This window comes from Homo sapiens, chromosome 14 (assembly GCF_000001405.40).
Source record: "Homo sapiens chromosome 14, GRCh38.p14 Primary Assembly".
Lineage (NCBI taxonomy): Eukaryota > Metazoa > Chordata > Mammalia > Primates > Hominidae > Homo > Homo sapiens.
In genome coordinates, this window is record NC_000014.9 from 38,685,118 (window position 1) to 38,928,910 (window position 243,793).

At 37.9% G+C, this 243,793-nt stretch overlaps 2 long non-coding RNA genes and 1 pseudogene across 2 annotated transcripts, besides 2 other annotated features; 2 read left to right on the forward strand and 1 right to left on the reverse strand.

The window, feature by feature from the left end:
- On the forward strand, positions 41,847-43,644 carry KRT8P1 (keratin 8 pseudogene 1; annotated as a pseudogene).
- On the reverse strand, positions 64,222-231,765 carry LINC00639 (long intergenic non-protein coding RNA 639). Its single transcript, NR_039982.1, has 5 exons — positions 231,665-231,765; positions 205,624-205,681; positions 150,425-154,087; positions 150,114-150,281; positions 64,222-64,537 (listed from the first exon to the last, which is right to left on the reverse strand). It is a non-coding gene; the product is annotated as a long intergenic non-protein coding RNA 639 (long non-coding RNA).
- Positions 123,421-124,620: an enhancer, noted in NCBI's record as "CDK7 strongly-dependent group 2 enhancer chr14:39277742-39278941 (GRCh37/hg19 assembly coordinates)". NCBI's record gives its function as "activates an origin of replication core promoter dependent on BRD2, BRD4, P300/CBP, MED14 and CDK7 cofactors, with strong dependence on CDK7, by STARR-seq in HCT116 cells {active_cell/tissue: HCT116}" and the evidence as "EXISTENCE:reporter gene assay evidence [ECO:0000049][PMID:35650434]".
- Positions 153,018-153,554: an enhancer, noted in NCBI's record as "H3K4me1 hESC enhancer chr14:39307339-39307875 (GRCh37/hg19 assembly coordinates)". NCBI's record gives its function as "activates a minimal SCP1, AML or CMV promoter by ChIP-STARR-seq in primed H9 embryonic stem cells {active_cell/tissue: H9 hESC(primed)}" and the evidence as "EXISTENCE:reporter gene assay evidence [ECO:0000049][PMID:30033119]".
- On the forward strand, positions 193,613-234,084 carry LOC105370457 (uncharacterized). The gene is made up of 5 exons (NR_135256.1): positions 193,613-193,624; positions 197,479-197,523; positions 220,399-220,459; positions 222,953-223,000; positions 233,881-234,084. It is a non-coding gene; the product is annotated as an uncharacterized LOC105370457 (long non-coding RNA).
- The last annotated feature ends 9,709 nt before the right edge of the window (positions 234,085-243,793 follow it).

The following is a 243,793-nucleotide window of genomic DNA, read 5'->3' on the forward strand; positions in this document are numbered from 1 at the left end:
TAGTTGTCTCTTCACTTCAGTTTTATTCTGGGTACTATCTTTCTGATTTCTTTTGTCTAAAAAATTATTCATGTCTAAATTATCCAGTCATACTTGTACAATTTATTACTTAATACTGCCCTCTGCCATTTTCCAGAACTTGTTAGTATCTGCTGCTCCTCTATAAATATGTCGAATAATTATCTATAGGGATGGTAGTTTTGTCTACCTTCAAATTATACTCACATGAGTTTCCTAGATTGGATACAACCCATGGGAATACGATTTCAAGAATCTAAGAATCTCCTAGCATCTATATTGGATCTCTAAATATCAATTTCCACGAAAAAGAAGCAGTGTCCTTGGAAAAATCCCTGATTCCAGGTTTTCTTGGATAGAAATAGTACAAGAAAAGCATGGCTCTTGTCATAACAGAAAGCAAGGAAGTATTTAAAGACTATTAAAGTTGTATCAAAAGAATGCAAGAGCCAAATTGAAGAGCCTACTAATGACCAAAGATGAGATAATGTGAGCATTCATCAGAACGAAAACTGCAACATTTTAAAACACATCAAACATATTATTTTGAGTTTATAACAATACTTTAAAAATCTATTGGTCTCTGGGTGCTAGGAACCAAATGTCATTTTGAAAACTAGTAAGTAAAGGAAAATCATGCTGCTATAAAGACACATGCACACGTATGTTTATTGCGGCACTATTCACAATAGCAAAGACTTGGAACCAACCCAAATGTCCAACAATGATAGACTGGATTAAGAAAATGTGGCACATATACACTATGGAATACTATGCAGCCATAAAAAATGATGAGTTCATGTCCTTTGTAGGGACATGGATGAAATTGGAAATCATCATTCTCAGCAAACTATCGCAAGAACAAAAAACCAAACACCGCATATTCTCACTCATAGGTGGGAACTGAACAATGAGAACACATGGACACAGGAAGGGGAACATCACACTCTGGGGACTGTTGTGGGGTAAAGGGAGGGGGGAGGGATAGCTTTAGGAGATATACCTAATGCTAAATGACGAGTTAATGGGTGCAGCACACCAGCATGACACATGTATACATATGTAACTAACCTGCACATTGTGCACATGTACCCTAAAACTTAAAGTATAATAATAATAAAATAAAAAAATGGAAAAGAATCAAGCCTTTCTTATATAAATTGTACTCAGGATAACCAAGGTGTTGATTAAGGGCAGTTTCATTTTTAGATTTCAGCTAATAGATTAAGAAGAAATGAAAGAAATTTGCTTCCAGCCACTATGATGTAAAAAGGATTTCACTTGTCTTTCTACCATAAGGAACTAAAGAACCAGACTAAATATATAGAACAACAATTTTCAGATGCTGGACATCAGGTGGTAAAGAAATTTCAAGGCAAGTGAAGATGCAGAAAAATATGAGCAATAATCAGAAAAAAACAATAGAAATACTCAAAATATAACACAGATAATGGAACTAACTAACGAAGATCTTAAACTACTTACTATAAATATGCTTCATATGTTCAAGATAGAGGAATGCATCCATACAATGAGAACATAAATAGAAGACATAAAATACACAACTAATGGAATCTTTAGAGATTAAAAAATCCCTAAAATGAAATTACACTGAAAGGGACTGATAGCATTTTATACACTGCAGAAGAAGAGATCAATAAACTTGAAAATATAGCTGTAAGAACTACCCAAAATATAGAGTCAATTAAAAAGACTGAAGAAAATGAACAAAACCAAAGTGACTTGTAGGATAGTATCAGGCAATCTAAAACGTATGTAATTGGAGTCCTAGAAGAAGGGAGCTAAAACATATCTTTAAAAACAATGGCTAAAAATTTCCCCAAATCGATGAAAACTATATACCACAGGGAAATTGTTTTCCATGTGTCTCTCACATTACTACACATATTATAAGCAGAGGCATTCTGTTTTTACTCTGAACTATCTTTTGAAATATGTTTGTATTGCAAATAGCCTTGGAATGCAAAAATAGTGTCTTGTTCTGAAAAAGGGGTGGATTTACTTACAGTCTTGGAAGAGAAGGTAAGATAAGAGATACCTTTATTTTCCTATCTAGAGTAAAAGGAAGACATGCATACTGCCCCTTCTAAAAGATTCAGATTCCCTAAGTTCAGGGTCTTTGACTGTAACACAGCTCAATTGAAGTTCAAATGCCACCTGGACCTCTTCACATAACCTTGTAGGAATTGAAGATCAGAGAAGTGTTGATACTCTAGCTACTATTATTACTGTGAATAATTAAGTACTCCATGAAACTGCAGTAAGCTAACTTGTTAGCTTGGAAAGTAGGGTAAAATCTCAGACCCTTCACAGTTCTTAATATATATCCACAGACCCAAGCAGCTCAACCCATCCCAGGAAGAATAATCATAAATCAAATCACACCAAAGAAGATCACACTCAAATTGCTAAAAATCAGTAATGAAGAGAAAATATAATGTGTCGTTTCAAAAGGCATATTATATACAGAGAAAGACTTTCAATAAGAAGTCTTTCCAAGACTTCCAAAACAAACTTTAGAAACCAGAAGACAATAAAATAATATCATTAAAGTGCTTAAAACAAAAATTTAAAAAACGATCAACCTAGAAATTTATATTCAAAGAAAAATCTTTTAGAAAAAAAGGAAAAATAAAGACATTTTATTTCCAAAAAACAAAAGTTGATGAACTTCATTGCCAGCAGACATGCACTATAAGAAATGTCAAAGGAAGTTTCTTAGGCTAAAGGAGAAGAACACTATTGAGAAATTTAGATCTACAGAAAAGAATAAAGAGCATCTGAAATAAGTATGTGGGAATATATAGATATATATTTCTCATTTTTAATCATGTCAAAAGATAACTGACTGTTACAAACCAAAATAATAGCAATGTGAAGTTTATAACATTTGTAAATGTAAAATGTATAACAATAGCACAGGAGATAGGAAGAAGTAAAAGGAAGTATACTGTTATAAGGTTCTTTATATGAAGTGGCATAACAATATTTGAAGGTTGACTACACTAAGATAAGGATTCACATTGTAAACCCTAGAGCAACCATGAGAAAATAAAACAAAGCATCATAAGGCGATTATAAATAAAAAGTCATCAAAAATATTCAAATCAAATGAGGGCAGGAAAAGAGGAAAAAGGAAACAAAAAACAAGCGGGACAAATTTTTAAAAATTACAAATTAGTAGATTTAGACCCATCATATTAACCACTGAATTAAATTTAAATGATCTAAATAGTCATATTAAAAGGCAGAGATTGCTAGATTGGATAAAAATGGAAGGAGCCAATTACATGCTGATTATAAGAAATCTAGTTTAAATATAAAGACATAAATAGGTTAAGGCAGAACTATGAAAAAAGATATACCAGGAAAACAGTGATGTGATTACATCAATATCAGATAAAGTACATTTAACACAATAAATATTTCTAGGGATAAAAAGAAGTATTCTTTTTTTAAGTGGTCAATCCATCAAGAAGATATAACAAATATAAATGTTTATGCACCTAACATCAGGGTTTCAAAATATGTAAAACTAAAAGGAAAAATCCATAAATAAAGTTGAAGATTTCCACATACTCCACTATCAGTAATAAATGGAACACATAAAATAAATAAAAATTGTAAGATTTGAACAACATAATCAACTTGACTAAACTGACAATTTAGAACACGTCACTCAATAACCATATAATAAACATTTTGTCAAGTACAAACGGAATATTCACCAATATAAACCATATTTTCTGCTATAAAACAATCATGAATAAATTTGAAAAGATTATTAAATTTATTTTCTCACCAAAATGTTTCTTTTTTAGAAATGGTGTGTTGCTATGTTGCCCAAGCTGGTCTCAAAACTCCTGGCCTGAAGGAATCTTCCCACATCATCCTCAGAGTAGCTGAGATTGTAGGCACAAGCCTACAATCTGTAGCTAACTACACTAACTGAAAGTGAAATTAAACTAGAAATTAATTAAAGGACAATATCTAGAATGTCACCAAATATTCATAAATTTACAATAACACTACTAATTAATATGGGTCAATGAAGAAAAAAATCAAGGGAAATTAAAACATATTTTGGATTGAATGAAAATGAAAACACAACATATTTCTAATTCAAAGCAATAATTACTTATATCAGAAGGGAGAAATAAAGGCCTCAAATCAATAATCTAAGCTTCCACATAAGAAAAAGAAGTACAAATTAAACAAAATTAAGCAGAATGAAGGAAAGGCAACACAGCAGGAATCAAACACAAAACAAGAAATAGAGCAAATCAATGATATCAAAAGTCAATCTCATTAAAAAGATGAATAAATTTGATAAACCTCTAGCACATCAAGTGTGGAAAGAAAGAGAATATATGAACTGTCAGTATCAGAAATGAGAGAGGAACATTATTACAAATCCTACATTCAAATGACAATGTATTCTTTTTAAAAAAATGGTAAATTTAATAATTTAGATGAAATGAAATAACGAGCAATTTGATAAAAATTACCAAACTGATATTAAAAGAAATTAATAACCATATATATCAATTAAAGAAATTTATTTTGTAATTTAAAATCTTCCCACAAATAATCTTCCGGACCAGATGGCTTCAACTGGTGAACTCTACCAAACACTTAAGGGAAAAAATACCAGTTCTGCACAAATATATACAGGAAAAAAAGAGAGAGAGAAAATACGTCCAACTCATTATATGAGACCAGCATTTTTATAATACCAAAATCAGACAAAATTATTACACAAAAGAGAAACTACAGGCCAATATCATCCTCATGAACATAAATGTTAATATTCCTATTTTCCTTCTTTCCTATTTTCCATCTATATATCTATCTAAGTGATAATAGGAGAAAAATGCCTGGTATCAATCTTTATTTCTATAGTATAAAATTATCTATAAAGATAGGTTTTTGGGTGACCGAAGCACAGGATATTACTGAACAACTGGGACTGAGTCAGGAAATAGGGAGGAAGAGTCCAGCAGTTTTGCCAGAATTCAAAATTTTGTTGCCTTTAGAAGAGGAAGTAGGAGATTCCTAGAAGCCAACTTTATGTTTCACAGATATAGAAGTCAACTAGGACTTTTTAAATAGTTGGGTTTTACTTGTGGCTTCTAACCCTGAGGGTGGTTCCAGTTGCTCAGGACCTAAAGGATCAGGTGCAAAAGCCAGCCATAGAAAGCTCCAGGATTCAAAAAACATGATTTTGAGCTGGGTGCTGGGGATACATAGACTGCAACCGAATTCTTGTCTTGAGGAGCATGTAATACAGCAGGAGGCTGCATGGCCCTGCAAGGTTGGTTAAAGGCACAATTATGGAGAAGAGACTCAGGGTAGCTATATTCAACAAGTAGAGCAGCAATTACAGAAGCAGGACACTCAGAGGCAATGTGCTTTTAGCTTTTGTAGGACCTACCCTCAGACATGCCATACATATTAATATTCCAAAACAAAATTAAGCAAACCTATTCCACAAATCCATAGGAAAGATAAAATACCATAATCATTTTAAGATTTATGCTAGGAATGCAAAATTAGTTTAATATTTGAAAATCAATTAATGTAATCCACCACACTAACAAACTAAGAAGAAAAATAACATATTCATTTCCATAGGTGAAGAAAAAGCATTTGTCAAAATGTAATAACCATTCATGAAAAACATTCTTACAAACTAGTAACAGAAGAGAATGTCCTCATTCTGATGTAAACAGCATCATATCATGTGGCATGTAAAAACCTACAGCTCACATCGTACTTAATGGTTAAAGACCACATTAATTTGTCTGAAGTTTAGAAACAGGGCAAGATGCTCTCACCCCTTCTATTCAACATTATACTGAAGGTTATAGACAGTGCAATCAGGAAAGAAAAAGAAATAAACAGCATATAGATTAGGAAGTAAGACAAAAAACTGTTTTTATTTACAAATGATGTGATCATCTATGTCAAAAATTCTAAGTAATTCACTTAAAGAAAAAAAGCTACTAGAATAAGTGTTTAGTAAGGTCCCAAGATTCAAGATCAGTCAGTAAAAATCAATTGTATTTCTATATTCTAACAACAAAAGCCTTAGAATTTAAAATTTTAAAAAGCAATACCATCTGTAATAACATCAAAACTATGAAATATTTAGAAATAAATTTAACAAAATATGTGCAAGATCTCTACACTGAAAATACAGATGAGAGAAATAAAGACCTAAATAAATGGAGAGAGATAGAATATTCTTCTAATACTTTACATTGTTCAGATGTTATTGTTCCCCAAATTGACCAATAGATTCAAAACAGCACCAATCAAAATTGAAATATACTTTTTTGGCAGAAATTGACAAGCTATAAAAGTGAATAGCCAGAAAGAAATGATTTTTAAAAAAGATGAACTTAGGAGACCAACACTACCTGATTACAACAGCTGCAATAAAGCTATAGTAATCAAGGCAGTGTGGTACTGGCATGAGGAAAAACACATAGGTCAAAGAAACAAAATAGAGAGCTCAGAAATAGGTTTACATATATATACCTAATTAGTTTTAAAAGAAAAAGGTGCCAAGGTAATACAACGGAACAAGAAAGTCTTTTCAGCAAATAGCTACATAAAAAGAAAAATCAATCTCAACCGTTACCCCATACCATCTATAAAAATTAACTCAAAATGAATTATACACCTGGATCTAAAAGTAAAAACCTGCAAAATTTACAGAAGAAACCCTCAAACATCTTCATAAAGGTAGATAAAGATTTTTTCAATGATGAAATTGATAAATCATTAAAAAACTGATAAATTACAGTTTATCAAACTAAAAATTTTTGCTCTTTCAAAGTCACTTTTAAGAGATGCAAAGATAAGACATAGATTGGAAGAAATTATTTTCAAAACATCTCTGATAAAGGGCTTGTATTCCGATAAGAAAAAAGGTATTCCAATTCAACAGTAAGAATCAAACAATCTGATAAAAATTGACAAAAAGATTTGATCAGACACTTCAACATATATATATGGAAAAAAGACACTCAATATTACTATTCATTAGGAAAATGCAAATTATATATATAATGAGATATAACTACATACCCAGTAGAATGTCTAAAATTAAAAAGATTGACCATACAAAGTTTCAGCCTGCCTATGGAGCAAATGAAACTCTTTAATATTGCTGGTGAGAGTGCAAAATGGCACATTCACTTGGAAAAGAATTAGGCAGTTTCTTATAAAGTTACACATACAATAACCACATAACCCAGCAAACCAGCTAATAGGTACTGACCCAAGGGGGAAAAATAGTTAATTAAAAATACTTTCTTCTTTTTTAAGACCTCATAGCCTGCCATTCCTTTTTAAAATAAAAGGGTAAGTAGCTTTAGATATAAATACTGAAATAATTAAAAATCAAATTAATTTATGTCTGGGGTTTGCTTTAAAATAACCCAGGATAAGAAAATTGATAGAAAATTGCCCATGGATTTAATATTGTTTTAACTAAGATGTACATGGGAGTTTGTTATTCTATTCTCTCCTGTCTGTGTTTTTTGAAAAGAAAAAGGAGCTCAGGGAACAAATTTCTAAATTATCTCCTCTTTAACCTAAAAACCAAAATAATGCCAACAAAGCTATTCTTGATCTTTGAGCAGCAAATGCCAAGGATGATAAATATTGAAGAAGTATTACTATTAGTTTGTTTCAGTTGAATTTCCTTCCTTCTCAACCTCTTGAAATGAGTGAATACATTCAGTAGAACTAGCTGAGGCTTAAAAATTTCAGAAATTATATCCATTCACCTTCACTTTTTATCTTTACTCTAAAATAATAACAGCCACGATAGCAGAAGAAATACTTTTGATGTTAATGTGGGCATGATCCTCTTGCAGAATAACAACAAATTTTCTGTGTAGAGTATCATGTAAACTGGCTCTGACTGGCATTAGCTATTTCATCACAGAAAAGAAGACCAGCATAGCACATTCAAGATTCAAATTCTGGAAACATTAGGTCAAAAGGTCCCAGCATACATGACCACAATCCTACCAATATAGACAGGAGCAGCTACAAACAGAAGCTGGTCCAGTGAGGCTTTTTTCGCTCAACCTGCTGAATTGCAAATCACCTCTGTCAAGCACACACATTCCTTAAGTTGGTGCCACATTCTGTATACTAACATACTAAGTACCAGGAATTCCAGAAGGCACTTCCTTTTAGCAAAATCTCAACTAAAGTTGATGCAGTTTACATGGAAGTGGAAGTAGATATATATGCATAATCTAGAAGATGCTGATGAGGTATTGTAAGCCTTTAAATGTCTTGCTAAAGAGTCTAGAACTAACTTTGAATATGAATAATTGATAATAATTGTTATCAACTAATATTTTTAACTGGCATGTCCCCAAGATACTTCATTCGACCATTTTAATTAAGCAATATATTTAAGTGCCACAAGGTGGAGTGGGAGCAAGGTGGCAGAATAGAAGGCTCCACTAATCATCCACTCCACCGCCACCCAGGACACCAATTTAACAACTATCTACACACAAAAAGCACCTTCATAAGAATCAAAAATCAGGTGAGCATTCACAATATCTGGTTTTAAAGTCATATCACTGAAAGATGTATGGAAGAGGTAGAAAAAAACAGTCTTGAATTGATGATACCACCCCTCACCCATCCCCCAGCAGTGGCAGTGTGGTGCAGAGAGCATTTTGGCATGCTTGGGAGAGGGAGATCAAAGGATTTCTGAGGCATTGAACTCAGTGATGCCCTATTATAACAGAAAACAAGACCACACCAAACTCTGCTGACACCTGCCCAAAGAGGGAGCATTTAAACTAGCCCTAACCAGAGGAGAATCACTGATCTCAGTGGTCTGAACTTGAGTTCCCATAAGCCTTGCCACTGCAAGCAAAAGTGCTCTGGGGCTCTAACTAAACTTAAAACACAGTCTAGGTTGCAAAGAATGCAACTCCTAGATGAGTCCTAGTGCTGAACTGGGCCCCTGCCAGTGGACTGGGGTAGGGGGGATATGACCTACTGAGACAGAAGCCAGCATATTTAAGGGAGTCCTGGCATCACCCCTCCCCTAACCTCAGGCTGTACAGCTCACAGCTCCAAAAGACACTCCTTCCCTCCACTCGAGGAGAGGAGAGGGCAGAGTGAGGACTTTGTCTTACATCTTGGATACCAGTTCAGCCAGAGCAGGATAGAGCAATAATCAGAGTTATGAGGCACCCCCTTTTCCAGGCCCTAGATCCTGGAAGACATTTCTAGACACACTTAAGGCCAAAAGGAAATCTGCTGCCTTAAAGGGAAGAACCCAGTCCTGACAGGATTAATTACCTACTAACCATCAGCAATACCCAGGTACTACATTGAGGACCCTGGGTGAGACTCTGATACTCACTGCATTCAGATGAGACTCAGCACATTCCCAGCTGTGGTGTTTATGGGGCAAGACTCTTTCTACTTAAGAAAAGCAGAGGGAAAAGCAAAGGGGACTTGGTATTGCACACTACATACAAGCCCAGCCATAGTGGGGGTAGAGCAGTAAGTGGGCTCTTCGGTTCTCCGATTCCAAGTCTTGGCTCTTGGACAGCATTTTTAGACCCACCCTGGGCCAGAGTAGAGCCCATTGCCCTGAAGGGTGAGTGCCAGGCCAGGAAGCATTCACCACAATTCAGCTTCAGTCAGGAAGCTGACTGAAGAGTCCTTGGGCTTTAAGGAAATACTGTTGGTAGTCTGGCAGTACTTCCTGTGGGCCTATTGTAGCGGGGGCAATGGGGTGAGGTCCCTCTGCCTCTGCAAATGGAAGGGAAGAGTGGTAAAAACTCCACCTTGTGGCTTGAGTGTCAACTCAGCCATAGGACAATAGAACACCAGGTAGACTTCCAAGGTTTTTGATTCTAGTCCTTGATTCCTGGATGGCACCTCTGGACATGCCCAGGGCCTGGGAGAACTCACCAACATAAAGGGAAGGACATAAGCCAGGCTTCCCTTGCCACTTGCTGATTGTAGAGCCTCAGGGCCTTGACCAAGTATAGGTCATAGGCAGGGAGTGGTTACAGCAGGCCTTGGGTGAGTCCCAGTGCTGTTCTGGCTTCAGGTTTGACCCAGCGCAGTCCTAATGGTGGTGGACACAGGGTGTGCTTTGTCATACCACCAGCACCTCCAGATGGCTCAGAACAGAAAAAGAGACTCTGTTCATTCAGAAGAAAAGAACAGTCTCTGCCTGGTAATCTAGAGAATTCTTTTGGATCTTGTCCAAGACTATCAAGGCAGTACGTCTATGAGTCTGCAAGAACCACAGCATTAATGAGATTGGGGTGCCCTCTAAAGCAGATACAGCTTATATCACAAGACCTAAGTCCTTTCGAATATCGGGAAAGCCTTCCCATGAAGGACAAGCAAAACAAGTCCAGACTGAGAAGACAACAATAAATAACTAGGTCTTCAATGCTCAGACACCAAAGAATATCTTTAAGCATCAACACCATCCAAGAAACTATAATCTCTCCAAATGAACTAAGTAAGTCACCAGGGACCAATTCTGGAGAAACGGAGATACATGACCTTTCAGATAGAGAATTCAAAATAGCTGTGTTGAGGACACTCAAAGAAATTCAAGATAACACAGAGAAGGAATTCATAATTGTATCAGATAAATTTAACAAAGAGATTAAAATAATTAAAAAGAACCAAGCAGAAATTCTGGAGCTGAAAAATGCAATTGGCATACAGAAGAATGCATCACAGTCTTTTAATAGCAGAAATGGTCGAGAGGAAGAAATAATTAGTGAGCTTGAAAACAGGCTATTTGAAAATACACAGAGGAGACAAAACAAAAGAATAAAAAACAATAAAGCATGCCTGCAGGATCTAGAATATAGGCTTAAAAGGGCAAATCTAAGAGTTATTGGCCTTAAAGAGGAGGTAGAGAAAGCAATAGGGGTAGAAAGTTTATTCAAAGGGATAATAACAGAGAACTTCCCAAACCTAGAACAAGATATCAATATCCAAGTACAAGAAGGTTATGGAACACCAAGTAGATTTAATCCAAAGAAGACTACCTCAAGGCATTTAATAGTCAAACTCCCAAAGATCAGAGATAAAGAAAGGATCCTAAAAGCAACAAAAGAAACAAATAACATACAATGGGGATCCAGTATATCCGGCAGCAGATTTTTCAGGAGAAATCTTATAGGCCATGAGAGAGTGGCATGACATATTTAAAGTTATGAAGGAAAAAGAATTTTACCCTAGAATAGCATATCTGGCAAAAATATCCTTCAAATATGGAGAAATAAAGACTTTCTGAGACCAAAAAAGAAAAAGTTGAGGGATTTCATCAACATCAGGCCTGTCCTACAAGAAATTCTAAAGGAAATGCTTCAATTAGAAAGAAAAGAATGTTAATGATCAATAAGAAATCATCTGAAGTTACAAAACTCACTGGTAATAGGTAGACAGAAGAACACCGAATATTATAATACTGTAACTATGTTGTATAAACTACTCTTTGTTTTTTGTTTTTGTTTTTTTTTTTTAGAGTCTCACTCTGTCACCCAATCTGGAGTGCAGTGGTGTGGTCTCAGCTCACTGCAACCTCCACCTCCCAGGTTCAAGTGATTCTCCTGCCTCAGCCTCCCGAGTAGCTGGGATTACAGGTGCCCACCACCATACCCAGATAATTTTTTGTATTTTTTTTTTTAGTAGAGATAGTGTTTCACCCTGTTGGCCAGGCTGGTATTGAACTCCTGACCTATGGTGATTCACCCGCCTTACCCTCCCAAAGTGCTGGGACCCACTCTTAAGTAAAAAGACTAACCAAGGAACCAGTAAAAAATAATAACTATAATTTTTCAAGACATAAACGGTACAATAAGATATAAATGGAAACAACAAAATGTTAACAAGTTGGGGCACAAAGTTAAGGCATATGGTTTTATTAGTTTTCCCTTTGCTTGGTTGGTTGTTTGCTTATACAAAGAGTGTTAAGTCATTATCAGCTTAAAATAACGGGTTATAAGATAGTATTTTCAAGCCTCATGGTGACCTCAAACCATAAAACATACAACAAATACACAAAAAATAAACAGCAAGAAGCTAAGCCATATCACCAGAGAAAATCACCTTCACTATAAGGAAGACAGGAAGTAAAATAAAAAGAAAAGCCAACAAAACAACAGGAAAAAAAATAACAAAATGATAAGAGTAAGTCCTTACTAAAAAATAATAACATTGAATGTAAATGGACTAAATTTTTCAATCAAAAGGCATAGACTAGCTGAATGGATTTTAAGAAGACCCCAAAATCTGTTGCCTATCAGAAACACATTTTACCCATGAAGACACCCATAGACTGAAAATGAAGGGATAGAAAAACATATTTCATGACAATAAAAACCAAGAAAGACCAGGAATACTTGTATCAGACAAAATAAATTTAAAGACAAAAACTGTAAGAAGAGACAAAAAGGTCACTGTATAATGATAAACGGGTCAATTCAGCAAGAGGTTATAATTTTAAATATATATGTCCCCAACACTAGAGAACCCAGCTATATAAAGCAAATATTATTAGAGCTATAAAGAGAGATAAGTCCCAATACATACATAGCTGGAGACTTCAACAACCTACTTTCAGCATTGAACAGATAGATCTTTCAGACTGAAAACCAACAAAGAAACATCAGACTTAATCTGCACTATAGAACAAATGGACCTAATAAATATTTACAGAACATTTCATCCCATGGCTCCATAATACACATTCTTCTCCTCAGCACATAGATCATTCTCAAGGATAGACCATATATTAAATCACGAAGCAAGTCTTAAAACATTCAAAAGAAATTGAAGTATTATCAAGCATCTTCTGTAACTGCAATGGAATAAAACTAGAAATCAATAGCAAGAGGAAATTTGGAAACTATACAAATACATAACAATCAAACAATATACTCCTGAATGACCAGTGGGTTAATGAATTAATTAATAAGGAAATGGAAAGATGTCTTGAAACAAATGATAATGGAAACACAACATACCAAGACCTATGGGATACAGCAAAAGTGTACTAAAAGGAAAGTTTATAGCTATAAGTGCCTACACCAAATAAGAAGACAAACTTCAAATAAACAACCTAACAATGCACCTAAAAGAACTAGAAAAAGAAGAGAAAACCAAACTCAAAATTAGTAGAATAATAATAATCACAGCAGAAATTGAAATGAAGAAAACAATGCAAAAGATTAATGAATCAAAAAGTTTTTTTCAAGAGTTAAACAAAATTGGCCAACCTTTAGCCTGACTGAAAAAAAAGAGAGAGAGAGAGAAGATCCAAATAAATAAAATCAGAAATGAAAAAGGAGATATTACAATGGATACTCTAGAAATTCAAAGGATCATTAGTGGCTACTATGAGCAACTATATGCCAATAAATTGGAAAACCCAGAAGAAATGTACAAATTCCTAGACACATACAACCTACCAAGATTGAACCATGAAGAAATCCAAAACCTGAATAGACCAATAATAAGTAATGAGATCAAAGCCATAATAAAAAGTCTCCTGGTAAAGAAAAGCCCAGGACTCAATGGCTTCACTGCTAAATTCTATCATACATTTAAGAAAGAACCCATACCAGTCTAACTCAAACTATTCCAAAAAGTAGAGTAGGAAGGAATACTTCCAAACTGATTGTACAAGGGCAGTATTACCCTGATACGAAAACCATACAAAGACTCATCAAAAAAATAGAAAATTACAGGCCAGTATCAATGATGAATAATGATGCAAAAATCCCCAACAAAATACTAGCAAACCAAAATCCATAACTCCATAAAAGGGCCATTCATCATGACCAAGTTGGATTTACCCCATTATGCAAGGAAGGTTCAACATACACAAATCAATCAATGTGATACATCATATCAACAGAATGAAGAATAAAAGCCATATGATCATTTAAATTGATACTGAAAAAGCATTTGATAAAATTAAACATCTCCTCATGATAAAAAAAAAAAACTCAAAATACTGGGCATAGAAGGAACATACCTCAACATAATAAAAGCCCTATATAACAGACCCACAGCTAGTATCATACTAAATGGAGAAAAACTGAAAGCCTTTCCTCTAAGATCTGAAACAGGAAAAGGATGCCCACTTTTACCACTGCATAGTACTGGAAGTCCTAGCTAGAGCAATCAGACAAGAGAAAGAAGGAAAGGGCACCCAAATTGGAGTGGAAGAAATCAAATTATCCTTGTTTGCAGATGATATGTTCTTGTATTTGGAAAAACCTAAAGACTCCACCACCAAAAAACTATTAGAACTGATAAAGTCAGTAAAGTTGCAGGCTACAAAATCAACATACAAAAATCAGTAGCATTTCTACATACCAACAGGTAACTATATGAAAAAAAAAATCAAGAAAGTAGTCCCATTTTTAATCACTACACATAAAATAAGATACCTAGGACTAAAATTAAAGAAGTCAAAGATCTCTACAATAAAAACTATAAAACTCTGATGCAAGAAATTGAAGAGGACACCAAAGAAAGGAAATATATTCCATGTTCATGGATTTGAAGAATCAATATTGTTAAAATGTCCATACTGTTACATGCATCCATGTGAAGAGACCACCAAACAGGCTTTGTGTGAGCAATGAGGCTGTTTATTCACTTGGGTGCAAGTGGGCTGAGTCCAAGAAAGGAGTCAGCAAAGGGAAATAGGGATGGGGCAGTTTTATAGGATTTGGGTGGGTAGTGGAAAATTAGTTATAGGTGGTTATCTCTTGTGGGCAGGGGCGGGGGTCATAAGGTGCAGGGTGGGAGATGATGAGACTCATTGTCCAGGGGAGGGATGTCACAAGGTCAATTGATTAGTTAGGGTGGGGCAGGAACAAATCACAATGGTGGAATGTCATCAGTTAAGGCAGGAACTTCTTTTGTGGTTCTTCTTTTGTGGTTCTTCAGTTGCTTCTTTTGTGGTTCTTCTTTTGTGGTTCACTTCTTTTGTGGTTCTTCAGTTGCTTCAGGCCATCTGGATGTATACATGCAGGTCACAGGGGTTATGATGGCTTAGCTTGGCCATCATATGTATTAGAGGTATGTGTTAGAGGCCTGACACATACTACCCAAAGTGATATACACATTCATTGCAGTCTCTATCAAAATACCAATGACACTCTTCACAGAAATAGAAAAAATAATCCTAAAATTATGTGAAACCAGTAAAGACCCAGAAGAGCCAAATCTACCTTAAAGCCCCCCTCCAACAAAAAAAAAAAAAAAGCTGGAGGAATCACTTTACCTCACTTTAAATTATACTATAAAGCTAGAGTAAACAAAACAGCATAGTACTAGTATATAAACAGATACATAGACTATGGAACAAAATAGAGAACCCAGAAACAAATCCACACACCTACAGTGAACTCATTTTTGACAAAGGTGCCAAGAACATACACCGGGGGAAAAAGTAGTCTCTTCATTAAATGGTGCTGAGAAAACTGGATATCCGTATGCAGAAGAAGGAAACTAGACCTTTATCTCTTGCCATATACAAAAATCAAATAAAAATGGATTAAAAATTAAGCCTAAGACCTCAAACTATAAAACTACTACAAGAAAACAGTGGAGAAAGTCTCCAAGACATTGGAGTGAAAAATTTATTCAGTAATATTTCACAAGCACAGACAACCAAAGCAAAAAAATGGGCAAATGGGATCACATCAGGTTAAAAGCTTCTGCACAGCAAAGGAAACAACAAAGTGAAGACAAAACCTAAAGAATGGGAGAAAATATTAGCAAACTACCCTTCTGACAAGGGATTAATAACCAGAATACATAAGGAGCTCAAATAACTCCATAGGAAAACAACTAATAATCCCATCAAAAAATGGACAAAAGATTTGAATAGATATTTCTCAAAAGAAGACATACAAACGGTAAACAGGCATATGAAAAGGTTCTCAACATCACTGATCATCAGAGAAATGCAAATAAAAACTACAATGAGATATTATCTCACCCCTGTTAAAATGGCTTTTATCCAAAAGGCAGGCAATAACAATTGCTGGCAAGCATGTGGAGAAAAGGGAACCCTCATACACTTGATGTACAAATGGTAGTGGTAATGGAAATTAGTATAACCACTATGGAGAACAGTTTGGAGGTTGCTCAATAAACTAAAAATATAGTTACCATGTGATCCAGCAATCCTACTGCTGGGTATGGGCCCAAAAGAAAGGAAATCAGTATATGGAAGAGATAATCTGCAGTCCTAAGTTTGTTGCAGCACTCTTCACAATATCCAAGACTTGGAAGCAACCTAAAATGTCCATCAACAGATGAGTAGATAAAGAACATGTGGTATGTATATACAATGGAGAACTAGTGAGCCATAAAAGATAATGAAATCCTGTTATTTGCAACAACATGGATAGAACGGGAGGTCATTATGCTAAGTGACATATGCCAGGCACAGAAAGACAAACACCACATGTCCTTACTTATTTGTAGGGAAAAATCAAAACAATTGAGCTCATGGAGATAGAGAGCAGAAGGATGGTTACCAGAGGCTGGGAAAAGCAGTGTGAACATACAGTGGAGGAGGGGATGGTTAATGGGTACAGAAAAATAGAAAGAATGAATAGGCCAGGCACAGTGGCTCATGCCTGTAATCCTAGCACTTCGGGAGGCCGAGGCAGGTGGATCACTTGAGGTCAGGAGTTCGAGACCAGCCTGGCCAACATGGTGAAACTCCATCTCTACTAAAAAATACAAAAATTAGCTAGAAATTGCTTGAACCCAGGAGGCAGAGGCTGCAGTGAGCCGAGATTGTGCCACTGCACTCCTGTCTGGACAACAGAGCAAGACTCCTGTCTCAAAAATAAAAATAAAAATGAATAAAACCTAGTATTTGATAGCACAACAGAGTGATTATAGTCAATAATTTGATGTAGGTTTAAAAATAACTAAAAGAATATAATTGGATTATTTGTAACAGAAAGCATAAATACTTGGGATAGATACCGCATTTTACGTGACGTGATTATTATTCATTGCATGCCTGTATCAAAACATCTCATGTATGCCATAAATATATACATCTATGTACCTACAAAAAGTAAAATTAAAAATTTTTAAAAAGAAAGAAAAGAAATGCCAGAAAGACACACAATAAATTGTTTCTCTTATGGATAAATGCATGCAAACACTTGCGAAACCCACACAGGGACTGGCAGATAATCTTAAGAATGCCCATGTTGGTAGGCACTTAAACTTCATTGTCTCTTTTGTAGACAGAGCACTATACATAGAAAATGCCTCAATATATATATTGAGTTCTACACTAAAGTATTTTTTTCTTTTAATTTTATTTTTTAAGTTCCAGGGCATATGTGCAGAATGTGCAGGTTTGTTACATAGGTAAACATGTACTATGGTGGTTTGCTGCACCTATCAACCCATCACCTAGGTATTAAGTTTAGCATGCATTAGCTCTTTTTTCTGATGCACTCCCCCACCTCCACCCTCTCCCAACAGGCCCTATACACTAAAGTATTAATAGAAGAAGAATGGCAGTAGCTGTTTCCCTGGGCAATCTAAAATTAATCTGTATTTTCATGAAATATATTATATGGTTTGAGACAATAGCTTCTCCTTGGGTAAGACTGAATTTGTATTGTCAAAGTATAAACTTGTTCCAGAAGTAAAGACTGGATTAGGATCTAAAATTAGATTATGACTTACATAATAGATAATATTTTAAAAACTAACAACTCGCTGCATAATGAATTCTCAAATTTTGAGGACTGGTTACCAAGTTAGTTGATTAATTATCCAGGCCCTCTGTCACTATTCTTCTAGCCATTTTATTATTAACCAATATGTTTTTAACAGAGAATAAAAAAATAAATCACAGTATATTTAACTGTTGTCAGCAGCCAGGGTCCACAGGTTGATACCAGAGGTCTATTAAAGATTATTGAAGATTATCTATTAAAGACCAATAATTTTCTGTTCTTGGGTTTGTTACCCATGATTTCCCTGACCCATTTATCCAAATAATTAAGAGTTGTTTACATAAAAGAGGAAAATTAAAAATTTCTTCAAGCCAATGCAAGGTACACATTCTTCAAATTATATGCAAATTTTAAGAAGCAAAAGACTGGGCATGGTGGCTCACACCTGTAATCCCAGCACTTTGGGAGGCCGAGGCAGGAGGATCACCTGAGGTCAGGAGTTTAAGACCAGCCTGACCAACATGGAGAAACCCTGTCTCTACTAAAAATACAAAATTAGTTGGGTGTGGTGGTGCATGCCTGTAATCCCAGCTACTCAGGTGGCTGAGGCAGGAGAATCACTTGAACCTGGGAGGCAGAGGTTGTGGTGAGCCGAGATCACATCATTGCACTCCAGCCTGGGCAACAAGAGCGAAACTCCGTCTCAAAAAAAAAAGGAAAAAGAAACAAAATCCCTGGCCAGATATCTCTGCTAATAATGAACTCTTAATCTCCTAGGATTTTGTTTGTTTTAGAACTCATAATCTGCCATTCGTTTGTTTTTAGTTCTAAGAAAACAATAGAGGACGCATGACAGCCATTTGCAATGAATGTGAGCACTGAAATCATACTGTCCCTCCACAGTTGACCATAGCACAGTAATAAAATCTTTCCTTCCAATCATTTTATGTTCAACAAGCAGGAAGAAGCTTATTCTACGAAACATTCAAAACATTATTTATTCTTTTGTCTCTTGCCTTCATCTTGTCTGTCATCCTTATAGAAGATTTAAAGTTGAAACATCTGAACTACTTCATCTACCTCTACACTCTCTGCTTCCTACAGAAGCTGACCTTTTTATACAACTGTTCAGGCAGCTGGATGACCTTTTATATACAGTAAATTTTCTCCTATTTGGAAAGCTTATACTGGCTTCTTTTCTGGCACCTACACTTCCACGTAGGTAATACATAAATGTGGAAGTTTGTGAATGCTCTTGAAATCCAGCTGGCAGAAAATGCCAGTTTATAAATAAAATTTACCATGCTCATTTCATTTTCCTTTATGTGAAATGTACTCTAAAAGGAAATAGTGTCTTGCTGAACAAAAACTCAAAGAACAAAATATACACAGCTCTCTGGTCTAATGAAAGTATTTTAAATGGGTAATAAGGCATGAAAAGAGAAAAAAATTATAACATGGATCACTGAACCAAATGATCAACTAAGGAGTCCTCTCTAAAGTAACAGTCAACACCCAGCATGCACTTAGGGGGTTGTCAAGCAACAGGGATTTCAGCAGGATCCTTTCTGCTTAAACAAGTTGAAGTTCAATGAAACTGATATGAAACTCAAAGTCATATCAGTGACATTCTACCAGGGAGCAAATAACATTTTTACAGGATTGAGGTTCTTGTTCAGTGAAGTTGTAGTCACGGTATCAAACGCTTGGTTGCTTTAATAAAATAACCTAAAGAGAAATCGCAGCTATAGTTGAAAATGTTAAAAGAAATGTGCTTTAAAAATACTTGATCTACCATCATTTTCCAGAGCAGGAGAACAGAAAGCCCCAAGTAAATTAGGGATCCAATTCAAGAGGCCTCATCTGGGCAGGTCCTCATGCTCTGATTATCCATTTAAGAAATATCTCCTGCCACAATCGATGATCACACCAATTACTTCCTTCTAAGGACTACAGTAAAAAATAACTTCTAGTTCTCATTTCTCAAGCTGCAAAAACTAGGTGTAGAATATTTACTTGAAACTAAGGCTGGTCTTGATTCTAGGCCAGGATCTAGAAAAATTTTCCTATAAAGGGCTATATAGTAAAAGTTTTAGGCTTTGTAGGTCACATACAGTCCGTCACATATTCCTCGAGGTATTTTTGTATGTTTTTTGCAATCCTTTAAAAATGTAACAAACATTCCTAGCTCATGGGCCATGCAAAAATGGATCACTGCTGGATTTGACCCATGAGCTATCTATCATTTGCCGATCTCTGTTCTAAGCATTGTTCTTCCAGTGCTTACCTGCTAACTCCCCTGGAAACTGACCACACACTAGTATAGCCAGCAGGAATCTTTGGTTTGAACAGGCACCCACTCCCAAAATATCTGTTAAGAGATTAAGGGAACCCTTAAAGGAAGGGCTTGTGGCCCATTTGTGGGGAACGCACTCAGCAGATGGCCTCCAGCTGTTAGCTCCTTCGGAATTAGCCTCAGCTGGAGAGAGATGCTTCACTCCAGATTACACCCTTTTCAGAGCAGCTTGCGTCCAGTAATTGAGCACGGCGTGAATATAAATGTCAGGCCATTGTGTTCCAACATGGACAGTTCTGCTTCCTCCCCATTCCTTTCACAGGTCTTGATCCCTAATAAACATCTTGTACCCAAACTCTGTCTCAACATCTGCTTCTGGAGAGTCCAACCTGTGACAAACTTAAACCCTATATATGACAACTGAATTATTCAGTATGCCACACCAAATTAATGAATACCCTTTTCCCAACTGCAAACCAAAACGGTCACTTTCAGTATCACAACTGTACACAATTTTTTTGTTATTCTAGTCAACATCTTACATTTTTTAATTTTTTTCATATCTAAACTTTAAAGAATAATAGAAACTAATTGTGATCTTATTCCTGTGTTTTATGAGATTTCTTACCTCTTTAGAAGTCCTTGTTTGAGTTTCAAGTTTGTGGCAAAGCCCTCAATCATTCTTCAATTACTCAAAATTATTTTAAAGATTTTTCAGCACAAAAGAGAGTTATTTTAAAGATTTTTCAGTATGCTAGTCTCTCTCCATTAACCTATCAAGTCTGCTCTCTACTCATGGGCCTTTCTCCAAGATAAAGATTTTTAATGATTGTGCTTTAATGCAAGGTCACTAACTCACATTGAGAGACATCATAATAAACAGAGCTATGAAACCTGTATTTCTGTTGTAAGGATACATGGAGAATGTTCATCATTAAATTGAGCAGTGTCATCTTCATGAGGCCATTCAGGGGCAATGTTTCTTATCTCACTATCAGAAATTGTTGTGCTTATCTTAAGCAATTCATTTTCTTTTATCTTACCTGAATCATGTAGAACTCATCATGTAAGAAGGCAGTACAGTGGAGTGGTTAAATGGATCCAGACTGCTTCATAGTCTAGTTCTGCGGCTTACTTGCTCTACAACCTTGAATGAATTACTTCAACTTTCTGTACCTTATTTTCCTCATCTGTAAGATGGTAATAATAGTACCTTCCTCACAGGCTGATATCAAGAATGTATATAACATGTACATAATACTTAAAAGTCCTAGCACAGAGAACACATTCAATAACTGTTATGTTATAATTTCCTTTTTTAAATTGGGCTACTTAAGGCCAAATTCATCTTACTCCATGCGGTACATTCTCTGCTAACTTCCCATGTCTTTTTTGCTCTTGGTTTTCACTTTGACTTAAATTTCTGAACCTCCTCTTTTTGAAATGTATAATATTCATCATCTTTTTCTGATTATAAAGTTAATAAATCTGCAAGGTCTAAAATTTATAAAATATGAAATTATGTAACATTAATTATTGATATAAATGCTATTTATTCAATACTTGGTATATGCTAAGCACTATGCTAAACATTTTGCATGTATTAGCAAATTTAACCCTCACAGCAACTGTATTGTTATTTTCTTCATTTTATATATGAAGGAATTAAGACCTGGAATAACAACAAAACTTAACCAGAATCTCACAGTTAGAAGTTGGACCCGCATCTACTTTACGATTTCACCATCCTAAGATAACTACTGGAAACATTTCAATAAATTTTCTTCACTTACATGTGTTCTTTGCCTATATGTGTATATGCAATATACTTATTTTTTATTAAGAAACTTTATATAATTTTAAATTTATTTATGGTTTCATGTCATTAATTAGTATTTAAATAGAGGTTTTAGTAGCTGCATAATACTTTACCTCATGTTTATGTCAAAATGTGTTTGAGCCAGTTGCCTCATTGATTTTGCCAACTTCAATTTTTTTTTTTAATAGAAAAGGTCTCACTCTGTCGCACAGGCTGGGGTACAGTGGTGCAATCATGGCTCACTGCAGCCTCGAACTCCTGGGCTCAAGTCGTCATTCCATCTTAGCCTCCCAAGTAGCTTGGGACTACAGGCATGCACCAAACCACCACACATAGCTAATTTTTTTTCATTTTTAGTAGAGACAAGGTCTCACTATGTTGCCCAGGCCAATTTTATTCACAAAACTTTGACAAACATTCTTAAACATGGAGTTTTATTATCACTTCCAATTATGTATCTAGTGTCAAAACTAGAAGTATTAAGAGATCTGATCATTTTAAGATTATTCATATTTTCAAAATGTATTCAAGAAACGTTGACCAGTTTATTCTCATACCAAAGTCCAAAGGCCTTATGTATCATGTCCAAAGTCAAATTTTGAAATGTGTGTGTATGTATTTAATCCTACTGAATTTTTATTGGAATTGTATTATAAACATAAACTCTCTCAAGGAAAAGCAAAACCTTTACAACCAAGAATATGGCATGCCCCACCATTTATTCAAGTCTTCTTTTATAATTCAGGAAAGCTTTATTTTTCTTTATATAGGTTTTATATGTTTGGGGTAAAAAGTATTTCTAGATATTTCATGGTCTTTATTGTTACTGTAAAAGTGGTTTTTCTCCATTGTATTTTATACTTGATTTTCTATTGAAGGAAAGCTATTTAGTTATGGTTTTATTCCTTTTATTAACATTTAACTTGTAACAGAAAATCTTATTTCTCGTATTAGTACTATTCACTGCTTATGGTTTTCTTGCATTTCTAGATGCCAATTTGAAGATCGGTAAAGAAGTAAATATTATCTACTCCCAGCTTCCATCCCCTCCCTCTTCCTCTGCCTTTGGACTTGGTGGAACAGTCTCTTGGAGCAGTGGCACTAAGGGGAGAGCAGAGATTGGTGTGGTCAGCCCCAGCAGGGAATAGTATTTTTTCATTGACATTGTTTAAAAGTCCAAGTTCACAGCAGCAGATATGCTCTCTGTGCCCTGGGAAGACCTCTCCCACCACAGCCCCTGGGTAGCTACAGTTCTGGAAAGGCTCTGAGAGGGCTTCACACAGGAGTACGCTAGTAGGAGATCATACCTGGTTCTACATGGCCAAGAGTGGACAAGGGCATAATAAATTCATTAAATTATCCTAATATTTTTCAAATGTAGACTATCTGTAAGGTGTTTTAGTCTTTAAAAATAACTGATTAAATCAAAAAGGACCATAGTTTGCTGCCTTACCAAGGGTGAAGGTGTTTTATTAAAGACCATAGTAGCATATTGCTCAAACATTATCCCCATATTGTATCTTTATTGACTTAATCTTTGCTTCAGAAGCCATGTGCACTCTAAGTTTGGGATTTTCTATGTGCTCTGGATATGTATGTTTCCTGGAGAACTGCATATTGTGTTTCTAGTTTCATGGCCTTTGTCTTAGGAAACCTAAAGCACATTGTTACACACACACAGACACACACCCCTAATCTCAATGCTGAGGTCACTGCTATGAGTTAGGAGAGTGTGGCTCTATCTCGTTCTCTGCTACCAGCTTGATATATGATCTTGGAAAATTCACTTATGTCTCAGCCTTGCTTTTCATCCTTAAAGGGGAAAAAGAGTATTTCTAACATTCCTATGATTCTATAACAATCAATGCTCCAAACAGCCAACTTTTAGTTTCTCAAAGATTATTATCCAGCTTATGGTTTATGCGTTTTCTTAACTTTTTCTGCCTACTATTAAACATGCAATTTGATAAAAGCCAGTCACAAAAGGTAAAGCCCTGAAAAGCCTAGATCATGAAACGTAAGAGCTTCATATCTGTCTTTTTCTGAGTTTCCCATCAGATACACTAACTGCATGGAGGCATCTGGATTCCTTGGTGTGATAAGTAGCAGCCCTGCACCAGTTTTGTTCTCTTCCTTAGCATTGCCACTTACTAAACTATGACAGCAAAAACTTATCCAACTGCTTGGTTTCAGTGCTGGGAAATGTATCTGGCTTAAGGAGGAAATTAAATGAAAATTGCAATAAATATTTTTAAGTTTATAGGCATTTATTATTTAAAGCTTAAGGTAAATCTATAGCAAAACTAAACTACTCTTAGTGACAAAAGGAAAATTACTTAAAATTCCATTTCTTAGACTCCTGCTATAACATCTAAACATTTACATCATTTTCCTGCCTTAGAAAATACAAAGAAAGCCCGGGTGCAGTGGCTCATGCCTGTAATCCCAGCACTTTTGGGAGGCCGAGGCGGGCGGATCACGAGGTCAGGAGATCGAGACCATCTTGGCTAACATGGTGAAACTCCATCTCTACTAAAAATACAAAAAATTAGCTGGGCGTGGTGGCAGGTGCCTGTAGTCCCAACTACTCGGGAGGCTGAGGCAGGAGAATGGTGTTGACGGGAGGCGGAGCTTGCAGTGAGCAGAGATCACGCCACTGCACTCCAGCCTGGGAGACAGAGCGAGACCCCCTCTCAAAAAAAAAAGAAAGAAAAGAAAAGAAAAGAAAAAAATACAAAAAAAAAGTCTCCTCAATGAATTGTATCACTTACACATCTTCAAGGAATTATAGAAAGGGCATGTGTATTAGTCAGGGTTCTCTAGTGGGACAGAACTAATAGGATATATGTATATATGAAAGCGAGTTTATTAAAGAGAATTAACTCACACGATCACAAGGTAAAGTCCCAAGATAGGCCATCTGCAGGTTAAGGAGCAAGGAAGCCAGTGGTGGATCAGTCCAAGTCCCAAAACCTCAAAAGTAGGGAAGCCAACAGTGCAGCTTTCAGTCTGTGGCCAAAGGCCCGAGAGTCCCTGGCAAACCACTGGTCTAAGTCCAAGAGTTCAAAAGCTGAAGAACTGGGAGTCTGATGTTTGAGAGCAGGAAGCATCCAGCACAGGAGAAAGATGAAGACCAGACGACTCAGCAAGTCTGGCCTTCCATCTTTTCCTGCCTGCTTTATTCTAGCAACGGTGGCAGCTGACTAGATGGTGCCCACCCAGCTTGAGGATAGATCTGCTTCTCTCAGTCCACTGACTCAAATGTTAATCTTCTTTGGCAACACCGTCACAGACATACCCAGGAATAATACTTTGCCTCCTTCAATCCGATCAAGTCGACACGCAATATTAACCATCACAGCATGTTACCATCCCAGTCAGAAAATGAAGACCTGAATCACCCATGCTGAGATGTGAAAATAGTTTATGGTTATTTTCTTCCACACATCCCTCATGGAGAGATCTTTTGAAATGACAACATGGTTACGCATTATGAGTGCTTACTTATCAGCTCTATAAGTTGTCTTATGAGGTAATGAACTATTACTATTTTATTTGATGGTTATTTTATCTAATTAAGTCAACTAACCTGCTGTTCTTTCACATAACGCCTAAAGCTTTGAAGTTGCATATTATTACACACAGAGAGAGGACAAAAGAGAAAGCTGCCAATGTGTGTGATCTCCTGAGCCCTGCTGCCTTTCCCCTGCAGAGAGGCAATGCAGGGCAGAGGAGGAAGACCCTAAGCCACATATCTTTGGTTGAAACACACTACCCAGGAAACACTGGGCAATTGGCATACTCTCTATGCCTCTGATCTATAAAATGAGAATAACACTGACGTTGGCCTCACAAGGTGGTAGTAAGGACTTGAGCTGATTGATGGCTCCTCCTGATACATTGGGTGTGCTATATAAGCATTTTCCCATATCTTCCTTATTGGTGCCCTGCTCCAGCACCCTGGGCTTCTTTAATTCCTCAAATGTGAGGAGCACACTACTTCCTGTAGAACTCTGCGCAGTTTATTTCATAATACTCACCGCATAAGTAATGATGTGTGCATTTGTGTAACTATTTGCTTAAGGTCTGCCTTCTCCACGGGTGTAACTTCCATGACATCAGGAACTCTATTTTGTTCCTCACTGCATAACCAGGGCTATGTCAATGCTCACAATGGATGCTCAATAGATGTTTGTTGAACATGGAGTGAATAAATAGAAAACCTAAAAGAATAAAACCATCTAAATAATTTTTAAACCATTATTGGGTTTGTTAAGTCTTCATGGTTTAAGTCAGTTCCTTATCTGCAGTATCATATTACAATATCAAATCTCAATTTAGCTTGAAACCTTAGAGGTATGCTTTTACATATTTTCTTTCAAAGTGTTTCTTGAGAAACCATATTGCAGAAGTTAATCATGTCTTTTAGAGAACTACATAAATATATTACAGGATCCCTGGGATTATTTCATTTTTTTCTTCTTTGGAAGAAATACCATGAATGAAAATCTAATCAAATTGGATCAGTCAATAGTAAACACAGTGTTACCAGAACAAAACTTCTTACCAGATGATGCAGGACTTTGAAACGTAATATTTTTCCCTTTAGGAAGCAGAGACAAAACTCCAATAAGTTCACTGTACCCTAATGATACTATTATTTATTATTTTGGTTTTGGGAATGCAATTTTTAATGAGGATGTACATGCAGAGCAAGAAAATGATGTTTTGTAGGAAGTACATATTTGATTTTTCACATTACTAGTATATTATTATAATACTACCTTTGTAAAAGAGAATTAGTACCCTGAAAGAGCACTTTGAACCATTCTGGGAGAGGGTTTTATATAAAAATATTATTCAAATCATCATTCAAAATACACAAAGCGTTTAGTAAACCTCTGACCACTGGGAAAGTAAATATGCTTGTCAAAAGCTCTGTTGAGTTAGCAACCTCAGAATGCATCACTGTGCCTTTTGCTCAGTTCATTCAAATATACAACCTAGTTACACATTTATATTTTTCATTTATTTTTTACCTTACTATACATTTTCATTTATATTTTTCCCTAACTACCTTGCTACTCAAAGTGTGGCCTGCAGACCAGCAGCATTGACATCACCTGGAAGCTTGTTAGACATGCAGCCTGTAAGACCACACCTGATGTACTGAATCAGAATCAGCAATTTAACAAGATCCCCAGGTGATTTGTATGCACATTACATTTTGAGAAGCATTGCTGTAAAGTTTTACCCAAAGCAATGAGAGTTAAATGAGGAATTTCAGTGCAGAGAAGAAATATAGTACTTATGAAAAAAGAGCGAATTTGTTAAAGTTCAGGAGAATGGTCATGTAGCAGCTGATGGCAATAGAGTCAGACAGACTTAGCCTCCAGCTCTGCCTCTCACCACCTGTGTACATGAAACACTTCTTAGTCCCACCGCACACCCTCTCAACCTGCCTTTTTACTCCAGCCATTGCTGTGGGAACCAACACTGCAAACCTGTAACCTGGTAATACCTCACCTCAGCTGCTCTAGGTAGCTATCACTTTCACCCAGGGTTTCACTGTTGCCCCCATGAGAGATGCCTTTGGGAACCTGCTCAGTCATTCTAAGCCATCTACATGCCTTGAAGTCAGAATTCTCCCTCATGGGGCAACCCTTGACCAAACCTGAATGACAGCTGCATTCCATTCTAAGGTGCATTTTATGAGACCTCTCGGACCGTTCCCAGCAGAATAAGCCCCATTTGCCCATAGCAGTGGCTAGCTGTATATAGAACTGTGGCTTTCTTCTAACCAGCAGAATATGCAAAGACAGTAGAACATCATTCTTGTGATGACATTACATTATATACAGCTCTCTCTTTCTAACAGACTCACTACTTATTATCTCTCCTTAGCTGGCTCTGAAGAATTAAATGGTCATGTTGGGAAAGCCACATGGCAAGGAGCTGAGAGTGGCCTCTAGGAACTGAGAGTAGACTCCAGCCAACAGCCAGCAAGAAGCCAGGGCCCTCAATCATGCCACAGGGAGGTGAATTCTATCAACACAGCAAGTAAGCTTCAAAGCAGATTTTTCCCCAGTTGAGCCATTGGATAAGGCTGCAGCCTGGCAACACCTTGATTGCAACCATGTGAGGCCCTGAGCCAAGGACCCAGTAAGCCATGCCCTGCATCCTGCCCACTGAAACTGTGAGATAATTAATGTGTGTTGTGTTAAGCTGCTAAGTGCATTGTAACTTCTTATGCAGCAACAGAAAACTAATACACCCTCCATTTTATTCTGCAAGCTCCATGAGGTTAGGGACCGTGTCTGAAAGGTCCAGTGCCTAATAAGAGTGACACAATTAAAAGAACTAGAGAAGCAAGAGCAAACACATTCAAAAGCTAGCAGAAGGCAAGAAATAACTAAGATCAGAGCGGAACTGAAGGAATTAGAGCATTAAAAACCCTTCAAAAAATCAATGAATCCAGGAGCTGGTTTTTTGAAAAGAACAAAATTGATAGACCGCTAGCAAGACTAATAAAGAACAAAAGAGAGAAGAATCAAATAGATGCAAGAAAAAATGATAAAGGGGATATCACCACCGATCCCACAGAAATACAAACTACCATCAGAGAATACTATAAACACCTCTATGCAAATAAACTAGAAAATCTGGAAGAAATGGATAAATTCCTCGACACATGCACTCTCCCAAGACTAAACCAGGAAGAAGTTGAATCCCTGAATACACCAATAACAGGCTCTGAAATTGAGGCAATAATCAATAGCTTACCAACAAAAAAAAGTCCAGGACCAGACGGATTCACAGCCAAATTCTACCAGAGGTACAAGGAGGAGCTGGTACCATTCCTTCTGAAACTATTCCAATAAACAGAAAAAGAGGGAATCCTCCCTAACTCATTTTATGATGCCAGCATCATCCTGATACCAAAGCCTGGCAGAGACACAACAAAAAAAGAGAATTTTAGACCAATATCCCTGATGAACATCGATGTAAAAATCCTCAATAAAATACTGGCAAACAGAATCCAGCAGCACATCAAAAAGCTTATCCACCATGATCAAGTGGGCTTCATCCCTGGGATGCAAGACTGGTTCAACATATGCAAATCAATCAATGTAATCCAGCATATAAACAGAACCAAAGACAAAAACCACATGATTTTCTCAATAGATGCAGAAAAGGCCTTTGACAAAATTCAACAGCACTTCGTACTAAAAACTCCCAATAAATTAGGTATTGATGGGACGTATCTCAAAATAATAAGAGCTATTTATGACAAACCTACAGCCAATATCATACTGAATGGGCAAAAACTGGAAGCATTCCCTTTGAAAACTGGCACAAGACAGGGATGTCCTCTCTCACCATTCCTATTCAACACAGTGTTGGAAATTCTGGCCAGGGCAATCAGGCAGGAGAAAGAAATAAAGGGTACTCAATGAGGAAAAGAGGAAGTCAAATTGTCCCTGTTTGCACATGACATGATTGTATATCTAGAAAACCCCATAGTCTCAGCCCAAAATCTCCTTCAGCTGATAAGCAACTTCAGCAGAGTCTCAGGATACAAAATCAATGTGCAAAAATCACAAGCATTCTTATACAACAATAACAGACAAACAGAGAGCCAAATCATGAGTGAACTCCCACTCACAATTGCTTCAAAGAGAATAAAATACCTAGGAATCCAACTTACAAGGGATGTGAAGGACCTCTTCAAGGAGAACTACAAACCACTGCTCAAGGAAATAAAAGAGGATACAAACAAATGGAAGAACATTCCATGCTCATGGGTAGGAAGAATCAATATCATGAAAATGGCCATACTGCCCAAGGTAATTTATAGATTCAATGCCATCCCCATCAAGCTACCAATGACTTTCTTCACAGAATTGGAAAAAACTACTTTAAAGTTCATATGGAACCAAAAAAGAGCCTGCATTGCCAAGTCAATCCTAAGCCAAAAGAACAAAGCTGGAGGCATCACGCTACCTGACTTCAAACTATACTACAAGGCTACAGTAACCAAAACAGCATGGTACTGGTACCAAAACAGAGATATAGACCAATGGAACAGAACAGAGCCCTCAGAAATAATGCCAAATATCTACAACTATCTGATCTTTGACAAACCTGACAAAAACAAGAAATGGGGAAAGGATTCCCTATTTAATTAATGGTGCTGGGAAAACTGGCTAGCCATATGTAGAAAGCTGAAACTGGATCCCTTCCTTACACCTTATACTAAAATTAATTCAAGATGGATTAAAGATTTGAATGTTAGACCTAAAACCATAAAAACCCTGGAAGAAAGCCTAGGCAATACCATTCAGGACATAGGCATGGGCAAGGACTTCATGTCTAAAACACCAAAAGCAATGGCAACAAAAGACAAAATTGACAAATGGGATCTAATTAAACTAAAGAGCTTCTGCACAGCAAAAGAAACTACCATCAGAGTGAACAGGCAACCTACAGAATAGGACAAAATTTTTGCAATCTACTCATCTGAAAAAGGGCTAATATCCAATATCTACAATGAACTCAAACAAATTTACAAGAAAAAAACAAACAACCCCATCAACAAGTGGGTGAAGGATATGAACAGACACTTCTCAAAAGAAGACATTTATGCAGCCAACAGACACATGAAAAAATGCTCATCATCACTGGCCATCAGAGAAATGCAAATCAAAACCACAATGAGATACCATCTCACACCAGTTAGAATGGCAATCATTAAAAAGTCAGGAAACAACAGATGCTGGAGAGGATGTGGAGAAATAGGAATGCTTTCACACTGTTGGTGGGAGTGTAAACTAGTTCAACCATTGTGGACTAGTGTGTGGCAATTCCTCAAGGATCTAGAACTAGAAATACCATTTGACCCAGCGATCCCATTGCTGAGTAGATACCAAAAGGATTATAAATCACACTACTATAAAGACACCTGCACACGTATGTTTATTGCGGCGCTATTCACAATAGCAAAGACTTAGAACCAACCCAAATGTCCAACAACGATAGACTGGATTAAGAAAATGTGGCACATATACACCATGGAGTACTATGCAGCCATAAGAAAGGATGAGTTCATGTCCTTTGTAGGGACATGGATGAAGCTGGAAACCATCATTCTCAGCAAACTATCACAAGGACAAAAAACCAAACACCACATGTTCTCACTCATAGGTGGGAATTGAACAATGAGAACACATGGACACAGGAAGGGGAACATCACACACCGGGGCCTGTTGTGGGGTGGCGGGAGGGGTGAGGGATAGTATTAGGAGATATACCTAATGTTAAATGACGAGTTAATGGGTACAGCACACCAACATGGCACATGTATAGATATGTAACAAACCTGCACGTTGTGCACATGTACCCTAAAACTTAAAGTATAATAAAAAAAAGAAAAAAGAAAAAAAACAGTGACACATAGCAGTTCTTCAATAAAAATGTTATATGTATAAACATATCTCTGAGTTTCCTAAAACAGAATTCACAGTATGCATGTCTAAAAGTATATTCTTCCAGCATTAATGTGGTATAAGAAGAAACAGCCATGTATTAAATCGCTATCATCGGGCTACATATGATACAAATTATAACACAAAAACACAAATAAAACAGGCAATCATAAAGGAAACAAACCCAGAAATAGTTTTTGCTTTCAATACTCCTAAGTGTCTGACCAAGATTTGCCTCAATATTTTGTCTTGAGGTTTAATGCTCCAGGCTTCAATCACAAAAAGACACAATTAACATTCATTTCCTTCTAGCCTGTTTTCCTATGCCTTTAAAAAAAACAGTTGAGCACATACTATGTATAAAATTAATACCTGCGTTATTTCTCTTAATATCCTATTATGAGCATATTCCTTGTCATAAATCAGCCATTTTTCACAGACACATTTGAAACGCTAGGCCTTGGGTGATTTTGGTAATTTTCTGCCAGCATTCTCTGCCTGATATTATCTTATATAAACAGCCAGTCATGCAGAACAGGTGTGACGCAGCTGACTTCTGCTTTGGTGCAGCCAACTAGACCCAAGTTTGCTAATTTTAGTCACGTCCCTCATCAGAACACTGATTCAGTGTTCCAGATGAAACCCTAACACACTGAACATCACAACACTCTAGTTTATAATAAATTTAAATCCTCTTCTGGCCTAAAACTCCTTGCCAAGGCCTGTTATAACTACTGCAACAAATTGATGCTAAGTTGTTTTATATACATATATAAACATTGGTAATTTGGCCATGGACATTCACTTCCTGGATGAATTTTTCATTTTCTCACTTCATTGCCTTAATCTCACTCAGTATGGATTTCCCATCCAGATGCCATATTAAATGTGTGCCAATAACTAGCATGAGTTGGGCTCAAAAACCCCTTGCTTGTATTGTTATCTTGTTTACTTAGTACCCTCTTACAAAGCTAGTGACAAAAAATTGATTAAATATTCTGGGGGGAGGATAAAAGACACAAAGTCAGAGCTATTGGTTACTTTCAAAAGATCAGATCAACAGGTGTTTGGATCAGTAAGTCTAATTACTTACTTTTCCTTATTGAAGGGACTTTCTAACCAGAGAGAATCTACTATTATTGAAAATCAGCCAAAAACAAAACAAAACAAAAACCTTCTTCAGGAATAAAAATTTCATGCTTGTTTTGTTATTGGTTCTTTGACCAGGAATGGGTCTTCTCTTAAATATCTCAGGGTTGTTCTTTTTTATTTTTATTAAAGGCCATTTCTCTCATTTGATTTCCCAAAAACATTGAGAATAACAGCTAACATACAGTCAGCCCTCTATATCTGAGTTCCATATCCATGGATTCAACCAACCATAGATGCAAAATATTCAGGAAAAAAACCACATTTGTACTGAACATGGACAGATTTTTCTTGTCATTAGCCCCTAAACAATACAGTAAAACTATTTACATAGCATTTGCATTGCATTAGGTATAACTAATCTAGAGATTATTTAAAGTATACACGAAGATGTGTGTAAGTTATATGCAAATACTATGCCATTTTTAATTTTTTTTTAAGACATGGGGTCTCAGTATGTTGCCCAGGCTGGCCTTGAACTCTTGGGTGATCCTCCCACTTCAGCCTCCTGAGTAGCTGGGATTATAGGCACGCACCACCAACCTGTCTTTATTATGCCATTTCAAATAAGAGGATTTTGGTATCCTGGAGGGGAAGGGGGTTGTGGCGGTTTTGGCACCAATCCACCATGGATACTGAGGGACAACTGTACTTGAAAATGGTAATCAAGTCATCACTTTCAAGCCTAGTTGAATCCAGTGCTTCATCTACTCCACACCTGCACCCACACAGCTGAATGTGTCTGAAGAAAAACACATAATTGTGCTGATTGATCTCACTTTAAATTCATGACCACCCATTTCCTAACAAAGCTGACCCCTCCATTTGAACACGTAAATCTAATTCCATCTCTTCTGCTCAAGGATACAACTCCCACAATTGCCCCTTCCTCCTACATGTTTTATTTTCCCATCTGTACTCAACATGCAGTATTTCTATCATTTTTTTAAGGCACTCACAATCCCACTTTCCTGTCCTGGTATGACCCCATTTCCACACTTTGAAACAAATAGACTTGCTCTGTACAGTTTCTCTCTTCCTGTTCTCACTTAAACCCACTCGGAGTATGCTTTTGCCTGATTGCTCCATCAAAACTGCTCCTGCCAAGCTCTCCAATGATCTCCAAAGTGGAAATCCAGATTCTTCATCTTACTTGACTTAGCAGCCTTTGACCTGGTTAAACATTATTTCCTTCTTGAAGCACTTTCTTCACTTGACTTCCGGGACACCACATGGTCTCAAATGCTTCCTCTCAGTCTTGGCTGGTTCCTTTACTCCCCAACCTTTCAATGTTGGAATACTCCCAGCCTCCCTTGCCCTGGAACTTCTCTTTCTTATTATCTGTCTATATCTCTAGCTTCATCTCTCAATCTATCATGATTCCCATTCAAGTTAGAACAGGCTAAGTCTTCCTGGGTTAAAAACAACCACACCCCAGTCCCAGTAGCTTAAGAAAGGTTTCTCACTCATGTTGCCTTTCAGTTGTGGTTTGCCTAGGTATTGTATCCCATGTTGTCCTTTCTCTGGGACACAGCTCGTAGAGCAGCTACCATAAAGAGTACTGCCAGCTGCTGTGACAGAGATAAGAATGTGACATTGTGCATTAATTACTAAAGCTTCCATCCAGAAGTAACATGTATTATTTCCACTTGATTTTAGTTGGACAGAGCAAGTCACAGGGCCATGATGAGTAGAAAAATACAATTCTAACATAAAACCATATTAGAAGGTGAAATGGAAATATTTGGTGAATGACACTAGTGATTACCAAAACTCCCAAATGTGTATCTCCTGCCTAGGCTTCTCACTAAACTCTTTTTTTCATTACCTAACTCTCTGCTCAGCATCTTCACTTAGATATCTAAAACCTCAAACTGGCCGGGTACTGTGGCTCATGCCTGTAATCCTAACACTTTGGCAGATTGAGGCAGGTGGATCACCTGAGGTCAGGAGTTCAAGACCAGCCTGGCCAATATGGTAAAACCTTGTCTCTAACTAAAAAATACAAAAGTTATCTGGGCATGGTGGCGTATGCCTATAGTCCCAGCTATTTTGGAGGCTGAGGCAGGAGAATCACTTGAACCCAGGAGGCGGAGGTTGCAGTGAGCCGAGATCGTGCCACTGCATTCCAGCCTGGGCAGCAGAGTGAGACTCCAACTCAAAAAAAAAAAACAAAAAACCTCAAACTAAGCATCTTCAAAACTGAGGTCTACTCTTCTCCTCACTCCAAACCAAACCTCCTCCTACAGTTTTTTAATCTCAGTTCATGGCAACTCCATGAACTCCATATATAAGCCTCATAAGGGTTTATTGTTGTATCTTCAATGCCAAACAAAATGTGTGGCAAAAAGTAGGTTGAACAAATGAATTGATGAATAAATATTGTGTTTCTGTCTCAGTTCATGCTCTGATTTCTTCACATCTTTAAAAAATGGTAAAGTAGATACCTTACTTAAAAAGATTCTGACTAATTGAATGTAATGATCAACACTGTAGCTCGAGCATACAGGGCCTGTTACTATACCAAATACTGTGTTGAGTTCCTTGCATTCTCTGCCTCTCCCACCCAACAATTAGCCTACAAGTGCTATACAAGTAGTTCTCTGACACTGTTAGCCTCCTGAGTCCGAGCCTTCACTACCTACATCCCCTCCCTCTTCATCCCATATGGCCATTCTCTCTCCATATGTGCATACAAACCTTTTGGGAATCCATTGCATATGTCACATTTTTTAAACAGGTTATCCTGTGATGCACATTAGACATTTCTAAGACCATTTACTACAAGGTTGATTTTTCTTTGAGAACTTATTATATTTACTTTTGGACTCAACACATTTTTTCTCATTAAGCTTCTCAAGTCATCTCTCCTTACTCATCAGACAAATGCCATTCCAGGTGAGGAATTTTGTGTCCTAAAAGCCTGAGTTTTTAAAGAGCTATTTGCAAATTATTGTTATTTTCTGGATCTGACTGACATACCAGGTGAGAGTTGTCAGCTGTTAGCTGACAGTTGCAAATCCAGGGGCCTTAAGTCAAGACTCCAGATAAGAAACACAGCAGCCCAAACTAAAGGTACTATTTCCAAATACATGTCTAGGTATTTGCTTCTCTTTTTTTAGAATAAGATCAGATTATATATAAATTATATTATTGCATAGTATCTCTTTCATAAGGTCTGTTATGGTGATAAAAATCAATAAATATATGTGAAGTGCTTAGAACAGTACAATGCAATTTAAGTATGTGTTGCTATTTTCTTTTCCTTAAGATGACTAATTATTTAATAGTCTAAGTGGGTACTATATTAGGGTTCTCTACAGGGACAAAATTAATGGAATAGACATATATATAAAGGGGAGTTTATTAAGTATTAATTCACATGATCACAAGGTCTCACAATAGGCCGTCTGTGGGCTGAGGAGCAAAAAGAGCCAGTCTGAGTTCCCAAACTGAAGAACTTGGAGTTCGATGTTTGAGGACAGGAAGCACCCAGCCTGGGAGAAAGATGTAGGCTGGGAGGCTAGGCCAGTCTCTCTTTTCAGATTTTTCTGCCTGCTTATATTCTAGCTGTGCTGGCAGCTAATTAGATTGTGCCCACCCAGATTAAGGGTGGGTCTGCCTTTCTCGGCCCACTGACTCAAATGTTAATCTCCTTTGGCAACACCCTCACAGACACACCCAGGATCAATAATTTAATCCATGATTGAATCCTTCAATTCAATCAAGTTGACACTCAGTATTAACCATCACAGGTATACTCTCTTAAATTAGAATCCAAAATATAATCTTCATGTGCTGTTGTTATTAATATTTCAAATCTTTGGTAGATTAAAATAATATGACTTAAGTAGTTTAAATTCACAGTGTAATTGTAACTATACATATGTTTGGAAACCTGGATATATCAATGCAGTATGTGAGACAGGAAAATAATTAGGTTACAAAGACAGTACAGATCTAATAATTCTGTCCTGTTGGAGCACATAACAGAAGAAAAACACACGAGAGGTAACACTGAGACCTAATAAAAACAACCAAAAGGAACTGCCCAGCAGAGAGGAAGAGACTCAGACGCAGCAGTTTTGGCCGCGTAACTGATTGACTAAGCAACCTGAAGCCTGTCATGAATCGGTGTTTTATTCAAATGTGAATAAAGATGACTGCCCCAAATTTTAGTTACCACGGTGTGAAAACATTCATTTTTCACTGTCAGTCAGAAAATATAAATTCTCTGTTAGCTATGTCTCCAGACACACTCTCAGCCATGGCTGGAATAAGCTTTGATTCCATCTAGGCTGGGAGTGTAAACTACTCATTTCCTCACACTGTACCACGGCTATCCCAATACAGGCCTCCAGGAGGCAGTGTCTCTTCATTTTAACTGAGTGCATGAATTCTGCCAGTTCTTCAATATACTTAACTTCTGTCTTCATTCTCCTAGGAAACCTTTCTAGTCCAAGAGAAAGTATTCTGTAATGGTAGCCCTCCCACTGGCCCACCCATCATGGAATAATGCATCATGACTTTGCTAGGTTGGGTGAGTTCGTTCAAAGGTCACACACAGGCCTTTGGTTTCGGGAAAGGTAGAGAGAAAGGGACCACAATTTTGAGAGTAAAAGGACAGGAATGATTTTATGTTTGCAGCACTTGAGGGAAGATGTGATTTTTAAAACAGAGCTTAAAAACCTAAACAAACAAAAAATTCTTGGCCCTCATATGTGTATAGGTTGTCCTAAGGAATGCCTTTATTGCTTTACATATGACAACCAAAGTTCCTGTTGAGACCTCAGGTTGACACTTTGTTACTTTTCCCACTGAAAGTTGCTTTTGATGTTCGTTCGCACTGATTTTTACCTTCAACCAAGCCCTTGGATGTGATGTTAGCCATTGCCACTATCAAATACCCTAGAAGAGTGGATATAACCCTTTTTTGATGAGTGTCTTTGAAGTTCCAATGAGATACATGTATATTGCTGAACCTACACATATGTATATATCTTTATGCTTTGCTAACAATTTCAAGGATCTCCTAGACTTTGTTCAGTAAAGTCTTCTAGGTGAAGAAGAGAGAGCCCCTTACAGCTCTCTCACTGCTATCCTAGGTCAATTAGATTAGTCTGGTAATTAAGTGGTTTTTTGTGAACCAGTAACTGTATTGAAAGTCAAATATCAACAATTCAGGAAAACTGTCTTTGACTTCTTTATTTGGAAATATTCTATGAAGAGAGAATTTTTAATCACCACATAGGACTGATGTTTTATTTGTAGTTTGATCACCAGGTAACTGCTTCATTCATGCATTTCATTTATTTTTACTATCATTACCTCGCTTTACATAATAATATTTAACAATTACTGTAATCAGAACACTATTCACACTTTAACCAAGTGTCTTTTATGACACTCCTGAGAAAGAGATATCTCTTCTGGATAACCAAGCCAGAGAAGAATAGTTCAATAGCTTTATTACTATGATAGTGAAAGTTGATATCAATGCTAAATTGATGACTCTCTATCCTAGGATCATCAAACCACACCTTTCTCCTTTATAAAAGTCAGCAATACTTCCACATTTGCTAATTTCATAAATGATTTAGTAATATCAACTAATACAAAGTATTTGCAAAGCATCTGAAAAAAGTCATTTTCAGACAAAATCCTCATCAAGCTTAAAATTTCATGTCCTAAATTTAGAATATTATAGTCACAAAAACTACCTCCATTTTATCATAAAGTGTCTATTGATGTCACCACCACTGTCATTGTTGCAATTGTCATTCATTGGTTCAAGCTTTAAGATCAGAGTGGCACCTAGTGGTACATTCTTTTTCTTTTCCCCCTCTTTTGTTCTGCTTCAAATTATCAACAGGTACACTTTGAATACACATTGAGTACTCATTATAACAACTTTATTAATGAAATGCTTACTACCACCACTTCCCTAAACTTATAGAAACAAATCATTTTGGAATTTGAAATCTCATATTTTGAAAATACGTGACACGAAAATGTTGTTGACAGAACGGAAGCTCATTGGTAATATTTACTGACAATGAAAGTTCTAAAATGGAATATAAAAATGAGATGTTTCTTTAAAAATCAAGAAATGTAAAAGGCATGCTAATATGATAACGGCCATCCCAAGACAATAACTCAAGAATTAACTGTCTGCAAATAATCATCTGTGAAACAGTACCTTGACTTTAAAGTCCTTAAAAATGCAAGCATGAAGATAACGGAGCTAATCATACTAATTAACTCACTGTGCCTTGTAACAAATTAATTTTGAGTAAAGGAACAGGCAACTAGAGAAAAAGGCCAAAATCTCAATTAGTTAATCTGAATAGAACATAAATACTCTCAGAACTTTTTTGGCCTTTAGAATAAGAGTAGAACCGGGAGGGTGGGAGCAGTGATCACTCCATGCTGACAGCCTGGAATTGTTATTTATGGCACCGTTTTTCAGTTCTACATTCCAATGCGAGAATTTACCACGTTTGGGCAGCAGAACATGACAGGTTGACGTAGACTATCCATAACAGGCTCCACCCTCAGAGAACTAATCTAACCTGAAACTTTAACAAGCTCTTCCTATTACTAGGAATAATAGCTTAGCTTCTGTTTAAAATGTGTTCCTGACAGGCAAACTTTGTAGACTAGGTCCTGCTCAGTACCATCAGCATTCATTTTTAGTCAGCAAGTTCTAGGTAAGAGTCCTTTGCATACCTGCTACCATTTTTCAAAGACTATATCACCATTCTAATAAATGCTGATATTGTGAATGTTTAGAAAGTAAAAATATAAAGTAAGAGTCACTCCTTACTCCTAGAGGATCTAGTTCTTGTATCTGCCCATTCCTGTCTCCTCAGCTTCTTCTTCCACAGGTTTGAGCTTCCATGTCTTCAAAGGTACTCAGGTGTTACCGGCTGAAAAGCTGTGTTTCACTGATGCTACCACGTCTCTCTCCAGCCACCACCCTCAAGGTAGCCTTCCTTTCACAAAGTTCTTTAAAGGATATTCTAAATACAGTGTTTTCATGCTCTCACACACACACACACCTTAAAATTCCTGTCATAACCAGCCCCTCCCACACCACATTCATAAATATAAATAAATGAAATAAAATAAAATAAAATAAAATAAAATAAAATAAAATAAAATAAAATAAAATAAAATAAAAATCAGGCTTCCCAAACTACTTTTCTTCTGAAATCTGTCAAGGCTGACCGATGACCTCACCAAATCCAGTAGCTTTTTCTTAACCCTTAGTTTCCAAGGCCTGTCTGTTCTAGTCGACATTATTGACTACTGTCTTCTCAAAATGCTTTCTCCTCTTGGATTCCAGGACACCACATTTCTCTGATTTTCCTCCTCCCTTTACAACTCCAGGACATATATCATATATTCTCTGTCTGAGTACTATATACTTCTACTATGTGAATGAGTACAGTATTGACCACAATTATGTGTATTTTTTCCTTAAAGAAGAGAAGGTAATACAAGGACAATGGAATGACGAGGGAGAGGGACAACAATGTACTTTTTGGCCAATTACACCTTTGTGTGATGTCTGCAAAGCACACCCCATTCTGAGTAGCTAGATGTGTGGTTTAAAGGAGAACTTGGAGACTCACAGGACATAGGAGACATCTGGCCTTCTGAGACCAATTGGGTGCATTCTAAATACCTCCTGAGCCCCCAGCAGGCCTACTAACAGATATGACCTTAGGTAGATTACATTGATTCATAGCCTTTTCCAATAGCTTATTTGTTTTTAACATTATCATTTACTGTGTTTAAGATTTCTATTCAACAGACTTTTTAAAAAAAGTTTTAAACCGTAAGGATATGCTCTGACCATTTTTTGAAATTATCAGGTGTCAGTTTGACAAAATTACCAACTCTGAGTATATTCTTAATATTAAAATTACAAATGTTTTGTCCTTTATTTAGTTATTCAAGTAAGCAGAGGAAGGCACATTCTCTAAAGGCAATTAGAGGAAGCTTGTTGAAAAGATCATTTTGGTTGTTTTCATTCTGTTATGAAATGCCACTTCTGTTATAAAATGTCATTCTGTTCATTTCATTCTCTAACAAACTTCATCCTGTTAGATATCTCAGAACTCAAACTACGAAGAATTTTAAAGCAAATGAGTAAATTGATTGTGAAAACATGATGCTCTGCATAGCACACCGATGGCCTCTGTTCAGAATTGTTTTGTTTCCTAATAATGAAGGTCAATTAAACCATAAAATGATAATCCAAAAGAATCCCCTATGGAAGATTCGAGGAAGGCCCAGAAGAGGGATACTAAAATTGAAAGGGAAGAGCAGCTCTACTGGCCATCTAGAGTAAGTGGGAGAGACAGGCAGTAAATATCCTAAAACCACCTATTAGCCTGCATCCTTCTACATTTCTGGTCCTCTCTTAAGAAGATTAATTGATACCATTAACTTCTTAGGGTTTTTTTTCCTTTTTATGTACATATGTATGTATGTATGATTTTAGAGATGGGTCTTCCTATGTTGCCCAGGCTGGAGGGCAGTGGCTATACACAGATGCAGTCATAACACCCTAGTCTCCAACTCCTGGGCTCAAGTGATCCTCCTGCCTCAGCCTCCCAAGTAGCTAGGACTATGGTGCATACCACTGTGCCCAGCTAACATCCTGTATTTTGGTATATGAGCTTCTTTTTTTCCACTGTAATAATCTGTATTGTCCTTTGACTTAGAAATTCTGCAGTCTCATTTGGAGAATGGGATATGTGTAGATAATAAAATTTGGAATTCTTCCTCTTCCACAAATGTATTATGTAATTATAATAATTTCTATCATTTCTGAATGCTTACTCCATATCAGACACCATGTGAAGCACTTTGTAGACATTATCTCATGTGATCACAACTATTCTACATGGTAGTATTGCCCTCAATTGATTGACAAGAACCTGTGACTCAAAGAAGTAAAAAAAACTTGCCTATTCCCTAGTAGGCAGATTCAATCAATCAATCAATCAATCAATCAACACAAACTCGCCTAGGAAGTAGCTGAGCCAAGATTCCCAATCTGCATTTTTTTTTTTTTACTCTGAAGGAACATGCTTTTCCCAACTAAATTAATATTGCTGTTCACCATATTTCTAATGTATAATCACTGGACACTGGAGTAGACACATATTTTTAGCACCCTAATCCAGATAAGGAACTTTAAATGCTCACCAGCCCAGGCTGTGTATCCCAGCATGTTAGGAACCAGGAGGGAAGTTAGGACCACTAAAAGAAATAACTGGACCAAGAAGCAGCTTCTCCACCCCTTCTGGAATCTCTGCCTGGTTCAGCCCACCTGCCTCCACTCCTGCCTCCACCATGTCCATCAGGGTGACCCAGAAGTCCTACCAGGTGTCACCTCTCTCCCAGGGGCCTTCAGCAGCCACTTCTACACGAGTGGGCCCAGTGCCCTCATCAGCTCCTCAAGCTTCTCCCAAGTGGGCGGCAGCAGCAGCTTCCAGGGTGGCCTGGGTGGAGGCTATGGTGGGGCCAGCAGCATAGGAAGCATCACCGCCTTCACAGTCAACCAGAGCCTACTGAGCCCCCTTAACCTGAAGTGGACCCCAACATTCAGGCCACGTGCACCCAGGAGAAGGAGCGGAACAAGATACTCAACAACAAGTTTGCCTCCTTCATCGACAAGGTACGGTTCCTGGAGCAGCAGAACAAGATGCTGGAGTCCAACTGGAGCCTCCTGCAGCAGCAGAAGATGGCTTGGAGCAACGTGGACAAAATGTTCCAGAGCTATATCAAAAACCTTAGGCGGTAGCTGGAGACTCTGGGCCAGGAGAAGCTGAAGCTGGAGGCAGAGCTTGGCAACATGCAGGGGCTGGTAGAAGACTTCAAGAACAAGTACGAGGATGAGATCAATAAGCGTACAGAGGTGGAGAATGAATTTGTCCTTATAAGAAGGATGTGGATGAAGCTTACCTGAACAAGTTAGAGCTGGAGTCTCGCCTGGAAGGTCTGACTGATGAGATCAACTTCCTCAGGCAGCTGTATGAAGAGATCTGGGAGCTGCAGTCCCAGGTCTGGGACACGTCTGTGGTGCTGTCCATGGACAACAGCTGTTCCCCGGACATGGACAGCCATCGCTGAGGTCAAGGCTTAGTACGAGGAGCTAGCCAAGCGCAGCAGGACTGAGGCTGAGGGCATGTACCAGATCAAGTATGAGAAGCTGCAGAAGCTGGCTGGGAAGCACGGGGATGAACTGCGGCACACAAAAGCAGATCTCCCAGATGAACCAGAACATCAGCCGGCTCTAGGCTGAGATTGAGGGCCTCAAAGGCCAGAGGGCTTCCCTGGAGACCGCCATCACAGTTGCCGAGCAGCTGGGGAGCTGGCCGTTAAAGATGCCAACACCAAGCTGTCCGAGCTGGAGGGTACCCTATAGCAAGCCAAGCAGGACTTGGAGCGTCAGCTGCGTGAGTACCAGGAGCTGATGCACATCAAGCTGGCTCTGGACATCGAGATTGCCACCTACAGAAACCTGCTAGAGGGCGAGGAGAACCGGCTGGAGTTTGGGATGCAGAACATGAGTATCCACATGAAGACCACCAGCGGCTATGCAGGTGGGCTGAGCTCGGCCTAGGGGGACCTCACAACTCCCGGCCTCAGCTACGGCCTGGGCTCCAGTTTTGGTTCTGTCGCGGGCTGTAGCTCCTTCAGCTGCACCAGCTCCACCAGGGTCGTGGTTGTGAAGAAGATCAAGACCCGCAATGAGAAGCTGGTGTCCGAGTTGTCTGACATCCTGCCCAAGTGAACAGCTGCAGCAGCCCCTCCCAGCATACCCTTCCTGCGGCTGCCCCAGAGCCTAAGAGGGAGGCCGCTGTGCAGGGGAGCACAGAGAACAGGAGACCCACCTGAGGCTCAGCCCTAGCCCTCAGCCCACTCACGGGGGAGTTTACTGCCTGGGGACACCCCTTGCCCATGCCTCCAGCTACAAAACAATTCAATTGCTCTGTGTGTGTGTGTGTGTGTGTGTGTGTGTGTGTGTGTGTGTGTGTGTGTGTTCAAAATAAAACCTCAGCTAGCTCTGCCCAAAAAATAAATAAATAACTGAGGACAAACAGCCTTACTTCTCCCCTTCTATGGATAATGGCCCCCACTGTTTATTATAAGATGTGACTTGCCTTAGTAATCAGAGAAAGCTCAATTAGGAAAGAATGCGAAGCAGTGCTATATTTTGGAGAGACACTTTATCCATATAATTTTCTGTGAAAGCCTATTCCTGTAAGCAGGATTTGGAATGTGTTGCTTACTCTCATAATCATCAAAACCATGAAATAAATACATCTTTTATAAACCTACAGCCCAGATTGGCCTCCATCTTCAATTCTAGGCACTCTGGCTAATGCCAGTAAAAAGAAGAAAATTAATTCATGCCTTAATTAGACCAAAATTATTATTTCTAAGTGGATCTCTTAAAGTAAATCTCAAATTGATTTGTGTGTGCGTGTATGTGTGTATGTGTGTGTGTATTTTAAAAGCATAATGAGGTCATATGTTCTCAAATGTGCACATTTTGGCACAAGCAAGTCTACCAGAAGTCTTCTGAGAACATAGCTTATTAGATTATACAATTATTAAAGATTGACCTTTTCTGTTAGGTTTAATGAACCAGAAATTGCATTTTTAACCTTGACTGATGTGACAGATGTCAGTCATCTTTTTTTAATCTATCTGAAATAGATTATAAATTAAATTGGTCCAAAAACTATTTTATTAGACCAGCAGAGGGGCAAAAATAGCCAGTGGTAATGGAGAAAGACTTCAAGGAAGATTCGTTCTGAATTCATGTTAAGAAGAGGGCATATGGCAATGAGAATGACTGATTTACAGACAAAGTCATGAGATCTACTGGGAGAGGGGAAATCCTGTAGCAGGGCCTTGAAGCCCTTGTAACTTGCATGTAATATAAACATGTACTCAAAGCCCAGTGAAGACCGCTACACACCAGACAGAATCCCAACAATGTGAAACGTATATTCTCAAGCCATACCTAAAACAAGTCTATCACTAAGCTTACAACACTTTTTACAATTGTCTATTGTTGCATTTTATGACTTTCAATGTAAACATTTTGTACGTATCTCCCTTACCAATCAATTGACTATTTCCATTTCAAACAGAATCTATTTGCTGCACAGTATTTCATGTGTTAGGAAAAGTCAACATCTCCATTAATTTTATAAAACAAGCATCTCCATAATGCCTCCTTTGTTTTGTTCGTACCATTTTTTCTTCCTATTTCCTTTTTAAGGATATTATTCAGTTTGTAAAAGATTTTCTAGTGAATAAACTTGTGACCTCCACTTTTCCCACAAGCTTCTTAATACATTGCAGGTGAGATATTTCTGTGGGTTGAAGCTACTTGCATGAAATGTTGGAATAATGAGTAAGTTCAATCAATTCTGCAAAACAGCTGGTCAGTTCTGATAGGAGGAATATAATCAATATAACAAATTGGACACACATTCCACTTCAGACACTGGTGCAAGGTGTCCCATTGACTCAAGAACAAACAGAAGCCAGCCTCTGTCCTCAAGGAGCTTGGAGTCCTGGGGTAGGAACAAAATGTGTGTAAATGACTGTAAGTCCTTTGGTGTTAAGCCAAGAAGGTAAACTCGAAAGTTGATAAAATAGGTTTGCTCAAATAAAATCATCATCTTTACTGGTTCATTTGGTTTATTTTAAAGGAAAGTAACGAGTTTATTTTTCAATACATAGAGAAGCATTAAAAAAAGAGGTGGGAGAGGCATTTTATAACTTGTCAAATTATGATTTTTTAAGTCTTATGTTTTTACACACACACACACATCACACACACAGGTGATGGGGCTGCCTTCCCTTCCCTATCCCTGGCAGGAAGTCATCCCAGTGTGAACAGCCAGGATCACACAAGGAAGGGGTGAGAGTAGGGCGGGACCACACAAGGAAGGGGTGAGAGCAGGGCAGCACCCCAGCAAGGTCAGGAGATTACTTACTGGAGAATTGAGTAAATAAGTAAAAATATCACGAATAATGATAACCAGGCTTTTCACTGTCAGAGAACATGAGGTACAAATATGAGAAGGGGGAAGGAGAAACAACCCCTGCAGCATTAGATTGGAATTAAAGTTTATCTGGATGAACTCATGATTTTCAGTGTATACCTAGAAAGATAGATACAGAGATATAGAGAGATGAAAATGTGTATATACACATGTGTATGATACATATATGTGTGCAGATATGTATATATTATGTAGGTGTGTATGCAGGTATGTATATACTTGCATAGATTTCCTTGCTCTGACCACTGAGAGGACCTAGGGGCAGCAACATCTCAATAGCAATAAAGCACACCAAGCACACAGATCTCGACTTTTGAATGCCACTTCTCCATCTTAAAAGACAAAAACAGGACATCTTAGACAAATGGCCAACTCCAGGGTGGTTGGGGCAAGGAAAGAAGACGTGCTTGTGCACATCTTGGTACATCAGGTTTAGGAAGCTGTCACTGGTCAAATCTGGGACAACTTGAACATCAAAATAAATAATCATTGTAATGGATTATAACTCATCGATGTAAGTCTCTAAGTACACACTTATATCAATACATATGTACATATACACATACATACATCTTTACATACTACTGAATGGCAACTAATAATGGCATTTGGCAAACTGTTATGCTAACAATTAACTCAGGCAAGAAACATCAATGGAGGCTAAAACTGGTAGATAAAATTGGGATGAGTAGATTTTACACAGTCTCCAAGTGACTTTCCACAAAATACCCATTATTACAAAGGAAAAGATAGATAGGTTTGCAGCAGAAAAAAAAATGTCAGACATCATCTTAACTAGGGGATCAGTGTTAACTTCTCCAGCAATGAGACAAGTAGACAAACAACTGCCATCAGAGAGGATGAAGTAAGAACACAGCATCACTTCTGTGAAATTCTGGCCAAAAATTCTGGGTCTTAACATAAGGAAACATCAAACAGACCCAAATTGGCCTTTAATCTTCATAACTCTTCAAGGTCATGGAAAGTAAAAAGACTAAAGAATTGCTTCAGGTTTGCAGTTTGAGCCACATTACAGCTGGGTGTAAGGTTCTGTCCTAGATCATACCCCATTGTTATAAAGGAGACTAAAATGGAGTCTCTGGGGTAAGGATATATTTGAGACATTTATACATTTAACTTTTCTGTACATTTGAAAATGTTTCAAAAATAAAATTATAAAAAGAGGTAATGAGTAAAAGCACTTACTCTAAGGGTAATGCAAGTAAAGTGAGGTGGGGTTCAGAAGCTAGAGAATCCCATTTCCATAGTAACAGAGCCCAGGTCTGCCTTCAGTATTACTGTATCTTGAGAGCCCAACCCAGTCCTTCACATAATTGGCATATGTTGAATGAATTCTTTGGTTAATTGAGCAGAGAGAAGGGGAGATGTCAGCCAAGAAAGGTTTCATGAAAGAGACAGAGGGGAAGAGGGGGCAGTCTAAGCATGGGAAAATGAATAAAGAAGGTCACAGAAGTGAGAAAGCAAATAGCACACGAAGCAGCAGGTGGTTGGAGTAGAGAGAATGTTTTAGAACACAGGAGAAGTGATGGTTAGGAAAAGTAGTTCATACAAGATAAGAAATAACCTACAATATCAGGGTGAGGTAAGGAAAGAATACTCATTTTAGAAGGCAATTGAAAAAGCTTGTTAGTCCTTTCTAAGCAAAGCCCAATTAATCTTTTTTTTCTATCTTTGCTCTAATAGAGGTACCAAGGCCCAGTGGTGTATCCAAGGAGGAAAGAATACAAGCAAAGATTAGGGATAGTCTGCAGTTACATGACAAAATCCCCCAGGGAATTCTACAGGATTATGTTCCATAAACCCTATGTTAGTGTTTTGTGATGGAATAATTTTGAATTGGGCTAAATTAACCATATTTTTATCCTAAATGACTCTTTACTGGGATATTCCAAGAGGAAGAGAATATGCAATTTGACCGAAGTTAACCTCAGTACCATTCCTCACTCCACCTCCATCCACCAGGAGACTCTAGAGGAACCGCAAAAGCGCACTCCAGGAAATGCTGTTTGTGTGGTTGAGCAGAGGGAAAAAGGCTTATGCCAGGTATTTGTGAACAGCCATCTCAACCCTATAAGGCATGTGAGGATTTTAAGTGAAATCAGAGATAAAGTATAAAGTGATTGAACTCAAATGGTGGCAGAGGAGCAAGGCCCTGCACACCATAATTTGCCTACTTCTTTCTCTCGACCTCTGTCAGTTTCTATGTAAACAGCCACACACAAAGATTTTAAGGATAAAGTCAAGCCCTCCCAAGGGCTCGCATGAGCTGACCTCTTTGTGGCACTGTGCTAGCTGTGGCCCAGTTACCATGGATGTCAGAAGAGTTAGAGGAAGCTTGCAAGAAAGCATTGATTCATGAATGGGTAAGGGTAGTGCCTATGGCAGTTGGGGTGTAAAATAAGGCAAAAAAAAAATGAAATGAGTGGGTAGAGATTGAGAGGCCCGTTTGATGGAGGCTCAAAGTGCTGCAGGCCTGTACTCATTCTCTCATTCTACCAACGCCGACAGGAACACCTTCTTCAGTGAATGTTCCCATTCAGGGTCTGGTGACTCTCACTGACAGACATACATTCAGCCCAGAAGGAGGAATGACTGATGATGTCTATGGAATTGAAATTCAGCAGCGCGTAAAGTATGCACAGTGCCTCTTCGGTGACCATATTGGACAATTACCAAGTTGAAAGATACATAAGTGCCATGTAAACTTTTCAAACATTCAAGGAGCAAATAGCTCTTCCCTGCACAACTGTGGTTCTTCCCATGAGAAGGAGGAAAGCAGCAAGCACTGGTAGTAGCAAAAAGCAAGAGATAAATGGAGAAAAAGTGAGAAACGTCTTTAAGGTTTCTCCTCCAGGTACCATGGAGTAGAAAAGAGGGAAGATTTGAAATGGAGAAGGGAGGACACCTGCACATGCATGCAATTAATTTTTTGAAAAGGTATGAGATGCCCCTCCGTGATTCTCAAACTTCAGTTTGCTCTGGAGTTCCCTGGGCAGTTTGATAAGAAAGCAGATTGCAGGGTTTCATGTTCCATAAGGTTAGGGCTCACTAGGTTGAGGCGTATACTCAGAAGTCTGAAAGATAAAAAGATCTTCAGATGATAATAATGCCAGCGTCCTTTGACCACAGTGTTATAAATCCTGGGCTATGACGATCTAGTAAAAGTTATTTGGGCTGAGCGTTTCCTGAGACTATAATGAGTCCATGACTGAGTGAGCCAAAGCTGATGAGCAGGCTAACAGAAGGCTCCTAGCACAGGTGACTAGAAAGGGATAAAATATAATCTCTTTATCCTCTATGTATGGCTCTATGTCAAGGTCTTGCATATCAGTGGAGAAATATAGCTAGATATAGGTATATAGATATACATATAGATATGGGGGGGAGGAAGGGACCCACTTTAGGTAAGAGAAGTATTGAACAAGAGAAGAAATGTAATATGGTCCAGGTCTTGATGTTATATAGTTGAATCCAAGTAAATTAATACATAATCCACCCTAATTACTAAAAAAAATTGAGCTCATCTAAACCCTTAAAATGAGGGACTCTATTCCAAACGGTCAGCCACATGTGTCCCCTCACAGCCATGTCCTGGAGGCAGCGAACTACTGAGGCGAGAGCCCTACAAGAACATGTGAGAGCATATATCTTTACAGGGTGGTGATCTTATTCCTGTCAAGTATATGGCCAGAGGGTGATTGCTGGGTCATATGGTACTTTTGTTTTTAATTTCTTTAGAAATCTCCATACTGTTTTCTATAATGGTTGCACCAAGCTACATTCCCATCAACAACGTACAACTGTTCCCCTGTTCCCTTTTCTCCACAGCCTCAACAACATTTATCTTTTGACTTTTTAGTAATAGCCATCCTAACAGGTGTATAAAAAGGGTAACTTTGTGAGATGATGGATATCTTAATTTGTTTCACTATGGTAACCATTTTACTATATATAGTATCCCCTATTATCATGTTGTATACTCTAAATAAACACAATAATTTTTTTGAGCCCTGCATGATAGTCACTCTTGCCTGGTTTCAAATCTGGTTCTGAAACTTCCTTGCTGTGTGACTTTGGACAAATCAGATCATACAACTATCTGAATCACAACATTTTTGTAATAAGGGGATTTTAATATAGGAAATTGGTTGCACATATTTTGGAAGGGCTAAAGAAGAAAAAGAAGGAGGGGTGCTGTAGGAGAAAGGAGGAAGAAAGACTGACACCTAAAGATTAGAAGCTGCTAAAGCCCCTGCATTGAGCCCTTTAGCAGCACCTGCTACTGTGCTGCTGGAGAAACTATCTCAGTTGGTTCTGCATTCATCAAAAAGTTCCTGTGGTGACTAGGGTTGGAACCACAGAAAAGATGTTGACTTGGTCCAAGCGTCGGGACTTCAGAACGTCTCTACCTTTGTTGTCATAGCAACAAACAACAACCGCCACATTATTAGTGTCAAAAGCAGGAAACTTCTCTCGGTTCACTTCTGATCTTCAAACAGGAACTTTAGATTCCCATTAGCATAATTGAAAAGTAAGCCAGCTGGCAATGGAAGCTGGGAAATGTAGTTTGCAGACTTCAAGCCTCAGTAGCATAAAATATAGCATAATTGGGCAGATGTGAAGCTGAGAAAGATGAGTAAATAACTAGCACAAATGCTCATGAGAGATTGGCCTGTAGTTTTCATTCTCACAGTGAATTTCTATCATTTCTTTTAAACATGTCTTTATTTTACCATATATTTCAGGTATACAACATGATGTTTTGACATACTTATATATAGTAAAATGGTTACCACAGTGAAGCAAATTAACATATCCATCACCTCACATAATTGCCCCTGTATGTGTGTGCGTGAACGCATTTAAAAATCTACTCTCTCAACAAATTTCCAGTATACAATTGTTATATTTTCCTCTAATTTGGTCTTGAGGTCTCTCTCTGGAAAGTGGTACAAATTCCAATGCTGCACTCACAGGGCTCCAGGGTAGATGGTCATGGATATTTACAGTGTGCTTTCACAGGGTACTTCTTTATTCTCATGGATAGCCTAATGCCCAAATGTTCAACCCATGACCAGGTGTCTCTTGCACAGGAAAATCTTTATTCTGGCAGACACCCCTGTGGGACTCTTGTCTGACCTGTGGATAGCCACTCTCTAGGACAGAGCCTAACTTTTCTCCAGGAAAGAAGTTAGGTTCAGGTGTATTGATCAGATGAGACAAAGAGGAGGCAGCACAGCAAACAAAATAACAGAAGCAGTTTCTTATTTACAAATCCCAGATGGAAGAGGGCAGCACATCTTGTAGGGCCAATGGGAAACGGGAGCTTTCAGGACATGCACACTCAATCAGTTGGGTAGGGAGCAAGAGAGAAAGAGAGGGACTTATGGTACCTCTGTCTTTCATATGGTTCAGGGAATTGCCCAAACAGATGCTCCTCAAGGAGTTCTAATTGGTGGGTTTAGAGCAAGCAGGCTTCAGTTCCCAGGAGTTATGCTATGACTGAGAGGTGGTCACTATGGCATACCTGCACATGCACATTCCATGAAATGTATGGGGTCACTGGGGCAAGTCAAGTAGATTGTATCTAGCTTTACCATACAAAGGAGGTCCATGCCTCAAATTTGTGGATCTTTACACTGCTCAAGTCTCTACTTTCTATGATAGGTGAACCTCATCTTAATTGCTTACTAACAATCATATTGGCCTGGAAATCAGAAGACCCTAGTTCAAGAACTGACATATTTACTAATGATGTTGAAAAAGTCATCTTACCTCTTTGAATATCAGCTTCTACTTCTAGAAAATGGAGCTAACACTACCCCTATTGGAGGCTGAGAAGTTCAAGATCAAAGCCCTGGATTGGAACCATTAGCAGCACCTGCTAATGGGCTAGTGGAGAAAATATCTCAGTTGGTTCTGCATCCATCAAAAAGATCATGTACTGACTGGGGTTGAAACCACAGAAAAGACGTTGACTTGGCCCAAGCTTCAGAAGTTTGGAATCTCTCTACCTTTGCTGTCACAGGTCATCTTACCTCTTTGGACATCAACTTCTACTGCTATAAAATGGAGCTAACAGTAACCCTTGCCAGCAAGCAGTTAGATCAAATGAGAATGCAAATGTCCAAATATTCTATAGACTGTAACACTGTAGAAATTTGAAGCACGAGCTGGTTACTACTGCTATTAAAGTTCTTAAGAGTAGTTACAATTCTGGTGGAGATTGGCTTTTCAAGATTGACCAGGAAACTATGTTCACACTTAAAGCTATTATCAGTTTCAGCTTGAATACCACTCATTTATTCAAGTTAATTCAGAATGATTCGCTTTCTGTCACATGAATCAAGAACCCATTGCTATATTCTGAATGTTTGTTTTCCCCAAAAATTCATGTTGAAATCCTAACCCACAGGGTGATAGTATCAGGAGGTACTAGAAGCTGAGGCCTTTGGGAGGCTCTGCCCTCAGGAGGAGGATTAGTGCCTATATAAACGAGGCCAAAGGAACTCATTCACCCCTGCCACCATAAGGAGGTTTTAGAGGAAAGTGACCCTCTATGGACCAGAAGACAAACACCGAATCTGCCACCACCTTGATCTTGAAATTCCCAGCCTCCAAAACTGTGAGAAATTTCTATGGTTTATGAGCCATCCAATTTATGGTATTTGGTACAGCAGCCCAAACTGACTAAGACACAGAATGCATTTGCCCAACTAAAAAATTTTTTAATCCTGTGAGAAAAAGAATAGCAGGGACTTTGAAGAGAGTCGGGCCTGAACCTAGTCTGCCATCTTACTTTGCTTACAACACAGAACGCAGGTCTGCCTGGTGTAGACGTAAGAAGCTTTCCAAGCTTTGTGCCAGCCCTTCAGGGGAGCCTATGGGCAGAGCCAGGGCATCTGATCAGAAGGCGGGTGTCTTCAGGGTGCTCTTCCAGAGCAAGCTGCCCCCCAGCCTTGGCCAATGAACAGAACAGTCAGGACAGCAGCAACTAAAAATCATTCCCAGTCACCCGGAAATTGCTGGGTCTGAAGGAAGCTGACAGCTATCAAAGCCGACGTGGCTGGCTGACTGCTGCTCACCAAGGCAAAGAACGGCTTCCAGCAGAGGGCTGGGGGAACAGGGCTGAGTCCTGACAGCACAGACATGACCTCTACAAGTCACCCTCTTTGCTGCACTGTTGAGACTTAGAAACTAGGGAATTCATGGGAAACACATAAGAAACATCTGAAATTCCATGAGAAAGAGGGCACAGAGACGCTGTCAAACTCGGAAGTAGCAGTTGTTGTCATGCCCAATAACAAACTTTGCAGTCCTTTTTTTCTAATTGATATTTTTAATAATCCCTTTACCCACAAGCAACTCAGAGATATTAGGTTTTCTCTGTTTCCAGGGTTGCTAGGCAACATTTCTAGGCAGCTGGAGATATTTCCATAGTAAGCAAGTCATGTTCTACCACAAAGGCCATGGTTTGAAAAATACATTTTTCATCCATCATCTATAAACGCAGTGTTTTAATACCAGGGGCCTTTTATAGTAGCTAAAATGAGATTCCGCATTTGATAATAGTAACTACAGCGTGCTTTCGCATCGAGCCTTGATCTAATTCTGCTCTGAGAACGCGCATACACCAAAGAGTGCCTCAGTTTTTATAGGTACCATCAGTCGAGCATGGCCAAAGAGATGAATTTTTTTTTAATTAGAGTTTTTTAAAGAGCTTTTAGAGGTTGGTTCTTTGGCTTTTGTTGTTAATTTCAAACTGAAAAGATTTGTTTTCCCTGATTGTATTATTACTTCAAAAAATGTGAGACAACCTCTAATACAATGAAATTTACTTGTAGGAGTCTCTATTTTTCTAATTAAAATTTAATATATACCAGTGATCTGTACATTTTTGCTAAGTTCTAATTTTGATTGTCTTTAGTTGGATGCTTACAAATATCTTCAGTGTGTGGGATGCTTTAGAAAATTTAAACATTGACTGTGCCTGGAGGTATTTTTAAAAGTCTCCAGAAACCCTGGGCTGCATCTCTGCTGTTACAGAAAATTAGCTTTTAACAACAAACATGTTAATCAATAGTGGATTAAATTATTTCTCATTCTTTGCTCATTGCCATTCTTTAGAGCCGTGCAGTTATACCGAAAGCAGAGCCTTCTTCTCCTCTGAAAGGTATGCAGTGCCAAACTTCTAATCCCCAGGTTTCGAAAGAGTTACATATCCAGAGTCCCAAATAGTTTTGCAGAACTGGCATCCACAAAAGGACACTTCTAGAGTTGTCTTAAGCACAAAGTCACCCACTCTCTTTTCACCAGCAAAAAAAAAAAAAAAACATGTTCTAAGTCAGCAGTGTTGTTTGCCGGTTCCTCAAGATACTAAGAATAACAAGTTTACCACATGAAAACCAAACTCTTTTTGGACCCATTTCTCTAATGCTTTCTTATTTATGTAGCTTCAGAAGGTGAGTTGATTGCTTCCAAAATAACACATTTATATCTGATTCTTTTCTAATTGGGTTTTACATAGGTGAAAAACAGAGGTATAAAATATAATTAAAGATAATAAAATTATCTTCCACATGTATATGCTATCTGTTTTGAATTTTTCTTGCAGCAGTGGGTACTTCACAGAACAAAAGGGTCAGAGGCTAAGAATTTTATCTTCAAGAGAAGTAGATGAAGTGGCACATTTATGCACCAAGAATAAATTCCTTCTGTAATGGACAATTTTCAAAATCAGGCAGATCTACAGAATTAAAGTAACTTTAATATTTGTATTCTTAACCAAGTCTTTGTGTTATTAAACCACAACCACCATTAGGAAAATAATTTTTTCTTCTGCTAAGCAATAAAATCTCATTGATTCATCCAACAAATCTTGAGACCCTACTGTACATCAGGTACCTTGTCCGTCTCTAGGGATGTAAGTGAAGGGAATGTTTTCCCTGCCTTCAAGGAGTTTATGGCCCAGGAAGGAAATACAAATAATTAGCCAGGCAATTATAGCCGTGCAGTAAGCGCCAGATAGAAGTAAATACAGGGAATTAGGAGAACACAGCAGAGCTCAGGAGAGTCCTCCAAGCACCTCCAAACTGAGACCTGAAGGATCCACAGAGTTAGCCAAGAGGAGATGTGGGGGAGCCAAGGGGAGGAGGGAGGGCAAGAGTGTTTCAGACAGGAGCCATGAGTACCAAGAAAAGCAGCACCTCTCTCCTTCACTGGGGATAGTCATCTTCTCCCTGTGTCTGTGTCCTAATCTCCTCTTCTTATTAGACACCAGTCACAGGGGATTAGGGTTCACCCTAATGACTTTGTTCTAGCCAAATTACCTCAAAATTATCTTATTAAAAAAAAAACACCTTATCTGTAATCAGTCACATTCTGAGTTACTGGGACTTAGAACTTCAACATACAAATTTTGGAGGAACGAATTTAACTCATAACAGTCACTTTGGCTGTAAAAGTGGAGAAGGTAAAACTAGAGGATAGAGACATGACAGGAAAACCCAAAGAATGTATTTCCAGGAGGAGGGGGAGGAGTTGACAGCACTCCAAGTGCCTCCAAGGTCAATAAGAAAGTAAGGATTGGAATGGAATTGTCCTTCAGAATTAGGGGCAAGGAAGGGACAATGACTTAAATAAGTGCTGCTTTGGAGAGTGATGGGTGCCAAAGGCCAATCTCAGTAGTTTATGAACTGTCTGGGAGTTCAAAGGTGCAAGCAACCCCTCAGGAAGTTTATCTGAGAAAGTCAGGAGAGAGCTATGAGTAACTGAAGACAGAGTCACAAGAAGACTTATTTTGTCAACAAATAATTATTAAATTCCCACTGTGCACACAGGGCTGAGGAAGTACATTAGATAAAACCTTGCCATTGGCAAGATCAAAGTTTTGAGTTAATGGAGAAATTAGTAATTTCCATATATGATCAAGGACTGGAACACACAAAAATGATATCAGATGCTGAGTTTGGGAGTTAGAAGTAATCTATTTTTTAATTTTTAGCAATTTATTTAATGTAGTAATAATAAAAGCTATCACTAAGTATCACATATTAGGCAATGTGCTAAGTGCTTTACACTATATCTTCTAATCAATATAAAAACGGTATGAGGTAACTAATATTATTTTCTTCATTTTACAAATAAGAAAGCTGAGATTTAATGAAGTTAAATAACTCAGTGAAGTTCCAAAAGCTAGTAAAAGTGGACCCAAACACCACCCATGTCCATGCTATTAAGAAGAAATTCCAAAAACTCATTTCAAAAGGAGTATTTGTGTTTGGAAAAGGATGTGCTGAGGGGAGGTATTTTGTGTAACGTGGGGAAAAACAAGAGAGAAACTATGTTATATGATTATGGCAAAAGAAAAACTGTTTATAGAGTCTCTTAGCACTTATCATCTGCATTAGAGTGCAGACCTTGGTTAAATTCTATCATGAATCAAAGAATCCTGGGAGTTCCATGTTGTATGTACATCTCGCCTGCCAATCCGACATAAATTTCTCAAGAGTAGCTATGTCTTTATTACCCTTTGTTGTTCCCACCAAGCCTAGCTCAGTGGTTTCACTGTAGGAGTCTAATTAAGGCTCAATAAATGTTTGCTTGAATTACTGAATGTTAAACAAAAATATTGAAACAGAGAACAAAACAGTCTCAGTATCAAAACAAAGGTACTGGGACCTTTTGAGAAAAACATTCTCCTTCTGAGACACCATTTTCTCCTCCTTGCTTAAATACTTCGGGCCTTTGATGATATTTGACATCATTTCCTAGCACTGATTCACTGGCTCTGGGAGGGAAGGGTGAATCTCTTCTCTCCCACTGTTTCTTAGCAATGATAAAAACAGGCCATTTCTATCATTTTTGGAAACTGAACAGAGATGCTTTACTTCCAGCTGCTTATTAGACATATAAATCAACACCAATAATCAATTATACATCCTTGCTTTGCTGCTAAGATCACTAATAGAATACAGTTGGCTCATACTATTAGTAGTCAAGGGTCATGCATAAATGTAACAGTAACTGGTAGCTGCTTAATTCCAAAATCACATTTTTAAAGATACATTAGAAAGAAGCTGTTGTAACCCTTCATGCACCAAACTGGATTGGTTCTACTTTTGTAAATCCCTAATAGAATTTCTTCAATCGTTAGTAGACTCCTATTTGCATGCGTAGTAAGGCATATAATGTCTAATGATAATTTGGGTGATCATGGTGTTATAATGCAATAGCATTTTTAAAGCAAAAGTTCACATGTATGAGAGGAATTTTCTGTCTATAGACAACTGAAAGATTATTCAAAGGTCTAATTGCCTTTTCACATACATAATTCCAGCCACCAAAATTGTCATCTTGGAGGGAAGTGTTGAATAGTGGTTACGCGTGTGGTCTGTGGAGTTAGACTACATAGGATCAAATGCAAGGTTTACTATTTATGTGATCTTGGAAAGTTGGCCTTTTTTACCTCGATTTCCTGAACTCTAAAAAGAAATAATATTCAACCATAAAATAGAATGAAATCCTGTCATCCGTGGCATCATGAATGAACCTGGAGGTAATTGTGTTAGTGAAATAAGCCAGACACAGAAAGACAAACATCATGTGATCTCACATGTGGAATCTAAAAAAGTTGATTTCATAGAGAGAGAGAGAATAATGGTTACCAGTGGTTGAGGAGGAAAAGCAGGAAGGAATACCAGGAGAGGTTGGTCAATTGGTACAAAGTTACAGTTAGACAGGAGAAATAAGTTTTGGTGTTCTATTACACAGTAGGGTGACTATAGCAAATAATGCAGTGTATATTTCAAGGTAGTGAGAAGATTTTGAATGTTGTCATCTCAAAGAAATGATAAATGTTTATAGTGATGGGTATAATAATCATTCTGATTTGATTATTATACTACGTATACATGCATTGAAACATCACGTTGTACCCCAAAATATGTACAATTATGTTTTTGTTATAAACACATACATTAAATTTAAAAATAATAGTGACATTTATTTGTTGCTTTGCGGATAAAAATCAGATTAAAAATAAATAAAAAAGGGATAAAAAGAATTAAAAATAAAAATATAAATATGAAACATTGATATGTAAAACAGTAATGTAGGTGACTTTCTAACCAGAGAGACGTCTCATGTTTTATTGAAGAAAAATTGATATCACATAAAATTCACTATTTTAGCCATTTTAAATACTACAGTTCAGTAGCTTTTAGTGCATTCACGATGTTGTATAACCATTGCCATTATCTAATTTTAGAGCATTTTCATCTCCCCTAAAAGGAACCTCATACCCATTGAGTAGACAGGCAGTCACTCTTCATTCCCCCACATCCCAGCACCCTGGCAACCAGGAATCTGCTTTCTGTCTCTATGAATTTGCATATTCTGGACATTTCATATAAATGGAATAATACGAGAGAGAGTCAAGTAAATTCATTAAGCAGGAGTATTAGCATATATCTAGAGTTTTGAAGATAAATACCCAAAGAATTAGAAATAATTAAAAGGGTTTCTTCTGGGTAGAGGGGGTAGAACTTAGGGTAGAGAGAAGCAGCATGAAAGGGTGCTTTTCACTGTAAGTTCTTTACTGTTCAGCATATGTGTATAGTGCTTTGATAGTTTATTCTTCTTTTAAAAAGAAATTTTATTTTTAAAAATGAGGATAATATTAGTATTTAATCAGGTTGTTAGAAGGTTGAGTGACATAATGGACACAATACCCATGAAACAGTTGGCTCAGTGCCTGACACACAGGAGATATTTGATAAATGTTAATTATTAGTATTATTATTACCACTAATAATTAATCAGGTTATCAGTGTTATACAGCAATGGAAGCAGAGCCATTTTGGGGACAGATCCCAGGGCACTTTGAAAATGAACAGTGCAGTATTGTGTATTTTATAGACATACCAGTAATATAATATCAAAATAGTTCTTTAAATATAATTCTTAAGTTTCCTTCAGTCTTTTAGATGATTAGATTAATTTTGATTGAGAAGTCTTTAAAATAAAACTGAAAGCTTAATGGAGTTTTGCTACTTAAGTGTCATGCTGCCTAGTGAGTCATTGTTCAACCAGGTGGAGGGAAAGGTACTCTGGGCAGCCAACAATACATGGCAGGAGGATGGCATTGAGCTTCTGACCAAACAAAGGTCATAAGCAGAGATGTCTCTTTTCTCATTGTGACCTTCTATAGAAGTTAACATGTCAACACACTTTATTCTGGAACATGCTTTATCAACTCCACCTACTAAATGTTAACCATCAAAGTGACAGGTGAGAGGCATCACCCTGAAATGAGGCTAACTGCCAGCACTAAAGTACTGCTTATCACAACCCAAATCTACGCTATGAGCGGCAGGTGGGTTGAAGACGTGCAGAACTAGAATAGACCTTGGTAACAGTATTAGCCCATTTTCACACTGCTGTAGAATACCGTCTGAGACTGGGTAATTTATAAAGGAAGGAGGTTTAATTGACTCACAGTTCTGCATGGCTGGGGAGGCCTCTTACAGGAAACTTACAATCATAGTGGAAGGCGAAGGGGAAGCAGACACCTTCTTCACAAGATGGCAAGAGGGAGTGAGTAAGTGAAAGGGGAAGAGCCGCCCCCACCCCCTTATAAAACCATGAGATCTCTTGAGAACTCACTCACTATCACGAGAACAGTGTGGGGGAAACCACCCCCATGATCCAATCACCTCCCAGCTGGTCCCTCCCTCAACACCTGGGGATTACAATTCAAGATGAGATTTGGATGGGGACACAGAGCCAAATCATATCAGTAAACAACCCTTCAACTCTTAAATCCATCCTACCACATAATTTCCAACACTCTGCCCAGAAAACCATGAAGTTGCTGAGGAATATGCTGCAAGCAATAGAAGTAGTCGCAAGCAGGCAAGACAAAAGCTTTAAGGATTCCCTAAATAATAGGTCTCTTCTGGGAGACAAGGAGCTATAGGTATTACTTAGAAAAGACCTCAAGCCTCTGTAACTTGAGACACAGCACCAGAAAAAACAGAGCATGCCCCAGGTTTAAATCCCAGCTCTGTCCCTTACCTTAGTTGAGTGTCTATTAGATGAGGCTATTGAAAATCCAATGTCATAATATTTGTGAGGATTCATTATAATAATAATAATCCTTGGAAAACACTTAGTTCCATGTCAAATAGTAAGAGCTCATTAAATGTTAGCTATTATGTTATGTTTAATACTAGAAATATCTCTAATCAAAACCACATTCTCATTGAGGGAAGTATTCTTTTGACACAAACTGGACTGTTCATGTCACAACTGCAGAAAAATTACACTCTGTCAAATAGTTTTTACCTTAGTACAATTGAAGCCATTGGGATAGAGAAATCTGAAAGTAGCCTCACTTCTTCCTATTGAGCTTAAGAGAGCATTCGATGCTCCCTGATGAGGTGAGATTGGAATCTCTTTCCACTTCCCAGGATTCTTACAGTACCTGTGTACGAGTCAGTTCTAGAAAAGAACAAACAAAACAATCACCTACTTACCTTGGAAGGTATCCAAATAGGAAGTCAATAAGGCAGTCTGCATGATTTGGGAAATATAAAGTCATCCCTGGTATGTTTCTTTATAGGTATTACCTTCATTTGAAATATTGGTTTCAGTTGCTCTTGTGAAACATATTGGCTTTTAGCCTGTTTCTCCTCTCCAGATCTGTTACTGGGCATGAGTCTACATTGTTCCATAAAATCTCAAAGCTGGAAAGGATGTTAGAGAATTTCCAGTTAAGCCTTTTTTATGTTACAGATGAGGAAACTGAGGCATGAAGAGATTAAATGAGTTGTCCAATATCAAGATTAGAATATAAGCTTCTGGAATCCCAGTGCTAGTTCTTTTTTCTCTGTCATAAAGCTTTCATTTAGTAGAGATGGAAATTGAGTACATGGAAGATTGATTTTAGCCAAAGTACAAAAGGACTAAATGCTTTGCTAGTTATTAGCATCCAGAATTACTGATTCTTGGTTAGTGTTCTAACTACAGAATAAAACTCTATTCCGAGCTACCAAAAACAAGCAATTTAATAGCAAACTATGCTGAAATGGTTATGGTCACTGTTTATTCTCAACCACCATAGGATGCCAGGTAATACTAGCATGCTAATTAATCCTGCCCATCTGGCTAATGCAGTCTTCATAATTTATAATCCAAAGCCTCTGGGCACAAAGACCTATTAACATGCTAATATACCTTCTCATTCTAGCTGTTTTTCAATTAGTAATTATCTATAGACTGAGCCAATGAGAGGCAATTTTTCCAAGTGATTAGCACGTTGGAAATCACAGTCAGGCTGGTTGCTGATTAACATTCTTTGGTTTTGGCAGTTAGCATTTCTCATTCCAGCAAATTACTCTAGTGGGTTCAGTTGGCAGCTTGGGGCCATGGAAACCCAAACCTATTCAATGGCCAATGACTATTTCAAGAAAATATAATTATGGCATATTGATATGAGAACTTGATTCACTTGACAAAATATATGAAAACATTTGTTTCAGCTCTCAAAAACATTCTGGGGATAATTACAAAAATGTGAATATAAATGTATATTAGATAATATTGTTGAGTTATTATTGATCATCTAAGGTGTGACAATGATATTATGGTATATAAGTCAGATGTTGAAGTATTTACAGGTGGAGATTCATGATATCTACAACTTACATTCAAATGATGCAGCCACAAATTAGATAAATAGAAAGAAATTGTGGCAAAATGTTAAACATATTTTTGTTTCAAATAGATCTATTACTTTACCTTCATACAGAAAGATTTGTGCAATAAATGTTCATTTACAGAAAAGTATATATTATATATATCTAAAACACCATATATATAACCAATATTTGGATCAAGTGTCACTCCTTTAGTTTGTCGATGTTTTTCTCCCTTTCTCCCTGAATTGTTAAAAAAAATAGGATTTCAAATGAAAAAAATTCAAAACATTGTAAACATATATAATAGCGTCTACATTTTAGTATCTGTTGGGCTATAGAGATATCTAAGAAGTGAAGACAACAATGTTCCCGCCACCAAAGTGCACAGCTGTAGTACATATTCTTATCATGTCATCCCAGCTTTCAGTTGCTTCAAAAATGCCCACTGACACAAATGTGAATGTTTTAGAGGCATCTACCAAGTAGCCACCTAGGCCACTCATAACACCTATTATGCTTTTACTTCAGAATCACCTTCACTTTTATTTGGTGTTAGTCACTCAGGATCAAACAGCAACACGCTTGAAAGCATGGCTTCATATAGCTATAAACATAACTAACTTTATATTATCTTTTAAAATTCTTTTGAAAGCAACATAATTAACTGATTTGAATATAGTGGCAAACTAATAATGGCACTGAATCTACTTGCCATAAAAATAAAAAATGTGGATGACCAGACAAGTATTCCAAATATATCAAACCCCATAGCCCCCAACTATAAGGAGCTTTTATCAAATTTGTTAAAGATGTAATCCTGAACTAAAAGCAACCACTGAACAATGATTCAAGTAGCAAACATTCATTGAAACATCAGAATACCATAGTTGACATTTCCATGTGCATTATGAATCCTCCTAATATCTCTTGCTGTTGATAAGACAAGCATGAAGTCATGTCAGTGCAATACAATGTTGTAGCTATTTTGAAAACAGCCCATTTTTCATTTAATAGCAAATTAATCAGGCCTAGACACTTTTCAGAGGACTAAATGTCAATAAATAAAATGTAAAATGTCACATTATATATTCATCTGTACTTTTGATGACACTAATTTCTGTCCTTTATTTTTTCCTAAAGGAAACTAATTACTAGTAAAGAATTGAGAAACACATTGTTCTATATTAAAGAAATAGATTTAACAATAATGCCAAGTATTCTATAATTACCTCTATAAAATTAGAAATTATATACATTTCATCAAGGATGAACTACAAACCCTCATTATAGCCACTTGTTGGTATTCTCAATGCCCACACACACACACGAAAACATGCACACACACAAACACATGCGCACACACACAGAGCGAGCGACAGATACACACACATACTCTAGCCATTTGCAATTGATTCCCATTTTTTTATTTTATTTTTTATTTTTTTATTATTATTATACTTTGAGTTCTAGGTTACATGTGCACAACGTGCAGGTTTGTTAGATATGTATACACGTGCCATGTTGGTGTGCTGTACCCAGTAACTCGTCATTTACATTAGGTATATCTCCTAATGCTATCCCTCCCCGCTCCCCCCTACCCCACAACAGGCCCCGGTGTGGGATGTTCCTTCCCCACCATGTGCCCAAGTGTTCTCATTGTTCAATTCCCACCTATGAGTGAGAACATGCGGTGTTTGGTTTTTTGTCCTTGCGATAGTTTGCTGAGAATGATGGTTTCCAGCTTCATCCATGTCCCTACAAAGGACACGAACTCATCCTTTTTTATGGCTGCATAGTATTCCATGGTGTATATGCACCACATTTTCCTAATCCAGTCTATCATTGATGGACATTTGGGTTGGTTTCAGGTCTTTGCTATTGTGAATAGTGCCGCAATAAACATACGTGTGCATGTGTCTGTATAGCAGCATGATTTATAATCCTTTGGGTATATACCCAGTAATGGGATGGCTGGATCAAATGGTATTTCTAGTTCTAGACCCTTGAGGAATCACCACAGTGTCTTCCACAATGGTTGAACTAGTTTACAGTCCCACCAACAGTGTAAAAGTGTTCCTATTTCTCCACATCCTCTCCAGCACCTGTTGTTTCCTGACTTTTTAATTATCGCCACTTTTATTTTTTATTTTATTTTATTTTTAAGATGGAGTCTCGCTCTGTCGCCCAGGCTGGAGTGCAGTGGCACAATCTTGGCTCACTGCAAGCTCTGCTTCCCGGGTTGACGCCATTCTCCCGCCTCAGCCTCCCGAGTAGCTGGGACTACAGGCGCCCACCACCATGCCCGGCTAATTTTTTTCGTATTTTTAGTAGAGACGGGTTTTCACCGTGTTAGCCACGATGGTCTCGATCTCCTGACCTCGTGATCCACCCGCTTCAGCCTCCCAAAGTGCTGGGATTACAGGCGTGAGCCACCACGCCTAGCCAATTCCCATTTTAAATAGAAATGATGACCTACCCTCTTCCCCACTCCAAAACAGACCTAGGTTAACGGAAAAGTCAAAATATAGAATTCCAAAAATATTGTGTCAACATTTAACTAAATGGAATTTAAAAAAAAAAAAAACCACAAAGGTTCTAACCTAAGCCATGCCTGACCTAATAAAATAATCATTAAAGCATATGGGAGTAAAATGTGATATTTTTTTCTTTGACGTTCATGCAAATCTGTACTTCTAAGAGAATTCTTAATCTTATAGAACTTTATGACTTCTTTTGGTATCAGAAATGAGCTCAGAAAGAACAAGCTTAATCAGGATGGAGAATGACGTATGTGAAAAGAAACTGGAAATAGGAGTACAAAATTGGTGAACTCAAGAGAATTGTGCCTCAGTGATTTTTAACATTTAATCCCTTCTATTTTTTAGCACAGAATAATATTCTGACAAATCAAGTGAATGCAAAGATCCAAGATCCGTTTTCTTGAATAGGATTTTTATCTCCCACATTTTCTGAATGGTTTCCATTGCTTCTCCTTGCAAAAATCTTCTTTAAAACAAAGCAATCCTCTGAGTTTAAGATGAAATCTCTCAGTATTAAATGCTAATTTATTAGATGGTTATAAAACTGCAATACCGTCAACTCCAGCAATAATGAATCCCCATGGTCTCTCATTTCACACAGAACTTGACATATAATCTGAAAAAATGAAGAAACATAATCAAATGTCATTGTTAATGACATTCAGTTATTCCACCTGTGACCTGAGCTATTATAACTATTGCCTTACAGTTGCAACTCATCCAGTAGGAAAGCCAACTTCAAACATTATCATATCTTAAAGGTCACTCAGAAAGTATGCAATTATAGCAAAATTTTGTGATAGTTATGAAAATGAATTCTTTTTTTACTTAGTTCCAGATAATATTTGTTCTTTAAAAAAATAAGTCATAGAATATGAGTTAAAGTATTGTATTTACAGTATATTTTCTATCTCTCATACATTTTTTATAAGAAATCAAGAACATATTTTCCCTGTCCTTTTTCCAACAATTTTTTCTCTTCTCTATACAGCAGCTGCCATCAGCGACTTTCATCTCCATGGGACCTGCTAGGTATTTGCAGGTACATAGTCAAGTCCTTCCCCACTTCTTGCCCCGCCTCTCACTCCTCTCTGCCCTCTGCCCTCTTGAACTTGGCATGGAAATACTCTTAGGCCTCTGGATCACTTCCAATAATAAGGAAAGAAAGAGCAGTGAATAAGAACGCAGTTCCCTGTTCTTTATTAGCCTAAACAAATTTCCTGATTTTTATTAGCCTAAATCCAAGCTTTACATATAAAAATAAGCAAAACTTGAAAATAAGCTCTACCATTTAATTATGTTTAGATACTCATAACTTCCATTTGTTGAGAGCTTTCTACATGACAAGGACTGTGTTAGGTACTTTACACACATCTAATTTATCTGCTTCTTTCTTTCTCTCGGTTTGATTTTCACATGCAGAAATGCTCACTCGAAGTTACTATCCATTGAGGAATTGATAAGAAAGAGAGAAATATTAAGATTTCCATATCCAAATAACCTTGGCAGCAATTATTGTAAAACTGTCACTGGTACTTATATATTCGGCTAAGAATTCAAAGGGGGGAAAGGGGTGGGAATAGCAGGAGCAGGAGAAGCCCAGGAGTTTCTGGGCCTGCTCTGAGTCCCAAATTACAGGACAGAACAGGAAGAACTCTCGCCATGGTGATGAGGTTGTAAAGCAAATCTAAACCACAGTGTTGGTCAAAGAAGGAAAAGGAACAGATTAGACCAGTGACAGATATTGAGTGACGAAGCCTCAGTAGGAAGTTAGAAGAAAGAGAACTCAGGGTCCTGGAGAAGTGGGAACTGCAGGAGGTACGCAGATTTGCTCTTTGTACAGAATGTCAAGGCCTGCTGCAGGTTTTTATCTGCTTCTTTGAAATAGTTTGACTGTTTTCTCCAATGAGTTGACTGAACTGAGCAATTATTTTATTACAGAGACGATGAGACAGTTACTGTTAGAATTAGATAGGAATTTTGGCACCTCATTTCCAGAAAAGCAGCACTAACTCTTTTAAAAACTTTTTTTTCATTTAAGAAAGATTAAAAGTAATTTACATCGATGAGCACAAATCTTAACATAATACTGATGAAAAATAAGTATGTATGCTTTTTTTGTACTTTCAAAGCACAGAAAAAATGCTATATGTTGTTTATAAATGCATTTATATGTAAATAAAAGTATTGACATTGACTGGAATTACTTCTTTTTTTCTCCAACATTAACTTTTTAACAATGTTTATTTAGCAAAACAATTGTTCAACTTTAGTCAACTATGTTGCTGGGGCTGATGTCCAGGGAAGGAGGTAAGTAATTGGTTAAGTTGGTTGTCAGAAATTATTTAGAAAAAGCGTCAATAGATAAACATTTTTCTCTTGAGTGTTTTCTTACACATGTGGTCCAGTATTATTTTTTTTCCAGTTTATATTCTTGCTTTACCTCCATCTATGAATCATCATAAAATTAGACTCATCAAAGATTAGAATTAGTCCAACTTTCAGGAGAAAGTGATGACTTTCATTCTATTTAACCCTTTTCCAGTGCTTTAGCAAAATCAGACAGGTAGACACTGTCCTCTTTCATGTGATTATAACTTGCAACAAGTAGTAGCAGGTAATATGGTGACATAAGCAATTTATGATACTGTTTACCTATTCCCATTATCTATAACTAAAATTTTTAGTTTAAGCTAATTAAAAGTAGCATTATTGAACTGTTGATGAGTCAAATTTTACCTGATCTATAAATTAAAATACCTATAAAGCATTTTTATGCATAGATTGCTGTAAAGAAACAAAAACAGTGTTTGATATCCTTCGTAGGCCAAGGTTCTATATAAACACACAAAGAAAGCAGTATTTCTAGACATAACTCTTTTAAAAGGAGAGCTTTTTGTTTTAATGTGTGGGGATGGGGGTAATTTTTCAGTTCCACTGGACAAATCAATCAAAACATGCAGATTGATCTGAACACGGAGTCATAGCCTGAATCCAGCATCCATTCTGTGATGCAGAGGAAGTTTCTACATTTGTTAAACTACTCTGCCACAGTGTCTCATCTTTCTCAGAGCATCTCTCAGCATCATCACCATCCATCAAAAAAAGTACGGTGACTACATAAATGAGGGTAGCCATTAGGATGAACTATTTCAGAGAGCAATGCCTTGTGGAAAGAACTGTTTGCATTATACATGGCCTTACACTCAGTTCTCTCCCCAGACCACAAAGGGAAGATGGATATTCCTGGTCAGATGAACAGTTTATGAGGTTCTGTACTATAAAGAGACATCTTCAGGGCCTCGTGCATGTACATTGTAAAACCTTGAGATATTTTATGTTACAACATACATATTTAATGTGATAATAAAAAAAGCTTATTTGTTTCAAAGTATCTTTTTATCCTTGCTTATATAACCAAACAGCTTGATGCTATTGGCTAAATTTTCAAAACTTACTATTCACAGTAGCAGTGGGAACATGCCCAACTTCCACAGATATATAAATCAGATTTGAGAAGCAAACGACACATTCTGGATAAGTAATGTGACATCCATCTGGGAGCACAGTGTTGAGGATCAAGGAAACTTTTTAAGGCCCAGTGGGTTTCTTTAGTTTCATATTGTTTCTACAGGGAGATACTATTTTTTATTTCCAAAAATGGTTAAATTACAAGCCAAAAACTATTCAGTAAATTGAACATGACAACATAAAAAAGCAAGGGACCCTTTTGACAATAGGCAGAAGTAGCACTAAACTAGTAAGGTGAATGGACAAAATGTTGAAAAATCAGATCTCCAAATAAAAATTTACTTGAATGGCACCAAATGGCATTTTACTACACTACCAATATAGGCTACTTAAAGACTTGCCAGATCATCTTCATGCTATCTGTTACTGACAGTGCAGTTATTAGTCAGCAGAAACTCCTACTGTAAATAATTTTCTAGAACTAGCCTGAGAAAGTCCTAGAGAAACGAGAGCCATTGTTGAGTCTTACGGGATCCCGAAGATTGAAATGTAAATAGTGGGTTGAATATCAAGCAGCACATTATTTCACAGCCAAAACATGACAAGGAAGTGAACTTATGCATCAGTCTTGCCTCATTTTATTCTAAAGGTAGCCCAAAATGATGTTTATAAAGAAATGTTCCAGAGTTATAATGTTGAGTGGATCACTTAAGACATAGTACATTATAAGAAAAGAATAAGAGTCTCAAGTATTGTTGTATACTATTTGGAGAAAATTGCTTAAGATACTATTAGAGTAACTGCTTAATCAAAATATTTACCCACTTTGATCTGAGGCTATTTCTTCATAATCCAAAAGATTTGAGAATTTGAATTAAGTTTGGTAATTACTAATTTAATCTACACAGCAATCAAAATTTATAACTCAAACTCCTAGGCTAATTTTTACTACATTAATCATATAAAGATAACAACAGGTCTATTCATTTTACTTTGGGAAAGACAATTTTATTCTAATATGTGTTCTTGACCTAGCCTTTTTATGTAAATAATATAAATAAATCAGATTTTTATTGACGTTCTGTGAACGCTTTCTCAGTTTTTTTTAGTTTTTATCTAATTACATCGTACAATAATATCTGTTAGCATTGATCTAGGTGAGACGTTTTAAATGAAGCTCACTTACCATTTGATAGACAAACATTCAATAGTGTCATCAAAGCTACAAGAACTTTTAAATTGAAAGAAATAAACCTTTATCCTAATTTTCCATTTGTCACAAACTTCAGGTGGTTAGTGTCTTTCATAGTCTGACATTATTGCACATTACAGGACGATGTAAATGGCTGTTTTGATTTAAAACTATTCCCTAATCTAAGCTGAGCATTACTTTATTCCATTTACTGAGGATCTCTGTTTAACTGTATTTTTTATTTACATTCTTCTCTGATAGCCAAAAGGCACCATAGGAAATAATTTCAGTCACTGTTTCTTGTATCCTTTTTTTGGTTATAGTTACTTGAGAAAAATCCCAGTGAGCAATTTCAGAAAATAAAGAAAAGAAATATTTAATTATATTGTTCTTAGGAAAAGAAATGGAAGTATACATTTTCACATATGGTGAGGTAGGGTTATGGAGGAGACACAGGGTTCCTTCATTATCCAAAGACATTTTCTCACAATGATTAGAGAGCAAGCATTTTGTCCAAGCCAAGCTAATCACAAATATTTGCCCTGAAGATCCTGGAATCAGGAGGTATTATTTCAGGTACTCTGAAAATACTGATTGAAAAAACAACAATCATTCTAAAAAACAAGGAAAGAATAATGAAAAAATATGTTTTCTACCTATTAACCTCTTTATTTTTAGAGATCAGATCTACCACACCCAGATGTGCAAAATAAATACGTGTTCAAGGCAACTGGGATGTGAAGCTGGAGACTGAGAATCATGCCCAATAAACTAAGTAGTTTGCATTTGCAGTTAGTTTTTTAAATGTGTATTTCAACACCTAAGACCTCAGAAAATATTCCATTTTATTAGATGTTTGGCTAGATAATCATTTACCTACTCCACAAATAATTATTAAGTATATTTTCAGTAGGGAGAGATAGATTAGAGTTTAGAACAGAAAAGAATATGCAAATAAATAATCATAGCAATGTGATATAATCCATATATTAACTTTATGGGAACCCAGAAGAAGTCCTTACATTTCAAGGAAATGGCTGCTTTTGAACTGCATCTTTAGACATAAGTAAAAGTTCCCTGGAAAGAAAGGGAATGGAAAAAGAGAGAATAGAAAGAAGAAGAGAGAGAACATTCCAGGCAGAGCAAACAAAATTTGTAGAGGCATAGAGAAAATAAGACAACGTGGCAGCAGTTTCCTGAAAGATGTTTGGAGTCTGCATTTACTAGAGCAAAAGGGACATGCCAGGTAGTGGCATAACCTCACTGCAACAGCAAATTTGGAGAGAAGAAAGCAGAAGGGATACTCTTATCTACTTCCTTTTTCTACTGAAATATAATGGAAACCGCTGCTGAGGGAAAACAAGTGAAATCGGGAAAGTTGGAAATGGGCCTAACATTCTTTTGAAAGAAAAGTCTTCAGGGCTACTCATTATACGGTAAAAGTTACCCAAAGCCTCTAACATGGTACACTCCCTACAGATAAGTGAGGAAAGCTCTGGTTTATGGCATTAACATGCTGCAGAGAAAGAGCAGAGCCCAAGTATGCTAAGAATGTTGGGTTCTCTCCTTCTTTGCCATTCTCTCAGATGACAGGAAAGTGGAGAGAATGAAATTCCATCCCTTTCACTATAGCTTGAAGAGGGGAAAAGAAGGAATTCCTTTCAGGATATTTTGTGAAGACACTCAAGTCATCACCCATACCATATCCAAGTACATCAGGTCTATCATACCCCAGCATAAATAGGTTACTCTGATAACCAATCAGAGTAAACAGGCTACACTCAGAGCCACCCAAACTTGAGTAAGGTAAAAAGAAATGGCATGAACATTTTACAAACATATTACAGCAAAAATAAATAAATAAATAAATAAATAAATAAATAACTGCAACAGCCAGAAAAAGAAAAATACAACTCAAAGAATAGAAAGAAAATGGTCTAATTAGTTGCTTCATAACACAGGACAACTTAATATCAACACAGAAAAAGAAAGAGCCCAAAGATCAGCTAATAAATAAAATGAGATTAAAATTTGAAACAAGAAACAGAATAGATACTGGTGAAAATCATATTATTTAACATAGAAAAAAGGCATAAGACATCACAGTGACTTCTAATAGAAAAAAAGATTAAAGATATTTGGCAAAAGACAATATAAATGGAAAACATAAATCACTTAACACAAGGATAATGTGTTACAATGGCATCTAACAAATGAAACAGAAGATTCACTCAGAGATATAATACAAGAAAATTTCCCCAAAGTAAAGAAACAACTGTGTCTTCAGATTTAAAAGAATACACTATGTTCTGGGAAGTTAAGAAACAAACCAATCAACTCTAAGACAACTCCAATTAAGTTATGAACTTCAAAAAACAAAAAAAAATCCCTTCCAGCATCAGGTAAATAAAGTGTGTGGCAGCAGAGGGTGCAATCGTCTTCATACACACACACAAACACACACATACAAAAATCAGGTTGCTGCTGTAACATTAAATCACAGAGATAAGGAAGCACTACATACAAATTCAGTAAGAAAGTATAGCCCAAAAATATAACACAAGTAATACGGTAGCTATGAGCATTTCTTAAAAAGTTTACATGATGGTGAAATCCAGTTAATTAGGAAATAAATAGATATAAAGACCTTCACAATAAAGAAACTCTAATAAAGAGACTGGTAGTGAGCTTGAATCAACTTAAATATAAAACCAATCTTAAACAATTGTGAGAATTGTAATTATATCTGTTAACAAAGATTTTTTAAATATTTCTAATCTTTAGTGTTTTGAAAGTTCTCTTTTCCCATTTTTATAGGGAATCTAAGAAATAAAATATCTGTGTTAGAAGGATATTTTACTCATTTGTTATTCCACCTTTAAATTCTAGCAAAATTAATAAAATACCCTTCATTTGAAAATATCATCAATAATAAGGCTTCATTTTTGTAAAGGCATTTCTATTTTTCTATCATTCATCTTTTCATCAATGTACATGGAACGTACTTAGAATGATGTTTACTAATGGGAATTTCTAGGAGATGTGATTTAATGCTTTTCCACTTTACAGCATTGATTTTGGTAATGCATGCTTATCATTTTTACAAAAATGAAAACTAATGCACCATGGTGTTAGCAATGGCTAATTCAGGATTTGGGGAATATAGACTTATTTATTCATTTATTTAAAAATACTAGGCTGGGTGTAGCAGCTCACACTTGTAATCCCAGCACTTTAGAAGGCTAAGGCAGGCAGATTGCGTGAGCTCAGGAGTTGAGACCAGCTTGAGCAACATAGTGAAGCCCCTTCTCTACTAAAAATATAAAAATAAAAATATGGGCGTGGTGGTATGTACCTGTAATTCCAGCTACTAGGGAGGCCGAAGTGGGAGGATCACTTGAGCCTGGTGAGGTAGAGGCTGCAGTGAGCCATGACTGCACCACTGCACTCCAGCTTGAGCAACAGAGTGAGATCCCATCTCTCTCTCTCTCTCTCTCTCTATATATATATATATATACACACACACACACACACACACACGTGTGTATATCTATATTCTCTCTATATCTATATATCTATATATAGATATAGATACTGTCAAACAGGACACCTTTAGGATAGATACAGATAGATATGTGTATATCTATCTATATAAATATAGATATATTTATCTATATAAAATTTGATTGTCTTCACAAAATATCCTGAAAGGAATTCCTTCTTTTTCCCTCTTCAAGCTATAGTGAAAGGGATGGAATTTCATTCTCTCCACTTTGCTGTCATCTGAGAGAATGGCAAAGAAGGAGAGAACCCAACATGTGTATATCTAGCTATATAAATATAGATATAGATATCTATATACATATAGTATATCTATCTATATAAATATAGATATAGATATCTATATACATACAGTATATCTAGATATCTATATAAATACAGATATGAATACACCTAAAGGTGTAGATAGATTGATCTATATCTATCACTATCATATATATATATATATATATATATATATATATATATACACACACACACACCTTTAGGATAGATAAATATCTAAATAAATAGATAGATATGTATATAGATATCTGTATATATAGATATATGTATATATATGTATATAGATATAGATATCTATATATAGTATATCTATCTATATAAATATAGATGTAAATACACCTAAAGGTATAGATAGATCTATATCTATTGCTATCATATATATATATATATATATATATATATATATGTATATATATATATATATATATATATATGTATATATATACACACACACACACCTTTAGGATAGAGATAAATATCTAAATAGATAGATAGATAGATAGATAGATAGATAGATAGATACAGCTGTCCTGTTTTGACAGTATCTGTATATACATAGATAGGTAAATAGAGATCTGTATATATAGATATGTCTATAGCTATCTATATTTCTCTCTATCTCTTATATGTATATCTCTATCTTATATGTATATCTTACTAGATATATAGAGATAGATATGTAGATACATAGATAGATAGATATCTCTAGACAGATATCTCTAGATAGATATCTCTAGATAGATATCTGTATATATATAGAGAAATTAGATACAGATTGAGAGAGAGAGAGAATTCATTATGTAGCACGGACTATCCACAGTGCTGAATATACAACAGCAAAGAAAACAAAGTCCTTTCAAGAAACTTATGAGAGAGAATAGACAAAAACACATAGAAAGTAAACATGTACCATGTCAGACAGTGATAAGATAAGCTATGAAGAAAAAAAAAGTCTAACAGCAGAGTGACCATATAATCCTAGTTTGTCAGGGCTAGTCCCAGTTTATGACTCTTGTCCCCACTTGCTGTGTGATTGGGGCTCCTTTTCACTCCTAAAGGGGTCCTGTTTTGACAGCAAATTCTGTTTACCCCTGTGGTAATGGTAATATGAACCACTCTGGGGTGGGAGTCAGAGAGGGTGGCCAGAGAAGACCTTATGATAAGGTAACATTTGAGTAGAGACTTGAAGGAAAGTTCTGAGCATCACTTTATTGGTCTGAGACCAAGCCATGGAGATACCCAAGGGAACAAACTTTCCAGGCAGACAGAGCAGCACAGGCAGAGACTTTAAAGCAGGACATATTTGGCATCTTTCCAGACCACAAAGAGGGTCCAAAGGGATGGCGGTAGGAGATGAGGTCAGAGGAGTTGGGGGGTCAGGATAGAGAGAGTGGGACAGTTGTAAAGGGCCGTATAGGCCATTGTAAGTAGTTTGGTTTTTTTCTCCAAATGAGACAAGAAGCTGTGAGAGGATTTTTAAACAGGGAATGATTTGACCTGACTTATATTTTTAAATAGTTAATCTGGCTGCTGTGTGGAGACTAGACCACAAACAAGCAAGGTAGAAAGAGAAAGCAGAAGCGGGGATATTGGAATAATTCAGGTGAAGGATGATGGAACCAGGATGGTAGTGGTGGAGATGGTAAGAATGGGAAGAAGATAATTGTTCTTTTTATTGTTATTGTTATTTTTCTTCTTTGGACTTTTCTTTTTTAAATTTAACAAAATTAACATTTTTAAAGAAAAATACTGATAACAACTCCAAGATATATTTGAGTAGAATCTAACAGAAGCTAGTGGCCATTTGAAGGAGGTGGAGGAGGGACAGTCCTTTAAAAAGGTTTTCAAGTTTTGGTTTGAGGAGCAAGAATCATGCCACCCGTAATCAAAACAAGAAACGCAGAAGACATAACAAGCTTTAAGTGTTAGTACATTGAATTCAGGTGCCCACAAAACAGAGCTAACCATGCACTATCCAGGCAGCAGTTGTACTTTTGGGTTGAAGAAAGTGATCTGTGTCTGAAATATAAAGTTCAGGAATCATTAACAACAAAGTTGTTGATGAAGTTATGTGGTAATAACTGAAGAAGAGTGTGGACTCAAAGAAAAGGGAATGACGCGACGAAAGAAGAGCAGCCTGTACGTTGGACAACAAGAGGACATAAGAGGAGATGTGGAAGAGAATGGTGTCTCAAAGACTCCAGAATAAAGATGTATTAAAACTCATGGCGAAAACTGCAACTACTTTTGCAGCAACCTAAATACTCAGGAGCACCAAACTTCACATGTACTACCACTATGTCAACTCATTTGACTCAATATAAAGGTCCATCCAGCTCTGAGAAAGACGTTTACAAGTGTTGTAAGTCCCTATTTAAAAACAGAACTTAGGTGTAGCAAGTTCCCTTCCATTATAAACTTGAAAGAGATAAAATTTGAACAAGTCTTTGATACCACCTTAGTATTTGTTTTATAATTTGTATAATGCTCTTATTGTCTTATTTTAACTGTGTCTTTAAAAAAGCCTTTCTGAACATTATTGGCTATATAATCTATAGTATAATGCCTGCTTTATAATTAAGATCTCCATTTCTATCCTATTAAGCCATCTGCAGTCTTCCTTAATATTCTTACCTTAAACACTGTCACTCTGAGCTTGATTCAGGTCAAGAAAGACTGTGGATGTTTCACCTGTCCAACTCTAAATGCAGAAACAGAAGTCTATGAAAGCTTGCTTAGTTTTTATCTACTCCACTGTAAGGGCAAGTTCACACACTGCTGCTTTTTATTTTTTATGCATAAAAAAGTTTATTCAATAAACTTTCTGCTGAAATTTTCCTTTGACTTTAGTAGGGATTTAAAACATCCTTTTTCCCAGTCAATCTGTGATTGGTAGGGCATAACAAGAGAAAAGGATGCCCTGGCAAAGAGCCTATTTTCTTATATTATAAAATATATTCATAATAAAAAATGATAAAATAGAACAGTTTGAGCTCTTCCCAGTCACTGAATGTTATTCCATCCATACATCTACAAAGCCTCAGTTCTCATCTATATACCCTAAGGAAGAAATTGACAAGGTAAATTTCTCATTTTCCTAATTTAAGGCAACTGAAGCCCTAGAGTCTCCGATAATTGATGTTCATGGACATTTAGGATTTACACTCTTCAGGAAATAGACAATTCATACATTTTAACACTCAAATCAACTTTGAGTGCCCTTCTATGCCTCTATAAGTAATAAAGATGTGACGATCAATTTTGCACATTTTCTTACTGGCATCTTACATGGGCTGTGAAAGTTTAATAGGGGTCTATTTCTGAAAATTATGCTATGTTTATTCAGCTATTCTGATACCCAAGGATTTGGAAAGGTGAATCATTCATTCTGTTGCTTAGAGAGATATTTACAAAGAAAAGGAATCTGAGTTTCCTTCCAAATCTAAAATTTTTTTTCAAAATGTGCTTTGTTGAACAGGTTATTGCTTACCAGGTGTCCCCTAAATAATGTTTTCTTTTCTTAGAGGATAATTTCTAACTAGCACATTTGCAAGTGACCAACCTTTGTATGAAGAAATTTTTTTCTGTTAGCCAACTATCTCTTTGATCAAATGCAGTTGTGTTCATTTGGCCACACAGTGTTGACTTTCCCAACTATAAAATTGCACCAAAGAATGGACTTTTGTGTCCACCTGCTTCCTTCAGCCTGAAAAAAATATATGCGTATTGCATACACAGCATTAACAGTAAAATAAAATGAATGCACTGGCTCTGAAGTATGACCTGCAGACAATCAGCATCACAAAACTTGTGAGAAATGTTCATTCTTGCCCCCGCCCTCAGACCTAGTGAATCAGAATATACAGGAGTGGGGCCCAACAATCTGAGGTTTAATAAACCCTCTAAGCGATTCTGATGCAAATTAAACACACCTAAAGCACATTTTTTAAAATGATAATGTAGGGGAAAGTGGAAGGTGAGGCATATCCAACTAATTAAGTCAAAATTTCTGGGGCTGGGGCCTGGACAATTATCTGTTTTTAAAGCTCCCAGGTAATTCTAATGAACAGCCAGATTTGAGAGCCACTGCTCTAGAGACACCATGTCTCAAGTGGTGAAAATCACTCTCCAAATTACTGGTTTTGCAATTTACTTGTTCTATTTATTGAGGTGTTTATTTTATTGCCTTATTAGCTTGAGGTGAGAGTCTAAGTATTATTTGTATCCTACCCCCTGCAGTGCTTAGCACAATCCCATGCACACGCTTTAATGAGAATATATTTCAATACTTGCTTCACAAAGAACCTTTCTACTTGGTTCTCGCATCAAACTTCTGAAATAGGCAGACCATTATTATTTTTTTAAAAAAATAGGGCTCACAGAGGGTAACTGACTGACTTTCTCACAACTAATTACAGCAGAACCTGAACGACCAACCCAGATATCTTTCCACCACAAAGGTTTCTCCTTTTCTCCTATCCCACCTCCCCACTACCACTTCAGGGCCCAAATTTATGTCTTTCAAAAGGCACCCCTAGGCTTCAACATTCTCACCAGCTTCAGAGAGTTAGAGCTATGTCCACCCTGCAGAGACATGAGGCATCGTTCATTTCAAGGTGTTGAAATGCTGCAAATAAAGAACACAATCTTTGCTAAGAAAGTTCTCAAAAGGAGGGAAGTAGGTAATAAAATGAACATGTCTCTGGGTTTATTGAGCTTTACCACCAATAAAAAGAAATCATCAAGTGGATGTGACAGTATACTTTTTTCTAAAAGAATTTGCTATGGTTTTAATCACAGCTTTCAGATGGCTCAACACTTTCTGTCATGAAAATGTGGACCCAATGAAGTTATAACCTGAGTAGCATGCAAATATATCCCCATGAGGGCCATGCACCATCTGCAAGAAAGGCCTGTAAATAATCCTTCTTTTCCTTCCAAATCCAAACGATTATACGGTACACAAGCCTTATTTACAGATGGATCACTGTACACACTCTCATTAGAGGCTTCGGAGTGTTATTTCCTTTTTCCCAGCATCTTAATGTTGAATAATCGGTCTGCATTCCTCAGAGTGTGAGTGGGCTATGTGAAATATTTTAGGTCTTGATCAGAAGTGTATTCAGGGAGCAGCCTCTGCCCTTGGACAGAACCAGCATCTGTCTCGATTATCAGTGTTCTAAAGAAGTCAATCTTGAGGCATATATTATGTTTATTTCCAGAAGTTGTACAATTCCAAAGATTTTGTAAGTTTTTTTTACTGAATTCCCATAATAAAATTTAAATCTTGATAATCCAAATAGGGAACAAAGCTAAAGAAAGAGGATTATGTAAGATCATATCTGCATCCTTGATTCAGATAAGAAGATACGTTACCATTCAGGAGGGGGAAAGTCCATGAATCTGCCAGTGAAGATGTTAACACTGCAATGTTATATTAAGTCCTCTGGTGTCAGATCACACTCCCTCCTATGACCAAGAAACGTCACACCTTCTCCCTGATGGTCATCAAATAAGAAAAAGGAAGTGAGCTGGTAAGGAAGTGAGCTGGTAAACAAGCAGAAAAGGATATGACAGTAAAAATAAAATTAAAGATTTAAAACAGAAACCATAAGAAGTTGTTAACAGGATAAACCTCATGTAAGGAGCACTGAGAAGAGAAGCCAACATTAAAATACTTATTCATAGTCAAAATTTAGAGGTTACTAATATAAGACGTAGAATTAAGAGCCTAAATTCTAATTGTGGATCCACTAATTTGTGTGATCTCTGATAGTTTATTTCACCTTTCTATGCCTCAGTATCTTCACCTGTGAAGTGGGGAATGGTTCTTATGAAAGACACTTGGCACATAGCACGCAGTAATATTTGCTATTATTATTCCTTGAGGTCTTCCTTAGACTCTTCTTTTTCTGTAAAACCTACAGGATAGAAATTGAAGGTGGTTCTTTTGGCTCACCCTAGCTTTAACTTTGTGCTCCTGGCCATGGTAATGAAAGCTTCCTCTTCAGTAACTCACACCTCTGGCCTCCTTACTTTTCATGACCATCTTCAAACATCTTCAGCTCTTTTCCTCCCTTATGCTTAATATATAAGTTGCAAAGACTTTCAAGTCTAACTTATTTTAGTTGTACAGGAACTCTATCCTGCAGATTATGCAAGAAAATGAATGAGTTTTGCTAACATAGGGTATAAAAATCATATGTAACTTTCAAATCTACAGTAAATCAAGGGCTACTACATCTGGAAAGACTGCCAGCAGGGATGAGCTGACATCACTTGCATTTATTTTGTAGAAGAAATACCCAGGTCAAAATAACTAATATTTAAGTTGGACCCAAGAACTACTGAGGTTCAGGACAAGATTTAAATAGCTGGGCTACATGATGTATGTATACCCCAAGACAAGCATCCTCCAAATTCCACTGTGTTATTTATATCCAATATTTTTCCTCTTCTGTAATGTTAATCTACTCAGTAAATATCTAAAAATAAAGCTTAAGAGAGGTTCCAAGATGGCCAAATAGGAACAGCTCCAGTCTACAGTTCCCAACATGAGTGATGCAGAAGACGGGTGATTTCTGCATTTCCAACTGAGGTACCAGGTTCATCTCGCTGTGGCTTGTTGGACAGTGGGTGCAGCCCACGGAGTGTGAGCCAAAGCAGAGAGGGGCATCACCTCACCCAGGAAGCGCAGGGAATTCCCTTTCCTAGCCAAGGTAAGCCATGACAGATGGTACCTGGAAAATTGGGATACTCCCACCCTAATACTGCACTTTTAAAAAGGTCTTAGCAAATGGCACACCAGGAGATTATATCCCATGCCTGGCTCGGAGGGTCCCATGCCCATGGAGCCTCACTCACTGCTAGCACAAAAGTCTGAGATTGAACTGCAAGGTGGCAGTGAGGCTGGAGGAGGGGCGCCCGCCATTGCTGAGGCTTGTGTAGGTAAACAAAGCCACCAGGAAGCTTGAACTGGGTGGAGCCCACCACAGCTCAAGGAGGCCTGCCTGCCTCTGTAGACTCCACCTCTGGGTACAGGGCATAGCTGAACAAAAGGTAGCAGAAACTTCTGCAGACTTAAACGTCCCTGTCTGACAGCTTTGAAGAAGTAATGGTTCTCCTAGCACAGAGTTTGAGATCTGAGAACGGACAGACTGCCTCCTCAAGTGGGTCCCAGATCCCCGAGTAGCCTAACTGGGAGACACCTCCCAGTAGGGGCCGACTGACACCTCATACAGCCTGGTGCCCCTCTGAGACGAAGCTTCCACAGGAAGGATCAGGCAGCAACATTTGCCGTTCTGCAATATTTGCTGTTCTGCAACCTCCACTGGTGATACCCAGGCAAAAAGGGTCTGGAGTGGACCGCCAGCAAACTCCAACTGATTTGCAGCTGATGGTCCTGACTGCTAGAAGGAAAACTAACAAACAGAAAGGACATCCACACCAAAACCCCATCTATACGTCACCATCATCAAAGACCAAAGGTAGATAAAACCACAAAGTTAGGGAGAAACCAGAGCAGAAAAGCTGAAAATTGTAAAAATCAGAGCACCTCTTCTCCTCCAAAGGAATGCAGCTCTTCGCCAGCAATGGAACAAAGCTAGACAGAGAACGATTTTGACAAGGTAAGAGAAGAAGGCTTCAGACAATCGGTAGTAATAAACTTCTCCGAGCTAAAGGAAGATGTTTGAACCCATCGCAAAGAAGCTAAAAACCTTGAAAAAAGTTGGATGAATGGCTAACTAGAATAAATAGCACAGAGAAGACCTTAAATGACCTGATGGAGCTGAAAACCATGGCACGAGAACTACGTGACACATGCACAAGCTTCAGTAACCAAGTCGATCAACTGGAAGAAAGGGTATCAGTGAGTGAAGATCAAACTAATGAAATGAAGCGAGAAGAGAAGTTTAGAGAAAAAAGAGTAAAAAGAAATGAAAAAACACTCCAAGAAATATGGGACTATGTGAAAAGACCAAATCGACATCTGATTGGTGTACCTGAAAGTGAAGGGGAGAGTGGAACCAAGTTGGAAAACACTCTGCAGGATATCATCCAGGAGAACTTCCCCAACCTAGCAAGGCAGGCCAACATTCAAATTCAGGAAATACAGAGAATACCACAAAGATACTCCTAAAGAAGAGCAACTCCAAGACACGTAATTGTCAGATTCACCAAAGTTGAAATGAAGGAAAAAATGTTAAGGGCCGCCAGAGAGAAAGGTCGGGTTACTCACAAAGGGAAGCCCATCAGACTAACAGTGGAGTTCTCGGCAGAAACTATACAAGCCAGAAGAGAGTGGGGGCCAATATTCAACATTCTTTTTTTTTCCTTTTTTTTTTTTTTTTGAGATGGAGTCTCACTCTATCACCCAGGCTGGAGTGCAGTGGCATGATCTCGGCTCACTGCAAGCTCCGCCCCCCAGGTTCACACCATTCTCCTGCCTCAGCCTTCCGAGTAGCTGGGACTACAGGCGCCCACCACCACGCCCAGATAATTTTTTGTATTTTTAGTAGAGACGGGGTTTCACTGTGTTAGCCAGGATGATCTCAGGCCCCTGACCTCGTGATCTGCCTGCCTCGGCCTCCCAAAGTGCTGGGATTACAGGTGTGAGCCACCACGCCCGGCCTCAACATTCTTAAAGAAAGAAATTTTCAACCCAGAATTTCATATCCAGCCAAACTAAGCTTCATAAGTGAACGAGAAATAAAATCCTTTACAGACAAGCAAATGCTGAGAGATTTTGTCACCACCAGGCCTGCCCTAAAAGAGCTCCTGAAGGAAGCACTAAACATAGAAAGGAACAAACAGTACCAGCCACTACAAAAACATGCCAAACTGTAAAGACCATCGATGCTAGGAAGAAACTGCATCAACTAACGAGCAAAATAAACAGCTAACATCATAATGACAGGATTAAATTCACACATAACAATATTAACCTTAAATGTAAATGAGCTAAATGCTCCAATTAAAAGATACAGACTGGCAAATTGGATAAAGAGTCAAGACCCATCAGTGTGCTGTATTCAGGAGACCCATCTTACAAGCAGAGACACACATAGGCTCAAAATAAAGGGATGGAGGAAGATCTACCAAGCAAATGGAAAAAAAAAAAAAAAGGCAGGGGTTGCAATCCTAGACGCTGATAAAACAGATTAAGCCAACAAAGATCAAAAGACAAATAAGGCCGTTACATAATGGTAAAGGGATCAATTCAACAAGAAGAGCTAACTATCCTAAATATATATGCACCCAATACAGGAGCACACAGATTCGTAAAGCAAGTTCTTAGAGACCTACAAAGAGACTTAGACTCCCACACAATAATAATGGGAGACTTTAACACCCCACTGTCAACATTAGACAGATCAATGAGACAGAAAGTTAACAAGGATATCCAGGAACTGAACTCAGCTCTGCATCAAGCAGACCTAATAGACATCTACAGAATTCTCCACCCCAAATTAACAGAATATACATTCTTCTCAGCACCACACTGCACTTATTCCAAAATTGACCAAGTAGTTGGAAGTAAAGCACTCCTCAGCAAATGCAAAAGAACAGAAATTATAACAAACTGTCTCTCAGACCACAGTGCAATCAAACTAGAACTCAGGATTAAGAAACTCACTCAAAACCACTCAACTACATGGAAACTGAACAGCCTGCTCCTGAATGACTACTGGGTACATAACGAAATGAAGGCAGAAATAAAGATGTTCTTTGAAACCAATGAGAACAAAGACACAACATACCAAAATCTCTGGGACACATTTAAAGCACTGTGTAGAGGGAAATTTATAGCACTAAATGCCCACAAGAGAAAGCAGGAAAGATCTAAAGTCAACACCCTAACATCACAATTAAAAGAACTAGAGAAGCAAGAGCAAACACATTCAAAAGCTAGCAGAAGGCAAGAAACAACTAAGATCAGAGCAGAACTGAAGGAGACAGAGACACAAAAAGCCTTCAAAAAATCAATGAATCCAGGAGCTGGTTTTTTGAAAAGATCAACAAAATTGATAGACCGCTAGCAAGACTAATAAAGAAGAAAAGAGAGAAGAATCAAATAGACACAATAAAAAATGACAAAAGGGATATCACCACCTATCCCACAGAAATACAAACTACCATCAGAGAATACTATAAACACTTCTACACAAATAAACTAGAAAATCTACAAGAAATGGATAAATTCCTGGACACATACGCACTCCCAAGACTAAACCAGGAAGAAGTTGAATCCCTGAATAGACCAATAACAGGCCCTGAAATTCAGGCAATAATTAATAGCCTACCAACCAAAAAAAGTCCAGGACCAGATGGATTCACAGCCAAATTCTACCAGAGGTACAAAGAGGAGCTGGTACCACTCCTTCTGAAACTATTCCAATCTATAGAAAAAGAGGGAATCCTCCCTAACTCATTTGATGAGGCCAGCATCATCCTGATACCAAAGCCTGTCAGAGAGACAACAAAAAAAAGAGATTTTTAGACCAATATCCCTGATGAACATCGATGTAAAAATCCTCAATAAAATACTGGCAGCCTGGGCGACAGAGCAAGACTCCGTCTTAAAAATAAAATAAAATAAAAAATAAAAGTGGCGATAATTAAAAAGTCAGGAAACAACAGGTGCTGGAGAGGATGTGGAGAAATAGGAACACTTTTACACTGGTGGTGGGACTGTAAACTAGTTCAACCATTGTGGAAGACAGCGTGATGATTCCTCAAGGGTCCAGAACTAGAAATACCATTTGACCCAGCCATCCCATTACTGGGTATATACCCAAAGGATTATAAATCATGCTGCTATAAAGGCACATGCACACGTGTGTTTATTGCGGCACTATTCACAATAGCAAAGACCTGGAACCAACCCAAATGTCCATAAATGATAGACTGGATTAAGAAAATGTGGCACATATACACCATGGAATACTATGCAGCCATAAAAAAGGATGAGTTCATGTCCTTTGTAGTGACATGGATGAAGCTGGAAACCATCATTCTCAGCAAACTATCGCAAGGACAAAAAACCAAACACCGCATATTCTCACTCATAGGTGGCAATTGAACAATGAGAACACCTGGACACACGGTGGGGAACATCACACACTGGGGCCTGTTGTGGGGTTGGGGGGAGGGGGGATGGATAGCATTAGGAGATATACCTAATGTAAATGACGAGTTAATGGGTGTAGCACACCAACATGGCACAAGTATACTTATGTAACAAACCTGCACGTTGTGCACATGCACCCTAGAACTTAAAGTATAATTAAAATAAGTAAATAAATAAAAATAAAGCTTAGTATAAACTTGATATATGGTCTAATCAACTCTTCAATCTGACCATAATCAATATGTTTTAAAGCCAGGATTCTGGCCATGTTTTTAAGAATTGGTGCTACCTATTTCTTTCTAAAACTAATATTCATGGTCCTATGTATTAGCTAAGCTTCTTCCAAAATGTTCGTGTATCTATAGTGAAGTAAAAAACAACCGAATATTTATTTAGGAAACTTCCCGATGTCTTTTTCAGTGCTGAGTTAATAATTAATCTGACTCTGAGACACAAGAGAGAAAAAAATGTTAATATATTAGTGCGATTCTGACTGGATTTAATTTTTAAATTATCTCAAAGAGCTCAATAGCATGTTGGTGATTTATAGAGCAATTTCTATGTGAACAGCTATTAGACTCCTAGTGACAATCCAACAGATGAGACATCCTGTTTTATGAAGAAAGGAAGGAGTAGTCAGAGAGACCTGAGGTGATTTCTATTTATTTTCCTTTTTGGAATAAGCAAAACTAGTGTTTCTTTGCATACCCATTCTTCTAGACAAACATTTCTCAAGTGGCATTCCACAAAATGCCAATCTTTCCACATTTGCCACTGTAAAACTGAAGGGTTATTCTGCTTCTATTGGGGATATGCTGGAATACAGGGAATGATAATAAAATGAAAACTTCTGAAGAAGATGATTAGGTGAGACCAGTTCCACAATTTACTTGTTGGAATCATCTCCATTACCTCTCATACATTCAAAAGCCTGCTTGGGGTACAGCCTAGGGTTTGGTAGTGCAGAATGTCAACACGTACTAATCCTAGATCCAATCCCTATTCTGGAGTCTCTGTTATGTCATTATATATTATGGTGATAGTGATACCTATTTTCTAGAGTCACTATGAAGATTATTTTGGATAATTCATGTAAAAAGCCATCCATATAATGGGTACTCAATAAAGAACATACATTTTCCTACTTTCTGTGCTTTTATTTCCTTCAGTGCGTTTTTTCCAATTAATTTTATTTATTACTTGAGTTAGATAAGTGTGAAATATTAAGTTAATTCTTGGGATATCTGAATAATTAAAGTGAGGGGTAGGCTGAGGAAGAACCCAATAATAGGGTTAGATGGAGTCTAAGATCACTGGGAAAAAATCATAGCATCTTCGACTTATAAGGATCTATATCTCACAAGAAAGTAAAGATTGTTGGAAAGCATTGAATGGGATTTGAAAGCAAGACTAAATTAAGCCATAGAGCAGACATTTTATCTGTGTCTGTGCATACCAAGCAAAATGAAAGATTAACAGGAATCACTTAGATAACAAATCAGCAGAACAGGGCCTTTCTTTCCTCAAATAGTCACATATTTCAGAACAATAGTGTATTCTCTTCAATTATTCAGTAATTGCTTCAATTCTGTAATTCGTGTGCTACACATATAGATATGTCCTATTTCTCTGAGATTCTACAAAGAAGAAAATGGCTGCTTAGTTGTACTCTGGTCATGAAAAAGCAATTTAAAAAGCAATCAAGCCATTTGGTTAAAGGCAGACCAGGAGAGTGCAAATCTAAGATTATAGAGCACTTTTATGAGTCATCCAGGGCTCAAAGAATATTGCAGCTTTAGGATCAACCTAAAGAACATATCCCAAATTTTATGGCCTCTATGTAGTTAAGGAAATACAATTTCACTCTTTCCTTCTGCCCAGGCACTACACAAGATTATTTATCAGGTGGGAGGCAGAAGAAATAGACAAACTCCTAAGGCCTTTTCCCATCAAAGTCTGCTTTGTTCAAAGGTCCATTTCCCTTTATTAGCCTGCACTCTTAGGCTATGGCTGTAAACAGAATAAACAGTACAACTGAGGCTACTATCCAAGTAGTTCATTTCTAAAACTCCTGCTTTCATTGCAAATGTCTCAGTGCTTTTTGCCCTAAATTATACATATACTATCATAATTTTATATTACATTTCATTTTCCATGTATAGATAGACAGACTTATGTTAACTAAGGAGTTCATCTAAGATTATAACGTATTCTAAAAACAAAAAAAGATTATAATGTATTCTGTTTGCTATGCTTGGTAATGAAGAACAAGGCATTGAATTACAAAGTTCCTAAAGTCATTGACATGGCAAGATGAATTCCATTCTGGTCAGTAAAAAGAGAGTTTATTTTTCTAAGGTCCTGAAAATCAAGCTAAGTTTGTATAATTCATGAGGTTTTGTTTAAATTATTTTTAAAAGCAGAATTATATGTAGGTCAAAAGCTAAATGACATTATTTTTGAAATACATTTTCTGTCTTATCCCTTGATATGTAGTTTCATTCCTATTGTCACTATCTTAGTTCAGATCTTGACTTTTTCTTATCATGACTATTGTGATGGTCTTTTAACTGGTCGTAACGTCTCCCAGCTTACACCCTTCCAATCTATCAGTTCATGCTGCCACCACATTTTTAAATAAAAACCCCAATAATAAAAGAGTATCTAAAGTGTTTCAAAAACACCCCACCACTACTATCTTTATTGCTTGGAAGAAAAAGTCACACAGTTCCACTGCATGTATGTGAATACTTCAAAGCCTGTGGAAACTTCAACAATTTCCTCAGGCTCATTTCTCACCAATTATCCATTAGCATCAATCACTTACACTTCTCCAAGTATGATGCATTTCATATCCCTGTGTTTGTGTGTTGCTTCCTTCACTTTGTCCACATATGGATAACCATCTTTAATACAACTCTGGTTTTTCTTTGGTGTTTTCCCTGGTGTCTACCCATCTCCGGGATGAACTGACCAATTCATCTTTGGTGTCCCCATACTATGGAACTCCATTTGTTGAAATTATATTCAATCTTCAAAGCCAATATTAAATGTTTTCTCCCTAAATTGGATAACCATATGATTTTTCTTCTAAACTGGAATGCTTTAAAGAGTGGAAGAGGGCCTACTAATAGTTATCCTATGACAACAGATATAAACTGGAGGTATCCCACAGAAACCAGGACATATGTTTGTCCAATCCATAAAGGCCTTGTTTGATGAGCAAAACTGAAAGAGTCTTTCCACCTTATACTTCTCTTATACCATTGCATCCTTGCAATATTCTCATCTGTTTGTCTTATACCTATCAATGAGTCATATGCTCCTTAAGGGCAGGAATTATATTTTATTCATCTTCATATTCTCTACAATACCTGCCACATTTCTTCACATATAAAAAGTATTTCATAAATACTTGTTATCTTAATGGATAAGTGTGATGCTATCTATGGCAGTATGAAGAAACACAACTAGATCTTTTAAATGACAGAACTTGTGGATTTCACTCTAATTAGCACTATGTTCATAACTAAACTAACCGATCTGTGTCAACTGTGCTTTGAAATGCCAGCAATTTGTTTCACACATTCTTGAATTTGAGAAATGCTTTCTTTCTCCTGCATTGAGTTTCTGATATGTCTTGGTGATGAAGACAGACATCTAAACTTTCAATTTTTCCTAAATAAATTACTTTTGAGGAAATTATCTTCCAAAATTCTTTGGCTCATTTAAAAACAAATTTTGCTTTCACTTGTTTTTTAGAAATATTATTCCATTTAATTAATTCAGTCACATGCCAAAATACTGAGAAACTTAAGAAAGAGCTAAATTATTTGATTCCAAAATAAAAAAGGTTATAAGTACATACCAAAGAGAAATTTTATTAACTAATAATTTTGAAGATGTCACATTCAGTGACCAGATTGTAGCTGATCATTAGAAAATTTTTACAGATACATTTTTTCCAGAAACTTATAAATTTCTCAAGGAATTCAAACACAGCATCTCCTATTAGAATCTTTATTCTAAAATACTTTTTAAATATAGTCTAATGAGAAAGAAATGCTACTTTTCTTAATTTTGTATCAAGTGGCTCTGTGTCTAGACAGTTAAATACCTTTTGTGGGGGAACCATGAAAGCAAACCAGCCATGGACCACACAGTTTTCTGATTAGATTATGCCTCCAATGTGGGAGATTATCCATTGCAGATAATCAAATCCACTGTCGCATTTCACATTGCTATTGTCAATGGACCAGCAATCCAGACTCAAGGAAATATTACTTCCAATAACTTAGATCTGGCTTTTGTCAGTAACTATATATCCGCTTGAGGAAGAAACAATTCTACTTCTCAACCTCTGCCAATTTGTCAAGGCTTGATTATTTCACACCATTTTCTGAACTTAGAGTTTAATTTATTGCACTTGACTTAAAATATAAGTACCTAGTAATATCTAAGTTACAGGACTTTCATAGTACGGTAGACACCCAAGAGAAGTACTTAAAAGTTTTATTTTAAAAATATGTATTTGAGTAGAACCTATCCAGCACATTTCCCCCAGACCGATCTTAACAAATTTGCTCACTTCCCCTTCCTACCAACTGCAAAACACAACAAACACAATACCCGTGATGAAATAACATCACAACCCATCACCAAATGTCACCTTCATTCTCAAGCAATAGATGCTGGATACTTTCCAATAACAGGTAAATCTATTTTAATTCATTTATATCTTCTGCATAGTTAAAGGGAATTTATAGAGGCTCATAGAAATGCATACAATAGAATGGGGTTTTTAAATGAGTAGATTCCAAAAAATCAAAACTAAAAGAAACTAGGGTAGGGTAATATTACATCAGGATTCAAATTAGACACAGAAATGTATACCATAAGCCCTACATAATTACTGAAGATGGGCTGTAAATTTGACTCAGGCTTCTAGCAGCCAAAGCAAAAAGAGAATTCTTAGAGTTAATATAAGAGAAAACTGTGATTTTTCAGGAGAAGCTCCAATTTCTCAAATCTGATTTTTTTTAAAGAAATCTCCCCAAGGGCACTCATTAAGGGGATTTTATGAGTTACACTGGACATTGTTCTTTTCTTCCCACTTCTAGTGAGTGAGTGAGTGAGTGAGTTTTAATGATGTAATAAGCATCTGTGAATCTACCACAGATGACCAGAGGTAGGACCTTGACATTAACCTATACCACCTCTATTCTCCCAACCCAGCCCAATTCACAGACTCCTCCAAGAAAAATAACCATCATCCTGTATCACATGCTCCTCATTACCTTGGTTCTCTTTATATATATATATATGTATAGGATTTTATATGTGCTCCTAAAATTTTACTTTCTCCTATTTTAGTTGTTTGCAACTTTATAAAAATGGATATCATTTTGTACGTGATTTTAGGACTTATTCTCTCACTTAACAATGTATTTCTAAGATTCATTTATATTACTGTATGTTGCTATAATTCATTTGTTTTGATTCCTTAATAATTTCCATTGTGTGACTATAACACAGTTCCTTTGTTTACTCCCTTTGGTGGATGTTTGGGTTATTTTGAGGTTTTTGCTATTGTGAATAGTGGAACTGTGAATATTGTGTACATGACTCCTGTTAAAAATGCACAGGAGTTTCACTTGGTTACATATCTCAAAGTGAAACTGCCAGGTCATCAACTATGTATCATATTTACCAACATCCCCTTAATAAATATGGCCACTTACAGATAAGTGCTCCATAAAGGGTGGAACTTCACATGGTGCATAAAGAGGAGGACATCAGAGCATAATTCACTTAGAGCCATTCACTGCTCTCCTATAATGTGACTTGATCCAGGGGTAACATTTATTGAGAGAAATAGATAGATTGCCTGTCCCTCTATGAATATTATTCCCCTAAGTGAGCTTTAGGAAAGAGTTGAGCAGCAGGGAACTCAAGGTTAATGTTTCTGTCAGGAACCTAAAAAGTAGATTGACTATGTGGTTGATTAAGACTAGAAAAAAGTATATGCATTTATTCCTACACAACAATGTTGCAGGTAGTTACCCATTGTTCCTTGAAGGCTTTTTTTCCAATGTCCTTTACATTTTCCTAATGGTATCAACTCCACCTTTCTCCTTAGCACATTGGACTCTCCCTGTAAACAAGGTGCTTCTTCTCTGAGCTAGAGCAGATAGCCAGACAAAGATGGGACAGAGGAAAGAGATTGCTGAGCAGAGAGATGGTGTGGATGAAGGTTTAGTGGTGAAAGCAAGCAAGCCTCTATGAGGCTACGCATGACAGTCACTGGTCTAGAGCAGAATTCGAATTGGGAACCAGAGAGAAAAAAGCTGGAGATGTACGCAGAAGCCAGAGATCAGGGAGGAGCTTGTTAAAAAAGATATTGGTCAGCATCTACTTGACTAATTAGGAGCATTGATGGTCCCAGCCTCAACCTGACTCTATGTTCCCTGTGCCATTCTGATATGAATCCTGTCATTTCTTGGTATTTGACCTTGACTTCTTTTTCAAAGGCCTGGTGTTATTTTCAGTGATACTGTCTCTATCACTTCTGGGCAAATACTTCTGACTAGGTCCTGCCTGGCACCCTCCTCCTCCAGCATTTCTGTCTCAGCAAGTGGCAACCAGCAAAACTGGCACCAGATAACAGGAGATAACTGAACATTTATCAAAACATATGAAAAAGATGTGTTACTGAAAAAGTAATGTCCAGAGTTTACTGTTCCTCTCTCTTGTGTGTATGTTTTTTTAAGTCTTCAGTGGAAATGACTGAATCTTTATTAGAATCAAACCTTAGTTATCTCCTGGAGGAGTATTCATTTTGCATGAAAGGACCAGAAGTATTCCCCGGCTTTTCATGTGTTGAATGTGTACAGCTCACTTGGAGCTGGAAGGGCACACAACTTGAGAAATCTGCCTTCTCTTTAAATATCCAGATCTAACCACAAAGAAAACATTTAAAATAAAAATAGGCACTCCCATCTTCTCCTTCCCAAACCATATACACTAAACAATCGGAGAATCGAGGGCAAAAGTAAAGCTCAGTATAAGCAAAATAGAGCTTCACACTGTGGAGGAGGAGTTGCATAAGCAAAGGGAAGAATTAGAAAATGAGACAATTTTCCATGTTCTTCTGAGTTCTCCTAATGACTTTATGATTGTATTAGAACCATTATAAAGCCCAAAATAGCTCATAACACAAGTGCACAAAATGGAGATTCAGTCGGGTATGTTTCCTTTATATTATCCACAATATTCCTTCCCTTAATTTCCATGGCTAATGGAGACTGGTCTAGGCTTTTATGATATTGTGCCTCTATCACTAGGGGATACTACTATAAAAGAAAAAGTTTAAAGGTGAGATTAAAAATGAGAAGCAACATAATAAACATTATCTATTCTAGAAGACTAGTAATATTCCAAAATTTGAAAGGTTTCCCAAAGATTACAGCAACTATCAGACACAGTGCCAATGAAAACAAGCAAATTGCTATGTATTCAGGGTGTATACAAATCATGACATCCTCAGAGGAAATTACATGGAAGCCTGAATAATAACACATAAAGCTAAGAGAAATTTGAGTCTCTGACACACATATCTCCTCTCTTTATATTTCACCAAAGTTGTACTTGTGAAAAAACTTGGGAAAAAAGTAAAATGATGAATTGAAAAAAAATGATCGGCATAATTCCTGATCTAAAATACGTATTTCCCTGCAATACCTAGACAATTCAAGTAAATGGGTGGGTGGATGGGGGTTCTTTTTGGTGTAAATTACCTGCATAAATGCCTTAACACTCTACTTCAAAGTGGATAGGTAGACTAAGCCTTCATATGCATGATACAGTAAGATGATGAATTTCCTTAATTGACAATATCAGGAAAAGAAGAGTGACCTAGAAGTGTATGCCCGTCCTGTGCCATCTAGATTTCATTCCCAAGTGCTTGGCTACCCTAACTGCCTATAATGCTTCCAAGTCCTTGTCTCTCTTCCCCACTTATTCCCTTTGAATATGTATGTATAATAAGGGCTAGGACAAGAACCCTACTCTGAACACTAAGTATCAGTTATACCTGCTGTAACCTGCTGTTCTTCATGTAGCCCCTGAGCTTGTCTACAACAACAAAGTACATCAAATTGCATTCATATATGTGTTAAAAGATAAAGTTAGACACATTCAAATATTGAAGAGTCTATTTATGAAAACAGTGATACATGAATCATACAGCACCAGACTACAAGCAGCTCTGGAAAGGATTTCACAGGGTAAATGCAGAAGCAAGGCAAAGAGTACATTCCAGCAGGAAGTTCCAGGTGAGAAGTTAGTTGGCTGTTTCTGATTGGCCTAGATAATGACCAGTTGCACTGATTTAAGTTTTGGTTTGCTTACCTAGGATCCCAGGACACTGGAACCACCTCAGTCCAATGCCTTCCCAATTAATGATCCTAAGATAAGTAACATCAGTGAATTGAAAATAAAGCAACTTTCCAGGACAACCTTATATTGTAGGAGGAAGGAAGACTAGAGAGGGGCATAAGTGGAGAGCAAGGGCTGAAATTATACCTAGAAGACCCTTGAGATGGGTCCCCTAGATCAGTGGTCCCCAACCTTTTTTGGAACCAGGGACCAGTTTTGTAGAAGACAATTTTCCCACAGACAGTAGACACAGGGGATGGTTTGAGGATGACACTTGTACCTCAGATCATCAGGCATTAGATTCCCATAAGGAACATGCAACCTACATCCTTCCCACGCACAGTTCACAATAGGGTTGGCACTCCTATAAGAACTAATGGCTCTGCTGATCTGACAGGAGGCAGAGCTAAGGACATAATGCTTGCTTGCCTGCTGCTCACCTCCTGCTGTGTGGCCTGGCTCCTAACAGGCCACAAACTGGTACTGGTCCATGGCCAGGGGTTGGGGACACCTGCCCAAGATGGTAACCTAGAAATGACAGATATGACAGAAGACCACACTGGGCAGCCTGCCCAACACTTACCAAAACAAACTGATATAAACAGAAATAAATGAAATAGAAACTAGAAAAACAATAAAAAAGATTAATGAAACTAAGAGTTGGTTTTCTGATAAACCACACAAAATTGACAAACCCTTAGCTAAACTAAGAAAAATGAGAGAAGACTCAAATAAAGTCAGAAATGAAAGGGAGACATTACAACTGACAGCACAGAAATCCAAAGATCATAACTGCTATGAATAATTATATGCCAACAAACTGAAAAACCTAGAAGAAACTGATAAATTTTTAAAAACATATAACCTACCAAGACTGAACAATAAAGCAATTAGAAATCTGAACAGATCAATACAAATAAGGAGGTTGAATTAGTAATTAAAAGTCTCCCATAAGGGGACTTCCAGTTCCAAAATGGCAACACAGAAGCAAGCTGGCTTCACTTTTTCCCACAGAAAACAGAAAACAAATATGCAGTGCTGAGATGATCACCAGCAATAGTCTAGAACTCATATATGAAGATGAGACAGATCCTAGGGCCACAGGGAAGTGAAAAAACTCCAAGCAGGTGACAGGAAAATTAATCTTCCATATCCACAACACCCCTTCCTCCATTCTGCCTAGCACCAAGCATGTGGGAAATTTTTCACCAACTCACAGTTTCTACACTAGAAAAAGTGAGATCGATGTGGACAACCAGCTTGCCCATCATCTTAAATTCCCTGGCAAGAAAACTGTCTCTGCCTTAACCCACAGGAAGATCATGAGTGTGTGAAGGGAGTAACATCCCTGAGGACAGGCAGAGGATGCAGCAGTGGGGGGAATACCACCTTCAGCCCTGAAAACTCTACTCTGTATCTCGGCCAGAGCAAATGCCAAATCAGAGTGGCTGTATGGCAGCAGCATGCTGTAGAAAGTGTGTTCCACAGGTCTGCTGAGCACCAACACCAAGACAAGGAAATGAAAAGCTGGTTTTCTGAAAAGATAAACAAAATCAACAAGTTTTAGCTAGACTAACTAAGAAAAAAGGGAAAGGAACCAAATAATTAAAATCAGAGACAAAAAAAGGAGACATAACAACTGAGGCCTCAGAAATACAAAAGATCGTTAGAGACTATTATGAACAACTATACACTAACGAATTGGAAAACCTAGAAGAAACAGATAAATTCCTGGACATATAAAACCTGCCAAGACTGAACCATGAAGAAATACAAAATGTCATCAAATCAATAATAAGTAACAAGATTGAAATCATAATCGTCCCATCAAAGAAAAGCCCAGGATCTGATGGCTTCACTGCTGAATTCTACCACACACTTAAAGAAGAACTAATATCATTGCACTCAAATTATTCAAAAAAAATTGAAGAGGAGAAGATACTTCCAAATTCATTCTATGAGGCCTGCATTACCCTGATATCAGGGTATCCAGCACACCCTGATAACCAGACAAGAACACAACAAAAGAAAGAAAATTACATGACAATATCACTGGTAAACATCAATGCAAAAATCCTCAACAAAATACAAGCAAACCAAATTCAACAACACTTTAAAAAGATCACTCACCACGACCCAAGTGGGATTGATTCCAGGGATGCAAGAATGGTTCAACGTATGCAAATCAATAAATGTGATGCACCACATTAACAGAATCCGGAACAGAAACTATATGATTGTTTTACCAGAAGCCAAAAAAATTTGAAAAAATTCAACATCCCTTTCAGATCAAAACCCTCATCAACATGGGTTAGAAGGAACATACTTCAAAATAATAAAGGCCATATATGACAAACCCATAGCTAATATCATACTGAAAAGGAAAAAATTAAAGGTATTTTCTCTAAGGACTGAAACAAGACAAGGATGCCCACTTGTACCACTTTTATTCAACATAATGCTGGAAGTTCTGGCAAGAGCAATTAGGCAAGAGAAATAAAGATCATCCAAATTGGAACAGAGAAGAGTATGGATGTTCCTCAAAAACTAAAAATAGGACTACCATATGATCCAGCAATCCCACTGCTAGGTATATACCCAAAAGAAAGGAAATCAGTATATCAGAGATATCTGCAGTCCCATGTTTATTGTAGCATTATTCACAATAGCCAAAGTATGGAATCAACGTAAGTGCCCATCAACAGATGAATGGATAAAGAAAATGTGGCATAAATACATAATAGAATATTATTCAGCAATTGAAAAAACTGGAATCCTGTCATTTGCAGCAACATGGATGGAACTGGGATTCATTATGTTAAGTGAAATAAGCCAAGCACAGAAAGGCAAATATTGCATGTTCTCACTCATATGTGGGAGCTAAAACAAGTGGATCTCATGAAGATAGAGAGTAGATTGGTGGTTACCAGAGGCTGAGGAGGATAGGGGATAAAGGGATGAAGAAAATTTAATGAGTGGGTACAATTACACAGTTTGATAGAAGAAATAAGACTTAGTGTTAGATAGATTAGTAGGGTAACTATAGTTTACAATCCTAAATAGCTACAAGAGAATAATTCAAATGTTTCCAGAATAAAGAAAAGTCAAATATTTAAGGTGATGGATATGCTGAGTACACTGATTTAATCTTTACAAATTATATGAATGTATTAAATTGTCACATGTACTCCCAAACTATGTACTTCTATTATGCATCAATAAATAAAATGTTTTTTAGAAGTCTCCCATCAAAGAAAAGCCCAGGACCAGATGGCTTCACAGTTCAATTCTACCAAACTATTAAAGAATACCAATCTTTCTCAAATTCTTTCAAGACATTGAAGAGGAGGGAATACTTTCAAACTCATTTTATGAGGCCAGCATCACTCTGATACCAAAGCCAGACAAAAACACTGCAAGAAAATAAAGCTACAAGCTAATATCCCTGATGAACATAGATGCAAAAAGCTTCAACAAAATACTAGCAAATCATATTCAGCAGTACATTAAAGAATCATCATGATCAAGTGGGATTTTTCCTGTGATACAGATTGGTTCACCATACAAATATCAATAAATGCCATTTACCATATGTGATGGTTAATATTAAGTGTCAACTTGACTGGATTGAAGGATGCAAAGTATTGCTTCTGGGCATGTCTGTGAGGATGTTGCTAGAGGAGATAAACATTTGAGTCAGTAGACTAGGAGAGGCAGACCCACCCTTAATCTGGGTGGACTCCATCCCCTGGGCTGCCAGTACAGCTAGAATAAAGCAAGCAGAAGAAGGTGGAAAGAGCAGACCTGCTGAGTCTTCCAGACTTCATCTTTCTCACATACTGGATGGTTCCTGCCCTTGAACATCAGACTCCAAGTTCTTCAGCTTTTGGACTCCTGGGCTTGAACCAGTGATTTGCCAGGGGCTCTCGGGTCTTCAGCCACAGACTGAAGGCTGCACTGTTGGCTTCCCTACTTTTGAGGTTTTAGGACTCGGACTGGCTTCCCTGCTCCTCAGCTTGCAGAAGGCCTATTGTGGGACTTCACCTTGTGATCGTGTGAGTCAATACTCCTTAATAAACTCCCCTTCATATCCTATTAGTTCTGTCCCTCTAGAGAACCCTGACTAATACAGCATATTAATGGAATAAAGGACAAAAAACCTTAAGCTTATCTCAACAGATGCAGGAAAAAAAAATTGACAAAATTCAAAATCCTTTCATTATTAAAAAAAAAAACACTCAATAAATTAGGTTGAATGGAAGAAATTTTTCCCAATTTAATAAAGACTGAATATGACAAACCTACAGCTAACATCATACTTAACAGTGAAAAATTAAAAGCTTTTCCTCTAATATCAGGAATAAGACAAGGATGCCCACTCTCACCATTTCTCTTCAATAAAGTACCAAAAGTTCTAGCCAGAGAAGTAGGCAAAAAAAGAAATAAAAAGAGTCTAATTGGAAATAATGAAGTAAAATTGTTTGCTGATGACATGATGTTATAAATAGAAAATCCTAAAGACTTCATGAAAAAACTTTTAGAACTGATAAACGAATTCAGTAGTTTCAGCGTACAAAATCAACTTACAAAAATCAGCAGTGTTTCTCTATACTAACAACAAAGTGTCTGAAAAAAATAAGAAAACAATCTCACTTATAATAGCATCAAAAAGAATAAAACGCTTAGGAGTAAACTTAACCAAGGAAGTGAAGATCTGTATATTGAAAACTATAAAACATTGATTAAAGAAATTGAAAATGACACAAAGAAGTGGAAAGATATTCCATGTTCATGCATTGGAAGAATTAATATTGTTAAACTGTTGATACAACCCAAGGCAATCTACAGATTCAATGCAATCCCTATCACAATTCCAATGTTATTATTTACAGAAACAGAAAAACATAAATCCTAAAATTTGTACAGAACCACAAAAGACCCCAGATAGATAAAACAATCTTGACCAAAAAGAATAAAGCTAGAGGCATCACACAACCAGGTTTCAAAATATATCGCAAAGCTTTAGTAACCACAACAGCATGGTACTCACATAAAAACAGACACATCATCTAACAGAATAGTATAGAGAGCTGCGAAATAAACCTACACATCTATCATCAATTGATTTTCAACAAAGGTGCCAAGAACACACAATAAGGAAAGGATAGACTATTCAATAAATGATGCTGGGAAAACGGGATATCCAACACATACAGAAGAATTAAAATGGACCCTTATCTCACCCCTTATACAAAAGCCAACTCAAAATGGATTAAAAGCTTAAACATAATACTTTAAACTATCATACTAGAATAAAACATAGGAGAAAACTCAATGACATTGGTCTAAGCAGAGATTTCTTGGATGTGACCCCAAAAGTGAAAATGGACAAATGGAATTGCATCAAGCTGAAAACCTCCTGCATGGCAAAGAAAACAGTTAATAGAGTGAAGAGACAACCATGAATTTGGAGAAAATATTTGCAAATCATGAATTAGATAAGGGGCTAATATCCAAAATATGTAAGGAACTCAAATTACTCAATAACAAGAAAACCAATAACTCTATTAAAAAATGGGCAAAAGACTTGAATAGACATTTCTCAGGAGAAAACATACAAATGGACAACTGGCAAATGAAAAAAATGCTCAAAATCTTTAATCATCAGAAAAATGCAAAATAAAGCAATGAGACATCACCTCATACTTGTTAGATTGGATATTGTCAAAAAGATGAAATATAACAAGTGTTGGCAAGAGATATAACAAGTGTTGGCAAGAATGTGGAAAAAAGAGAACCGTTACATCCTGTTGGTAGTATTGTAAATTAGCATGGCCACTTTGGAAAACAGTATGGAGTTTTCTCAAAACAACTAAAAATAGAATCATATGATCCAGCTTTCCCACTACTGAGTATGTATCCAAAGGAACTGAAATCAGCATGTCAAAGAGATGTCTGTACTCCCATGCTCATTGCAGCATTATCACAATAGCCAAGATATGGGGAAAACTGAAGCGTTCATCAACTATGAATTGATTTTAAAATGTGGTATATATACACAATGGAATACTATTCATCCTTAACAAAGCAAGAAATTCTGTCATTTTTGACAACATGGATGAACCTTGAGGACATTATGTTAAGTAAAGTAAGCCAGGCACAGAGAGCTAAATACCATATGATCCCACTTATATGTGAGATCCATTTCTAATGGATCAAGACACTTTTTGAGGCCAGGCATGGTGGCTCATGCCTGTAATCCCAACACTTTGGGAGGTCAAGGTAGGCAGATCACCTGAGTTCAGGAGTTTCAGACCAGCCTGGCCAACATGATGAAACCCCGTCTCTACTAAAAATACAAAAATTAGCCAGGCATGTTTGTGCAGACCTGGAATCCCACCTACTTGGGAGGCTGAGGCAGGAGAATCGCTTGAACCCAGGAGGCTGAGGTTGCAGTGAGCCGAGATCACACCACTGCACTCCAGCCTGGGTGACAGAGTGAGACTCCATCTCAAAAAAAAAAAAAAAGACTCTTTTTGATTCATATTTTCACATTGAAGATTTGAGTCCTCATCCACAGCTTCATTTTCCTCAAGAAAAGTCAAATTCATAGAAGTAGAGAGTAAATTGTGGTTACCAGAGGCAGGTGGAGGGAATGGACGGGGCAAGGGGAGACATTGGTCAATAGGTATAAAGTAACAGATAGGAGGAATACATTTTGGTGTTCTATTGCATAGCAAAGTCACTATAGTTAATAATAACATTATATATTTCAAAATAACTAAAAAAGAAGATCTTAAATGTTCTCACCACAAAGAATTGATCAATATTTTAGGTGATATATATGCTAATTAACCTGTTTTGGTCATCCCACAATGTATATAAATATCACATTGTACCCTATAAGTATATACAATTATCATTTGTCAATTAAAAGTAAAACAAAAGCCGGATATAGTGGCTCATGCCTGTAATCCCAGCACTTTGGGAGGCCGAAGCGGGTGGATCACCTGAGGTCAGGAGTTCCAAACCAGCCTGGTGAAACCCCGTCTCTACTATAAATACAAAAAAATTACCCGGGCACGGTGGTAGGCGCCTGTAATCCTGTAATCCCAGCTACTCGGGAGGCTGAGGCAGGAGAATCGCTTGAACCCAGGAGGTGGAGGTTGTAATGAGCCAAGATCGCACCATTGCACTCCAGCCTGGGCAACAGAGAGACTCCACCTCAAAAAAAAAAAAAAGTAAAACAAAAAACTGGTATATATTTTGCAGTGTGAAATTGCAAGTAGAAAACCAGTTTTAACATAAATTGATCAGAAAGTTTCACTATTATATGTGCATACTGTGAAGACACACACATACACAGAAATACATGTTATTTCATAGTCACTACTTAATGGTCAGCCCTTATGAAAGTATACAGAACACACTTGATTGCAAGTTGATGAAATTATTTTGAAAAATATCATTTTTCTTGAGTTCTTTATAAAGAACGCAAAATGTCCTGTAAGTAACAAGGCACTCTTAAATATTGAAGTCTCATATTGATCAGCTCAATTGCAAACAGTGAAGGTACCAATAATGTGGTATTTTCATTGAATTTGAGATTTCTAGATAGAAGAGATAGCATCCAAACTTTGTACAGTGATGGTAAATCTTATTGCCTGTGGCTGATAAATTATGAAATATATTTAAATGCAGTTCCTAGTCTAATACTCTAATTCTCTTCTTAAACCTTTAAAAATCCACATACTGTAGCTTCAAAGGTCATCCAGGATATATGCTGCATATACAGAGACCCATATTCACCATGAGTCACCACTGTTTATCACTCATCCCTCATTTGTTAACTAAGTAATAAGATCCATGTATATGGGAATAAATAGCATGTATTTATGTAATTTATATTTATGATGATGTACATATTATATTGAATTGTTTCATCATCTAAAATTCACATAAAAAAGATACTGGTCTTTCATACTCAAATATGCAGAACCAAGTGTGAATCTAATACTAAACTTCTATGACAAGAAGTTTTTATAAACTCTCTTCACACTTACCAATTCATAATGGGAATCATATTCTAGTCATGTTAGGGGTCACCTTGTCCATTTATATTAAATTCTAATCTGCTCTGGGCCTGTGAGCCTAGAGACCTTAGCAATAGATGAAATATTTCTCGGTAAAAAAAAAAATTCCATTTGAAAGATATTATTCTTTCTAGCACTATGCTCATCAGTACTTTGAAAAGGGGCTATGTCCCTGTGGTAGTCATTAGAACTGTTCACACACATTCTGTTTTCCCTTATTTGGGGCATGTGATGGTACTTCCCTGCCACTTTGAAGTTAGTCATAGCCCAGTGATCTCCTTGCCCAACAAAATGACTAAAAATTACATATACCCTTCTGTGTAGAAGCTTTAAGAGAAAATATTTAATTCACCAAGTTCCTTTTCTCTTGTCTCGTTAAGAACGGAAGCACATAGTGTGATAAAAGCTCCAGCTGGCTGCAGTGAATCTGTGCAATAACTCGCAATAGACATTTAGTATATAAACATTTTCCAGAAATAAACATATAGTGGTAAAGCACTGAGAGTTGGCGGTTGTTTGTTACTTCAGCAAACTTAACCTATCCTGACTCGATAAAGATTCTTAGTGGTTCCAGTAATTTCTAGAAGCCCACTCACAAAGCAAGTATAAGCCATCTATTTAAGATTCTTTAAAATAATAAATCACAGTAAAACCATAAATATGATGTTAAAAAGCTAAGTGCAGAGTGTTGTACATTAACTTCAGCAATTACTAGAGAAAGTCTCAAGCAATAATTCAAGTAATAAATCCAGATCATCACACTCTAAAAAATCCAAGTCTGATTAATGTCTGTACCCTAAATAAAGTTGAACATACTAATAAGCCAAATGGCAGATTAAGACACCTGAGGAAACCCATTAAATAGATGTATAATAATTTTTTTAATTTTTCTGTGTCTACATTCTCCCTCTATAAATTATCTCGACATGTCACTGCCATACACATTGTTGTAAGCTATTATGTCATCTCCCTAATTCAGAAACTACAATATAATCCTATTTTTTAATCAAAACCAAACTCTTTGACACTGGCCTATAGGCCTCCTCAACTTTACATGTGTTTCCCACCACAATCCAATGTACACCCCTGCCATTCTTACCCATCCACTGCTTTCTTCACCACACACACTATATTCTTTTCAATCTGCTCTACCCATTGCCCAGTCTCTAAACTCTTGTGATTCTTCTAGTATACATGTAATCTGGCATTTGATTATAGATGATGTTTCCATTTATTATTGTGGATATAAATATGTTATCGCTTTCTATCCCCATTAGACTGCTGGCTCCCCAAAGGAAGCAACCTGTCTTCCAATGCCTAGCAAACTACTGGATACATTATATATACTTAGAAATGTTATGTTAATTTGATGCAACTTTTGACAACAGTAGCAACGAATGCAAAATAGCAAAGGTGCACCAAAGCAAAAAGTAGAAAACAATGTTAAAGATTTTAAATTATTTGAAAACAACAAAATCTTGCTTATGCTTCCTTAAAAACAGAGGATTTATTTTTCAAATAAAAGCTTCCTTTTCAAAATAAAACAGCAGCTTGACTCTCACAAGAGAGGATCAATGTGTCTCCAGAAGAAAATTAAAGTATATGTGTGGATTTGCCCAAATATGAAATCCAAGGCCTTACTGGAGAAAGTGGAACTTACTGAGAGGACAAGGTATACTTCTTAAGAACTAGACAAAACATCAACTTTACTTATTAGGCAAAATGCATCCATTTTAACTGCCAAGCCAACCTGGAGCCTGAACAGGTAGCTTCACACAATTCTAATACACAGCTCCCTAGAGGTGCAGGGACAGAGCAGCAACTCAATGAGTTGGATCATCAAGTTCAGTAACAACCCTTGCCACAAAGACAAGTCAGTCCAAAACTCTGTTCATAATGAGCTCAGGGCAGAAATATTCTGTAGCTGGCTTTTCAGCCTCATGGTAATGACCCATGCTCTAAGGAGTTCATGTACTAAAACCACTGAGCTGCATATTCCCTTTGGTAAATGAGCCAATAAGTTTGCATTTAGAGAAATATTGATTTTAATATCACTTACACATGATCAAAGAGATTCTGGATGGATTTTACCTTCTTATATGCCTATAGTTTTATTAAATGTTATGAAACTATCTAAAATGTATTATTACAATTAATTTGTTCAGATAATAGACCTTTCCTCTTATCTGGTTGGAACAAATCTGTATGAAGGACTAAGAGAAAAACTCTACCCTGAAGGACTTCTAAATGCGGATGTAATTGTATCCCAAATTCTATGCATGGCAATATGTTTATTCTATGGTGATACATTTTCTTTTCTTTTTTTTTTTTTTTTTTTATTTGAACAGAGTCTCACTCTGTTGCTCAGGCTGGAGTGCAGTACCGTGATCTCACCTCACAGCAACCTCCACCTCCCCAGTTCAAGGATTCTCCAGCCCCAGCCTCCCGAGTAGCTGGGATTACAGATGTGAGCCACTACACCCAGCCTCCATGGTGATACATTTCTAATGGATCAATACTCTTTTTGAGGCCAGGCATGGTGGCTCATGCCTGTAATCCCAGCCCTTTGGGAGGTCAAGGTAGGCAGATCATCTGAGGTCAGGAGTTTCAGACCAGCCTGGCCAACATGATGAAACCCCGTCTCTACTAAAAATACAAAAATTAGCCAGGCATGGTTGTGCAGACCTGGAATCCCAGTTACTTGGGAGGCTGAGGCAGGAGAATCGCTTGAACCCAGGAGGCTGAGGTTGCAGTGAGCCGAGATCACGCCACTGCACTCCAGCCTGGGTGACAGAGTGAGACTCCATCTCAAAAAAAAAAAAAAGACTCTTTTTGATTCATATTTTCCCACTGAAGATTTGAGTCCTCATCCACAGCTTCATTTTCCTCAAGAAACACTTAGTATCCCCCATTTTTCAAAGCCTTTTGTGATCAACAGCAGCAGAAGTAGAATTTTCTGTTTATCACTCCTTCTGGGCAGAATTCTCAGCGGAAGCACCATCCAGGTCCTGGATGGAAAACCAAGAGGACCTCCTATGACGTGGCCTCCCTTATGAAGCCGCCTCTGGCAAAGACGCAAGGAAAATATCATAGGCCAAGTTCAGGACACTGCTATTTCACAAGTTCTGATTATGTCCAAGCAGCAAAAGATTTCTTTCAATATGTGCATTTACATAAAAATTGAAATGAAATTTGTGGGATTCTTATGAAATACATTAATGAAAGAAAATAGCCTTTGTTGTGATCATGTAATGTTTGAGGTAAAAATGTTTATTTAGCTGAATCATTCATGTATTTGCCTTGCTTCTCCATTTCTCTTTGTGAAGATCATTACTGCCATTCAATTTGCTTGAAATGTGCTAGGATCCTTTCAGGACAGGCAAGCATCTTGGCAAAGACGTTATTGTATCGTCAGATCACCTTGATAATATATTCGTGCAGACAAACTCATACTTCTGTTAAACAATTCTATTCCCCCTAGAGGTGCTTTATAATTCATCTATAACTTAAATATTTAGAAGACAAGATATTAATAATAAAAAGGAACACCAAAACAAATCACAAGGCCATCTGATGATTTTCATAAAAGAAGAACATAATTTTTAAACTACCATTGTAGTGCCTAGTCCTGCAGAACGAAGGAGAAAAACAAAGCATGGCTCAATTCAGGCAAAGCACACTCAGATATTGCATGACTTTGAGTAGATCATGGGACTGCTCTGTATATAAGTTTTTTCTTCTACTGAAAATATCTGGCCTTACTAATACACTTAATTATCATGCAAATAAAATAAACTGTCAGATACATAAATATAAATAAGTAAATATATGTAAGCACAAATGTTTATGTAAATTAAAGTGGAAACATTTTGTATTTCACAATAGTTATACATGATTTGGAAATATTTATATTCTTTAACTCAATAAACACACATCTAGAAAAACCTATCCTAAGAAAATAATCAGTAGTTATCCAAAGATTATGCAAAAAAAATTTACTGAAGCACACTTTTATTTAGAAAAAGATGGAAACAACCTAAATGATTATTAAAGTTTGTAACATGCAGCTATTTAAAGTTTTCAAAGACTAGTAATGACTTGGAAAAATGACACAATGTTACATTTAACATTTTACAAACTGTATGGTATCAATTGTTATATATGTACATAAATAATGTACAAACAAAAAAACTGGAAGAAAAGATATGAATATACTAGCCATTTTTATTTCTGGGTAATTTTTATTTTCTTTATTATACTTTCATATTTTTACATGTTCTAAATAACCATGTATTACTTTTTAAATTGACAAAGAGAAGAATGTTATTTTGAAAAAAATGTTTACCCGCAATAATAAAAGAAAATTGAAGCAAAATGAATATTGTATCATTTAAATTTGTTACAAAATAGCATACTAGGCTGTTTAGCGGGGGTGTGCCTACTCTTGTTTTGGTATGCAGTTTAAGCCCCTCTTTTAGGAAGCACCACATGACCACTACATAACCACACCAGATGAATCTCTTCCCTACTGCACACCCCAACCTCTGGTGCACCAGCACCCTGGGACCCACTGCTACATCCCTCATCATACTGCACATGGGCAGCGAAGGTCTGGCACTTCCATGTTAGCATAATGCCTTTGGCCAATATTTAGGGATAACTTAAAAAACTAGCCTATAAAACAACTCCTTCTATTTAATGTGAAGACATTTTCAAATGCAAAATATTGTTGCCTAATTATGCACACTCCTCTCGTGAGGATCATTTGGGAGAAATTCTCTCTGGTCTCAATTTCAGGAATAGTCACACTTCTTTCCAACATGTTTGACTTGAATCGTGTGAACATTACGAATTGTTGAATCATGCTTCTCTCAACTTGTTGGCTGCTAGAAAGTTCAGCGCTCATTCTGTGATCCACCTCTGGCAAAACAAAACAAAACAAAACAAACAGCATGCTTTTTTTTTTGGAGACGGAGTATCGCTCTGTCGCCTAGGCTAGAGTGCAGTGGCATGATCTCGGCTCACTGCAACTTCTGCCTCCCAGGTTTAAGCAATTTTCCCACCTCACCCTCCCAAGTAGCTGGGATTATAGGTGTGTGCCACCATGCCCAGTTAACTTTTGTATTTTTAGTAGAGACGGGGTTTCGCCATGTTGGCCAGGCTGGTCTCGAACTCCTGGCCTCAAGTGATCCACCCACTTCAGCCTCCCAAAGGCTGGGATTACAGGCATAAGCCACTGCGCCCGGCCCCCAGCATGCATTTAATGTGTGACTCTTGTGCAGAATCCTTCATTCTACTTCCAGGCATTATTTTTCTTCCTTACCACTCTGTCCTCATTTTTAAAAAGCTATGTTATTTTGGTGTTTGAATTTATGATTGCAAGACTCTTTTGAAGCCAATCACACTATGTATCAATCAACTAGTTAATGAAACAAACAACTTCGGATCATTTTTATACTATTATTTTTTGTACTGTTGTATAATAATTTTACATCTTCTATGTATGAGGCAATGTTGCTTGATTGCTGAATTTATTTAATTTTTCTTTGTGGAGAAAAAGTATTTCCACATTGCATTTTTTTAAAAAGAAAATTTAAATAATTACTTGTGAGGGGTTTGTTTTTTCTCCAGATGGTTGGTGACTTGTCAAGAGGGCCACTATGTTAGTGACACTATTTTTTCTGCCACATCATAAAATGATTAGGTAGAAATTTTAATGTATTCTAATGACCAAAATCTTAATTTACAACATTCACCATGTTTTAAAATATTCAAACATCTGTTCCAGTTGCATTGCAATGGCAAAGATTCATTTCTTTCTTATTTGGCAAGCACTACAAATATATCTGTTATTTACAAGCGTGTTGCCTCATCTATCAAGGTTGCTCAGAGCAGACAGCATTTAGTGACTAAGTACGGCATGGCAAAGAATGATAAAAAAGAAAAATGATTCCAGCCATAGTTATGTTAATTCAGGAATGTCAACTGTGAAATGTTAAATCTCCCATCAAATAAGCATTTCCCAAAAGGAAGCTTGACCACCATCTCAACACAAACTCAATAAATATAATTTGTGCAGTTGAAATTGTGCAGTCGAAGCAATCATTGTACTGGGTTTTTTTCTTTTTCGTTCTTTCTTTCTTTTTGTTAGTTGGTTCCATATCAAAGTCTCAAATTAAACGGAGACCTCTAGAAACCCCAACAGAGCAGCCCACAGCAAAATTAAATGGGTAATGACAAGAGTGAGAGGAAAATATTTTAATTGAACATTAGATTTCATGAATTTAGGTTCTCTCACATATTTTCCAAGGCACATTTTATATCTTTGATATTTGGGGTGTTTTTTTTCCATTTTATTTCATATATCTCTTTAGGGCATCGCTCTAAAGGATATCTAGAGGGGCAAAGAAAATGGCATTGGACATTAGTCCCCTTAGAACATTTCTAAATAAGGGCCTCCCCTGGATATTTATGGATATGCAATTCTGCTTTCTCCTGGGCATTCCCCCATGTGATTAAATAAAATATAGTAAGGGTATTTTTAGATATAGAGAAACCATGTATAAGGAAATACCTATGGGACAGAAAAAAATAGATACAATAACTTTTCATTTAGATAGCTCATAGGCAAGTGCAGCACCTAAATTCCTTAGGAAGAATCAGGTCTGAAAATTCTGTCAGGTAGTATGAAACTGTTATGCAAGAATTTGGTTGACCCAAGGTCAAGGTTTGGAGGATCAAATAAGCTTGGAAGACTGAGGCAGAAACTCTAAGGCCAGACAAACAGGGAGCGGAATTAGAAGACAGAGATTAGCTAAGACAAAAGAGTCCCACTGTTACCAAAGGTTTATACAATCTTTTGTCTTATGGCATAGATTGGGTGGCTAAGCACTACCACTATTTATCCCAAGCACAATGTGAGGCCCCAGGCTTCCAAGGATTTGTGAAATGCCATCCCCAGAACAGCACAATGTAGTCGAAAAAGCAGATTCACAAAGATAAAGTAGCAATAATGACAGCCACTTCCATTTATTAGCATGCGCTCTATACCAGGCACTGTGCTGAGCATTTTATTTTCCTTTCTCATTTTCTCTTTCTCACAACCCTCTCTCCTGGGCCACACTCCAGCCAAGGAGAGCACCCTAAGCACAAGGCTTGCCAGCTTCCACAGGGCAACCCCAAGGAGGCAAGCACCATTATTTCCCCCACTTTACAATGAGGAGAGCTTCAGAGAAGCCAAGTAACTTGTGAAGGCAAGACAATTAGTGAATGGCACAGGCAGGCCTCATAACAATATTTTTAACCATGTCTGAAATATCAGGCAATAAGAACAGGTAATTGATTAAAGAAGTAGTACAAATGACCAGTGAATCTATGATAAAAATGTAACCTCTCTGGTAAATAAATAATGCTAATTAAAATGAGATCACATTTGTCATTGATCAAACTGGGGACATTTTATTTTGCTGTATATCTTTTGAGAAAGTAGTAGGTGCTCATATCCTGCCAGTAGAAGCTCAAAGTGACCACTTTCTAGAACACAATTTTATAACAGGAATTCGTTTAACAAAATGAATATGTAAAACTAACAATTCAACTTCTACATTTTACTTTAAGAAACAAAAATAAGACCTAATATTTTCTATGTATATATTTTCCGGGCACTTGGGATAGAATGGTGAGCAAGATATAGTTGGTCTCTGTCCCTATTGAGTTTAAGGGTAATGATGCTCATTATTATATCATTCACATAATAGCCAAAAAATTGGAAGTAATGGGGGTTGAGTAAATAAACTATAACACATCCATAAAATAAATTGCAGCTATAAATGAAATACTATGCTGTAGAATAACTCTAAGGTGTTGGCAAATGTTCATAATATTTTCTGGAGAAGTAGATTATAAAATATAAGGCTGTGAAACAGAATGCATGTTCTTTATAGTCCACACTTTGTACATTCTTTAAATTGTGTTTATTCACTTAACAAATGTTTATTGAAAACATATTTCATGGCAGGCCCTAGGGAAACAGTTATACATAAACAGATAAAGGCTTTGCCTTACTAGAGCTTACATTCTAATTAGAAGAAGAGACAATAAACAAAAGTAATAAATATATGATATAACATTATTATGAAAAAAATTGAGTAATATATGTTAGCCAGAGAAGGAAGCTCTGATCAGGTAACATTTGAGGGAAGACTTGGAAAAGGTAAAAAAAGTGAGCCCTGAAGTAATCTGAAATAAGAGCATTAGAAGCAGAAAGAACAAGAAGTGCAAAGGCCCTGAGGCAGAATGGGCTTGTGTTCTAGGAAGAGCAGAGTGAGTGAGAGAGAATGGTAGAGGATTATAGGAGACAGCTAGTGGAGGGGTCAGATTGTGTAGAGGCTTGAAGGTCATGGTAAAGAATTTGGACTTAATTTTGAATTAGATAAGAGAGTCAGGCAAGTTTGAAGAATAGACTTTAGGGATGGCAAAAGGAAGATGTTAGACTAGCTGGTAGTAGTGGAGCTCATGAGAAGACCCTGGAGTTGACCTGACATTGACTGAAATGGAAAAACTAGGAGAGGAGACATTTTACAGTAATAGATGGAAGAAAAAAATCAAAAGTTTGCCCGGGGACATGTGGCAGCCATGAAAAAATGCCTCTCAGATCTCCAGCTGCAGTGAGTGTGTTGAACCACGGCTCAGCTGCTGGACCCACTCACACCCAGGCCATGCTTTTTCCAGGCTGCTCCCAGCTAAGCACTCCTAGGGATACTAAGTCATGCCCATCACAAGAAATGTGGGATTTCTCCGATGGTGACTTTGGCTCAAGGACCCCATGCCAACTTTGCTGAAACTTTCTTAGGACTGCATCAAAGTCTAAGACTTCCTACCCAAAGTCCTAAGACTTTCTTCCCTCTGTCCCCAACATGGGGTAGCTCTGCATCCCAGTGTGACAGCTCCCCCAGCCTCCTCCAGTTCCCCCACTCTTCTCCAGTTCCTTCCCCATTTTTTCCTCACAAGCATTTCCCCCAATAAATAGGATTGAACCTCTAATCTCATCTTGGTATCTATAATACTTCTCAGCAGACTCAAACTTATGCCAATGTTGAGTTTAAGATGCTAATAAACACCCAAATGAAGATGTCAAGTGGACAGTGTAGAGTTCAGAGTTGGGAATAGAGATATAAAATGGGAGCCATCCGCACACAGACGGCATTTAAAGCCAGAGAGCTAGATGACCTTGCTTTATTCAACCTTCATTTCCTTCAGTGCCCAGATCCTAGCTAACCACCTGAGAAGGATAACCCTAGTATGTTATTTCATGCTGAAGTGTGCTTTGTGATGAATACCTTCCTGGCAAGGGCCACCCCTATAGGAATGTCTGCATTTACCTTAGGATGTTCATGAAGTGAACCCAAAGGATCAACCTCTCCTGGTGGAATTTCGAGTCCCACGGCAATTGAGTGAGTGGAATTATTTTTTGTTTTCCCTATGTCCATTCAGAGTCATACTCTTATCACTTTTGACTAAATCAAACTTGTAGATATTTTTGTTTATTTCCCATTGGTTTTTATCATCCAATTTCTGCTCTCCACTCCAAATCATCCCTTCACCTTCTCATCCTTCTCTTTTTTATTTTCCTTCAGTGAAAACTACTTTATTCCTGGAATTGCTTTGTAAGCAATTTCACTAACTATGCTCAGGAATATGTAGTTAAGGCCCCTAAATCTTCCTGCAACATAAAGTAAAGGAAGGTGCAATATCCTCTACCCAAATAAGCCAATAGAAAGTCTATCAGTTAAGGAAAGTCAACATGTAGAAAAACTGAAAAATATGATGAAGAGCAAGAAAATAATATGAAAGTGGAACAGTTAAATTTAGACAAGGATAAAAGAAATGTTATTTATATAAAAGTAATAGCCACTCTTTCCCCTACCCCCTTATTTTTATCTAGCATTTCCAGCAAAAAAATATTCTCTAAATTCATCCTTTCCTCTGGTTCCTGTCAGTTGTTATATTCAGCTTCCATCTGCCTTCCTCCATGTGTGAGTGCACACTTATTTCCTCCCTTTTCACATATACATAGGAGAGATAAACATTCTCTTGGTAACAAAAATCAATAAACTTGATGTAAAATTTATGAAAACTACATTAGCAAAGTTAAGGAAAATCATATTTATATCCTCTTGACTGATGAATAAACACTATGCATTTCTCAGTGGTGTCTTCTTGCATTTACAACGTTAGCATCTCTCAAAACCCAGTGACAGAACACAAATCATGGAAAGCATGAGTATTCTTACGGAGGTAATGGAGCAGAATATTAAGATCTAGTTGTCCTCAAAAGTCCAAAATGTGTCACCACTGTGCCTAATTATTGCATTAATTTAAAAGCCTAGGTCTATAGTAACATCTCACTTGGCCTCACGGTGCTGCTGCAACTAGCCCCTGGCTCAGCCCATGTACTGTTATGTTAGTGCAAAAGTAACAGCAAAAACCACAATTACTTTTGCACCACCTAATAGCTTAGAAAGGCAGCCAGGACCTTTCTGCTATGCCAAAGGGCCTTGGGGAATTTTTAGAGTTAACCTGATTTTATTGTGAAACCCCAAAATAAACTACCACTGAGACTAATAATCCCAGGAAACATTGCAGTACAATACCATGAAGCTAGTCTTGATGTTTTCCCTTTCTCTAACCAAAGCTGTAATTAAGATCATTATGGGATTTCCCTCTGCCCCCAGGGAAACACAGTTCCAGTTTTATAACGCAGTCAATGGAACAGTAGGAATCAATTTGAAAGTTTTGAACAGAATCTTTGGCAATACACACATCTACTTTTAAATTGAGGTATACCTCAATATACACAAACTCCCTAAAGCTCCAAGAATATCAAAAGTAATTTGGAAAACAGGATTGATGTTTGTGTGAAAATATAACATCATTTAACACATTTAGTTTGCCCAAGGGAAGAATAGCTTACAAGTACTCTTTCTGTGAACTGTAAACACCACAAAGATTTTATATAGAGAAAATGAATTAAGAAAAATTAAATGGCTATCAGGAAAAAGAAAAACTGTCTCCATATAATGATTATCTCCCCCCTCGGATTAATTAAGATATTAAATGGACTTACTCAAGAACTAGTAATGACTCTAACACTGGGGATATGTAATAGCTTTAAATTAGTCATGAGGACAGGGACAGCCTATGTGCCCATTCTTGGGTCTTTACAGTTTTTCTTCACCCTTGGTTTCAGGAAGGTTAAAATTCATGGAAAAGTGGGGAAAGGAGAATATAACTGACAGAATACAGCATCCAATTCAAAAAGCTGCAATTCCTTATGGCAGTTTCTAGTGAACATGGAGCACTCACTCTCCACCCCACCCAACCCCAGAAGGCAGCCTCACTTGTATGGTTAATGTGCTTCTCTTCCATTCTGCTTTAACAATGCCATGGCTTGCACTCAGTGAAAGGTGAATGAAATGCATCATCATTGTCGAACCTCAAGGATTTTAGTTTTATGGAATACTGAAAAATGACACTGCTGGCATAGATGTTACTTTTCTTAGGAAGAATAGTTAGGCAGGGACATTGTTTCAAATGCCTTTAGACCAGCAAATATGCACAAGTGGCAAAACATGAGGGGATTTGTTCATAAATCCATGGGAGGCACTGTCTGTACACACTTGTAGAAATATCTGGGGAAAAGACATTTTGCATGGAGTGAGATGTCCTGTCCAATGAGGGGTGCTACACCAACAGCAACATGCAAGTTATTACTATTAATAGGAATTTCACTTGTACATACTGACAGGTGAAGACTTGGAAAGTCTGAATTTCATACCAAAGTTTCCATTTGGATAACTGAAAATTTTCGTTTTATTTATGTAATCTGAATATGTTTATCCAATTTATTCAATATTAAAGTATGGTGCTATTAAATGAAGAATGGAAGGATTCCTTACTGGTTCATCATTTGTGTTTCTAATCTGCAGGTGGTGAGAAAAGATGTAACAAGAACCTTTTCTGCATACCATCAGCTGTAGTGCTCCATGTCAAGATCCCAGCAATCCTACTCAAAAGAAGACATTCACTTGCTAGCTCGAGTGTTAGCTCAAAATCTGTGTAGTGTCCTGTGCTGGTAAACTTACCTCTGTCACATGGGAACTGCAAGGTTCATTTCAAACACCTAACTCAATAGTCACAGCAAACACATAGTTCTTACCACATCAAGACACTCTTCTAATGGCTCTACACATTGTAATTTATTTAATTTTCACTTCTATTAAGGAGTTGCTATTTAATCCCTGCCTTAAAGAGAAGGAAATCATTGCACAGAGTGTGAAAAGCTAGGCTGTGTAAGCAGGCAGTCTGGATCCAGGGTCTTAGCCAAACCTGAAGACTTAGGCAGCTAGCCCCATGCTACCTGCTTCTCCAGGTTCTGCTGGAGAGGAGAAGGTAGTGCTAGCAAAAAGAAGGACAGCCGGGAGCAGTGGCTCACGCCCGTAATCCCAGCACTTTGGGATGCCAAGGTGGGCAGACCACCTGAGGTCAGGAGTCCGAGACCAGCCTGGCCAACATGGTGAAACCCCATCTCTACTAAAAATACAAAAATTAGCCAGACATGGTGGCAGGTGCCTGTAATCCAAGCTACTCGGGAGGCTGAGGCAGGAGAATCACTTGAACCTGGGAGGTGGAGGTTGCAGTGAGCTGAGATAGTGCCGCTGCACTCCAGCCTCCACAATAGAGTGAGATTCTGTCTCAAAAAAAAAAAAAGAAAAGAAAAGAGAGAGAGAAGGAGGAGCCATTAAGCTGCTTAAATATACCAAAGACAAATTCTAAGAGGAAGACATGATGCAAAAAAGAAAAGCAAAGATCCAAAGTGGGCTGATATGGTTTGGCTTTGTGTCCCTGTCCAAATCTCATGTTGAATTGTAATACCCAGTGTTAGAGGAAGTGCCTAGCGGGAGGTGATCTGATCATGGGGGCATTTTCTAATGGTTTAGCACCATCCCCCTAGTGCTGCTTGCTTAAAAGTGTGTAGCACCTCCCCCAACTCTCTTTCTCTCTCTCTCTCCTGACGGTGATGTGAAGACGTGCTTGCTTCCCCTTCACCTTCTGCCATGACTGTGTTTCCTGAGGCCTCCCCTGAAACAGAAGCCTGTATAGCCCGCAGAGCCATGAGCCAATTAAGCCTCTTTTCTTTATAAATTACCCAGTCTCAAGTAGTTCTTTATAGCAGTGTGAGAATGGCCTAATACAGAAAATAAGCCATCAGAGGCAGCACCAAGCTGCCTCTATCTCTAATCTTTTCACTTTTACAAAAAGCAAAACTTTCTTTCTTAGTATCTGTATTCTTGACCCATGCCAAAGCTTGTTTAGTGGCAGTGATCTAGAAGGTGGAGTGCATTTTTTAAAAAAACAAGTTGCTGCAACAATATGTCCCAAGACTACCTCACAATATCTATGCTGTGGCCATGAGGAGCCCCGTCAAGAATGCCACTCTACCTCAATGACATCAGTGTAACAAGGCATTTCTGACAGGTCGTGCTATTACTCAGAAGTTGTAAACATCTCATTTCTCCCTTTTCTGTCCACCCATTCCAAACTGTTTGTTTTCACTGATGTGCTTGGGAGCTTTGGTTTTGTAAATGGAGAAGAGAGGAGTTTTGTTGGAGAGGGACTGGGGAAAAGCTGAGGCTCCATAGGGGATAGAATGGCATCTGGCCTTCACTTAATCTCTTGAATTGATTTTGAGCCCCTTTGGAGAAGGAGACTGGAGACTTTGTGACTCTCTGGTACAAGCAGAGCTGCACCGGAGTCAAAGTGACCAAGTGTGGCCCAGAGTTGGAAGGAGCCCATTCTATTCAGCAATACTCACCACTCCAATAACCAGGGAGCATCCAGATGTATCACCCTTGGCATGAACACTGGCATGTCATGATTGGCAGTGACAAAAGCAGTTTTGTAGGTAATAAGGGTGGACAAGGGACAAGGGTGGACCAGGAAAATGAGAACAAATTTCATTTGACAGCTGACAGGCTGCTTGGTAGGCCTACATGAGGCACACCTTTGGGAACATCAAATCCAGCTAATAGGGCCTTATCCCACCTAATTTTAGGTAGGAAAAGGAACTGTGGCCTTGTTTTATAATCAGTGCTAGCATGTGATGTGGCATATTTATTTAAGTGAGCGTCCATCTAAGCTCCATATCACCTCATACTTGAACTGCAGTAGCCTCTCTGCCTTCAGACTCTCCTTCCTATAGCCTGCATGGTATTTCCAATAATTTAATTTCCTTGCCCAAAATGGCCTCTATTCCCCAAGATGAGATGTGCCTGTGGGCAAGATAAAATGTAATTCTAATTACTGAGGAGAGCTGGTAGGGTGATCAATCATCCACGTATTCCCAGGACTATCCCGGTTTTCACATCAAAAGTCTCATGTGCTGGGAAACCCCTCATCCCCAACAAACTAAAAAGGTTGCTTATCCTTGCTGACCATTGACTTTGGCTTCGGATTAGCATAAAGGTGTGTGGGGTTTTATAAATATATATATATATTTCTAATGATGTGCTCCAACACAGAGAAGAAGCATTAATAGATGCTATTTTTACACCAAGGAGCAATGAAATTTAGCTGCTTACTTCATATAGGCAGTTTGGTTGCTATGGGAACAGTGAGTGGCAAACTTAATTGTACAAACATATAAAATCGACAAAAATGTGCTTGTTTTATACCTTTAACTTTTATATTTGCTACCACAGGCTAAGGCCCTCAGATTGTGAAATTACATTATAACACTTTAACATAATTATTTACCTTTCAAAATGTTATTACCAACATATTTGGAAACTAATTAGTGATCATATTTATAACTTCTGTTTAAAACATGTCTTTACTTTGGGAGAATGTTTAGGCCATCAATTTAATTCTAGACATGAATTATAAACTCTCTGAGGACAGCATGTTTGAACAACTACTAAATTCTTGGTGCACAGACGGTACCTAATGTATACCCACAGTTACAGGGAATAGTCTGCACATTTTTATGTGCTGAAGTTAAGACTCTGAAATCATTTATTTATTTAGACCCTACCCTATAAAGAATTTAAGGAGGTTTTAAAAATGTAAGATAAAGCAAGAAAGGAAGAAATGAATATAAAGAGAAAATGTGGGTAGAAAAGTACATTGGCTTCAGGAATAAGGTTAGTACAAAACAAAATGCATGTCAAGAAGTTGCATTTCCTCACAAAATTCTAAATATGGGTTACATGTGTATTTCTGAACCATCTAACAGGCAATTGAAAGGGAAAAACATGCTCTATTATAAAATTCAGTATTCATTTGGTAAAAACAAACCAATTACCTAAAAATAGTATAAACATTGATAGAAAAATGAAAGATATTTATCATATGGTCTTCACATAAAGGACACTATTCAAGATGGTAAATATCTAAATCAATTGCCAAATATCTAACCTAAGACTACTGTGTAAGTGAGGATAATTACATAATTACTTAAAGAGAAAAATATCTTATTCATCTAAAAAGAGGAGAAGTGGGCAGTTCAAGAAAATATAAAATAATGATCTCAATTAATAGTAATTAAGACCTTAGTAACAAAGTAATTCTTTGTCATAGGTAATAGATAATAACCACATGGCTTTGAAAAAAACTATGTCAAGAATTTTATTTTTCTCTGTTAAAATAATGGGCAAAAAAGTAATATCTATGTGCCCCCAAATACCCTGTGAAACACTGTATACAATAAGCTATACCAATAATAGCAAATAATTTCTATTTGATAGAAATTATAGATCTTTCTAACATACAACAGGTTTTACACGCAATACTTCATTGGTTCTTTTATGACACTAATCATACGAAACAGGAAACAAGTGACTTTTTCAACTTGAAAGTTGATCTCAGATTCAAACTTATTTCTGAATCAAGCCTATATGCACTCCAATACCTCTGACTAATTAAATAAATTAACACATAGTTCATAATATAGAGATTCTTTAATAAAAATATATTCAAGCTACAAAACATAATCTTAGTTGTGACATTATACTACAGTTAGCCCTCCATTTCTTCAGGTTATGCATCTGCAGATTCAACCAAATACAGATGGAAAATATTTTAAAAATTAAAAAACAATATAACAATTAAAATAATATAAATAAAAACAGTAATAATAACAACTATTTACATAGTATTCTTATTTTATTAGGTATTTTAAGTAATCTAGATTGATTTAAAGTATACCTGAGGCACTGTCCACCCCACCAGCAACCATGCCCCCACATAATGCTAAGGGGCCTGAAGACCACCCTGCCAGAGGCCCATCACCACTCATGCTGGTGACTCCACATCTTCCAACAGTAAGGCTGCTGCACATGCCACCCAGGGGCCCAAGACTCAGCACACCTAGCATCCCTATCCCCAGCAAATCTGCACCACAGCCTCCACAAACAACCTCAGTCCAGGCCATCAAGGAACTCACAAACACCGAGGACACTGATTACAACTAAAGAAAATATACAGAGACTACCCTAATGCACCCACCCAGAACCAAAGCCAAAACACCCTAGCCAACTAACACTGTAGAACACATGTATAAGAAAAAGACTTTCCCTACAAAAGCTACTTCATAAAATTGGAAGAAGCAACCGTTCCAACAGATGTGCACATATTAAGATAGGTATACAAGAAACATGAAAAAGCAAGGAAACATGCCACTTCCAAAGGAACACAATAATTCTTTAATAACAGAAACCAAAGAAACAAAAATTGATTAAATGCCTGAAAAGAACTTCAAAACAATGCTCTTAAGGAACTCACCAAGATACAAGAGAACACAGACAGATGATTCAATGAAATCAGAAAAACAATTTATGATCTGAACAAGAAATTTAACAGAGATAGATACAAAAAAGAATCAAACATAATCTTGGAACTGAAAAATTAAATTAGTTAAATTAATAATACACTTAACTGCTTAACAACAGACTAGATCAAGCAGAAGAAATAATATCTAAACTTGAAGACAGGACTTTTGTTTGTCTTTGTTTTTGAGACATGGTCTCGCTCTGTTGCCCAGACTGGAGTGCAATGGCACAATCTCAGCTCACTGCAACCTCCACCTCCCACGATCAAGCCATTCTCCCACCTCAGCCTCCCAAGTAGCTGGGACTACAGGTGCATGCCACCATGCCTGGATAATTTTTGTATTTTTTGTAGAGATGGGATTTTGCCATGTTGCCCAAGCTGGTCTTAAACTCCTGAGCTTAGGCAATCCACCTGCCTTGGCCTCCCAAAGTGCTGAGATTACAGGCATAACCCATCACACCTAGCCAGGTCTTTTAAAATAACTCAGTCAGATATTTAAAAAATAAATAAATAAATAAAAAGAATTTTAAAATGAAGAAAGCCTACATGACCTATGAAACACCATCACACAAAAACTTATTTATGATGGGAATTTCAGAAGGACAAGATATGGGAAAAGGCATAGAAAACCTACTTGGTGAAATAATAGCTAAAAACTTAAATCTTGGAAGAGTTAAGGACATTGAGGTACAAAAAGCTTAAAAATCACCAAACAGATTCAACCCAAAAAAGTCTTTTCTCAGACACATTATAGTCAAACTGTCAAAAGTCAAAGACAAAAAGAGAATTCTAAAAACAGCAGAAGTGTCTAGTCACATATAAGGAAATCCCCATCAGACAAACAGCAAAGTACTAAGTAAAACCTTACAGGCTAGAATAGAATAAAATGATATATTCAAAGTGCTGAAAAAAAATCACTGTCAGCCAAAATTACTATACACAGCAACACTATCCTTCGGAAATGAAAGACACATAAAGAAAGAGTTCTTCCAGACGGGCAAGAACTGCAGGAATTCATCACTAGGCTGGCCCTACAAGAGATGCTAAAAGGAGTGCTATATCAAGAAATGAACAAATGATATCTGCCATCACAAAAACCCACAAAAGTATAAAACTCATTGGTAAAACAGAAACACAAATGAAAAAAGAGTTAGGAATCAAAACTTATTGCTACAAAAAACCACCAAACCACAACGAGAAACAAAAGAGGAATAAAGAAAGAGGGATATACAAAACAACCAGAAAACAATTAACAAATAAAAGGAGTAAGTCCTCATCTATTAATAACAACCTTAAATGTATATTATTTAAATTTCCCAGTTAAAAGATACAAACTGGCTAAATGAACTTTTTAAAAAACCAACAAACAACTATATGCTGCCTACAAAAACCTCACTTCACCTGTAAAGACACACATAGAATTAAAATGAAGGGATAGAAAAAGATATTCCACACAAATGGAAACCAAAAATGAACAGGAGTAGCTACATTTCTATCAGACAAAGTAGCCTTTAAGAAAAAAAATTTAAAAAGACAAATAAGAGCATAATATAATGATAATGGGATTAATTCAGCAAGAAAATATAACAATTATAAATATATTCACACAACACAGGAGCAACAAGATATATAAACCAAATATTACTAGTGCTAAAGACAGGGATAGACCCAAGTAAGTAACAGTTGAGGACTTCAACATTCCTCTCTCAGCACTGGACAGATCATTTAGAAAGCAAATTAACAAAGAAGCATTGAATTTAAATGGTACTATAGATAAAATGGACCTAACAGACATTTACAGAACATTTCATTCAACAGCTGCAGAATGCATTCTTTTTATCAACACATGTGGAACCTTCTCCAGGATAGATCATATGTTAGGCCACAAAACAAGTCTTAACAAAATTTTAAAAATCAAAATCATATTAAGTATCTTCTCAGACCACAGTGGAATAGAACAATATCAATACCAAGAGCAACTTGGGAACTTTTGTAAATACAAGGAAATTAAACAACATGCTCTTTAATGACCAAAGGATCAATAAAGAATTAGGAAAGAAATTCAAAAAATTATTGAAACAAATGAAAAATGAAACACAACATACCAAAATCTATGGGATGCAGCAAAAATGGTACTAAGAAAGAAGTTTACAGCAATAAACACCTACATCAAAAAAGGAGGAAGACTTCAATAAACAACTCATGTGCCTCAAATAACTAGAATATCAGGAACAAACCAAGCCCAAAATTAGTAGAAAGAAAGAAAGAGTCAAAGATCAGATAAGAACTCAATGAAATAGAGACAAAAAAAATTTACGATATCTGAGACAACAAATATTTAAATATTTGTTGATATTTTAGATATCAACAAAATTGAGTTGTTTTTGAAAATATAAACAAAATCAACAAGCCATTAGCTAGACTAGCTAAGAAAAATTGAAAGAAGACCCAAATAAAGAAAATCAGAAACTAAAAAGAAGACATTACAGCTGAACAACAGAAATACAAGGGGACTACTATGAACAACTCTACTCCAATAAACTGGAAAACCTAGAAGAAATGGATAAATTCCTGAACTCATATAACCTACCAAGATTGAGCCAGAAAGACATGTTTAAAACTTGAACAGACAATAACAATTATATCAAATCAGTAATAAAGTCTCCCAACAAATAAAAGCCCAGGACCAGATAGATTCACTGCTGAATTCTATCAAACTTTTCAAGAAGAACCAGCACCCGTCCTCCTCAAAGTATTCCAAAAAAAAAAAAAAAATTGAAAAGGAGAGATTTCTCCTTAACTCATTCTATGAGACCAGAATTACCCTGATATCAAAACCAGACAAGAATACAAAAAGAAAACTACAGGCCAATATTCCTTAACACAGATATAAAAATCCTCAAAAAATACTAGCAAACCTAGGCTTGGTGCAGTGGCTCATGCCTGTAATCCCAGCACTTTGGGAGGCTGAGGCAGGCAGATCACGAGGTCAGGAGATCCAGACCATCCTAGCTAACACAGTGAAACCACGTCTCTACTAAAAATACAAAAAATTTTCCAGGCGTGGTGTCGGGCGCCTGTAGTCCCAGCTACTCGGGAGGCTGAGGCAGGAGAATGGTGTGAACCCGGGAGGCAGAGCTTGCAGTAAGCCGAGATTGCACCACTGCACTGCCTGGGTGACAGAGTGAGACTCCATTTCAAAAAAAAACCAACATATATATATATACATATATATATATAAACCAACATTAATATATATATATATTAGCAAGCCAAATCCAACAGCACATCAAAAAGATAACACAGGCCAGGCGCGATGGCTCATGCCTGTAATACTAGCATTTTGGGAGGCCGAGGCAGGAGGATCACGAGGTCAGGAGTTCAAGCATACAACATGGTGAAACCCCATCTCTGCTAAAAGTACAAAAACTAGCCAGGTATGGGGGTGCGTGCCTGTAATCCCAGCTACTCAGGAGGCTGAGGCAGGAGAATCGCTTGAACCGGCGAGGCAAAGGTTGCAGTGAGCCGAGATCATGCCACTGCACTCCAGCCTGGGCAACAGAGCAAGACTCCATCACAAAAATAAATACATACATACACGCATACGAGCACAGCATGGTCAAGTGGGATTTATCTCAGGAATGCAAGGATTGTTCAACATACATAAATCAATAAATGTTATGCATTGCATCAACAGAAAGAAGGGCAAAAGTATATGATCATTTCAATAGGCACATAAAAAATATTTGATAAAATTCAACATTTCTTTATGATAAAAACCATCACCAAACTTGGTATAGAAGGGGCATAACTAAACACACAGAAATGGCCATATGTGATAAACCCACAGCTAACATCATACTGATTGAGGAAAAGGTACAAAAGCCTGGACTTCAAAATCACAGGCAAATGAAAGCAAAAATATACAAATGGAAGCATATCAAACTAAAAATTTCCACATAGCAAAGAAAACAACCAACAGAGTAAAGAAAAGAGACAGTCTGTAAAATGGGAGAAAATATTTACAAACTATTCATCCGACGAGGGACTAATATACAGAATATATAAAGAACCCAATAACTCAACAGCTATAATAATACAAATCATCCAATTAAAAGATGAGCAAATGATCTGAATAGACGTTTCTCAAAAGAAGACATACAAATGGCCACAAGTATATGAAAAACACTCACATCCCTAATCATCAGAGAAATATAAATGAAAACCACAATGCAACATCATCCCACCCCAATTAGAATGGCTATTGTCAAAACGACAAAAAATTACAAATATTGGTGAGACTGCAGAAAAGGGGAATTCTTATACACTGTGGGTAGGAATGTAAATTAATACAGCCATTATGAAAAACAGTTTGGGGGTTTCTAAAAAACAATTAGAAATAGAACTACCATACGATCCAGCAATCTCACTACTGAGTATTTATCCAAAAGAAAAGAAATCAGTATATCAATTTTCTACACTTCCACGTTTATTACAGCAGTATTCCCAATAGCCAAGATATGGAATCAATCTAAGTGCCCATCAACAGATGAATGCGTGAAGAAAACTTGGTATATATACACAATGGAATACATTCAACCATAAAAAAGAAGGAAATGCTGTCATTCACAGCAACACAGATAAGCCTGGAGGACATTACATTAAATCAAGCACAGAAAGATAAATATCTTTTATAAATAATAAACCTTTTATTTTGAGGTAATTGCAGATTCACATGCATTTGCCAGAGGTAGTTTAGAGAAGTCTGGTATATCCTTCACTCAGCCTTCCCTTGCACATCTATACAGTTGTCCCATGATATCTGCGAGGGATTGGTTTCAGTATCCTCACAGAGAACAAAATCCAAGGATGCTCAAGTCTATTAAATAAAATGTTATAGTATTTGCATATAATCTACACACATCCTCCCATACACTTTATATTTATTCATAATCCTTTCCTATTATTTTTAGTTGACATGTATTAGTTGTTTATGTAATAAGATTTTCTTCCTAGGAGAAAATCTAAGGAATACCATTCAGGACATAGGCATGGGCAAAGATTTCATGAGAAAAAGGCCAAACGCAATTGCAAAAAAAGCAACAATTGACAAATGCAATCTGATTAAACTAAAGAGCTTCTGCACAGCAAAAGCAACTATCAACAGAGTAAACAGACAACCTACAGAATGGGAGAAAATTTTTGCAATCTATCCATCTGACAAAGACCTAATATCCAGAATCTACAAGGAACTTAAATTTACAAAAAAAGAAATTAAAAAGCGGGCAAAGGACATGAACAGACACTTCTCAAAAGAAGACATTCATGCGGCCAACAAATATATGAAAAAAAGCTCACCATCGCTGATCATTAGAGAAACACAAATCAAAACCACAATGAGATGCTATTTCACGCCAGTCAGAATGGCTATTAATAAAAAACCAAAAGACAACAGATGCTGGTTAGATTGTGGAGAAAAAAGGAATGCTTTTGCCCTGTTGGTGGAAGTGTAAATTAGTTTGACCATTGTGGAAGACAGTGTGGTGATTTTTCAAAGGCCTAGTGACAGAAATACCATTTGACCCAGCAATCCCATTACTGGGTATATACCCAAAGGAATATAAATCATTCTATTATAAAAACACCTGCACACATATGTTCATTGCAGCACTATTCACAATAGCAAAGACATGGAATCAACCTAAATGTTCATCAATGATAGACTGGATAAAGAAAATGTGGTACATATACACCATGGAATACTATGCAACCATAAAAAGGAACAAAATCATATCTTTTGCAGGGACATTGATGGAGTTAGAATCCATCATTCTCAGCAAACTAATACAGGAACAGGAAACCGAACACCACATGTTCTCACTAATAAGTGTTAGCTGAATGATGAGATCACATGGACACATGGGTGGAACAATACATACTGGGGCATGTCAGAGGGTGGGGGTAGGGAGGAGGGAGAGCAATAGCTAATGGATACTGGGCTTAATATCTAGGTGATGGGATGATCTGTGCAGCCAACTATTATGGTGCACATTTACCTCTGTAACAAACCTGCACATCCTGCACATGTACCTCTGAACTTAAAATAAAAAATTGAAAATAATAATAATAATAGTAAATAAAGAGATTGCATTCCATCATGGCAGATGGGAGGCAGGACAAGATTGCAGCTGTGACACGGATGAATACAGCAGCGTGAGGAGGTCCGTATTGTGAATTTTAACTCCAAAACGACCACAGGAATAAATCAGAAAACCCGATAGGATCCACAGATCCTCTTAAGGAAGTGGATTGCTCACGCAGGACCCAGGAGGCACCCCAAATACTGTGACCAAACTGTGGAAGTGGGAAAGGGAAATCCTCCTTAACCAAACACACACTCCTACTGGAGAAACTCAAGGCCTAGTTTGCAGAAGATTCCAACCTTAACTGGAGCCAAGTCAATTTAGAGAGCCGAGTGAAATACAGGGGTAGAGGAAGCAGCAGCAAAGTACCTGTGAGCTTCCCAAGCAGGCCATTCCTGCCTGACACCACAGGGATCCTTCAGGAGGGCAGCCAGAGGCACAGGGAAAATGCCACAGGGAGAAGAAAATCTCCAGCTGAACTTAGTAACAATTTGAACTGGCTGAAAAGCCTCCTGGCCAGAACTCGAGGAAGGGTGGGAATCCCAGCGTGCAGACTCCACAGGCGGGGGAAGAACTAAAGCCCTACTTTCTTTTCCAGCTGGGAGGTGGGTAGCCTAGGGCAGGTTCTCAGCCCTGCTTGCTTACAGCCTGGAAACAGACTCATTGCTGTCAGTGGGGCACTGTGGGAGTGAGACCGGCCCTTTGGATTGCATGGGAGCTGGGTGAGGCCTGTGATTGCCAGCTTTCCCCCACTTCCTTGACAACCTGCATGACTCAGCAGAGGCAGCCATAATCCTCCCAGGTAAATAATTCCATTGACCTGGGGAGCTCACCCCATCCCCCACAGGAGCCACAGCAAGACCTGCCCAAGGAAAGTCTGAGCTCAGACAGCCTAGCCCTGCCACCACCTGATGGTCCTTCCCTACCCACCCCAGTAGCTGAAGACAAAGGGTATATACTCTTGGAGGTTCTAGGGCCCCGTCTACCACCAGTTTCTCTCCATACTACCACAGCTGATGCTCCCTGTAAAGCGCCACCTCCTGGCAGGAGGCCAAACAGCACAAAAATAGAGCATTAAACCACCAAAGCTAAGAACCCTCACAGAGTCCACTTCACTCTCCTGCCACATCCACTGGAACAGGTGCTGGTATCCACGGCTAAGAGACCCATAGACAGTTCACATCACAGGACTCTGTGCAGAAAACCCCAGTACCAGGCCAGAGCCTAGTAGACTTGCTGGTGGCTAGACCCAGCAGAGAGATAATAATCACTACAGCTCAGCTCCCAGGAAGGAACATCGTAGGAAAAGGGAGAAAGTACTACCTCAAGGAAACACCCCATGGGACAGAAGAATCTGAACAATAGCCTTCAGGCCTAAACCTTCCATCTGACAGAGCCTACCCAAATGAGATGGAACCAGAAAACCATCTCCGGTAATATGACAAAACAAGGCTCTTTCACAACCCCAAAAAATCACACTAGCTCACCAGCAATAAATCCAAACCAAGAAAAAAAACCCTGATTTGCCTGAAAAAGAATTCAGGAGGTTACTTATTAAGCTAATCAAGGAGGCACCAGAGAAAGGCCAAGCCCAATGCAAGGAAACCCAAAACATGATACAAGAAGTGAAGGGACAAAATTCAATGAAATTGATAGCATAATGAAAAAAAAATCAAGACTTCAGGCAACTTTAGACACACTTATAGAAATCCAAAATGCTCTGGAAAGTCTCAGCAATAGAATTGAACTAGTAGAAGAAATTCAGAGCTCAAAGACAGGTCTTCAAATTAACCCAATCCAACAAAGACAAAGAAAAAAGAATAAGAAAATATGAACAAAGCCTCCAGGAAGTATTGGATTATGTTGAACAACCAAAAGTAACAATAATCAGGGTTCTTGAGGAAGAGAAATCTAAAAGCTTGAAAAACGTATTCAGGGAAAAAATTGAGGAAAACTTCCCTGGCCTAGCTAGAAACCTAGACATCCAAATACAAGAAGCACACAGAAGCCTGGGAAATTCATCACAAAAAAAATCATCACCTAGGCACGTTGTCACAAGGTTGTTTAAAGTTAAGAGGAAGGGAAGAATCTTGAGAGCTGTCCCTCCCCCAGCCCCCCACTCCCCAACAGGCCCCAGTGTGTGATGTTCCTCTCCCTGTGTCCATGTGTTCTCATTGTTCAACTCCCACTTATGAGTGAGAACATGTGGTGTTTGGTTTTCTGTCCTTGTGGTATTTTGCTGAGAATGATGGTTTCCAACTTCATCCATGTCCCTGCAAAGGACATGAACTCATCCCTTTTTATGGCTGCATAGTATTCCATGGTGTATATGTGCCACATATGGAAAGATACAGACTTTTCCAGACAGACAAAAACTGAAGAGAATTCGCCACTACCAAGCCACCACTACAACAACTGCTAAAAGGAGCTATATGTCTTGAAACAAATCCTGGAAATACATAAGAACAGAACCTCTTTATTGGGGGGAAATTCACCCCCAATATTTCACATAGGTTCTTTTCTATTTTCCCTAAGTGTCGGCTGGTCTGAGAAATAAAGGGAAAGAGTACAAAAGAGAGAAATTTTAAAGCTGGATGTCCAGGAAAGACATCACATGTCAGCAGGTTCCATGATGCCCCCCAAGCTGCAAAACCAGCAAGTTTTTATTAGTGATTTTTAAAAGGGGAGGGAATGTATGAATAGGGTGTGGGTCACAGAGATCACATGCTTCACAAGGTAATAAAATATCACAAGGCAAATGAAGGCAGGGTGAGATCACAGGACCGGGGCAAAATTAAAATTGCTAATGAAGTTTTGGACACACATTGTCATTGATAACATCTTATCAGGAGACAGGGTTTGAGAGCAGACAACCGCTCTGACCAAAATTTATTAGGCAGGAATTTCCTCATCCTAATAAGCCTGGGAGTGCTACAGGAGACCGGGGTTTATTTCATCCCTTATCTACAACTGTAAAAGACAGATGTCCCCAAAGCGGCCATTTCAGAGGCCTCCCCTTAGGGACACATTCTCTTTCTCAGGGATGTTCCTTGCTGAGAAAAAGAATTCAGCAATATTTCTCCTATTTGCTTTTGAAAGAAGAGAAATATGGCTCTGTTCCACCCAGCCCGCAGGCAGCCAGACTTTAAGGTTATCTCCCTTGTTCCCTGAACATCGCTGTTATCCTTTTTTCAAGGTGCCCAGATTTCATATTGTTTAAACAATTTGTGTAGTTAATGCAATCATCACAGGGTCCTAAGGCAACATTCATCCTCAGCTTACAAAGATGATGGGATTAAGAGATTAAAGTAAAGACAGGCATAGGAAACCACAAGGGTATTGATTGGGGAAGTGATAAGAGTCCATGAAATCTTCACAATTTATGCTCAGAGATTGCAGTAAAGACAGGTGTAAGAAATTGTAAAAGTATTAAAAAATTTGGGGAACTAATAAATGTCCATGAAATCTTCACAATTTATGTTCTTCTGCCATGGCTTCAACCGGTCCCTCCGTTCAGGGTCCCTGACTTCCCACAACACCTCTTTAAAGTATAAATCCCACAGGACCTACAAAACAAAAATACAATTTAAAAAACAAAAAACAAAAAACCAAGGTACACAGGCAACAAATAGCACGATTAATGGAATGGTACCTCACATCTCAATACAAACGTTGAATGCATATGGCCTAAATGCTCCACTTAAAAGATACAGAACTGCAGAATGCGTAAGAATTCACCAACCAACCATCTGCTGCCTTCAAGAGACTCACCTAACACATAAGGACTCACATAAACTTAAAGTAAAGGGTTGGAAAAAGGCACTCCATGCAAATGGACACCAAAAGCAAGCAGGAGTAGCTATTCTTATACCAAACAAAACAAATTTTAAAGCAATAGCAGTTAAGAGAGACAAAGAGGGACATTATATAATGGTAAAAGGCCTTGTCCAACAGGAAAATATCACAATCCTAAACATATATGGACCTAACACTGGAGTTTCCAGATTAATAAAACAATTACTAGTAGACCTAACAAATGAAATAGACAACAACACAATAACAGTGAGTGACATCAATATTCCACTGACAGCACTAGACAGGTAATCAAGACAGAAATTCAACAACAAAAAAATAGATTTAAACTATACCTTGGAACAAATGGACCTAACAGATATATACAGAACATTCCATCCAACAACGGCAGAATTCACATTCTATTCAACAGCACATGGAACTTTCTTCAATTAGACCATATCATAGGTCACAAAATGATCCTCAATATATTTAAGAAAACTGAAATTACATCGAGCACTCTCTCACACCACAGTGGAATAAAACTGGAAGTCAACTCCAAAAGGAACCTTCCAACCCACGCAAATACATGGAAATTAAATAACCTGCTCCTGAACAATCCAATGATCAGGAGCAAAAACGAAATCAAAGTGGAAATTAAAAAGTATTCAAACTGAATGACAATAGTGACACAACCTATCAAAACCTCTGGGATACAGCAAAAATGGTGCTAAGAGAAAAGCTCACAGCCCTAAACACCTACATCAGAAAGACTGAAAGAGCACAAACTGACAATCTAAGGTCTCACCTCAAGGAACTAGAGAAACAAGAAGAAACCAAACTCAAACCCAGCAGAAGAAAGGAAATACCCAAGATCAGAGCAGAAGTAAATGAAATTGAAACAAAAAAAAATAGAAAGGATAAATGAAACAAAAAGCTGGTTCTTTAACAAGATAAATAAAATTGATAGACCATTAGCAAGATTAACCAAGAAAAGAAGAGAGGAAACCCAAATAAGCTCAGTAAGAAATGAAATGGGAGCTATTACAACTGACACCACAGAAATACAAAAGGATCATTCAAGGCTATTATGAACACATTTACACACATAAACTAGAAAACCTAGAAGAGATGGATTAATTCCTGGAAAAATACAACCCTCCTAGCTTAAATCAGAAATAATTAGATACCCTGAAATAACCAATAAAAAGCAGTGGGATTGAAATGGTAATTTAAAATTACCAACATAAAAAAGTTCAGGACCAGATGAATTCACAGCATAAGTCTACCAGACATTCAAAGAAGAATTGGTACCAATCCTATTGACGCTATTCCAAGAGAGAGAAAGAGGGAACCCTCCCTAATTCATTCTATAGAGCTAGCATCACCCTAATACCAAAACCAGAAAAGAAAATAACCAAAAAAGAAAACTACAGACCAATATCCCTGAAGAATATAGATGCTAAAATCCTTAAAAATATACTAGCTAATTGAATCCAATAACATATCAAAAAGATAATCCACCATGATCAAGTGAGTTTCATACCAGGGATGCAGGGATGTTTTAATATATGCAAGTCAATAAATGTGATACACCACATAAACAGAATTAAAAACAAAAATCACATGATCATCTCAATAGATGTAGAAAAAGCATTTGACAAAATCCAGCATCCTTTATGATTAAAACTCTCAGCAAAATTGGCATACAAGGGACATACCTCAATGGAATAAAAGCCATCTATGACAAACCTATAGCCAACATAACACTGAATGGGGAAAAGTTGAAAGCATTCCCTCTGAGAACTGGAACAAGACAAGGATCCTCACTCTCACCACTCCTCTTCAATACAGTGCTGGAAGTCCTAGCAATCAGATAAGAGAAAGAAAGGGAATCCAAATTGGTAAAGAGGAAGTCAAGAATTCAACCCCTTTTACAATAGCTGCAAAAATAAAATAAAATACTTAGAAATATACCTAATCACGGAGGTGAAAGACCTCTACAAGGAAAACTATGAAACACTGCTGAAAGAAATCACAGACGACACAAACAAATGGAAACACAACCCATGCTCATGGATGGGTAGAATCAATATTGTAAAAATGACCATAGTGCCAAATGCAATCTATAAATTCAACACAATTCTCATCAAAATATCACCATCATTCTTCACAGAATTCGAAAAAACAATTTTAAAATTCATAAAAAGAGCCCACATAGCCAAAGCAAGACTACGCAAAAAGAACAAACCTGGAGGCATCACATTACCTGATTTCAAACTATACTGTAAGGCCATAGTCACCAAAACAGCATCGTGCTGGTATGAAAACAATCACATAGACCAATGGAACAGAACAGAGAACTCAGAAATAAACCCAAATACTTACAGCCAACTGATCTTTGACAAAGCAAACAAAGATATAAAGTGGGGAAAGGACACCCTTTTCATCAAATGGTTCTGGGATAAATGGCTAGCCACATGTAGGAGAATGAAGCTGGATCCTCATCTCTCACCTTATTCAAAAATCAACTCAAGATGGATTAAGGGCTTAAATCTAAGACCTGAAACTATAAAAATTCTAGAAGATAATGTTGGAAAAACCCTTCTAGACATTGGCTTTGGCAAGGATTTCATAACCAAGAACCCAAAAGCAAATGCAAAAAAACAAAGATAAATAGCTGGGACCTAATTAAACTAAAGAGCTTTTGCACAGCAAAAGGAACAGTCAGCAGAGGAAACAGACAACCCACAGATTGGGAGAAAATCTTCACAATCTATACACTGGCAAAGGACTAATATCCAGAATCTACAATGAACTCAAACAAACCAGTAAGAAAAAAATAAACAATCCCATCAAAAAGTGGGCTAAGGACATGAATAGACAATTCTCGAAAGAAGATATATAAATGGCCAACAAATATGTGAAAAAAAATAATCAACATCACTAATGATCAGGGAAATGCAAATCAAAACCACAATGTGATGCCACCCAACTCCTGCAAGAATGGCCATAATAAAAAATAAAATAAAAATAAAAATTTAAAAAAAACAGTAGATGTTGGCATGGATGCGATGAACAGGGAACACTTCTACACTGCTGGTGAGAATGTAAACTAGTACAGCCATTATGGAAAACAGTGTGGAGTTTCCTTAAAGAACTAAAAGTAGAACTACCATTTGATCCAGCAATTCCTCTACTGGGTATCTGCACAGAGGAAAAGAAGTCATTATACAAAAAAGATACTGCACACTTGCACATGTATGTTTATAGCAGCATAATTCACAATTGCAAAATCATGGAACCAACCCAAATGCCCATCAAGCAACGAGTGGATAAAGAAACTGTCATGTATATATGTGTGTGTAGATATAGATAGATAGATAGATATCTACACACACACATATATATATACACACACACATATATATGTATATACACACACACACACACAATGGAAGACTATTCAGCCATAAAAAGGAATGAATTAATGGCATTTGAGTGACCTGGATGAGATTGGAGACTACTATTCTAAGAGAAGTAACTCAGGAATGGAAAACCACATATCATATGTTCTCACTGATATGTGAGAGCCAAGCTATGAGGACCCAAAGGCATAAGAATGATACAATGGACTTTGGGGACTTTGGGGGAAGGGTAGGAGCGGGGAAAGGGATAAAAGTCTGCAAAGAGAGTGCAGTGTATACTACTCAGTTGATGGGTGCAGCAAAATCGAACAAAGCCCACTAAAGAACTCACTCATGTAACCAAACACCACCTGTACCTCAATAACCTATGCAAAATTTTAAGAAAAAAAATAAAGAATTATAAATAAATAAATAAATATAAGAGGTACTTTCAGCAGGTGGCCTCTTTTGGTTCCTTTGCTGTTCCACAAGGTGAACAGAGTCATGTAGGAAAACAAAAGCATATTTGAATGCTGACTATCATTTGTTGATGATGGAACTTTAGCAAATCAAGTAATCTCCCTGAGCCTCTCTCTGTTTTCTCATTTGCCTCATTCCTTTGTCTCAGTGACAAAGGAATCCTGCTTTTTGAAAGCTGCAAAATGCTAGAGAAATACTAGTTATTATTACTATCTGCTAGTTCAAAGTGTTCAAAGAGACATACATGATTTCTATGAACATACCAGAGATAACTTTAAGAAGAGGAACAATGGGTTAATCATCTAAATGATGTAGTGGAATATGAGGGGGCTAGAACCCAACTCTCCCAAAAAAGAAATAAGCCCATCCCTTACCCCTAGTATACCAAAATACTTGATATTCCATCACTGAAAATTCAATTTTCTCTAACAATTCAATTTCTCTAATAGTGTCAACACCTCAGGGCGAGCTTAGCTCTTATCACCGCATACCCGTATTTCATAATGCCTAACACAGAGTAGGTGATCAAAAAGTACTAGATAACCATGGAAAAGGGTTTGTCTCTACAAATTCCAAGTTTAAATTCCAACAGAATTGCAAGGTATGTTGAGGTTTTGTGAATCATTGACTCTTTAAATGGTTACCTACTGTAGTGGATGCTACAGTGCAATGCTCAGACCGCCACACCGGAGAACTGAAGCACACATTCCCATGGCTACAGGAGTGTTGAGTACCGGTGGTCCAGAGCTTTCACCTAAGTCCCTTCTTAGACTTGCCCTCAGCTAAAAAGAACCACCTCACCCAAAATCATACCTTCACCCCCACCCCACACAAGGGTATAAAGGCCCAGCTTTCATGTCTTAATTTGGGCCCATTCTAAAGGACAGTCCTACTCCAGAGCTCTCTGTGGGATCAGCTGAAGTTTCTGTTACAAATTCATCAACTTCTCCCTGTACCCAATCCTGCCTCCTTCACTCTCCAATAGGTGTTGATCCCTAGATCATTCCCAAGTAAACTTCCAGCATATAAAATATTCATCTCAGGGTCAGTTTCCTGGGAAAACTCACCCATGTTACCTATTCCTCCCATAAATACAGTTAGCTCTAATACTTCAGTTTTCAAAGAGCTTGAGATGGTGCAAAGGACACACATCCATTTCGATGAGTGAGCTCAAGTAAGAAACCATATTGGGAAACCAGGCCTGCCTTTTGTGCCATTAGAAACCTAATAACTATACCAGAAAGATGGTAATTATGGTCATGCTTTTACGAGAAAGCTTAGCTTTCATCAAACCTCTCAAATTTTTTCCTCTTATGATATATTAAGAAGACACCCAAGTTCTGAATTTTCTTGCTGTGTTTTATCAGGACAGCATGAAAATGCAATTGCTGATCAATAAGAACTAGTTTGTGGTATCTTTTCACACTGTCTCTTTGAGTCACTGGAATGTAACTGTGAAGCTGCTGGTATATTTTCCAAGCTGAGTTATTTGGCCAATGTAACTTTACACATCGAGTAAGTGTTAAAATTGATGGGAGCAGAATCATTTTTATTGCATTCTGAGAAAAACTATTAATTTAAAGGAATAGTTTACTAAATGTCATTTATTGCATTGATTTTAATCTATAACAAGTATATACATAAATTATACTTATTTAATTACATTAAAGAAGCATCAACACACACAACCTGGAAAATACTTGATGTCAAGGGACTACTGAATAGAGAACTTCACTATTTGTGTCATTTAAAGGCAACATACCTGGGATTCACTAAATTTAGTTCATTCATTTAACAAACGTAATTTGAGCCTACTTTGTGTATTACAACTCTGTACCATCTCAAGAATGTGAACAAAATGGAAATCATGTTTACTTTTACTTTGAAAGCATTTTGCCTGACAGAGTTTGCTATTCCTGTCAATCTGCTCAACAGTTTCAATCACGAAGTAATTCCAAACCAGAAGGAAAGATGAACAAATCAAGCTTTGTGGGCTGTCCATCTTTCATGACTTTTAAAAATTCTTAATGAGAACCAAATCATCACTGGCTCTGGAACTTTATTCTCTCTCTAAAATCTTAAAGGCTGGTCACTTAGACCCTCCTTCAATCTCCTTAGAAGATTTTAAAAATCCAGTAGGAAAATATATTTTTAACTTCACAGCCCTGATTGAATATTTTTAGCAGACTCAAATCTGGGTTCCAGCAAGGTAATTTAATGGTCTCCATGGTAAAAGAAATGTAGGGTTATTTTCTAACAGCATGGTACATTAAAAAATAAAAATTGTTCTTATGCTTGATGTAGTAGAAGATACAAACACTTTGATTACACTCAGTCATTACCTTTTTCATCTCTCTGGACAAATAAAATGTCAAGGAAATAAATATTTTCTATATATATATATATATATATATATACTATCATGAACAAAATGAAGATTTTATTTCCATAAAATATGAATAAATTTCAATTGAACTGGACAGTGTTGCTGAAACTTAGCCCAATATTTAATACAGAAATATGATCAGATGAGTTAATATGGATGAAAATGCTTGGTAAACCCAAAGAATTAGCAAAGATGTATGATCATTACTAATCAGCTGTGTGACTAATTTATGTGGTACCAAATAAGAGACTTTAAATTTTAGCTAGCACTGCAAAACCCATCCTGTAAAATCCTGCATACTTGAATCTGAAAATGATTGATGCTGACAAATTACAGGTTCTTTCTGAATATTCTTCCAAGAGTGATATATTTTCAAAACAAGTAGGAACCAGCCAGCTTAGAAGATGACAAAAACACATAATGTGTGCTGTTAATTGCTGACATTTACATAGAGTTGACACCAGATATCGCTTATGATAGCAATTACTAATAGCAATTTGCATATCCAGAGCCCATAATGAAATTTTGCTAAATTCAATTTTTAAAATTTTATTTTCAACCTTCATGCTAATGTTCTTTTTATTAATGTGAAGTATAGAACAAGGCTTCCCAACATTTTTTATTATACACATAAAAGCTGATAATGTTTGTAGCAGTTCCCTCCTGGCCACCCTGAGGAATGAGAGAAGTGACATTTAGGCACACCTAAAACCAAAGTGGGGTACTATCTTAACATGGTCAGTTTTGCAGAGATCATCTGTTCTATAGTTCTGTAATGCAGCAAACCATGCCAAGCAAAGAATAAGTCCTAGATCTTTATAATTAAGGTAAAATCTTATTATAAAAAAATCTTAAAGTTATTTTCACATTTTTATTGAGTTAATTACAATGAATTACATATAACACATGGTTCATGGCCATGTCAGTTCTCCTTGTTGTTGGGATCAAGCCCCCCAAAATCTGGCCATAAACTGGCCCCAAAACCGGCCATAAACAAAATCTCTGCAGCACTGTAACATGTTCATAATGGCCCTAACGCCCAAGCTGGAAGGTTGTGAGTTTACGGGAATGAGGGCAAGTAACACCTGGCCCACCCAGGGCGGAAAACCGCTTAAAGGCATTCTTAAGCCACAAACAATAGCATGAGCGATCTGTGCCTTAAGGACATGCTCCTGCTGCACGCTGCTGCTAGCCCCACCTACTCCTTTAATTCGGCCCATCCCTTTGTTTCCCATAAGGGATACTTTCAGTTAATCGAATATCTATAGAAACAATGCTAATGACTGGCTTGCTGTTAATAAATATGTGGGTAAATCTCTGTTCGGGGCTCTCAGCTCTGAAGGCTGTGAGACCCCTGATTTCCCACTTCACACCTCAATATTTCTGTGTGTGTGCCTTTAATTCCTCTAGCACCGCTGGGTTAGGGTCTCCCCAACCGAGCTGGTCTTGGCACATTGTCTATAACACAATACTTCTATTTTGTTGTTTTGTTAGGAAACACAGGCGGCATTCTTACCAGAAAAATCTGAAAGGCAGGAGTATGTAACAAGCTGATTAACCACATTGGCTATTGCAAAAACAAAGATCTGTTACTTAATCTAAAAAGAAACTGCCCTTTTTCCCACAGTGGGTCCAAGAGCATGAGAGGATTTCCTGTGGACCAAATATGGACCATTCTGAAAAACAGTCTGAAGTTGTTTGAAATCTTACCCAAGAAAATCCTACCCTGAAAGGAAGAGCAAGAAGACACCAACAGAGGTCTTGAAAAAAGGGACCACATGAGAACTAGGGGCTGAAGGGGTAGTCCCTTCCAGCAGCCCAGGGCTAGAAGAGCCCCCAAGGGGAGGCTCAAATAGCCCACAAAAGTGTCCACAAGGTAAGGGCAGCTATAAATGCCTGTCAGGCCCATATATGCGTCATATATACGCATCCTGCGTCACTGCTGAATCAACACCATCCTGCATCACTGCTGAATCAAATTAGAATATCTGGGACCTTCCCCTCCCCACCAACTCCACAGCTAGCAAATGGAAGAGGCTGGGAGGCGGAAACAAAGCTTCTTACCCCTAGTCCTCAACAGCAGCCTTAGGTTCTTGATGGGGTGAAGGGAGATTTGAGATTAAGTCACACTAAGAATTTTCATCATTGTTGAACATCAGACATTCTGTTTTCTGAGTTGAGACTATCTGTAGCTTTAAGTGATGTTAGGACTATTACCTAAAAAATCACCAAAAAAGTCCTGAGACCTGCCTAGGTTTCATCCTGGGGAGGGAATTATAGTCACCCCCAGTGAGTATACATTAAAAGACCATGAGGGATAAAAAATTAACTTGTGCTTATTCATGTTATAGATTATACAGAAATTTGCTTAAAACAGAACACCTGTAAATGTACTGCCTTTTCATGTTTACCTTAAACTTTATGAACCTGCTCTGAGTGGCATACCAAAAATCTGGCCTTTTCAGGACATTTTATAAGAGGAATCCAAGTTTCAAAGTTGTCTGAGAATGTAATTGACCATCTGGAAGAACCAAAAATGAAATCAAAGTCTACATGAGATAAGAAAATCTTCAGGCAAACTCAGGACCTGAAGTCAATTTCAAAAAAAAAAGAAAATATGGAATTTAAGTTATCAAAGAACATATAAACTAGAAAACAAAGCTACATATCTCATGAAAAATCAGAAAATTACTTCAAGCTATCAAAATTATGACCTAAAAATATTGCAAATAGAAAAAAAAATGGTTGTTAGAGCAATGATACATCTAATTTTTTTACCTGCAAAATTTCTTTCTTTTGAAATTTCATAAGATCCCTGCTGTCAAGTAAAGACTAATTTAGTAATGATGCTAAAAGAATATGAAGCTTTCTATTCAGGTTTTCAAAAAGCTTTTTTATTTTGACTTTATATAAAATGAATTTTTGGAGAGAAGTCTGGGATTTTATAGGAGTGACTTCTTCTTTGTGTACAGTGGTATTGACTGACCAATTGGCTTAAGAAAACATGGATGATAAGTTAGTATGGAAGAAAAAGAAAATCAAGGAGAGACAGATAATGTAGACTATTTTCAAAGCAACCTTGTACTTTTTAAAAATCACTTATTTTTAATTATGATAAAATATAAATAACATAAATTTTACTATTTTAATCTTTTGTAAAAAATTTTTAGAGACACCATCTCTCTCTGTCACCCAGGCGGGAGTGCAGTGGCAGGATCATAGCTCACTGCAGCCTTGATCTCCTGGGCTCAAGCAATCCTCCTGCATCAGCTTCCCAAGTAGCTAGAACTGCAAACACAGGCCACCACACCCAGCTAGTTTTTTCTAGTTTTTGTGGAGACTGAGCCCTGCTCTGTTGCCCAGATTGGTCTCAAACTCCTGGACTCAAGTGACCCTCCCATCTCAGTCCCAAAGTGTTGGGATTACAGATTACAGGCATGAGCCACTGCACCTGCCTTCTGTTTTAACCGTTTTTTTGTTTTTCTTTTTTGTTTTTGTTTTTTAATGGAGTCTCGCTATGTCGCCAGGCTATAGTGCGGTGGTGCGATCTCGGCTCACTGCAACCTCCACCTCCCGGGTTCAAGCGATTCTCCTGCCTCCACCTTCTGAGTAGCTGGGACTACAGGCACGTGCCACCAAGCCCAGCTAATTTTTGTATTTTTAGTAGAGACGGGATTTCAACGTGTTGGCCAGGATGGTCTCAATCTCTTGACCTTGTGATCCGCCCACCTCAGCCTCCCAAAGTGCTGGCATTACAGGCATGAGCCAGGGCACCTGGCCTATTTTAACCATTTTAAGTATACATTTCAGTGGCACTAAGTACATTCACATTGTTGTACAACCAATATCACCATCCATCCACAAAACAATTTTCATCTTGCCAATCTCAAACTCTGTACCCATTAAACAATATCTCCCCATTCCTCCCTCCCCTTAACTCCTGACACCCACCATTCTACTCTCTGTCTCTATGAATTTGACTACTCTAAGTGCCTCATATGTGTGGAATCATATAGTATTTGTCCTTTTCTGTCTGACTTATTTTGTTTAGCATAATGTCCTCATGGTTTATTCATGTTATAGAATGTGTCAGAATTTTCATCCTTTTTAAGGCTGAATAATATTCCACTATATTTGTATACTACATTCCATTTATTCATTTATCCATCATGGACACTTAAGTTGCTTCCACTTTTTGGACTACTGTGAATAATGCTGCTAAGAACATGAGTTTACGTATATCTATTCAAAATCTGCTTTCACTTATTTGGGGTATATACCCAGAAGTGGAATTGCTAGATCATATGGTAATTCTATTTTTTATTTTTGAGGAACTGCCATATTGTTTTCCACAGCAGCTACACTACTTTACATGCCCACCAGCAGTGCACAAGGGTTGCAATTTCTCTATACCCTCACCAATACCTGTTTTCTGTTTCTTTTTCTTTCATAATAGCTATCCTAATGGGTGTGAAGTGATATTGCATTATGGCTTTGATTCATATTGCCCTAATGATTTCCTAGTGATGTTAAGTATCTTTTCATGTGCCCATTGGCCACTCATATATCTTCTTTGGAGAAATGTCCATTCAAGTCCATAAAGCAACCTTGTATTTTATTCTTTGTTAACTCTACAAATGATACCATATTAATGTTTTTAAAAATTGATGTTTTCAGCAATCACCACATCTATCTAGCAGCATAAAACAGTTCAAATTTCAGATCCTTTTTTTTTAATTTTTCATTTTTTGTAGTACTAGTATGCAAGCTTCTTTACAAAGAAAAAAATACCAACCTAGCTACTTTGGGATCCTGTTCAGCTCTGTGCTTGTAGATCTACACAACCACACAGACAATTAAGTGTAGAAGGCACTCTATCATGTCAGATGATACAGAGCTACACTGTCCAATATAATGGCTATAAACCTCATATAATTATTGAGCACTTAGAATATGGCTAATCCCAATTGAGATGTTTTATAAGTATAAAATTTACATCAGATTTCAAAGATTTAGTGATATGGTTTAGCTGTGTTTGCACCCAAATCTCATCTTGAAGTATAATCCCCATAATCCCCACGTGTTGTGGGAGGGACCCAGTGGGAGGTAATTGAATCATGGGGTCGGTTTCCCCCATGCTGTTCTCATGATAGCGAGTGAGTTCTCATGAGATCTAATAGTTGTATAAGCATCTGGTATTTCCCCTGCTGGCACTCATTCTCTCTCCTGCCACCCTATGAAGAGATGCCTTCCACCATGATTGTAAGTTTCCGGAGGACTTCCCAGCCATGTGGGACTGTGAGCCAATTAAACCTCTTTTCTTTATAAATTACCCAGTCTGGGGTATTTCTTCATAACAGCATGAAAATGAACTAATACACTTAGTATTTTATAAGTAATGTGAAATATCTCAATAGTTTTTAAACTGATATGTTAAAATAATATTTTAGATGTACTGAGTTCAATAAAACATGTAATTAGATTTAATCTCACCTGTTTCTTTTTACCACTTTAATGTGGCCATTGGAAAATTTTAAATGACATATGTGACTCTGATTTATGGCTCACATTCTGTTTCTATTGGACTGTAGATATAAATAATTGTGACTAAGTAGACCACTTCTATGATTGTGGATACACAAGTTAACTCAGAATTAGAAAATTTTCCATGTAATTCAAATTGTTTTTCAAAAACAAATTCTTTTCATTATTAGTATATTATATTGTCCAGAATTATCTAGGTGAATGCCATTATTCTATATTCAAATTTTTTAGTATAAACACTGCCTCTTGCATTTAAGTTTACCTCATGGGAATTTCTATGCCTGTTCAGAAATAAATTGTTGGAAACTCTTTTTAGTATAGTGGTAGAAGGGCAAAAAAGAGACAAACTCTCTCCATCAAGCCCCTTTTTTAAATATCATTTCAACTTTTATTTTAGATTCAGGGAATACATGTGCAGGTTTGTTACATGGGTATATTGTGTGAGGTTTGGGATACCAATGATCCCACCACCCAGGTAGTAAGCATAGTACCCAACAGGTAACTTTTCAACCCTCGCCCTCCTCCCTTTCTCCCTTCTAGTAGTCCTCACAGTCTACTGTTCTCATCTTTATGTCCATGTGTACCCAATGCTTAGCTCCCACTTATAAGTGAGGACATGCAGTATTTGATTTTTTGTTCCTGAATTAACTCACTTAGGACAATGGCCTCCTGTTGCATCCATGTTGCTGGAAATGACATGATTTCTTTATTTTATGGCTGCATAGTATTCCAAGATGTATATGTACTACATTTTCTTTATCCAGTCTACCACAGATGGGCATCTGGGTTGATCCCATGTCTTCACTATTGAACATACTAGTATGTGTCTTTTTGGTAGAAAAAATTTATTTTCCTTTGGGTACATACCCAATAATGGAATCACTAGGTCGAAAAGGAGTTCTAAGTTCTTTGCAAAATCTCCAAATTGTTTTCCATAGTGGCTGAAATAATTTGCATTCCCACCAGCAGTGTATAATCATTCCTCTTTCTCTGGAGCCTCACCAGCATCTTTTTTTTTAACTGTTTAATAATAGCCATTCTGACTAGTATGAGATGGCATCTCATTGTGGTTTTGATTTGTATTTCTCTGATGAGTGATGTGAGCATTTTTTCCTATATTTGTTGTCCGCTCATCCAGCCCTTTTATAATGGCATTAATCCATTCATAAGGGTAGAGTCCTCATTACCTAAACACTTCCCAAAACTCCCCACCTCCCAACACTATTGCACTGCAGATAAAGCTTTCAACACATGGGTTTTGGAGGACATATTCACATTATAGCAGTGAAGGACACAAAGGAGGGCTAAGATTATTAATTTATTTAAAGATAATTTTTAAAAACTGAGGCAAATCAGTCATGGTGTTAAATTTATGTGACAAAAAATATTTTGTCAGTATTATTTGAAGTATTTTCTAATTTTATTGATATAAAATCAAACTTATATTGGTAAATTCTCTTTCCCTTCTAACTTGTAAGAGCAAGTTATTGTTAAGAAATAGAAATAATTACAAGCTACACTTTTTCAGTCAGACTGGTAATACATTTTCTTTCAGCCTATTATCTGAGAAATGTTATGAAATCTTCAAACCCAATATTAACTAGATTTGTCTTTAAGATATATTTTGCAAACAACAATCAACTTTTGATTCAGGGAAGTTTCTCTAAACTTTCTTCTTATTCAAGATATCTGCTTCTGTCACAGCCTTCTTTCTTTCACTGCTTTCTGCAATAATAAGATCATCCTATAAGCTCCGTGAGCTGAAAATAAATGTATTCCTGAGGTAATCCTCTCTGGTCCCAGGTTTCTAATTAAAACATGGTACTCTGGTGTGCCTCTATTTATAATCAGAGAACTAAGAATTTATTGACAAAGGCTCTCCATTCCCTAATGCCCCCAGCCCTCCACACACAATTAAAATAAATAAATAAGATTTTTTTAAAGCAACGGGAGGCAGGGTGTTTTGAAAGTGTTTAAAATAACTGTAAATGTTCATGCATGCCAGTACCAACACACTTCACACCTCTTTGCTTTTTATTGCAACAGCACCTTTCACCAGGGAATCTGAAATTCTTTAGACATTTACACTTCACCTCACCAATGCACACCGACTTTGCTAGATCTCGCATTTCCTACTCAATTGCTGCTCAACCTGTCTCTCCATTTCTCTCCCTTCACCTTCCCTTCCTCTTACCTACTTCAAATTCAGTGTGCCTGAGCCTGAGTCTTAGCATAACAGAGAAGCATCTCTCCTCAGTTGGAACATCCTGAATCCAAGACAATGTTTATAAGTTCAGAATTGATTGAATTGTGAATGTTTTACATTATCTGCATTTTAAAATCTATCCTATGTCCATTAAGTAAATAGATTATATAATCAGCTGCTGATTTAATTATTTTGTTAGTTGTTACATTGGCATCGTGAAGCTCTTTCAAAACCTTCTGCAGTGGTTCCACCAAATCCTAATATCAAGTACATACTGAATTTACAAACAATTCTAAAAGAAAATTAATCAAAAAATCCTTGTGGTTCCATACATTGAAACAGAATAAACACAAAGCCCTTTGTACACAAGGCTGCCTTCCTAACCAACGCTTAGTGCAAGTAGGTGAACTACTTTAATTACCCAGAAAATTCCTTTTTAAAATGTGATTGCTATATTTGAAAGAAAAAAAATAACAATTTACAGATCTTAGTACTCTAAATACAATGTTTTGTGAAAACAGGTAAGTTTTATGTTTGTGGATTAACCAGGCTGGTTTTTAAATTGTACTCTACAGATCAGAAGCGATCAGTGAGAACCTCTCTTTCTACATGTAGTGCTGCCGCTGGGAAGAAATCGGTCATCATGAATATTCATTGGACACCACCAAGTGCTACACCAGACTGAGATGGAGAAGGAGAAAGAGAAATGGTCCATCAAATTAGAAGAAAAGCCCTTTTCATGATTTATGAAAAAGAGAACTATTAAACCTTATGCACTACAAGATTTTATGTCTTTTATGTCAACCTATGAATAACTTTTCCTCTGCAATATTCCAATTTTATTTTCCCTTTAATAATACAACTTTTAAGTACTAAGGATACATAAGATACTTTGTATTAATGATGCTTAGTCAGTCATGGATGCCTGACTTATTAAGGAATACTCAAAATATTCAAATATTTATGTTAGTAAATCTGCTTCAGACTACAAGGAAGAGTTGCTATCTGACTGCTTATGCAATGCTGCTCTGTCCACTACCTTCCTGTCTTTTTTTAAATTAGGTTCTATTGCCCAACTTGCCTGTTTTAAACATTTAGCCAATGTCCTTGAAGTGTTTTCATCATTATCAAGTAAAAATCTGAAAATGAGAATAGTATTAGTATCTACAGCTCTCTATTTTTGTCTTTAACTTATCATGCACCTATTTTGTGCTATTATATATATTCAGTATCTTGCATATAACCTTATTTAAAGAGTATAGCATCATTGTAAAGCAGATACATTAAGGTGTCTGTTTTACAGATGAAGAAATCGAGGTTCAGCAAGGACTTGCTCAAAGTCACACAACTGGCAAGTGACAGAGACTGGATATGAACTGAGTCAGACTCCAAATTTTGACTCAAAAAAGACACTACCTTTGTGCTCTATAAAGTGCATTCATTAGGGCCTTTATCATGCCAGTCTGTCAGCAATTGTGTTCCCCCTGGCTCGGAGCCTTTCCTCCACACTTCAATCAAATAGAAATCCCTCATTGCAGTTGAGAACTAAGTGGAGTTACTGGCCCAAAGCATTCAGGTTAGCTCTATGGATAGTTTCCAAGTTGACCAAATCGTAACTGACCTGTTGAGAGACACAGGTGATTCAGGAGATAATTTTTTTCATACTATACTGGGAGGTGAATGGTAAAAAATACCATAGGATGAGGGAAACAAGGGGAAAATGAACAAAAACGATATCCATTATAACTACATAAAAAGAAACTGGCACACCAAACATCAGTGTTATTATGAAGAACTATTCACCATCTGAATCTGACCACAGTTAGAAAACCTGCCACATCACAAGCGCCTTGGATAATAAAAACATCTATTTCAAATGTTTTCCTAAAAAGCATTTTGAAAGAATAAATAAGATTTCAAAATAGAAAAAAAAATCTAACTGCATAAACTGAACACAATGCTGAATGCTATCCTCATCCAAACTGTCTTTCCTTTATCTTACTTATCACCTTCAATATACAATAAAAGTTCAGCCACAAAATCAGCTTAGAAAGGAGAATTACCTGGCCTAACTGCATAGATTGATTTGATAGTGAGATACTTTCCTGCAAAGACATTTATGTGTTATCTGGAAGAACTTTTAGCTCTTCATTTTAAGTTTTACCAGCGATTGATTTATTATAGGAAAAAGATTCAATTTTTCCTCTTATGCTCAGCAATGTGATTTTTTTAAGAAACAACAAGGCGAGCATGAGAGTTCGTGTCTGTAATCCCAGCACTTTGGGAGGCTGAAGTGGGTGAACCACTTGAGCCCAGGAGTTAAAGATCAGCTTGGGCAACATGGTGAAACCCCATCTCTACAAAACACTTAGCTAGGGGTGGTGGCACATGCCTGTCATCCCAGCTACTTGAGAGGCTGAGGTGAGAGGATCATCTGAGCCCAGAAGATCAAGGCTGCAGTGAGCCATGATTGTGCCACTGCACTCCAGCCTGGGTGACAGAGATAAGAGCCTGTCTCAAAAGAAAAAAGACAGGTTCAGTTCAAATAGGAAATCAGCATCTGTGGTTTCAGCTGGATTTCCCAAGTTACAGGGTTCACCTTCTGAATATGCTGCTATTCTTCCTCTTTTTGACGTTTCTGCACTTCCTAAGATCTCTAGCCCATAATCTTGCTCTAGAGACTACCATCTTTGAAACCTAACTCTCTCGTACTCTTACATACATTTTTGGTTTAGATGCTCATTGCCTAACTCTCAAACTAGAACTCTTGTTCTTCTTGAGCAAGAAATCTTTTCCTTCCTATTTACTTTTGTTTTTCCAAAAGCTGGCACAAAATTAGCACTTAAAAATAACTTTTGGCTAGCTGACTATTTCAAGAGTTCCAAATGACTTGGACGGAGACACAATTTTAAGTCATCAAAGGTCCATGACAACATATAAACATTGGACTGTTTCAAGATGGAGGTCTGACTGGTGGTTTTTCTTCCCTTTTTTGGTGCAATAGAATTTATATATTTAAACATTAGGTCAGTTACCTAAAATAAGTTAAACATTAGACCAGTAACCTAGAAAGAAAACTTGTTTTGAGGTTGCTAGTAATTTGGGTTCCAAGTTTAATGAGCCAATAAATCAAATGCTAAAGAACAAGATGATTGAATTTGAGAAGACAGTAGAAATAAGGATGTACCCCTTAGAGAAACAAAGAGTTCCCCTAGATAAACAGAAGAAATGGACAAGGAGCAATAGAAATGGGGCAGTGAGTACAAGGCAACCTACAAAGTCTGGAAGTAGTCCTTAGGAAGTTGTTCAAGGAAGGTAAAGGGCCACAGCCTGATAGGAGTTGAAAGAGTAACTGACAAAGGACCATTAAGCCCAGAAGCTGACTAGAAAGTGAGTTGCTCAGGCAGAATGCCCAGCCCTTACTCTCAGCAAGAATGTCCCATTTTGTGTGCCCAGCAATGACACCAATTGTTCTTATTGACCTACATGCTCAGAACTTCACTTCGTTATCATCCAGCACCTCAACCACTGATTGCCCTGTGTGGACTATTTTCCTTAAACCTCATCAGCTTGTGCTAATGTACTCCAAGAAAGGGAGGTGGGACTGTGGACATCTGGTGGGTAAGGAAAATTATCAGCATATCTGGCAGGTAGGAAGAATTATTGGTACATCTGTACTGTGTGGGATGAAATGAACAAAGGGTGGTAAGATCCCTACTCTACTGGCATCAAAAACAGTTGAACCATCTATTCTCAAGTGTGGAATCCTTGAGGCTTTCAATGTAACAATGTCTTTGCAACTTCCTAGTGAGGCTACTCATCAAACATGGTAGTTTAAATATACCTGCTTTATTCTATTCCATCCTAAAATATCACCAGAATAATAACAGAATAGTAAAGGGGATAACAACAGATAAGAGATATTATAATTTTGGAAGACAGAAAGTAGATGGGCCAGTGTTAACTAGCAAAGCAGAGGAAATGAAACCTAAGTGCGTGGAACTGGGAAGCCACTATACAAGGAAGCTAGTTGGTGCTCCAGAATCCCAGGAAGCATGAGGAATTTGAGAAACTGCTTACTACAGAGGGTGAAGGGTGAAGAGTGGGACTAAAAACAAGAGTGTGGCTGAAAACCTATATAGAGGACAGTTATCTTCCCACCCTTTCACCCACCCCATCCAGCCAGAAAACTTCTCATACACTATTTCATCAGGAAAGGAGAGGTTTACTCTAGATAATTAAACCATCGATCTCCTTCTCCCTATCAACTTGTAAAATACTAGAAGTCGGAAAATTGGGGAATTCTTTTCTGGAGAGCTTGATCAGCTCAAGGGAAAAGAACTAATATTGAGAGCTGGGTGTCTTCTCCCACATAAACTACTAGATCTTTGCCCAATCAATAAGCCCAGCCAGATTTTAGTGTCTCAGTCAGATTCTTAGTGCCTCACTCTTTAAATACAAACAGTAAGCCAAGCATGTTAGCCTTTTGAGGAAAGCTTCAACATGAAAGACCTAAACAAACAAACAAAAATTTTAACAAAAACAGAACTCAGCAAAGAAAAGCAATATGGAGAGAAGCAGCAGTCATTTGTAATAAATAACCTCACAGGAATTAAGAGAGCATTACAGTCATAAAACAAAGTCAGGATGCTATGTTTCAAAAAGAAAATTCAGTGAACAATAAAGCAGTCTTCAAATTTAAAATATAAAATAAAATTTTACATTTTAACAAAAGAACTGAAAGATAAAATTTTTCATTTGAGTATTTCTTATAGTGTTTGAAAAATAAAGACATGAACAATAGGAGTACCACTAGAAATTACAGACAGAGAGAACAGGGAAAAAAAATCTATCAAAGAAATAAGATAATTCCCAGAATTGAAGAATATGGGTTTTCAAACTAAAAGGTTACACTGGGGGCCAAGGAGTGTCCCTTTGTAGCAGCTTTCAGATTAAAAAATCATATACAAAAGTTCAGCATAATAATAGCATCAGACTTCTCAACAGCAATACTATACTGGAAGCTAGAAGACAATGGAGCAATGCCTTCAAATATGACAGGAAATTTAGAATTCTATGCCCAAACTATCAAGTGTGACAATGAATAAGACATTTTCAAAAATGTAAGTTTTCAAAAAATAAATTACCTTCCACGCATCATTCTCAGAAAGTTATAGGAAATTGTAATCCGCTAAAACAAAGTGTTTATTAAACTCTTGATATCCTTTTGACACATGAAATACCTAGAGTGATATCCCCTCTTTTATTCCTTTTTTTTTTTTTTTTTTTTTTTTTGAGATGGAGTCTTGCTGTGTCACCCAGGCTGGAGTGCACGATCTCGGCTCACTGCAAGCTCCGCCTCCCGGGGTCACGCCATTCTCCTGCCTCAGCCTCCGGAGTAGCTGGGACTACAGGCGCCCGCCACCACACCTGGCTAATTTTTTGTATTTTTAGTAGAGACGGGGTTTCACCATGTTAGCCAGGATGATCTCGATCTCCTGACCTCGTGATTCGCCCACCTCGGCCTCCCAAAGTGCTGGGATTACAGGCGTGAGCCACCGCGCCCGGCCCCTTTTATTCTTAACATTAATTTATGTTTTCTCTCTCCTTTGATTTTCTATTATATTAAAATTTTATAATTTTATATATTATATTTATATTACTTGATATGTTTGTCTAGCATATTAATCTTTTCAAAGAATCCAATTCAACTTCATTAATTTTCTTTTTGTTATTATTTTCTTCTTTCTTCTTACTTTAGGCTTCACTTCCTCTTCTTTTTCTGGCTGCATAAGGTAGAAATTTGCACCATTTATTTTAAACCTTTCTTCTTTTTCTAATATGAGCATTTCAAGCTATAAATTTCCCTCTAGGTACTTTTTTAGCTGCTTCCCACAAGATTAGATATATTTTCATAATAATTTATTAAGAAATATTTTCTAACTCTCCTTATGACTTCTTCATAATAATTTATTGAAAAATATTTTCTAATTCTCCCCATTATTTCTTCTTTGACCTATGGGTTACTTAGTATTATTTAATTTCCAAATAATGGAGGATTTGTCAGATATATTACTGTCACTGATTTATAATTTAATTGGTTGTGGTCAGAGAATATACTCTATACAATTTCAATCTTTTGAAAATTTATTGAAATTAATTTTACGGTCTGGCATATGGTTTATCTTAGTGAATGCTCCATGTGTCTTTGAAAAAAATTGTATATTCTACCTTGTCAATTAGATCATGTTGATTGATAGTGTTTTCCAGATCTCTATTCTTATTTTTTTTTTTTGTCTAGTTAGTCTATCAGTTACTGGAAGAGAATTGTTAAAAAAAAAATATTCAGCTATGATTTTCCTATGTTTCTGCCTGTATTTAGTTGCTCCTCTATGTCTTCAAATAGTTGTTTTTCATATTTTGTTTAAAGTTTATTATTGTTAACTGCAGGATTAATCTGATACAAGCTGCTCCGTCATTACTAGAGGCAGAAAACTAACACTCCATTTTGAGAAAAATATTTGTATTCTAACGTTTGACTCAAATTTCTAAACATATTGTTTTATTTCCCATATCTGCTCCCCACCCTCAATCCTGCCATGATATCATGAAAGGTTCTGATACCAAAATATATCATTTCCCTTAGTAGACATTAAAATTACTTTCTTTCCCTTTTGTTTCTGTGAACAAGCATTATATTGCCCTTTATTGAAATGCCTTTAAAGCTTTATTGAAAACAGATAAACATAAGACAAGAGGAAAATCTTCTCATTCCACTAGCCTGCCCAATTTCCACCTCTTCTCTCTAAAGGGGAAAAGGAACAATTATGAGAGGACATAGAAAACACAGGAGACCCTGTCTATCTGTGGAAAATATTTTCTAGAAATTCCAGAAAAGAGAAAATTCATAACCATGAGAGGGATTGGTCCTGACCAAACTACAAGGTAACAGAAGAGATTGATATTTGGCAATCAGAAGAATTGAAAAGGCCATGCTGAGATTTAAAGGGGCAGTTTTGGAGAGAAATGAGAACTGCCTGTTGCTACTGAATACATGCACTCTTTCTGCACAGTACAAAAATCCAAAACCATGAATCTCAAAATCCCATATCATAAGTTATATCACCATTATAAAAAGCAATTTTGCCAAAGCATCTATTTTATGTGGCAGTATCCTAAAAGCTCATAAATATTTGAGCTGCAGACAGACATTTTTCTGAAAATTGAAACTAACTTCATAACTCTGCGTTACCTTTTGGAAGGTGTAGAAGTAAAACTTATCCAGCCTGTAGGACAAAGCCATCTGTCCTATTCTTATCCCTGTGAAAAGCTTTTTTCTAGCTGAGCTTTTTTTCACGGGAGCACATGAGTCCTCTCAAGTTCTGGCACATTTAATTGCCCCACACCCACTCTGCAATAGTCCAGATAGAAGATCAAAGAAGAGATGAGAAGAACTAGTCTATCTTGAAAAAGAAATCACTCTAACTTCTTCAATTATCTTAATGAAAAAGAGAAAAATAAAGAGGAAAAGAGAATGTGTGGTTCAGTAGAGAACACAAGTAAATTCAGAATCCCAAGGTTCCAACATTAACTCTGTTATTATCACAGTATGTGACCAAGCCATCAGTAATGTTTATACTGTTCATCTGTTAACTAAGGGCATGTACAGAGAAGGAATGAAACATAGGCCATGAAAATGAATGCAAGTATTTTTTATCTTAAGTGCCTAACATGTCCTGATACAACCATTCCTTTCTTTCCGTAGAACTACTGAAAACCTTGAAAAAGCTGGACTTTGATACTTTTCTCCAAATCTAAGACTGGCAGACAATCTCTTCAAGAAAACCTTCCTTAGCTACAACCACCGCTAACCTGGCATTCTCTGTTCCTTATTCTATATTGTTTTTCCTCATAGCACTTATCACTGTCTGAATATATATATGTGTGTGTGTATATATATGAATATATATGCAGATATATATGTACATATATATATTCCTCCATTTATTATTCAGACTATAATCTCCACTAGGAAAGAAAGGCACTTTGGTTCCCTGCTATGTCCCCAATATTTGGAAGCCATACCTAGCCTAGCCGTAGTAGAGACTAAACAAATGTTGATTGAATAAATGAATAAATCTAATGCTGGCAGTTAAAAAGAATACATAATGAAGCAGATTGAACTAATTCAGTATTTCTCATACTGAGATCTTGAATTATCTGGAAGTCAGCTACAAGTACAATCACACTGGCCGAGCACGGTGGCTCATATTTGTAATCCCAGCACTTTGGGAGGCTGAGGCAGGCAGATCATTAGGTCAGGAGTTTGAGACCAGCCTGGCCAACACAGTGAAACCCTATCTGTACTAAAAATACAAAAATTAGCTGGGCGTGGTGGCGGGCACCTGTAGTCCCAGCTACTCGGGAGGCTGAAGCAGGAGAATCGCTTGAACCCAGGAGGCAGAGGTTGCAGTGAGCCGAGATCGTGCCACTGCACTCCAGCGTGGGTGACAGAGCTAGACTCCGTTTCAAAAAAAAAAAAAAAGTACAATCACACTGATAGGTGAGGCTCTAAAGACATTTCATCCTAGGCTGTAACAATTCCATAATAGTTCACTGCGTTCCTGGTACCTTACACTGCTGAATGACTTCTATGGGCTAAATTCAGTATTTTTGCAACTATTCCAGTTCTCTATAGCCTACTCACATGGCTTAACTTAACAAAGGATTTTCACACTGGGTACTTAAAATAAAGGCAGAAGGATATCCATATATTGAATATGTGGACAAAGGAAGAAATAGAAATACAATGAATCGACCCATCCTACAAATTCCACTCTGGGTCTCATAATAGGAGACCCTTATGACTGTAGACACATTTTCCTTCCTGGATTGTGGATTGGCTTCTTGGCTTTCCATCTTTTCCATTATCAGTTAGAGACGTAGGATATCATACTAACGAATAGCTATATTAGCAACAACAGCAATCTTATGCTGTCAACAGGGTGCATGCCACACCACCCCCCCGCCCTGCTCCACACACACACACACACACACACACACACACACACGCATACACTCTGCTCCTTTAGAACAAAACTAGCTTCTCACTGATCTCTCTACCTCAGAGCCCATTTACTCCTAAGGCCCAACAAAGAGGATAGGGTTTTTACGGTACCAGCAAGACGATGGTGGCCCTTGGCCTCCCGGTGCAGAGTGTCAGTCCCGCACTGGGAGCGTGGAGAGGTGTGTGGGAAGCAAGCCTTTCTTGAAGTGGGGCCAAGAGAGAGAAGTCAGCAGCTCCTTAGCCCTCACGCTTCCAAGGAACAGAGAATGATGGAGAAGCCTGCAGGCAGAAAAAAGAAGACGCTGACCCAGAGGGAGAAAGCCGATGCGCAGAAGAGCGTGCCCAGAGAGGAGAAGGCCTCCGGGGACAGAAAGCCACCTGAGAGGCCCACTGTGCCCAGGAAGCCCTGCACAGAGCCCCACCTGAGTCCTGAAGAAGAGCACATCTTTGATGCCTTCCACGCTTCATTTAAAAATGCCTTTGAGGGGGTTCCCGTGTTCATTCCTTTTCAGAGGAAGAAACCCTAAGAGTGCAGTTAATGGAGGTGGATCTTTAAGCATAAGACAGACCACATTCGCCATCAGAGGGTCCACACCGGACAGAAGCCCTTCAAGTGTTAGCAGTGAGGGAAGGCCTTTCGGCACAGCTTTGATGTCACCAAACACCAGAGGACTGACGCTGTTGGCCTTCATCAGACGTGTTGCCTGGGGGGTGTTCTGCTCTGGGGAGCGCACTGGAGGGGCCACCCCAGCTACAGGTGGGCAGGTGAACCACCAGAGGGGAGCCGTGGCACCTATGGCCTCCTGACGGTCCTGCCACCACAGTCGCTGCATGGCCTTCATGGTTTCTCAGTGGTCCTTGGTCCCGATGGCGGGTACGTGGCACGTCCGTGGTGTCGTGTACCTGCCTCTGTGATGACCGCGTCTGGCACTGCGGGGCATGTGCTGGGGAGGCCAGTCTCCCTGTGGGGCTCCCCCAGTCTGTGGTCAGCTCACTGCTGTCAGCATGGGGGTGAGGGAGCGAGTGGGGGCGGCCTCAGCCTCACCTAGACAGACTGTCCCTGGATGCCGCCGGCAGACCACAGCCGGTGTTGCCCCCCACAGGGCAGAACATCCTGGTGGGCCCCCTGCCCCAGATCTCCTTATGCAGCCGTTCCCTGTGTGTCCTGAGGCTGGACGGCCTCAGCCAGCTGTCACCAGGAGAGGAGGGCTCACACTCCCAAAAATGGACATCTCAGGAGGTAAAATTGTTCAGAAGCAGGCATCAAAGCACAAGTGATGTGTGATCCTGGATCAGAAGAGTTGTGAAGGACCTTGCTGGGTCGTTTGGCAGACCTGGAGTGTAGACCAGGCACAGTCGGTGCCAGCTCAGCAGCGACAGGACAGTCCTCACTGACATCCTCCTACTACAGATGCACACTGAGGCTCTCAGCCACAGAACGTGACATCTGCAGTTCGTGCCAACAGTGTGTACATGTCACTGGAGAGTGACAGAGGAGACTGGCTAAATGTCAGTCACTGGGGAATCTAGAACACAGGGCTGATAGGATGGACCCCCAGATGCAGAATGATATCTCACCAGGTCATGCCCACAGAGACACCAGCAGCAGCGCACGGCTGGCCGGACCACCTCGGCCTCTCTAGCAGCGGGCAGGCTGATAGAACAGATCACCCCCAAAGGGGAAAGTTCCAGATGAAATATGCATAAGAAGCAACCTCAAAACTAACAAAAAAGATTTGCACATTTCTCAGTTCAAAGGAGGAGCAGAGATTAAGAAAAAGAGAATAAAAGTGCTCAAAAGAGAAGAAAAAGAATCTCCTACTGTGTAGCGGGCTCCTGGCCCAGGGAGGATGGTCTGCAGCAGAGTACATGCAGGGAAGCACCCTCTGAAATGCCTAGAAATAGCTGCAGGGCTTTCACTTGGTTCCCATCAACGGTCAAAACCATCACAGTGGGCAACTTTGCACCAGTGACCAGTCAGTGCTCACTGTCCTCAGGCCACTGCAGAGCCATCCTAGTGGGGCAGGGGCTCCTGACTCCAGTAAGGCCACCCTGGAGGGGAGTCCCAGGAATCAATCTGATGTTCAGAACCTTCCTGGCATCTCAGAAGTGTACTAGGGGAGAGGTGAGGACCCTTTGGCCAAGTGTCAGCGTTCTCACTGCAGGAGAACATTAAAGCCACAACCCAGAAACTTCTCAGGAGCATGGCACACCCACACCAGCCCTAGGCTCTGCCTGGACAGCACCTCCTGGGCAGCACCTCCTGAGCTGCCCTGACCAGCAGACACCATCCTCCCAGCCTCATTCAGCCGCCCTGACCAGCAGGCACCATCTTTCCAGCTTTGTTCGGCTGCCCTGACCGGTGGGTACCTCCCTCCCTGCCTCGCTTGGCCACCCTGACCAGAGGGCTGCCCTGACCAGCAGGCACCATCCTCCCAGCCACGCTCAGCTGCCCTGACCAGCGGGCACCATCCTCCCAGCCTCACTCGGCCGCCCTGATCAGAGGGCTGCCCTGACCAGCAGGCAACATCCTCCCAGCCTCGCTTGGTCGGCCAGGCTCTGCGGGCCTCAGAGTGCAGGGAATCTCTGAATGTTGTGACTTTGCTCTCCTGCAGGGACCTGCCATGGAGTGTCCCTTGTGCAAGCATTTTGTGAGCTATGCCAGCATCTGTCCCCACACGCCCCATCCCTGAGCCATTTCCCAGGAGAGCAGGAAGTGAGCACAGGGAGGGGCACTCCCAGCCAGCCCTGGGACCAGAGGTCTGGGGACGCAGCCGGCCACCACGGCAGAGCCCTACTAGTCTGGGCCTCTGTTTCCTCTTCCACACAGGGAAGCAGGGAGGGGCTGATCAGCAACTTAGGCTTGTTGGCTCTGGCGGAGGCCACCTGCATTTCTGGGGAGCCCATGGACCCTGGGGTGCGTGTGGGCTTTATTCCCAGTGACCTCTCCTATTGGTCCCCATTCTGGGCACTGAGATGTGATTGTTTCTTTCCTGTGAATGAGCTGACATCAAAACATGCTGCAGAGGAAGATGGGCCTTAGGGGCAGCATCCTGCGCCTCTGCACCAGGAGGAAGGTTGTGTCCCCAGGGGAGACTCAGAGCTGAGGCGGTGATGGGCAGGGCTCCTGTGGAGCCAGGGTGGGGCAGGGTGTCTCCAAGGTCACTGGGGAACAGCTGAGGCCCAGGGAACACAGGGAGGATGGGGTGCGCTCCAGGATCAGGCAGTCAGGGAGCCTCTTGCTTGCAAGCCTGGTGTTGGCACTCTCCTGGTTTCTTCCGCAAACTCAGCTAGCCACACGTTCAGGGAGCCTGGGCTGAGCAGGCGGCCCCCACCTTGACAGAATCCCCGGGATCCTGCGTGGAGGTGGGGGGTACTTCACAGCCGAGACTAGGCCTGATGCTGCTCTCCCACAGTCACCCTCTCCACAGGGGGCTCTCCACAGTCTCTCCACAGGGGGCTCAGGGCAGGGCTCCAGCCTGAAGGGGGGTTCCTGGATACGGCTCTGAGCCAGGAGCCCCTGCCCCCACACACACCCCTGCACCTTCCACGCCTGTCTCGCCCTGGGGCCCAGGTGCAGTTTTGTGGGGAGCGCAGGGCCGTGCTCTCGTGACCACCGCTCAGCCGAGTGGATTCAGCGAGAGTTTTCAGTGTTTGCGCCTCTGTCCCCGTGTGCCTGTTTCCTGGTGAGGCTGGACTCCTGGCATGTCTGAACACTCACATTCCCCAGGCATGCATGTGCAACCGCCGCCATGCGTGTACTGTGACGCTGACCCCTCCTGTAGCAGCCATGGTCTTGGCCTCTCGCGTTGCTGGCAGATGTTGTCCCATTTCCCACTGTTACTTTCTGTCGTCCAAAAGTTTGACTGTCCTGCCAGCCAAAGCTGTTGAGCTTTACTTTGACGGACCATCAGTTCTTGGTAAGTGTCCTGTGCATTTGGGATAAGCGTCCATTTGTTTTCAGCTGCGCTTCCTGTGACTTGCTCTGCGTGTGTCCTCCTCGGTCCCGGTGGGCTGCTGCATTGGTTCGCCTCCCTTCCCTGCTGCTTGCTGGCTTCTGTGTTCTCTGCAGTAAACACTGATTTCTGGAAAAAAAAAAAAAAAAAAAAGAACATCTTAAGTCACATCAAATTAATTTTAATTTATTGGTTTTCTGGAGAGGGTATTTAATCTGAGAATTCGTTTGCTTTTACAGTAGTATAGAGTTAGAAGTTTATCCCTAGCTTTAAGCTGGAATATTTTAAGAAACATTGTCATAAAAGCCCTTTAGTCAATGCTCAGGACCTATGAGAAATCAATCCATTAAAAGAGGATCATACATTACTAAAGTTTGAGAAACACTGAGATAGACAAAAATAAAACAATTATTGAATAGCCCGTTCTTCACTTCACGAAACATTGTTCCCTTTGTACCTGAAAGAAAATTAAAATACTGCTTCTCCCCATTATCTACACCTCCCTCAGAGACCATCCTATAAGCCAAATAGCAAAACAGGCAGCAGACCCCTAGACAAAAGCACTGATTTTTAAGGCAGCAAAATGTTACTGAACTATCCACGTACTCCTAACCCCACCCTACCTCCACCCTCAGACACCATATTCCTACATGCAGGGAGTTTGAACTCCCAGAAAACATCCAGACATAAAAAAATGACTCATTGCTCTAAAGTAATTATATTTCCATTAAAAAAAAAAAAAAAAAAACTTCTGCAAGTGAATGAGGCAGGAAGTGTCCTGGTAACTGTGCAAAGGAAAGGCTGCAGTCTTTGCATAACCTGTTTCCTTGAAGTGTCAGAGAAATACACACCGAGATATGAAGCAATCATAGTTATGTACAACAGAGCTGCCCTAGATAAGCAGCTGATAGACAGTGAGAACTGAGCTATGTACATCAACTTACCTTCATGCTATAAATATGAGGAAAGGCTTTGACTGACACCTAGATCCAAGGATCAGTGGTAGAAACTAAAAGAAAAACAACAACATGCCATCTATTTTTTTAACTTCAGAAAAAAAGTTATCTTAAAGATGGAAGGGAAGAACAGTCATCTGAAAACAATTTGCTACAGAAACCAAAATAACATTCTAGAAAACTTTTGACAATAACACGCAGGACCTGAAAGTCACAAGGTCAGAATATGCTGAGATGAAGTGGAAAACAAATGACATTAAAGAAAAAAAAAATGAAAAAACTAAAATGAAAACGGACATATAAGATAACTAACAAGGCAATAAGGATTTACTGTACATCAGAGTAGAATTTACACTGGAGAAAAATGCATTCATAATTTGAAATACAAAGTTGAAAAGTTATTTCGCAAGTCAAAGGACAGGAATAAATAGTTGGAAACAATGCAGGCACACTAGATATAGAGGAGGAAGAATAAAACTCCAAACTAAGAACTACAGATAGACTTGAAAAGGAAATCAAAACAGTTGGCACAGGTGCAATAAATCAAGGAAAAATCTATTTAGTTGAAATGTATACATATCTAAAGATCTCTTCATGCTCCAAATAAAGTTAATAAATAGACACATCCTGGCAAATTTTTAACTTAAAGAAAACATCCAACAAGCATTTAGGCCAAGACACTAGTTAACTACAAATAAATATACCATAATATATACAAATAAATAAATATGCACTGTTAGGTAATAGAGAAGTTGCTACAGCATGTTAAGAGAGGAAAACCCATTTTCTACTACTCAGTCAAGTTGCCATTCATGTGTGTAGAAAATAGACATTCTCAGAAATGTCAGGTCTCATAAAAGGTAACATTTAGGGATCTAAAATTACTTAAAGGCACAGTCCAGCCTGAAAAAAAGTGGATAACAATTAAAAGCACAAGAATGTAAACAGGGGGTTAAAAGAACTAGTACATGGTCTAATAAACTTCACATCTATAAAGGGAAATTAGTTCTTTCATGCAGCTTCTGGTATGACAAGCTCCCAGTAGACAGACCCTTTATTCCCAAACATAGATTTCATCTCAGACCTTCGTCGACATCATGCTCTGCTGATAATAATGGTCCATGGCCCCTTATCCACAACATCAAAATCCAAGAAACTTTGAGAATAGAGAACTTTGAGATCAGAGAACTGACATGAGGCTATTTATAGTTTTTTTAATCTTCTGAATGTTAATATTCATCATTTTGCTGCATAAATATTAGCAAATTGGATTGCAGCTTATTGCCACATACTCTTCTGTGGCTATCACATAACATGCAATATTTTCCTTTCTAAAATTAAAAAAAAAAAACTCTTATAATTCTGGAGCACGTTCAAGGATTCCAAATAAGAGATCATGGAACTCCAGTAGACAAACTCACTCAAATGGTTCACTTTCTTATAGCAACACTAGCCAGTTTATGCATCAATTATGTACACCACCTCTCACACCACTCTGGACACTCAAGATAACTGATTTCTTTCTATGGTGTGCAAGGGACTCTCAATTTTAGAAGACATTCAGGGAGGAGGACTCTTACCTGACTCTCACCTGAATACCTATACTATCTGCCATGCTGAAAGCTGGAGGAACACTTCTTGGGCTCCTTGAAAAACGATGAAACATTCCATTCCCATGGCTCATTTCAAACAGTCTCCCTTCATGCACATGTATCCCATATTTAACCAATTACTATTCTATCCAACCCACTGGAAGCCTGTCCTTGACCTTGGGCCTTAGACATCTGTCCCTAGCAAAATGGCAGGTCTAATATAAGAGGTTGTATATTCCTGACACAGCTGTGGGACACTCCAAGTATCTGAACAGTCAGAGTGACATTTACTGGAGGATGACACCCAAATTTTGAACACTATGGTATATTAATGTTTTCCTAAGCTTTGCTTCAAGGATGGAAAGGATCAGATTATGCTTCCCTCTGTTTCTCCAGCTCAAATTACAGGAATTTACAAATGTAAATTCCCATTTGCCCTCTTGGAGGGCATTCTCTATTTGCCCTCTTGGAGATCCTTCCAGTCTCTAACTCCAGATCTGTTGGCTCTGATTCACTTACTCTCTATCATGACTATTCACTTCAGATTCCCCTTTGGTTATTTATCCAATCTTTTTTCTGTATGCTTTGGATGTTTTAAAACTTCTCTTCACCCAGAATACAAAATTTTGTTTGCCTGTGCTCAGTGCTTTGCAGCCATAGGTGAGCCCTATTGTATTTGCTAGAATTAAAACATGTAATCAAAAATAAAATAAAATTATGATTAAATAAAGTAACCGTTTATCTATTTCAGCTAATGGAAGTCCAAAGATATCCCATCCAAGACTTAATGGCTTCCCTGTGGTGAAGAGGCAACCAAGCATCTTTGATCTTTATGTTCTACTATCAGAACATACGGTTTCCATGCTCAAGGTCATCTCACAGACAAAGATGGCTGCTAGAACAATAGATTTCATTTACATCTCCCAGGCAGCAGGAAGGAAAAGGAACAGAAAGGCAAAGAGGACACACTCCTCAGATGAAGGAGCTTCTAAAGACGTTCCAAAAGTATCACTCAAAGCTTAATGCTTACTGTCATTGTCTCAATTCAGGAATGTGTATTCACCTAGCCATAAGGAAGGCTAGCTTGAATTTGGCCAGCTGCCCAATATATACACACACACATACAGGAACACACAGGGTTTTGTTTGTGGAAAAAAGAAGAAATTAGGCTGGGCAACTAGCAATCTACCAGCAGTTTCTGCCATAGTCACCTACTATGATGCTTAGTCTCAGCATTAGGAGATCAGATGTTAATCAGCAATAATAAAACATGCACTCTCAATTCATTGCTCATCCAGATTCATACAAAGTAGTGAGAATGTCAAGGTTACTGAAGTCACAATTTTCTATTAATAAATAAAAGGCAAGAGATATGTTTCAATGGGTTGGAAAAAGCAGGCATGTGCTTTTTGAAATTTTAATGTGGAGTTTGTAGGTGAAAGCTCTATTGACAAGGTCCAGGAAAGATGAAAATGGTACTGGCCATAATCACTTCCTGTTTTACTCTCCATCTTCTCCATTATAGAAATTCTAGCCATGTCAGTGATACCACAGACTTATCCCTTCCTTTCAACTTGGCAGCACAGGCCAGGGTTACTGACATGTTTGCCTTTTCCAACACAGTTAGCATCCTTGTATTTTCTACAGTGGGGCTCTCTCCAATGTCAGATGAGTTTTCCAGTTATGGTACCTCTTAAAAGTTTTAAGACATTTATAAATAAATAAAAAACACTCAAGAAACCTCACAGAACATAATATCAGAATCCTCAAAATATTTTGTGGCAACTAGAAAAGAGGAGGATGAGGTCTGGGAAATCTCTTCGCCCAATTCATGTGATCAGGTTTTCTAATTATCCAGAAGAACCAATACATATCGGCAAGCAACTTAAAAACATGTTATTCTGAAATGCTATGTGTATTTTTTTAAGTTTTTTATTCCATCATGTTTTATTCCAAAACCATAAATTAATTATATGCAGATTAAGAGGCAGACATAAAATCCACTATTAAAAATATTTCATTTATGTTATAAAAATAATTTAATCTATTTTCTGTCTCTATAGATTTGCCTACTCTGGACATTTCATATAAATGGAATTATACACTAGATGGTCTTCTGTGACTGGATTCTTTATTTAGCATAATGTTTTCAAGAATTGTATGGTATGTCCATTATATCTCAAAATGTTATTTTTAAAAATCAATGTTAAAAAGTAAAATAATAATATAACATAAATTGATTTAAAAGAAACTCAAATATAACAAATTTAAGATGACTGGAAGTAAAATTTGAATAAAACTTTAGGGGAGGCAGGGCGCAGTGGCTCCCACCTGTAATCCCAGCACTTTGGGAGGCCAAGGCGGGCAGATCACTTGAGGTCAGGAATTCGAGACCAGCCTGGCCAACATGGCGAAACCCCCCGTCTCTAATAAAAATACAAAAATTAGCCAGGCATGGTGGCACACGACTGTAATCCCAGCTACTTGGGAGTCTGAGGCAGGAGAATCACTTAAATCCAGGAGGCAGAGGTTACAGTGAGCGGAGATCGTGCCACTGCACTCCAGCCTGGGTGACAGAGCAAGACTTTAGAAGAAAACTAGCAAGAAATACAATAGAAATAATTATTAATTCAGATAATATAAACTTAATGCAAAAAGTATCAAATGTAATAAGAAAGATTTTATTAAAGGTACAACTGTCAGGTTGGTGCAAGAGAAATTGAGGTTTTGCTATTACTTTTAATGGTAAACGCCATGATTACTTTTGCACCAGCCCAATGCAATAAAGAAATAAAAGACATAAATTGTTAACAAGCACTAGAACTCAAAATAAACACAATGGTGAGAGAGAATTATACAACTCTCCCAATCTCTAACAGAACAAGTTAGAAAAATATGTATTAAAATGCAATGAATAAGACTGATTTCATAGATAAACATCAAATTTTCAGTCCTTTTTAGAGGATATATTTGCTTTAAAAAGTGAAACAATTACAAAAATGATCATATTTTAAGTCAAAAAGACAAATTCAACAAATTCTAAAAAGCAGAAACTGAACTAGTTAAATTTTCTGAACATAAAACAATAAAGCTATAAATTAATAGTAAAGGTTTAAACAAAAATCATTTAGGAAAAAAATGTAACTTCTTCTGGATAAACATTGTAGTGAAAAGAAATCCAAACCACAATATCAGATTATTCAGAAAACAAAGACAATGAGAACACTGTTCTATCAAACCTAAGGTATGTGACAAAACTTATACTAAGAAGCAAATGTAACCTTAAATGTTTTGACCTGATTATTAAAAAGGAAGGATAAAAATAAATAAATAAAGTGTACAAATAGAACTCGAAATAAATAAGAAAAACAGAGAAAATGAAATAATAAAATAAACATAGAAAATTAAAAGAGAGAGAAATAAACTGGAAAACTGAAAACAGTGTTGATACACAAATATAAGATCTTGTAGTTCAATATGGATAATAAAATATATTTATCCCTGGTAAATCCATTCAAGAAAAAAAAATATATAAAACAAGTTATGAGACTAGAGAGTCAACCAATACAGAAAAAAAAAACTTAAAAACCTAAGAGAATAGTATATAATACCATAAGATGTTTGAAATATATGATGAATTAATAAAAAAGAATAAGAATTTCTCAACATAATATCTACCCAAAAAAATCAATAATATGCTTAATGGTGTGAAATGCTAGAAGCAGTCCCATCATAATAATGAATAAAATAAGAAAGTATGCTTTCTCCTTTACTATCAAACACTGTTCTAAACACTGGCCAGTGAAATAAAGCATGAAATAGAAATGAAGTAAAATTATTAAAAAGCAAGAAACTAAATTATCATTACTTGCAACTGATATTATCATATAGCTAGGGAGAAATGCAAGAGAATCAACTATAAATTTTATAAAATTAGTGGAAGAGTTCAATAATGGCCAAATAAGTATTAATGGCCAGATAAAATACATATGCAAATATTAACAGCATTTCTACATAAACGGCTACAATTGATAATGAGAAAAAAGTTTCCACTCATAATAGCAAAAAAAAACTTTAATACCTGGAAATGACAATAATAGAGTCAGCCACTACAGATAACATTTACCGAACTTCAAAACAGAGAAGTAATGGCCAAAGAAACAGAATTTGGGAAAGTTTGTTTTTAGGAATTTTTTTTTTTCCAAAAATCATGGGCAGTCATATACGCCAATGAAGAGGATCTCCTTGAAAATGAAATGTTAAGTACTTGAAAGAGAAAGGCGGCCAGGAGCGGTGGCTCACGCCTTCACGCCTGTAATCCCAGCACTTTGGGAGGCCGAGGCGGCTGGATCACGAGGTCAGGAGATCGAGACCATCCTGGCTAACACGGTGAAACCCCATCTGTACTAAAAATACAAAAAAAATTAGCCAGTCCTGGTGGTGGGCGCCTGTAGTCCCAGCTACTCGGGAGGCTGAGGCAGGAGAATGGCATGAACCCGGGTGGCGGAGATTGCAGTGAGCCGAGATTATGCCACGGCACTCCAGCCTGGGTGACAGAGCGAGACTCCATCTCAAAAAAAAAAAAAAAGAAAGAAAGAGAAAGGCAAGTTGCTCAAATTCATCTAATTAAATAAGTTGAATTTATGAATTCACCAGCTCAGTTCCCCATCCACATTAGATATTTTACTAACAATTGTTTCCAGTGTGCTATGGTAAACTATGGTCATGGAATACCATTACTCTGTTTGTCTGATTGTGGGCAAATCAGAATAAAAGAAAGAAATTTATTTGACCTAATCTCTATCAATAGAGTAATCAAGATAATTGAAACAAGCATCCAGATAATCATGATAATTTGTGTTTTTAAAGATAAAATTAATCTATTGCACTGATTATGCAAATAATTACCTCAATTCTTCAATACATGCTGCTAGTTTAGATTTGGTAAAAAATAAAATTTATGTTATTATCATTTTATTTGCATAATTATGCAGGGAGGAGAATGGATAGGAAATTTTGTTTTGATATCTTTCCCTTTTCCACCTCTCTAGGATTGTTTCCACATAGTGTTTTCTCTTGAATATCAAAGATAGTCACGGTGGATTGTGATTTATCCAGTTAACCCCACCAGACAACATCAGCTATGCAAACGTGAATATGGATCACATCAAATCACTTCTGTCTTGGCCCGGTACATATGTGTGGAATCAAGATTTTGTGGAGATAAAAAAAATATTATCAGCTCCTTTTCTCTCTTTTGTTCTTCTGTTTACTCTTTTAAGTAGTAGCCTTTTTTATAATTTCTTGATGAGAAGGTCACACTTCAAGATATCATGCTACAAAAAAATGTCTAAAGGTGATATCTTTCTTTAATGTATTAAATTAACAAGTATGAACTTTACATTATTTTAGAAGATGATGCTAATTTAGGCACAGCTCAAGTCCCACTTGGGAAAATATACATTGATTCTTCCCATATGTACCATGAAACTATTCAAACATAGAAGATACCACAGGTCAAGTCCCCAGGAAGAATACTCTGAGAAGGTGGCTTGTGTGCAGGAGGTTTATTAAGATGTGCTCTCAGGATCAATGCTTGTAGGGGAATGAAGAAAGAAGGATTGAGCACAGGAGCAAAATGAATGAACATTGTATCAATATCAAGAAAGGCCTCAGCTAATCCCATAAAATGCTGCTTCAATGTTGTCCTGTGTTGGAGAGAAACGGACTCAGCCAAGTGCTGTCAGCTGCCAACATTCCCAGCAGTTGGGGAAATAAGTACTTTAGTCCTAAAGTACTCATTTAGTCCTAAAGTACTGGACAGTATACTGCAGCATCTACTAATCCATTACATAAACGTGTTAGGAAACAAAGATTTTTTTTTAATCGAAAGCTTCTAACCAAGAGGCATGTCATAGACCTTACTGGGTTGGGAATCAAAGGAACTATATGCTATCTTGTCTCATCCACTAAAAAAAATTTAAAAAATTAAAAAAAAATTTAAAAAAAAGTGGCTTTTGGAAAGCACTTTTCCTCTCTGTCTTCATCTATAATACTTTTCCTCTCTGTCTTCATCTATAATATCAGGTTTGACAAGAGAATCACCTATGGTCTCTTCTACTTTGACAATCCTAATTTTGGTGCCTTCATTTTTGACAAAATCAAGAGGAGGAAAAGATTTTAAATGTAGTCATGACTCTTAAAAAAAGTTTCATTTCACTAAGATTTAAAAGTCTTAGATCCTCTTATTTCCCAGTTAAATTAAATCCCAAAACTCCAAAGTCATTTTCAAGTCCCCTTGATAACATTAGTATGTGAAACTTTTAACAAAATCTAAGAGTAATATTTAAGCCCCAGAAGAGGAAGAATAAAGATGATTGATCACAGGCTCTACTGCTTAGACTAGAATCCCAGGATGTTGAATTCAAACTAGGAATTCAAAAGAACTTCTTTAATCCTAACTAACTCCATCATCACCAGTTTTTCCAAAGAAACAGAATTGCTAATGAACCCAAAATGAATTTCATTATCCCTGCAAAACCAAGTGTGCTACATTTCTTCTACTGGGAAGAAGCAGAATAGCCACACTGCCTCCTTTATTGTCTTCCTCTGTCCTTCTTTGAAAAGGCCAGTGGCACATCTGGGGTCTCCATTATTCAGAACAGCCAACTGACAGACATAAAAAGATCATCTACCCTTCCAAACATATGAAAGTCAGTCGTCTTTATTTGGGCACTTTAATATAATTGCCTGGGAGAGGTGAAAAGAAAACTAAAATGACTACATTGGATTTACTCTCTCACTGTATTAGGACTTGTGTAGCATCTTTGTCCCTTATAGGAACAAAATGGAGAGAGCTAAAAATAGAGGACATTGATCTTTTCCTGGCACTAAGCTTCATGAAGAATAGCTTTTTGCAAAAGAGCAGCTTTATTTCATCTATTTGAGTATTCCACATCATGCGTGCAACATAGCATTTTCTTTAATATGTTCCATTTCTAGCTCTGCCTTTTATTTTGTCAACAGCAACTTTAATATTAATGATTCATACCAAAAAGAGGAGACTAAAAATACATAGTTAGAAATAAAATGACTTCTCCTTTTGTCATAAGCAGGAAGCTAGCTTCAACTGATGTTAAACTGTCACTGAACATGAAAAGAAAAAAATGTAAGCCATTGATTTTAACAGAACTTGTGCATTGTTTATATTTGTGAAAGCCCATTTTTAGTTATTTGCAACAATTTTGTATTGTAACACACTGACATGTTTCCTGCTATTTTTGTCAGGCATATGTTTTCATTTTCTACTGGAATGTTTCCATGTACTTGTATATAATTATACCTCAATTTCTATATAACTCTTCTAGAATATATAATGATAAGACTGCACTTTTATAGCAGGAAGGGAATGCTAAGTTATTCAACAATAGCCATACTACTTGGTATATCCCAACAAGTTTCCAAAACTAAGAAAAGCCATATAAATAGTTCTCAAAGATTGATAAACCAACAAAAAACAACAATAAGTTATTTCTAATATCTAATTTCCACCAAACTGTGCAGCTAGTTTGCTTTTCTTTCAAGACATTAATCTGAGTCATGCCAAAAGCAAGGATACTGAAGGAGCCAGTTTCACGGACTGTAGATCGAAGGAGTCATTTGCGATATGCCACATACCACCTGGCTCCCCTACTCAATATCCCCAAGTGCTACCTTGAGGTCTGCATACTGCCATCATGTCCAAAGAAATGATTTTGGAACAAAATGGGCAGTGAACACATTACACAGAAATGCAGTATGTTGGTATAAAAATATGGGAGGAGCGGAACTGGCTGCTAATTGATTGGCAGGGCAGAAATGAGGTTTTTGCATTTCAGCTGAGAGAGTTCTACCAAAGTACCCAGAGCTAGAGACTCCTCGGTGAGGAAGGTGGTTGAGGGATGCCGCAGACTAGCCATAATGCCAGCTGGCTCGGCTATGCAAAGACTTGGAGTGCATCAAACTCTGCAACCTTGTGTATTAGAGAGGGGCTCAAAAGGTATGTTCTGTGGAAGCTAATAAACTTGGGAAATGCTACAAATTAGAAAAAAAAAAAAAAAAGCCTGCAGCTGAACTGCACTTCCAGAGTCAACACTAAATTGAGAATGAGAATTAACATATGCCTACCATTGTGGGTTGAATTGTGCCCCCTGAAGACATATGTTGAAGTCTTAACCTGGTACCTGTCGATGAGAACTTATCTGGAAGTAGGACTTTGCAGATGTAATCAAGTTTAGATAAGGTTATACTGGATGGGAGTGGACCCTAGTCCAATGACTGTTGTCCTTATAAAAGGGGAGGAAAGATACACACATGGACGGAGGGAAGATGATATGAAGACACACAGATAGAATGCCAGGTGATCGGAGTAATGAGTTTACAAAGTCAAGGAACACCAAAATCACCATCAATCACCAGAAGCTAGGAAAAGGCAAGGAAAGGCAAAGAAGAGGCAGGGGCTCCCTTGGAGTCCTCAGGGACAGAGAACATGGCCCTGCCAAAACTATGATTTTGGATTTCTGGCTTCCAAAACTAGAATAAAATAAATTTCTGTTGTTTTATGTCACAAAGTTTGTGGCAACTTGTTGTGGTAGCCCTAGTAAACAAATAAACCTGCCATGAGAATAGGAACAGGGGAGGAGATGACACTGTGTTGAGGGAATTAGAGAAAGCATCATGAAGCAAGCAACACTGAATCTGTACCTTAACAAGTGAATAAGGTTCAATAAGTTGAGATAATGGAGTAAGAGGGGAAGGACAACCCAGTAGACAAATACTGAACAAAGAAAGAGGAGCAGTGGGAAAAGACAAGGCATGTTTGAGAAACTCCAGGAAGTTCAATTTTAGCATGTCATAAGGTGTACATGGAACAGAGGGAGGTAAGACTAGAAAGTGAGATGAGACCATGTTGTGCAGAGCCAGCCTAAGGAGCTCAGATTTAACCCATAACTAATAAAAAACTATTGAACTTTTTTGGCAGAAATGTAATTTGATCAGAGCAAAGTTCAAGAATATTAATTTAGCAGCATATGTAGAGTGACTTGATAAAAGGAGAGAAAATTTTGAGTAAAGGAGAGAAAAAAAAGTGAATACCAGTTAGGGAATTACTGTAGTAGTCCAAGCAATAAAAATAACTAAATGCAATATAAAGTAGGCTAGAGAGAACAAGAAAGAAGCAAAAGAGACAGAAGTACAAACTTGGTAGAGATAGAATTGATAGTTCCTTGGATTTGATTTCATGTAGGGATATAAAGTGTAAGCGAAAAATAAAAACTTTGGTGACTAAGATGAGAAGCAACATTACCAGAGATAGTTAAGTCAGAAGAGAGGTGGGCTGAGGGAAAAATGAGTTTGGGAAGCTGGTTTATGCCAGGTTAAACTGAGTTCTTTCCTGCTACACAAAGATGCTGCATTCTTGTTTGAGAATGCTCAGAGCAAGTTTATATCTCAGCCTGAGCTGTGTAGCACTGACCTGAGGGTTGGCGAAAGCAAGGGAGAAAATGGGAAAAGGAAAATGGACCAGAAAAATATTTGACAACATCTCAGTAGGGCACAGGTATGGATCCCGAGATAGTTGGAAAGCAGCCATGATGAGAGATTGAACAAGTCCTGGTCTTAATTGTCCCACATGATGACTCCTCCAAAGCACTGAGCATAGCTCATCTGTTGCTGGGTCGATCTTGGAAAGGGTAGAGATGCAAAGAATGGAAAATAGACCAAAGACCTACAGGGGGCCAATAGGTTAGTGCTCTTTCTAGTTCAAAAGGGAAAAGAAAACTTGCAAAAATCCCCAAATGCACATATTTTATTAAGCACTGGTTTACTGTATAAGAAGAAGCATTCTAAATGCAATAAATACTTTTTAAAAGGGAATTTTAAAATGTCTAGGTCAAAGTTAATTAATATGTATTAAGGGCACTAAAGCATCTAGTTAAAGTTGTTAAAAGTATGCACTGGAAAACTATATTAACCACATCTGAAAATTCTCCTTTTTCAAAACAAAAAAAATAGAAAATTCTCATTTATTAAATTAATGTAGATGCAGAAGTTACTGGTCTTCAGAAGAATGTGTTACAGATCATGTTACAGGAAAGGTGTGCCCCCCCCACCCCACCCCCCTGCTTCATTTAATAGCATCTACTGTTTGGCACTAGAGTAAGCAGAAAAAAAAAAAAAAAGGTGGCCCCTACCTGTATGAAAATTATAGACAAAAAAATAAGGAAACCAACAAATAAATAGATGAAACAAACAAAAACAAGGATGCTATAATAGAAAATGGTAAGAGGGGACATCTGCTTTAAGTAGAGTGGTCTCAAAAGCCCTCTCGGAGGAACTGATGTATAAGCAGAGATCTTAGAATGAGAAAGAGCCTGCCTGTAGTAGAACTGGGGTAGGGGCTGGCAGGAGGAAGTGCTTCTGCCAAACGAATGGCAAGAAGGCCTTATTTAGGTGAGCCCTCAGCACGTTCAAGGAACTGAAGAAAAAGACCATTCCAGCAGGGGCGACATGAGAGGCATGAGATGAAGCTGAAAAACACAGCAGGAGCAAGACTGAGCAGCGCCAGACAGCACATCATAGAATTTGGAACTGTTCCAAATATCGTTTTCCCATCCTCCTCAGAAGCTGAAGAAGAAATTTAAACTGTGAACACGATCCAGCTTACTTGCTTAGAAGTATATCTTTTCGCTGTATAGAGCATCAATAGTACAAAGCTTAGCAAACTCTAGATACTTGGTAAATGGCAAGAACAGAAGATAGGAGACTCCATAATCCAGGTTGGGGAGAAGACATGGGAAGAAGTGGATGTAATCAAGAGATATTTGAAGTGCAGCTGAGAGGAATTAGGGATTGGTTGGAAGAGAGAGGTGATGGAGAAGGAGAGATCAAGAATGCTTCTCCCTGTGGTTACCTGGACAACTGACTAAATGATGTGCCATTACCTGATGGAGAAGACAGGAGCAAGTTTAGGGAGGAAATCAAGAGTTCCTTTCTGAGCATGTCAAGTTTAAGACTGCAAGACTGTCATTGAGACTCTCGCATATATGAGGATAGAGGTTGGAAAAGAGATTTGGGCTGGGCATGTATATTTAAGAAGACAGGAGACCACTGAGAGGACATGTAGAGAGAGAAGAGAAATTCTTACATGTACAAGTGAGGTGAAGGAAGAGGAACCTGCCAAAAGTCATTATCATCATCAGCACACAGGTCAACACATGCCCTTTTTGAGCAAGGTCTGTTCCCACCCCCCTAGAGTTAAGTATTGTCTTGACTGGTAGAATAATCATTTCCTTACTCTTCTTTATAGTTTTACCACCTGAAATTCTAACTTAAGGATACGTGCAGTTTGCCTGCTTCTGGCATCAAGGTCAGGCTATCCACATAACGTGCGTTGGAGAGCAAATGCTCTTTTTCTGTTCTCTGGTTTGTATAAGATTGGAATTGTTTCCTCCTTAAAATGTTCAACTGACATCTCAGGTAAAGTCTTATGGGCCTGAAGATTTCATAGTTGGACAGTTTTTAATTACTGATTCAGTTGCTTTAATAGTTGCAGAGATATTCAGGTTGATCTCAATTATTGATGCTGATATGGCTTGACTCTGTGTCCCCACGCAAATTTCATCTTGAATTGTACTCCCATAATTCCCATGTGTTGTGGGAGGGACCAGGCGGGAGATAATTGAATCACGGCGGCAGTTTCCCCCATACTGTTCTCGTGATAGTAAATAAATCTCAAGAGACCTGATGGTTTATAAGGGGTTTCCACTTTTGCTTCTTCCTCATTCTCTCTTGCCACCACCATGTAAGACGTGCCTTTCACCTTCTGCCATTATTGTGAGGCCTCCCCAGCCAAGTGGAACTGTGAGTCCATTAAAACTATTTTTCTTCCCAGTTTCAGGTATGTCTTTATCAGCAGCATAAAAATGGACTAATACAGATGCTAAGGCAAAAAAAATGTCAAGTACTGACCAAAGTGAACACAACTTTTATAAACTTGACACACTTTTTTTTTTCATTTTGGAGGCAGTTGAGGGAAGGGTGAATTGCATTAAGTTGCTATTATTATTAAATTTGCATTTTCAGAATACATATTGAATTACTCAAAAAAGGCCCTGGATCATTGACCAAAAAAAAAAGATTAAATTTTTACCACAGATAATAAACTGGACTGTTCAGTGTCTGCTTGGATTTGCTCGGCCAAGACTTTTGTTCAGTGTTACCACTGACTCTGTTAAGATCATCTTGCATTGATTGCATTGTTGAAAGCTCCTAAGAGGAAGTTTTTCTTTTCAGTTAAAGAAGATTCATTGCTGCATTTGTTGTGGGGCTATCTTCTGTGGGACTCCGCCTGCTTGGCTGGCTTGGCTGCAGGGGTGGCTGCCCCAGGTCCTACCTATTGCTTGCAGACACAACCTGAGAACACATCTCCTCTTGCCTACCGCAGTCAGCTTCCCTGTTGCCTCTGAGGCATGAGACACTGGAGGATCCCCTCAGGATTCTCTCTCTCTCTTACACACACACACACACACACACACACACACACTCATATGGCCAGGCCCAGAAGTCTGCAGGCTCTGGGCCAACAAATAATGCCCTGGCTGGTGTTAATTTCAGGGGCTGATTCTCTTGGGTTATTGCTCATGCAGAAAATGCTGCCTCTGCTGGGTTATTATTATTTTTTAATTGATACATAATGATTTACAAAGAAACGATAAATGTTCGAGGTGATGAATATGCTGATTTGACCATCACACATTGTAGAAAGATATCAAAATCTCACACTCTAGCCCAGCTGTTTTGAATCTGGATTCCCAAGCCAGCTCTGGAGGGGCCTCAGAGCACTATCCAGAGGCGCAGATGACACCCACAGGAAAAACTTTGACTATCAAACTAAGAATGCTGGCAAATTTTTTTTCTCTCTCTGATCTGAGACTGAGTTGAGGTACGGTAATTCATGCCATAACCTCTGCACAAATGTTTTGTAAAGCCAGGTAGTCATCTGCACATGTCACAAAGCTCCGGCCAGCATCAGTAGCATGCTGGTTGTATTTTCTATCCCTCCTTGCCTGCCACCATCCTTTGTCCCCTGGCTCCTGAGCCTAGGATTGCACTTGACAATTAAGTGTTAACATGTTAACAGTACTGCAGGCACTGCTTTCCAAGGAGCCCAGGCTAAGGCAAATAATCAAGTATTATTATATACTTCAGGTTGAGATTATTTTTCTCATTTTTGCCATGTGCTGCTATCTCACCTCATCTGTTCATCATTATAATTACTGTCTTTCAAACACGTTTAACTCCATTACTACTATCTTTTCTCACACTTGCCTGTCAAAATCCAACCATTTCCTTTGACTTTTTCTTCCTTCCCTACTTCCTCCCTTTCTTCTTTCCTCTTTTTTAAAAATCCTTTTAAATTGTGAAATGTAATACACATACATAAAACTGAATGGAGCATAAATGTATATTTTAGCAAAAACAAACCACCCCAGTCAAGAAATAGAATATCGTCAGCACCCCAGAAGCCACAACATGCCTCATTCTGATAAAAAGTTCCACTCCCATCCCCTCTAGAGTCAAGCATTATCCTACTTTTGGCTGTCAATAGGTACCAGTATATTATCAAATTAATAGATGGAATTAGAACTACCTTTCTTTGACATCTAGATGTAGAAGTTCTCTCTACCTTACACCTAACACCCGAGTAAGGTCCAAAATTTTACTATGATTATATGCACAGTTTATGGCCTAAGGCTATACAAAATAATTCATCTCCTTAGTCCGAGAAACAGCAAAATCTTCAACCACTGTAATAACAAGCAAGAGAATGTCAAATTGATGAGCTCAGTTTCATCCTCAGAAACATACACCGTGATGAAGAGAAGAATTTGGATACAAAGGGTAACTCAGGCCGAAGGACAAACTGAAGATTGAGGGTTTTATCCCTGGACCTGCAATTAGCTACTACTCTTAGAAAGTGCTTACTTTTTCTCTTTATCAGCAAAATAATATATCTACAACAACATCAACAAACCCAACTACCAAGGCAAACAGACAGGTATTGATTTGCTTTCCCAAGGACCAGGGGCTTCAATGAATCACACTTCTGGCAAACTGTTCTTTAAACACTTGATAGTTTTGCAACTGAACTGTGAAACTCAGACTGGCACTTTCTCTCTAGGCTTTGGTGATTTGCAGGTAGGATGTGTAAAAATTTTCACCTGTCAAAGAGCAAGGTTTTTTTTTCCTTTCACAAAAATAGTGAGAAAACAAAACTCATATCAGCAATGAAACAAGTATTTTTAATTTTTTTGTATTAATTATCTTCATCAACTCCTCTTCATTCCCAAACCCCATAACAGCCCTGTATACATCCTCCCACACCTTTATCATACAAACATATTGAAACATAGGTACACATTTACAGTTTCTTGGTTATTTGGTTATATACAAATAAAATCTTCATACGCATATTATTTTGAAGTTACTTTTACTAGCTTTACATATATCATGAACATAACTTAGGATCAAAAAACAAAGGATAGATTCATTCTAGTAGCTAAGTAACGTATTATATATACATGTAACATAGTGTATTTAATTATTTCCATATCAAAGTGCATTCATGTTGCTTTCAGGTTTTTGTTTCTACAAATAATTCATCAATAAACTTCTTATGTACTGGAGCTTTTATTTTATAGGATAAATTTCCAAAAGTGGGAGTCCTGAGGCAAAGAGTACCCATTTAGCCTACTCTTCTTAAATGTCAGGTAGTAACTTATAACCCTGCTAGAAAGAAAAGAGCACATATCTTTCTCTTTTTAAAATTTAACTTTATGTTCTGGGATACACGTGCAGAATGTGCACATTTGTTACATAGGTATACATGTGTCATGGTGGTTTGCTGCACCTATCAACCCGTCATCTATGTTTTAAGCCCTGCATGCATTAGGTATTTGTCCTAATGTTCTCCTTCCCCTTGCCCCCACCCCCTGACAGGCCCTGGTGTGTGATGTTCCCCTCCCTGTGTCCATGTGTTCTCATTGTTCAACTCCCGGTTATGAGTGAGAACATGTGGTATTTGGTTTTCTGTTCCTGTGTTAGTTTGCTAAGCATGATATATTTTAGCAATAACAAACCACCCCAGTCAAGAAATAGAATATTGTCAGCACCCCAGAAGCCACAACATGCCCCATTCTGATAAAAGTTCCACTCCCATCCCCTCTAGAGTTAAGCATTATCCTACTTTTGGCTGTCAATAGGTACCAGTATATTATCAAATTAATAGATGGAATTAGAACTACCCTTCTTTGACATCTAAGTGTCATCCATCCCTATAAAGGATATGATCTCATTCTTTTTCATGGCTGCATAGTATTCCATGGTGTATATGTGTCACATTTTCTTTACTCAGTCTACCATTGATGGGCATTTGGGTTGTTTCCAAGTCTTTGCTCTTGTAAATAGTGCTGCAATAAATATGTGCAAGAGCACATATTCTTTCATTGGCCATTGTTACTCTAGTATTTGCCAACCTGATAGATGGTAAGTGGTATCTCATGGTTGCTTTATTTTTTTTTTCAACTATTATTTTAATTTCAGGGGGTACATGTGCAGGTTTGTTACCTGGGTATAGTGTGTGATGCTGAAGTTTGGGCTATAAATGATTCCATCACCTAGGTACTGAGTATAGTACCCAATAGTTAGCTTTTCAACCCTTGGCTCCCCCTCTCTTCTCATTCTAATAGTCCACAGTTTCTATTGTTCTCAACTTTATGTCCATGAGCACTCAATGTTTAGCTCTCACTTGTAAGTGAGGACATGAGGTTTTTTATTTTCTGTTCCTGTGTTAATAATTTGCTTAAGATAATGGCCTCCAGCTGCATTCATGTTACTGCAAAGGACATGATTTCATTCTTCTTATGACTGCATAGTATTCCATGGCATATATGTAACACATTTTCTTTATCCAATCTGTTATTAATGGGCACCTAGGTTGATTCTGTGTCTTTGCTATTGTGACTAGTGCTGCAATGAATACACAAGTATATGTGTCTTTTTGGTAGAAAAATGTGTGTTTTCAGGAACAGAAAGCCAAACACGGCATGTTCTCATTCATAAGTGGGAGTTGAACAATGAGAACACATGGGCACAGGGAGGGGAATATCACACACCGTGGGGGTTGGGGGGCTAGGGGAGGGATAGCATTAGGAGAAATACCTAATGTAGATGACGGGTTGATGCGTGCAGCAAACCACGATGGCACGTGTATACCTATGTAGCAAACCTGCATGTTCTGCACATGTATCCCAGAACTTAAAGTATAATTAAAAAAAAACAAACAAAGGCGGCCGGGCACAGTGGCTCACGCCTGTAATCCCAGCACTTTGGGAGGCCAAGGTGGGTGGATCACAAGGTCAGGAGATTGAGACCATCCTGGCTAACACCGTGAAACCCCGTCTCCACTAAAAATACAAAAAATTAGCCGGGCGTGGTGGCAGGCGCCTGTAGTCCCAGCTACTTGGGAGGCTGAGACAGGAGAATCACTTGAACCCGGGAGACGGAGCTTGCAGTGAGCCGAGATCATGCCACTGCACTCCAGCTTGGGTGACAGAGTGGGATTCTGACTCAAAAAAAAAAAAAAAAAAAGGCAAAACAAAAAAAGAAAAATGTGTGTTTTCTTTTGGATGTATACCCAGTAATGGGATTGCTCAGTCAAATGGTAGTTCTCTTTTAAGTTCTTTGAGAAATCTCCAAACTGCTTTCCACGGTGGCCAAATTAATTTACATTCCCACCAATAGTGTATAAATGTTGCCTTTTCTCCAGATCCTCGCCAGCATCTTGTTTTCTACTTTTTATTAATAGCCATTCTGACTGGTGTGAGATGGTTCTCATGGTGGTTCTGATTTGCATTTCTCTGATAATTAATGATGACAAGCATTTCTTCATATGTTTCATATGTTGGCCACTTGTATGTCCTCTTTTGAGAAGTGTCTGTTGATGTCTTTTGCCCATTTTTAATGGGGTTATTTGCTTTTGCTTGCTCAATTGTTTAAATTCCTTATAGATTCTGGATATTAGATCTTTGTTGGATGCACAGTTTGCGAATATTTTCTCCTGTTGTCTGTTTACTCTGTTGACAGTTTATTTTGCTGTGCAGAAGTTCTTTAGTTTAATTCGGTCTCACTTATCAATTTTCATTTTTGTTGCAGTTGCTCAAGGACTTCTTCATAAATTCTTTCCCAACACCAATGTCCAGAATGGTGTCTCCTAGGTTTTCTTCTAGAATTCTTAGAGTTTGAAGTCTTACATTTAAATATTTAATCCATCTCGAGTTAATTTTTGTTTATGGTGAAATGTAGGGGTCCAGTTTCATTTTTCTGCATATCGGTAGCCAGTTATCCCAGCACCACTTATTGAATAGGGAGTCCTTTTTCCATTGTTTATTTTTGTTCACTTTGTCAAAGATGACATGGCTATAACTGCACAGCTTTATTTCTGAGTTCTCTATTTTGTTCCATTAGTCTATGTGTCTATTTTTGTACCAGTATCATGCAGTTTTGGTAGCTGTAGCCTTATAGCATAATTTGAAGTCAGGTAATATGATGCCTCCAGCTTTGTTCTTTTTGCTTAGGCTTGCTTTTGCTATTTGGACTCTTTCTTGGTTCCCTATGAATTTTACAATAGTTTTTTCCTAGTTCTGTGAAAAATGGCATTGGTAGTTTTATAGAAAGAGCATTGAATCTGTAGATTGCTTTAGGCAGTATGGCATTTTAACAATATTGATTCTTCCAATCCATAAGCATAGAATGTTTTTTCATTTGTTTGTGTTATCTATGATGTCTTTTAGCAGTGCTTTGTCGTATTCTTTGTAGAGATCTTTCATCCCCTTTATTAGATGTATTCCTAGGTATTTTTTTCTGTGTATGGCTATTGTTAATAAGATTGCATTCTTGATTTGGTTCTCAGCTTGAACATTATTGATTTTTAGAAATACTGCTAATTTTTGTACATTGACTTTGTATCCTGAAACTTTACTGAAGTTGTTTATTAGTTCCAGGAGCCTTTTGGTGGAGACTACGGTTTTCTAGGTATAGTCTACGAAAAATTGTTTGACTTTTTCTTTTCCTGCTTGGGTGCGTTTTCTTTCTTTCTCGTCTGATTGCTCTGGCTAGCACATCCAGTACTATGTTGAATCGGAGTGACGAAAGTGGGCATCCTTGCCTTGTTCTAGTCCTCAAAGGGAATGCTTCCAGGTTTTGCCCATTCAGTATGATGTTGGCTGTGGATTTATCACAGATGGATCTTGTCATTTTGAGGTATGTTCCTTCACCATCTAATTTCTTGAGGGTTTTTTTTTAATGAAGAGATATTGGATTTTATCAAAAGCTTTTCCATGTCTATTCAGAGGATCATATGGTTTGTGTTTTTAATTCCATTTATGTGATTCATCACATTTATTGATTTGCATATGTTGAACCGACTTTGCATCATAAGAAAGAAGCCAGCTTAATCATCGTGAATTAACTTTTTTGACATGCTGTTGAATTCAGTTCGCTAGTATTTTGTTGAGGATTTTTGTGTCCATGTTTATCAGGAATATTGGCCTTTAGTTTTCTTTCTTCATTGTGTCTTTGCCAGATTTCATATTAGGGTGATGATGCTGGCTCCACAGAATGAGTTAGGAAGGAATCCCTCCTTCTTGATTTTTTTGGTATAGTTTCATTAGGATTAGAACTAATTATTTCAATATGTGATAGAATTCAGCTATGAATCTATTTGGTCCAGGGCCTTTTCGATTTGGTAGTTTTTTTTATTACCAATTCAATTTCAGAATACAATATTGGTCTGTTCAGTATTTCAATTTCTTCTTGATTCAATCTTAGGAGATTGTGTGTTTCCAGGAATTTATTTGTGTACTTCCTCTAGATTTCCTAGTTTGTGTGAATAGAGGTGTTCATAATAGTGTCTGAGGATCTTTTGTATTTCCATGGGATCAGTTGTAATGTCACCTTTGTTGCTTCTGGTTGTGTTTATTTGAATCTTCTCTTTCTCTCTTTTTTTTTTTCTTTCTTGTTAATCCAGCTAGCGCTCTATCCTTTTGGTTTTATTGATTTTTTAATGGGTTTTGGGTTCTCAATTTCATTCAGTTCCTCTCTGATTTTAGTTATTTATTTTCTTCTGCTAGCTTTGAGGTTAGTTTGTTCTTGTTTTCCTAGTTCCTGTAGATGTGGTATTAGATCATTAATTTGAGGTCTTCCTAACTTCTTGAGTTAGGTATTCAGCACTATTAAAAAAATTTTTTTTAATTATTTGAAATAAATAAAAACAAAGACACAACATATCTCTTCTGCCTATTTAAGTATTGTTGGGAAGTCCTATTAGCCTGATGGGGTTCATTTTGTATGTAATTTGATCTTTTTCTCAGCTGCCTTTAAGATTTTTTCATTAAAATTGACTTTGGACTGTTTGGTGACTTAAGTGCCCTGGTGATGTTCATTTTGTATAGTATCCTGCCGGTGTTTTCTGGATTTCTTGTATCTGTCTACCTCTCTAGCAAGATTGTAGAAGTTTTTTTTTTTTCCTTATTCCCACAAATATGTTTTCCAGGTTATTTACTTTTTCTTCTTCTCTCTCTCTCAGGAATGCCTATAATTTGTAGGTTTGGTTGCTTCACCCAAACCCATATTTGTCAAAGAGTTTGTTCATTTTTTGAATTTTTTTTTATTTCTGTCTTGCTGGGTTAGTTTGAAAGACTGGTCTTGAAGCTCTGAAATCCTTTCTTCTGCTTGGTCCAGTCTCTTGATAAAGGTTTCAATCATATTTTGAAATTTCTTAAGTGAGATTTTCAGTTCTAGAAGCTCTGATTGATTGATTTTTAAAATGTTTATCTTTTCCTTCATTTTCCGGATTGCATTAGAAGTTTATTTGTGTTGATTTTCAACCTTGTCTTGGATCTAACTGAGCTCCCCTACAATCCATGCTTTAAATTCTCTACCTGTCATTTCTGAGTTTCCTTTTTGATTAGGGAACATTGCTAACGAGCTAGTACAATTGTGATGGTTAATACCAAGTGTCAACTTGATTGGATTTAAGGATGCAAAGTATTGTTCCTGGGTGTGTCTGTGAGTGTGTTGCCAAACGAGATTAACATTTGAGTCAGTGGGCTGGGGAAGGCAGACTCACCCTCAATCTGGTGGGTACAATCTAATCAGCTTTCAGAGAATATAAAGCAGGCAGAAAAACGTGAAAAGGCCAGACTGGCCTAGCCTCCAAGGTACATATTTCTCCCATGCTGGATGCTTTCTGCCCTCAGACATTGGACTCCAAGTTCTTCAGTTTTGAGACTCAGACTGGCTCTGCTTGCTTCTCAAGCTTGCAGACAGCCTATTGTGGGATCTTGTGATTGTGTACGTTAAAACTTAATAAACTCCCCTTTATATATATAAATATATCTTATTAGTTCTGTCCCTCTAGTGAACTGTGACTAATACAGCAATTCTCTGGTGGTGTCACTATATTCAGATTTTTCACAGTGCCAGAATTCTTGTTCTAGTTTCTTCTTGTCTGGAAATGCTGGCACTTCTAATTTTTGTAATTATTTTCATACGAGTAGGATTTTTTCTTTTTATTTATTTCCCCATAGTATTTTTTTCTCTTCCTTTCTCCTTTCCTCTGCTTCATGTGCAACTGGAGAGAGTGCTGGGTAGGGTCTTTTGGCTTTGCTTCTATAGCTCTATGCATTCTTTCAGTAGGTTTTATATTGCGCTGTGCAGTTCAGCCTATATGCCAGTTGATAGTGCTTTTAGGTAAGAGCCAGCTGTGAAAAACATGGCTGGGTATATACTTGATCCTTGTTTACTGGCAGAAGCTCTCTGTTGCCTCAGGCAATGGGCTGGTTCATGGAATGCACAGTGGTCTGGGCTCCCTTCTTAGTCCTAGCATGGGTGGGGGCCACAAAGGACAGGGCCAGGCCAGGCAGGTCCACTTACAGGTCCCCTGATGACAAACACAAATACCAGGCACCAAGGAAGAATCCAGGGGGCAGCCACTAAGCACCCAAACATGTGCCTAGGCATGAAACTGGGAAACTTCCTCAGCCCCAAGTTCCCTGCACAGGAATAAGGGAAGGTGGCCTAAATTCCTAATCCAAGAGAGTAGATGCTCCAGATGCCTGGAGAGCTGCCTGAGTGTGGAACAGAGAGGACCCCTACTGCACCAAGATCTCTGCACAAGGACTGGTGACCCAGGCTGCTGGACCATGCAAGTAGGTGCTCTGAATGCCTGGGGATCTGCCTGAGTGTGTAGCTGAGAAAGCCCCTTTTTACCAGGGTCTCTGCACAGGATGGGTGGGGCAGCTCAGGCAGCTGATCCAAGTGAGCAGGTTCTACAAATTCCTGAAGATCTACCTGGGCATGGTGCAGAGAGGGCCTCCACGGCACCACAACTGATATCCCAGGAAGAGGGGCCCAGCTCAGGCTATTGGACCAGATGAGTGGTTCCTCTCAATGCCTGGAGATCTGTCTGCACCAGGATCTCTGCACAGGAAGGGCAGGATGGGTCAGGCTGTTGGTCCAGGTGAATGGGTATTCCAAATGCCTGGAGATATGCCTGGATGTGAAGCAGAGAGTCCCACTGAACCCTAATCTATGTCCAGGAAGGGTGGGCATCTCAGGCTGCTGAACCAGGCAAGTGTGTGGAGCAGAGAGGGCCCAGCTGCATTGCAATCTATGTCCATGAAGGGTGAGGTGGCTTAGGCTGCTGGTCCAGGCAAGTGGGTGCTCAGAATGCCTAATTTTCTGCCTAGAGGTGGAGCAGAGAGGGTCCTGCTGCACCATGTGCTCAGGGGAGCAAGCAGGGGCACCCAGAAATGGCACATGCAAATCAGTTCCAGGTCACCAAGCCAGCCCTGGCTGCAAGTCTCACCACCCAGGAGAAAGTGCAGCTGTAGCAGCTCTCCTCCCGCCCCAGGCTTACAATGGGGGAAAGCACAATTCCAGCATCTACTTCTGAGGCACTTCCCACATTTCTAACTGTGGAAGCCCCTACCCTACTCTAAAGCAGGCTCTTTAATCTCTGGCCCAAGACTAAAATGCCTGCATGGTTGCATTGCCAGGTCACCCAAGAATAGTTGCCTTTGTATGCTCGTGGAGTAAAAATGGCTCCCTGCTCTCAGTCCCAGGTCTGGGAAAATGTCTGCGGCTTTTCCTGATATCTTTCCCTCACAACATCTTCAAGCCTCTCCTCAGGTTAGCTACAGGGCTTGAGAGAAACAAAGTGCTTTCCCTCAGCCTGGGTTGCTTATATCCCCAATGGAAAGAAAGTCACAGAGGGAGGCTATCTATATCTCTCATTCTGGGGCTTCACGCACCTTTATCAGCTGGACGCCATCATGAGAGCTGCTTGGTCATGTTCTCCTATCCAAGATCTGGGGTATCATTCATAATTCTAGTGTACTCTCATTTCCCTTCTTGAATTAAAGCTCATAGAGTCAATCTTTATTTACTATCTTGCTATCATGAAGTGGCTGAGGAATGCTAAGAGCCTCTAATCTGTTATCTTCTCATGGCTGCTTTAATTTGCATTTCCCTAACTTCTCATGAAGTTGAATGTCTTCTCTATGGTGTTTATTCTGTATTTGTGTTTTTCATTGGTTTGTTTAGCCTTTCGATTTTTTAACTTGAGTTTATTTTTGCAATCAATTCACGGGAGAACTTTGAGGACTATAACCCTCTTGTCTGGCATATTGCTAATATCCCTCAAAACTCTCCCACAAATTTCCATATGTGATGTCCATTTTCTCCTCAGTCCATGGCTCTCTTTTACTTTTGATGTCTTTTACCATATAGGGTTTTTTTTTAATTTTTATGCAATTGTGGTGGAGACTACCAGTTGCCCGCTAAAACCCATTCTGCTTGCTTCTTTGGCATATGGCTGCACTGTACTTCCCTACTCCCTTGCAGTTAGGTGTAGCCCTAGGACAAACTTTCATCAATGTGATACACACAGGATAAATGTGTACCTCTTCCCACATTTAGGTCTTAAGAAGTACTCATGCCCCCTCCATGCTCCCTCTCCTTCCACCAGATAGAACTTGGACATGACAGCAAATTTTGACCATGGAGGGAACAATATCCTATGAGACAACAAAGCCACATGTATCAGTCAGGGTCCAATCAGAAACTGGGTGGGAGTGGGGCTTAATATATTGTTAAACTCTAATCAATGAGTGACTATAAGAGAAAACACCATATGGTACCTGATATGGTTTGACTGTGTCCCCACCCAAATATTGAATTGTAGCTCCCAGAATTCCCACATGTCCTAGGAGGGACCCAGTGGGAGATTACTGAATCACGGGGGTGGGTCTTTCCCATGCTGTTCTCATAAGAGTGAATAAGTCTCACGAGATCTGGTGGTTTTATAAAAAGGGAGTTCCCCTGCACATGCTCTCTCTCTTGCCTGCTGCCATGTAAGACATGCCTTTGCTTCCCCTTTGCCTTCTGCCATGATTGTGAGGCTTTCCCAGCCACGTGGAACTGCGAGTTCATTAAACCTCTTTCCTTTATAAATTACCCAGTCTCGGGTATGTCTTTATTACCAGCATTAGAATAGAATAATACAGTACCATTGGGCGGAGGAAGAGCCCCTGAGGAAGTCCAAACCTAGAGGGGACCCCCTTTCCCAAGGCTGGGGTTCAGCCCACTAGATAGCAGAGAAGTTTACTTGTTTGCCCAGGCCAGAGCTAACTGCAATCACTGAACAAGCAGGAAGCAATCTTCTGGAGTAGAGGCTGGGCACAGGCAGTCAGCAACTGGGGATCTTGGCCTGGGCATGCAGAGGGAGTGAGGCTCTTGGGCACAGGTCTGCAAAGTAAACTGCACTTGTAGGGGCAGGAGGCCTTCAGAAGCCATTTTTCAAGTGAGTTGGGCTGCAGAAAGGTTATCCCCAGGCCAGGCTTAGGCTGTAACATTGCTAAAGGATCATTCATTCTGAGTGCATGGTTAGAGCAGAACTCTACAGAATGGCCTCACATTGACACTGCTGACCCACTGTATAGCTGCCAGAAACAGCAGAAGCCCCTTTCACTAGCAATGTCCCTCCAGCACCCTCTAATGAGAAAGTGTAACATCTTACCCACTGTAAATGGAAGATGGCTGCAGGAATTCTGTCCACTGTTATCACAGAACATATGAAAGAGCGCAAGTGGAGCTTAAAGGCAATAAATTGTTAACTAGCACACTGAGACTTGTCAACTATAAAGAGCCTGAGTTCCTGAACGACCACAAGGCCCCCACCAGTGGTCAGCAACCACCTGGAATGCTCACCTCTGAAATGTTTCATGAGAGAAAAATAAGCTTTTGTGTCCTTTGAGCCACATGGAGAGGGGAGGTTATTTGCAATAACAATTTGGTTTTATCCTAATTCAGTACTCTTTCATTTTAGAGTTTCTTGGTTTCCTGCCTTGTTTAGGAAGATCCTCTAGAGTTTACTTAAAAATACGCAGCAGGTGATTATCTGATTAGGAAAAAACTTGTCAAAAGAGAATATGGTCACTTTGGTTATGGTTAGTTAACAGCTACTTCCTAATACAGACAAGTAAGGAAGAAAATAAAAAGACAAATGAACATTGTATAAGTAAAATGCCATAAACAAACCACTCTAGCTCCTTTGAGTAGCTTCTGTGAATACTTTCCAAAATGCAGACTTAAAGCAGCTGCAGAGAGGATGTTAATGTAAAGTAATCATAACAATTAGGTCTCCTAGTATATCGAGTGTCTTGACCACTCTATACAAACATTTGTTAATTAAGCAAGAGGTGTGAGCAGCTGGAAACATGGAAGGTATAGTTCCGTACAAAATTCTACACTGTCTTATGCCAGAGAGAATTCCTCTCAGCATGTGGATTGCCCTGTCATGTGAAAAGTTAATTATAGCCTCTCCACATCATCTCCGTCGTCCTCCTTTCCTCTAGTATCATTTCCTTCTTTGTGAGAAGTCAGTGTGGGCCTTATAGATAAAGTCAGTCAACATTTACGGCTGTGCTGTGTATGCACATTATATTGCCTGGCACTGTGGGAAAACACAAAGGAAAAACAGGCCCTCATCCAGATAAATAAGCATTTATGGCCTATCAGGGAATCTGAACCAACACATGAGCAATACAGAATAGGCAGGCCAAAAGAACATATCACTAATGAAAGCACCACTTGTAACAAGTGCCCACCTGTAGTAGGAACAATGAAGAGATGCTGAATGAACACATTTTCATCTCCCCTTTCCTGTAAAATCAGCATATATGTATGTGTAAATACTGGCTAACTAATCAAGTCCACCAAAAGACAAGTCAGAATTTGGTGATTACCTGAAGGTGAGTGGAGATAAATATTTTTGATGCTGGTGCTTTTAGCATATAATGGATTTATTATATTTCAGACACTTGTTCTAAACAATAGCATAAAATCTACTGGCAAATATCATCTTTCTCACTATTGTTTTGTTTTGTTCTGGGGCTCTGTTCTGGAAATCAAGGCTTACATTTTAGGGTAATAAAAAACAAAATCACCTACCCTGCTCAACATTTAAATAACACCTTTGCGCCTTTCTACCTTCCTCCCTGTAGGAATTCCCTGCATCCCCGATCCCACCTGCCTAGTGAATTCCTGCTATTCTTCAGACTCAGTTCATACAAAACTCCTCTGTGGGGCCTTTTCTGAGTTCCTCTAGACAGAATTTATTCAGCTAGCATGAGTGTTATCATTGCATTTTGGAAACATTTACTGCATGCTTTTATCTCCTGCTGATCTGTGGCAAGGATTTTTGTCTTCAATATTTATATTACTACAGCATGGCATTTGTAGGTGGCCAATATAAGCTTATTAAATGAATACATTTTCACTTTTGCTATATAGTTTCCATAATCTAGTGTCAGAACTTCAAATTCTTAAAACATGTCACAAACAGACTAATAATATTCTAGTAAAATTGTGTGTTGGTTTGTATTTAGAGCAGTGTTAAAAGTCTTTCCACCGATTGTTCCACAGCCCATGGCAGCGTTGAGTTGTGTCCTGGAAGTACACTGCCCTCTGCTGGCGTACTTTTCAACAAGCACATCAGTGCAAGGCAGGCCTTTGTTTAGATGGTGGTTCTAATCCCCCCACCATGCTGGGCAGCAGCTAACCACATGGCCATAGCTATTTATAGAAGGACAGTAGTGTAGAATATTAATTTTCATTTTATAGTCTGTGAAACATAGGCAGGGTACCAAATAGGAAATAAAGGCTGGTAAATGTCTTTATGTGTATTTTATATGGAGCCCTGAGTTGCTTAGAAAATTCGTATCATTTTTATTGTTTCATAATTTGAAATGGCTTTATACCAGTCTTGCTAAGACCACATAATTGTATCAAAGAAATATAAGACATTAGCACAACAGATCAATACACACACACACACACGGTGTGTTTCTAATTTTGTAAATACATGTTCTATATGCACATATCTGAAGGAGGAAAGGTTAGGAATAATGTCTCAGGATGCTAGTAAATGACAAGATTTTTAGCTGCTTTTAATTTAATTTTTGTTATCTTCTGTATTTTCTAATTTTTCTGAAATAATCATGAACTACTTGGAAATTAAAAAAAATGAAGAGAGAAAAGTTTATAGATAACGTTGCCAGGGGAAACAGTAATAGATAAGGCCTAAAGGCAAAATTAAAACTATCCTGCTTAGTGCAAGTAAAAGAAGTACCTTCTGATGCTTAACATCACTAAGAAAAATAAATCTATAGTTGTCGATTACAGGAAGAAATGTGCTTGTCCTCTCAGGGAGCCACTGTTTAGCCAGCCCCTCCAAGACAGGTCCTGTGAGGCTTGGTTCAGCCCCATTTACCTAGAAATTAATCATTAAGCCAGGCTGTTCTTCGTTAAGAAGCCAATGAAGTCGGTCTGCCATAGTCCCAGAAATACGGCTTGTGAAAGACTGCTTGAGTTACTCCAAAAAGAAACCAAATCATAGGCACTTAGAATACCCTGAGAAAGCTCAAGAAAGGGGGGAAATGGCATGAACACTTGGCAAAGAAAGCTCAGCAATTTTCTTTTTAATTATTGAGATAAGAGAGTGAGTTTGGTTTCATTTAGCTGTTCAAATAGAAATCTATTTAAATATTTAAACAGAAAAGCCTCCTGATCTACCATCCTGCCCTCCTGTAACAGCTATGGCCTCTCCACAGAGATGAATTTTATAGTGGATTTGGTTTGGGAAACTTCTGTTTTATGGGTTAGAAATTGATTTCAAGAGCATTCAGCAGAGTAAAATACACACAATTGTGTATTTGCTTTGGGGGTAAGTCCACACTCCCTTGCAGTACAAACTAAATCTCCTGCTGGTAAACACTAGGATGTTTGGCGTTTGAATTGCTTCTCTTTTAGAGATGTGGTCCTGATAATCTCTTTCACAAACTATTAAGGGCCCAAACCCTCCACGAATGCCTGGCCCTTACTTCCTGGGCATCATCCTGTGCTGTGTTTCTTCATTCTATTTGGACAAATAAAATTCAACAACATCAAAGCAACAAATATTTGTTATATGCCTACTTGTTGTGCCCAGTGAAAATTTACTCTCCCAGGTGGCTCCTGATAATCAGACAAATCTTGCTGCTTTCTTCCATAACCAAGCCCATTCCAGAATTTAAAGGTTTCTTTAAATTATGCACCCTTCAAGAAGCAATTCCACAAGATGGGGAAAGGCAGCCTGTCACAGCATTTAACCCATCAGACATTTTATGCTTCCAGTGTTTTACTCTGCCTAGAATGTCCAGACCATTTTTTCTTCCAGCAAAATCTTTTAACCTTAAAGGTCTAGCTTGATTCTCAACACTTCAGCCTCCCCTGAAGCACTACCTCCCTGAAGATGTAAGTTTCCCTTCCCTGATCATCGTTTCCAATTTCCTTGTTCCTACTTCAGGCAGAGCTCTAACACTGTATTACAATTTTCTGTTTACCATGTCTGCTTTTCCTCTTTAAACTATGAGTTCCCAAGGAAACAGACTGTCTCACAAAATAATATTCCCAGTACCTACTGTTCGATAAATAAATACTGAGTGAATGAATGAATGTAACAACCCCTAGAGAATCCAATTTGTCTGTATACTTTTATATGTACAATAAAAAGATTAACAGATCCAAAAAGACAGCGTGAGAGCTTTATCTCAACTCTTCACAATATGTGATAAAATAGAATTGAACAAGTACTGTTTTAATTAATACCTAACAGAATGGCATTTATTAATATTTCTGTAGAGAGTAGTGTGAAAGCAGCAATTTTCACTTTGAGATTTCTCATGGGGAAAAAAAAATCAGCTTTTCAAGAAGAAAAGTAGATTTTCCTAGCAGCTCAAACTTCCTTTCACCAAATTCTGTTAAATCGAAACAGCTAGCCAAAAGCTGTTGCACATTTTGTCACCCCAAAGAATGTGATTTTTTTTTCTTGCTATGTTGGTGTGAGCTTTCCCACATTGCTTTATTTGACTGTGTGTGTGCCATTGGTGGCTGAGAAAAGAAAATCTCAGATATCATTCCTTGATTCACCAATTATAAATTTTGTAAAAATTTGTAAAAATACAAATTGTAAACTTGTATATTCCTAGTTAATTTAGTATTTTATTACTTTAAATCATAGTTCTCTTCCTTGGGAAGCTAATGTCTCCTTAATAATGAATTGTGCTTTTCCCCTAAACTATTCCCTGTTATTATTCCTGAACATTCCACACATAAATTCATCTCTGACCTTTTAGATTAATCCCTTTGTTGTTTAAGATCAATTTCGTCTACTTCCTGGTAGCCAGCAAGCCTGTTGGAAAAATATATTCATTCTTTCAAGTCCACAGTAGCACAAAATGCATTCCACAAGCTAGTATAAAACCATTTACAAACCAGAGGCTCCCAGGCTGGTAATTCAGCAAAGGTCCAGGCTGTCACTAATCCATCACGTAAATTGTTCACCTGTGAAACCATAGGTTCCGTATATGGAAATACAAAGCTAAGTCATTGTCCTCATAATTCAGGTTTTTTCAACTCTAACCTCATTACCTGAATATTTCAGATGAATGTGGGGGTTAGGTCAGCCTGAACAGTACAAGTAGAGAGGGTAGGTTAATAACTTTGCAATAGCTAATGTCCATCTTTCATAGGCAAATCAGTATACTCTGCCCAGATTGACACTTCTGTTTCCAACTTAAAGATTGTTTAACTGATCCATCTCCAAAAGTCTACGACTAAATTCAACCCTTAGGCAGTTTGAACATTTACAGTTTTGTTGAACTTAGCAAAATGATCATTTATGTTGTGCATACTCCAATTCTCAAGGCTGAGTTAATGTTAATATCACCTTGATGTGCTAAGATCTCCTAATGATGTGGTACCCAAAATCAATCTTCTTGTGTGCTGATTAGAGATTGATGTGAATTGAGTTATGACTTTATTCATGATAGACAAAAGACAAAGCTTTGGTGGTTTCAAAAAGGAAAAGACCAGCCTTGACAACATGGTGAGTCCATGTCTCTACAAAAAATACAAAAATGTGCCAGGTGTGATGGTATGCACCTGTAGTCCCAGCTACTTGGGAGGCTGAGGTGGGAGGATCACCTGAGCCCAGGAAGTCAAGACTGTGGTGAGCTGTGATCAAGCCACTGCACTCCAGCCTGGGCAACAGAGTGAGACCCCATCTCAAAAAAACAAAAAGGAAAAGATTTTAGAATATCAAATATCTTTTATCTCCTAAGTTAGATGCACAGACTAGCTTTTACTCACAAACAAGGATGAATACACTCTACCCATGCATCTGTGGCAACCAGACACTATAGTTCCAAGGTAGAATTATTACATAAAGTTGAATTTCTTTTTTCCTAAGCTGCTTGGGGTTGTAAGTAGAACAAAAACCTATATTCTGAATTTAGAAACTGGAAAAGCAGGTATGCTAAAATACAGAACATGATGGACAGCATAGCATTAATCTTGTTTTTGGACTTATTTCCCTCATGGAAAATTTCTTCACAAAGAGAGATTTACTGAGGGAGAGTCCAGTCCCCATTGTGCTATAAGAAATTCAGGAGCTTAGATAGAGGCCGTGTAACAAAGTTAGGATATTTGGTTGTGATGCAGGGCAGGGGGTTTAGGAGATCTAAAAATCATATTAAAAATTTAAAACACTTTGATTTATCATATATTTGATATATGATTTATCAAATTAGCAAAACATTTACTTTTAATAATGCTTGAAGCTAATACTGCAGCTACAGTAGTTATGAATAATTTAAATTTGAATTTACATGTTTAATCATTTCTGTCTTAAAAAATAGCAAAATGCAATGTTAGGTTGACTGTTTCTCTGATTTCCATGTAAATTACCAGGGTTAATAAATTTGCTTGTCACTTAACAGAGTCTAGAATTATTCAATTACTAAGTATTTCTTCCTATGTTTTTGTATTTCTCTTATAAGGTCTTCTGGAAGAAAAACTCTGTAGTAATATAATACCTGGCTCTTTTGACATATTGGAGTAAAGATTACATTTTTAAATCTAATAAAAAACAGATTATTTAAACAAAAATTAAACCTTGAATCCAACTATCTTATTTCAAATGTTTGTTTTCTTTACTTTTACTGTTAATAACATCATCTTAGAAGCTTAATAAATTTTCCTTTGTGTTTTGCTCAGTGCATTTGACATATTTGTTTTAGGTAAGATCTCTTTCAATTTAGTTGAGATTCCTGTTCTCTAAAGGAAATGGGCCAGGGAAAGGTGAGAGGGGAGTAACAGAGCTGTCTGAGGAATTGTAGAACTTGAGATGATAAAACAACAGGTGGTCAATGAGTTTTATAAACCTATACCTGAGTACAGACAAGAAAAGCTGTGCTCTAGAAGAAGACAAGCCCAGAGGTCATCAGCAAGTTGTGCTGTCTCAAGAGCTCTGTGTCAAGGCGGAAAATGTTCTCAGATACCAAGAAGCTGACCCAAGCCAAAGACCACACTTAGACCAAACTTTTATGACACATGGGCTTCATCCTGTTACTATACTTTTCCCCTCACTTTTCCATGAGGTACCACCAACATGTTCTCTTATTCACTTATGTATTCATTTAGCACATGCCTGTTGAGCATGAAGTGTGTGCAAAGCACTGGGCCATGCACTAACGCCATAGGCATGGCTAGCCCAATGCCTGCACCTTGAGCCCCTTATGGAAGTCAGCAACCTGCACATGCTCAGACCCCTACCCACACCAGGAAAAAGCACACTGTCTCCCTCCAAGTGTCAACATCAAACAAAAAAATTCCACAGAAACCACTTAAAATCAGAAGACAAAGTTGAAGCCGTATATGTTGAAGTTGTCATTAGACTTGCTGCCTGTTTCTCTTTAGCAGTTTAACCTTCATTCTGGTAATCAATCCTTTTTTTATTTATTTCAATATCATGGTGCCTGGACTAGGACTTATATTTTCATAGCTAATTACAAATATACACATATTTCCTTAAAGGTATATAAAATTATTATCTTGGCCTAGATAAGTTTAAAACCCTTTATGCTTAAATTCCCCTATGGTTCACTGGAAGTGCTGTAGCCAGTGTCCTCAAGGTAGTGAAGAACCATGATCGGCCAGAGTAGATGCAGGAGATAACATGTGCAATGATGAAAACATCTTTGTTTCCTTACCCTGCACCAGGCTTCGTGCCGTGTGCTGGGGCTAGAAAGATAGATTTGACCACAGGATGAAAATAATCACAAGTTAAATTCCTGCCTCAAGTTTCTCATGCTTTCTCAAAGCACACAGACACATCAATGCTAACCATGCAATCAAATGGACATATAAAGATACATATGAACTGGATACTGCAAAACGGAAGCATTACAAAATTGATCTGAAAACAGGAGAGGGGTCAGAGAGAGTTTCACAAAGTAGGCGACAACTGACTCAAATCCCATCAGACAAGTGGGAGCTTTCTAGATAAAAAGAGTGGAAAGGCATTCAAAGCAGCGAAATAGCCTATTGCATTTGGAGAATTGGGGAGCAGTTTGATGTGGCTACAATAAAGATGTGGCAAGGGATCAGGCTGAAAGGTAAGCAGAGATAAGATCCCAATGAGCTTTGAATTCACCACTAAGGATAAGCTTGAGTTTGGGGTTGGAGAATTACATAATTAATTTGGGTATGAAGCTAGAGGTATAAATTGGGAGTCTTTGATTTATGGGTTGAATTTGAAAGTGCAATACATTATATAGAGCTTGTGAGTCAGAAGAGAGGCTGAGAATCTAACTCTTTTGAGCACCATCATTTAAGAAGCAGGAAGAGAAATAAGAGTCCACAGAGGAGTTTTTAAATGAGCAGCCAGAAAACAAGAAGAAAATCGTAAATGAGGAAGAAGGCACAAAAAGGGAGTTTTGAGAAGGAAGTCTCTAGCAGTGCAGTGAAGAGGTCAAGTAAGATGAAAACATAAGATTCCAATAGACTCACCAAGCAGATGATCCCGGGTAGAACAGGAGAGAAGTCAGATTGCAGGAAGCTAAGATAGAAATAACAGATGAAGGAGTGAAGACAATTCAGCCTTGCCTCATAAAGAAACATAAGGCTAGAGAGGACCCAGGAGCCATGAGGTTTTGTTCTGAAGATAAATGAAACTTAAGCATTACACCAGGGGAGAGGAAGAAGTTCAAAATATGAGACTTAAAGAAGGTCACTGCAGAATTGAAGTGTCAAAGGCAGTAAGAGCAGACAGGACTGCAATGTCAGCAGAACATTGGACTCTAAGAAAAAGAGACGAAAAGAAAAACAGGTGCAGTTGAAGACTATTCTAAAAAAAAATCAGTGTTAAGTGAACAGTGTTTATTCCTCCTAGGTCTGGTGAGAAGAAAGGTCTAGGGTAAGAGACATTAGGAAAGTCATAAAAGTTGGAACAACTTGGCATAGGAGATAGCAAAGGAAGTTCAACAAAGGCACTTTGGAGGATCACTGGGTGGTTTTGAGGGTCTACTTAGGATTAGAGATCCTACCTTTTTCTAATGACATTAATCCACAATGCTCTGGGTTTCCAAGAATAAAAGGAGAGATGAATTGATCCGGGTTTGGGCATCGCATGGCAAATGGGCAAGAGAGTTGAAGGTGCTAGCAAGAGAAGCTTAAAAGATGTAGGTGGAAAAGGGAAGGAAATTAATCTAGCTGATGTATGTTACTCAGAAGGCAAAGGGAAATGTCAAGGAACTAGAAGTCTTCACAAATTCAAAGACCAAAGAGGATGAAACTTAGAAAGTGAGACAACTGTTAAAGACAAAAAGCAGTAGTTCAGAAATAGATGAGTTCCTAGTTCCTAGTGGTGACCAGATCCAAGGTGTGAGCATGAAAGTGAGTTCTGGGAGCAGAGTGAAGGTATAGATATTGGCATTGAGATAAATGAACTCCAAGCTACTGATTGTGCATACCAACTGTATGTTTCTCAGGGCTTTATTTATTAGATGCCAAGCATAACACCTCTAACAACCCTATGAGATAGAAACTATTATTTTCATCATCCTCATTTTACAGATGAAGAAACTGAGACACAGAAAGATGAAGCAACTTGCCTAAAGTCACACAGCTATACTAGAAGGACTAGGGATTTAAGCCCAGGCAGTCTGGCTCCAGAATTCTTGCTCCCAACACTACACTACACAACTTTCCCCAGAATGGCACAGTAGCATCTTGGAGCTATAAGCAGCATGGCTCAAATCAGGAGATTTTTGTAGGAAGGTGGAAGATGAATGATCACCTAAAATGTAACTTAATGCCCTCCCTAATATCTGCAGCATTAGTACTGCATTTATTGAGCTTCCACTATGTGCCAGTTTGTGCTATTTTAAAACAATTGATCCTAGTATAGCAGCTATAGAGCTAGGATTTCATTTTGTCTGTATTCCTTCCCTGGAATTTTCACAAAAGGTTTTTGTTATTTAAAAAAAATGATAGCCTGGTATTCAGCCTGCTGGGTAGTAGGATCTTAAATGATTCTATAAAAATCCACTGTCTAGCAGCCAAATATACTCATCTGAGAAATAACTGAACAATTCACGGTAGACTCAAATGGTGCTGCATCCACCGGAATAACTAGCTGGTGATAGTTTACTTTACAGCCCACCTACAACAAAACTGAGAAGTTGCACCTGACACTAGTCAACCTGGCCATCCTAGAACTATCTATACTGCAATATCTTAGCACATCCTAAGGAAAATATTTAGAGATCACACTCATTTTTTAACTCAGATTTTAAACACTCTAGAATACTGTGGCTATGTGAAAGAGCTCCTCCTCGCTCAAATATTCAACTACATCAAGTTGCTTTTTTCCGTTTTCAACATTTTCTGAGAATTATACCAAGAGTTGTGGCTTAACTGTCAGCATTGCATAAATTTTCTAGCACCTGGGTTATCGGTGGAAGTAGGATGTCAATATAATGTCATAACATACTCTATTCAATATTTGTGGTAATAAACTTCAGAATGAATTATGACATACCATAATTTTTCTGTGTTAATGAAGGATGGAGTTGCCTGTGTTTAAATTTTATAGCCTCCTTTTAACAACAGTTACAATTTCATTGGTCTTCTTCCAAAAATATTTGTAGGAAGTATCTTATCCCGTCCCACCCTCCATCAGAAAATACTAAAGTCAAAATGTAGCCATAGTAAGCTAAAAATGTAAAGTTAAGAATCATTATTCTCTACAATGTGAATTATCAGGACTTGCTAATCAGCCATACGAAATGCAAACACTGGCATTGAAATAGGAATTTTTGGAAGGCAGGATAGCCTAGAGGCTTCAGTTTGAATTTCTTCATTTGTCTGAGTATGTTTCCTTGTCCATAAAATAATGACTTCTTCCCACGATTTTTATGAGAATCACATTTATTCAAGCATTTGCCACACTGCTTAATTTAGCACAAAACTAGATAATATCATTTATCTTTTCGTCCTTTTCATTTGACTTCTCAGCAGCTCTTGTCCCAGTGGCCCTCGTTCCTTCTTGATACACCCTCTTCTCTTGGGTTTTCTCATATTTTCTTTGTCTTCTGATATCTTAAGGACTCCTTTGCTGGTTCTTCTTCATCTATGCAATCTCTAAATGTCACATTCCCTTACAGTTCAACACTAAGTCCTCTTCTATTTTTCTCTCTCAGCTCTCTCACCAGGCAAACTCACCCTCTCGCAGGCCTCAAAGAGTACCTACCTGCCAAATTAACAGCTCATTTCTCTCCTCTTAGTTTCAGACTCATGTATTCTTTGTAACTACTTGATATCCCAACATGGAGATCTTACAGACATCTCAAAGCCTCACGTTCAAAACCAAGTCAGGGCCGGGCGCGGTGGCTCAAGCCTGTAATCCCAGCACTTTGGGAGGCCGAGGCAAGAGGATCACGAGGTCAGGAGATCGAGACCATCCTGGCTAACACGGTGAAACCCCGTCTCTACTAAAAATACAAAAAATTAGCCAGGTGTGGTGGCAGGAGCCTGTAGTCCCAGCTACTCAGAAGGCAGAAGGCTGAGGCAGGAGAATGGCGTGAACCCAGGAGGCGGAGCTTGCAGTGAGCAGAGATCGCGCCACTGCACTCCAGCCTGGGCGACACAGTGAGACTCCGTCTCAAAAAAAAAAAAAAAAAAAACAAAAAAAAACCAAGTCAGAGCTGACCCCTGAAGGCCATGCCTGCTCAGACTTGCCCTTTCTCATGCTCCCTCTCCCTGGAAATGCTCCACCATCCACCCAGTAGCTCCAGGCTGCAATCTGAGCATCATCTGATTCTGTTCTTTCTCCACCGTCCATACCTAATCCATGCCAAGCCCTGCCTGTGCCCTATAAGAAGATCCTCATGTTGCCTTTCAATTCTAAAGTCTCGGCTTCTTAGAGCTGGCATTCAAAAGAATTAGCACATTTCAAAACCCTCTACTAAAGTGTATCTTAGAGATTATTTATAAATGAAGGGTTTGATCACAACTATAAAAATATTAATAGTTTAAAGGCAAAGAATATTCCTAAGAACACTCAGTGTTACTAAGTTTTAAAAAAGAGATACATGGTAAAATAAGTTTGGAAAATGCTAGATTAAACAGAATTAAGGTTTTCACTGTTGTCATTGCTGTTTTAACTCCAGACTTCTCAGAGTTTTTGAACAATCCTCATGAATCCATAAGAGGAACATGACCCGTGTGTCACATATTCACCACCCTCTGGTTTATTCTATCAAAAGGGGCCCAGAGCCAACTTCATTCTTATCTGGGCCACCCTCAATTTCCCTAAGGACTGCCATTCATTTTATATCTTGTTTTCATCTGGAACTCCTGAACTCCTGTTCCTTTTCACATGACATTCCTCTTCTTCTTGGCATCAGCTGTAGGGTAAATGTGAAGTTTACCACATATCCTTAACTGCTCTTTATTTCCCACAAGAGCACCAAACAAGTTTTCATAAAAATATCAGACTTTCCCAAGGGCTTGGAGAGGCAAGGAGCATTACGTCATAGCAATTCAAACACCTTAGAACCGAAGATTAGATATCTCCATTCTTAAAAATCCTCTCCTCCTCTCCACCAGAAACCTCTGATTGGCCACCATTGTCCATTTATTCCAGAGTACTGACAGATTGCCTAATCTCTCTCCTTCTTACTCCCTTCCCTCTCTTCTCTACTCTTCTTGGCTTTTCTCCTCTCTCAAACTATACAGTATTTACTTTCAATGCATATCAGATTGACTATTTATTTGATTCCTTCTTCTTTTTCAATCCAGCCAATCTACTCCCAACTGCTTACCAAGTCATTTTTCTAAACAAAGCACTTCCTTCAATAGAAAAACTGCAAGATATGGCTTCAGCTACCAACCTAAAATAATTCAGCATCTTATAGTCAGCAATTGAGTTCTTTTGAAGGGAAGTGTCTTTGCTTAGAAAACTTTGATTGTGACATCCCTTTATTTCAGAACATATTCTAGAATTTCTGTTTCATAGAATTCTTCTTGAATCACAAATTTAAAAAAAAGACAAGACAGAAACAAATTGACATCTCAGGGTAGGTGAATGTTGGGAAGTGGATGTAAAGAAAAATCAACCTGCTGCTTATATAATTGTCATGCAACCCAGGACCTCATGCCATGCCCTTACCCATCCCTGTGGGTACAGGAGTTGTCTCAACAATGATCAGACCAGCAATCTGATAGCAAAAAATACCCTACTGATTCTCCTCTTTTCTCCCACCTCATCCTCATGCACACACATGCATACAAATGCATACACCTTCCCAGGTTTTTCCCACAGGGCTCTCTGGAAGTCTGCTCAGCAGTGTCTTAAACTCCTGCATTACAGCAGGTTGTTGCCTGAGGTCCCAGAATCACTCAGGTCTGGATGGACCACAGCCCAGTGTGCTCAATGCCACTGTGTTCCAGAATATGTTGCTGAGACATCACTCAAGCCACCACGAACTCCGCTGCACCTCTCCTATCCGTTGGAGTTGTTGCTGGCCATGTTGTTACCCTCCCCAAATCACCCACTTTGACTCTGACTGAGCATCAGTCAGCACTACAGCTTCTGCCCCTTGTACTTCCTCCTCTCTGCCAGTGCTCAGCTTCTCCTCAAGGTTCTGATATACCTCCCTCTTCTCAACATTGCCTGTTCTTAAAGGAGCCCCTAAGCAGACCTGCTTTTTTCAGCTGCTATGAACCTTTTGGGATTTTATGCTGAAAATTCTCTCTTCCCAGAGGCATGTGTGCCACCAGGATGGCTAGTCCCATGGTCATTTTCTCAGGGCTGCTATAGAGCAGAGAAACAATTCATGGGCCAAATCTAGCCTGCCACTTGAGTTTGTAAAGTTTTATTGAAAAACAGCCACACCAATTCACCTACACATTGTCTAGGGTTGCTTTCTACTGCAATGGTGGAGGTGAATAGGGTGACAGATAAAGACCTTGTAGCCCACAAAGCTTAACATATTTACTTTTTGGTCCTTTTCAGTAAGTATGTTGATCTCTGCTATAGATGAAACAACAGAACTGTATGATTCCTCAATTTAGCCAGCATAATTTGAGGAGCATCCCCTTGGTGCACACAGACCCAGTAATCTTATCTGGAAAACTAACAGGATAAATGAATCAAAGGATAAAACACTATTCTAACACATGCCCGGGACACTATAGGCCATTCTGATCATGAAAATTAAATAAACAAATAAAGCAAATTTTTTTTGGGAGGGAGTCTCGCTCTTGTTGCCCAGGCTGGAGTGCAATGGCACCATCTCAGCTCACTGCAACCCCTGCCTCCTGGGTTCAAGCATTTCTCCTGCCTCAGCCTCCCGAGTAGCTGGAATTACAGGCACCCACCACCACACCCAGCTAATTTTTGTATTTTTAGTAGAAACAGAGTTTCACCATGTTGGCCAGGCTGGTCTCTAACTCTTGACCTCAGGTGATCCACCCACCGCAGCCTCCCAAAGTGCTGGGATTACAGGTGTGAGCCACTGCACCTGGCCAAAACAGGTAAAAATTTAAAACTGAATGGGAATAATAACCCCAGGATAAAGATCCCGACTATCTGTGGGTAAAGGGAAAAGAACATGTTCAGGGACGGGTAGAGAGGATTTCAACTGTATTTATAACAAAGGTTTCTTAGATTGAATGGTAAGTACAAATGGATTCATTTCTTTCCCTATGTTACATATCTTCCAGATCTATTCCCCCTTTCTCTGTCCTGCTCTGAGCCACAGGAGGCTGGCTATTTGACCTCACCAAAGGGCTCTTTTGCCTCCTGTTTTCTGACTGGGTCCAGCAAATAGACAACTGCAGCAGGACAGGGAAGAAAGACAGGGTATTTATTCCCCCAACTTCCTGCACACTGAATGTGACCCTTGAATGAAAGCCACAGCTCTTAGCAGGAGACCGCCACACAGCCATCTCTGACTCCAGTAACTGCTTCCTCCCCAACTCCTTGAATTAGCCATCTATTGCTACATAACAAGTGACCCCCAAGAACTGCAGCTTAAAACAGAAATCTTTTATTATCTCAAAGTTCCTGGGTGCTTCTTCCTCAAGGTCTCTCGAAAAACTGTAATCAGGGTATTACCTGGAGCTGTATTTTCACCTGGCTCAACTGAGGGAAGATCCACTTCCAACTCACTCATATGGTGTTGACAGGATTCATTTCCTCACAGATTGTTGGACTGAAGCATCCCTCAGTTTCTTCTCATGAAGGCCTTGATATAAAGCAGCTCCAATCTTGGCAGCTGGGTTCCCTCAGAGCAAGCAAGACAACCAGACAGAAGCCATTGTTGTTTTGTAATCTAATCTCAGAAGTGACATCCTATTACTTTTAGCGTGTTCTGTTTATTAGAAGCATATGACTATGTTCAGCCTACACTCAAGAGGGAGGAAGTACCCAAGGGCATGAACACCACACTCACTGGGTGGTGGGAATCCTAGAGATGGTTTATCACACTCTTTCAGGCCTAGAGCAATAACCAGCTGTTACTAGTCCTAGGGTTACTGAAACATTTCAGATTTCCCTAAACTCTGGTAGACAGTTCCTCATTAAGCTCCCTGCAAATTACCTCAGCTTTCCAGGACCCTGATTTGAAAGTGTAATTAAAGTACACTTACAATGGGAAAGTGGCTGCAAACTAAGCTTGGAAATGAGGACATCAAAGACTACTGTACGAGAGTTTGAAGGCCACAAGGGTAATATGTAACTCAGGGCTGACACTTCATTTTTCCAAACAGCTCAGTGTAAAAAATAACAGTAAAAATAGCCTGAGAAAGGTTTTAAACAAGCACAAAGTGGAGATGTCCAAACAAAAGGAGGAAGAGAGAATGAAGTTCAAGTAAAACTTTTCCATTGTAAGTAATTCCAATCCTTCCTTGGTCCTAATGTGAGAAATAGAATTCGTTCTGATAGAACAGGAAAAGATAAGAAAAAAAAATGGGGAACTAGAAATAAAGATAAGCTAAAAGCAATAATGAAAATTAATTGTAACATCTGGGAAAATTTAGTTGACCTTTCTGGGAGCAGAGACAAAAATTTCACTAAGACTAATTACCTTATTTTCAACTTTGACTTTATATTAAGTATGAATCTAGAGGGTAAAACAAATATTTACCTTTAATGAAATGATTTTCAAGTAATAATACATTTATGTCTCTCAGACAGGTTGAAAACTTTTTCCACCTCTAACGTTTTTGCCAGTACATAAGATTTTTATCAATCACTGCCATACTTATTAACCTGAACTTCAGTACTAATGTTAAAATAATTTACATTTTTATTAAAATCCTGGTTTCTTAGAAAATTATTTTTATCTCAGTAGTATCTACCATGCCCTGAAAAAGAAATAGTAGGCAAGACTTTACATGTTAGCTCAATAGCTATAGATATTAATAGGATCCTTTGTAGTTCAGAGGGGAAAACAGAACAGAGCTAGGGTTCCCACCCTTCCCTTCAACTCTTCTCCATCTAAGTATAATTGACCAAGCCAGAGTGGAGGCAACTCATTTCTGGGATATCCATCCATTAGATAAGAGATGCAGACATAATAGCCAAGAAATAAGTCTAAAATGCATGGAAGTTTTTATCCTTAGTTATTGAATGAGTTACGTATTTCCTAATTTTCTGCTGAGCCTAGAGAAGAAAATGACCAATCACTTTGGAAAGATATTGATGTTTATGAAGTATAGCCTCTGAATATCTCAAATGGAAAGGAAAGACTATATTTAAACCAAGGAAAAAATTTTACATGAGTACAATTTTATTGCTAGGGACTAACTTTCATATATAATGATTGCTTACACATAAAAATTCATCTATGACATTAAATACCAACTATATAATTCAATTAACTTTATTTTTCCCTTATAATTATCTGAAAAATTTATTCTTTTACAGTGAACAAATTCTTCCCACTCTTCTGAGCAACCATCTCAAAATATAGTAAGTACTGGCCATTTAAATAAAATAAAATTCCCTAAGTAAGCTCATCATTGGTAGTGATGACTCACTACTCTGTTTATAAGTAGGTTATAGTTGAGTAAACACTGTCAACACAAATAAATCACCTCAGACCATTATGTTGAGAAGATCATGGTTGTATTAACTGGTTTTCATGTATGCCTCATTACTTCTTTTTCTGGATTATTCATTGAGAGGGAGCACTATCTATTTAATTTTTTTAATGTCATGGAAGTAAAAGATGTGTGATGGGCACAAAAACTCTCCTGTGAATGTTAATGTTAACTTTCACTTGATTGAAAAACTGCAGTGTAATTTTTACCTGAAAAGAAACTTTGCCTTGAGTATAATACCTTCAAATTATGTAGAGCTTTTGTCCCTTAGAGTTCACATCTCCTCAATACCTAGAGAGAGATAACTGAGCTACAGAATAATAAGCTGATATATTTGAAAGAAAATGCTGGTACATTTTATTTAATCAAAAGATTTTTAAAATGACATTATCAGCTCTTTCAGACAAAAAAATGACTTCTTTGAAATTGGACATCAAACAAAAATTATACAGTGAAATTCCATTATAACTAGATAATTTTTTTAAATATCCACTCCTTCACCGAACATATATTGGCTCACCAAATATTTACTGAGCCCAACTATCATGGGCTAGGCACTGTGCCAGGTACTGGGAATACACAGATAGAGGACATAGTCTCTAGCCTCATGATACTTAGAGTCTATAGAGAAAAAGGTAAATAGATTACTAAAATATTGAGAAATAAGGACTCTAATAAAGGTGTACATTCCGCGATAGTCTCTCATTACTGTTGTAATGGAGTTGTGTTGTAGTCTTTTTTCTTTTTTTTGAGAGTCTCCCTCTGTCGCCTAGGCTGGAATGCAGTGGAACAATCCCAGCTCACTGCAACTTCAGCCTCCCGGGTTCAAGCAATTCTCTTTCTCAGCCTCCCGAGTAGCTGGGATTACAGGTTCCCACCACCACGCCCAGCTAATTTTCGTATCTTTAGTAGAGACAGGGTTTCACCATTTTGGCCAGGCTGGGTCTTGAACTACTGACCTCATGATCCACCTGCCTCAGCCTCTGTAGTCTCTTTTAACAAGAGCTAAGACATTTCTTTAAAACTCTTTTGGTAATGATCTTACCTTGGAGGTGCGGAAAGAAAAGGTATCAGTCTATGTTTGGGGGATTTTCTTATATACCATTAATACCCTTGTTTGAAAGAAACAATATGCTGATGTCCTAAAAATCTGATGAGAGAACACTGAACTGATGAGCAAAACTTGACAAAAATAAAGTTTTGATAACCAAACTCTACCTCCTCAAGCAATTAGAAAGAAATGAATCAATAGGAGATAAGCCCACTCCATTCTACCCTGCAGCTCAGTGTTAACAACAGCCTTGAAGTTAGAGGACCAGTGAGGAGTTTATGAGTGTGTGCATGGAGGAGGGGAATGGGGATCTCTGTGAAGTCTGAGTCCCAGTCACAGAGACATTAAATCTCTCCCATTCAGAACACCTCTAATCTTTTCTCCTCTAACACCCCTACATTGGAATTTTCAAGGTGTGGGACAGAGATTACACAGCCAAGTCAGCCTCCTCTCAGCTGCTTTCATTCTGTGAGAGAAAAGGCCCCAGCTGACCCTGAAAGTTTATAGTCCTGATCAGGATGGGCAAACAAGAGGTGGATCTGTCCACAACACCAAGTCAATCAGTTGTTTCATGCCTTTGTCAAGGAGCTGGTGGAAAGACTGCTGAAATTGGTCAAAATACATAAATATTTAGGTTGGTGCAGAAGTAATTGTGGTTTTTGCCATTACTTTTAATAAATTACTAATAAATTAGTAACCCCTTAGAAAAAACTTGACCAGAAGTCATTCTACAATAGGCACTTACCACATTGCAAATGTATTCCTGTTACAGGGTAGGGACTGTTATAAACTGAAGGTTTGTGCCCTCTCCCCAAAAAAATTCATATATTGAAATCCTAACCCCCAAAGTGATGGTATTAGGAGGTGGGGTCTTTGGGGCATAAATAGGTCATGTAGGTGGAGCTCTCCTGAATGGGATCAGCCTTATAAAAGGAACCCTATAGAGGTCTCCATGCTCTTTCTGCTACATGAGAATACAACAAAAAGATGGCAGTCTGCAACCTGGAAGAGGGCCTTCACCAGAAGGGGACCGTCTTGGCACCCTGATCTCAGACTTCCAGCCTTCAGAACTGTGAAAAATAAATTTCTTGTTGTTTATAGGCCACCCATTCTATGGTACTTTGTTATAGAAGCTCAAACTAACACAGGGGCCAAGTCTTTTCATCATTATGTCCCCAGTGTCTGGTACCAGTTTGTTTTCCACTACATGAGATGCTTCAGAACTTGATCGTGTTGAAATGACTGAATGAGTGAATGGTTCCCTAAGGGATTTATACTAAAGTCAAATATTGGCTTCTGGTTTCCTTATTTTATTTTTAAGCATAGGTATATAAGACAAGTGAAATAAAGACCAACTTCACTCTTTCAGCAGAAATGGGACAGGCTAGAATCCCTTCTGACCCAACTAGCCATGCTATCCTGAAATGACCTCAGGTTTCCTGTACACTTCTCTAAGTGGTGAAACATGCTCAGCATCTACCAGGTCCCAGATCCCATGAATGACATTAATTGTTTCCATAAGGTTTATTCAAAAAGGGGAGTGGAAACTGGGATTCTTCTCTTTACTACTGGCATGTTATAATGAATATGAATTATATGAATAAGTGGCAAGGTATGGCTCTCGGCATACTCTAATGGTCTACTACAAAATCAATAGGAATATGGCCAGAATGTGACAACATGGAAAATAATAAACTTCTAATTGACTCAGTTTTTTCACCTTTGCCCTGAGAACCATGATGAGCCATGAAATCCCAGAGTGCCCACGCATCACTGCAAATGCTACTGGACCAGGGCATCTTATTCTTTTTTTTATTTCCTCCCCTGTCTTCTAACCCCAACTCCATCCTAGGACCTAAGACAGTTTCCAGAGCACAGTAAATTTCAAATATTGTTCAGATGACTGGCATTTCTTCATAGCTAATATGTTATGGGGGAAATAATATCCTTAGAAATCCTCGTACATTGAAAATCTCAACAGGCCAAGAAGTGATAATTCAGATGAAGTCTACACTGAAAAACCACAATAGAGAGAACCAAACATCTCATTATCTGAAAGTAACTGCTTGAGTCTGCTATAAATGTATTTTTGTAGGGTTTCCTTAAAACTTTACTGCATGACATTTTAAAATTGAAAATAAAGCTATTTTAAATCATTGAAATTCAACTGCCCACTTGCTCAAAGAAGATATTTATACAGTTATTTGTTTCTCCAATAGGAATAACTGGCTCACTGCATGCAGTATTCAATTCTTTTGATGATATTTCAGTTTCCAAGTATACCTAAAAAGTAGAATGATCTGGCATTTTATTGAATTCTTTGATTCTATATAGGCTCATATGAGTATCACCTTTTTTTTTCTGTACTATAGATATCATTCATATTCGCCAAGGTAAGAAATTGGGTTAACCCTAGTTCACTTTTTTCTTCAAAAGTGATGTCTTTTAAATATCGGGACAAGAAATCTATATTTGAGTTTGTTATTCAGCATGGCTTATAGTTTCTATTCAGAATTCTACTTACAAATAAATCAATTCTAATTTTCTCAAAACCAAAATTACTCCAGAAAAAATTCAGCAATAGCAAACATTGATCCAGCATGAAAACTGAAATAATTTAAAATTTATTACTTGATCTGCTCTCTCATACATTCAATATTAGAAATAAAATAATTCTTAATACTCTTCCCCAAATTCTATGCCAGTAAAATTGAGTTGCTTCATCATTTTTTATATCAAAGATTCCTTTTTTAAAAACAGTTATACAAGTCAGGAATTGCTTCTCAAAAACCACATTATGTTTTATAATGATTTAATAACCATGTAATCAAAACTCTCCCAACTTTTAGTCAATATTATTTATTTGGTGAAACTCAATGAATTTTTTATGTTAAGTTAAACATAGCTTAAGCTTCTTTTATAGATGTTACTTTGAATCCATCTGTTATCATTAGATTGGGAGGGAGGAGATAGACTTTAAAATAGTTTAACTTCAGCATAATGATTAATTCTAAATTTTATTAAATCCTAATAACTTGCAGATATGTTACCTAATGTGTATGTTTATGTATATATTAAATGTCTCTGACATACATAGGATGCATACATATCTCTGACATACATACATATTTTAACTCCATTTTATTGATGGAGAAAGTGAAAGACTAATGGAGTTGTAAAAATTAGTTTGAAATAAGAGGAATAGGATCTGGGTTTCTCCCTCCTATTCAAGTGTGTCTCTTCTGGTTATTAACTTTTGGAGATATAGATTTTTAAATGAATTACATTAATACATTTTTAAAACCAAAATTTGTCTGTTATTATAGCAACTTGAAGTACAAAGATGTTAGTAATTTTCATTTGTTCACATTGTTCAATCGCTGTAAAGATCAAGTTTAGAACACTGTATTCAATTCCTTCGAAAGCACACACTGATGACACTGACCAATATGGAGAAAGAAGAAACTGCATTTGTAGTGATGACTGCAAACGATGAGCGCAGATGGAGAAATACTGAGTATGGGACCTAAAGGGAGCTATTCAGGTAGAGATGTTCATCAGGTAGCTCTATTTATGGACTCTTACTGTGCATCAGTTTATTACAAAGGCACTTGGGACACAAAAACAAATCCCAGTAAGGAAACAAAGGACGGAATAGGTGTCAGTGTCTGTCAGAGTCTGGTTAGGGCATAGAGGTCACACTAATTACTTTTAATAGAAAAAAATTTAGTGTAGATAGTTATATTGAGTAGATGAAAAGGCAAAGAGAGAACTCTAAGGTATCACAGAGATATCACCTGCAGAAAGCCTCTTCTACCCCTACAATTGGGAAAACAAAGTGAAAGGTTGGGATTATTAAAATTTAGAAGGTTTAGAGGAGGTGACTCATACGCCTGAGACCCAGACATCTAAGAAGGGGCACTGCTCACCTAATGTGTCTGATTCTGCCAGTGTTAGAGAACCTGAACTGCAAAGTGCATTTGATTGCTGCTCTTGGATTCAACTGCCACTGCCAGGGTGAAGTGAGGCAAGGCAGATCCTGACAAAATTAGGAAGTACACATAAACTCAACGGAAAAAAGGAAGTGCATTTTCCCTCCACCAGCTGTGCAGTCTCCCTGGAACCCCTGCTGAGAGAGCCTAAGATGAGAGAAATGGCCAGGCAGAGATCTGATTTACAGAGTGCCAGCCCCAGCACCACAGAGCAAGCTATACAAGGATATGGGTTTGGAGCTGAGAGACATCATAGCTCAATAACTGAAGCAGAATGATTTGTCCCAATTGAGGGGAAGGGGTTCAAAAAGGTTTTGATAAATAAAGTTGAATTGAGTCAAAGAAGTTACAATTTATTGAATAATTAGAATGTGTCAAGCATGGTATTAAGCACTTCAAGTTCATTAGTTCATTTAATTGAATCCTCACAACAACCATTTGAAGTAGATATTATTATCCCAAGTTTATAGATAAGAAAATTGAGGTTCAAGGAGGTTATGTGACTTGACCAAAGCTATATAGTTAGTAATTTGGGATCCAGGACTCAACCCCAGGTCCATCTGCCTCCAAAATGTAAGCTCTCAAACATTATAACATACACTCTCTTGAAAGACTGGTAGGTGTTTAATAAATAGAAACTGAGCAAAGGACATTCCAAGCAGAGAGAAAGCACAACCAAAGTCATAGAGGTAAGAAATAGCCTGGCAGAAGTAGGAAACCAAAAGAAATTCCACAGTTTAAATCTAACGTAAAAAGGAATACAGAGGCCAGGCACAGTGGCTCACGCCTGAAATTCCAGCACTTTGGGAGGCTGAGGCAGGCAGATCACCTGAGGTCAGGAGTTCGACTCTACTAAAAAGAAATACAAAAAAATTAGCCAGGTGTGGTGGCATGCGCCTGTATCCCAGCTACTCAAGAGGCTGAGGCAGGAGAATCGTTTGAACCCGGGAAGTGGAGGTTGTAGTGAGCTGAGATCACACTCCAGCTTGGGCAACAGAGCGAGAATATGTCTCAAATTTAAAAAAAAAAAAAAGAATACTGAGTAAATGGTTCATTGGATAGTTCATCAGAAACCAGTGCAAGGAAGACTCAATAGAGCATGTTTTCAAGGATTCATGTTTTCATGGATCAGCTTTATCCTGAGGGCAGTGGAGAGCCATTGAAAGGTTAAACAGCAGAATAGCCTAATACATTTTGTACTTTTTTTAAGTGTTCTTGCAAATATGTGAAAGGCTTATTGAACAGATGTCAGAATGGAAACAAGAGAGCTAGTTAGGAGACTTTTCCCAGAATCCAGAGAACATATGAGAACGGCGTGAATAAAAGCAGTAGTGATGGTGGTAGACAGAAGAGAATCAAGAGGAGAGATGCTAAGAAGGTAGAAGGTATGAACTGATGACACACTGTAAGGGATTTAAAAGACAAGAGAGAGAAAGCAATGCAGGGCAACTCCTGATCTTCTAACTGGGGGACCAGGTGAATGATGGTGCCTTTGATCAAGTCAGGAAAAGGTTGGAAATAAGACATTTGGGAGAAGGAGATATTAAGTTTTATACATGTGGAGTTTAAGATAGAAAATACAGGTTAAGATATGCAATCAGCAGTATGATATAGATTGCTGGTGTTCAGAAAGGAGGTATGGGCTGGAGATCAAGGTCATCATTTTTAGTGATTAATGTCTTTATCTGCCTTTTCTGGAAAATACACAAAACCAAGGGGCTAAACATTAGGAAAATCTCTTTTAACCTTGAAAGTATCAAACTTGGATTTGCAGCAAGCTAAAAAATCCAGGAATATTAGGAGAGAGTTTTTCAAATCTATTATGTATAATTGGTACAAAAATTTCAACTAATTGAGAGAAAAAATAGAAAGACACAAACGTCAACCAGAAATATAGCATCCTCAGCATGCTCCTTGAATTTCACTTTTAAATAAATTTAGAATTGTTCTTATTGCATAAAAAGTCTCATCGATTATTTTAACAGATATCCCAAACCTACTCCTAATGTACTAGATTGCTAGATATTTCTATTTGTATATATTAGAATGTGGGAGTATTTGTAATAAATCAGGTAACTCAAGCAAACTGTACCAGAATACATTATCTTTTTTTTAAGACAAGGTGTAGCTCTGTTGCCCAGGCTGGAGTGCAGTGGTGCAATCACAGTTCACTATAGTCTCAACCTCCCAGGCTCAAGCAATCCTCCCACCTCAGCCCCGACAAGTAGCAGGGACTGCAGGTGCACCTCCAAAACCGGCTAATTTCTTTTTTTTTTTTTTTTTTTTTTTTTTTTTTAGAGACAGGATCTTGCTATATTGCGCAGCCTAATCTCAAACTCCTGGGCTCAAGTAAACTTCCTCCCTTGGCCTCCCAAATTGCTGGGATTACTGGCATGAGCCACCACACCTGGCTCATTATCTTTTTTTAATAATACTTAGCCCTGATTCTTCATAAATTGCTACATAGGATTATAATTATCGATAAAAATAAGAACAATCTTTTCAAGTAATAATTAACATAAATACTTATCCACTCAAAAAGACAATTTTTATAGCTATAGTAATATTCAATCCCATTTCTCACTCTTAACAGAATCCCTAATTTCCAATCATGTACTTAGGGGATTGGCTTAAGCATGTCAGCAAAATTACAAGCTCTGCCACAGTTATTGATTCAGGGATGGTGAAGGAACCCAAGCCTAAACAAGTCAATGCAGTATATAACACTCTCTTGGCATGCTATCTAAGTCAATCCAAGGAGAGTGAGTCTCAGGACTTTTGTTTGATGGTTAGAAGAGAAAAAACAGTATCACAGGAGGCAATAAAGAGATAGGAAAAAACTCATACTTGGTGATATCACTGGGTATTCAGACCACCCCTAGATTAAACCAACATTAGATAAAACCACCTCCAAATTCCAGCCTACCTCTTGTTCAAGTCAGTTTGAGTTGGGTTCTCTGAAACATCACCAACTGTTTCATTTTCTGCAATGAATAGAATGGATATTACTTATCAGGGTTTTTTTCTTCTATTAAGAAAGGTAATTAACAAAACTCCACTATGTAACTTCTTGAAATCTATCTGAAATGATCACACAAAAAAATTCAAGTAGTTAATATCCTAAAATTAAGAATTTTTTTTAGGCCGGGCATGGTGGCTCACACTTGTAATCCCAGCACTTTGGGAGGCTGAAGTGGGCGGATCACGAGGTCAGGAATTTGAGACAAATCTGGCCAACACAGTGAAACCCCATCTCTACTAAAAATACAAAAATTAGCTGGGCGTGGTGGCAGGCACCTGTAATCCCAGCTACTTGGGAGGCTGAGGCAGGTCAGCCTCCACTTGAACTCAGGAGGCAGAGGTTGCAGTGAGCCAAGATCACACCACTGTACTCCAGCCTGGAAAACAGAGCTAGACTCTATCTCAAAAAAAAAATTATTTTCATTAAAATTGCCTATGTTTATCAATAACGTAATACAGATTAGAATATTCCACAGGAAAAAAATTAACAGTGATTAAACATTTTTATTTATATAGAGATTTTATTTCAAGGTTAGTATATTAAATGTTACTTACAAGTAATATCCATTGTTATTGAAAGATAAAATTAAGGTTCTATACTTTCAAACCTTGAAAATTTTATTTCAAGACCTCCAGTTCCAATCACTCACATTTATAGACTTATATAACCTTATTAGGTTACCTACCTCATACGCTGTTTGACTTTGGACAGCATAGCATCCAATTCTCTGATACTAAACTCAGCACAACATCCTATCTTGCTCTGAGGCGGGCAGAGGATTGGTTTTGCTAGCAACACCCAATAATAATAAAGGGAGACCTTACACCTCAAACACCATATTTCTTCTCTCTGTGGCTTCTCTCATGATACTGCCTCTTCTTCTGTCCATTGCACTCCAACCCAATCAATTTAAATAGGCAAATAAGCTTACCAACCTATTTGAAATTTCCAGATGGGAAACAGGAGCAAATGCATGTAGTTGAGATAATTCACAAATACTGCCTCCCCTGACTTAGCATACTATACATTTAAAACATTAATCAGTCCCTTCAGAGACTCATTTTAAAAATTTGATAAAGAAAACACTACATAACAGAAAACAACTAACAAAGTGGCTATAGCAAATCCTTTCCTATAATTACTTTACATGTGAATGGATTGAACTCCCCAATCAAAAAAAATAGAATGGTTGAATAGATTTAAAAAATAAGACCCAATTATATGCTGTCTACAAGAAACTCACTTTATATTTAAGGACATACACATGCTGAAAGTGAAGCAATGAAAAAAAGATATTTCATGCGATGGTTACTAAAAGAGAGCAGGGGTGGCTATACTTACAACACACAAAATACACTTTAAGTCAAAAACTGTCACAAAAGACAAAGAAGGGCACTGTATAAAGATAAAAAGGTCAATCCACCAGGAAGGCATAATAATTATAAATATATGCACTCAACATCATAGTACCTAAATATATAAGGCAAACATTGAGAAAACTGGAGGGAGAAATAGCAATATGATAATAATAGAATACTTCAATACCTCACTTTCAATAATGAACAGAACATCCAAATAGAATATCAACAAGGAAACGAGAGCTTGAATTACATTATAGGCAAAATGTACCTAAGAGGTGTATACAGAATATTCTACCCAATGGCAGCAGAATACACATTCTTCTAACGTGGATCTTTCTCCAGAATAGATCTATTGTGATATAAGTCACGAAAAAAGTACTTGGTGCAGCAAAAGCAATACTAAGTGGGAAATTTAGCACAATAAACACCTACATTTAAAAAAAGAAAGATCTCAAATAAACAACCTAACTTAACACTGCAAGGAATTTTAAAAAGAGCAAATTAAGTCCAAGTTAGGAAATTAAGAAAATTTTTAAACTAGAGCAGAAAACACAAGAAATTAAAAATAGACAAAATAAGAAACTGAGTTTTTTTAAAGATAATCAAAATTGATAAACTCTTAGCTAGACTAACTTAAAAAAGGAGAGGAATCCAAATAGATAAAATCAGAAACGAAAGAGGCTTTCCAGGTGATGCTACAAAATAAAAAGGATTATATGAGAATACTGTGAATAATTATACACCAAAGAAATGGATAATCTAGAAAAATGGATAAATTCCTAGAAACACAAGCTGTCAAGACTAAATCATGAAGAATTGGAAAGCCTGAAAAGACCTATAACTAATATGGAGATTGAATCAGTAATCAAAAACCTCCCAACAAAGAAAACCTCGAGACCAGATGGCTTCACTGGTGAATTCTAACAAACATTTAAAAAAGAATTAACATCAATCCTTCTGACCATTAAGGAAGGGGGAACATTTCTAAACTCATTTTATGAGGCCGACATTACCCTGATACCAAAGAACAGCAGACACTATGACAAAAGAAAACTGTAAGCCAATATCCTTGATGAATATAGATGCAAAAATCCTAAACAAAATACTAGCAAACTGAATCCAACAGCACATTAAAAGGATCATACACCATGACCAAGTGGAATTTATCCCTGGGATGAAAGGATGGTTCAACATATGAAAATCAATTAAGGTGATACACTGCATTAACAGAAGAAAGAATAAAAATCACATGATCATCTCAATCAATGTAGAAAAAACATTTGATGAAATTCAACACCCTTTCATGATAGAAACTCTCAACAAATTAAGAATATAAGAAAAGTACCTCAACATAATAAAGATCTTACATAAAAATCCCACAGTTAACATCATACTCAATGGTAAAAAACTAAAAGCTTTTTCTCTAAGCTCAGGAAAAATGCCCATTCTCACCACTTTTATTCAACATGGTACTAAAAGTTCTCACCAGAGCAGGTAGGCATGAGAAAAAAATAAAAGGCATCCAAATTAGAAAGGAAGAAGTAAAATTGTCCCTGTTTACAGATTATATGATCTTATATATAAAAAATTCTAGACTCAATTTAAAAACTGTTAGAATAAAAAATTCAGTAAAGTTGCAGGATAGAAATACAACATATAAAAATCAGTTGCATTTCTATACACTAAAAACAAACTATCCTAAAACAGAAATTGAGAAAACAATCATATTTAAAATAGCAACAAAAAAATAAAATGCTTAAGAATAAATTTAACTAAGGGGGGGAACGACTTATATAATGAAAACTAAAAAACACTGATAAAAGAAATTAAACACGACATAAACAAATGGAAAGACGTTTGATGTTAATAGAGTTAAAGACTTCATATTGTTAAAATGTTTGTACTATTTAAAGTGATCTACAGATTCAATGAAATCCCTATCAAAATCCCTTGGCATTTTGTAGAGAAACAGAAAAAGCAATTCTAAAATTTATATTGGAACCACAAAAGACCACAAATAGTCAAATTAATCTTGAGGAAAAAAGAACAAAGTTGGAGGCATCGTACTTCCTGATTTCAGAAAAATATCACAAAGCTAGAGTAATCTAAACGTCATGGTACTGGCATAAACACAGACATATTGACCAATATAACAGAACAGAGAGCCCAGAAATAAATCCACACATATAAGGTCAACTGATCTTTGGCAAAAGTGCCAAGAATATACAATGGGGAAAGGACAACCTCTTCAACAAATGGTTTTAGGAAAACTGGATATCCACATTCAAAAGAATAAAAGTGAGGCTGGGCGCGGTGGCTCAGGCCTGTAATCCCGGCCCTTTTGGAGGCCAAGGCAGGTGGATCACTTGATGCCAGGAGTTCAAGACCATCCTGGCCAATATGGTGAAACCTCATCTCTACTAAAAATACAAAACTTAGCTGGACATGGTGGTGCCTGCCTGTAATCCCAGCTACTCTGGAGGCAGAGGCAGGAGAATCACTTGAACCCAGGAGGCAGAGGTTGCAATGAGCTGAGATTGCACCACTGCACTCCAGCCTAAGCAAAATAGTGAGACTACGTCTAAATAAATAAATAAATAAATAAATAAATAAATAAATAAAAGTGGACTCTTATACCACGCAAAAAATCAACTCAAAATAGATTAAAAATTTTAAACTAAAACCTGAAAATGTACAACTTCTAGAAGAAAACATAGAAGTAAAGCTTCATGATATTGATCTTAGTAATGATTTCATGGATATGACATCAAAAGCACTGGTGACAAAAACCAATATAAATAAGTGAGACTACATCAAACTAAAAGTTTTTGCACAACAAAGGAAGCAATGAACAGTGTGAAAAGACAAACTATAGAATATGAGAAAATATTTGCAAACTATATATCCAATGAGGGTATACAATCCAAAATGTACAAGGAACTTCTACAACTCAATAGAAAAAATAAAAACCTAATAATCCAATGTAAACAGGGGCTAGGGAATTGAATAGACATTTCTCCAAAGAAGATATACAAATGGCCAATAGGTGTATGAAAAAAATGCTTGACATCACTAGTCATCAGGGAAATGCATATCAAAACCACAAAGAGATATTACACCTGTTAGGATGACTACTATCAAAAAAATAAAAGACAACAAATATGGCAAGGATGTGGAGAAATTGGAACATTTAGCACGCCGTTAGTGAGAGTGCAAAGTGGTGCAGCCACTATGGAAAACAGTATAGTGTTTCCTCAAAAAATTAAAAATAGAATTATAATATTATCCAGCAATTTTACTTCTGGGCATTTATTCAAAATAATTTAAATCAGAATCCCAAAGAGATATTGGCACTATCACATTTATTGCAGCACTATTCATAAGAGCCAGGAGATGAAAATAACCTAAATGTTTATGGACAGATGAATGAGTTGATAAAGAAATATGATACGTAGATATAATGGAATATCATTCAGCCTTTAAAAAGCAGGAAACTCTGCAATATGTGACAACATGGATGAACCTTGAGGACATTATGTGAAGTGAAATAAGCCAGTCACAGAAAGGCAAACACTGCATGATTCCACTTATGAAGTAACTAAAATAGTCAAATTCATAGAATCAAAAAGGAGAACGGTGGTTGCCAGGGGCTAGAAGGGGGAACAATGTGAAATTACTAATCAACAGGCATAAAGTTTCCATCGAGCAAGACAAATAAGCTCTAGGAATCTGCAGAATATCATTGTACCTATAGTCAACAATACAGTTTTGTATACAGAAATTTATTGACAGTAGATCTCGTGTTAAGTGTTCTAGCCACAATAAAATAAAATCTTTTAAAAAGAAATCATTCGTGGCATAACTACAATGTGCAAGATTTTGTACTAAAGGCTGGGTGGACAAAAGATGTATTAGATGTTGCAAGGCTGGGCTATTAAATACCAAGTACTCTAAGACACTATTTCTAAAATTTGTATGGCTGCTGCCAATGATTCATGTGTGCCTAATTTAAACAAATCATCAGGATTTCCTTAGATGTAGATAATATCAGATGAACTTATCCAGATATTCTACACTGTTTCCCATTCTAATAATCAGACACTTTGATTAACATTCAACTTTTATTAAAAAGCAGAATTCTGATACTAGGGAAAATTTACAAGAAAAGCCAACACCAACATGCAAATATATTTATCACTAAGCTAATATGGCTATGTCAGTCTAAGCATTTGTTTTCCTTTATAACCGGAAATAGTGGTTTTCAACCTGTGGTCTGTGGAACCTCATGCTCCATGAGGTTACTTGAGGGGTCATAGTAGGAATGACAATCACATGAGGCTTGGACCTCATGCCTGCTTCAAATTGCAGCAGCTCTATTTTTATGTATTTCATAAATGAAAGGGGTGCAGAGGAAATGTGAGGAGTCATGTAAAATTTTACTTAGAAGAAAGGAATTTACTGCTGACAAGGTTTGAAAACTTCTCCCTTAAAAGAATAATATTGGCTGTGCATGGTGGCTCACACCTGTAATCCCAGCACTTTGGGAGGCCAAGGCGGGCGGATCACAAGGTCAAGAGATCGAGACCATCCTGGCCAACATGGTGAAACCCTGTCTCTACTACAAATACGAAAATTAGCTGTGCGTGGTGGCGCATGCCTGTAGTCCCAGCTATTTGGGAGGCTGAGGCAGGAGAATCACTTGAACCCGGGAGGCAGAGTTTGCAGTGAGCTGAGATTGCACCACTGCACTCCAGCCTGACGACAGAGTGAGAATCCATCAAAACAAAAAAAAAGAATAATATATTTGTTTTACCCTATAAAGTTGCTCCTGAACAATTCCTGACTTCTTGGTTAACTATCTGTCACCTATTCTAGTTTGCCTCTCAGATTAAAGGTAGGAATCGCTTCTTACATATCCTACTGGTACTATTTAACTACTTCCTTTCCTAAATTGATGGCTCCTACTAAGGAAAGATGCCTTTAATGTAACACAGAGTAGGATAGACTCCGCAGGGCACTTGGCCCTCTGCATTGTATCTCCCCATCTCAAGACGGAAGCCCAGAGGGAGCCTTCTCTCCCAGCCAGCTCCAAATTCACCTACTCATTACCCCTCCCAGTCAATGTTTGGCTTCTCCATTTTATAACCCAACCTCCTGCTAAGTTTCTGTAGCTTCTTAAAGGAGAGAAACTATTTTTTCCTCCATAGAGTCTAAAATCATAATACATATATAACAATTTTAAAAGAAAGCCCCAGAAAGAAGTCTACTGACATCCTGTTCAGTCTTATATTTCCACAAGTCAGAAAAGTCAGACTGCAGAACAAAGGGACTTAAGCACATGGGAGAGTGTGTCTTGATTTCACTTTGAAGAACTTTGTGCTAAGTCAAATCCATGCACTAAATAAAGGGTTACCAAGGAGTAGTTGTCCTTGATCTAAAATTTGTAAGTCTTTTCAATTATAAAAATCAATTTTATTTCCACTGAGTCTAGTATTTTAGTCATTATGTGAAAGCTATATATAATTATCCTTTGTGAATAAGGTGGGGTAAAAAGATTTTAAAATTTGGATCATACTTATAATTGGTTATTAATATGCACATAGGGAAAATCTTTATGCATGTGAAACTTTGTCAAAGACTTTCTGCAAGTATATTGAAGAGCCACAATATGACATTGGGTAAAGATGCAAATTAATTTTCAGGCATGTGGAGCCATTAAGAATGAGAATGAACATGCCATGAAGAATTAAAGGAAATTAAAAACACTTATGACTTTTTAATCTGTACAAACTATAACATTTTATCATCATAAAGCAACTAGTCTTCATAATATTTAAATGCTCACATAAGAATTAGAGAGAGTGAAATTCCCGAGAGTAACTATGCGTGGCTTTGCCATTTACAAAATACTTTTCTGATCAATCATTTCAGCTAGAGAATAATCCTTTGCCCAAGAAAGGTATCTCTGTCCTCAATTTACAATACCCAGAGACATTTAGTGATATGCCCAAGATCACATAGAAAGATAAAGAGAGAGAATGACAAGCTGGTCTTCTGACTTCCGCTACATCACACACACTATCCTGCAAGGCAGTCCACATAGCAATGTGCTTGTACCTGCACACTAGTATAAACACATGCTAATGCAGGCATACACCTGCTCTCCTTATACCTTACCCCTAAAATAACCAAGAAAAATGAAAATCCTATTTTTTAAAATAGCATTTGGATACTACATGTTCTCACCTATAAGTGGGAGCTAAGCATTGGATACACATGGACATAAAGACGGCAACAATAGAAACTGGGGACTACTAGAGGCCGGAGTACAGGAAAAGGGCAAGAGTTGAAAAACTATTGGGTACTATGCTCAGTACCTGGGTGATGGGATTATTTGTGCCCCAAACCTCAGCATAATGCAATGTATCCATGCAACAAACCTACACATGTACCCCTGAATCTAAAATAAAAGTTGAAATGATTTTTTAAATAAAGAAAAATTATAGGAAAGCACAAAGAAAAATGGTTTTGGAGAAGCTTTATTATATAAAACTATAAACTCACATAGCTAAACTTAATTTTATTATATATACATTTATAATAGTCTGCCAGGTATTGCTGCATTTTTACACACCTCAATTTCACTACTAGACCACAAACTCTTTGAGAGAAAGGACGATACTTTATATTAAAACATACTTTTGGACTCAGAGCATTTAACAAAATGCCTGGTATATAGTATACATATAATATGCGGGGTGAATTCAGGCATAACTATACCACAAATTTTAAGAATAAAACAAATTTAACTGTTTTTTGCAAAGTAGTCAACTGAAGCAAAGCCATTGTGTGAATCAACCAAGATAAGTTAGTGGCAGAGTCAGATCTAAACTCTAAAATCTAGACAACAATGAATTTTGAGACTTAGAAGCCATTTTATACGCTATTTTACCCGTCACCTTTGTTTTAGATAGATTTTGTTGGCCATGCAAAGAGGCTCACACCTGTAATGGCAGCATTTGAGAGCCAGGTGGGTGGATCACTTGAGGCCAGTAGTTCAAGACCAGCCTGACCAACATGGTGAAACCCCATCTCTACCAAAAAATACAAAAATTAGCCAGGTGTGGTGGCACAAGCCCATAGTCACAGCTACTCAGGAGACTGCGGTGGGAGAATCGCTTGAACCCAGGAGGCAGAGGTTGCAGTGAGCTGATATCATGCCACTGCACTCCAGCCTAGGCAGCAGAATGAGATCCTGTCTCAAAAAAAAATTTAAAAAGACAGCTTTATTGTGATTACCATGTCAAAGCCCTGAATCAATGTACATCATATATACACACAGACACACACACACACACACACACACACACACACTACTTATATTGAGCCACTGCTAGCTTCTTAATAAAAATGTTATCTATAAATGAGTGGAAGGATGCCATCAGCAAGTAGCCCGGTGACACCAGAAAGATGCTGATTTGTGTGGCTCAGGCGTCAGGCATTGACACCAAATGAGATTATCAATTGCTCCTCCAGCTCCTTCGAGTCCCCCCCACTGATATGAAAAGCAGGCAAGTCACATGACAGACCACTGACATCCACATCATACACCAGAAAGAACCATAATAACTTGCTGCCATTGAGACAAGAGTACATTGAGGTCTAACTTTTCCAGAAAGCCCCATCAGCTTCACTCACAGCTACTGTGGAGGAGAAACACTCCCTTACACTAAAAACCTCATTATAATTCCACTTATTTCATTTTCCTAGAATGACACTGGTAGGCATCTGGACTCAGATTCTGAGCCAGGCCAAAGAGTGAATGAATCAATGAGCATTCTATCCAGCAATAAAGGAATCGTATCCCTAGACTTTATGTTTAAATCCTGTTTATATTATATTCTGCAATTACATACAAACCCTATCGTTACCAGCTTTTTAATAGTTTGAAATTTCATTTAAAGACAATGAGTAGCTTGACTTTATTTCTGAGCACACAGCCATAACAGCCATTTCTATTTTTTAAATTCTCTATTGGAAGTTTCTAAAAAGTTCTTTGAGATTATTTTCAATGCTATATTGGATTGTGATTGATTTCTATTTTTATTTTATCCTGTCCTTCCACTTTTTAACTTACTAATGAAGAATCACTATAGCCTAAGTGCCTTACATGAAACCATACTCAGTATTTCTCACAAGCTCTCCTGACAAAAAGTTTGGCTGTCTCTATTTAAGTAATAAACTAGCAAAGAGGTGAAGGAACTAACAATATTAGCAAATTAATCCTTCTCAAACGCAAATGTGAACAAATGCCACTTCACTGCATACATTACCTCCTTATTAAAATTATGTCAAAGACGGTTTTGAAGACCATCCAAGATCTTTTCACAGAGTTCAGTTCAAGCAATTTGAACTGTAGTGTATAATTCCACTGCCTTTGTACTGTATGGCAATCGTGTACACTTTGTCTCGTGGACCTCACATAAGAAGATGTTTTGGAAGAACCACATTTTTCAGATATTTCCTACCAAGCTCAGCACATTGAAATAGACTGAATACAAGAGAGAATGAAACTAATTTAAAATTTTGGGAGAGAACTGCACATAAGCAATATAATTTAAGAGTTCTACTGAACATTTACAGACCTTCCCTTAATGCTGGATTTGTCTCTATTATACCTAAAAATTAATTTGTTAACAAAGATATATCCTATGCTATTCCCCAAAGACTTTTTTCTCCAAAAGGAAACTTCGAAATACAAGAAAGGAAAGTGTGACTATTCACTAATATGACAAATGGCAGAGTGGCATTCCAAACAAGCATAGCTATGATTAATGTATGTGCAAACATCCATTAAATAGAAAAATCTCTACAGTACCAAATAGAAATCCTGACCAAATCATGAGCTGTTATGACAAGTCCTCATTATTTTTACAACCCAGGAAACTGTTACCCAGTTGGAATCTCAGTGGTTTGGCCATGCCTGCTGGTGGCAAAATAAGGACAGATAATCCCTGAACAAAATATTTATACTATAATGAGCACCTTATCTAAAAATGACTTCTCTGAGCTCTGACAGCTTTATCTATATTACATAACCATGCAAATCACAGTTAGTTGGACTAAGGATGGATGCTTAATCCAATAGCATAAACATATTTCTTCAACTAAAAATTTGGTATTGGAATCAAGTAGCCAGTCAGCAACATGCAAATGTGGGGACTGTGGAGCACCTCAGAAAATGAGTCAGTGGGAGGATGGAGGAGCAGGGAAGAAGAGAAGGGAGGTAGTGGCTTTTCAGTTTTTCCAGCTCCTTTTCTGAGGCCCTGATGCATTCCTGATCTCGAGATATGTTTCTGTCTCCTTATAATAAATTCCCCTGTGTTGCTTACTTCTTGAGTTGACTTGTTATCTAAAACCCAGAATCCTAAGTAATGACACATCTATACATTAAGTTACTCTTATATTTTACTTACACTTTCATAGGTCTACAGCTTATCTCTTCATCCAAAGTATAAGGTCCCTGAGAGCAAAAACTATTCTCTATACTTGTTTGCAGTCATACACCACATACACAATACCTTGAATAGAGCAAGCAGACTTCAAATATTTGCTCACCCATTATGGCTCTATGTTGACATATTTTTTCATTTTTATTCAGAAATATTGTTGTTAATTGCATTATCATGAAAGTTTATAATTATGATCCATCGCGTGACCTACATACAAGCACACATGTTGTTTTGGTGGTGTTTTCTCAGTATTTGCAAACACAAGGAATTAACCTCCTGGCTCTGTTTTCCAACTTTTGGATAACAGATTGTGTTATGTGCTGTTCCTTGTATTACTTCTGCAACTTGTCCATGTTGAAAATGCAAATTAAGAAGACTGAAGAGCAGCCCATTAGATACACAGTTAAACAAGTTTCTCCGGGGAGGCAGTCAGAGCCACACACCCTGAGAAAACGGTGTATGTAACCAAGTCAGAAAAATTTCAACTAAGATACATGGTTTGTTGAAGAGCAGATGGTAGGAAAGAAAAGGGTTAGCTTTAGTAATCGTCCACCTTTCTTTCTTAAAAGGTCTTTCTAGCCTATAACCAAATTCCCTCCTTTCAGCATTGCCTCTCTGAGCCATTTGGGGTGGACCCCTGACAGCCATATGTGTATTATTTAACCCCAAAGTGACTAGGAGCAGATCTCTTTGCTTCTTCAGTTGAGGTCCTCATATTCATACCTTCCTATGCCCAGTAACGAGTCAATGTTCTCATGGTTTCCCCCGTGGATCACAGCAGCAGTGTCCCAGCAGTACTCTTTAAATTCATCCCATTTCTTTCCAATTCATTCTCCGTAATACTACCAGTTCTAAAGCCATCTGTTTCTACATCAGTCCTTTACTCAAGAATCAACATGTCTTTCAGAGGCCAAAACTGATCCCTTTACCCATTTGTCCTACTTCCCCACTACTGCTCATTTATCTATTCAATAATGTGTATCAAAGACCTGATAGGGGCAAGGCATTGTGCTAAGCACTAGGAACACTATGGGAAACACAGACAAGTAAACAGGTTGTAATGCTGTGGTGATAAGTCATATAATAGAGTTAATCATACAGTACTAAGATGGCACACAAAAGGCACACCAAATCCTGTCTGAACAGCAAGAAAAGGTTTCCTGGGCAAAATGATATCCAAAAGGCAAGTAGTTATTAGGAACATGGTGATGAGCAAGAAGAAATATGTGCATATGTGCATGGGCCGAGATGCAAGTGGCAGCAGGGGAGATGATGGAAAGTAGATGAAGATAGGTGGAATCAAGAAGACTTGGTAATGGATTGAATACGGGAGCTGAAGGGATGTGAGTGGTAAAGGGAGAGGGAGGTACCAAAAATGACTACCAGATACCTAGCATGAGAAGTCACATAGACAGGAGTGTCTTATAATTAAATGGAGAAAAGTGTTTGATAAGAAGATCATAAAGTCTAAAGAAAACTTGTGCTTAATATGGCTTCTTGGATATGGGTAAGAACATTTTCAAAGTTGAGTTCTTGTGGACAGATCAATATATTTATAGAAAGGATATACACGAAATAGTTAACAGTTGCTAGTTCAGTATGGCAGCCTTTTTATTTACCTATATTTTCTAAATGTTTGGTGTGAACACATAACACTTTATAACATAGCGATATTTTAAAGTATTATAAAGGATCTTAAAACATATGTATAAGCTATGATAGATGAAATAGGAGCATGAGACAAGATTGCAGCAAAATGTTACAATTTTTCTATGTTTCTGGGACAAATATGATCCTTATTTCTTCTTTTAAAAATAAAAGAATTGCATATTTGTAAAAATACAAATGACATAGCACCATCTGGTATTGAGAATGAACTTATCTGGTGAAGTGTGGTAAAGCAACATTTCAAGGCTCACAACCTCTACTCGCATGTTCCCTACAGTGTTAACTTTCTCCAAACGGGAGAAAGCAGTAGGCAAGACTGAGGCTCATGGCCCTCATCAATAACTCATCATAACTCATCAATAGTGCTGAGAAATTAAAGAAAAATTATTTTTCATAAAGATTATAAACTTAATTACTTGAATTTGAGCCTTACTTCTGCCCTAGGTCTTCTGACTCATATAAGTTATTTTACCATTAGAGTCCTGCAGGGGTTTTTTAATTTATTCATTATTTTTTACCTTCAACTCAAAGAGCTTGAGATGACTACAGACCTCTAGCTCCCCTTTAAAACTGAGGAAAATGCCTTACACTTACCTTATAATATTCAGCATTTGGAAAACTAAGTAATGTTGTTAAAAAGTCATTATCAGATAATAGGGATGAGGAAGAGATAACAACCATCTGCTGATGAACCAGTTTGGCATCCATAGCAAAAACTGCTCACCTGCTCACCAAACAGCCTTCATATTCTTCCTGGCTGCAGGACTATCCTGCGTTTAGTTATATGGCTATTTTGATGAGAATGGTGGTATTGGAGATGGAGAAAACTGATGGACTTGTTAGACAAAATCACTGAGGCTCTGTGGCAGATTGAGTATGAGGAGCCAGGAGACAGGGAAGTATCAAAAACAACTACAAGATGTCTAGCATGAGCTGCATGGACAGGGTGTCATAAGGACATAGAGAAAAGTACTAGACTGATAAGGGGATCATAACATCTAAAGAAAAATTTTGGTCAATATGACATCTTGTGATGGGTGAAAACAATGGAATGTGAATAGAAATTGTGTTTGTCATTTACTTCCCTGCTTCATAAAAATCTCCCATGTGCCATCCCTCATTCTCTTTCTCCACTCACTGGCTAAAATAAATGCAGCTGATTAGAACACCTTGTATCAGAGTCATAAAATGAAAAGAGACTGACTTCCTGAATGACTACATGGAAAGTGGACTACTTTCCTATCACTGCTATAACAAATGATCACAAACCCAATGGTTTCAAACAAGGTAATTTATTATCTTACAGTTCTGGGGATCAGAAGTCCTAAAATCATGTTGGTAAGACTGTTTCTTCTGGAGCCTTAAAGGGACAATCTGTTTCCTTGCCTTTTCTAGCTTCTAGAGGCCAGTGTCATTCCTTAGCTCATGGCCCCATCCTACACCAGCAGTGCCACATTTTCCAGTCTCTCTCTCTGTCCCTCTGCTTCTGTCATGGCCTGCCTCTGTGTCTCTACTACCTCCCTCTTTCTCTTTTCAGAGCCCTTATGATTAGATTGGGCCCACCCAGATAATTCGGGATAATCTTCCCATCTTGATATCCTTAACTTAATAACATCTGCAAAGTCTCTTTTGCAATGTAAGGTAACCTATTCACAGGTTCTAGGAATTAGGATGTCTTTGTGGAGAAGGTCATTATTCTGCCTACCACAGAAGGTATTTTGGATTTCACATGAGTGAGAAAAACTTCTGACTGTGTTCATTCATTAACTTCATGAGGCTTGTCTCTTACTAGCTGATATGACTAAGCAATAGTATCTAAAATACAGTAAACCATAAAACAGTAAACATCTGTCCCCAGCTGAATTGTAGTTTAGACAGCAACCACCTCTTACTCCACTTTGTTACTAACAAATTGTCCTCCACATAATAACATGTAATGATACTCCAGCAATGTTTACTAATGATAAGGGCATCATGGTAGGATAGCTAGAAATAGCCTAGGGGTCATTTAAAATCTTATTTAGCAAACAGCTTCAACCTTTTCCAATATTAAAACTTTAATTAGAACTTTCAATACCTAAGGAAAATTTTGCTCATTTATTAATACATCTTACCTTTTTTTGCCTGAATTATTTAAGATAAAGATGCTGCCAAGAAATGAAGTGCCACAAAAAGAAGAAAAGACATAAGAAGATACTGGTGAGACCAATAACTCATGGATAAAGTTTAAATAATCATATATTTAAAGTTCATTTTTCTTCATTTCATGAAATGTGGGGCTTGGAATTATTACCCAAAGGTCAAGTTGACCTCAGTGTCCATGGATTTTACTTTCTGTAAACTTTCTATTGCAATTATGATTGGGTTATCTTCAAACATTGTTTTTATCAGAAGAAAACTAAAAGATGAAGATGATTAATGTTCCCCCTAGATATTCATCACCAACAATCTCCTTATTACTCTAATGACTGTTCACTAGAAAAATATTTTAATGCACTTTCATGTTTTCATGTTTTCCAATTTAGAAAAATAATCAGACTTTAATGTGAATGCATTTTTAACATTTTTCCATGCTTTAGGGATGCCGCTTTTAGGAGGCAAATGTAATGAATGTTTTTAATCACACAAAAGAGGTTTTCCCAGAATCTGTGGTTTAATTCAACTTTTCAGTGACAACAAAATAAAAAAGACTAAATGCATCTATCAGCTAGGACTCCTCCCTTCTCAACATGGCTACCTATTGTTTAAATATATTTGAGAGATAAAATTCATTTAGGGAGACAGGAACAAAAATAAGCTTGCCAGGTTAATTTTCACAAATTTTCCCACACAGATCTATACAGATCGTTGCCATTCTTCTGAGAACTCCTGACCCCATCCCTCCAAGACGGTTCTCATCCTCAAAACACACTTCACCATATCCCACAGTTACATCCCCTTCCCCTTTCTCTAGTTTGTTCTCATGTGCCCTTCAGGTTTTCAATGTATTCTTAATGTCATCAGTGAAAATGTCACTACTGAAGAGATTTAAATGCCATTTGTCTATGCAGGCCTTTAACTTCAACATAAACAACCTGTTTTCCATAAGTTTATCCTCAGATTTAAACTGAACAGAAATCAAAGAATTATTTTTGTCCCATTTTTCTTTTCTTTGATTTAACTCATAGTCTCAGAGAGGATGCTCCAACTGCCTCACCATCTCCACATCACCTCACTACCTACTCAAGTGTCATAACCAAACCTCAGTAATATTCTAATAATGTCGTTCTCTGTCCTAGTTTAGAAGATAGCAAATAACAAGGGCAGGCAGATTTAAAGACTGGAATAAGGCATGTGATAAAGGCTTCTGCACACAATAAAGAATTGATCTGCAGATGTTGACTGGTTCTTGAGAAAGAAAGAGTTGATGCAGAAAATAAATCATCTGAGGGAAGGGTTTTCTCCCCCTAACCAAGATATTGTATAATGTCTCAACTGATATCCATAACCTTAATGAAGTTACCACGAAATGAAATATTTAATCATGTTTGTATATTCTACCATTAAACATGCTTCATGGACACACGTGAGCAATTATATAATATCACACTTCCAAGTTTTCCATTTTTAAAAAAACTCATAGACAATTAAAAACTACTCTTCAGATCACCTATTTTGTCAATGCACCTGTTAACTTCCTTCTCGCAAGAACTACTCCCAAGGATGTAGGACAATAGACTTTATTCTAAGGACTTCAGAATTCTTCACTAAAAGGCGTGATTAAGGACTAAAACTATTACTATCCAAACTAATTAGAGGGAGTTATGGTCTAATTTAGTTCTATGATATGAAGCTATTCTGAGTTGATTTTGTTGGAAACACAAATTCTATTATATTCTAAATTCAATTGCACAATTCCACAGCAAAGAATTGGGTAATCCATATAGCTCTTCGATTTTCTTGTGAAGATTCAAAGTTTTGCTTATTTTGAGTTATGAAATGTGAATTATTTCAGTGAATCAACCTCTAATTTCAAGGAGATTTGAGGAACAACTCTTTAATTAATCTTTATCATGCTTGCTTAAACTTTGCCAGCCATCTCTCTCCCGAAAGTAAATTAAAGTGAGAGGAGAAAGAATCTGAATGACCTGCCATAACACAGCTGGCTACTTGACAGATAAGTCTTTATAAGACCTATCATCCTGAAGAATGACATAATTTTGGTTTCAAGCACTATGCGTGCTCAGAAAAAGTTACAAGGCAGTGCAATAAGAAGTCAGAGTAATAATTTGTGTGTGTGTGAATAGACTGCATAGGTAAATATTTACATCTGATAAGTAATGAATACTCATTATTATTCATATTTAATAGTTTTCATGCCTTAAAAATATTTCTTTACCCAATCAGATATTCAGCTTCTCTGTAATTTTTAACTATTACCAACACAGAGCATATTAACTTTTACTACCATTTTATATTTTTTCATTATTATTATGTTTTCAGCTACCATTCACAATGCAACCACCTAAAAACCAAGCCTTACCAGTTCCAGTAAATGTCAGTTTAAAAAGGAAAAAAAAAAAGATTCAAAGTTTTGCTTATTCTGAGTTATTAAATGTGAATTATTTCAGTGAATCAACTTCTAATTTCAAGGAAATTTGAGGAACAACTCTTAATTAGTCTTTATCATGCTTGCTTTTTCTTTTCTTTTAGCCACCAGAAAACACTGGGAACAGAAAAAGACACAAAGTAAATAGATTGGTAAATATTTCTTTTTTTTATTTTATTTTTTTGAGACAGAGTCTCGCTCCGTCGCCCAGGCTGGAGCGCAGTGGCGCGATCTCGGCTCACTGCAAGCTCCAAGATTGGCAAATATTTCTATTCTACGACTCATAGAAGTAGCTGCCATCATGTATTCCCAGATACAGTGCAAAGTACTTTACATGTCTTATCTGATTTAATTCTTTTAAAAACTCTCTAAAAATGTTCTGTGATCAATGAGGAAACTGAGGCTTAGAAAGGAAAAGAAACTTGTCCAAGTCTCAAAGCTAGAGACTGACCTATAGTTTAAGTCCTGATTTGTCAGGACAAAATGCTTAATTCCTATTACATGTTGCCTGTATATGCAGACATAGGACCCACTGCAAATTGGCATGTGATACCTGCTCATGTGCTATGGCAGAAATACTAAGATGCCTAACTATGATTTGTGCCACCCTCCCATAGCATGATATTGATGTAGATACATAATATTGATGTAGGGTATTGTCCAATCCCCCTTACATGTAGGAGCGGCTATGATATAGATAGGTTGTTACCAAGAAAATGTGCCCAAAACTAATTTGCTACTTTCAGGCCTGTCCTATAAAAACTTCCCAGAAACTCTTCCATGTTCACCAGCCATCCCATTTGATGTCAACTGGAGTTGCCAGATAAAATGCAGAGCACAAATTTAAATTTGAATTTCAAAAAACTAAATTATGTTTTAGTGTAAATATATTCCATGCAGTATTTGAGACATATATTTACCAGGAGCACTGACAGTCAAGTTGCCAGATTAGCATATAAAAAGCATCAAAAATGTAAATGTCCCAAATATTTCATGGGATATACTTGTACTAAAAAGTTTTCTGTTGTTTATGTAAAACTCAAATTTAGCTGTGTGTCTAGTGTTTGTATTTGCTAAATCTGGCCGCCCAAATAGCAACACCTCTAGTTACACTGGCAGCAGCCACATGCTGAAGGCAGTAGAGCGACCATCAGCACAGATCTGATGACTGCAGCCAAGGGTACCCCGCCTTTGAGCTTTACATTAGGGAGAAATAAAGTTGTACTGTGGTAAGCCTCTTAGGCGTGTGTGCTGATTAATATAATACAAACAATACTAGTGTGACAATATTAATAAAAGTGCCAAGAGTTTATCATTCAAGTCTTAAAGGGAAGCAGCATGGAGAGTATAAATCGTTTAAATGTGGAGTCATGCCAGCATGTCCTGGGTTCCAATTTCTGCTGTATCACCTCCTAGTTTTGTGGCTCTAATTTCTCTAGCTTTGATTTCTTTACCCATAAAATAATGAAGTCAATGCTTTCTTGAAAAGATATCTTTAAAAAATAAATAACAAATGCAAAAGAAACCTAGAATATTTAGCATATAAATGCATAATATACTAATACTATTACTGATTTTTATCATTAAAAAGAATAGGCTATTTTCCCATTTTTATGTTTATTGAGCTGCAAAGTGATGAATTTATGCCTTTTTAATGAGAGTTCATTTTATTGTTCATAATTAAGTCCATACGGCTCACTTTTATAATTAGCTATTTTTTATCTCACTGTCTTTGAACTCGGTAATTGACTTTGCCAGCAGATTTTTAAGCTGAGATCAGTCTTTTCCCTGAGTTTTCCAATCAGACTAGCACTGCTGTTTTGACTCATGGACCTCAGTGCAAGGCCAGTAGGCACTCTGGATGGTCTGAAATCTGCCTTTCCTCCTCGTTGCTGAGCACATCTCAAATTGATCAGCTCAACAGGTAGAATTCAAAAGTGTCTCTCATTTGAAATTAGACAACCACCAAATCACCCTATTACAATTAAAACTGAGAATGCTCAACACCATAAAGCCCAAGACTGAGGCACAGTACTCCAATATGCACATTCCCATGCGTTCAGAACCTAACTGCTTCCAAGCACAAAATGTTTGGCCCTTTCTGGCTTAGACAACTTGCTTTATAGGAAGAAAATTGAAGCCTAACTTGAAATACTTTTTTTAAATGGTATTTGTTGAAACATTTTCATCAAATTTGTTAAGTCTTGAGGTGCTCAAAATTAAGCTATGTTTTCAGTGTCAATCTATTCTCATAAATCTCTTCTCAAAGAGAAAACCAAAAATGAAAGTGAATCTCTGATCTCTTACTGATTTGGAATAAATCACTTTGTGTCACTTTCTAACCTTGGCTACAAACCACAAAAATAGACCATTTAAGAACGGGACTCTTGACCTGAGATATGCAAACTTCCTTAAGTTGTAGACAAAACTCTGCATTTGTGCATAAATATGCTTTTCTCAGATTCCAAAAGGGATTCAGAGGCCTATACAGGTGTTCCACAGGGTTTCTGTCATTAAAAGCAACAATGGCAAGGTTTTTTGGGGGAAAAAGTCCATAAATAACCAACATTTTCCCCTTTAAAATAACATTTTGAAAGCCCTCAGTTATGAACAGAGTAATTTTAACTACTAGTAGTGCAGATCCAAAGAGCATACCCATAACCCAGGGTGCCACATGGCTGGGCACACTAGCTGCCAGAGGGCATGTGGTCACAAAACAGTTATACAGTACTTTTTTTAGCCATTTGCTGCTTAATTTACACCCAAAATGGACTATTGGTTAAACTCAGGACATTTAAAGAGCATGCCATTAATACCCAATTTAAAGAGGCACTGAAAGTGACAGTAATTCTTAAACATCACCTCAAGATGTTCTTTTCCAGAATTCTAAATTGTATTCATCTGATAAAAATTCTTATATAGCACCTCAAGACATATTCAATACCTTAAAAATAAAGTTAAGAAGATGAAATTGCCTGGCAATTATGTTAAATTTCTCTTTTAATTCATTGAAAATAATACTTAACCACACCTGTAAGATGTTACAGAAAAGTGCTTACAAAATAGCAAGAATAAAATTTTTTGTATCTCATCACAGGGAACCAAAACACAAAAAGATACAAAATAAAGCAGCTGCTTTTTATTTAAAGTGTAAAATGCAAGAATCGCAAACATCAATTTTTTTTAATGTTCTTCTACTTTTGATGTCAGCAAAGAATTAAAATGTAATCTCCTTCCTTCCTGCTATCTAGAGGCCATGTGAGGAGGATTCTGAGACAGGCATCAAGTCAGGGGAGGTGGTGGCTGAGTAATGGTGGTGTCAGAGCCTGAATGAGCTCCCACTGATCAAGTCTATGACAATCTGAACATCAAACTAAATGATAATAAGGGGAAGTGGCTAAGATGGCCAACTAGATGCAGCTTAGGTGTATGGCTCTCAAGGAGAGGAACAAATGGGGTGAGTAAATATGGCACCTTCAACAGAAACATTCAGGTACTCGCACTAGTACTAGTCAAGGAAACAACTCAAACCATGGAGAAGACCTCCAGCCACCCTCACTAGTGTTCTCTGGCAGACAGATTTGAAAGCTCCCTAGAACAGAGCTCCCAGAGGAAGGGGCAGGCTTCCATCTTTGCTGTTTGGATGACTTAGCAGTTCCAGGCTTTGGGCTTTGGAGAGCCCAAGCCAACTGGGGCAGGAGTGGTACCCCAGCACAACACAGCTACTCTAAGAAAGCATGGCCAGACTGCATCTTTAAGTGGGTCCCTGATCCTGTTTCTCCTCACTGAACGGAACCTCCCAATTGGGGCCTCCAGCCACCTCCACCAGTGTTCTCTGGCCTACAGAAATTAGAAAACTACCTGGGACAAAGTTCCAAGGAGCAGGGGCAGGCCACCATCTTTGTGGTTTGGGCAACTTAGCAGTTCCAGCTTTCGGGCTTTGGAGAGCCCAAGCTGACCAGAGGTGGAAGCAGTACCCCAGCACAGCACAGCAGCCCAAACAAAACTGTGGCCAGACTGCTTTCTAAGTGGCTGCCTGACCCCATTCCTCATCACTGGGTGGGGCCACCCAACCAGGGTCTCTAGCTATACCCACCAGTGTTCTCTGGCTGACAGAGGCTTCAGGCCTCCCTGGGATGGAACTCTCAGGAGGAGAAGCAAGCTGTTGTTCAGGCAACTTAGCCATTTAGACAACTTAGCTGTTTAGGCAACTTAGCCGTTCCAGCATTTGGACTTCAGAGTACTTGAGGTGACCAGGGGCTAAAGTGGCTTCCCAGTACAGCAAAGCTGCTCTACAAAAACATGACCAGACCACTTTTTTAAGTGAGTCACTGATCCTGTTCCTTCTGACTGGCTGAGACCTCTCATCCGGGGTCTCCAGCCACCTCTTACAGGTGTGTTTGAGCCAGCAGGAGGTCCGTACATCCTTTGGATGCAGCTCCCATAGGAAAGGGCAGGCCGCCATCTTTGCTGTTTTGCAGCCTTCACTGGTGATACCTCCAGGTACTGGAAAATCCAAGGCAAGTAGGGACTGGAGCAGACCCCCAGCATTCCACAGCAGCTCTATGGAAAAGTGGCCAAGTTGTTAAAAGAAAAAAAGAAATCCAAAGATCAGCAAACTCAAAGACTGAAAATAGATAAGCCCACAAAGATGAGAAAGAATCAGCACAAGAACACTGAAAACTCAAAAAGCCAGAGTGCCCTCTTTTTCCAAATGACCGCATCACCTCTCCAGCAAGCGTTCAGAACTGGGATGAGGCTGAGATGGCTGAAACAATAGAAGCAGAATTCAGAATATGGGTAGGAAGGAAGTTCACTAAGCTAAAGGAGTACATTGTAACCCAATGCAACGAAGCCAAAAATCATGATAAAACATTGCAGGAGTTGACAGACAAAATAGCCAGTATAGAGAAGAATGTAACTAACCTGATAGAGCTGAAAAACACAATAAAACAATTTCTTAATGCAATCACAAGGATTAATAGCAGAATAGACCAAGTGGAGGAAAGAATTTCAGAGCTTGAAGACTGTGTTTCTGAAATAAGACAGGCAGACAAGACCAGAGAAAAAAGAATGAAACAGAATGAACAAAACCTCCAAGAAATATGGGATTTTGTAAAGAGACCAAATCTACAACTGATCAGTGAACCTGAAAGAGATGGGGAGAATGGAACCAATTTGGAAAACATAATTCAGGATATTATCCATGAGAATTTCCCCAACCTAGCTAGAGAGGCCAACATTCAAATTCAGAAAATGCATAGAACCCCAGTAAGATACCCCATGAGAAGCTCATCCCCAAGACACATAATCTTCAGATTCTCCAAGGTTGAAATGAAGGAGAAAATGTTAAAGGCAACTAGAGAGAAAGGCCAGATCACCTACAAAGGGAAGCCCATCAGACTAACAGTGGACCTCTCAGATGAAACCCACAAGACAGAAGAGATTAGGGGCTAATCTTCAACATTTTAAAAGAAAAGAAATTCCAACCTGGAATTTTATATCAAGCCAAACTAAGCATCATAAGCGAAGGAGAAATAAGATCCTTTTCAGACAAGCAAATGATGAGGGAATTTTTTTTACCACCAGACCTGCCTTACAAGAGCTCCTGAAGGAAGCACTAAATATAGAAAGGAAAGATTATTACCAGCCACTACAAAAACATACTGAAATACACAGACCAGTGACACTATAAAGTAACCACGTAAGTCTTCAAAATGACCAGTTAACATCATGACAGGATCAAATCCACACATATCAATACTGACCTTAAATGTAAATAGGCTAAGTGCCCCAATTAAAAGACACAGAGTGGCAAGCTGGATAAAGACCCATAGGTACGCTGTCTTCAAGAGACCCATCTTACATGCAATGAGACACAGAGGCTCAAAATAAAGGGATGGAGAAAAATCTACCAAGCAAATGGAAAACAGAATAAAAGGAGGGGTTGCAATCCTAGTTTCTGACAAAACAGACTTTAAACCAGCAAAGACCATAAAGGACAAGGAAGGACATTACATAATGGTAAAGGGTTCAATTCAACGAGAGGAAACAACTATCCTAAATATACATGCACCCAACACAGGAGCACCCAGATCTATAAAGCAAGTTATTAGAGACCTTCAAAGAGACTTAGACTCCTACAAAATAATAGTGGGAGACTTTAACACTCCACTGACAATATTAGACAGCTCACTGAGACAGAAAATTAACAAAGATATTCAAGACCTGAACTCAGCACTGAAGCAAATGGACCTGATAGATGTATATGGAACCCTCACCAAAAACAGAATCTACATTCTTCTTGATGCCACATGGCATTTACTCCAAAATTGATCACATAATTGGAAGTAAAACACTCCTCAACAAATAAATGCAAAAGAACTGAAATTCATAATAAACAGTCTCTCAGACCACAACACAATCAAATTAGAACTCAGGATTAAGAAATTCACAGCCAGGCACAGTGGCGTGAGCATAATTCCAGCACTTTGGGAGGCCAAGGTAGGCAGATCACCTGAGGTCAGAAGTTCAAGACCAGCCTGGCCAACATGGCAAAACCCCATCTCTACTAAAAATACAAAAATAGCCAGGTGTAGTGGTGGGCATCTGTAATCCCAGCTGCTTGGGAGGCTGAGGCAGACAGAACTGCTTGAACCCAGGAGGAGGATGTTGCAGTGAGCTGAGATTAAGCCATTGTACTTTAAGCTGCATGACAGAGCAAGACTCCATCTCAAAAAAAAGAAAAGAAAGAAAGAAATTAATTCACTGAAAACCACACAGCTACATGGAAATTGAACAACCTGCTCCTGAAGGACTTCTGGGTAAACAATGAAATGAAGGCAGAAATCAAGAAGTTCTTTGAAACTAACAAGAACAAAGATACAATGTACCAGAATATCTGGGACACAGCTAAGGCAGTATTAAGAGGGAAATTTATAGTGCTAAATGCCCACATCAAAAAGTTAGAAAGATCTCAAGTTAACAACCTAACATCACCACTAAAAGAACTAGAGAACCAAGGCCAAGCAAATCCCAAAGCCAGCAGAAGAGAAGCAATAACCAGAATCAGAGCTGAACTGAAGGAGATAGAGACATGAAAAACTATTCAAAAGATCAATGAATCCAGGAGCTAGTTTTTGGAAAAAATTAATAAAATAGATAGACCACTAGTTAAACTAATAAAGAAGAAAAGAGAGAAGATTCAAATAAACACAGTCAGAAATGACAAAGAGGATATTACCACTGAACTCACAGAAATACAAACAACCATCAGAGAATATTATGGACACCTCTATGCACATAAACTTGAAAATATAGAAGAAATGAATAAATTCATGGACACACACACCCTTCCTAGAAAAAAGGGATAAATTCCCGGACACACATACCCTCCCAAGACTGAACCAAGAAGAAATTGAATCCCTGAGTAGACCAATAACAAGTTCTGAAATTGAGGTGGTAATAAATAGCCTACCAATCAAAAAAAGCCCAGGTCCAGACAAGTTCACAGCTGAATTCTAGCAGATGTACAAAGAAGAGCTGATACAAAGGCTAGACACAGTGGCCCACACCTGTAATCCCAGCATTTTGGGAAACCAAGGTGGACAGATCACTTGAGCTCAGGAGTTTGTGACCATCCTGGGCAACATGGCAAAACCCCATCTCTACAAATAATACAAAAAATTAGTAGAGCATGGTTGTGTATGCCTATAGTCTCAACTACTTGGGGGGGCCAGGCAGGAGTTTGTGACCAGACTGGTTGACAAAGTGAGACACTGTCTCAAAAAAAAAAAAAAAGAAGAAGAAGAAGAAGAAAGAAAAAGAAGAGCTGGTACCATTTCCATACATCTTCTGAAGTCTAGGCAGGGGGTCTCAAACCTCAGTTCTTGACTTCTGGGCACCCACAGGCTCAAGACCACATGGAAGCTACCAAGGCTTGGTGCTTCCACCCTTTGAAGCAACAGCCCAAGCTGTACCATGGCCCCTTTTAGTCAGGGCTGGAGTGGCTGGGACACAGGGCACCAAGTCCCTAGACTGCACACAGCACAGGGACCATGGGGCTGGCCCACGAGAGCATTTTCTCCTAGGCCTCTGGGCCTGTAATGGGAGGGGCCGCCATGAAGACCTCTGATATGCCTTGGAGACATTTTTCCCATTGTCTTGGGGATTAACATTTGGCTCCTCATTACTTATGCAAATTTCTACAGCCAGCTTCAATTTCTCCTCAGGAAACCGGTTTTCTTTTTCTATCAAATTATCAGGTTGCAAATTTCCCGAATTTTTATGCTCTGCTTCCCTTATAAAACTGAATGCCTTTAACAGCACACAAGTCACCTCTTGAATGCTTTGCTGCTTAGAAATTTCTTCAGTCAGATACCCTAAATCATCTCTCTCAAGTTCAAAGTTCCACAGATTTCTTGGGCAGGGGCAAAATACCACCAGTCTCTTTGCCAAAACATAACAAGAGTCACCTTTGTTCCAGTTCCCAACAAGTTCCTCATCTCTATCTGAAACAGCCTCGGCCAAGACCTTATTGTCCATATTGCTATCAGGCTTTTGGTCAAAGCCATTCAACAAGTCTCTAAGAAGTTCCAAACCTTCCCACATTTTCCTGTCTTTTTCTGAGCCCTCCAAACCATTCCAGCCTCTGCCTGTTACCGAGTTCCAAAGTCACTTCCACATTTTCAGGTATCTTTTCAGCAGCACACCACTCTACTGCTACCAATTTACTCTATTAGTCCATTTTCTTGCTGCTGATAAAGACATACACAAGACTGGGCAATTTACAAAAGAAAGAGGTTTATTGGACTTACAGTTCCACATAGCTGGGGAGGCTTCACAATTATGGCAGAAGGCAAGGAGCAGCAAATCACATCTTACATGGATGGCAGCAGGCAAAAAAAAAAAAATGACCCTGTTCAGGAAAATTCCTGTTTTTAAAACTGTCAAATCTCGTAAGACCCATCACTATCATGAGAACAGTATGGGAAATACCCACCCCCATGATTTGATTATCTCCCACTGGGTCCCTCCCACAATACATGGGAATTATAGGAGCTATAAGATGAGATTTGGGTGGAGGCACAGAGACAAACCATATCACATGGAATCAACCTATATGTCCACCAACAGTAGACTGGATGAAGAAAATGTGATCAATATACACCATGGAATACTATGCAGTAATAAAAAAGAAAGAGATATGTCCTTTGCAAGAACACAGATGGAACTGGAGGCCACTATCCTTAGCAAACTAATACAGGAACAGAAAACCAAATACTGCCTGTTCTCATTTATAAGTGGGAGCTAAATGATGAGAACACATGGACACACAGAGAGGAACAACACACACTGGGGCCTTTCAGAGGCTGGAGGGTGGGAGAAGGAAGACAATCAGGAAAAATAACTAATAATTAAATAACTAATGGGTATTAGGCTTAAGATCTGGGTGACAAAATCTGTACAACAAACTCCCATGACACAAGTTTACCTATGTAACAAACCTGCATTTATACCCCTGGACTTAAAATAAAACTTTTAAAAAATAAACAAATGATAATAGCAGATTATAGCCCATTAAATAAACTAGGAATTCATGAGTTCAAATTACATAAACAAACAAATAATTATTCCTTACATAAGAATGCTAATTACTGTATGCAGAAGGAAAGGTAGAATTGGAAGGTCATTATTTGGCAACTATTATAGTAGTAGTTGATTGAAGAAGAAAGCATCAAATGATGCTGAATCTGAGTGAAGGTTTGATGACAACCAACATGGTCTCAAATTATCTCCCCACAAAGTGCTGTTAACTGCAAAGGGGAGATGAGTTACTTTGCAGTCATAAATGTTGTATCACTGGGCACAGTGGCTCATGCTTATAATCCTAGCATGTGGGAAGCTGAGGTAGGCTATTTTCTTTTAGTAATTTCATGGCTTGTGGTCTTAGATTTAAGTCTTTAATCAATTTTAATTTGACTTTTGTATATGGCAAGAGATAGGGGTCTAGTTTCATTCTTCTGCCTATGGATATCCAGTTTTCCAAGCCCCACTTATTGAAGAGACTGCCTTTTCTCCAACATATATTCTCGGTACCTTTGTTGAAAACAAGTTTACTGTAGATGTATGAGTTTGTTTCTGGGTTCTCTATTGTGTTTCATTAGTCTATGTGTCTGTTTTTATGCCAGTACTATGCTGTTTTGGTTACTGTAGCCCTGTAGTATAATGTAAATGACAAGTTAACCAGTGCAGCACACCAACATGGCACATGTATACATATGTAACAAACCTGCACATTGTGCACATGTACCCTAGAACTTAAAGTATAACAAAAAAAAAGAAAAGAAAAGAAAGGAACAGAGGAAAAGGAGGAAGGAAGGAAGGAAGAAAGGAAGGAAGGAAAAGAGGGAGGGAGGGAGGTTGTATTAAAATGAGAAAATTGATTAGTTCACAAATTATGCATTAAAAGGCCCACAGTTTACTAGATCTATAAATTCCTCAGAACCCCTAAATACATTGGCTTTTTAGAATAAGTGTTAAATACACACACACACACGAACACACACAACCCACAATACAACTGATGTGGCCTTGTGGAAGGAATACGTAAAGCTATTTGCATTATAGTGCTAATTTAGCTTTTCTTTACATTGAACCTTAATAACCAGAATCTGCTTCTTTGTAACTTCTGTCCATTTATCCAGTTTCCACCCAAGGAGAGAGAGCAAGTCTCATTGCTCAACTATTCTAAATCTGCCACCACGATCCCCTAAATCTTTTCCAGGCTGAACACTCCAGATTTCTTCTACTCTTCCTTAACTGATAGGACTTTAGTTCTCTTGGCTGCTTTTCTCTGAAGTATCCCATTTTGTCTGAGACAGTACTGTGACGGTACTATGATACCTCTGAAACAATAGTATGGTACCAGTGTCTGAGCAGAATGGACTGGCACTCACAAAACCAGATATTGTATTTTCAGTAGTGCACCCAAGGGTGATACTATTATTTATTTCTTTTATGGAATTTCCAGCTGGAGATGCAGTCTGGCATGTGCTATGAAAACAATCACCAATTTCTGCACTTGATTAGTCTGCCCGTCGCCTCAGCCATTGTCAGCCACATTGCGTTATTCGAAAATGCATTGCAATGTATTTAGAGTTATGAAGTCTTAGAGTTTGTACTTGATTCTGTAAATAAATTATTATTATGGCTATTAAAACTTTTTAAAAGCAAATTCTCCTCACCTGCTCTTCTTTTCCCAAATTAATGAGCTTTCCTGGAGATGTTTAATCTCAGAAGTTCATCCTACAGTATGCAAGATTAGTCACTGCAAGGTAATGTTACATTTCATATCTGAGGTCAGAATAGTATTATTTGGAGCTGTTGCAAAATTTAGAAGATGAACTGATTTAGTATTATTTTTAAGATTAGAATCAAACAGAAAAATCTTTGCTTCGGACTGAATTAAGAAACAATATACAAACTAGCAATATGACAACATCAAACCAATGTATCACTATATCATTTTAATTATGTAAGAAATAAAACAGCTAATGTTTGTTTACTGTTTCATATGTGCCAGGGATAATTCTAAATGCATTATGTCTATCATCTCATTTAATCCTTAGAATATGGATGAGGAAATGAAAGCCCAGAAAAGTTGCCATGTCACACAGCTAGTGGGTAACAGAATCAAGATTTGAAACCAAACTGTCAATGTTGAACCCATACCACCTCGTGGTTCTCATTAGCTGCAGTCAAAGACACTCTGGCTGGAAAATCCAGGGGCAGTGAGGACATGGAGTGTGTGGAAGCAGGCTTCCTGTGCTACTGGCAGGACTGTCAGCTAGTACAAGCTTTCCAAGGGAAATCTGGCATTCTGTTTCAAAAGCCTTACCATTTATTCTGCAGAAATTGAACAAGTGTCAAAATATGTCTTCTGTAAGGTCAACTGAGGAAATGTAAACAATAACAAAAAAATTAAAATGACCTACTGTTCAACACAGGTGATTTGGTAAATAAACGGTGATACATCATAGAATGAGGTTATTGCACAGCCATTAAAATTATGATTTAGCTGTGTAAAGACAAAAAAGGTATAGACACAGCTCAGTGAAAATTCATGTATAAAACAGAATCTAAAATGTGTTATTGTTTATAAAAATGTACACATAACATTTATATATATATACTCATTTTTAAAAGCTCAGAAGTATGTAGACTAAAATGAAATCAAAAACGTATTTCTGCATAGTTATATTAACAGTTGTTTTTCCATTGTAATTACCTGTATTTTTTCACTTGTCTACATTAAGCATGTATTATTTTAGAGAAAAATACAAGTTTAATTCCTATTTTTAATGATAGATTTAAAAATAATGACTAATAAGATACATACTATCTATTAAATAAGAAAAGAATAATTCGAAACAGAATAACGTGATCTCATCTTTGTAAAATCTGTACAGTTTATTTTAATAGTATAGTATATTATAAAAGTACACTTTTTGTATTTAAATATATTACATTATAAAAATGCTGGTAAGTTCATCCTTATCTCCAAATAGTAAAGGATGGATTTTATTTTACTTCATTTTGCTTATCTATATTTTTTATTGTATACTGCTTTTATAATTAAAATGTGTTAATTTTAAATAATCTATTATTAGTAATGAATATTGATGAGTTGTATAAAAAAGAGAGTTCAAAAATTACATAACCACAGCAAAAAAAAAGTACTAGCATTCAAAATGGCTTAAAGAAATATAAGTTGTTAATTCTCACCAGCACTCAGAGACTTGTCCACCACAGTTCCCAGGGAAGATTAAAATTAAAGCACTTAACATAACTTCAAAATATGAGGATCCCAGCAAGCAACCCTGAAATGCTCTTAGTATAGCAGACACAGGGAAAGCCATCAATGTGTTTCTTTCTGGAAGGTTTATTTTAATGACAAATGGAAACATTATAACTTACATTGTATCTTTCTTATCGTGTGAAAGGAATTAATACAATAATAGCCTTAGTACTTATTAAATTATACCCTGAAATTTCTCCATAATATAAAAGTTAACTTTTCAATCAAATGTGTACAAATTGGATATTGTACATTTGTGTAATCATAATTCTATGTTGTACATGCAAGAAAATAGTCAAAATAGGGAGGCACAACATGTCAAAATATTCTAATTTAATGCCAGTGTAGCTCAATATGTTCTTTCCAGTAGCTCTGAACTAAATTGATGAACAGCAGGCTAAATGAGGAAAAAGAAGAGCTAAATGAGGAAAAAGAAGAGCTAAATGCATGCTGAACAAAGCTTATAAAAGGAAAACAATTTGCTGTCAAATAGCAAGAAAGGATGTGCTATTTAAGGTTACATCTCAGACAAGGATCACTAATAAAGAACCAATCATTTTGACAACCTTAGGGCAATTACATTATTTTTAAAAAGATAATCATATGAGGTAATCAAAAAATATTTAACAATGATAATTAGAAATGTAGAATTACTTGAGTCTCATTTTATTCTAATAAAATATATGGCAAATCTGTCTACCCTTAGGAATGAGAAATAGAATGGCAAACAATGAAAGTATTTAAAATGGTGAGGGAAGAGACAATCCTAAGAGGAAGACCCACAAAAACCATGGTGACTCAATTTTATACAGGCTAGATGTGATCAATACTCTTCCCAATCATTTGATTAAATGATTAAAGGGGCAGGGCAGTTCCAAGATGGCCGAATAGGAACAGCTCCATTCTACAGCTCCCAGCATGAGCGACACAGAAGCATTTCCAAGTGAGGTACCGGGTTCATCTCACTGGGGCTTGTCGGACAGTGGGGGCAGGACAGTGGGTGCAGCGCCCAAGTGTGAGCCGAAGCAGGGCAAGGCATCGCCTCACCCGGGAAGTGCAAGGGATCAGGGAATTCCGTTTCCTAGCCAAGGAAAGCAATGACGGACAGCACCTGGAAAATCAGGTCACTCCCACACTAATACTGTGCTTTTCCAAGGGTCTTAGCAAACGGCACACCAGGAGATTATATCCCGTGCCTGGTTCGGAGGGGCCCATGCCCACGGAGCCTCGCTCATTGCTAGCACAGCAGTCTGAGATCAATCTGCAAGGAGGCAGCGAGGCTGGGCGAGGGGTGCCCGCCATTGCTGAGGCATGAGTAGGTAAACAAAGTGGCCAGGAAGCTCGAACTGGGTGGAGCCCACTGCAGCTCAAGGAGGCCTGCCTGCCTCTGTAGACTCCACCACTGGGGGCAGGGCATAGCTGAACAAAAGGAAGCAGAAACCTCTGCAGACTTAAATGTCCCTGTCTGACAGCTTTGAAGTGAGTAGTGGTTCTCCCAGCATGGAGTTTGAGATCTGAGAACAGACAGACTGCCTCCTCAAGTGGGTCCCTGACCCCCGAGTAGCCTAACTAGGAGGCATCCTCCAGTAGGGGCAGACTGACACCTCACACGGCCAGGTATCCCTCTGAGACGAAGTTGCCAGAGGAACGATAAGGCAGCAACATTTGCTGTTCAGTAACATTCGCTGTTCTGCAGCCTCTGCGGCTGATACCCAGGCAAACAGGGTCTGGAGTGGACTTCCAGCAAACTCCAACAGACCTACAGCTGAGGGTCCTGTCTGTTAGAAGGAAAACTAACAAACAGAAAGGACATCCACACCAAAACTCCATCTGTACGTCACCATCATCAAAGACCAAAGGTAGATAAAACCACAAAGATGGGGAAAAAAACAAAGCAGAAAAGCTGAAAATTCTAAAAATCAGAGCGCCCCTCCCCCTCCAAAGCTACGCAGCTCCTCGCCAGCAATGGAACAAAGCTGAATGGAGAATGACTTTGACGAGTTGAGAGAAGAAGGCTTCAGACAATCAAACTTCTCTGAGCTAAAGGAGGAAGTTCAAACCCATCGCAAAGAAGCTAAAAACCTTGAAAAAAGATTAGACGAATGGCTAACTAGAATAACCAATGCAGAGAAGTCCTTAAAGGACCTGATACAGCTGAAAAACATGGCACGAGAACTACGTGACACAGCACAAGCTTCAGTAGCTGATTTGATCAACTGGAAAAAAGGGTATCGGTGATTGAAGATCAAATGCATGAAATGAAGTGAGAAGAGAAGTTTAGAGAAAAAAGAGTAAAACGAAACAAACAAAGCCTCCAAGAAATATGGGACTATGTGAAAAGACCAAATCTATGTCTGATTGGTGTACCTGAAAGTGACAGGGAGAATGGAACCAAGTTGGAAAACACTCTGCAGGATATTATCTAGGAGAACTTCCCCAATCTAGCAAGGCAGGCCAACATTCAAACTCAGGAAATACAGAGAATGCCACAGAGATACTCCTCGAGAAGAGCAACTCCAAGACACACAATTGTCAGATTCACCAAAGTTGAAATGAAGGAAAAACTGTTAAGGGCAGCCAGAGAGAAAGGTCAGGTTACCCACAAAGGGAAGCCCATTAGACTAATAGCGGATCTCTCGGCAGAAACTCTACAAGCCAGAAGAGAGTGGGGGCCAATATTCAACATTCTTAAAGAAAATAATTTTCAACCCAGAATTTCATATCCAGCCAAACTAAGCTTCATAAGTGAAGGAGAAATAAAATCCTTTACAGACAAGCAAATGCTGAGAGATTTTGTCACCACCAGACCTGCCCTACAAGAGCTCCTGAAGGAAGCACTAAACATGGAAAGGAACAACCAGTAGCAGCCACTGCAAAACCATGCCAAATTGTAAAGACCATCGATGCTAGGAAGAAACTGCATCAACTAACAAGCAAAATAACCAGCTAACATCATAATGACAGGACCAAATACACATAACAATATTAACCTTAAATGTAAATAGGCTAAATGCATCAATTAAAAGACACAGACTGGCAAATTGGATAAAGAGTCAAGACCCATCAGTGTGCTATATTCAGGAGACCCATCTCATGTTCAGAGACACACATAGGCTCAAAATAAAGGGATGGAGGAAGATTTTCCAAGCAAATGGAAAACAAAAAAAGGCAGGGGTTGCAATCCTAGTCTCTGATAAAACAGACTTTAAACCAACAAAGATCAAAAGAGACAAAGAAGGCCATTACATAATGGTAAAGGGATCAATTCAACAAGAAGAGCTAACTATCCTAAATATATATGCACCCAATAGAGGAGCACCCAGATTCATAAAGCAAGTTCTTAGAGGCCTACAAAGGGACTTAGACTCCCACACAATAATAATGGGAGACTTTAACACCCCACTGTCAACATTAGACAGATCAACGAGACAGAAAGTTAACAAGGATATCCAGGAATTGAACTCAGCTCGGCATCAAGCAGACCTAATAGACATCTACAGAACTCTCCACCCCAAATCAACAGAATATACATTCTTCTCACCACCTCATCACACTTACTCCAACATTGACCACATAGTTGGAAGTAAAGCTCTCCTCAGCAAATGTAAAAGAATAGAAATTATAACAAACTATCTCTCAGACCACAGTGCAATCAAACTAGAACTCAGGATTAAGAAACTCACTCAAAACTGCTCAACTACATGGAAACTGAACAACCTGCTCCTGAATGACTACTGGGTACATAAGGAAATGAAGTCAGAAATAAAGATGTTCTTTGAAACCAATGAGAACAAAGACAGAACATACCAGAATCTCTGGGACACATTCAAAGCAGTGTGTAGAGGGAAATTTATAGCACTAAATACCCACAAGAGAAAGCAGGAAAGATCCAAAATTGACACCCTAACATCACAATTAAAAGAACTAGAAAAGCAAAAGCAAACACATTCAAAAGCTAGCAAAAGGCAAGAAATAACTAAGATCAGAGGAGAACTATAGGACATAGAGACACAAAAAACTCGAAAAAATCAATGAATCCAGGAGCTGGTTTTTTGAAAAGATCAACAAAATTGATACACTGCTTGCAAGACTAATAAAGAAGAAAAGAGAGAAGAATCAAATAGACACAATAAAAAATGATAAAGGGGAGATCACTACCTATCCCACAGAAATACAAACTACCATCAGAGAATACTATGAACACCTCTATGCAAATAAACTAGAAAATCTAGAGAAATGGATAAACTCGTGGACACATACACCCTCCCAAGACTAAACCAGGAAGAAGTTGAATCCCTGAATAGACCAATAACAGGCTCTGAAATTGAGGCAATAATTAATAGCCTACCAACCAAAAAAAGTCCAGGACCAGATGGATTCACAGCCGAATTCTACCAGAGGTACAAGCAGGAGGTGGTACCATTCCTTCTGAAAGTATTCCAATCAATAGAAAAAGAGGGAATCCTCCCTAACTCATTTTATGAGGCCAGCATCATGCTGATACCAAAGCCTGGCAGAGACCCAACAAAAAAAGAGAATTTTAGACCAACATGCCTGATGAACATTGATGCAAAAATCCTGAATAAAATACCGGCAAACCAAATCCAGCAGCACATCAAAAAGCTTATCCACCATGACCAAGTGGGCTTCATCCCTGGGATGCAAGGCTGGTTCAACATATGCAAATCAATAAACATAATCTAGCATATAAACAGAACCAAAGACAAAAACCACACGATTATCTCAATAGATGCAGAAAAGGCCTTTGACAAAATTCAACAACCTTCATGCTAAAAACTCTCAATAAATTAGGTATTGAAGGGACATATCTCAACATAATAAGAGCTATTTATGACAAACCCACAGCCAATATCATACTGAATGGGCAAAAACTGGAAGCATTCCCTTTGAAAACTGGCACAAGAGAGGGATGCCCTCTCTCACCACTCCTATTCAACACAGTGTTGGAAATTCTGGCCAGGGCAATGAGGCAGGAGAAAGAAATAAAGGATATTCAATTAGGAAAAGAGGAAGTCAAATTGTCCCTGTTTGCAGATGACATGATTGTATATTTAGAAAACCCCAATGTCACAGCCCAAAATCTCCTTAAGCTGATAAGCAACTTCAGCAAAGTCTCAGGATACAAAATCAATGTACAAAAATCACAAGCTTTCTTATACACCAATAACAGACAAACAGAGGCCAAATCATGAGTGAACTCCCATTCACTTTTGCTTCAAAGAGAATAGAATACCTAGGAATCCAACTTACAAGGGATGTGAAGGACCTCTTCAAGGAGAACTACAAACCACTGCTCAATGTAATAAAAGAGGATACAAACAAATGGAAGAACATTCCATGCTCATGGGTAGGAAGAATCAATATCGTGAAAATGGCCATACTGCCCAAGGTAATTTATAGATTCATTAATTTATAGATTCAATGCCATCCCCATCAAGCTACCAATGACTTTCTTCACAGAATTGGAAAAAACTACTTTAAAGTTCATATGGAACCAAAAAAGGGCCCGCATTGCCAAGACAATCCTAAGCCAAAAGAACAAAGCTGGAGGCATCACGCTACCTGACTTCAAACTATACTACAAAGCCATAGTAACCAAAAGAGCATGGTACTGGTACCAAAACAGAGATATAGACCAATGGAACAGAACAGAGCCCTCAGAAATAGTACCACACATCTACAACCATCTGATCTTTGACAAACCTGACAAAAACAAGAAATGGGGAAACGATTCCCTATTTAATAAATGGTGCTGGGAAAACTGGCTAGCCATATGTAAAAAACTGAAACTGGATCCCTTCCTTACACCTTATACAAAAATTAATTCAAGATGGATTAAAGACTTAAATGTTAGACCTAAAACCATAAAAACCCTAGAAGAAAACCCAGGCAATACCATTCAGGACATAGGCATGGGCAAGGACTTCATGTCTAAAACACCAAAAGCAATGGCAACAAAAGCCAAAATTGACAAATGGGATCTAATTAAACTAAAGATCTTCTACCCAGCAAAAGAAACTACCATCAGAGTGAACAGGCAACCTACAGAATGGGAGAAAATTTTTGCAATCTACTCATCTGACAAAGGGCTAATATCCAGAATCTACAAAGAACTCAAACAAATTTACAAGAAAAAAAAACAAACAACCCTATCAAAAAGTGGGCAAAGGATATAAACAGACACTTCTCAAAAGAAGACATTTATGCAGCCAAAAGACACATGAAAAAATGTTAATCATCACTGGCCATCAGAGAAATGCAAATCAAAACCACAATGAGATACCATCTCACACCAGTTAGAATGGTGATCATTAAAAAGTCAGGAAACAACAGATGCTGGAGAGGATGTGGAGAAATAGGCACACTTTTACACTGTTGGTAGGACTGTAAACTAGTTCAACCATCGTGGAAGACAGTGTGGCAATTCCTCAAGGATCTAGAACTAGAAATACCATTTGACCCAGCCATCCCATTACTGGGTATATACCCAAAGGATTATAAATCATGCTGCTATAAAGACACATGCACATGTATGTTTATTGTGGCACTATTCACAATAGCAAAGACTTGGAACCAAGCCAAATGTCCATCAGTTATAGATGGGACTAAGAAAATGTGGCACATATACACCATGGAATACTATGCAGCCATAAAAAAGATGAGTTCATGTCCATTGTAGGGACATGGATGAAGCTGGAAACCATCACTCTCAGCAAACTATCATAAGGACAAAAAACCAAACACCGCATATTCTCACTCATAGGTGGGAATTGAACAATGAGAACACTTGGACACAGGAAGGGGAACATCACACACCGGGGCCTGTTGTGGGGTGGGCGGAGGGGGGAGGGATAGCATTAGGAGATATACCTAATGTAAATGACGAGTTAATGTGTGCAGCACACCAACATGGCTCATGTATACATATGTAACAAACCTGCACGTTGTGCACATGTACCCTAGAACTTAAAGTATAATTTAAAAAATGATTAAAGGGCTAAATATGCCCAATAATAAAAGCTTTACTTGCTGTATTAGTCTGCTTTCACACTGCTATAAAGAACTGCTCCAGACTGGGTAATTTATAAAGGAAAAAGGTTTAATTGACTCACAGTTCCTCATGGCTGGGGAGGCCTCAAAAAACAATCATGGCAGATGGCAAAGGGAGAAAGCAAGGCCCTTCTTCACATGGTGGCAGGAGAGAGAAGAACTCACAAGAGCAGGGATAACTGCCTTATAAGCCATCAGATCTCATGAGAACTCACTCACTATCACAAGAACAGCATGGGGGAAACTGCACTTCCCACCAGGTCTCTCCCTAAACAACTGGGGATTACAATTCTAGATAAGATTTGGGTGCGGACGCAAAGCCTACCTATATCACTTGCCTAAGATTAATGTGCACTCTTACCAGAAAACAGCCCGTTTCCAAAGTAATGAGTAAGTGGAACCAACAGAGGCTAGATTGAGCAACATTTGGTTGCCTCACAAGCAAAGAAGAGAAATATTTTAGGACAAGCCTTCATGTTATATGGTTTCAAGGCAGACGCTACCATTTTACCCAAGAAAAGCAGGGCTATGGTACTGCACAAGCCCAGAAGCACAAGTCACATAGAACACAGTGATGCCTGGAGCAAAATGGTGACTTCATACCCTGGGATGCAAGGGAAGAGCTGACAAGACAAAGCTAATAGAAAATAAATGCAGTAAAAGGTAACAATTTTAATGTCTTTACCTACAAAGGAATGTACTTTCTAATGACCAGGCTTCATATCTCAATTCATAACATTGTTTAAGTACACAAGAAAGACTATGTGTGTGAAAAGTGTATTGTATTTTTTTCATATAAATTTTCAGCTGACACGCTGTTTCATTAGCTAACTTCACCATAGAAACGCAACTGTGTTAAAAGGCAATCACAGGGTGGATACAGACACGGGGCTGGTTCTACCCTTGGACAGCCAGCCACAAGATGAAGGTTGAAGGACAACAACAATTCAACCCCAAGATCCCTCTTTAATATTTCCACCATTAGAATCCATGGAATTAAATTATACTACCTCTT